The sequence below is a fragment of the Myotis nattereri genome, assembly GCF_964212035.1.
Source record: "Myotis nattereri genome assembly, chromosome: 2".
NCBI classification, from domain to species: domain Eukaryota; kingdom Metazoa; phylum Chordata; class Mammalia; order Chiroptera; family Vespertilionidae; genus Myotis; species Myotis nattereri.
In genome coordinates this window covers 28697949-28961785 of record NC_138076.1, presented here as the reverse complement: position 1 = coordinate 28961785, position 263837 = coordinate 28697949, and the positions used below count along the sequence as shown (strand labels likewise).

General features: G+C 47.4%; 6 protein-coding genes across 19 annotated transcripts; 3 read left to right on the top strand and 3 right to left on the bottom strand.

Moving 5' to 3' along the window:
- Nucleotides 1-29893: 29893 nt before the first annotated feature.
- ADPRHL1 (ADP-ribosylhydrolase like 1) lies at nt 29894-53658 on the bottom strand. The gene is made up of 7 exons (XM_081084564.1): nt 53332-53658; nt 47048-47212; nt 41210-41335; nt 36864-37004; nt 33105-33232; nt 32433-32565; nt 29894-30914 (listed from the first exon to the last, which is right to left on the bottom strand). The coding sequence occupies exons 1-7, from the start codon at nt 53543-53545 to the stop codon at nt 30757-30759; spliced, it is 1065 nt and encodes a 354-aa protein (XP_080940690.1). The 5' UTR covers nt 53546-53658; the 3' UTR covers nt 29894-30756.
- Nucleotides 53659-56009: 2351 nt separating this feature from the next.
- Nucleotides 56010-98997, bottom strand: DCUN1D2 (defective in cullin neddylation 1 domain containing 2). Of its 10 annotated transcripts, none has more exons than XM_081085065.1 (8): nt 98766-98995; nt 92089-92496; nt 85910-86078; nt 81359-81489; nt 62991-63035; nt 60666-60748; nt 59323-59419; nt 56010-57952 (listed from the first exon to the last, which is right to left on the bottom strand). In XM_081085065.1, exons 2-8 carry the CDS (start codon nt 92261-92263, stop codon nt 57873-57875), a joined length of 780 nt encoding a protein of 259 aa, XP_080941191.1. In that variant the 5' UTR covers nt 92264-92496; nt 98766-98995; the 3' UTR covers nt 56010-57872. The 10 variants fall into 10 exon arrangements, with proteins under 10 accessions (XP_080941191.1, XP_080941192.1, XP_080941188.1 ...); XM_081085066.1 differs by having other exon boundaries at nt 92089-92518; nt 98766-98887; XM_081085062.1 differs by having other exon boundaries at nt 92089-92305; nt 98766-98876.
- Nucleotides 98998-99243: 246 nt separating this feature from the next.
- Nucleotides 99244-149011, top strand: TMCO3 (transmembrane and coiled-coil domains 3). 2 transcript variants are annotated; one of them, XM_081085055.1, is made up of 13 exons: nt 99244-99448; nt 108511-109034; nt 110093-110272; nt 112298-112489; nt 113951-114079; nt 121423-121515; nt 124810-124996; nt 127871-127988; nt 136249-136444; nt 141532-141682; nt 145390-145469; nt 146365-146514; nt 148052-149011. In XM_081085055.1, the coding sequence occupies exons 2-13, from the start codon at nt 108591-108593 to the stop codon at nt 148163-148165; spliced, it is 2034 nt and encodes a 677-aa protein (XP_080941181.1). In that variant the 5' UTR covers nt 99244-99448; nt 108511-108590; the 3' UTR covers nt 148166-149011. The 2 variants fall into 2 exon arrangements, with proteins under 2 accessions (XP_080941181.1, XP_080941182.1); XM_081085056.1 differs by lacking the exons at nt 127871-127988; nt 136249-136444 and having other exon boundaries at nt 99249-99448; nt 148052-149005.
- Nucleotides 149012-177231: 28220 nt separating this feature from the next.
- On the top strand, nt 177232-227312 carry TFDP1 (transcription factor Dp-1). 3 transcript variants are annotated; one of them, XM_081085059.1, is made up of 12 exons: nt 177232-177424; nt 178332-178406; nt 199288-199354; nt 209756-209865; nt 213563-213684; nt 215115-215280; nt 215675-215818; nt 216661-216729; nt 218779-218930; nt 219660-219826; nt 220502-220580; nt 225964-227312. In XM_081085059.1, the coding sequence occupies exons 2-12, from the start codon at nt 178395-178397 to the stop codon at nt 226106-226108; spliced, it is 1233 nt and encodes a 410-aa protein (XP_080941185.1). In that variant the 5' UTR covers nt 177232-177424; nt 178332-178394; the 3' UTR covers nt 226109-227312. The 3 variants fall into 3 exon arrangements, 2 of the variants coding, with proteins under 2 accessions (XP_080941185.1, XP_080941186.1); XM_081085060.1 differs by lacking the exon at nt 213563-213684 and having other exon boundaries at nt 177288-177424; XR_013995613.1 differs by lacking the exons at nt 177232-177424; nt 213563-213684 and having other exon boundaries at nt 178359-178406; nt 225964-226231; nt 226390-226681.
- Nucleotides 227313-229044: 1732 nt separating this feature from the next.
- Nucleotides 229045-236860, bottom strand: ATP4B (ATPase H+/K+ transporting subunit beta; the record flags this gene model as incomplete). Of its 2 annotated transcripts, none has more annotated exons than XM_081085052.1 (7): nt 229045-229206; nt 229759-229860; nt 231596-231658; nt 233353-233552; nt 233666-233779; nt 236127-236255; nt 236749-236860. In XM_081085052.1, 7 exons carry the CDS (start codon nt 236858-236860, stop codon nt 229045-229047), a joined length of 882 nt encoding a protein of 293 aa, XP_080941178.1. The 2 variants fall into 2 exon arrangements, with proteins under 2 accessions (XP_080941178.1, XP_080941179.1); XM_081085053.1 differs by having other exon boundaries at nt 231602-231658.
- A 7427-nt stretch (nt 236861-244287) lies between these two features.
- GRK1 (G protein-coupled receptor kinase 1) lies at nt 244288-259147 on the top strand (the record flags this gene model as incomplete). Its single annotated transcript, XM_081085223.1, has 7 exons — nt 244288-244986; nt 246825-246952; nt 250736-250893; nt 251780-251863; nt 255597-255721; nt 257413-257614; nt 258849-259147. The coding sequence occupies 7 exons, from the start codon at nt 244288-244290 to the stop codon at nt 259145-259147; spliced, it is 1695 nt and encodes a 564-aa protein (XP_080941349.1).
- Nucleotides 259148-263837: the final 4690 nt, after the last annotated feature.

Here is a 263837-nt window from a genome sequence, read left to right as displayed (position 1 = left end):
TTCCTTTCCTGAAGTAAGTGCTGACTCCCAGACCTTTACCTCAGGCTCCTACCCCTTTCCTGAGCTCTAGTCCTGTGTTTCATCAACCGAATGGACATTTTCACCGAGATGTTGAGAGCGTACCTCCAACTCAACCCAGAAAACCTGGGCTCATCTCCCTGCAACACTGTGCTGCTCTCCTGGCGCCTGCCTTGCTTTGAGGGTACCACCAATTAATCTATCTGCTCAAGCCAGGAGCCTGGGGGTCACTCCCCAAAACTACAAAGGAATTGAAATCATACAGAATTGAGGCAAAAAGAAAAGGTCATCCTTACCACTCTCTCTTATTCCCATTTTTCAGGGCCCTCTGATAGTTAGACTTTTGTGTATATTTCCTTCCAGACTTTCTATCCTTGCAGGGAATAGAAGAGCACACACATGCATAAAGGCAGACACATACATGTGCACCCACACATACACTCTTTTTAATGGGCTCTCATTCCACATAATGTTGGCGCGTCTCTTGAATCCTCAACCCACATTCACTCAGTAACCAAAGCCCACCCTTTCTACCACCTCTAAGACCAAGAATAAAGGTTGTTGGATGAATTCCATTCAATGTACCCAAATTAAAATTCAAAACTAATGATACTATGCTAAGTAAAAGAGCCCGACCCAAAAGAGTATATAGAGTACAATTCATTTGGATGATGTTCAAGAATAATGAATCTAACCCATAGTGATTGAAATTGGAACAGCGGCTGCCAAGAGGGTTGGAGACAATGTAAAAGGGAACGAGGGAACTTTCTGGGCCAGGGAAAATGCCTGACCTCGATGTGTTATGTGTGTCAAACCTCATTAGATTGTGCACCTGAGATCTGTGCAATTCACTGCATATAAACTTTTCCTCCATTTTTTAAAATGTGAAAATATGAACTGCGCTGTGTTATCAGTAGACCTGCATCTATGCAGAATGAAGGGCCACGCAGAACTGGCACCGTACTGAAGAAGAGTCACGTGAAAGAGAGCGTCCCAATCAGATATCCAGACTTGTAGTAATTACGTTATAATAGCTCAGGCAGTGTGGCACTTTCACTAGGATAGACAGACTGGCCAAACGGATGTGCTCCCTGGGGCTGTCCTAACCAAATACCACAGACTGTGGTGGCTGAAACAGCATGAATCCGTTTTCTCACAGTTCTGGAAGCTGGATGTCCAGCACCAAGGTGTTGGCAGGGCCGTGCTCCTTCTGAAACCTGTAGGGGAAGGTTCTCCCTGCCTCTTCCCTCTTCTGGAATTCCTTGGCTTGTGGATGCATCACTCCAGCCTCTTCCTCTGTGGCCACCCAGACGTCTTCCCTTTGAATGGCTCTTCTTATAAGGACACCGGTCCTTGGATGTAGGGCCCACCCTAATCCAGCATTATTTCATCTTAACTAATTAAAGATGCAAAGACTCTATTTCCAAATAAGGCCACCATATGAGGTTACAGGTAGATATGAATTGTTGGGGGACTCTATTGAATTCAGGACACCAGTGGAGCCAAATAGAGATTCTAGAAACAAACCCAAGGGTATATGAAAACTTGACTGATGAAAAAAGGTGCAGCGTGGTGGGGAAAGAAAGAATGTGCTGGGACACTTGGTTATGAGAGAGGGAGAGAGAGAGAGAGAGAGAGAGAGAGAGAGAGAGAGAGAGAGAGAGAGCATTCTCAGTGTTCTGTACCAAGTTAGTTGTCCAGTGGATTTCTCTTGACAGAGTTGGCTACACACGTGTGCGTATTTCAGGGCCTGGTAGCTTTCCCTGGAGCCTCAGCACAAGAACTTCTTTTTAAAGAAAACTTCATCCTCTAGGAGGTCAGTACCTCTTATCGGCCAAGGTTCTTTGGTTGCCGTGAATGGGTCATCAACGAATACAGTATTTGTGATCAGAAACCCCACTTATGTCAGTTAGAATCCAGCTTCCAGAACAAAGGCCCTTCGATGTGCTTTCGCACCGTGAGCAGATGTCTGTGTCTTGCTCACATAACTACCCAGAGGGAGTGTCTGGCGGGCAACCTTCCATCCATAGGCTCCACTGCCCCTGAGGCGCTGGGGTGGTGCGCAGAGAGAGTGTGCACCCGCCTCCTAACCGTGCCGTCCCAGCTGGGACATGTGGGACTTCTCTCACACCCTACCTGGGCTGGGAGCATTTGTTACAGGACCGGGAAGCTGAGGGGGCTAGGAAAGGTGGCCTGGCTGACAGGCTGCTTCCAGCAAAGACGTCACACTGTGGAAAGAAGCATGAATCCTGAGTGCAGAGTCCCCATCACCCCACAGCATTCAAAACAGCTTAGACCACAGCCACGCTCCGAGGAAGGCCTGCAGCCAGGAGCGAGGGCCTCGCCGCGGCCCTGGGAGAATGCACCTGCTCCACCCCATAGGAGGCGACATGTCCTATTTTATGACATTTTGCCTCTATGTGGGCGTCGTTGAGTGCGCCCTATAATGTCCGTGCCAAATGGTCAAAGTTAAAAATGGGTCGGCACAGGGCTTGACTGTATTGGTGCCGTATGTGTAATCCTACAGTTTCCATCTTCCACTATTTTTTAAAATATATGTTTTTATTGATTTTTCAGAGAGAGAGGAAGGGAGAGGGATAGAGATAGGAACATTGATGAAAGAGAAACATCATCGATTGGCTGCCTCCTGCATGGCCCCCCTACTGGGGGTCAGGCATGCGCCCTAACGGGAATCAGAATCAAACTGGTGACCTCTTGGTTCATGGGTGGATGCTCAACCACTGAGCCACACTGACTGGGCCCACTATTGTTTTTATATCAAGAGTAATTAGTATTTGGTGGCGATTTCTCACTAAAGACCCCACCTCTGCCAATTCCATGTAACCCGCAGACGAGTGGATGTCTCACGGGAAGTGGCATCCCTCAGAGGGGGTGGTACTGTTAGCCTGGTATTTACTAGCTTTTCTGCAGCTGATGTTTGGTTTTCATGAACTTCAGCTTCATTAACAGTCGGGTATTTCTTTTTTCCCCTTTGAGCTTTTTCTTAGAAAAATGAAATAAAATCATCTGCATAATCTTGGGAACAAAGGTGTCATAAAAAGTTCAACCAGACAAGGTGAGAAGCTTGCTTTTCCTGTTTTTAAAGCTTTCTACAAAACATCCTAACCATTTTCTCAGATTCCTTGGAGGGTTTCACATAAGTTGAAACTGTGGTGAACAGCCTGGGAAACAAATGAGTATAAAGTTAATTTTTACACTTCCTGTTCCTTCAAGTCAACAGTCAAGCAAATTGCTCACAACGACCCAAAGAAACCGAATCAATAAAAAAGTAAATGTGCTTATTTTCCCAGGATTTGCTTGGAGGCAATGCTTGGAAAAAAATAAATAAATTGAACGAACAGTCTAGAGTGGCAGAAGTTCGGGAGGGTGTTTATTTTTAGAGACTTGTTGACATTTCTCAACAACCACCTCCAGGCTGGGCAGCAACCCCGCATCTTAACACGTGGGGGCACCCAGCTGTTCCCAAACACAGCGAGCCAGGAAAGGGACCTGCTGGTGGCCTCCGCTCCTCTCCTCCTGTCAGGGGCTATCCCTTCAGCCTTCCAACCTGGACGCACCCCCTCCTGCCCATCAGTGCCAGGTCCATGTAGTGACCGCTCCCCCATTTTAAAATTGAGGTAAAATACACTTAACATAACACTGACCACTGCGACCATGTTTAAGTGTACAGTTTAGTGCCATTAAGAGTATTCGCATTGCTGTGACATCATGCATTTCCAAAGCTCTCTCATCTTCCCAAACGGAAACTCTGCACCCACTGAACAACTCCCCATCGCCCCCTCTTGCAGCCCATGACACCCACCACTCTACTTTCTGTCTCTGCAAGTTTCACTACTCCAGAGACCTCAGATGAGTGGGACACAGTATTTATCCTTTTATGTGTCTGGCTTATTTATCTTAACAATAGGTCCTCAGGGTCCATCCACACTGTGGTGCAGGAGGTTTCAAATAGTTTTGTAGCCCACAGGACCTTTCTACTGCTGGGAGGTGCTCCAGACATAATTTTGGTTCATTCTATTTTCCTCTGAGCCTACTGGACACGTTTCTGGCTGGGTGGGCCAGGGTGCAGTGAGAAGAAATCGCATTGTGGAGAAGGAAATAGTGAGGGTCCTACATCTCTGAGAGGTCAGTCTTCAATCTTGGAGAAAGTCGGGAAGGAATGGGCTCCACCAGAGCATGCCAAAACGGGCCAGCTTAACCTCCATTTGCCAAAGCCATTGAAAAGGAAAGCATATCCAGAAAGAGAATTGCAGGCCCGGTCGGTGTGGCTCAGTGCCTGAGCATCAACCTATGAACCAGGAAATCGAGGTTCGATTCCCGGTCAGGGCCCATGCCCGGTTGCAGGCTTGATCCCCAGAGTGGGGCGTGCAGGAGGCAGTCAATCAATGATTCCCTCTCATCATCGATGTTTCTCTCTCTCTCCCTTCCTCTCTAAAATCAATAAAAATTATATTAAAAAAATAAATAAAAATAGAATATCAGCACAAAACCTATTGCATTTTCCCAGGAAGAGGCCTGAGACTTACAGTGGATTAGCCTCCAAAAGGGCATGTTTTTCTCAGAAAAGGTGTGGAGAAGAAATATTAATTGGCTCATGGGTCAGAGAGAGCTGACAGGATTCAGGGGAAGTTAAAGCCCACGGTGCTAAGGTTTCCTGGAGAGTGAATGGAAGAACCTGAGAGCTGCCGTCACAGGAGGTAGCACGAGGGGTAGGATTTGTGTTTGTCCTCAGCAGAGAGCACTGATGGCAAACTCCTGCATTCACTCACCCAGAGGAGCAGCGATTTACTCCTGCTGGAAGGGCACCGCTGCTGGCCTGTGTGCCCTGGCCTCGGCGATGCCTCCTGCCATGTGATCATGTTTATCTGTGAGGCTCAGGGGTGCTGACTGAGCCATCTGGCGCCTATGACTGTCTCACAGACACGAGGACAGGACGGAGGAGGTGAGGTTACGTCCTTGCTCCCACAGCAAACCCCCTATAACTGACACCTGGACACCTGCCAGGTCAGGAGTTATGGGGCAGAGGCAGGAGGGTACCCACAGAGGGCCCCATGGGTCAGCTCAGGTGTGCCAGGCCAGTGCCAGGAGCTTCTGTCCTCCACAGAGAGGAAGTGCTGAGTCTGGACGGGCACCTCCAGCATGACAACTCCTGGTCAGAGCGAGGGAGGCCCCCCTCCTCTGTAATAATGATAACAGCCACGCTGTGCCAGGCAGTGCCCAGCGCGAATGCACGGAACCTAGTGCTCACACAGCCCCATGGGGTAGATGCTACAATTCTTATCTCAGAGTAGAGGAAGCTGAGGAGCTGAGGAGCACGCACCCACACGAGGGTCTCCCCCCACCCTCGGATACACCCCCCCACACGTACACACTTATGCACACACAAGAACTTTCCTGAGGCCAAGTAGCCGGTCTGTGGCAAGACAGGGCTCAAAGCCAGCAGCTGGCTACAGGGCTCCATCCTGGTCCCACAGCCACTGCAGCTCCCTGGAACCCCAAGGGAAGGAGAGAGCCCCTGAGGCTGGCTGCTCGTGCAGGCAGGGTCCAGGTCCAGGAAGGGCTGGAGGAACCTGTGTGCTGGTGCCGAGCCACGCGAAAGGGCCCTCTTGGGTGCCCAGCTGAAAGCAGGGATCACCAAAGCGGTGTAGGGCCCATGTGCTCTGACCCCCATGCACTCACTCCTTTCTAGCCTGGATCTAGCAAACCCCCTGGGTCACAGATCTCAGGACTGGACTCACAGGAGCCCACAGTGCCCTCTGGTGGTCATGGTGCCAGCTGTAGCTTGGTCATTTCCAGAACTAAGGTTTCTGAGGAGGTCCTGGCGGAAGGGCCTGTGGGCGATGGCCGCCAAGAGTCCTGTTTCTGAACTGCCCCCCATGCCTCCCCTGGAAGAGTGGGCACGGAGTGTGGGTGAGGGCACAGGACACCCCACCTCAGTCGTGTGGGCCAGGACAGGGCTGGAAAGTCCAGCTGGACCCGCCCTCTGTCTAAGGTGCCTTCACTCTATCACAGACGCCCCCTGACAAGCCCTGGACCCAGTGACCACATGACCATCCGGAGCCTGACAGGCAGGACTGGTTACTGCCCCAACAAAGAAGCCGGGAAGCCAAGATCTGGGAGTTCGCTGACTTGGGCAAAGTCACGCAGCCGTAACAGAGGCGCTGGGTCTATGCAGTGCCGACCTGGGTCCCGGGACACTTAATTTCTGGTCATAAAATGTCTCCATACATTTAAATTAACTTGGAAAACAGTGACAAATACAAAGACAAGAGAAAGAAAGTACCTGTAGATTCACCACCCCCGATAACCAATGCCTGCTTTTCTGTTTATTTATTTTTTGTTTTCTTCCCCTTTTGATAGGCAGTTAGACACACACAAACAGCAAGGTGATGAGCCAGGTGCAGAGGTCACCTGGGTGGAAAGCCCCAGGTCCCTAGCAAAGGACAATTGTAGGGTGGGACCTCGCCCCCAGGGTGACCTTTCCTCCCCTAGCATCATATCGCTGGTCCCCGGGTTTGGACCCCCTGACCTCTCCACCCTAGAGATAATATCTAGGCCTCAGTTGTATTTCAGCTCCAGACCCAGAAAAGCAATAAAACCAGACAAGCCACAGCCAAGGCTGACCTCAGGACCAACTGCATTGAAGAAGGACCCTGGTGCTGGCCAATCAATCGATGGAGACCACAACCCTGAAAAGACACACCTGGAAAACTGCTGAATATTCTATGAAGATCTTCCCCTGGGACCTTCCCTAAAATCTCCACCCTGAAAACCCTTAGGACGGAGGACCCAGTGAGTCTCCCTCTGGGGAGCACAGTGCCTTCCCTTCCCTTCCCCCTTCCCACCCACTAGGTCCGTTACCCTGAGCTTCCCCCTCCCAAGTTCCTAGGGCCACCGTTCCTTTGCCTTCATAACCTGCTTCCTAAGCCCATTACTTCTAGGAATTACTTCTTCTACCTCTGTGATTTACCCAATCAATGCTCTCTTACAGTCTGGGTCTTAGCTCTGAATTCTTTCCCAGCCAGAACCTAAGCACCAAGGTTGCTGAACTCAGGGTTGGTGTGCCCTCACGGGTCAGACACCTGGTGCCATTCTTGCCGCCTACAACACCTTTACATGTAGTTTACATGTGTAGATCTACTGTTTTTGTATTGAATTTAAAATATATGTACTATATATAATATATAGTCTATGTATATATACTATATATTTTATATATACTATATATTACATATATATGATATATATATATATATATATATATATATATATACTATATGTTACATATATATTATATATATATATAACAGTCCTAGCCGGTTTGGCTCAGTGGATTGAGTGTTGGCCTGGGGACTGAAGGGTCCCGGGTTTGAGTCCGGTCAAGAGCACATGCCAAGGGCACATGCCCCGGTTGCAGGCTCAATCCCCAATGGGGGGCGTGCAGGAGGCAGCCAATTAATGATTCTCTCTCATCATTGATGTTTCTCTCCCTCTCACTTCCTCTTTGAAATCAATGAAAATATATTTTAAAAAAACATTAAATGGTAAACTATTGTTCATTTCCTAAAATGATTTTTAAGCATGATTTCAGATGACTGCATATATCTTACTAGGTAGATTATGCAATAATTCATTTAATCCGTCTCTATGGGGGGGCAGACGTTTATGTCATGTATGTTTCTGTCTTGAATAATATCATACTGAATGGATTGTTTTTTACATTTCTATTAAAAAAAAAAAAAAAAAGATGTGCCCTTAATGAGATCCCTAAAAAGGTAGTTACTGGGCTCAGGACCCACACTCTCTAAAGCAGTGGTTCTCAACCTTCTGGCCCTTTAAATACAGTTCCTCATGTTGTGACCCAACCATAAAATTATTTTTGTTGCTACTTCATAACTGTAATGTTGCTACTGTTATGAATCGTCATGTAAATATCTGATATGCAGGATGGTCTTAGACGATCGCGACCCACAGGTTGAGAACCGCTGCTCTAAAGGCTCTGGATACTGATTACCGTATCGCTTTACAAAGGGCGGCACCAATTTGGGACTCATTAGAAATGCCTGTCTCAGCGCATTCTCCGAAGTAATAAGTGTTAATGTTTCCTTAAAAAAAAAAAAAATGGGGCAGGGCAGTGGAAGATGGGGGAGCAGGTTTGCCAGTTTGCCTGCCCCGTGTCGTATCCCATCCTTGCGTGCTCAGGCCCGTCAGCCTATCCTGATGCAGGCCCTGTCTGCACGTGTGTTCTATTGGCTGTTGCTGTGGCCCTGCGCCGGGGCCTTGGCTATGGGAGCCGAATCCGCTCCAGCAAATGTCAGCAGAAAGGGACGGAGCAAGTGGTGTTAAGTAGCCAAAGGTTCGTTGGTGGGAGTGTAAGAAGGCCTGTGGCCCACGGGGAGGGGTTGACCTATGTGAAGGAGCCAGGATCTGCCTGTGGGGCACTGGGGAATGTAGAAAGATAATCAGGTAGTTCTCTCTGTGCATCAGGACCACACTAACCGGTGGCCCTGTAGAATTGTGATTGAAGGGGAGCAGAGTTTGCTACCCCAAAGTATGCCTCTTTGGGATATTGATTATTTTAGGCTGGCTAATTTTAAGAAAGAGCAGACTTGGGAGAAGCTGCGAAAACCAAGTAGAAGGGACCCTCAGTAAAGGACAGTTACCTTTGCCAGGGAATCTCCATCTGTAAGGGTGACTCCCTGACTGTACCAGGCCTGCCTTCACCATCGAAGGAGAAGGCTTGGCCTTTTACATCTGCATCACCGGCTTACCTTGGAAACTGTGTTTTTCCTGGTCACACTGTAACAGAATCTGCACCCTCAGCATCTTTTGTCTTTAGCTGAAGGTGGTATTTAAGGTGATTGCTAACGCCAACTTTCCTGGGTGTCTCCCATGGACACAGGAGGCATGCATGTTATTAAACTTTAATGTGTTTCCCTGCTAATCTGTCTCATGTTAATGTGATTATTGGTCCAGCCAGAAGAACCTTGAAAGGTAGAGGATAATTTCTCCTCCCCAACATAATTAATGAGAAATAGGCCTTTGGTCTTTGTCCGTAGTTCCTGGCTCAGAGCTCCTAAAACCCTGGGAATTTCCTGAGCGTTGGGGTGAGGAGGGCATCTTTTGTTATTCATAATAAGCCCTTTCAACCCTACCTGTGTTTGTGCTAACCAGGTTACCCTGGGAGGAGGGAGGCTGGTTGCCTGGGAGACCAACGATGTGACTAGAGCAGTGGTTCTCAACCTGTGGGTCGTGACCCCTTTGGGGGTCGAACGACCCTTTCACAGGGGTCGCCTAAGACCATCGGAAAACACATATATTGTTTTTGTGATTAATCACTATGCTTTAATTATGTTCAATTTGTAACAATGAAATTGGGGGTCACCACAACATGAGGAACTGTTTTAAAGGGTCGCGGCATTAGGAAGGTTGAGAACCAGTGGACTAGAGGGTTGGAACTTTTAGCCCCACACTAGATCTGGGGAAAGGCAGAGGGGATAGGGCACTGGAGATTGAGTTCATCACCAATGGCCAACAATTTAATCAATCATGCCTACCTAATGGGCCCTCCATAAAAACCTTAAGCGACTGGGTTTGGGGAACTTCTGGAGTGAATAGTCCTGTGCGGAGGGTGGGACACCCCAACTCCAGGGAGACAGAAGCTCCTGCGCCACGGGCCCCATCTTCTACCCCCACCTGCCCACTGGGCTCTATGGACCCTTTCATCCACATGTTCATTTGTAACTTTATAACAAATACCCTTTATAATAAACTGGTACTAGTAATTCTCTGAGTTCTGGGAGCTGCTATAGCAAATGATCAAACCTGAGGAGGGGGTCATGGGAACCCCTGATTTGTAGCCAGGTTGGACAGACGTGTGGAAACCTGGGGGCCCAATACTGCAACTGGGGCTGAGCACTTAACCTGTGGGGTGTGCACCAACCCCAGGTAGATGGTGTCAGAATTGAATTGAACAGTAGGACACCCAGCTGGTGTCTCAGAGAATGGGAGGATTATTTGATGTGGAAAAACCAACAGAAATGTCTCGAGTATCGAAACAGTCTTCCTGTAGGTCCCTTTGTTCTTTCAGGGAAGATGCCCAACACTTTTACAGGTTTAGAGTTAGATTCACAAATTGACTGTCCAGTACCTTCCTGATCTTGGAGTGAATTCTGCCCACCACCCAGGGGCTACGGACCCCAGCCAACTCAGTCCTCTGTCCTCAGAGAAATGAGTTAGCTGTGGGCCTTTTGCAGGTCCTTATCCGAAATCCTCCCCCCGCAGGAGGAGAGGGGACTGGGTGATCTCACCTCAGGGAGCTCCTGATGCTAAGGAACATTTTAGGACCTTGGTCTTCCCAAACCCTCTTCCAGGAGCAGGGCACAGGCTCACCCTGAGGAGGGGGTGATGGGAACCCCCTGACCAGGTTGGACAGCCTTCGTGCTCCCCACTGTGGACGAAGGAGCTCTCCTCTCCCACGATGCTAAGGACTCGCAGGCCCCGCTCAGGGCACAGCAGTTTTTCTGAAGGTCCTGGAGGGAAGTGGAGTTGGAATTAGTGTACCCTGACCCCTGGCCTCCCAGGCTCCTCCTCTGTGCAGTCTGTCCCGGGCATCTCCCTGGGGCGGCTTGGCTGGCACCTGAGCTCCGCCTCCACGGGGCCTGGCCTGGGGAGCAGGCTTATTTATTCTCTCCTGGCCCTAGGTGGTGTCCTGGAAGCCCTGCTTGTTTTTCCTAAGCATGCCCGAGGGATTCTCCTCCCAAGCCCGGGGCCTCCCAGATTGGAGGATGGAGGAGCCGCTGCTCTCCTTTGCTGACCGAATCTCCCCACACTGGTCAGCACTCCAGCGCTTGCCCCTGGCCCCACAGCTGCTTTCTGACATGAAACCCCTACCTCCGCAGGCAGTCCCTCAAAGAGGCAAGGAAGAGATCTGGAATGGGTGATTTTTTTTTAATTTTATTTTATTGATATTATTTCCAGCTGGATAAAGTTAGTAAAAATTCAAAAGAGAATACAACAAAATATATTTTGCATTTTTTTTTCCTAATGAATCCATTTTAGAGTTTTATACAAAGGAGAATAAAACAAAGAACATTGAGCTGCGGGTTAATACATAAGCCAATAATTAAAAGATTGTAACTCAAACGGCAAAGATGCCCTTGTTAAAATAAAAAAATAAGGAAGTGTTGCTGAATTCATAAAATTCTAAACAGTGACTTTCCTGACGGAGCGTCTAAAATACACGTGTTTCTTCATCATAGGAGTTTCCTCTGGGAGCCACCCCTTCCCTGCAGGTACATACCACAGGCGTGGCTCACAGATGAGTCTGTAAACAGTAGAAGGAGCTGTAAAAATCTGAAGTGAGGTGTAACTTGATAAGCTACTCAGATGTGCAAAATCAAGTGGGTCAGCTAAAAAGTTCACAAATGTTTACTGTGGGTTTCATTTAAGATGCCCACCACCCTCCTGCAAGAATCATTTCAACCCAGGAGGCCTCCTGGGTCTTTCTTTGGCAGAAACGGCTGCCACGTCTGCACTGTAAACTCTTGCTTCAAGTGTATTGTGAATGCACACTGACCACTAGTAAGTCCTGATGAAAAGTCACTCGATTCTTTCCCACGGAGCGGCTCCAGCAGCGGCGTGGAGGGCAGCCTGACCTGAACCGTGTTTGGTGAAACCAGAGCCAGGGCCCTCCTGCTGGCCGGGTCGGAGACGCGCCCTGCGCCTGCCAGGTGTCCACAGGAACTCCGTGTACGACTTCTCAGAAGCCGCAGCGCGGAGGAGATTCTGATCATTTTTTCCCCACCACTTAAAACGATACCGCTCAGTTCATTCTCCAACGGGCTTTCTGGCCTATTTAAAAATAGTGTCGAAACTCCACTGCTTCTTATTTTAAAAAGGGAACACCCAGTAAATAGAATATTTTTATCTCCTCTGTCGGTCATCAAGTTCTTTGCCAAACATTGCTTTAAATCCTTTGTGAAACAGAGGACAAATAAAGAAAACAAACAAGATGGTGCCCCCCCCCCCCAGGTACATTAGCAGGAAGTCACCTTCCCAGCTCTAGCAAAGACGCCCCTGGGTGTGAGCAGGTGTGGGCGATGGGACTGACAAAAGCCCCCTCATCTGTGGGCCTCTGCTGGGACCCTGAGTATGTATTTGTCTCCTGAGCCTCCTGGATTTGTAGCTCTGAGAAGCTGAACCCCAGTCTCGATGCAGCCTTCCCCTGGGGCAGGGACACCTTGGATCTCCGTAGCCTGTGCTCTTTGAGACAATGGGCACCCCGACTGACCGACTGACCGATGGAGGTGGAATGGCACCAGAGCCAGAGGCTTCGGTCCTGTGCATGGCCAGCCCTCAGCTCCAAGTGGAAGCAAAAGGCAGTGAGGGAGGTGTCTCCCCAAGTCCCCCCACCCCCCAGAGGTGGGGATCCTCATCCAGATGCCCAGACACTAGACACGGGGCAGCGCCACCCATGTAGGTGACTGTCACCCACACCGCCTCCTGCTGCTACAGCGAGCAAACCAGGCACACACCCTCCTGGGTGAACCCGGGACACTTCCTCTGCTTTAGAGAGGAGCAACCCACGGAGCCCTCTGAGGGGTGACGGAGGGAGACCAGCACCTTAATCCGCCTTCAGCTCCCGTGGGGCTCTCAGGCTCACCTGACGCTGCAGTTGAGAGTCTCTAATCGGCCTGATTTTAAGTTAATTGCCTGATTGGAGGGACGAGGGTGCCAGGAAATGAGCCCCGCCCCTGGACAAAGCCCAGCTGGGTGTGCAGACCTCACCTTTCCTTCCTAGCCTCACCGAGCCCAGTGCCGCTTTGGCCACCATGCGTGTCCGTGACATCTGGCTGACCTGTGCTGAGAGGAGACACCACAGGGACCTGGACCTCACCATGGACAGGGTGAAAACGGACAAACCCAGCTCTTCCTAAGCACCCAACCAAAGCTTAAATAAAAAAAGCCCTTCTTGCCCTGGCCGGTGACCTCAGTGGTTAGAGCATCGGCCTGCCCACCGAAGGGTCTCAGGTTCAATTCCGGGTCAAGGGCACATACTGGGTTGCAGGTTTAATCCCCAGCCCCAGTCTGGGTGCGCGGGGGAGGCAACCAATCGATGTCTCCTCTCTCTCTCCCCCTCCCTCCCTCCCTTTATCCTTCCCTCCCTTCCAAACTCTCTAAAAATCAATGGGAAAAATATCCTCAGGTGAAGATTGACAACAATAACAACGAAAAATAAAATAAGAAACCCTCCTGCAAATGAACATTCAAGTCGGAGAATAAAGAGGTTGCAGCACACATGAAGGAAGCTTCTCCAGGAAGAAAAGTCTAGAACATCACTCAGAGGCAAAGACAGCAAACATCAAGAAGTCTTCAAAATACAGAAATCCATCTTCTGCAAGAGAACAGCACCGACAAGCGTGTGCTGGGCAGTGAGGGCTCACAGCGTCCGCCTCTGCTGAAAACCCGGGGCCCACGCGTTAGGGTTCAAAGACCACTCCGCGGCCCCTGAAAGTGCGTGCCCTGTAACATTAAATCTTAAAACTGGACACACGATGTGGCTCCTCGTGCGTCTGTGTTATGGAAAAAATAGCCGAGGGAAAAGTCTGGAGAAAAAGCAGTCCAAGGTAGTAACAAAAATCATCTTAAGGTAACGTGGTTATGGGTGATTTTTATTTCCTTCCTTATACTGTTATACAATGTTCAAAGATTGTAGACTGAAAAGGCATTGTTGCCCTAACCGGTTTGGCTCAATGGATAGAGCGTTGGCCTGCAGACTCAAGGGTCCCAGGTTCGATTCCGGTCAAGGGCATGTACCTTGGTTGTGGGCACATCCCCAGTAGGGGGTGTGCAGGAGGCAGCTGATCGATGTTTCTAATTCTCTATCCCTCTCCCTTCTTCTCTGTAAGAAATCAATAAAATATATTTTAAAAAAAGAAAGAAAAGGCATTGTCTTAGTGAGTAAAGATAAATTAGAATAATATAACGTCGTGGGCAGGGGTAGGAAACGCCCCTGTGCTTTTCAGGAGAGCAGCGTGGGGCGAGAGAGCATTGCGGCCCCGTCATTGGCCGGCAGTGCCATCCAGCGTCCCAGCAGGACGTGGAGACCCTGGAGGCTGCTGTGGTGACTGAGGAAGACAGTGTGACATTGCGTTTTCCTCACCACAGCAGTTTCTAAATGAAATCTTCCTTGGACTCGTGCACCTGCAAACACGGTGCTGAGAACGACCTTCCGATCACGCTGCAGCCGCGCCTTCCTCTGTAACTGACTCGAGTATTTCCCGTGATCTGTTCTGCTCCGGCCCAGCTGGGCCCAGGTGCAGGAACAGGGTGTGCCAGAGCCCGGATCCCAATGTCCTCACTCCACCTTCCTGACCGTCATCAAGAAGGTAAAGATAGATTATCTTCCCCTGGGAGAAGCTGTGACAAACCAGAGCTCTTAGCCCTCATTCCAGAATGTGTCGGGACTGGTGTCTGCGTTGGAGTCACGGGCCCTCAGTCGAGGCACTCAGTGTGCGACTCCCCTGCCCAGGTCACACGCACTGGTGGCGTCTGAGTGAGGCAGGGGCCGAGGTCTGAGACCCACCACATCCATGCCTGCCGATGACCCGCAAGGAGACGGTGCCCTCAAAGGCCAAAGCTGGCGGAGCCCCCTAAGAGCAGCCAGGACAAGACACATGCCAAGTTCAGCACCAAACCTTAAAGTGCCCAAAGCAGCACAGATCTGTGAAAAGGTAGACGTGTGTGCTTGGACGAACTCCAAGTAGAGATGCCTCAAGTGAAATAAGGAACAGATGCACGGTGGGCAAAGGCCTGGTGTGCCTGGCACCTGCCTCATCCTCGCTGTGCACAGCTCCCGGGAAGCCATGTGCACTGAGAACACAGGGCAGGCTCCACAACACGTTCAGGCAACACGTCCGTAGCCGTGGGGTCAGTTACTGTGAGAGTGAAAGGAAACCACTGGTCCAAGGGGCCTTTGGAGGCAGGAAAACAGCCTGCAACCTGAGTGAGGAGCAGAAACGGAGGCATCAGGCGTGCCAGTGGTCCCGACGCCGGGGGCTTCACTTTGGAAGTTCAAACGTGTCATTGGCCCTGATAACTTTGGCTCGAAAGGACAAATCAAAGGACCTCTGGTCGCAGAAGCTTTGGGCTTTGTACTTTGCGAAGTGTGCTGACTTTCTCTGATGTTCGCGGTCCAATGTGCTCCTTCCTGCCCTGGAGATGTCTGGGGGCCCCTCCTGGGCTGGGGCACCAGGCGTCTGGCAGCCCCCAGGCTTGGGCGTGGGCACTGCAGCACCTTGTGTTGACTCAGGATGGACGGACGTCTGGCTCTTGGCCACCTGCAGACAGTGTTCTCCCACCTTCTGTGGCACTCCAGGTGGCCCCTGGCCACCCGTGGGGGCTGGTCTCTGGGACTGCCCACTGGCACCTGGTGTAGACGTAGGTGCCACAGCCAAGGAATTGCCTGTGGGCCGCACCAAGTGGTGGGGTGCCATCCCGCCGGCCTGGGCCTGTGCCGGGCACCCCTGCCGCTCTTCAGTGTGGAGACCGTGCTGCGCTGAGGGGTCCTCTACAGACTGCACCCACTGCCCCGGGGGGCGCTCTGGTCCCTTCTCAGCGTGTCGGCAAGGAATCTCCCCACCAGCGGTCGCCCTGTCACTCCCCACCACGTCATCCTGGGGCTGTGTCTGCGCCTCTTCAGAGCCACACGAGGGGGTCTTCTGGCTTGAAGGAGGGACTCCCTTCTGACCAGGACTCTTCGGCCCCACAGGCCCTGAGACCCTCTCCTCTCCACTCCCCAGGCCTGCCTGTGACCCTGGCCTCTCTCTGACCTCCATGTCCAGCAGGACACCAGCTTGTGTGCGGGATGCAGGCAGCAGGTGTGCCTGGAGGCCGGGACACGTCTGGGGGGCCCCTTCTGCTCCTGTCGATGGCACTGAGGGCAACTGATGGGGAACCCCAGCAGCGAGAGGAAGCTGCTTTTCCCACACGACATGCTTCTCCTCCCTGGCCCGCTGCTCCTCAGGAGACGCTGGGGGCTTGTCCAAGCCGTGGCGCGGAGGCCCCTGTACGCCGCCTCCCTGCGGTGTGGGGTGATGTGAGGGTGCAACCGGGGACTTCGTGCTATTCCCCCGAGGACCTGCTTGGGCAGCCGCAGTATTTCTGCTTCCTGCTGCCGCATTCGCTTTGTTGGCTGCCGGTTCATTTGAAACCCCCAAGCCGGGGTCGGCAGGCGTGAGTGGGGGGCCCGCGTCCTCCTGTGGGAACGCGGTCAGTGACTCTGAGGTCGCCGGCAGGCGCTGCCCCGGGGCTCCGCAGCCGTGGCCCTCTGCCGCTCTGCCGCTGGGGGGCTTCGAGGGCCCTCCTGGTGCCAAGAAGAGGTGGCTGTTGGGTGCATGGCCGAGACCCTCTGCGACAAGACTGTGACCTGTCGGTGAGGAGCCAGATTCTCTCTTGTGCAAAGGGCTCCCCTGTTCAGGAGAACTGATTTCGGGGTCCATGGTGTTCCCTGGTGCTGGTACTGTGTGGCTCTTGGTGACCCCTGTGGCTGCCCCTCGTCCGGGGGCTTTGATACTTGGTTGGGGGCCTTCATTTAAGGAGGCCGGTCTGTTCTCACCAACATCCTGGCTGGCACCCCCTTCAGCCATCAGCAGGGGCTGAGTGGACCCAGTTAACGGTGGCCCCCTGCGTTCTGCTCGCTCACGCAGGATGTCCTGACCCACTGTGGTCACACGCTCAGACCTCGCCCAGTCCTCGGCCGGTGCCGCCAGCAGTGTTGGGGCGCCCGTCGAGTCTCCCTCGTTGGGAGATGGCGCTTGCTGACCACACAGTGCGGAGCGGCTGTCTCCCGTGGGGCGAGTTTCCGGAGCTGTGGAGTGGCGTGCTGGGGCGCCCTCGCCACGGACGGGCATTCCCTCTGATTCTGGCAACGGATGCTGCTCAGACCTGAGCGCAGACACACGCTGTCCTGAAATACGCTCCTGATCCTTGAGTTTGTTGGAATTCCCACAGCTGCATTGGTCTTCCTTTCCGCCAGCGGGACTTGTCGGAGGTTTCAGCGCTGGAGCTGCCTCTGGGGTGTCCCCATCAATGCTGGCAGCACCCCTTAGGGGCGTGAGAGCCAGGTCTGCCCGGGAGCCCCGCTGAGAAGGGGTGCTGAGTCCCCTGGGCGTCCCCGCAGGCCGGCCCGCTCCCATCGGGGCCACCTTGGTGCTCTCACTCCCCGTCGTCGTGGGAAATGGCGCGGGTGCATGTTCGACCTCGCTCTCCCCTCCCCACACAGGAGACGGTGGGTCTGCATGACCCGCTGCCTCCTGCAGTGCGGTGAGAGGGAGTGGCATCTCATGGACCACCGGGAGCCTGACGGTTATCTGCGGAGGCTCGCAGGCCAGCTGGGTGCGCCGGGCAGCCTGGGCGGCTGGCACGCTGAGTGGTGGGATCTGTCCCGGGACTGGCTGTTCCGGAAAATTCTCCTGGACGGCAAAGAGGGGGTCTTGCTCTGAGTCTGAAATCACTCTTTCTGTTTCATCCTCCGAACTGCAAACCATGAGGTCCACCTGCAGGGCCTCCTCTGCTCCCTCACCTGGGGGCCCGGGGCGGGGGCCTGCCCTCGGCCCCTCCGCCCCCTGGGAATCATCTGAGGTGATGCCTGCTGGGGGCCCCTCCATCCTGTCACCTCCCAACACCCTGGCGTGCCCTGGGCTGGCTGGTGTGAGCGAGGAGAACTTGGGTTCCAGGCCAGGAGGGGCTTCCGGGCTCTGGGAGGCAGGCGAGGGGGCCGGCTCAGGGAGGCACTCAGGCCCTGCACTCAGGGAGGCTGCTGTCAGGGTGGGAGCCACGGCCTGAGCTACCAAGGCCTGGGGGGGCCCCCCATCCAGCAGCCCCTTTCCTGGTGTTTGGGTCCCATCAGGCACCATCTCCCCCGCGTTGGGGGGCCTGCCGGTTTCCTTTGGGGGCATGCGCCTCAGGTCCGAGTGTCTGATCTTGGCGCAGTGGGACAGCCAGCTCCGGGGGCCGCCGACGATGGTGGCGATGCTGAAGGCTGGCACGGGCTCCGCCGAGCAGGCCAGAAAGCGGGCAGGGGGCATCCTGATGCAGGAGCTGGCCAAGGTGGCCGTGCAGAGCGCGCGGGCCTCGGGCCGGTGCATCTTCTTCCGCTGCAGGTCCTTCTTCTTCCGCTCCTCCGTGCGGAGCGGCAGCACGCCGGCCTCTGAGCACAGAGCCCCGCTCTGCTCGAACTTCCCCCGCAGCCTGGCGAGGACCGAGCCCTTCTTGCCCACGATCTTCGGCAGGAGGCCCCTGGCGGCTTTGGACCGCTGCGCAGGGGGCTTCTCACGCAGCCTCTGCTCCTCGGCCTCCTTCTCCTCTGCGGCCAGGAACTTCTTCAGAATGTTTTTCACGGTGTTTCTCCCGGCGGGCAGGCCCCCCCGGGGCTTATCACGGCCACGGGGCTCCTGGCCCCCCGCGGAACCGCCGGCCCCCTCCCTGGTCTTCTCCAGGAGCTTGTTGATGGTGGTGGCCACCACGCTCCTGCCTGGGCCTTGCTTGTCCTTGAAGATCAGCCTTCCCACCTCCTGGGTCTTCTTGAGCCAGGTCTCCCGGCCAGTGCCCATGAACTTGGCCTGCAGGAGCTGGAAACGCGTGGGCCGCCGGTTGGCGTCTTGGGGCTCGGGCTTCCGGCTCCCCTGGCTGTCTCTGCTCTCTGTCCTCTTGGTGGGAGGCAGCCCCTGGGGCCCGTCCTCACGGTGGGTGATGTAGAGCAGCAGGCTTCTGAGGATGGCACGGACAGCGGGGTCGCGGGTCGCCTTGCTGACCTTCTTCTTCAGGGCTTGGGCATCAACAGGTGTCTTGCTACTGCAAATCTTGACACTCTTGGGGCTGTAGGGAAAAACACACACACAATCATCACAAATGTTATCATTTTTTCCGAGGTGACCCCATAGAACATTTCTTCTTTATTCAAATTTTATATATATATATTTCAGAGAGGAAGGGAGAGGGAGAGAGAGACAGAAACATCAATGATGAGAGAGAATTATTGATTGGCTGCCTCCTGCATGTCCTCACACTGGGGATTGAGCCCTGACTGGGATCAAACCATGACCTCCTGGTTCATAGGTTGATACTCAACCACTGAGCCACACCAGCTGGACCACAATCCTATTTTAAATACCCAAGGATTCCAGGAGGAAGAACAGAAGAGTGGGAGGCAAGAGACTTGTAGTCTAGTGCATCCCCGCCCATAACTCAGGGATGTCAGGGACACCCATCACCTCCCTGGGTGGCTGTTCCCTTTTCTGTGAAAGAGCAATCATTTCTGACCTAATACCCTCCTAAGGGCTTTGGCTGGTTGACATTAAATAGTTCTGTGAAAGCTGTTTTTAAAACGACTTTGCATGTAAAAGGTATTTAATGTTTTTATAATGGACAATATCATACCTGGAATAAATGGGGCGGAAGCAAGCATAAAGAACTTATATTCTATGTGTGGGTCTGCATATCTGTCACTTTAAGTATGAGAGATGAGGTTAACATCACAGCTATGTCCTGACTCAATCACAAACCGGGCCTCTGAGAGCAATCAGCGAGACCCCAGCCCTGGGTATGAGAGGACTCAGCTTCGGAGTCCGGGTCACTGGGGCAGAACACCTGGGCTGTGGGTGGTGAACCCCAAAGCAGGCGGGAGAGGGCTCTGCTACGGAGTGGCAAAAGGGCTGGGGCACTGCTGGGACCTGCCTTCCGGAACCCCTTTGAAAATGCTCCCAGAGAAACCCTCAGGCAGAGGGAGGCCCGAGCCATCAGCACACCGCCGTTCTATGCCTGTGGACCCTTCTCAGCAAGGCTGCCGGATTCCTTCATCTCAGCCAAGCCACTGCAGCGGCGACCTCAGCTCTCTTGGGGGAGGGGTCTCTGATCTATGACAAGGCTTCTGAGCATCTGGGCTGAGCGGCTCTCTCTTGAGCGGCAGGCACCCAGGGGTGCACCTGCCAGCTGCCCTGTCAGAGCCAGAGTCCTTCCTGGTGGGGAGAACCACTCCCAGCCTTTTCGGGCGGTATTTTGTCAAGTTGCACCCAGAATTGTAGCCTCGCCATGACCCGGCCCCGTGGGGTTAGGTCCCTCACCAAGGGCTCCAAGGACATGACCAGGAAGTAGAGCAAAGGTTCTGTGGTGCATGGAAAGTCTTCACGGCTGTTTAGAATATAAACATAATTGGAAATGCCCGACCTGTCAAACCCCAGGCTGCTTAAATAACACACGTATTTACAGGAAAATAATCTGGTGCAGGAAAGTGCTTGTGATGTAAAGTTGGAAGTGCAAGCTGCAAAGCTGTATGTGGACTTTGGTTCAACTGTGTTTTTAAAAGAATGGCGCGGACACACAGAGACTGAAGACAGATGGGAAGGAAATACACTAACGTATTTTTCTTTTTGTACTTCCATGCATTTTTCCAAAAAAAGAGAGTTCTATCTTTAGAAGCCACATGCAAATGTCCTTTTAAAAAGCTGTCCTGATCACTTACGTGCCACTGTGATGGGGGAGCACCAGCAGCCCTCCCCTTCGGCGGCCCACCTCACAGACAGGGATGAATCTGACCCCACCCACTGGGTGAGCCCACAGGATCACCCAATCCGGGGGATGGATCTCAATACACAGAATTTCAAGGCAAACATAACCTTGGAGTTCTGCCTCCTTAGCCTCCCTGGCAACCTCAAATTCACCTCCATGCAGTGAATTCACACAGGAAGTGTCGGATGTCTCCGGCCCTCAAAGACATCAGAGCCCTGAGAGGACTCCTTAAAACCCAGAGCGCTGGGGGGCCCCACCACAATTCTGACTCAGTTTGTCTCTGAGGGGCCAAGAACTTGCATTTCAAACAAGTTCCCTGCGTGGCCGATGCTGCCGGCCAGGGACCCCAGTTTGAGCACCACTGGGATAGACTGAGATCTTTCTCAACCTCAGACAACTGGGGATTTGGAGAACTAAAGCAGTGGATTAGGCTCCTAAAACAGAACAATATCTGAACCCACTCCTAAGCCATGACATGGTGCAAGCCAGCACGGCCTGGGAATAACCGCTGCATAGACATCCCAGGGGACACGGCCGCCCACCAGCACCAACGAGGCCGAGAGGCCTGATGCTCACTGAGAACCGGCAGGAGGGGCCAGCCCACCCGGGACGGTGCCTGGCTGTGTCCTCAAAACTGAAAAGCCGCCCCCCCCCGCCCCCGCTCCCCCACTCCCCACCCCCGGCTTGGCCACTGAAGGTCCTGGACCAGCATCAGGGATTAGGGTAGACCAAGGAGCAGCCGAGTTCTGTGCTGTTTCAGCCTTTGGTGCCTCCTGCCCTATTTGAGAAGGTTGGCATCACACCTCGGCTGTCTGTGGCCCCGGCATCATTGCCACAGTGCTCACTTTCCCTGAACCCCAGGTGTTCGGCAGGGGCGGCCTCTCTCCCATAGGGTTAGGTCCCTCACCAAGGGCTGCATCAGGTTATCCGAGACCTCCTTTGACCTGAGAACAGCAGCCAACACCAGGGACTCCGTGCTCCAGGCCAAAGCGTTTCAGGGGCTTCCTCCACAGCCCTCAATGCATCGCTGTCAATCTTACAAAGGCAGCTTGAAAGAGACCCGGCCCAGGAGCCATAGGGATGGATTAGGGTGGAGGGGGGAGCTGGTCCCTGTGGCTGATGCTGGGACATCAGGGGAAAGCCCTGCTCAATGCAGTGCCCCATCCGCGATCCGAGAGTTGTTACGTCTCACATCTCTGAAATAAGAGGAACGTAGTGACCGATGGCGTCATGGCCCGGTCGATAGCTTGATCGGCTGGTGGCATTTTTATTTCCCAGAGACACACGGACCGTGGGCACCTCTGCGTTGGCTCAGTAGAATTCACCACGATGCTCTGCCACTAACTCCCCGGGAGTTTTTCCAGTGCCTGCTGGTGAGCGCCCTGCTCCTCACACTGGCTGCCTCACTGTATCTCCTTATCTCTTAGGGATGGTTGTCACCCCTTCCACGTCTGGGAAATCAACGCTGGAGATAGTCAGTGGCTTGTTGGAGTTCACAGGGCTGACCAAGTGCAGAACCAGGATGAGGTCGGTGTTCAGCTTCATGGAACATCATGGGGATCGCCCCTGGGAACTTCCCAGGTCTCAACGCCTGGTGGACATCTGGGCCTCACAGGCACATCACACGTGGCTGAACCGACCCCCCTGCACCCCAATCCCTCTTCCCGTTTGTCCTGTCTTGGCAGATGGCTCCTGCTGCCCCCAGAAACACCAGTCATCCTTGGCTCCCACATCCACACCCACACCCACACCCACACCCACACCCACACCCACACCCACACCCACACGTGGCTGAGCTCTGCAGTCCTATGGCCTAGGATGGAGGAATTGTCTCTGCCACCCTCACTGACCACACAAAAATCAACTCTGAAAACAAAAACAAAAACAAAAACAAAAACCTCCTCTGCTTGCTTCGGCTCCGCTCCCGCCTGCTGTTGTCTCTGAATCACGCCCGTGAAGGTGGCATCCGGACAGTGGCTTCCACTGACTTTAGAATTGAACGTGAACTGCCATCGAGGCCCGCAAGACTCAAGCCTCACTTTGTGCCTGTTCCTCCTGGTTACTGGGCCTGAGCTGCTCTGCCTGCCCTCTCCCAAGTGTTCCTCTTTCTTTCTGCCACTCTACCCCACCTTCCTCATCTTCCTTGCTCAGGTCTTGGCGTAAGTGCCACCGTTCAAGGAGGTCCTCCCTGACTCCCTTTTGTTTTGTTTTGTTTTGTTTTGTTTTGTTTTGAAAATCCTCACCCAAGGATATTTTTTCCATTGACTTCTAGAGAGAGTGGAAGGGAGGGGGAGAGACACAGAGAGAGAAACACATCCATTGGTTACTTTCCGCACACGCCCTGACCAGAGATTGAGCCTGCAGCCGAGGTATGTGCCTTTGACAGGGATTGAACCCATGACCCTTCAATCCTCAGGCCTACACTCTAACCACTGAGCAAAACCAGGTAGGGTAAAAATATGTGTGTGTTTTTAAATTGACTTCAGAGAGAGGAAGGGAGAGGGAGAGACAGATAGAAGTGTCAATGATGAGAGAGAATCATTGATCAGCTGCCTCCCACACGTCCCCTACTGGACATCGCAGCCCGGCATATGCCCTGACTGGGAATCGAACTGGCTTCGTGGGTCGATGCTCCACTGAGCCACGCAGGCCAGGCTCGAGAGTGTTTCTTTGGCAGCACCCTCACGGTCATACTGAATTCTTGGCCTAATTACTTAACATCTATCTCCACTACATTACGTGAGACTCTTCCCACAGAGTGAAACACGTAGCTCAGTGCCTGGCACATGGTGGGTCCTCCGTAGGCTTTTATGGACTGAATGACACACCTGTAACTAAGCAACGTGCTGAGGGCCTCCTGCTTCATCATCATTCCCGTCTATCAACGAGCCTCCCACAATGACTGCGATGTGCGGAGAGCCCGGCTAAATGCGGAAGGGTTACAGCAGCAGGGATAGCTATTCAGCGCCAGCGTCGGCTGTCCACACTCCACGTGGGAGCCTCTGGGTCTTGGACTCAGTTGCCAGGAGGGGCCTGGAGGCAGCCTGGCCTGGTCCCAGGTAGGACCAAGCTCTGGGCCTCCCGAGTCACGTTGCCGGGCGGCCTCCCAGCTTGGAGTCATTTGCTCACTTGGTCATTTCAATCATCTTTATGACTTCGCAGGTTGAGTCATTCAGATAACTGAAATAGTTACACCGACAACGTCCTTTGGGACATTCGGGTGTCTGAATAAGGCCTCGAGGGTCAGCCGTGTCTGAGCTCATCCGCCGCTCCGTGTACCTTGCCAACAGGTTCTGAGTCCCATGGTCTGAATAGAAAGATGAAGAATGCAGCTGACAGCACACTCCTGTCAGCCTCCTGTCTTAGGAGGCGAATCGGAGAGCACAGGAAGCTCGAGGCTGACTTTATCCATTACCCTCTCGTCAGTCTGCGGCACATCTCAGCGACCAGACACCAGCTTCCCCGTGCTCCACGCATGGTTTCGAGGCTGAGCATCCGTCTCCTCTGGGAAGGACAGCGGTGCTCCTGCATGATGACAGTGACACGTGCCCGGTTGGGCTTGCCGTATGTCCTTCTTACGGTGCGTTACTGGAACAAGTCTTATGCCGCGCCAGTTCCCTGTTCCAGCCAGCTCAGGGCTTCCACATCACAGGGACATTTGTGAGCCAGTTATGAGGTTGATTGTGTTATCAAGACATTGATCAGCATCCCACGAAGCGAACAGCCCCCCAAAACTCCATGTCTCAGAGATGCTCCAAGCAGCCTAGGAGAGCCCCAGGTATATATCACAACTGGCTTTATCTGCCAGCCCATGGATAGAATTTCAAAACATTCTGAAATGCTTTCGTAATCAGCTAAGAAATGTCTTCTCTCCCCGAGAAGGTCAGGATGCTTTTCTAAGATTTATAGGCCAAGGAATAGGAGATTCACCAGGACCATAAAGTGCTTTTTTAGGTGAGCCCTGCCTTGCCAAGGTGGCCTTGCCCATGAGCCGGTGGCATCTGAAGAATGTCAGATGCAGGACGACATCCTGGGACTGTGACAAGAGAAGGGGCATGGCATGACCTCCTTCAGTGAGTCATTACTGAGCTGGGCTCCGCGTTCCCTGCAGGGACCCCCTACCCTGCTCTTCAGGCCCAGGAGCTCAGCCCATCTGGCCCTTTGACCCCGCCTTGTACTGTGCTCCAGCTGCACTGGCCATCGAATGTTCCCAGCTCATTCCTACCACAGGGCCTTTGCTCAAACTCTTCCCTCTGCTTAGTGCAGTCTGCCCTCGGGGCTTCCCGCATCCCCTCCCGAGGTCACTCTCTGAGCACACAACCCGCAGTGCTCTCCCGTACATCCCATGGATAGCTGTGGCTGGAGCATTTTTAACTCTCTGAGACTCAAGTGCAGTTGCAAACACACATGCATGTTTTTGTCTGCCCCCCTCCCCGCACCTCTAGAATATGGCTCCACATAGGCAGGCACTCATTTTGTCCCCCACTTTCCTCCGGGGCTGTCAGCAAGCCTGGCCAGCGCAGGCACTCAGCAAACGCCCATGGAAGGGCCTTGTTTGGAGGCTTTGGGTCACCCTACAGGTCACTGCAAGGTGTGCCTGAAGCTTCGAGCAGCAGCAGGTACCGCTCGCCCACCCCAGACCTTCTTCCGGGCTCCCTGCCCTGCCTCACTCCGTCTCTGGAGTGCCAGTCTCCTGAGCGTCTGCCACCTGACCAGGCTGTGCTCTTTCCCATTTCCAGACTTTGCCAATACTGAGCCTCCTGGCCTGGAACAGCCGCATGCCCAACGAGCTTCCATTCATCCTTCACAATCTGGTTCAGGTGCTCCTGCTCAGTGGAGACTTTTCCAGTGGCCCAGCTGTGCGAGCCACCAACCCCCAACCATTCCCACAGAGGCCTCTCAGTATGGACCTCTGCACCCCCAAAGTCACTGGATCAGAGCATGGGAGGGTGAGGGTGGTCCCTATTTTGGGGCAGCCACGTCATTCACCAGGGACCAGACAGCAGCCTGGGGTGGGCGGCTGACAGCCAGCCCATGTGGCTATTACAGCGGTGAGCTTGTAAGGCCAGTTCTAATGTTGAGTATTAATCATAATTTGTAGGCTCATTTTAACGGTAACTATTTTTCTACTAAAACACAATAACCAATGTCTGTTGACTATTCCATATTTTTTGTTAGTGACTAAGGAACTCACAGTTGAAATTGTGTCAATGATCAGTCAGAGAACTGAACCTCTGCATTTTCCTTGAAATAAATCTGGTTACAAATTGGCGGGTGGCCTTCTGGGCTGGGGTATCCCATGGCCATGCACCTGAATCTCACAGGCGTGGCCCTGGCTGTGGTGGACAGAGGGGTGCCTGTCCAACCCAGCTGACTGAGGCCCCTGAGTCTTGAATACTTTTCCAGGCCCTGAGATTTAATAAGTGAGCAAGCATTCTTAAAACACTCCTCTCACACTTAATTACAACTACTGCCGTGTGTGTGTGTGTGTGTGTGTGTGTGTGTGTGTGTGTGTGGTGTGTGTGGGGTGTATATATCTCTGTGTGTGTGTCAGTATATGTATCCATGTGTGCATACCCCTGTGTGTATCTGTGTATATACACCTCTTTTTGTGTGTCTGTGTGTAAGTGTACCTCTGTGTGTCTGTACACCTCTCTTTGTGTGTCTTTGTGTAAGTTTATACCTTTGTGTGTGTATCTGTATGTATACACCTCTCTTTGTGTGTGTGTGTACACCTCTCTGTGTGTCTGTGTGTAAGTGTATACCTGTGTCTATGTGTGTCTGTGTGTGCAGTGAGAGGGAGATAAAATGATAAGGCAAATGTAGCCCAGTGTTAACAGTTGGTGACGCTGGGTGAAGGGAACATGGGAGTTCTTTGAGCTGTTTTGGTAACTTCTGTGTGTGAAGTACTTAAAAACAAACAATTAGGATGGACAGGAGGGAGCAAAGCCATGGGAGACAAGTGCATTCCAGGACCCTGAGAGCACAGATAAGCCCTGGTCAGCGGTCACACTGGGGACCCGGCAGTGCACAGACACCGCAGGCCTGGCGCCAGGGGGAGGACTCTGGGTTTTCTCAGGAGTGAGGGACATGAGGCTGTCTACACCAGGGAGATTCGGGCTCAGATAAGGCCCGAGTTCCCAGCGTCACCCTCCTGTGGGAGGTCCCCATGGTGATGAGGGTGGTGGTTGGGTGGCTGTTGAGGCCGAAGTGCTGCCCGTGGGCCGTGTGATGGGCTGTGAGCCCACCTTTTTGCCTGCAGCTTGGGCACCGTCACAGCGCCCGCTGTGCCCATCCAGATGAAGTGGGGTCAAGCACTTGGTGCCCGAGCCGCTGCCCTTTCCGCTGCAAGTGCGGAAGCTCCCATTCGCAGGCTTGCCGTCTCGTTCAGTGCTCGGGCACCCGGAACCCACCCGGAGGCTCAAGGCTGACATTTTCCTTCCCGTGTTGATTCCCCCCATGATACTCTGCGGGAGCTTACACTTTATTTCTACTTGAAAACTGGAAATAAGTCAACACGTGAAGAATTTTTCACCCAAGTGGTCACAGTGCCTGCACTGCCACTTAAAAGTTACTCCCACTTAAAGGGGCTTTGGGATGAAGTGTGTAAAACCCAGATGTTTGGAGGGGACATTAATTCTGGCAGTTCTGTCAGTTGACATCTGATCGATTTTTCCCGTTCTGTCTGCTAGGGGTGCTGGGGTTTCTTAACTCACTGAGGGTCCCCCTCAGGGACTCCGGACTGTGGTCAAGTCTCGCTGAATTAGGGTGGCCAGCTGGAGATTGAGAGGTAGGAGTTGGGTTGTCAGACAGGCTGGATTTACATTTCTACTCTCCGTTCACTACCGGCCCCAACTCCATGAAATATAAATGCAAAACCAAAGAGTTTGGGGACATGAATTCATTGAAATCAGCCTGAAGTCGGAAAACTTGTGAGCACCACAGAGAACCTGCTCCAATATTGGAGCCACAGGAACCGTGTGCCTGTCCATGGGACACAGGGCCCGCCAGAGGGCAAACCCTTCCTGACGGCCACGACATTTCCTAGCCACGGCCCCAGTCCACCGAGAGTCCCCGGCTCAGACCTCACTTTCCATGTGCTGCGTCAGCCATGGGGCCATGAATAAAGGGGTGTGGGCTATAGGGGTCGGAGGAAGACAGGGTGTGGTCAGTCACATCTCACGACACACACCTGCCACTGAGTCATCCTTTCTTGTCACCTGGGAATAAGAGGTAATAACACCCCCTCATCTGATGTCTACAGGGGCTGTGATCTCACGTGGTGTTTAGCATTAGCATTCTTGGATATAACATGCTATTGATTGTAAGAGGCGCTGTTACTTTGTAAATCTCAGGAAAAGAAAAATAAACTCTGCCAATTAAGTGATCAGGCACAATGAAATATGCACTGCATCTCAATTTTAGAAATGTTAAATGCAAAAACAAATGCATTCTGGAATTAAGAAATCACCGTGCTATTAATTAATGTTTAATTTCTTTCCAGACGAGATGGGGAAGCAACATTTTGAAGTAAACATAAGAAGCAGTGTTTTAAAATGCAACTTGGAAAACGAAAACAACTTAAGGATGACATCAATATGGTCCCTATGTAAATGGAATAAAAAGCAACATGTAGACATATATGTGTATATATATATATGATGATACTGAAAAATATTTAAAAACCCATTAAGTAAATAAATCCAAAGGAAACCATTATGAATACTATAAACTTATTTGTGGAGAGTAATCATGTATATGTGTGTGTGTGTATGTGTGTGTGTCGGTGTGCGCGCACAACACACAGATGCAAGTGTGCAACACAAACAAACCCCTGGTTGTCTGTGTAGAGGAGGTTTCTGGAAGGAGACACAGGCATCACAACCTACGGCTTTCTCTGGGGCCTGGTGATGTGAGTCTGGCTGAGGTTTGGAAGAATCTTACTTTCCACATGCACATTTAATAATGACATTTGAATTTCTGAAGCTGCGCCCATGTACCGCTTTTATAATAAAAATGCAATCAGCAAGCGTTACATTTCTAAAAGCTCAAGTAGGTGCAGTATTCATTAGTTTTGATAGTTTTGTTTTTCTTTTCAACTTTTGCATTTCCCTGTAATAGGACAATGAAATGGGGAAGCAGTTTCACTAATTTGTGATGCTTATAAATTTTTCTTTATATGTTTTAATTTATAATTAACCTGTAAATAGACTCATTCCCTGATTCTTATATTTTTAAAAAATCCTCACCCAAGGATATTTTTCCCATTAATTTTCAAAGTGAAAAGGAGGGACGAGGAAGGGGAGAGAGAGAGAGAAAGAGAGAGAGAGAGAGAGAGAGAGAGAGAGAGAGAGAGAGAAACATTGATGTGAGAGAGACACATCAACTGGTTGCCTTCCCTAGGGGCCCCCATCAGGGGCAGAGAGTGAACCCACAACCCAGGTACGTTCCCTTGACAGGAATCAAGCCCATGACCCTTCCGTCCACAGGCCAATGTTCTAATCACTGAGCAAACTGGCCAGGGCCACTCCCTGACTCTTAAGGGTGGTTTGAATTCTCCTAAATCGTCAATAAGGTTCAGACCAAGTGACTTCCTTCTAAACCATTTGCACTCAACTCGCTTGAGACCCACTTCTCTTTTGCACAGCAGAGTCGAAGGGCCACTTTTAAGGTAAGCTGGTAAACCCAGATATCCCTTTAAAACAGTAAGCCGCTGTGTTATGTACCTCTAGGAAAAGTGCCAACTTACCTTACTTGGGTTTCTTTTCCTGGAAGATAACTCTCGGTTAGTTTCTGCACACCCGCTAACCCTGGCTTGGACCCTGGAGTGATGGGAGAACCCCTCACCCACTCTGTCTGTCTTGCTGCCTCTCTTGATTGAAAAGCATCAGTAGCAGCAAACGTTAGCTCCGTTATTCAGAAACCTGATGTGGAAAACACTTTGGTGCAATAGGCCTAGCAGACAATGGCCCACCGGTTCTTTCATCAACCTGGAGGGAGGCCTTCACACGTCCCTAAGAAATGGACAGAGATGTATTCTGTCCTGTCCCGTTCCACAGCCCAGGACCCCAGGGTGCCCAGGAAGCGGAGGCAGGGTGCCTGGGGGAGACGAGGTGGTCTCAGGAAACCTCAACGTCTGAGTGTCCTCTGAGTGTCTGCGAGCAAGCATCCCCGAATACCGGGATCCCCGGGGCTCTGGGTGCCTCGCCTGGCTGTGCTCGGAGGCAAACTTTCAATGAAAAGATGTCACCATCAACAAGATAGAGCCCAGCTAAGCCGCCCAAGCGCCATGTTAAACGTCAGTCACCAACTGCTGTTTTATTCACACCAGATACTACTTCAAAAAGATAGTGTCCACGGTTATTTTTAACAAGAGCACATTATCTCCTTTTCAAGATTCTCAGAGAGAGAAACATGGGCCACAGGGAGCAGCTCTGTCTCCTTCAGCAAATCCAGGTGGAGCCGGCCACAGGCCCTCTCTGCAGCCTGGGCCGCACCCACGCGCGCGTGACAGCTGCAGACCCGGGGAAGAAAGAGGTGGGTGCCTGCGTGAGAACTGTGTGGCCTGGTTTCCTCACTTAGTTGTTCCAAAAGGTTGGCTTTAAAGATCTAGTGTGATTAAAAACGTAGGCTGGAGGGTTAAACGCAGTGCTTCTGGCTGCATCCTGAAGGCACGCATACTGACTGCTCTGATGGGGAAACACAGCCGTGAGAACGCAAGGGCAGCAGGCGCCTGGGAGGGACGGGGGAGCAGGTGGGCAGTGGCTGAAGTGCGTGTCTAAGAGCTAGAAACAGACAGTGGCGGAAGGTTCTGCAGATGGAGGAGGCCCTTCTGAGCGGAGCCCTTGTGGTTAGTTGAAATGAGTGAGCGAAAAGCATTAGCTATGCAACAGAATAAAATACACCAGTTGTCCAAGAGACTACTTGCGACCACTGTATGTGGAGGTTTGAGGGTATCAAATCCAGGGTGACCTCTATCAGGCACTGGAATTGGGCCAGGATAGGAACAATAATCTTGTAGGACAAATAATGTATTTTATAAGCACGGTCAGTTGGGCATGAGCTCTCAGTGCGCGGAGAGTCGGGGAGCTGCGCGTGGACCCCCTGGGGCCCCGGGGCTGGGAGGGCTCCCTGGCAGGGGAGGTGGCTTTACTTCTCCTCCGTGGACAGGCGGTGGAGAGCCTCTCCCAGGTGCAGCAGCTCCGCCCTGTGCTCCAGCTCCTGGTGCAGGCCTTCGGGAACCGCGCCCAGGCCGTGGAGCAGTCCGAACAGGCAGCCTGCGATGGCCCCCGTGGCCCCACTCTCACCTAGAACGGAAACACAGGTCCTCAGGATTCCAAGGGCAGAGTGGGAAGGGGCATATCACTGTGAACTTGACACTAACCCAGTGATGGCGAACCTTTTGAGCTCGGCGTGTCAGCATTTTGAAAAGCCCTAACTTAACTCTGGTGCCGTGTCACATATAGAAACTTTTTGATATTTGCAACCATAGTAAAACAAAGACTTATATTTTTGATATTTATTTCATATATTTAAATGCCATTTAACAAAGAAAAATCAACCAAAAAAATGAGTTCGCGTGTCACCTCTGACACGCGTGTCACAGGTTCGCCATCACTGCACTAACCAGGGCCTCTTTGCAAGGGCCAGTCTCAGAGATGCTCCTGGGCTGATGTCTCTATAGCAGTAAGCACCAGGGCTTTCTCAGCCTCCTCCCCCTCCCTCGTGCCAAACCCCCGTTTTGCTGATGGGCCCTGGTGGCTTTTGCTGTCCCCAATACAAACACCCTGACAACACACAAGGTGTGCAGGTGCCTTTGTTATCATGGGTGCAGGGTGCCCCGGAAGTCCTCCCCTCCAGGCTCTGCGGGTGGCCAGAGTCTACACGGGCTCCCTCACAAGCTGTCTGCACCTCACGAAGACTCCTGTATGCCCCCACCCCTGCTCTCAGCTAGGGGTCCTGGATTGTGTGGGCCACTGCGCCCCTTGGAAAGTCCCTTCTCCCACGTTCATGGCCACACTGCTGCCCTTGGCTCCCATCACTCTCTCCTGGGCTCCTCCTCCCCCACTGGGAGCCCCCAGGCTCCCAAAGAAGCCCCCTGCTGGCCTCCAGGAAGTGCAAACTTCTCAGTCATCTCAGTACCAGGAGCAGCACTCTGCTCTGACAACAGTCACTCTAATAGTGATGGAATCCATGCCCACCCGGAGGTAACATATACAGGAATCCTCTTTACACTCACAGGAGACAATGGCACAGGGAGTGAGGCAAGGCTCCCAGCCCTGCAGCAACGACCACTGCTGCTCAGTGGTGCAGGGGGGAACTCCTGGCACCATGTACCCAACTGCCTCATAGCCCTCTGAGTTGGGTTTGACCCTCTCACCTCACAGAGAGACTGGCCTGGAACTGCACTTGAACCCAGGGCTGCCTGATTCTAAAGTGCAGCCTCTCTGTGATTGCAGTCTGCAGAGGTGAGGGACACGATGATGGTGATGGCAGAGGTCAGAACGCTGCACGGCCAGCACCAGTGGAACCCGCGTGCTCTTCAACCAGCAGCCACGAGGGAGAGGAGCCTGCACCCCAGCAACCTGAACACTACATCTCTCCAAGCTCAGAGCCTCAGGGCCACCCAAGGCAGTGCGGCAACCTGCCTGCAGTCTGTGATGTCTGTGCACGAGTAGCTGGAGCCAGGGCCCTGCCCAGAGAAGAGCCCATGGTCTGGGGCTCCCTCACGCCTGAAACTTCAGACATCCTGACAGAATGCACAGGGATAGGGATGGGGTGCTGGCCTCTTGGAAGTTCAAGGCCATTGAAGAAGGGAATCTCACCTCCGTGAAACATGGCCCGGTGGCAGAGCTCTGTCCAGTTGTTCCCGGCTCCTAAGAGAGCGTCGTAGGCAATCATGGGGGCATCATGGCCCCGTCGCCCCCCTCGGCCTTCTGAGCTCCATTTCTTGTAGGTCTGAAGAGAGAGCCAGGGGTCAGAGGCATGGACCAAAAGCGGAACCGTGTCAGAACCTGAGCTCCCCGGGTCCGTCCAGTGGCTGTTCATGTACCCACGGAGCACTGCTGGAGTACCACCCTGTGCCAGGCACGGCCCGGGGCTGGGGAGGGGCAGCGAGCAGGAAAGGCTCACTCCTCATGGCTCCTACATGGCAGCCATTCTGGGATGGACATTCACAGATAAACAAGCACCAACAGCGTGTCAGGCAGCCCTGAACCCCACGAGGACAAATAGAGCTGGGCAAAGGGGCTGAGGTGCTGTGACAGGCATTAGACACCACACCCAGGAAGCCACTTGCTGGTGACATTCGGTCTGAGTAGGGCAAAGGGACAACGAGATCTTCCACGACCCCTCCCACATGCAGCTGTTCCCTCAGCCCGTCTGTACTGCTTGGGGCTAAGATGGCAGTAACAGCCCTGGTGAGGAGGACCCCGTGGGCAGTGGGACCCTGAAAGCTTCAGGTCCCCAGCTGCCATCTCGGACACAGCGAGGCTTACCTTGTCCCTCTCCTCTGCATCGTAATGGTCAGGGAAGGCGGCTTTACTTTCGGTATCTTCACTGAGCTTTCTCTCTTCCAAGTAAAACTGCCATTTAGCTTCAAAGTAAAACCAGTGCTCCTGGTACTCTAAATGCAGAGAACAGGGTGGCAGGATGCCATGGCCATCAGCCGGGGTGTGGGGGCCGCAGGAGGGTGAGTGGGGCCTGGGGCAGAGGGGCTGGGCTCAGAACGTTGTGGGCAGTGAGTGGGAGGGGACAGAAGACACAGGGCAATACTCTTTATCGGATGGGAGGAGACCTGGCATCTGGCCTTCGTGATGGTTCTAGACATTCAAACATGCTCGTATTTGTAGCTACTCTGGAACAAAAGCAAGGAGGATGGTGATGGGGGACAAAAGCCATTCAAAGAATTGCTTAACTCTCTTCTGAAACTAGACAGTGACTGCAACATTTTTAAGTGCATTCTTTGAAAATTCTGAACCTGGGTATTTCTATTAATTCAATACTTCCCGCAAGGTAGGGAGAGAGGATGCTTTACTATCCTAATGACCAGCTCGACATCTAAACCCTGTAGGGGGTGAAGCAAGTTTTCTGGGTGAAGAGGACGTTGACTCAAAAATGAGCTGGAGCAGCAGCTACACTTGCTGGTGGCGGATAGGAGATGGCTCTCTGAGTCTCAGAGCTCCTAGGAAGTCACGAGGGCTTCACTGTCCCTCCACAAAGGGTGCTGGGTTAACACACTTGACCTTGTCCTCCTTGAGAGCAGGCAGGACCATGGCTCCATGGATCGCCCAGGATGCCAACTGCATAGAGTGGTTAAGTGGCCAGTGAGGCCCAAGGGAATCAACCGACGCAAGAGGAAAACAGATGCTGCCGTGTCTGCTTATGGTTGGGGAGCCGGGGAAGAGAGCGGGGGCCAGAGGGGGGCTAGGTGGTCACGGGCTGCAGGGGGAAGCAGTGTTCCTCTGCCCTTCTAACCACGGGGACAGCAGGAGGTGCCTGGGGTGGGTTGTGGGATGACATTCCAGGTTGCCGCGGGAATGCCAGTCTCTTGGAAACAGTGGCATGACCCTGTTTTACAAAACTAAAGGTGAGGCCCATTTAAGGTCTATTTCAGTGAAATAAGATGAAAAGTGAGAGGCAGAAGCAACAGGGCAAGGACCAGAATCCACAAATCCCATTAGCCCTGCAGAGACCCGTGTTTCGAGCAGAGAGCTCATGCTGGTGTGGGCACAAGCTCAGGCAGAGCCTCCTTCCCAAGCAAATGGCCAGTCACCCTTGGAAGCAGATCTTCAAACACAAAAGCATGGAACTAACTTGCTAGCTGTCCTTGCTGCTGATGGATGTTGTCCTAGACTTGGCAGAGACCCCAGAAGAATATTTTCTGGGGGTGCTCTATAGAACATCATTTTTCTGGATGATTTTAGGTATTTTGTTAAAAAGGGATTAAGAAGTATGAATGGAGAAAAAAAAAAGAAGTACGAAGGGGCCGTTACAAAATAGTCATGAGGATGTAAAGTACAACATAGAGAATATGGTCAATAATATTGTCATAATTATGTATGGGGCCAGGTGGGTACCAGATTTATGGGGGGAAGCTAACCACTATGCTGATACACCTGAAACTAATCCTAATATATAAAGAACCAGGGTTCATAACGTCCAAAACGACCGAATGGACGACCAAATGCCAGACCACGCGTGCAGCAGGCTCAGGTGGGTGGGGACTGGTGAGTGGGCTAAACTGCTGACCTCTTGGTCCCTCCTGGGTCGAGGGTGCCCCAAAAACCCAGCACTGACTGCCGCCGCCGTGGCCATGGCAGAAGTCAGTCCTGGGTCCCAGTCACCCCCGGCTGGCACCGCAGTGACCTAGCACTGACTGCCACTGCCAAGGCGAGTGCAATGCAATTGGTCGGGCGGCCCCGCCATCGCCCCGCGATCACCTCACAGAGGAAGGCCTGGTTACCCAGCCAGTGGCGGTGGGTGGGGCCTCTCTCTGCAGGGCGATCAATCACGGGGCTCCCGGACTGCAAAAGGGTGCAGGCTGGATCGAAGGACACCCCCCCCCCAGTGCACAAATTTCATGCACCAGGCCTCTAGTATAAAATAATACTGACTGTTAACTGTGATTGACAAATAAAAAATTAAAATTAAAAAAGGGTTCTGCCATAGAGGTTCATAAAGCTCTGAGTTAAACAAATTTAAAATTAAACAGAAAGAATAAAATCTCAAAATTATCTGACCAATGACTCTTCTCATTTCTGTTCATGGAAGATCTTTGACTATTTGTTCTTCAGAAAACACTGGGGAAAACCGTTTTGATACTAGAGTTCTGGGGAACTGTTGCTTAGTATAATGTGAATAATGCAGTGACTGTGTAGTTTAATACACTCATGTTATTTACTTCTTTCAGATGGTTTAAGGTGAACCTACTTGGGGGAAGGGGGGGCGGGGGGATGACTAACCCAGTGATCAGAAGCCAGGGATAACAATGACTTAGACCAGATGAAAAAAACAGTGCAGGGTTGCCACCTGTGTTCTATAATTAAGCCTGTAGAGGGTGACTGCTTAGGGACACTTTGCTGTGAACATGGAAGCTTCTTATTTCTCACTGGAACAGGGACCTTGTGAAGAAGTGTTTCCCAGCATTGGGTCCAGGCAGGGATAAGTGCAAAAGTCTCCTTGAAAAGTTGTTCTAAAGTTCCCACTCGGCCTTCTAGAATATAGCTCCTGGGGCTTGGAGGGTGGCAGTAAAGTGATTTGTTGGTTCTGTGTTTCAGGGCTTCAGCCTCAGGCTATTCTGAAAAATCAAGCATCCTGCGCCTACATTCAAATCCTTCAACTCCCTCTCCTCCAGGACAAACTGGATACTTTATTCTAGAAATTTTCTTCCACAGTTTTAGAATGTCAAAGGCCACATGAAGCTGTCTGTGTTCCTCATGCAGCCCATGACCCTCTGTGGCTCAGCCGCCCGAGGAGAAAGCCAGGGGTTGCCTGGTCCTGTGCCCGCTCTCCCTCGGATCCCACGGGGAAAGGGGAGCAAGCCGAGAGGAGCTCAGGGGCCAAAACGCCAGCAGCACCATGATCCCCTAGGACCTTTGCTGGGCTGGCTGCATTTGGCTGGGTTGACCGTACTCGTGGCCAAAAAGAGTGAAGCATTTAATGACTCAACTGGGACAGATGGAGCTTCCTGGGACTTCATGTCATCGGTGGGCACAGACCTCTGTCTGGCCTCCATGTGAGAGGTTTTAATCCCCTGGGTTAGGCACAGCTGTCCATTAGGTCCTTGGAGCAGTGTCAGCTAGCATCTCTCATTCCTCTCTGAGACATGGGCTACTTAAGGATAATTTGGAAAATTAAATCTAAGTACAGTAAATTCTCACTTAACATCTTCAAATGCTTCTGTGACTTTAAGAGAAATGATGTATAAGGAAACCAATTTTACCATAGGCTAAGGGATATAAACAAGACTCAAGTTCCTCATCAATGATTTAACAAAATGACATTGAATGAAACACATACTTCAAGGATCTGCTGTAATGCACCCCATTCTTCCTGGTACCTCTGTGGATCTCCCTGGGCTTCTTTGTGGGATCCACCTGCTCACATGGACCCTACAGAGATGCTCTTGGTGGGGCAAATGGACCTTGACCTCCTTGGGAGCCAGGTCTGTGCAAATTTGCACTGAGTGTGACCTGAGACCAAGCTCTAACAGCCTCCTTTCCTATATGAGTGGCAGGAAAGGAGGCCAGGCTCACCTGCCAGGTGCCGGATGGTCTTCTTACAATATTCTTCAGCCAGTGGGACTGTCTTCATCATGTCTCGCCCCCACTGCTCCAGCGGCTTGCCTTGTATGGCGTAAGATGCAAACAGGGCTGTACATAGGGCCCCAAGGAAGCCTGGAGGGCGGAGGGGAGAGAACAACACTGGCACCTGAGCCATACCCCTGCTCTGGGCTGCTGGATGTGTGTTAACAGAGGCAGGGCCATGGGCAGTTGCTTCATGCATTTTGAGCTTTTTGATCTTTTGTTTCCTCTCTGCACAAAAAGGCACAGTACCCATCTTTCAAGGGCTTGTGGGGACAGATGATTCTAATCACAAATGAGTGCTTGCCAGCTCATAGTAATGGCCACACCAAGACTGTGCCCATCAGAGGAAGGGCACTGCCATCTTTTTTTTTTTAATTGATTTCAGAGAGGGAGAGAGAGAGAGAAACATCAATGATGAGAGAGAATCACTGATAGGCTGCCTCCTGCACGACCCCCCACTGGGGATCGACCCCACAACCCGGGCATATGCCCTTGACTGGAATCGAACCCAGGATCCTTCAGTCCGCAGGCCGATGCTCTATCCACTGAGCAACCCAGCCAAGGCAGGGCACTGCCATCTTGCTGAGACACTCTTTGGCCACTCCTCGAGGCATCAGTTAGGGGTCATTTAAGGGCAGGGGACAAGCATCTTGTTCTCAAGCCCAGGGTTCAATCACTGTCCTGTCCACCTGCCATCACGCCCCCTCCTCTTATGGAGTGCTTCAGCTCGCGTCTGGGAAATGCACACTGTAATAAAAATTCTGACACTTGCTGTCAAAGGTGGTTCAAAAATGGAAAAGGAGCCCTAGCTGGTTAGGCTAAGTGTTAGAGCATTGGCTCAAGGACTGAAAGGTCCTGGGTTCGATTCCGGTCAAGGGCATGTACCTTGGTTGCAGGCTTGATCCCCACCCCGGTCAGGGCCTGGGGTGAGTTCAGGAGGCAACCAATAGATATTTCTCACATCGATGTTCCTCTCTCTGTCTCTCCCCCTCTCTTCCACTCTCTCTAAGAAAAAAACCAACAAAAAAAAACCCAATGAAAAAAATATCCTCTGGTAAGGATTAACACAAAAAAAATTATAAAGGAGAGTGGACTCAATTGAAAAGGAGAATGCACATCTTAGCGTTAATTGAGTACAATCAACCCTTTAAAACATTTTCAGTCATCATTCTAGAAATACATAAATGACTTAGCTATTAAACATGGAAAACAACGTTTCTTTAATAAGATTGGGTAATATATTAGCCAATGTTTTAGGTGTTTAAATTCTCAACCCAGACCCTTTTTTTGGATACAATTTTAAATTTAATTTTACTTGAATTTCACAAAACAAAAAGAAAGAGAAGTTGATGGAATTGTTGAATTAATATAAATCTTTTCTCTAGACAAGAGACACTTCCCCTAAAATATTCCTTCAAGAAACTGTGAGAACATTAGAGGTTGCAGTCATTATGATTTTTTCCAAGGACATATTTCCCTTTTTGTTTGTATAGACTGACTTTTGCTGTGAAAGATGAGTTCGTTGGCCCAGCCACACTGGCATGAACATGTGGTTCTGAAAATATTGAGCCCATCTGTACCAGTTAGTAGCTATCAGCCACTGACTCTCCCCAGGGCTCTCCCCTCTCCCATCTGCCCCTTCTCACCACCAGGACCAACCCCAACCCCCATCTCCCCGGACCCAGAGCTACAGGGGAAAGGGGACTCTGGTCCGTCTCCCAGGAGCCTTCCAAGCAGCTTAGTTTCCATCTGTTTTATATAATGGCCTCAGGTAAGGCTTTGTTTGCAGAAAATATTCAGTGTGAAAACCCCTGCTCAAGGTCAGCCCTTGAAGTTTGGGGATTTCTGAGAATGAAGGCCTTTCTCCCAAACACACTTGCTCCTTGTGAAGTCAAGTGCATGTCTGCATCCTGGTGTAATTACCTTGCATCCAAATGGACAACAGACACAGGCCTGTGGGTATGGAGACTGCCCCTGAGCCGGCTCCAAATCGGAGGAGGCAGAAGGTGCTGGAGCCCAGGCTCAAGTGGAGGCGGCAGGAAGGGAGTGGGCTTTGCTCCGTGCCCAGCCCCGGGCCAGGTGCTCATGGTCCGGATCCTCTCCAGTCCTATGAGAGGTGTTTCTTTGCTCCCTCCCCTCCCGCCCTCCTGCCCTTCCGTCCGGATTTACTGAGCACCTGTCTGTGCCAGGGGCTGGGCTACAAAGGCTCGGCTCGCATCCCCGAGACCTCACCCCCCTGTGAGAGCATCAGCCAGAAAACGGCTGTGACTGGGGTGGGCGCAGGATGCAGGGGGAGCCCAAGCAACTCAGGGAAGGTGCTCCAGTGGAGTTAAAGCTGAGCTGGGATTTGAAGGACGAGGAAGGGCATTCCAGGTGGAGGGAACTGCATGTGCGAAGGCAGGGAGGCAGGAAACAGCCTGCCTGGTCTGGGAACTGTGGGAGAGCGAAGGAGCTCAGGTCCAGGAAATCTGCTGGGTGAGGTTGGGGTCCCAGAACCCACACCTGGACCCTCTGCCTCCTTGACCTCCTTTGCTCCCGGCTGCCTGGCCAGGAAGAGGCCCTCATCCACCTGCACAAAAGGAGGCTTTGAAGCTGGAGAGAGGGAGTGAAGAAGGGGGGGCCAGCTGGTGTGTATTTTGGGGTTGCTTCTCAGAAATTTCCCCCTCCTCCTCCTCCCCCTCCCCCTCCTCCTCCTCCTCCTCCTCCTCCTCCTCCTCCTCCTCCTCTTCTTCCTCATCTGACACCATGGCAATCAAGGGGCAGCTGGGGGAGCCACCTGTGAGCAGGACTGACTTGAGGGGGAGGTGGGCTGGGGGTAGGGGCCTCCATTTTGGCATCTAGAATATGTGCACGACAACCCAGTTGCTGGCTCCTGCAACCCAGGTGCTCCACGAAGCAGAGGCCCAGGCTGGACTCCTTAGGGGGAAGGCCTGGGAGGTGAGGGTGGGGCTGGGGAGTACCCTGCCTCATCCTGCAGCTGGGGACTCAGCAGGGCAGCGAGGAGTCCCTGAGCCACGTAGCCTGCACTTCCCACCAAGCAGCCTGCCCGCTGTGCCCGCTGTGCCCACTGCACTGTCACTGCCGAGGAGCCCCTAGGGGAGCGAGAGACAGGGCTGAGGCACAGACACAGGGAGGAATCTCCCTGTGAGCCCTGCAGCGAGAGGTCTAGGGGTCTCCCCTGCCAGAGCACAGGGCTCTGCTGTCCCCAGAACCGGTCAAAGCCCCAAATGGAGGGGTCTATTTCCTGGGGCCGCTGCCCCCATGACTCCAGACTGGCCTAAACAAACAGGAACCCGTGCTCTCGCCGTTCTGGGGCCAGAATCTGAAACCGGGGTGTCTGGGGCTGTGCTCCCTCCCAGGGCTCCAGGGGAGTCCTTCCTGCCTCTTCAATCATCCCAGATGTTGCCAACTGGCTGAATTATATGCCTTTCCGTGTAAACTTTAAAGATCTAAGAAACTTATTTGTAGAAGTTATGGCTTAGCCTGTCACTGCCTTTGCTGAACTCATTGGCACGTTTTGCCACATCCACTTAATAGGGGTTCCATTGCCCACAGCAGTTCACACCCACGAAAGAGCACTTTCCAGAAAGACACGGGATCACCCCTGAAGGTGACCTTGCGAAAGGACAACAGTCACCAGAGAGCAGCTGGCAGCCTCAGGACTTCTGGGTGGGGCTGGGGCACACCCCCTGCATTGCCATGATTAAGGGCTGGTCACAGGTACAAGAGTCTCAAGTCATTCTTTTTTTTAACATCAGGAGCTGATTGCTTTCTAAGTCACATCTCAGTCAGGCTCTGGGGCTGCCCTACCTGCCCTCCCTCTGTGTGATGGACACGCGGTGGGGGATCCCAGCATGCAGCTGGCCCCGCTGTGCACACCGCGCCGTGAGGGTGCGTGGGGGATGAAGTGAGTAGAATAATAACCCTCCTGTCACCGTAATCATCCCTGTTGCGGGTGAGGACATGGAGGCGCAGGCCATTAGTGACTCAGGGCAGCTCACATAGCCAGTGCGCCTTGGGCCAGGGGCAGGTCGCGGCAGCCAAGGACGCCGGCTCTCTGGGCTGGCTTCTGTCTTGACAGCATAACACAAACGCTAGCTCTCATGGCGTCCACCCAGATCTCAGGTTTCAGCTCTTTTAGGTTGAAAACAGAATTTAAGCAGAACTGTAGATGTACAAACCCAAGTCTGTCAACAAACAGCAAACCAAATAGTGGATGTGACCACATAAGATTCCAGTCTAGTCCACCAGACTGAGAATGGCACAGCAGGCGCCTGCGCTGACGCCAGTGGTACCTGTGGGGTGGTTGTGCGTCATCCTGCCGCACTCGATGCTGACTTCGATCAGGGTCTCCAGCCGCTCGGGCTTCCAGTACCGCATGCCGATGCACATCGCTTTGGTGGCAGCTCCAAACCCCGAACCTACATGGACCATGAAATACCTCATTTTAGACCTTTGCTCCAATAATTCCACTTCAGGCAATCTGGTTTTCATGAATAATCTTAAAAAATGTATAAAAATTGATGTAATAACATGTTTATCATAGTGTCATTTGGATGAGTGAAAAATAGACACATCATCCAAATGCCTGACAAAGAAGAGATTGAATAAATTGCAAAGCATCCATGTGTGGAATGTTATTTAGTCATTAAATAACTCATTCTATGCTTCTACTGGGGACAATGTAGAAGACAGAATTGTGTACACAGTGTGCTTTCAATCATATATATTTTCTCTTTTTAAAAACAACTTCATGAGTTATAATTGACACATAATCAACTGCATGTATTTGAAGTATGCAAGTTGATGATTTTTGACATATCATATACCCATGAAATCAGCTCCTAAAGATAGTGAACATATCCATCACCTCAAAAAGTTTTCCCTGTCCCTCTGCCATCCCCATCAACCACTGATCTGGCACTACAAATTAGTTTGCATTTTCTATAAATTTATATAAACAAGATCCTACAGAACACACTTTTTTTTCCTGACTTCTTCCACTCAGCATAACTACTTTGAGATACACCACTGATGTGTATCAATAGCTGACTCCCTTTTGTTGCTGAATAGCACTCCACTGTATGGATGTAGCACAACTGACTTATCCATTTACCTGCTGATGAACATTTGGGTCATTTCTGGTTTGAGGCTATTACAAATAAGATGCTAAGAACATTCATAACCAAATCTCTGTGTGGACATATGCTTTACCTCAGAGTGGAACATGTAGCTCACATGGTAGATGAATGTTTAACTTTTTAGAAACTGACAAACAGGTTTCCAAAGTGGATGTACCATTCTACATCCCATCAGCAGCTCCTCCACGTCTTTGACCTCATTTGCTATGGTCAATCTTTTTAACTTCAGCCATTCTCTTAGGTATGCCATAGTATCTCATTGTGGTTTTAATTTGCATTTTTGTAATGACTAAGGATGTTGAGTGTGTTTTCACCCACTTATTTGCTATCCATATCTCTTCTTTGGTGAAGTGTTCATTTAAATAGTTCTCCCATTTTTGTATTGGATTGCTTGTTTTCTTGTTATTTTTAAGAGTTCTTTATACACTCTGGATTGAAATCTTTTATCAGATATATTCTTTGCAAATATTTTCTCCCAATATGTGGCTTGTCTTTTCATTCTTTTTTAAAATATTTTTTTATTGATTTCAGAGAGGAAAGGAGGAGAGAGAGATAGAAGTATCAATGATCAGAGAGAATCATTGATTGGCTGCCTCCTGCACGCCCCCTACTGGGGATGAGTTCACAACCCAGGCATGTGCCCTGACTAGGAATTGAACCAAAACCTCCTGGTTCATAGGTTGACGCTCAACCACTGAGCCATGTTAGCTGAGCAGTCCCTTCTTTCCCGGCCCCTCCCCCTCCCCTCCCCCTCCCCCTCCCTCCTCCTCTTCTTCTTCTTCTTCTTCTTCTTCTTCTTCTTCTTCTTCTTCCATATTAGGCTTTTATTATACAGAATTTGCTGTTGCAAGAAGATATAGTACTTACAATGATTACTTAAAATGGTGTTGTAAATATTGATAAAACATTTGTTAACCTCAATTTTATTTTATTCATGTTTCCAGGTGGACAGAACATAGAGTTAGGCACATTTATTAAAGTTGTATGCAGCCCTAACCAGTTTGGCTCAGTGGATAGAGCGTCGACCTGCAGACTCAAGGGTCCCAGGTTTGATTCCAGTCAAGGGCATGTACCTTGGTTGCAGGCACATCCCCAGTAGGGAGTGTGCAGGAGGCAGCTGATCGATGCTTCTCTCTCATCGATGTTTCTAACTCTCTATTCCACTCCTTTCTCTTTGTAAAAAATCAATAAAATATACATATATTTTTAAAAAAGCTTTAAAATTTTTTTTTAAAAGTTGTATGCAGCTGGGTATTTGCTGGTTCTCCATTTTCAGGTTTAGTTTAAAACTGAATTTCTTTTCATTTTATCGCAGAAACAGGTGTGATATAGAAGCCTTTCATTCTTTTAACAGACTCTTCTGGGGAGCAGAAGAATGGATTTGGGAAGTATCGTCTTCTTCAATTTCAATTTCCTGGAAGAGTTGTGTACAATTAGTACTATTTCCTTTTTAGCCGCTTGGTAGAATTCCTCAGTGAGGCTGTCTGGATCTGGAGCTTTCTTTGTGATGTCTTTCACAGATATAATGTAATTTAGGTGCTTGTTTACTCTTGAGTGCCATTTGGTAGTTTGTATCTTTAAAGGAATTTGTCCATTTCATCTAGTTTGTTAAATTTATCAGCATAAACATATTCAGAGTATTTCTTTTCCCCCTTTTAGTGAAAGGTGAAAGATCCACACGACCTGAAGAGAAACCTTTCTTCCCTTTTTCTTTCTGTGGAAACTGCAGTGATGTCACCTCTTTCATTGTTGATACTGGTCACTTGTGTCTTCGTCTTTTTGCCTGATCGTCGGCCTAGAGGATTATCACTTTTTTATCTTAAAAAATCAGCTTTTATGCCGAAACCGGTTTGGCTCAGTGGATAGAGCGTCGGCCTGCAGACTGAAAAGTCCCAGGTTCGATTCTGGTCAAGGGCATGTACCTGGGTTGCGGGCACATCCCCATTAGGAGATGTGCAGGAGGCGGCTGATCGATGTTTCTCTCTCATCGATGTTTCTAACTCTCTATCTCTCTCCCTTCCTCTCTGTAAAAAATCAATAAAATATATTTTAAAAAAAAATCAGCTTTTGTGGAGTTTCTCTGTTGTTTGTCTATATTTTCTTGGTCATAGATTTTCACCCTGCTCTTCATTGTCTCCTTTCTTCTGTTTTCTGTGGGTTTAATTTGCTCTTCTTTTTTAGTTCCTTAAGGTGAAAATGGAAGTCATTGGTTTGAGACCTTAAAATTAAAATCTCTGCCTATAATTGTGGCTTTATCTATTTCTCCCTACAGTTCTATTAGTTTTTGCTTTGTATATTTTGAAGGTTTGTTATTAGATACACAAGTATTTATGTTGGTTACGTCTTCCTGACAAATGGATGCATTTGTCATGATGAAATGCCCCCCGCCCCCCCGCACAATATTTTTGCTACAAAACTTACTTTATGCACTATGAATAGAATCACTCCAGCTTTCCTTTGTAATGTTACATGGTATATCCTTTTTCATCTAACCTATGTGTGTCTTTATATTTAAAGTGCATGTTTTATAAGCATAATATAGTTGGGACTTAATTCTTTATTCCCTCTGAATCTCTGCCTTTTATTTGGGGTCTTTAGAACACTTATATTTGATGTGATTAGTGATATGGTTATGTTTAAGTCTATCATCTTGTTATTTATTTTCTATTTGTCCAATCTGTTATTTGTACCCCTTTCTCTCTTTTTCTGCATTTTTTGTATTGAATATTATTGACGATTCCCTTACCAATCCCAGTTAAAGATGACCACTGTGTGGAGATGGTAAAGACCATAACAGTGCCACCACTATAGGGAGAAGCCTACAGACCTACTCCTACTGTGCCGTCAACGGGTTCAGAGTCACCAAAGAGGACTCAACACATGGGCCTGGGTTGGAACAGAAAGGAGAAGACACACAGCAAGGCCCAAATTGGTAGCACGCTTTGTCTCCCAGGGCTGGTGGGTCCCTCCTGAAGCAAGGCAGGGCAGCGGACTGCATGCACCCTCATGCTACAGGTAAGACCTCATTCTCTGCCCACAGGGCTGATGTGCTGGTGAGGCTGGTTATGTGCCATATGATGCTCACGCCTAAGCAGTACAGGCCGTTCATTGCGAACCCAAACAGGGAAAGACTTCTCTTATTAAGGAAAAGAATTTTGAGTCGAGTGACAGCTCTTCACCTGGTCTCCAGGTCAGGGGTACTGATTGGGCAAGCCGAGGGACGGCAGGGGCCTCACAATTTCTGCTTCCCCAGTAAATATTGTTAAAATGGTTCCATTTCACCTCTTTTGTTGGCTTACTAGTTATTATTTTGTTATTTTGGTGGTTGCTTTGGGCTCATAATCTAGATCAGCGGTCGCCAACCGGTGGTCCATGGACCACTGGTGGTCCGTGAGGTCCGAAAGGTTGGCGACCACTGGTCTAGATTTTTAACGTAGAACAGTCTGCCTTTGCGTGATTTTGTATCATTTCATGCCTCCTATTAGAACCTTACGCTGCGCACTCCATCTCTTTACTCCCTGCCTTTGTGCTGTTGCGCCATACGTTTGCTTATACATAATTTATAAACCTTGCAGTACATTGCTATTACTTGCTAAAGTCCATTCTCTTTTAAATACATTTAAATAACAAGTTAAAACATCTTACTGTTTACCCATGTGGTGAGAGTTTCCATCAGTCCCATGCCTTTGTGTGGATCCCTGTGCCCATTTGCTGTTCCTTTCCTTCTGCCTGAGTGACTTCCATTAGCATCTGCCAGTGGGACTGCTGGTGATGCCTCTTCAGCTTTTATTCACCCGAAAAAGGCCATGAGGGCTTGATTCTGAAAGATAGTTTTTCTGGGTGTAGGATTCTAGGTTGAAGTTGTTTCTTTTCACACCTTAGTGATGTTGCTTGGCTAGCTCCTCTCTTATGTTGCTGCTGCTGTCCTCACCTTGACTGTACATAGGACGTGCGGTTTTCTCTTTAGCATCAGTTTTGAGCAATTTGACCACTATATGCCTTGTTGCAGTTTTCTTCGTGTCTTTTTGTATTTGCTTGGAATTTATTGAGTCTCTTGGATCTGTGAGTTTACGGTTTCATCAAATTTGGAAATATTTGGCCCCTATTTCTTCAAATCATTTCCATTTGTTCCCCTTCTCTCTGCAGAGGATTCCAGCTTCAGGTATGCTGGCTGCCGAAGTTGTGCCATGGCTCTCCAGGTGTCCTTCTCTTATTTTCGGATTCTTTTTTCTCTGTCTGTCCCATTTTGGACAGTTTCCTCAAACTCACTCATCTTTTCTTCTGAAATGTCTAAACTGTTCATCTCGACCAATGTGTTTTTAAATTCAGACATTGTGGTGTTTTTCTCTAGAAGTGTAATTTAGGTCTTTTATTATACCTCCTTGTTTCTACCTAACTTTTTGAAAGTATAGAATACATACTATTTTATATCCTTGTCTGATAAGTCTAACGCCTGTGAGGTGTCCTCAAGTTTAATGTACTGATTTTTCTCTTTTTAATTGGCTTTACTTGATTGGATGCCATCCTTCAATGTAAACCCAGAGGGGCAGGTCCCACCTTCAGTATAAACCCAGAGGGGGAGGTCCAGAACCCCAGGAGCCCAGGCCCTGGAGGCAGAGACTGTGGCTACCTAAATACATCCCCCATAAACACATGACGTCTTCGCAGAGACAGACATTTATGCAGGTGGTGTATGTTTCCCTTGATGTTTTAGCAAAAAAATTTTACAAACTTAACGGGAAACCAGTGGAAAATATTTCTTAAAATAAACCAGGGATGGGTGGCAAAACTGCCGGGGAAGCTGGCGTCCTCTAAATAGACGCCCATGCTGCAAGCTGGCTCCCCAGGCGGCACGCTGCCCTACAAATCCTGGCAAATCCCTCCCAACCCGCACAAAGCGGCCAGGCGGCCGGCTAGTGGGCAGACAGATGGCCAGGGCCCGGGGCGGTTCTCTAGATGCGGCTTTAGAGGCGGAAGCAAGCCTTCCCTCACCCTTCTCGTTGAAAGGCGTGTGCCAGGCAAGGAGATAGTTATCCGGCTTCAGCTGCGAGCAGCCGTCAATGGTAGCGGGGTCTGCTCGATGTTCTGGAAGCTTCTCGAGCACTTCCACGTAGTGCTTCACCATCTCCCGGTACAGGTCGTCCAGGCACCAGTAGTCTGGGGGAGGAAGGGGAAGGCGGGGGTCAGAGAGAGTGGGAGACGAGTCCGCCGGGTAAACCCCAACACAGCAGTGACAACAGAAGGGCAGCGAGTCGGTGTAAGAGGAGGAAGATTTTAGTGACCCTCTCACAGCGCCCGGGCTACCCAGAGAAACTGGACATGCAGACAAATAATTCGCTTTAGAGTTCACCCAGATTTCAGACATCCTAGTTTGTGGTTGTGCTTATTACTTCAGTTACACACAGGAATCTAGAAAAATCCAAGATGCTCATACGCTAACAGCTCTGTCCATGTGAGGACAAGCTAGACCGACATCTGCCTGTACCTTGGGGTTTCAAGGACCCACGTCTAAGGCACCGGGAGCGAGTCTCTCCCATCTTCAGTTCCCTCCTTCTCACACCCATGAAGCGGCCAGTGCTCCCCAGGCATTGTCCCAAACTGCACCCCACTGCGTGAAGGTGTCCTGGGAACAAGTGTGGCCTTGGACCCGAAGATCACAGGGCAGGAGGACAGGGGGGCCAACGCACACAGACCACCCACCATCTGCCCCGCAGGACACCTTCAGTGATTCCATGTAGTCCTCCCAGGACCCTGCCAGGCTCCTATTGGTCACACCCGTGGCCAGTGGACTGCATGCGGCCCAGCCAATATAACAGTATGTAGGAAACATTTGAATAAAAATTTTGTAATTAATTTTGTATTAATTTTTGTAATATCCTGTTACACATAATTATTCATTATGAACGACAACGTTCGCTAATGACTGATTACTATAATCATGTTGCATTCATTTCCCTTACGCACCTTATGTACAGGTGCACCATTTCTCTCCACTGATACTAGCAGCAAATATTTTAGCAGCTGATTGCCAAATCATTAGTCCTGGACTGATTTGTTTGGTGTGTGCAACAGGAAATATTTCACTTTCAGAGAACAAGAAAAATACGTTTATTTGTGTTACGCTTATTAATTTGTGCAGTTATTCAGTGTCTAGTAAATTAATGTTCTATTATTTTATGTTAACTAGAAGCCTGGTGCACGAAATTCCTGCGGGGGGGCAGGGGTGGTCCCTCAGCCTGGCCTGCACCCTCTCCAATCTGGGACATCCCTCTCGAAATCCGGGACTGCTGGCTCCTAACTGCTCACTTGCCTGCCTGCCTGATCACCCCTAACTGCCCTCCCCTGCTGGCCTGATCGCCCCTAACCACCACTGCCTCAGCCCCACCACTGTGACTTTGTCAGAAGGAGGACCAGACAACCAGAAGATGTCCGGACTATCTGGTCTAATTAGCATATTACCCTTTTATTAGTATAGATGATTACTCACTTATTTCAGCCCTTTGTATTCAGCATGTCTCTATTGAAATAAACCTACGTTTCTATGAAAATTGAAGCTTTTGTTTTTTTTGCGGCCCACATAAACTTAAACCTTGTTTATTTGGCCCGTGTTAGCCTTTGAGTTTGACATGCTTGGGTCACTCTGTTCTTTTTCCAGATAAGGCACAGGGAGGTTATGTGACTTGCCCAAGGCCAGGGCTGGTAAATGGGTTTCAATTGCAAAGCCTGAGCATTCCTGCCACTAAATTAATCCACAGCCCAGTGGGTTGGTCACATGGGAGAGCAGGTCCTGTGGGTTTGTGGAGGGGCTGCTATGCCAGGCACGGCAGGCAGGTATGGGGCGCCCCTGCCCATGCATCTCTTACAGCCCCCACAACTTTACCTGTGCTAAAACTGTGTTTCAGGCATGTGGGCTGCCATCAGGAGCCAGCTACTGCCCCTCCTCTCTTTGGGGGTGGATTTCCCATCTCTGGTGGCTGGTGCGTGGCAGGGGGGCGGGGGGGGGGGTGGCGGGAGGGAGACCACCTCTCAACCTTCCTGGGCTCAGAGCAGGCAGTGAAGTGTTGTTGGCATGAAAACCTACGGCCCTTCCCCGGGTCCAACCAGATCTTCGTCAGGCCCCCTCAGAGCCAGGGGCCCAGCTCAGAGGGCGAGCAAGATCAGAAGTGCACTTGGCAAAACAAAGCACTCCCTGGCCCAGGATGAAGCCTCAGGCCTGGCAGTGGCCATGCAGGTGGCACCCCGTACCCTAGCAGTGTGACCCTTTGGAGAAAGAGTGGCTCTGAGTCCTTGGTTGCCATTCTCCAATGTCTTAACAGCAAGGGGAGTCCCAGGAGGCCCAGCCCACAGCTCCGATACTTGGCATTGCCCAGTCTTGAGTAGGGGACAGAGAAGGTGCAGCCAGACCTTGGTTGGGGAGGAATGAGTTCTGCCGGTCACAACGCCACTAGAATAAAATTAACCCCTGGCTGGAGGTGCGAGCCCCTGGGATCGGTCCAGGCTCTGGAGCCAGCACTATCAGTTACAGACAGCGTTCGTAATTAACTCAATCCTGGATTAACTCAGTCCAGCGTTAATAAGCCTGGCCCTCCCAGAGTCCCCCAAAATAATTCCTTTTATTTTGGAATCACATACTTTTTAAAGGAAAAATAGTCCCTAAAAACAAAATGGCAAGTAAAAGCCTTGGGCTGGTTTCAGGCTAGAATTTAAAGTAGAAACAGATTTTTTTTCAAAGCTGCAGAGCCTCAGACTCTCTCCCCTGAGTTTCTCCACTTTGTGAAAACATGGATCCTCAACTCATTTCTTCTCTCTCTTGCCCGCCCAGTCTCCTAAAAGACAAACCAGCTTATAACACCACCCGTAAGCCTCCCACCTGATCTCACAATAAAGACAAGTCACAATGCCAATATCAGGTTCCTTTGAAAGAAAAATGTCCACTTTTCAAAATGCTGTACTCAGGGAGACGTTGGTGGAGGAAGAGGAATCCGGAGCTGAGCCTGGACAGGCCTCGTCTGCTCTGACTTGGGTCAGGCCCCATGTTCCCCTGCGGGCCAGGGACCCACAGGTGGCACTTGCTGCTGTCCCCAGTGGGCTAATGACCGCCCCCCGCCCCCCATTCTTCCTGCACCAACAGTGACAGGGCTCCTTGGCTTGGCCACGACCATTGGAGCTGCTGACCCTCAGACGCATAAGACATTGTAAAAATACCAACAGTAATTAATTGCCATGAGTCACTTTCCCATATAACCCAAGCTGTCCCACTTAATCCTCACATAACCTATGACGAAGGTATTGCCGTCCGGAAGTAAGGCTCAGAGAGGGGAAGCGGGTTTCTGACCAGTGAGTGGTAGAGAACTGGGAGTGTCATGCTCCAGAGCCCCCCGTCCTTGGGTGACGGGCCCATAAGGGAGCCTTTGGTAAACGCGTGTCGAGTGAGCTGTTTGCTCATAAGCTGTGCATACTGGGTTGCCTTCCTACCTTGTGGAGTATTAGCTACTTCCTATATCTGGTCAGTGTCTGCTTTCATTTAACACTGACCCTTGTAGAGACACACCCAAAAGGAGGACATCACACAGGCTGCACCTGACCTGCCTCATCCTGTTGACTCTATAGAGAGCAGTGGCTCCCCAGACCACACCGCTACATGGCTTATGGGCTTAAGGCACTTATTAGCGAAACTTAAGTCTGCCAAGACGCAGTTCCACTTTGTGAAAGTCTGCCTCTCTTCGGAAAACATGCTGAAAAGCCACTGTTCATTGGGATCCTTGAAATATTTGCATGTCCAGTAACCTCGGGTGGTCGGGACAGTGCTTATCAAGAACTTAGGCGTTGGAGCAGGTTGCTTGGGTTCCAATCCCTGGCCTGACGCTCACTCGAATGTGTAGCACTGTGTCAGCTACTTAACCTGTCTGTGTATCGGTTCCCTCACCTGTAAAACTAATAATAGACCAGCTGGTGTGTTCAGTGGTTGAGCATCGACCTATAAACCAGGAGGGCATGGTTCGATTCCTGGTCAGGGCGTATGTTTGGGGCGTGTAGGAGGCAGCTGATCGATGTTTCTCTCTCATCATTGAAGTTTCTCTCTCTCACTCCTTCTCCCTTCCTTTCTGAAATCAATAAAAAATTTTTTTTTTACCAAGGCAAGAGTCTTCTTTTTTACCGCAGCATAGTATTACATTGTGTAGATGTACCACAGTTTTCTAATCTTGCCTTTTGCAACAGCATGGATGGAACTGGAGAGCATTATGCTAAGTGAAATAAGCCAGTCAGAGAAAGATAAATACCACATGCTCTCACTCATTTGTGGGTTATAGAGAACAACATAGACTGATGAACAAGGACAGATCCAAAGACAGAGAAACAGTGATCAGACTATCAATCCCCAGAGGGAAAGTAGGGGAAGGAGGGGGTAAGGAGAAGAGATCAATGAAAGGACTTGTATGCATGCATATAGGCCTAACCAATGGACACGGACAACAGGGGGATGAGAGCATGAGTGGTGGGGGGAGAGGATGGGGATTAATGGGGGGATAAGGACACATTTGTAATACCTTAACTAATAAAGAATTAAAAAAAATAAAAATGGATTTCTCAGTATCAGAAAAAAAATTTTTTTTAAATGAGCTGTTTGAAAACTCAATGTAAATGAAATTTCAACTTGGATTTCAACTGAAAAAATATGTTTGCTTGGGTTTTTGGAGGAGAACCATTCAAGGCAGCAGGCTTCTCGCATTTTGTCTCATGACCCCCCAGCCAGAGGGTGCTGCCATGTATAGCAACTCCCCACTTCCCACGCCTGGTGGCTGCGATCACATAGAGTGAACTCATCTTCCTCCTTAAAAGCAATGTCCCAAACACTCACAATCCTCTTCAATGCATACATTTCACGTGGAGGGCAAATTAGGGCCTATTTCTGCCAACAGGACTTGACCCCATCTAACCTCAGAGAGCAGGTGATGGTCAGAGGTGCCCCAATCTGTGCCAGGTACTGTACAGGACAGAGACACGTTGTGGATTCTGCCACGCACAAAAACTTACTGAAGCGCTCATGGAGATGAGGGCAAACACGAGAGGACATGTGGACTGTGGACTGTGCGCATACAGCATCCGTCAGACACAAATGAAGGAAGCAAAGTGTAAGCATAAGGACCAGCTGTGTGCACCTGAAACAAGCCATGCTTTTGTTTTGAAAGCCATGCTCTCCAGCAGGTGCCTGGGGGTGGGCATGGCTGCTGGAATGCTACTGAGTACTGTTAAACACCAAGCCCATGGGATCTTCCTGAAAACAGGCAGGCAGCATTTGGATGTCACAGCCGTGTAGACTCAGAAAGACACTTCACCATTTTCAACACGCGGTGACACTTTATCTTATCTATGGTGCTTGAGCTCTGCCCCTAGCTATTTAGGAGCCGTCACAAAGTAGATGGCATTCTTGTATGATGACCACAGAACTAAATCGAGCGTGCTCACAGCAGCCCCATGGAGTGGTGAGGTGAGCTCATAAGTGAGATTTCATTGACTTAACAGTCACTTTCAGGTTTTAATATTGCAGCGACATACTAATAACATAGGGTTTCAAAGAGCAAATCATGTGTAGAAAAATAGTGCTACATATTTATACGTTTATCTGAAATTCATATAAAGACATGTTGATCCTAAATCAACCTGTTTAAAGAATATTTCAATCAACTTTGTTTCCCCATTCCCCAAATTCAACCAATTTTATAGCATTTTCTTAGGACATACTTATATATAAGCAACAACCCAAGCTAAGTCATATTTTGGTAGCTGGCGTTTCAACCCTAGTTCAGTGGAATTTAGAAGTAGTCCCCAAACAATATTACCCTCATTTGTCCAAGTTTCAAAACTGGCATGTTACTTTATATTCTTTTGAAATAAATTCAGAAGAAAGCTTAATATCTGCAGTGAAAAGTTGAGCCCTCACCAGGAACAGCCCCAAAGTCAGATTTAATTGAATTTAATTCCAGAGACAGAGCTCAGCTTAGTAAACACTTTACAAATGAAAAGTCACCGTTTAAGACACCGACTCTGCAGATAAGCAGAGGGAAAGAATATTGCCATCCAAAAAGGCTGCACGAGAAACATGAGCTGTGGCACGTCCGATTTGCGGAGGGACGCTGGTGTATGTTAAATGGCCACTTTAGCAGTGGCACTGGGTGACACCACAGCTGAAACACCACATCGCCTTCAAAGCCCCAGTGCTAACCACAAGAGCTCGGGTTCACCGGACACACTGAGGGGCAGGGGCAGAGCCTTACCTGTGGTGAGGGCCCTGGCCGTCGCCAGGTGCATGATGGTGTTGTCACTCACAGGCCACTTCTCCGGTGAGAGCACCAGGTGGTCCAGCCCCCCGAGTTTTTGCAGGTCCTCCTGGATCTTTGTGCCTGAAGCACTGTTCTCCTTGCGGGCGTTTCTGTAACCGAGAGCGTCCCCGACACTGCCCAGCAGCATCGCAGCCTGAAATTTCTCCATTGCGGAGCAGCTCCTCTGTCTGCCCAGCTGCTGAGCACGTCCAGCCTCTGTTGCTTCGCGGCAGCGGCAGCGGCAGCCCTCAGTCCACCCCGCTGACCTCCGTTCTGGTCATTGTGTCACTGTCAAGAGCCTCCTCAAATGGCCAAGCACTGCTTTCCTGTCTGCAGGTGGCACCAATGAGAAAACCTTCCTGGACCCCGCAGCTCCCAGCGCCTTCTGAAGAGCCACGTGGAAGTGTCAGCTTCCTTCAGCGTCTGGACAGACACAAGCTCTTCCACAGAGGAGCCTGCGGCTTTCCCAGAGCATCTAGGCAGCGTCCAGGGCAACTCCCGACGCTCTCCCAAACGCAATGGCTTTCCAGTGTGAGTCTTTGCACAGCATCCTGGGAGAAACGCACTCATTTCTAAATGCTTTAAAGTGTAATTTACACACCGGGAAATTCTCTCATGTCGCGCGCACAGTCTGGTGAGCTTGTGCCAAGGGACACTGCTGTGCGTCACACCACAGACCCGCTTTAGGACACTTCTGTCACCCCCAAGCCCCCGCTGCCCATCCGTTCCGTTCCCCCCATCGCACCCCCAGGCAACCACTTTCCTGCTTTCTGTCTCCATAGTTTTGCTTTTTCCAGAATTTGTAAGAGTTATGCATATGTAGCCTTTTGTGTCTGGTTTCTTTTACTTGGCATGATGGTGAGATTCATCCATCATGGTTCCATTTTGGGGAAACTTCTTGGATTATAAAACGTGTTTCTGATAGAACACAGAAAAAACGCAGAGGGTAAAGAACAAAGCATACCTGGCCCCAGGGGGAAAGATTACGAAGTGTTCTCACAATTCAATGTTCAACAAAAGGCTCCAAATACCCAGGCTTCAGGTGGCAACGCATGTGAGCACAGAGCAGAGCCTTGGCGTGGCATCTGTGACGGTGCCGTCCACCGGCATCGGGTGCTTAAATAAACACTGTCCGTTCACAAGAACATTCAAAGATATGAAGAGGCTGGCGGGGGGGGGGGGGGGGGCGGGGGGAGGAGGGGAGGTGGGGGCGGGGGAGGTAGATGGGATGTCTAAACCGGGGATCTTGAGTTGAAACGAGGCGTTAGGAAGCAGTCATCTCACCGTCCCAGGCCCTCGAGTGGCTGCCCCCTCTGGGACCGTGCTTCCGCCTTGTCCGCAGGACCTGGGCGCACATCATGCCAGAAGGGGGGGGGGCATCACACCGGGGCTTCAGAAACACATCTGCTAAAAATGGAATTTCTTTCAATAATAAGAGGATGCTAGGATGCACTTAAATGAACACACAGCACTGTAACGGCCCTTGTTAAAAATGAGGTTCTGGAACATGATTCCAGCTAGCACAGTTCTGAGAGATCCTGAAGCGAATAGTCCTTTAAAAGCCAGTACAGCCTTAACCGGTTTGGCTCAGTGAATAGAGCGTCGGCCTGCGGACTGAAGGGTCCCAGGTTCGATTCTGGTCGAGGGCATGTGCCTTGGCTGCGGGCACATCCCCAGTGGGGGGTGTGCAGGAGGCAGCTGATTGATGTTTCTCTCTCATCGATGTTTCTAATTCTATCCCTCTCCCTCCCTCTCTGTAAAAAAATCAATAAAATATATTTTAACAACAACAACAAAAAGCCAGTACAGACAACCTTGGATTTCTGGGTATGCAGATTCCTTATCCATCAGGACAAGACAGACGACAGCAGTCCTTTTTTAGACAACTCCCACTGTAGGTAGAACAGCACCATTGGGCAGGCATATGCATCGTGGAGGGCAGAGGTATAGTCTAGGGTGAGATTCATTTGCTAATTCTGAGGCAGTGGAAACCTTTATTGCAGATGCTAGAAGCAACTCCACACTATGCGGCCTGTGTCAGCAAATAGGAAGAGGTGAGATGAGTTCACTGAGTGGTTCGTGCAACGTTTACTGCGCCCTGACTGTGTGGATGCAGCAACTAACGGAACAAACCGACTCTGCCTCCAAGGAGCCTGAAGTCTGCGATAGGCATTTGACACTTAAACTTTTACTGAGTTAAAATAACACAACGGCCTGCATCGTGCCACCAGGACAAAAAAAGAGACGGCATCTATTCCAAAAATTCTTGGCAGGCACTGTATGAAGGCATTCATTATACTTATTAAACCTATTGTGCTTGGTTAATTTGTGTCTTTTCAATATATCTATAGCTTGCATTTCAGTGTATCCTGGTTATATAATTCCTATCACCTCAAGGGCTGTGTATTATGAGATCTGTAATTTTCCACATGAAAAAACCTAAATGACTGCAGCTGCCAATGTTGGGACATGACCACTTAACTAGGGTGGCAGGCTGGGCACAGGGGGGAATGTCCCTGTCCCTGGGCTATGGAGGCGGCTTTCCTGTAGGTGGCCACCCATGACTGATGAAGAGGCTGACATCTAGTGGTGAGTACTGGAATAACCGAGGGTAGAATTAAAAGTACACCACACCAGAGAAAATAATTTATTTTAATGTTTCCAAAGTTCTTAGCAGTTTTGTGGCATGCATGACTTAAATGTATATCATAGGAGAAAAAGAAACCCACAGTTTTTTGAAGACCCTTAGTCCCATTACTAATGTTTTGATATCTACTGAGCCCATAGAACATTTTTTCCTCATGTAACTTTAAACCTTAAGAATAAGTCTCTGAGCAGAACACGTACATGTCAAGAATGCGTGAAGCCTGAAGGATGCTTTATATTTGCTGAGGTTTTTATTAAAGCTAGCTTTCATAATATAAAATAAATGCTCTCTTAGAGTCACAGACTTACAGATAGAGCTGGCCTTGCTTTTCCGTTTATAGACATGGAAGTGGCAGCCTGGGAGACGTGAAGTGACTTGCCTGGGCCCTGCACCTAGTCATGGGCCGGTGACTCCAGCTTAGCCTGTGGTCTCCAGGCCTCAGCCCCCTTTCCAATCCTCCACTGCCTGCTGCCCTCTTTGAAAGACTTCTATTCAAAAGTATAAATAGTTCACATAGAGTAAGTATACGCAAACCTTGTGTTGCACATGGGCACTTCCTAAAACACAGTGAATCACACTTTTGGAAGTCAAATCAAAATGACACATTTTAGGCACACTTTCTGTTTACAGGAAATCTGAGTGAATTTCCTGTGCGGAAATAATCCCAATTCACTTGTCCCCTAAACCAGGCTGCGGGCAGGGCAGCGGGCACACGCGTGGCAGGAAGATCTTCTCAAATATGAGGTAGGGTCCACACCGTGATTTTTCAAACCTGCACACAGAACCCCCACCTATCCCTGTGCCGCAGGACGGTTCTCTTTGACAAGGCAAACACCAGGAAAAGCGGAGGGCAACGTGAGGCAAAGACAGACTGCAGCTCACAAATGAGATGAAGGTTTCTGGCTTGGTTTTTGGGTTTTTTGGACAATAATGTGTATGTTAGCTCCCAAATGTGTACAACCATACGAAGGGCTGGAGAGTGGACATTATGGAGATTACAGATATGTGAAAGGAACCGACTCACTTGATTTTTAAATCTATAATTCATCATTCATAAAAGAAATATTCTTCATGGAAAACGTCCTTTAAAGTGTAATAAAATACATTTTTTTTAAAAAAACATAGTTTACGAAACTTCTTAGGAAGTTCAAATGACATTATTAGAAGTAAAATAGACCTGCTGACTTGCAAGCTGTTTAAAATAAAACTTCCTGGAATTATCACATACATGTGCCATTGCTTTGGAAACTAATGGCTATTAAAAACTATAAAATGATTTTCAGATGAACATCTAGAGAAAATTAAAACAAAAATAGATCTGATAAATCTAGATATTCGATAATTCAAAAAATATAAATCTTGAATTCCTGGCACCAAGTTTAAAAAAATGTTAGAATCCACAAGATCATTTCCTTCTGGGCACACACTTTAGCTTTGACTATATAAAAATATAACATCCTACCAAGGACCTAAGTACTTTTTTTAAGTGTAATTACAATATAATTCAGCGGAGTGTGGTAACTGCTGGTGTTCACCTGAAATCATGAATTATCAGCATGCTCTGCAGTCCTGCTAACAGGCTCTAGGTGCTTTTTCATAAATATAAAAATCATGCAGAAATCTCCTAAAGCAGCAGCGATGCGATCCGTCTGCGGACATTCCACAGCAGCTCTCTCCTGAGGGTCTCCTACGGAGTCCAGGCTCAGCCACGTTCCTTCAGGCAGAGTGAGATGCTCGTTCCAGTTCCACGGCTTCTGAAATCAGTGACATATGTGCACAGAAACTGACCAAAATGTCTCCTTGCAGGTGGCAGTTCGTCTTACAATCCTAATCCATGTTCATTTTCTGCCTAGAAAGGGCTGTGTTTGCCACCTGTGACCACGGGCCGTGCATATTCTACGAAATCATCTATAAGAACAGGCCATGCTCCTAAAAACAAACAGATTTTTAAAAAATTTACATTTAGAGCAATATTTTTATTCAAAGCACTGTTTTCATAATCTAACACTTACAGTTCAAAACCTCAAATGATTTTTAGTTTTCACAGCTTGTGCTTCACTTAACTGCTGAAGTCACCTACTTCTCTGCTTTAGCTGGACCAGGGCCGGCAGATACTGGTGTGCTTGTGTGGCCATGGCCCTTGCTAACGATGGTAGCACACAGGGCTATCTGGCCCGGTGTTCCCACTGCAGCCTCACGGTTCTCAGCCTCTGCACCAGGCAGTCAGGACCAGGTGAGAAATGCAGCTGCTTTCCTCCACCAGGGATGCTGCATTCTTCCTGAGCCAGTACCTCACCCAATCCAAGTGGCCCCCTAAATGCCCAGGATATTCGGACACCACCCAGTGGCCAGCCACATACTGACTACTTTACATTTTGGCTCCTTTCTATGTAGACGTGCCCTATCTCACCCACCAGCAAAGGCTCCTGAAAGCTGGGCTTCTGTCTGAAGTCAACTACTCACCCACTGACGAGCTGCCTACTCTGCTAGGGAGGGAGTGGAGCTGAGGACAGAGACACAGACACTTGCCCTGGCAGCTACCACCAGGGTGGGGAGGAGGCTGTCCCAGAGCACATCACCTCCTCACTGGGCACCGAGGAAGCAGCCAGTGGGTGGGGTGCGGAGAGAGAGCATTCCCTTCCAAATGCAGCACATGCAGAGGCATTCACATGTTCCCAACAGAGTGCCCTGAAACACTGGGGCAGGGGCTGCTAGGTGTGAAGTTATGTTCATGTAGGGAAATGTAAGCGGACTCATCAAATAGCTCAAACAGCCTAATGACCTGAGGCCCCAAATGGGATTACGTCCCTGGAGCACATTTTCCAAACACCTGTCTGGTTCTAAATTCTGCCAGGGGCTCTTTGCACGCCCATATTTTAAATGGTTTAATTTAGAGAGCTGTCTTCGTGATTAAATAAACATGAAATCCTGTTTTTCTTTTGTGTGATTTATAAGATATAATGAAGTAGATACTATTATTTTCATCATCACCTCCATTTCAGCAATGGGGGAAAGCCAGGAGTCAACTGGGTCGTCTGACCCCAGTGTCTGTGTCACCATCACTGTCCTCTATTCTCGGGTTCACCTGACCCACTGTCTGTGTCACCATTACTGTCCTCTATTCTCGGGTTTGTCTGACCCACTGTCTGTGTCACCATTACTGTCCTCTATTCTCGGGTTTGTCTGACCCCAGCGTCTGTGTCGCCATCACCGTCCTGTGCTCTAGGGCAGGAGAAGTTAACATACATATCAGCATTTTTGGCAATCACCCAAAGTGCTACAACTTCAACTTCTCGTACCTTCTTCGTCATAGTTAGACATGTCATCTGCAATCATATTTCCAAAATCCAGCAGTAGATTCCAAGTGTCCCTTGGGATTGACCTTTTGTGATGTTCCTAACATGTAAGAGAAGAAAACCACCAGATTTAAGACATACGTAACTCTCAGGTATGCTAGTGATCTCAGTACATAATTGGGTGAGGAGTAAATAGCATAAGAAAACTGTGTTTGAAATGTATCCAGCCTATTGCATGTAAATCTAGATTGAGTCGTTTTTGTTCTCTTCAGAGTAAGTTGTATTCTATGCATTTATACTCTGAGTTTTTACCTACTCTCCTGCTTATGGACACTGGCTGTGCCCAGTGTTGCTGTTAAAAAGATGTGAGAGCCGCTAGGCCGGTGTTGCTCAGTGGTTAAGTGTCGACCTATGAACCAGGAGGTCACGGTTTGATTCCTGGTCAGGGCACACGCCTGGGTTGTGGGCCCAATCCCCAGTGTGGGGTGTGCAGAAGGCAGCTGATCAAAGATTATCTCTCATCATTGATGTTTCTCTCTCCTCCTTCCTCTCCTAAATCAGGAAAAACATATAAAAAGCTATTTTTTAAAAATGAGTGCAGGTTCTCAGGGGAATGTCTGCAACTGAGGTTACTGGCCACAAAACAAGAAAATGTGATCTGTTGTTGTTAAGTTGAACGTAGGCATTATCATGCTACTCCAAGGAGGGTCTTGAAGTTCAACTGTTCTCAGTGGAGGGACTTGTCCTCAGCCAGGTCAGGGCTCCTCTCACATCACAGATGGAGCCGACAAGGAAGATCTGGGCACATCTAGTATCACAATTGTCTGTTTTGTGTCCTTGTATTCCACACACTCAAACAGTCTGGATGTGTCCTTGTATTCCACACACTCAAACAGCCCAAAGCTACGCCAGCTTCCCTTGTGTCACACTGAGAGGAGCCCTCTCACTAAGAGGCCCAGATGACTGGAATGTCGGCCTCCAGCATAGACGGGCTCTCTCCTAAAGGGGCCAGCTATGCCCTCCTTCCCTGCTAGGCATCATAAAATGCATCTTAAAATGGCACCAGACTATGACCCCACACAGTGGCAGGGTTCCCCTGGACGATACAATCCGGCATCTGAAACGCCAGCCCAGAAGGAGCAGCCCGGCCTGAAACTCGGGGGCTGCCACACTCTACAGGTGGCAGAACTATGTGGCAGCCCGTCAGCGCCCTGGGGATCCAGGCACAGGGCTCTGGTCTCACAAGGCCCACATGCAATACCCTGGTGAGATAAAACGCACAGCCGCACCACCTGCTGACCCCGCTGCACACTGGCTCACACGGCAAGAAGCAGGAGGGCACTTACCAATAAAAAGGTGTTCCACAGATCTAAAAACTTAAACCTTCCAGATAATACTAAATTCCAATATGCAACAGCCATTTCTAAATCTGTCAAGAAGAGAGAAAGAGCAGTTAGTAAATCCCAATTTCTATTGCACAAAAACAATCACTTCTTAGCACACTGATATTCACTTAACAAGAGTAGTCTTACCCAAGAGTAATACAAGGCTTAATCCTTACAGAAGTGTTCTTTCTAAAAAATATATTTTTATTGATATCAGAGAAGGAGAGAGAGATATAAACATCAATGATGAGAGTGAATCATCGACCGGTTGCCTCCTGCATGCCCCCTACTAGGGATTGAGCCCTCAACTCGGGCACCTGCCCCAACCGGGAATTGAACATTGATCTCCTGGTTCATAGGTCAATGATCAACCACTGAGCCACGCCACCTGGGACAAAAATATTCTTGAAATTACGGTCAATCTAATTTATAATCTAATTTTGTAACTCTAGGCAGATATCTTAACAAAAAGAATCTGCATTTTATGTTATTTGAACATGTAAATAATTACCCCCTAATTAATAATTTTTGGAGACTCATTTTCCTATGCATCAGGCTTTCTTTAACCCTTTGAGTGCCAACCAATATCCTAGGAACTATGCTAAAATTGCCAAGGCATTTTTGCTGATTTTACAGCAGTTTAGGAAAAAAATTATGAATCGCAAGTAAATGAAGTTACATATTCAAAGACTTAAGGAAACCTTTACTACATTTGTTTTCATCTTTGACATATATTGTTTGCTGATTGTATTATGAAATACTAGTAGAAAAAAAATTTTGAACAAAACATATAATGTTAAAATAGAGGGACACCCTTCTCCAATATCTTCCACAAAATCATCATCTTCACAGCAAGAATTGACATATTTAGTAATATCATCATCACTAATAAAAGCAGACTTAGAACTGGGCGCCATTTCGAAGCTTTAGGGCTACAAAATCTGGGTAAACTTCATAAAATCGTAGTACCTGTAAAAAATTAGGCAGATAAATGCCAGTGGTTAATTTTAGAACTACAAACATTCGGCATCATAAGTAATCTGCACTTAGGTGCCATCTGTCAATAAAGAGTGAACTACTAGCATCTAACAGTGACACTGCAGGAGGAGCACGATAGCGCTCCTGGCACTTTTGGTGCAAGACAGGAGGAGCGCGACTGCGCTCCCCGGCACTAAAAGGGTTAAACCTGAGCTAACCTGGATATTATTAATGCATATGGTGTTTTTTAAGTAGGCCAATGTGCTTTCTAAGTGATGAACCACAAGTTAAACAACTTGTTCAGAAAGAAAGTGACAGTGTTTTTCAAACTGACTTGCCTTGCTACTATAAAAATTAAAACAGAATCTGATTCCAAAGCAAATCATACAAGCTTCGTAAGGACTTTGAATTTCTCAAGACATAGTCAAGACAGATAAGCAGGTTTAGGGAAAGAACTTTCACTGATGTAAGGCGAGTTAGAAATCTAGATGGCTAATAATCAAAGTCAATGTCCTCATTTAACCTCCACTGGAAGGTAGTGATTATTTCACCATATCTATACAATACTACGTTGTAGAGCTCAATCTTAAGATGGTATCTTGATGTAATATGAATGCTGGGCTTTAGGGCTGTGTTATATTATCCCTAATCCATAATTTTTGGAAGACTTGAGATTCATTCTCTGCTCACCAGAAGTTTAATAACTTTACTTTTTATACGCTTGACATAGAAAGTACATAAAGAGGCCAAGAATTTTACTTCTTAAAAATTGATAACCTTTAATCATGTTGAATAGTGCTCACCACTTTTAGATAGTAAAAGAATAATTATAATGAAATAATTTCCTAATTATATATTTATGTTTGTATGTCAGATAAAACTAATGTGAAGAGCAGGTGAATCAATATTTAAGGTAACATTTTAAATGCAAAATACTAAAAGATTTTCACTTAAATCTTGTTTGGTCCCACTTGGGACAAAAATGATTAAAGTTCCAGCTCTAACCTGAGATTTAGAGGATAGCTCATTATTAAGAAGAGATGTATGAACAGCAATCAACCTGAAATAACATGCCCATATTTCCTATGTGTTTGGAGCCCATGATAGACTTTCTCAGTCTTAAATACCCTGGAGTCTTAATCAGAAATAAATAAATGGTCAGAAAATGTCAAGGAACCAATAGCATGGAAAGGCTCACTGAACCTTACCTATGGGGCCCGCAGTATAATGCTAAGATGGTTAGTCTTGTCCAGCTAAGTCTACATCCTTATCACTTAGGAAGAACGTTAATTGAAATCTATACTCAACTCATCTTAATGATGAAAAGTCTCACACTGAGAAATGGAGGTAAACCTGGGAAGGAAAGAAAAATAATTTTATGGCAGACATTTAATCTGGTTACTTCTGGATTAGTTTGGTCCTAGAAATCTCTTATAAAGTTCCTGATTTGTATGTTTGTAAACCACACAACCAAAATTAAACGTATGCATTTTCAATATTTACCAGTAGTATTGCCTATTTAAAAGGCTTAATATTATCCTAATAAACTTAGCTATTAGGAAGATAACAACAAAACTCAAAATGATAAAACTCGAGAGCTGAAATCAAGAACAACAGCTACTCCAGTGGCTATAAAAATAATTTTTATAGTAGCTAGATTCTTTCCAATAACCTCTGAAAAGTCTCATCTCTTGAGTAGAAAATGTTTAGATGAAGGTTGTTTTACTATTTTAAATCTATGTTTGTGATGCTCCATTTAGAATTAGATAATAAAAATGACCCTTTTCTCAAAAAAAAGATCTTTGAGTAGATATAAAAATCATCTAATCATGGGACTATTCCTTAAAAAAAAATCAAGATTTCTCAAAGCCAAATAATTCCAGACTCTAGACCAGGTGTGGGCAAACTTTTTGACTCGAGGGCCACAATGGGTTCTTAAACTGGACCAGAGGACCGGAACAAAAGCATGGATGGAGTGTTTGTGTGAACTAATATAAATTCAAAGTAAACATCATTACATAAAAGGGTACGGTCTTTTTTTTTTAGTTTTATTCATTTCAAACGGGCCGAATCTGGCCCGCGGGCCGTAGTTTGCCCACGGCTGCTCTAGACAGTATGAAACTATGCTAAGCTTCTTACATTAAAACTAAGAGTCAAGTAGCTTTAATAATCTTCTTTACTATGTTATCAGTTAAGTACATGCTAAAGAATAATCATACATAAAACAATACAGTACTCATAATCTTAACACATACACATAAACAGACACACAAACATGAAGGAAATGAAGGATAAATCACTTTTTATTACTCTTTTCCACTGACGTCCATGCTTTTTCTAAGAACTACAGGAACACCTGTATCAATCTCTTTAATTTATACTGAATCTGTTAGGAAGCAGACCTTATAATATACTTTGGAAATCATAAAATAAATTGTTCTGTTTAGGGTGTGTAGTCATAAAATTATTTGTCTTGCTTTATTTCTTTTTTAAAAAATCCTTCAAAGCCTTCTAAAATAGAGAATGTAATATATTTGAAATGTTCAAATAATTTAATCATTTCCTGAAGAGGCTATTCTTTTCTTTAACACAATTTCATATTCTCTCTCTCTTTTTTTTTTAATCCTCACCAGAGAATATTTTTCCATTGATTTTTTAGAGAGAGTGGGAGAGGGACAGACAGAGAGAAATACTGATGTGAAAGAAACACATTGATTGGTTGCCTCCTGCACATGCCCTGACCAGGGCCCAGGCTGGGGAGGAGCCTGCAACGGAGGTACATGCCCTTGACTGGAATTGAACCCACCCTTTGGTCCACAGGCCATTGCTTTATCCTCAGAGCCAAACTGGCTAGAGTAGTGGTTCTCAACCTTCCTAATGCTGCGACCCTTTAATACAGTTCCTCATGTTGTGGTGACCCCCAACCATAAAATTATTTTCGTTGCTACTTCATAACTGTAATTTTGCTACTGTTATGAATCGTAATGTAAATATCTGATATGCAGGATGTATTTTCATTGTTACAAATTGAACATAATTAAAGCATAGTGATTAATCACAAAAACAATATGTAATTATATATGTTTTCCGATGGTCTTAGGCGACCCCTGTGAAAGGATAGTTCGACCCCCAAAGGGGTCACGACCCACAGGTTGAGAACCGCTGGGCTAGGGCCATATTCTCTTAATTAGCCTCATAAAGCAAAGAAACAAAACCAGTAATTGTTCTAATTCTCTAGTGAATTATTATTTTCTAAATCTTCACCATGTTTCCTATTGATTTTTAGAGAGTGGAGGAGCGGGGAGAAGGTGAAGGGAGAGCGAGAGGAGGAGGAGGAGGGGGAGGAGAGGAGAGGAAAGAGGGAGAGAAACATCAAAGTGAGAGAGACACATCAACTGGTTGCCTCCCACACTGGCCCGACCAGGGGTGGGGATCAAAACTGCAAACCAGGTATGTGCCCTTGACTGGGAATCGAACCCTTCACCCTCAGGCCAATGCTTTAACCACTGACCAACACCGGTCAGGGCACTAGTGAATGATTTTGATAAACATTTTATTGAAGTGCTTATAGATATAAAATAAATTTAAAAATAATTATTTTTTCTTAGTAAAGGAATTACAGGATACATTATAAATATTACCTTTTTTTGCTTCCTGATGTTAGGAAAATATACTTTATAAAAATAGAGGCTAACATATTTAGGCACTGTATTGTAAAAATATTTCAAAATACCCTTTACCTTAATACTGAATTTCTTTGAAATATTCATGGAGAAAGAAAATAAACTTTTAAACTTTAAATCAGGAAATTAATTTAGACTCTAATTTACAATCTCTCAGAAATCACTAAGGAATTCAGAATGTATACAGAACGTGGTAACTACTAATGGAACTGATAACATAGGATTTCCAGGGCTGGGCCTTAAGAGATGTGATCTGCTTCAGCAGCAGCCACCCAATCCTTGCTGCAGTGGAAATGACAGCTAAGGTATACTTCCTCCAGGCATTTATAAGATTCCTGAAAAAAAATAAACTTTAAGGGTGAAAAAAATGGAGCTACAATCTATAATAATAAAAGTGTAATATGCTAATTAAACTGGACGTCCTTCCAGATGAAGCCAGGGCTGCGAGAGAAGCCCGGGTGCCTGCCGGTGGCCGGAGGGAAACCCAGGTCCTGGGTGCCAGAGGGAAGCCAGTGCCGGCAGCTGGGGGAAGGTCTACTTTTGCACGAATTTCATGCATCGGGCCTCTAGTAGAGCAAATAAAAGAATAAAGCTGAGGTTGGAAGTGTCATCAGCTGGCTAGGCCTATGAGTGCAGAGTGAGTTACTTTTAGATGGGGAGAAGCAGGGAAGTCAGGAATTGAACTTGGCACCTGGTCTCCTAATTATTCTGTCACCAAGAGAGCACAGCTCATAGGCTGATGTCTTCATAACCACACCACATACAAAACAAGATGAGGCTCTTAACAACTGACCGTTATAGCTACCTTAACCAAAGTCACACCATCTCCTAACTAGACTGACACTCAAGCCTTGTAATCTGGCCTGACCACCAGGTGACACATCCTCAGTCAGGACTGCTGCACACACACCAGGTGACATGTCCTCAGTCAGGACTGCTGCACACACCAGGTGACACGTCCTCAGTCAGGACTGCAGCACACACACCAGGTGACACGTCCTCAGTCAGGACTGCTGCACACACACCAGGTGACACATCCTCAGTCAGGACTGCAGCACACACACCAGGTGACACATCCTCAGTCAGGACTGCTGCACACACACCAGGTGACACATCCTCAGTCAGGACTGCAGCACACACACCAGGTGACACGTCCTCAGTCAGGACTGCAGCACACACACCAGGTGACACGTCCTCAGTCAGGACTGCAGCACACACACCAGGTGACACGTCCTCAGTCAGGACTGCTGCACACACACCAGGTGACACATCCTCAGTCAGGACTGCAGCACACACACCAGGTGACACATCCTCAGTCAGGACTGCAGCACACACACCAGGTGACACATCCTCAGTCAGGACTGCTGCACACACACCAGGTGACACGTCCTCAGTCAGGACTGCTGCACACACACAGGTGACACGTCCTCAGTCAGGACTGCAGCTCGCACACCAGGTGACATGTCCTCAGTCAGGACTGCTGCACACACACCAGGTGACACATCCTCAGTCAGGACTGCTGCACACACACCAGGTGACATGTCCTCAGTCAGGACTGCTGCACACACACCAGGTGACATGTCCTCAGTCAGGACTGCTGCACACACCAGGTGACACGTCCTCAGTCAGGACTGCAGCACACACACCAGGTGACACGTCCTCAGTCAGGACTGCTGCACACACACCAGGTGACACATCCTCAGTCAGGACTGCAGCACACACACCAGGTGACACATCCTCAGTCAGGACTGCTGCACACACACCAGGTGACACATCCTCAGTCAGGACTGCAGCACACACACCAGGTGACACGTCCTCAGTCAGGACTGCAGCACACACACCAGGTGACACGTCCTCAGTCAGGACTGCAGCACACACACCAGGTGACACGTCCTCAGTCAGGACTGCTGCACACACACCAGGTGACACATCCTCAGTCAGGACTGCAGCACACACACCAGGTGACACATCCTCAGTCAGGACTGCAGCACACACACCAGGTGACACATCCTCAGTCAGGACTGCTGCACACACACCAGGTGACACGTCCTCAGTCAGGACTGCTGCACACACACAGGTGACACGTCCTCAGTCAGGACTGCAGCTCGCACACCAGGTGACATGTCCTCAGTCAGGACTGCTGCACACACACCAGGTGACACATCCTCAGTCAGGACTGCTGCACACACACCAGGTGACATGTCCTCAGTCAGGACTGCAGCTCGCACACCAGGTGACATGTCCTCAGTCAGGACTGCTGCACACACACCAGGTGACATGTCCTCAGTCAGGACTGCTGCACACACACCAGGTGACATGTCCTCAGTCAGGACTGCTGCATACACACCAGGTGACACGTCCTCAGTCAGGACTGCAGCACACACACCAGGTGACACATCCTCAGTCAGGACTGCAGCACACACACCAGGTGACATGTCCTCAGTCAGGACTGCTGCACACACACCAGGTGACACATCCTCAGTCAGGACTGCAGCACACACACCAGGTGACACATCCTCAGTCAGGACTGCTGCACACACACCAGGTGACACATCCTCAGTCAGGACTGCAGCACACACACCAGGTGACACATCCTCAGTCAGGACTGCAGCACACACACCAGGTGACATGTCCTCAGTCAGGACTGCTGCACACACACCAGGTGACACGTCCTCAGTCAGGACTGCTGCACACACACCAGGTGACACATCCTCAGTCAGGACTGCAGCACACACACCAGGTGACACGTCCTCCATCAGGACTGCTGCACACACACAGGTGACACGTCCTCAGTCAGGACTGCAGCTGGCACACCAGGTGACATGTCCTCAGTCAGGACTGCTGCACACACACCAGGTGACACATCCTCAGTCAGGACTGCTGCACACACACAGGTGACACATCCTCAGTCAGGACTGCAGCACACACACCAGGTGACACGTCCTTAGTCAGGACTGCTGCACACACACCAGGTGACACGTCCTCAGTCAGGACTGCTGCACACACACCAGGTGACATGTCCTCAGTCAGCACTCGCTGCAGCAGCTTTCTGAGAGAGCAAGAAACCTTCTCCTGTCCACACACAGAAGGAAATGAGCAGCACATCATTTCTAAATGGCACCGGCCCTGGTGTAAGCAGATGGGGCAACACTGCATGAGGAAATCACTGTGCTCTTTGGCAATGTCTGTGGCTTTTAAAAGTTGAGGTGAAGTCATTTATGCTAAAACAGAACTGTGGACATTTTAGGAGATTTAGAACTGTAATATGCTCATACAATATATATGCATAGTATAAAACAAGTAAATTGAACCCAAATAATATCAAATGCAAGATGCAGGTAGAATGGGAAATGCCTTGGCACAGAGGGTGGCTACAGCGGAGACCTGGAGTGTTTGGAGAATGCGAGGAGAGTGGTGGGAAAAAGCCCCAGAAGGCAGGCAGTACCCGGGCATGACCAGAGGGGATGTACGGGCCAAGAGGGGATGCACGGGCCAAGAGGGGATGCACGGGCCAAGACAGACCTGACCCTACTTTGATCATCCAACTTTTCCCTGTCGGGCCCATGACAGTGAGGCGGTGAGGCGGGATGCTGTGGTGCTGCTCTCCTGTACTGCAGACTCCCTGCGCACCCCAACCTGGTTCTCTGGCTGTCAGCCCACATCAGGCAGCCCATCAGGCAGGTGTGAACACACGAGAGGTGACGGTGGGTTCCAAACCCCCTGTCACAGCCTGTGTTCATCCCTCCAGCATGTCCTTCCGCCTCAACCTGTTTCCCTGTTTATAAAGCGGGGGTGAGGCTTGTGTGAAGCAGATAAAGGCACTTGACTGCCACATCATATGGGCTTCATAAATGCCAGTTTCCACCTTTCTTTCCAGTAACAGGTAAAAGGTAAAAGCTGCCACATACAGACAAAAGCCACACGGACTGTCGTGGTCAGTCCTGGATTTGGGAGATCCATTCTCCCACTTCCACCTTCTGAAGTTGTAAGCAGGCACAGAGGGAGAGAGCGTGTCCAGGGCTGAGGCGGCTGGGGCGACGTGCTATTACTCCATGCCAATGCCAGTCCTCGCTGCTGAGCAGCACTGCAGGAATTATTCCTTTTTCAAGTATGCCAAGTGTTTTAATTACCCCTAGAGCACAAGACCGTGCTCCCTCTGCACTAACACAACTGAAGCATCTGAAAGGGCCCTGCCACCAATGCCTCAGAGTCCTGCTTCCTTACGGTCCTTCTGGAAGCGTCAGGAAAGCTCTTCTCCAGGTGACACCCCAGCGAGCCAGAGAGCGCAGGGGCCAAGTCAGGGCTCGAGCCGGCAGTGGCCGCTCGGGCCCTTAGCTCAGGCGGCTGACCACGTGTCGGTCTCTGTGAGGGGCGAGGACAGACAAAACCCAGCTTCTGCTGCTCCTCACGACTGATGCTCAACCGTCAACCTGGTGCTCCCGTGGACTCTCCTTTCCATTCCGTCTGTGCACTTGGTTATGAAACCAGACCCTTTACTGATGTCAGGCCCTGTGATAGCAAACTCCTCGCTGCTGCAACCTCATACAACTGACAGCCTCTACTTGCTCAATCGCTTCCTTGCATTGGAAAAGCTACATTTATATTTACCCAGCTGTTCTCCCATTTCCACCTTCTGAAGTTTTAATCAGATCCATTCAAGGAGGTTCCTGAACGGGATGCGTGGGGCAGAGGCCCATTGCAGCGCGTGAGGTGGCGGGCACATGATCTGTGAGGTGATGTGCAGGGTGAGAAGCCAGTCCATGGTGGACCAGCCTAGAGAGAGAGGGGATCTGACAGGAGACTCATCCCAAGTCGATGCACCACTGGTAAAAACGAACGACCCACAACATTGGAGAAAAAGAGAGAAAACAATCCCTGCCATGGGAAAGAGGAAATAGTGCTTGGAAAGCACATCTGCTCTTCTTAATGGTCAGAGACAGAAGAGTCTGCGGCCACCTTCCTGCCCCTTCCTGCTCTGAGGCACAGTCCTTAGTGCCCCTTCCTGCTCTGAGGCACAGTCCTTAGTGCCCCTTCCTGCTGAGACACAGTCCATAGTGCCCCTTCCTGCTCTGAGACACAGTCCTTAGTGCCCCTTCCTGCTGAGACACAGTCCTTAGTGCCCCTTCCTGCTGAGGCACAGTCCTTAGTGCCCCTTCCTGCTCTGAGACACAGTCCTTAGTGCCCCTTCCGGCTGAGACACAATCCTTAGTGCCCCTTCCTGCTCTGAGACACAGTCCTTAGTGCCCCTTCCTGCTCTGAGACACAGTCCTTAGTGCCCCTTCCTGCTGAGGCACAGTCCTTAGTGCCCCTTCCTGCTGAGACACAGTCCTTAGTGACCCTTCCTGCTGAGACACAGTCCTTAGTGACCCTTCCTGCTGAGACACAGTCCTTAGTGACCCTTCCTGCTCTGAGACACAGTCCTTAGTGACCCTTCCTGCAGAGGCACAGTCCTTAGTGACCCTTCCTGCTCTGAGACACAGTCCTTAGTGCCCCTTCCTGCTCTGAGACACAGTCCTTAGTGCCCCTTCCTGCTGAGACACAGTCCTTAGTGCGCCTTCCTGCTGAGACACAGTCCTTAGTGCCCCTTCCTGCTGAGGCACAGTCCTTAGTGCCCCGTCCTGCTGAGACACAGTCCTTAGTGCCCCTTCCTGCTGAGACACAGTCCTTAGTGCCCCGTCCTGCTGAGACACAGTCCTTAGTGCCCCTTCCTGCTCTAAGACACAGTCCTTAGTGCCCCTTCCTGCTGAGACACAGTCCTTAGTGCCCCTTCCTGCTGAGACACAGTCCTTACTGCCCCTTCCTGTTGAGACACAGTCCTTAGTGCGCCTTCCTGCTGAGACACAGTCCTTAGTGCCCCTTCCTGCTGAGACACAGTCCTTAGTGACCCTTCCTGCTCTGAGACACAGTCCTTAGTGACCCTTCCTGCAGAGGCACAGTCCTTAGTGACCCTTCCTGCTCTGAGACACAGTCCTTAGTGCCCCTTCCTGCTCTGAGACACAGTCCTTAGTGCCCCTTCCTGCTGAGGCACAGTCCTTAGTGCCCCGTCCTGCTGAGACACAGTCCTTAGTGCCCCTTCCTGCTGAGACACAGTCCTTAGTGCCCCGTCCTGCTGAGACACAGTCCTTAGTGCCCCTTCCTGCTGAGACACAGTCCTTAGTGCCCCTTCCTGCTGAGACACAGTCCTTACTGCCCCTTCCTGTTGAGACACAGTCCTTAGTGCGCCTTCCTGCTGAGACACAGTCCTTAGTGCCCCTTCCTGCTGAGACACAGTCCTTAGTGCCCCTTCCTGCTGAGACACAGTCCTTAGTGCCCCTTCCTGCTGAGACACAGTCCTTAGTGCCCCTTCCTGCTGAGACACAGTCCTTAGTGCCCCTTCCTGCTCTGAGACACAGTCCTTAGTGCCCCTTCCTGCTGTGACACAGTCCTTAGTGCGCCTTCCTGCTGAGACACAGTCCTTAGTGCCCCTTCCGGCTGAGACACAGTCCTTAGTGCCCCTTCCTGCTGAGACACAGTCCTTAGTGCCCCTTCCTGCTGTGACACAGTCCTTAGTGCCCCTTCCTGCTCTGAGACACAGTCCTTAGTGCCCCTTCCTGCTGAGACACAGTCCTTAGTGCCCCTTCCTGCTCTGAGGCACAGTCCTTAGTGCCCCTTCCTGCTGTGACACAGTCCTTAGTGCCCCTTCCTGCTGAGACACAGTCCTTAGTGCCCCTTCCTGCTGAGACACAGTCCTTAGTGCCCCTTCCTGCTGAGACACAGTCCTTAGTGCCCCTTCCTGCTGAGACACAGTCCTTAGTGCCCCTTCCTGCTGAGACACAGTCCTTAGTGCCCCTTCCTGCTCTGAGACACAGTCCTTAGTGCCCCTTCCTGCTGAGACACAGTCCTTAGTGCCCCTTCCTGCTGAGACACAGTCCTTAGTGCCCCTTCCTGATCTGAGACACAGTCCTTAGTGCCCCTTCCTGATCTGAGACACAGTCCTTAGTGCGCCTTCCTGCTGTGACACAGTCCTTAGTGCGCCTTCCTGCTGTGACACAGTCCTTAGTGCCCCTTCCTGCTGAGACACAGTCCTTAGTGCCCCTTCCTGCTGAGACACAGTCCTTAGTGCCCCTTCCTGCTCTGAGACACAGTCCTTAGTGCCCCTTCCTGCTGAGACACAGTCCTTAGTGCCCCTTCCTGCTGAGACACAGTCCTTAGTGCCCCTTCCTGCTGAGACACAGTCCTTAGTGCCTCTTCCTGATCTGAGACACAGTCCTTAGTGCCCCTTCCTGCTCTGAGACACAGTCCTTAGTGCCCCTTCCTGATCTGAGACACAGTCCTTAGTGCCCCTTCCTGCTGAGACACAGTCCTTAGTGCCCCTTCCTGCTGAGTCACAGTCCTTAGTGCCCCTTCCTGATCTGAGACACAGTCCTTAGTGCCCCTTCCTGATCTGAGACACAGTCCTTAGTGCCCCTTCCTGCTGAGACACAGTCCTTAGTGCCCCTTACTGATCTGAGACACAGTCCTTAGTGCCCCTTCCTGCTCTGAGACACAGTCCTTAGTGCCCCTTCCTGCTGTGACACAGTCCTTAGTGCCCCTTCCTGCTGAGGCACAGTCCTTAGTGCCCCTTCCTGCTGAGACACAGTCCTTAGTGCCCCTTCATGCTGAGACATAGTCCTTACTGCCCCTTCCTGCTGTGACACAGTCCTTAGTGCCCCTTCCTGCTGTGACACAGTCCTTAGTGCCCCTTCCTGCTGAGACACAGTCCTTAGTGCCCCTTCCTGCTGAGACACAGTCCTTAGTGCCCCGTCCTGCTGAGACACAGTCCTTAGTGCCCCTTCCTGCTCTGAGACACAGTCCTTAGTGCCCCTTCCTGCTGTGACACAGTCCTTAGTGCCACTTCCTGCTGAGACACAGTCCTTAGTGCCCCTTCCTGCTGAGACACAGTCCTTACTGCCCCTTCCTGTTGAGACACAGTCCTTAGTGCGCCTTCCTGCTGAGACACAGTCCTTAGTGCCACTTCCTGCTGAGACACAGTCCTTAGTGCCCCTTCATGCTGAGACATAGTCCTTACTGCCCCTTCCTGCTGTGACACAGTCCTTAGTGCCCCTTCCTGCTGTGACACAGTCCTTAGTGCCCCTTCCTGCTGAGACACAGTCCTTAGTGCCCCTTCCTGCTGAGACACAGTCCTTAGTGCCCCGTCCTGCTGAGACACAGTCCTTAGTGCCCCTTCCTGCTCTGAGACACAGTCCTTAGTGCCCCTTCCTGCTCTGAGACACAGTCCTTAGTGCCCCTTCCTGCTGAGACACAGTCCTTAGTGCCCCTTCCTGCTCTGAGACACAGTCCTTAGTGCCCCTTCCTGCTGAGACACAGTCCTTAGTGCCCCACACTGCTCTGAGACACAGTCCTTAGTGCCCCTTCCTGCTCTGAGACACAGTCCTTAGTGACCCTTCCTGCTGAGACACAGTCCGTAGTGACCCTTCCTGCTGTGACACAGTCCTTAATGCCCCTTCCTGCTCTGAGACACAGTCCTTAGTGCCCCTTACTGCTCTGAGACACAGTCCTTAGTGCCCCTTCCTGCTCTGAGACACAGTCCTTAGTGCCCCTTCCTGCTCTGAGGCACAGTCCTTAGTGCCCCTTCCTGCTGAGACACAGTCCCTAGTGCCCCTTCCTGCTGAGACACAGTCCTTAGTGCCCCTTCCTGCTGAGACACAGTCCTTAGTGCCCCTTCCTGCTGAGACACAGTCCTTAGTGCCCCTTCCTGCTCTGAGACACAGTCCTTAGTGCCCCTTCCTGCTGAGACACAGTCCTTAGTGCCCCTTCCTGCTCTGAGACACAGTCCTTAGTGCCCCTTCCTGCTGAGACACAGTCCTTAGTGCCCCTTCCTGCTCTGAGACACAGTCCTTAGTGCCCCTTCCTGCTGTGACACAGTCCTTAGTGCCCCTTCCTGCTGTGACACAGTCCTTAGTGCCCCTTCCTGCTGAGACACAGTCCTTAGTGCGCCTTCCTGCTGTGACACAGTCCTTAGTGCCCCTTCCTGCTGAGACACAGTCCTTAGTGCGCCTTCCTGCTGTGACACAGTCCTTAGTGCGCCTTCCTGCTGAGACACAGTCCTTAGTGCCCCTTCCTGCTGAGACACAGTCCTTAGTGCCCCTTCATGCTGAGACACAGTCCTTACTGCCCCTTCCTGCTGAGACACAGTCCTTAGTGCCCCTTCCTGCTGAGACACAGTCCTTAGTGCCCCTTCCTGCTCTGAGACACAGTCCTTAGTGCCCCTTCCTGCTGTGACACAGTCCTTAGTGCCCCTTCCTGCTCTGAGACACAGTCCTTAGTGCCCCTTCCTGCTGAGACACAGCCCTTAGTGCCCCTTCCTGCTGAGACACAGTCCTTAGTGCGCCTTCCTGCTGAGACACAGTCCTTAGTGCCCCTTCCTGCTGAAACACAGTCCTTAGTGCCCCTTCCTGCTCTGAGACACAGTCCTTAGTGCCCCTTCCTGCTGAGACACAGCCCTTAGTGCCCCTTCCTGCTGAGACACAGTCCTTAGTGCGCCTTCCTGCTGAGACACAGTCCTTAGTGCCCCTTCCTGCTCTGAGACACAGTCCTTAGTGCCCCTTCCTGCTCTGAGACACAGTCCTTAGTGCCCCTTCCTGCTGAGACACAGTCCTTAGTGCCCCTTCCTGCTGAGACACAGTCCTTAGTCCCCCTTCATGCTGAGACACAGTCCTTACTGCCCCTTCCTGCTGTGACACAGTCCTTAGTGCCCCTTCCTGCTGAGACACAGTCCTTAGTGCCCCGTCCTGCTGAGACACAGTCCTTAGTGCCCCTTCCTGCTCTGAGACACAGTCCTTAGTGCCCCTTCCTGCTGAGACACAGTCCGTAGTGCCCATTCCTGCTCTGAGACACAGTCCTTAGTGCCCCTTCCTGCTGAGACACAGTCCTTAGTGCCCATTCCTGCTCTGAGACACAGTCCTTAGTGCCCCTTCCTGCTGTGACACAGTCCTTAATGCCCCTTCCTGCTCTGAGACACAGTCCTTAGTGCCCCTTCCTGCTCTGAGACACAGTACTTAGTGCCCCTTCCTGCTCTGAGACACAGTCCTTATTGCCCCTTCCTGCTCTGAGGCACAGTCCTTAGTGCCCCTTCCTGCTGAGGCACAGTCCTTAGTGCCCCTTCCTGCTCTGAGACACAGTCCTTAGTGCCCCTTCCTGCTGAGACACAGTCCTTAGTGCCCCTTCCTGCTCTGAGACACAGTCCTTAGTGCCCCTTCCTGCTGAGACACAGTCCTTAGTGCCCCTTACTGATCTGAGACACAGTCCTTAGTGCCCCTTCCTGCTCTGAGACACAGTCCTTAGTGCCCCTTCCTGCTGTGACACAGTCCTTAGTGCCCCTTCCTGCTGAGGCACAGTCCTTAGTGCCCCTTCCTGCTGAGACACAGTCCTTAGTGCCCCTTCATGCTGAGACATAGTCCTTACTGCCCCTTCCTGCTGTGACACAGTCCTTAGTGCCCCTTCCTGCTGTGACACAGTCCTTAGTGCCCCTTCCTGCTGAGACACAGTCCTTAGTGCCCCTTCCTGCTGAGACACAGTCCTTAGTGCCCCGTCCTGCTGAGACACAGTCCTTAGTGCCCCTTCCTGCTCTGAGACACAGTCCTTAGTGCCCCTTCCTGCTGTGACACAGTCCTTAGTGCCACTTCCTGCTGAGACACAGTCCTTAGTGCCCCTTCCTGCTGAGACACAGTCCTTACTGCCCCTTCCTGTTGAGACACAGTCCTTAGTGCGCCTTCCTGCTGAGACACAGTCCTTAGTGCCACTTCCTGCTGAGACACAGTCCTTAGTGCCCCTTCATGCTGAGACATAGTCCTTACTGCCCCTTCCTGCTGTGACACAGTCCTTAGTGCCCCTTCCTGCTGTGACACAGTCCTTAGTGCCCCTTCCTGCTGAGACACAGTCCTTAGTGCCCCTTCCTGCTGAGACACAGTCCTTAGTGCCCCGTCCTGCTGAGACACAGTCCTTAGTGCCCCTTCCTGCTCTGAGACACAGTCCTTAGTGCCCCTTCCTGCTCTGAGACACAGTCCTTAGTGCCCCTTCCTGCTGAGACACAGTCCTTAGTGCCCCTTCCTGCTCTGAGACACAGTCCTTAGTGCCCCTTCCTGCTGAGACACAGTCCTTAGTGCCCCACACTGCTCTGAGACACAGTCCTTAGTGCCCCTTCCTGCTCTGAGACACAGTCCTTAGTGACCCTTCCTGCTGAGACACAGTCCGTAGTGACCCTTCCTGCTGTGACACAGTCCTTAATGCCCCTTCCTGCTCTGAGACACAGTCCTTAGTGCCCCTTACTGCTCTGAGACACAGTCCTTAGTGCCCCTTCCTGCTCTGAGACACAGTCCTTAGTGCCCCTTCCTGCTCTGAGGCACAGTCCTTAGTGCCCCTTCCTGCTGAGACACAGTCCCTAGTGCCCCTTCCTGCTGAGACACAGTCCTTAGTGCCCCTTCCTGCTGAGACACAGTCCTTAGTGCCCCTTCCTGCTGAGACACAGTCCTTAGTGCCCCTTCCTGCTCTGAGACACAGTCCTTAGTGCCCCTTCCTGCTGAGACACAGTCCTTAGTGCCCCTTCCTGCTCTGAGACACAGTCCTTAGTGCCCCTTCCTGCTGAGACACAGTCCTTAGTGCCCCTTCCTGCTCTGAGACACAGTCCTTAGTGCCCCTTCCTGCTGTGACACAGTCCTTAGTGCCCCTTCCTGCTGTGACACAGTCCTTAGTGCCCCTTCCTGCTGAGACACAGTCCTTAGTGCGCCTTCCTGCTGTGACACAGTCCTTAGTGCCCCTTCCTGCTGAGACACAGTCCTTAGTGCGCCTTCCTGCTGTGACACAGTCCTTAGTGCCCCTTCCTGCTCTGAGACACAGTCCTTAGTGCCCCTTCCTGCTGAGACACAGTCCTTAGTGCCCCTTCCTGCTGAGACACAGTCCTTAGTGCCCCTTCATGCTGAGACACAGTCCTTACTGCCCCTTCCTGCTGAGACACAGTCCTTAGTGCCCCTTCCTGCTGAGACACAGTCCTTAGTGCCCCTTCCTGCTCTGAGACACAGTCCTTAGTGCCCCTTCCTGCTGTGACACAGTCCTTAGTGCCCCTTCCTGCTCTGAGACACAGTCCTTAGTGCCCCTTCCTGCTGAGACACAGCCCTTAGTGCCCCTTCCTGCTGAGACACAGTCCTTAGTGCGCCTTCCTGCTGAGACACAGTCCTTAGTGCCCCTTCCTGCTGAAACACAGTCCTTAGTGCCCCTTCCTGCTCTGAGACACAGTCCTTAGTGCCCCTTCCTGCTGAGACACAGCCCTTAGTGCCCCTTCCTGCTGAGACACAGTCCTTAGTGCGCCTTCCTGCTGAGACACAGTCCTTAGTGCCCCTTCCTGCTCTGAGACACAGTCCTTAGTGCCCCTTCCTGCTCTGAGACACAGTCCTTAGTGCCCCTTCCTGCTGAGACACAGTCCTTAGTGCCCCTTCCTGCTGAGACACAGTCCTTAGTCCCCCTTCATGCTGAGACACAGTCCTTACTGCCCCTTCCTGCTGTGACACAGTCCTTAGTGCCCCTTCCTGCTGAGACACAGTCCTTAGTGCCCCGTCCTGCTGAGACACAGTCCTTAGTGCCCCTTCCTGCTCTGAGACACAGTCCTTAGTGCCCCTTCCTGCTGAGACACAGTCCGTAGTGCCCATTCCTGCTCTGAGACACAGTCCTTAGTGCCCCTTCCTGCTGAGACACAGTCCTTAGTGCCCATTCCTGCTCTGAGACACAGTCCTTAGTGCCCCTTCCTGCTGTGACACAGTCCTTAATGCCCCTTCCTGCTCTGAGACACAGTCCTTAGTGCCCCTTCCTGCTCTGAGACACAGTACTTAGTGCCCCTTCCTGCTCTGAGACACAGTCCTTATTGCCCCTTCCTGCTCTGAGGCACAGTCCTTAGTGCCCCTTCCTGCTGAGGCACAGTCCTTAGTGCCCCTTCCTGCTCTGAGACACAGTCCTTAGTGCCCCTTCCTGCTGAGACACAGTCCTTAGTGCCCCTTCCTGCTCTGAGACACAGTCCTTAGTGCCCCTTCCTGCTGAGACACAGTCCTTAGTGACCCTTCCTGCTCTGAGACACAGTCCTTAGTGCCCCTTCCTGCTCTGAGACACAGTCCTTAGTGCCCCTTCCTGCTGTGACACAGTCCTTAGTGCCCCTTCCTGCTGTGACACAGTCCTTAGTGCCCCTTCCTGGTGAGACACAGTCCTTAGTGCGCCTTCCTGCTGAGACACAGTCCTTAGTGCCCCTTCCTGCTGAGACACAGTCCTTAGTGCCCCTTCCTGCTGAGACACAGTCCTTAGTGCCCCTTCCTGCTGAGACACAGTCCTTAGTGCCCCTTCCTGCTGAGACACAGTCCTAAGTGCCCCTTCCTGTTGTGACACAGTCCTTAGTGCCCCTTCCTGCTGAGACACAGTCCTTAGTGCCCCTTCCTGCTGAGACACAGTCCTTAGTGCCCCTTCCTGCTGAGACACAGTCCTTAGTGCCCCGTCCTGCTCAGACACAGTCCTTAGTGCCCCTTCCTGCTGAGACACAGTCCTTAGTGCCCCTTCCTGCTGAGACATAGTCCTTAGTGCCCCTTCCTGCTGAGACACAGTCCTTAGTGCCCCTTCCTGCTGAGACACAGTCCTTAGTGCCCCTTCCTGCTGAGACACAGTCCTTAGTGCCCTTTCCTGCTGTGACACAGTCCTTAGTGCCCCTTCCTGCTGAGACACAGTCCTTAGTGCCCCTTCCTGCTCTGAGACACAGTCCTTAGTGACCCTTCCTGCTGAGACACAGTCCTTAGTGCCTCTTCCTGCTCTGAGGCACAGTCCTTAGTGCCCCTTCCTGCTCTGAGACACAGTCCTTAGTGCCCCTTCCTGGTGAGACACAGTCCTTAGTGCGCCTTCCTGCTGAGACACAGTCCTTAGTGCCCCTTCCTGCTGAGACACAGTCCTTAGTGCCCCTTCCTGCTGAGACATAGTCCTTACTGCCCCTTCCTGCTGAGACACAGTCCTTAGTGCCCCTTCCTGCTGAGACACAGTCCTTAGTGCCCCTTCCTGCTGAGACACAGTCCTTAGTGCCCCTTCCTGCTGTGACACAGTCCTTAGTGCCCCTTCCTGATCTGAGACACAGTCCTTAGTGCCCCTTCCTGCTCTGAGGCACAGTCCTTAGTGCCCTTTCCTGCTGTGACACAGTCCTTAGTGCCCCTTCCTGCTGAGACACAGTCCTTAGTGCCCCTTCCTGCTGAGACACAGTCCTTAGTGCCCCTTCCTGCTGAGGCACTGTCCTTAGTGCCCCTTCCTGCTGAGACACAGTCCTTAGTGCCCCTTCCTGCTGAGACACAGTCCTTAGGGCCCCTTCCTGCTGAGACACAGTCCTTAGTGCCCCTTCCTGGCCATCTCCCTGATCTAACACAGAAGTTTCTGCTGCCTCAATCTGCACCTGCCCTGTATCTGTTGATAGAAGGAAAGAACGTCAGACAGAGTAAGAATGTCTACTACACACACACCTGCAAACATTCATGAGTGAAAATCAGGACCTGAGACCAAATGCTTACAATCAATTTTAGTCCCTTTCTGGTTTTCTACCTAATTTTTGTCATATTATAATAATGCTTTTATTTATAAAAAGTTTTCTTAATAATGTACGTTCTAATATACCAGCTTAATCCCTATATAATGTTCCCTCCAAACTTATAAGAGATTTTAATGAATGAGACATAAATAAGTCTGTTACATTAGGCAACAAAATGTAGGTCAATATAGATTTATTTTTATAAAGAGAAAAGACAAAAATAAACTATATAGTACTTAGGGGCCAAACAAATGGAAATAAGCAGAATTGCCCTGGCCGGTTTGGCTCAGTTGGATTCAGCCCTCGAAGAGTCCCGGGTTTGATTCCGGTCAAGGCCATATACCTTGGTTGCACGTTCTATCCCTGGCCCCTGCCGGGCAAGTACCAGAAACAACCAATTGATGTGTGTCTCTCTCACATCAATGTTTCTCTCTCTCGATCTCTCCCCCTCCCTTCCACTCTCTCTAAAAATCAATGGGACACATATCCTCAGGTAAGGATTAACAAACAAAGAAAAAGAAAGAAAGAAAGAAAATAAGCAGAATAAAACCTACAAATAAACAAAAAATTAAACTAAACTTTTAAGTTAAAAAATTTCCGAATGTACCATACACAGTAATAACACAAGTTATAACAAAATCATACACCATTGAAAGATTTTGCAGGTTCGGTTCCAGACCACCACAATATAGCCAATATCACAAAAAAGCAAGTAACACAAATTTTTTGGTTTTCTAGTGCATATGAAATTTACGTTTACAGTATACTATAGTTTATTAAGTGTGCAATAGCATTATGCTTCCTCAAAACAATGTGCATACCTTAGTTTAAAAATACTTTACTGCTACAAAATGCTAATCAACATCTGAGCCTTCAGAGAGTCATAATCATTTTGCTGGTGGAGGGTCCTGCCTCAATGTTACTAAAAATACAGTATCTGTGAAGTACAACAGAACGAGGAGGGCCTGTACTAAAGCAGTCCAATGCACATCAGAATTGGTTTCAAGTAAATTAGTTTAAATCTCCAGACCGGGACAAGACTGATATTACCTGGCAATCTTAGAAACACCATAGGCAGGATCACACACTTGGCCAGTACAAACATGCCCACTGTTGACATTAATTACTGACCTCTGTAACTCATTAGTCAATTAGATATCAATATGAGAGAACACAGAGCATTTGAAAATTCATTTACCTTTTAAAAATTAAGCCCAGAATTTGAGAGTAATACTGGTCGAGGTATTCAAGTATATGGTACTACAAACTGGTCTAGCTGCACATGGAACAAAGCAATGGAAAGGGGAAAAAACGCAAAGAGGGACAACAACATGATAGCAGGCAGGACTGAAATCTTGTTGATCATGTTCACGTAGTCTCAAGATGTGGCTTTTTACTAATTTGGATTTTATACTCACCTAAACCTTTTTGCCCAGGGTTCTTAGCAAAGGTAAAAGTAAACTGATAGAAATCCTTAAACTTCACTGTGTCCTTAAGCTCTTGCTCCAATCTTGGTAGGAGAGCTTTCAGCTTTTCTGTGCTGTCACACCTGTGATGAGAGAGAGAGAGAGAGAGAGAGAGAGAGAGAGAGAGCGCAGAAAGAGAGAACGAGAGCGCTTTGTTAAGGGGAGGAGACAGGTCTCCCCAATCCCCAGCAGTTCTCAGCCTCACTGTGATGTGGTGCAGCCTGAGGCTTGGTCAAAGCGGGGTGGGTAGGTGGAATTCTCATGGGCCTCTTTCTCTAGCTAAAAAGCCTTAAAAAGCCTTGAAATGCTCTAAAACTCATTGTGGTGATGACTGCACAGCGCTTTGAATACACCAAAACCACTGTAAATGGGTGAATTGTACGGCATGTGAATGATGTCTTAATAAAGCTGTCATTAAAAGAAAAAATACAAAATTGCTTGCCCTCCTCTGTGTAAACTGGAACAGGAACATGGTTTAACTCTGCAGCTTCAATCACAGAAGCCAAAGCCCTGAGATGACAGAGTGACAAACCCACTTTCTCCCAGCCCGTACCACTGTTACCACTATACTGTCCCTACATAAGGAAAATAAACCTGTGGCACTCTAGCTACTGTATCGAGGGGTTTCTTCACTACAGTGGGTTAGATTTAAAATATCCAAGTATAACGAAACACAACTCAATTGTTTTAAAATTGAATTTGTCTTCCAAAGTCAATAATCTTTAAACTATTAAAAAGCCTTTAAAGCAGAATCTAGAATAGCAAAACATAAAATTTCTCGTTTTTATCTTGATTGTACAGCAAGGAAGAGAACAAAAGCAACACTTCATTTATCCACACACCCAAGTAGAGCGGGGCTGAGGAAAGACAATTGAGCAAGTCCTGGAGAGGCCGGAACTATTCAGACCAGCAAGTCCATGAATAAATACACTCAGAGGCACAAATGCACAGCTTTAAGGGCTGTCATGGGTGCTGCGGACAGCCCCCAGCCCCGCCCCCAGCCCCGCCCCCAGCCAATGGAGAACCAGCAGGCAGCAGCACCTGGGGTGTGGCTGTGTGCCCTTCCCCATTACAACCCCTTTCCTCCACGTGGCCACTTCCTCGCTCTTCTTTATGCCTCCATCACTCCAACAAGCAATCCTTGGCAGTGTGTTAGTTATCCCTGCTTCTGAACTTCTTAAATGGGAACTCATGGTAAGTATTATTTTGTCTTTGGCTTTCTGTGCCAACATTATGTTTGTGAGGCTCATTTATGCTGACAGTGTGGCTGGGGTTGGTTCATTTCCATTGTCATATAGCATTCCATTAAATTCCTATTTTATAATTTATATATTCTACTGATGATAAATATTTTGGCTGCTTCTAGTTTTCTGGTTACAAAGAATGTTTAAAATGTTCTGTACATGTGTCCTGGCACACATATGCATGTGTTAAGGTAGACACACCCAAGAGTAGAACAGCTGGGTTCACAGGGTCTGTGCACCTTCAGTTTAATAAGTAATGTCAAACAGTTTTCCAACGTGACCATCCCATTTCACACTCCACCAGCAGTACACTAGAGTTCCTGTTGCCTCACATTTTCACTAATATTTATGACTGTCTTATTTTAGCCACTCTAAAGAGTGGGTTGTGAGGTTCTATTTCATTGCAGTTTTAATTTGCACTTCCCCAATGAATGAGATTGAGCACATTCTTGTATTTTTCACTGATCATTTGGAAATTCCCTTTGTGAAGTGCCTGTTCAAGTCTGTTGCCCATTTTCAATTAGGTTATCCTTTTCTTATTGTTTTATAGGAGATTTTTATATATCAGAAATACAAGCCTTTGTCAGTAAAGTATTTTCAAAGTACTTCAAAATATGGGCTGCCTTTCCACTTCCTTGATGATGTGTCTTGATGAGCTGTTATTTTTAGTATAGTACACTTTATCCATTTTCTTTATAGTGTTTTCTTGGTGATATTTTAAAACTTTCCCAACTGAATAATCATAAAGATATTCTCCTACATTATTTTCTAGAGGATTCTGCCATTAGCCTTTCAAATGGAGATCTACAATTCACTTGGATTGTTGGTTCATTTCCTTTGTCATATAACATTCCATTAAAATTTTATGTGTGGTGTGAGGTAGGGATCAGATGAATTTTTTCCCATATGCCAATTCTCCCAGGACCATTTACTGAAAAGATGTTCTTTCTCCACTTTCCTAAAGTGCTGCCTTTGCCATAATCCAATGTACCTGTATACATGGATTTGTTTCTGGGCCCTCCATTCTGTTCCACTGGTATATTTATCTATTATGGTACTCAATATAGTCTTAGTTATTATAGTTTGAAGTCCTGACTAGCTGGTAGAGCAAATCTTCTCACCTTGTTCTTTTTTTCTTTAAGAATTGTTGGCTACTCTTGACCGTGCATATTCATATACATTTAAAATCCGCTTGTCAAATTACACACACATAAACCTACTACTTATTAGAGATCATATTAAATGTACAGATAAATTTAGGGATCAAACAGAAAGTGTTACAACCTATAAATGAGGTATATTTCTCCATTTATTCAGGTTTCCTATCTCTCAGTGAGTTTTCTCTATGGAGGCAGCACACATATAAAATTAGATTTACCCTAGGTGTTTTGTATTTTTGATGCTACTGGAAATGATATTTTAAAAAATTCATTTTATTTTGTTTCATTATTACATTCAGTGTTTTGAAATAATATCAATTTTTGTTTGCTGACCTTGTGCCCTGTAGTCTGGTTAAACTCAAGCTTGAGGTAAACCAAAACCGTGTGGTGTTGGATGAAGGACAAACAGACCATGGAATATAATAGAGAACCCAGAAATAGAGCAACACAGTTATTTTTTTTGATTTTACAAAGATGTCATGGTATTTCATAAAGTTTACTCAGCCTATTTAAGAATCCTCAAGCCCCCAATTAAAGTATGTAAGATGAACTGTTAAAGGCAGGTACTCTAGCCACAGTCAACAGTCAATAGCCAGGAAAACGTGTGAAAAAAACCCCAACGAAACAGAGCAGACACAAAAGCCAAAGTATATTTTAAAGCTTAGTGCTATTTAGACTAGAAGCCAACAGTCCTCTGCATTCCTAAAAGCAATGAGATTGTTTTTATAATACACTTTTTGAACACATGAATGATACTTTTGCTTGCTACATAGCACTTTAATATTTACAAAATGCTTTTACCTTTAACTTCCCTGTGAAATGTGGACAGCAGTACCATTAACTATCATTAACTGGTAATCTTAAATTACACTCTTGAATACTCCATATAAGAGGGCATGAAATATCTAACACATTTTGCAAAGATTCACACTCAAAATCTTTAAAGTATGTTTTTAAAGTTATGACACCTAACAGGATAACAGGCAAGAATTTAAAACATTTACTTGTATAATATATTTCTAGACAGTGTCGTAGAAATGCCAGTAAGTGTTTCTATAAGAAGCACTTATTTCCAAATCTCTCATTTTGGGGAGATTTTTAACAGATAGGATAGTGTATAGTATCATGCTCATGGAATAATTCTTTAGTAGGTTGTTTTCCATTCTAAAAGTACTAGTAATTCATCTAGGCTTTCCTAGTGCAGAGAACATGAAAAAATACACTATTACACCATTGTCACAATGTTCTCTTTTGTTTTTTTGGTTTTACAAAGCCACCAGGTTATGGTAAGATAACACTACAAATCAAAGTTTTGTAGAGTTTATCATTTAAACAGACAAGGCTGACAAACATCACAGTTTCATCAGTTTAATGGGAAAAAAACGAATGCTCTATTCCCCCATCTGGCCTGGAATGCTGAAGCACATGCCTTAAGAACATGTTTACTTTAGGCTTTCAAGCTCCTTGAGCAGCTAAAAAAGGTTAGTTTAAATTGTCAACAATGAAATACCAGAATATCAGCAAGTCAAGCAAGTTGGCTTTTATACAACCTCATGAAATAGTTCAATAAGTTTAATGATTAAAAGACATTTGTTATGTGCTTTCATTTACTTCTTGGACTTATCTGACAAGTGAAAAACATCTTAAGCTATTAATGAAGCTTTAATCCCAACCTTGTAGGTAGAACAGAGAAATATTACAAGCAAAAATCAAAACGACATTTTATTAATGCTTAATATAGCAACACACTAAACTATACATTTAGTACACAGTATTATGAAATAAGCCGAAGAGCTGAAAACAAACAAACAAAAACACCCTGATGCTTACTGTCAATTTAAAACTGGGGGAAAAAATTAAAAAGTAGAAAATAAATTACAAAAGGAATTAATCTGAGAAAAGATTATGAAATAAAACTTAAATTGGAATTTACTAGTAAAGGGAAACCAAAGGCTTAATATAGTGTAGCTGCATAAGAAATTTATAAGATACACAAATAAAATAAATTAATATGAAATTAATATTTACAGACTGAAAAAGAATTAATGTTGAAAGTATCTTCCTTTATGAAAAATTTAAACTGAGATCAATTTACTTACCCAAGCTCGGTCATGCCATCTACAAATTCCTTTTTGCTAAATTCACATTGAGTTGCTGCCCTGAATTTCCACGCTATAACCAAAACGCTGATACTGGCAGGATCTAGGCTTAAATCATCACAAAACTGTTGAATCCCATCAATTCCAATTTTATTTTCATCTTGTGGGTCTATAGTTAAAATTAAGGAAAAAAGTTATACTATTTTGGAAAGTACTACTGAAATGTTAGAATCATACATCTACTCCATAGTTCTAGAAAGCTTGTTTCAAATACATCAGCAGACTGTAATTGTCTACTCTATGAGAACGATAGCAACAAATAATAATTTATCCAGCAAGTACTCCTATTTTTTTTTAATATATTTTATTGATTTTTTACAGAGAGGAAGGGAGAGAGATAGAGAGTTAGAAACATCGATGAGAGAGAAACATCGATCAGCTGCCTCCTGCACATCCCCCACTGGGGAAGTGCCTGCAACCCAGGTACATGCCCTTGACCGGAATCGAACCTGGGACCTTTCAGTCCGCAGGCCAACGCTCTATCCGCTGAGCCAAACCGGCTTTGGCAAGTACTCCTATTTTTAAAGTCTAGGTTTCTGGGCGTTAGTGAAAAAAAAAAAATCATTGAAACTTCTTTTAGAAGATTTCATCATTAACAAAAAATGTAATTTCCCTAAAATGAAATAAAATTCAAGTTTACAAAATTTTAGTTTGCCCAATGGCAAATTGTTACAAAAATACTGCATTGGTATTCATAGTATTTTAAGTTTTTATCACAACCCCACCTAAAGATTGCCGTTTTTCTTTTAAAAGTGATTTCATTTGCTATAGTTCTAATGCTACTACACAATACCTATTATCAAAATCATTTAGTTTATGCATCCACATTAACAGCTTAGAAATTCAAGTTTCCCCCACCCTTCACTTCTGGCTTATAAATAAAATTAAGAAACTTAGCATTTCCCTATCAGAAATTCAAAAAGTAAAATCTATTAAAAGAAGAATCCCAGCAAGATCTCATCAAACTAGATCTAGTAATTTGACAGACTGTGTGTATCATAATATATTATCACTAGAGGCCCAGTGCATGAAATTTGTGCACTCAGAGACCTGTGCCCTCTCGCAGGGAGCTCTCAGGGGATGGCCGACGGCCAGCAGTCAGACATCCTTAGCGCTGCCGCAGAGGAGGGAGAGGCTCCCACCACTGCCGCTGCATTCACTATCCATAAGCTTGGCTCCTGGCCGAGCGGCATTCCCCCAGTGGAAGCACACTGACCACCAGGCAGCAGCTCCTGCATTGAGCATCTGCCCTTTGGTGGTCAGTGTGCATCATAGTGACCGGTTGTTCCACCATCGGGCTGAAACTGGCTCTCTGACATCCACCGAGGGTTCCCAGATTGCAAGAGCGCACAGCCCAGGCTGAGGAACCCCACTGGTGCACAACCGGGGCCAGGGAGGGACGCAGGAGGTTGGCCAGCCAAGGAGGAACTACGGGAGGGCTCCAGGGCATGTCTGGCCCATCTTGCTCAGTCCCAATCGGCTGGACCCCAGCAGCAAGCTAACCTACCAGTTGGAACATCTGCCCCCTGGTGGTCAGTGCACATCATAGCAAGCAGTTGAGTGGCCTTAGCATATCATTAGCATATTACTCTTTGATTGGTTGAACGATTGGACAACAGGACACTTAGCATATTAGGCTTTTATTATCCTATACTAGAGGCCTGGTGCACAAAAATTTGTGCACTCGGTGGGGAGAGGGGGGTCCCTCAGCACGACCTGTGCCCTCTTGCAGTCTGGGAACCCTCGGGAGATAACGACCTGCTGGCTTAGGCCTGCTCCCGGGTGGCAGAGGGCAGGCCCAATCCCTAGGTGCAGCCCCTGGTTGGGCTCAGAGCAGGGCCTATTGGGGAGTTGGGGCGCCACCCCGTGTCATGCAGAGAGCAGGGCGGATCGGGAGGTTGCGATGCCACCCTCAATCATGCTCAGGGTAGGGACGATTGGGGGGTTGGGGCACCGCCCGGTCACACTCAAGGCAGGGTCGATGGGGAGGTTGCAGCGCCACCCCCTGTCACGCACAGAGCAGGGCCAATCAGGGAGTAGGGGCTCCGTACCCTGTCACACACAGAGCAGGGCGGATCAGGGGGTTGGGGCACCGCCCTCTATCACCCACAGAGCAGGGCCGATCAGGGGGTTGAGGCGCCGCCACTGTCACACTCAGGGCAGGGCCGATGGGGAGGTTATGGCTTTACCCTGTCACACACAGAGCAGGGCCCGTGGGGGTTGGGGCGCCGCACCCTGTCACGAACAGAGCAGGGTGGATAGGGAGGTTGTGGCCCCGCCCCCTGTCACACACAGAGCCACAGGGCGATTAGGGGGTTTGGGTGCTGCCCCTGTAACACTGATCCCGGTGCCGGGAGGCCTCTCAGCTCCGCTAATCCCAGTGCTGGGAGGCCTCGCGGCTCCGCTGATCCCGGTGCTGGGAGGCATATTACACTTTTACTATATAGGATAGAGGCCTGGTGCATGGGTGGGGGCCGGCTGGTTTGCTCTGAAGGGTGTCCTGGATCAGGGTGGGGGTCCCCACTGGGGTGCCTGGCCAGCCTGGGTGAGGAGATGATGGCTGTTTGCAGCTGGTCACACACCCTTCAGGGTGGGGGTCCCCACTGGGGTGCCTGGCCAGTCTGGGTGAGGGGCTGAGGGCTGTTTTCAGGCTGGAGGGTGACTGAAGCTCCCAACTGCTCCTTTTTTTTTTTCTTTTTTTTTATTCTGGCCAGCTTTAGCTCTGACTCCAGCTCTGAGGCCTCTGCTGCTGAAAGCTGGTATCTGGTTTGTTTGGGTTCTATAATCGAAACAATGTATAACTCTAGCTCTGAGATCCCGGCTAGCTGAAAGCAGGTTTCTGGGGTTTTGTTTAGCTTCTATATTTGTTACAATGTTTCAAACTGCAAGCTCAGAGGCCGGCAAGGCAGGCGGGGAACGTTGGAGTCCTCCGTCACTGAAGCAAGCAAGCCTCATGTTCGCTTCTAGCTGCCTGGCTGCCGGCCGCCATCTTGGCTGGCAGTTAATTTGCATATCGCCCTGATTAGCCAATGGGAAGAGTAGCGGTCGTGCGCCAATTACCATGTTTCTCTTTTATTAGATAGAATAATAAATAGGTAATATGCAAATTGACCATCACACCCTCCCACAAGATGGGTGCCCCCATGTGGTCAAAGATGGCCACCCCCATGTGGTCACAAGATGGATGCCACAAGATGGCTGGCAGGAGAGGGCAGTTAGGGGCGACCAGGCCGGCAGGGGAGGGCAGTTAGGGGAGAACGGGCCGCAGGGGAGGGCAGTTGGGAGCAATCGGGCTGGCAGGGGAGGGCAGTTAGGGGTGACCAGGCTGGCAGGGGAGGGCAGTTAGGGGTGACCGGGCCAGCAGGGGAGGGCAGTTAGGGGTGATCAGGCCGGCAGGGGAGCAGTTAGACTGGGAGGGGAGTGGTTAGGGGGTGATCAGGCTGGCAGGCAGAAGCAGTTAGGGGCAATCAGGCAGGCAGGCAGGCGAGTGGTTGGGAGCCAGTAGTCCCGGATTGGGAGAGGGATGTCCAACTGCCTGTTTAGGCCCGATCCCTGTGACTTTCTGTGGGATTGGGCCTAAACCAACAGTTGGACATCCCCCAAAGGGTCCCAGATTGGAGAGGGTGCAGGCCGGGCTGAGGGACAACCCCCCCCCCCGTGCACAAATTTCATGCACCGGGCCTCTAGTATAGGATAATGTATGCGTTAATTCTGTTAGAACAGGGATAGGGAACCTTTTTCTGCCAAGGGCCATTTGGATATTTATATCATTCATGGGCCATACAAAATTATCAACTTAAAAATTAGCCTGCTCTATTTGGTCAAACATTTAATTAACTCACCCCTAATGCCTTGGCAGTGCCAGGCCAAATGATTTCGGGCTGGACATTCCCCACCCCTGGTTGAGAAGGTGGAAACAGAAAACTTGTAGCTCCTTTACTTAAATAAAGATTAAGTGTGATAAACTTCTGTCATACAAGATTTAATTTTGGTCACTTAAGTACTATCTATTACATTTTAAATATATAAAAGAAAAACTGATGATTAAATGAATGAAACCAAAAATATCCTTCCACCTCTATTCTATTAATACTATTTCAAAAGTATTAGTGATGAAATAACTGCTGTCGTGGGTTTACAGGACAAAGGTTCTGTAAAACATTCTCACTTGTCTTTCTTTCAATTCTATGCTCCTAACATTATAGATTTTAAGGATAACAGAAAAACTGGTCTACAATGCTCTCACCTAATAAGCAATCTTAATAAATTTCATATACAATAATATTGTATATTTTAAAGTAACTTTAGAAGCACTTATTCATTTGTATATATTAATGCATAACCAACATTATATTTGTCCTTAAACAATACTGTATATTTATTTTTAGAACCCCACATGAATATACCATATATCTACTTTAAATAATTAAAATTACATGGATAATATTAAATGAAGGGATGAAGTTTAAACTAAAGAAAAATGACAATTTTCACTTATATAACTGTATTTTTTCAAAGGCAGCTGCACATATTTGAATAATTTTTAAAATCTGCACAGCATCTAACTTACAAAATTAGCTCAACAATTAACAGCCAAAAAATTAAAGCACACTAAAGCTTAATTTAAAATAATGTTCATTTTTTTTAAGAACTACAAGTACAAATCTTCTTTTAGCCACAGAATATGTTTCTGAGCCAAGATATTTTTAAAAATGCAATTCTCAATCCATTCTTCAGATCTAGACAGATTAAAATATACACACAGTATTCTCAAAAGTAAAACATGAAAACAATAAACAATAATTTAAAGCCATAGGAGTTATACTGTTTGAGTTAATACTTGTTTAAATTAGTGTTTTTGTTTTGTTTTACGTTTGGGAAATAAAAGGATTTGCCTTAGAAACTACTAGAAGAAAAAAAACCCCTCAATAAACTCTTGAATCTTGCTGCCTCTCCCATCACAGCACAGATTTGATATTTCTATGAAATCTAAAAGCCTGCCGAGTGATTTGAATCTGTATATATTCAACATATAGACTTTTTTTTATGCAGACTTATTTATGCAGTATGACTGTATTTTTGTTGTTGTTGTTAATCCTCATCTGAGGATATTTTTTCCATTGATTTTTAGAGAGAGTGAAAGAGAGGGGTGAAACATCTATGTGAGAGAGACACATCGATTGGTTGCCTCCAGCACACACCCCAACTGGGGCCAGGGATCGAGCCCACAACCGAAGTATGCACCCTTGACTGGAATGGAATCTGGGCCCCTTGAATGCGGGCCTACTCTCTGACCACTGAACCAAACGGGCCAGAGCGCAGTATGGCTGTATTTTGATATGGAAAGCTCCATTCTTGGTGTTGATTTCAATAAAAATAACAACTGTTCCCAAGCTCATGCAATAACTGAAGTTGTTTCAGTATTACAACACTACTACACTGTGTTAAGAGATGGATGACTTTTCCCGACACATCGGAACTATTCTTATGATTTGGTACTGTTATTTATTTATTTATTCATTTTATTATATATTTTCATTTATTTCAGAGAGGAAGGGAAGAGGAAGAGACAGAAACATCAATGATGAGAGAGAATCATTCATTGGCTGCCTCCTGCACATCCCCCACTGGGGATCGAGTCCACAACTCGGGCCTGTGCCCTGATGAATTGAACTGTGACCTCCTGGTTCATAGGTCGACACTCAACCACTGAGCCATGACTGGCCTGGCATTCTTGGTACTGTTTTTAAACAACTTTCTCACTACCAGTATTCAGCCTAGATGGAACTGCTTGGGGAAAAACACTATATTCACAGGTGTAACCACCTGGCCATGATACTATACTATTAATGGATCCCCTGCCACTAGTGATCCCAGTAGGGAGAGCTGACTGCCAACCAGTCTTTAGACTGCTCTCTTCTCATCCCACCCATAATCTACAACGATTAATAGTCACAATTCCATTTAAACTGGATTTTGCAGCTGGGTGTCAGGAAGAGTAGGAACAGCATGAAGGTCTTTTGAACACAGCACCAGAAATTCAAGAAACAACACTGGTCTGCTCCCTCGAATGGAAGCGAGTTCTTTACTGTCTGCCCGTTGTCACCGTCACCCCTTACCTTTGTACCTGTTATACAGCTGCTCCAGCCTCTTCTTGTCCACTGTGTTTTTCATGGATTCCTTGTGGAACGAGTCCGGGTTTTGGAAGAAGTTGTCGGTGGCCACGTCTAGTTTCCACTCATTCTGTGTTAAGCAGTAGATGGCAGTTCTTTCGCCAGCCTGAGTAAATGCCATAAACTGGCGGACCTTGTCCTTCTGAGATGATTTAAGCTTATGCTTTGGGATGCAAAAGAAGCAGGAAAGCCAATGAAGCCAATCCAGAGGTTTGTTTCAGCATTCTATTCCTAATGCCTATATTTTAACTGGACTTAGTTTTTTTTTTTTCTTGTTGGGTGACTCAACTTCACTTCAGAATTACAGGAAGACAAACGCTTGTTCTTCATCAGTTAAAAAGACTGCACAGTCTTCTGAAAATTGAAACGACAGCATCTATATAGCAACAGATATGCAAAGTCTAATCTTCAAAACATGATGAGAATCAATATTTTATACAAAATTTACATTCTGATCTCTACCCACTTCAATTTGCATGAGCACCTTATTTTTCCCTAAGTCTCAGTAAATCCCTCTTTATAATACATGAGGCCCCTGATAAAATGAGGCTGAGTACGCGACCCAGGGCCTGACCATATCACTGCCACCCAACTATTCGCTTTGGCTACAATTAATTTCAGGCTCTAATGAACGGGAGGAGGGATTCCCAGTTTGAAAACATCTTTTTTTTTTTTTTTAAGTTTTTTCCATTTTAAAATCGGCAGAACCACATTGATCAAAACATATACACACAATTAAGCATAGCGTGAAAAAAATTTACAAGCGTTCCAAAAGCAGGCACAAAAAGCTCGTTACGACTAATTGAATATGATACTAATAGCAAGAATGTCTGTGTACATGAGACAGAAATAAAATAGAAAAATAGGGCAGAGGCTGTGAGGCAGTAAATAGCAAAACTGCCAAGTAACTGTACTATATATAGTATATAATGAAACAAAATAACATCTTAATACTTCCAGATATAGGATGGTAAAGTTTCCATTTATCTAAGATAACTTGATTAAAATGATACTAGGAATAAAAGTGATTCACTAATTTCTGTAAATCAAAATGGACTCAATCTAAGATGCTAATACTTTACACATAAGGGGGACATTTTTACTTAATTGAGAATTTAAACTCAATCTTGTTTTTAAAAAGATGAGACAGCTTAAAGAAACACAAAATAAAATGTAACTTACAAACATATGTAAATGGAAAACAAGCTACAGATGAAGAAACTGAGAGAGGGGAAAAGGAAAATAAGAAAGCCAAGGACGCGATACAGACATGCACACCACATACAAGAGCTGAAAATTAAGCTCCAAGCTTCCCAGTTGCCAAAGCAGAGAAGAAAATAGGACTAGTTGGAAAACCTGTTTTTATAAGATTAAAAAACCTACCAGTGGCCCAGAAGAGACACAGCTCCTCCTGGCACTGAAACCCAAAGGAAGCGTCCCCTGTGGCTGCTCATGAAAGGGCAGTGCGCAATGTCCCCTTCGTACCAGACCAACTCCTCACCAAGATGCCAACAACAAACAGCAGGGCAAGCTTCCAGAGCTGTTCTTAAGGCACCCCTCCGCGCATGCTGAAGCCAAAAGAGCACAGCATATATAATTCAGCAGGAGCACAGACAGTGCAGTCCAGTACACTGCTCTCCGGGTATGGTCTGAGGACCCCAGGGATCCATGATGACACAACTATCTCCACAATGATTCCAAGCCACTCTCCGCCCTTCTCACTCTCATTGGTGTACTCTAGAGGCTTCCAGAGGCTGCACAGCTTGTGCTATCACAACAGGGTGAATGCAGAACACTTGAGAACCTATCTTTTATTAAGCTGGACATTAAAGATAACTTGCAAAAAGGTAATGCAATGCAAACACATATGGGCTTATTATTACTAAGTATATAAACATTTTTAAACTCTCCATTTCCATTTCTAATATGGAACATACCAATGGCTACTACCCACATAAACAAAAACTCTTTGGGGTACCAATAATTTTTCAAAGTGTATAGGGGCCGTGGGACTAAAACGTTTGAGAACTGATCTAGAGTAACACAGAAAATTAACGATTTGGCTACTAAGAACAATGTTGATCATTTTGGGTGTTTGGTCCCATTTGGAATCTGATGAAAGTCACAGAACTTTCTCCAGGAAAACATATGTGGTACATGTGGTACACACATGTGCATGTAGTTTTGCATATAATCTCAGGGTTGTCACAGAACACTTAAGCCCATCTATTGGTTCCTCAGAGGATAGGGGAAGGTGGAACTCCGTTTAAAAACTGATGCCTGGCTAGTGTGACTCAGTGGTAGAGTGTTAACCCATGAACCAGGAGGTCACGGTTTGATTCCTGGTCAGGGTTTGATTCCTGGGTTTCAGACTCAATCCCCACTAGGGGGTGTGCAGGAGGCAGCTGATCAATGACTCTCAATTCTCTCTCATCATTGATGTTTCTATCTCTCCTTCTCCTTTTCTCTCTCTGAAATGAATTTTTTAAAATGCAGATAAATGCACTTTAAAAAAACAAACAAACAACTGATGAGCAAGATCAGGAGCTGATTGGTCTCTATTGCAGCTACTCAACTTTTCCATTGCAGTGAAAGCAGCCCTTTACAACATGCAAATGAGTGCACATGCTGTGCACCAATAAAACTTTATTTGCAGCCAAGGCCGGATTGCTCGGCTGGTTGGAGCATCACCCCCTACACCAAAAGGTTGCGAGTTGGATTCCTGGTCAGAGTGTATAAAAGAGGCAACCAATCGATGTTTCCTTTCTCTTTCTCCCTTCCTTTCTCTCTCAAATCAATATAAATCCTCAGGTGAGGATTAAAAAAAATTATATTTACAAAAACAGGCAGCTAGCCTATGGTCTGTAGTTTACAATCTTGATCTATATTTTAGGTTTAATATATGGAATATGTATTCTATACATTATTTCCTGAAATTAAGCCTTTGGAAAGAACTAGAAAAAAGAGTTCCAGGTATATTCTTTGGTAAGATCAAATTCATCTAAATTAGGGCAGATCCCATAAGTTCTGATAGGGAGCTGATAAAAATAAAGCTAGCATCTTTTTATGATCGTCTCCCCAAGGGAGGGTGGGCAAAGCCAAGCGTTACCTCAGAAAGCTTAAGATAGAAACAGATGTTCAATCTCAAAATGGCACACCATTAAAAATAACCATGATATATTTATTATGGAAATTGCCATGAATGCTGGATTTAAAAATTTTGTCATGGTTGCAAAATTCAGTATATACACACAATGAAGCACAGTCATAAAAAGAAATAAAGTACTGATGTTACGATGTGGATGAACCTCGCAAATATGCTGAGTGAAAGAAGTCAGTCACAAAAGGTCACATAATGAATAACTCCATTTTTAGGAAATATCCAGAAGAGACCAGTCTACAGAGATTGAACGAAGCAGACTGGTGACTTAGGGGCTGGAGTGAGGGGAACGGGGAGTGAGTGTTAATGAATGTGGGATTTTCTTGGGGGTGATGAAAATGTTTGGAAATATACAGAGCTGGTGGTAGTAGTACAACGTTGTGATTGTACTAAACAGTACTAAATGCAACTAAAACTCCTTACTGTTTAATAGTTAATTTTATGTTATATAGATCCCACCTCAAAAGAAAATTCCCCATCGTACCCTTGGAACCTTCTAGATTAATCAACAGAGTAGCATACTGTCAGGTAACTTAATTATTTAACCAGTTTATATAATTGGTAGACCCATACCAAGTGTTGACAGACAGCTGGAAGATATGGTGATGCCTGATCTCAAGGCACTTTTCTTGATAATCTGCTCTTGAAGCCTTTCCTAATATGTGACAAAAAATTCTATCGACGTGTAAAGGAGAATGCTTCCTGAAAACCCTGGAAGAGGTGCAGGAGTATAGGGACCCAGGCCCACAAAGTGGTCTGAACTGCTACTATAAGTTAAAAAATGGGTAGACCTGCAGTTAAGAGAAATAAATAGATCCCTCTTCCATCTATTCCAAGTGACTGCTATGTCATAAGAAGATCCCACAACCTTGAACCTCTAAGTGGTATGAAGGTGCTAGTTCTTAATGAGCAACAGTAGCCATGGGCCTAAGTATAGCCCATAAGTCTCTGGCTAGAATGAAAAGCAAGGGAACTGTCATTAAAGTTGCAACAATTTGATGTTACCCATTACAAGTTTCTCCACAAAATAATAGCAATTAAAAACAAAAATCATTAAGCTAAGTCTAAAGATTGTATGCTAAATTTGCAAACTGCAAGTTGCAATTTGTAAAAAAGGGAACTGGCATAAAGCTGTCTAGAAGAAAAAGCCTCATAAATGAATTCATTATAGGGGAAAGAAGAAAGCTCTGGTCTATTTAAACAGCACTAAATCCATAAATTGGCAGGACCAGAGCTTACCCTGTCAAGAGAATTAAATTAATGTAGCTTTTAAGGGGGGAGAGGGACATTTTCTATGTGTCATTGTTTTAGAATATTAAATGTACACAATTCTTGAAATAAAAACCTGGATAATCCAGTAGAAACAGCAAATAAAATCCCTAACCTATAGAAAAAGTCTCAAATATTTTAACTATGACCCTGTGAAAAAATCATTTACATAATCTGGGCATCAAGACTTAACCACACATAAAATGAAAAAACACACACACAAGTTATTCTTACAATGAATGCCCTTCCACCTAATACAGCGAATTTTCTCTTAGGGTCAACTTACTAGGGCTGCCAGGGCAACCATAATGATCAAATTAATGACATAAACTTGGTCACTTGGACTTTGTTTCAGGCTGGGGGTGGTGGTAAACTCAGTGTTTCCTTTCACACTCCTGGATCTCCAGCCTCGGCAGTGGTTGCACCTGCTCTTCTGCAAGTTAAGCCTTCCTTCCCCTGAGGCGCTGGAGCAGTGGTCTCTGCCTGCTGAGGGGGCCACATCCTGCCCACGTCAGCAAGTGCCTCCTGGCCGCACTGCTGACCACCCCCCTCTTGGTTTCTATGGCCACTCTCTTTCGTCTCCCCGTTTCTCTGAATGACCGTCTTTAGCTCCTTCTTGGCCCATCTTCCCAGCCTGAAGTTCTGTCTCAGGCCTCCACTCTTTCCCCTACACATTCCTCCAGGACTAGTTCTCTCCTGCTGGGAACCTTCCCACTGGCCTCCGGTACCATTAGGACGGAGACTAACGTTTTCTTTCTGCCCCAGAAGACTGCCCAATCTGGTTCCAGGCCCCTGACAAGCCTCCTGCTGTGTCACTTTCCCTTGGCTCCTTGGGCTGTCGCCAGGCCGACCTCCTACCACCTATTCTGTTCTTCCCACCGGGAGTACTGCTCACCTCTGGCTGGGCCTGGCATCCCCCTCATTTCCGAGAGCTCGGCTCACACTCTGGCTAAGCCTTCCTTGCCTTGGCATGGGACACCACTCACCCACCCCACCACAAGGGTTCCTGGAACCTGTGCCACTCCCGAGCACTTATCCCAACTGTAATAAAATAGTTGCATGCTTACTGCTTATCTCCCCTGCTAGCCAGACACGGGTCAGAACACCAAACCCACGTCTGGCTCGCTCACCATCAAACCCCCAACATCTGGCGCACGACCTCCCTCGCCAAGAGAAATCACTGGGTTTATTGACTGCGTGATGAAACCCATCGATGGCCACGGTTTCCACCACATTTCAAAGTAATCAGACATTTCCCGAGACGTCTTTTCTGAGCTCCCGATCTCTATTTCCAACTAACCACAGGACCCTTCTATTTCCCCCTCGTCACTATCGTATAGTCTTCCCGCACAAATCTCTTCTCCGCTCTATTTTCTTTGTTTTTGCTGAATAATCTCACCATCTGCTCAGATGCCCAAGCCAGAAACTGCTGAGTCCTTTCTTTCCTTTATTCTCCCTTTCTGAAGAGTTCCCTAAAAGTCTTCCCCCCTCCCTCTCCTCCTCCCCCTTATTCCTACAGACAATCTCTGGCTCAAGTCCTCACCGCTTCTGCTCTAAATCATTACAACTTCCTAACTTGTCTCCCTGCCGTCCTGACCGCCACCGGTCCAACCTATCCTCTCCGCCAAAGGCTTTTTTATAAAATGCGAACATGATCAAATCACACACGACCCCACTTCTTAAAAAAACCTCCTAGGGCTCCCGTTATCTCCTGATAAACTCTACACTCGGCGTCCGAGAAGAGGCCCTGCGGGTGTAGCCCTGCCATGGTGGACCCCGACCTCCACGTTCCGGCCACAACTGAATCTCCGGCACCGCTCAGAGGCACTGTCGTGCCCATTTCACCCCGAGAGGATGCTGCGTAGGTACGAACGTCCCCGCTCCTCGGTCACCCGGCGGCTCGTGCATCGGGGAGCACCGGTCCGAGCCCCCACGCTGGCCCGGTGCCTCCATCCGTCCAACCACATCACTGCACTGAGGTCACCGCGCAGGGCTCGCCCCAGGTCCTGCGGTTCCCACCTGCGTGCCCCTCCTACTCCAGCGGCGCCCCCGGCGCAGGAGGGCGGACCGCGACCCGCCGCTCCGGTGACCTTCGAGCCCGGCGCTCCCCGGCCCTCCGACCCCCGCGCCCCCCACCCCCGGCCCCGGGTGCGCAGAAGGGGCCGGGCAGAAAGCGACGCCGCGGGCCACTTACCATTCTCCCCGGCGCTCCCCGCTGCTCGCCGGCCCCGCTGTCTGCGCAGGAGCAGCGGCCGCCGCCTCCCGCTCCGCTCCAGCCGCTCCTTCCTCTTCCAGGGCTCCCTGGACACCCGCCCTGGGAGGGGCGCAGGGGAGGCGGTGACAGGTCCCGCAGACCGAACTCCAACTCCCGGCGTGCACCATCCGCCCGGGAGCCGACCGGCCCAGGCCTCGCCCCTCCTCCACGCGACGCGCTCGGCGCGCGGGGGGCCGGCGGGACCCGCACGCTCCGCCCCAAATTCCGACTCCAAGGTGCACGGGCCACTCCGGGCCGACCGTCCTCAGGCCCGCTCCCTCCTACAAATCCCGACGTTCACTGCGCCGCCCAGGGGCCCAAGGTACTCGAGTCCCGCTTCCTCCTACAAATCCCAGCGAGCACCGCGCCGCCCTGGAGTCGCCACCGGGGCCCACCCCCTTAAAGGGGCAGCTACTCCCTTCTGACCGTGTCTGCGGAGACGGCGATCGGGAGAGGGGGGTCGGCGGCTCGGGGCGTCCCCGTGACCGGACCCGGTCCCTGTCCCTGTACCAGAGGCGGCCCCGCCGCCTGCGAAGGGATGCGGGGAAGCCGCGTCCCTGTCCACCCTTCGCCACCCGGCCCCGGAGAGCCGGATCCAGGACGTGCGCGTCCGGGGAATCCCGGTGAGTGCTGCACGGGGTTCGGGCTCGGGGCTCGGAGCCTCGGTCCCGCCCGAAGTTCGGGCCCTTGGGGCTCCCACCCTAGGTCTCTCCTCCCGGCAGTCTTCCCTTCGTGGGGCTTCCCTCGGGGCGGGGTCTCCCCTTCTCTCCTCTCCGGGGGTCCCACGGACGAGGGCCTTTCTGCTCCCAGCGCCCGGCTCTCATCTCGCCTCCTGCGCGTGTGGCCTGCGGGGTGAGAGGAGGATTGTCAGCCTTCCTCGCCGCCTTCCCCCGTGGAGACAGGGCCCCGGCCGTGCACCCGGGATTGCGTTCCGGGTCTGTGGTGGGGCCGTGGCGCGAACTGCAGTCTGGACGCGTAAAGCTGGGGAAGCCGCCGAGTGGGCAGGTCACAGCTGGCGGGTTTACAGACCTCAGCCGCTGCACCCTAACTTAGGTGTGAGTTCCCGTTGCTGTGGCCGGGCTAACAACACGGTCACACGGACGACCTAGCAGTGGTTCTCAACCTTCTGGCCCTTTAAATACAGTTCCTCACGTTGTGACCCAACCATAAAATTATTTTCGTTGCTACTTCATAACTGTAATGTTGCTACTGTTATGAATCGTAATGTAAATATCTGATATGCAGGATGGCCTTAAGCGACCCCTGTGAAAGGGTCGTTCGACGCCAAAGGGGTCGCGACCCACAGGTTGAGAACCGCTGTGCCTTCTGCCCACTGGCTGTTCTGGGCCGACACCCGGGAAAGACGGAGGCCCGCCGGGGGGACCCAGCAATGGCTGGAACCCAGCGGCCAGCTCGTCTTCACCCGCTGGGAAGCGGGAGGTGCCAGTGTGGGTCCCTGACGCCTCCCCAGGACTCCTCAGCTCCCTTCCCACCCCCAGGACTCCTCAGCTCCCTTCCCACCCCCAGGACTCCTCAGCTCCCTTCCCACCCCCAGGACTCCTCAGCTCCCTTCCCACCCCCAGGACTCCTCAGCTCCCTTCCTATTCCCCCAGGACTCCTCAGCTCCCTTCCCACCCCCAGGACTCCTCAGCTCCCTTCCCATCCCCAGGACTCCTCAGCTCCCTTCCCACCCCCAGGACTCCTCAGCTCCCTTCCCGTCCCCAGGACTCCTCAGCTCCCTTCCCGTCCCCAGGACTCCTCAGCTCCCTTCCCACCCCCAGGACTCCTCAGCTCCCTTCCTATTCCCCCAGGACTCCTCAGCTCCCTTCCTATTCCCCCAGGACTCCTCAGCTCCCTTCCCATCCCCAGGACTCCTCAGCTCCCTTCCTATTCCCCCAGGACTCCTCAGCTCCCTTCCTATTCCCCCAGGACTCCTCAGCTCCCTTCCCACCCCCAGGACTCCTCAGCTCCCTTCCAACCCCCAGGACTCCTCAGCTCCCTTCCCGTCCCCAGGACTCCTCAGCTCCCTTCCCGTCCCCAGGACTCCTCAGCTCCCTTCCCACCCCCAGGACTCCTCAGCTCCCTTCCTATTCCCCCAGGACTCCTCAGCTCCCTTCCTATTCCCCCAGGACTCCTCAGCTCCCTTCCCGTCCCCAGGACTCCTCAGCTCCCTTCCCGTCCCCAGGACTCCTCAGCTCCCTTCCCACCCCCAGGACTCCTCAGCTCCCTTCCTATTCCCCCAGGACTCCTCAGCTCCCTTCCTATTCCCCCAGGACTCCTCAGCTCCCTTCCCGTCCCCAGGACTCCTCAGCTCCCTTCCCACCCCCAGGACTCCTCAGCTCCCTTCCTATTCCCCCAGGACTCCTCAGCTCCCTTCCTATTCCCCCAGGACTCCTCAGCTCCCTTCCCACCCCCAGGACTCCTCAGCTCCCTTCCTATTCCCCCAGGACTCCTCAGCTCCCTTCCTATTCCCCCAGGACTCCTCAGCTCCCTTCCCACCCCCAGGACTCCTCAGCTCCCTTCCTATTCCCCCAGGACTCCTCAGCTCCCTTCCTATTCCCCCAGGACTCCTCAGCTCCCTTCCCATCCCCAGGACTCCTCAGCTCCCTTCCCACCCCCAGGACTCCTCAGCTCCCTTCCCACCCCCAGGACTCCTCAGCTCCCTTCCCACCCCCAGGACTCCTCAGCTCCCTTCCCACCCCCAGGACTCCTCAGCTCCCTTCCCACCCCCAGGACTCCTCAGCTCCCTTCCCACCCCCAGGACTCCTCAGCTCCCTTCCCATCCCCAGGACTCCTCAGCTCCCTTCCCGTCCCCAGGACTCCTCAGCTCCCTTCCTATTCCCCCAGGACTCCTCAGCTCCCTTCCCGTCCCCAGGACTCCTCAGCTCCCTTCCCGTCCCCAGGACTCCTCAGCTCCCTTCCCATCCCCAGGACTCCTCAGTTCCCTTCCCGTCCCCAGGACTCCTCAGCTCCCTTCCCGTCCCCAGGACTCCTCAGCTCCCTTCCCACCCCCAGGACTCCTCAGCTCCCTTCCCACCCCCAGGACTCCTCAGCTCCCTTCCTATTCCCCCAGGACTCCTCAGCTCCCTTCCTATTCCCCCAGGACTCCTCAGTTCCCTTTCCGTCCCCAGGACTCCTCAGCTCCCTTCCCACCCCCAGGACTCCTCAGCTCCCTTCCTATTCCCCCAGGACTCCTCAGCTCCCTTCCTATTCCCCAGGACTCCTCAGCTCCCTTCCCACCCCCAGGACTCCTCAGTTCCCTTCCCGTCCCCAGGACTCCTCAGCTCCCTTCCCGTCCCCAGGACTCCTCAGCTCCCTTCCAACCCCCAGGACTCCTCAGTTCCCTTCCCGTCCCCAGGACTCCTCAGCTCCCTTCCCGTCCCCAGGACTCCTCAGCTCCCTTCCCACCCCCAGGACTCCTCAGCTCCCTTCCCACCCCCAGGACTCCTCAGCTCCCTTCCCGTCCCCAGGACTCCTCAGCTCCCTTCCCATCCCCAGGACTCCTCAGCTCCCTTCCCACCCCCAGGACTCCTCAGCTCCCTTCCCGTCCCCAGGACTCCTCAGCTCCCTTCCCGTCCCCAGGACTCCTCAGCTCCCTTCCAACCCCCAGGACTCCTCAGTTCCCTTCCCGTCCCCAGGACTCCTCAGCTCCCTTCCCGTCCCCAGGACTCCTCAGCTCCCTTCCCACCCCCAGGACTCCTCAGCTCCCTTCCCACCCCCAGGACTCCTCAGCTCCCTTCCCGTCCCCAGGACTCCTCAGCTCCCTTCCCACCCCCAGGACTCCTCAGCTCCCTTCCTATTCCCCCAGGACTCCTCAGCTCCCTTCCCATCCCCAGGACTCCTCAGCTCCCTTCCTATTCCCCCAGGACTCCTCAGCTCCCTTCCCGTCCCCAGGACTCCTCAGCTCCCTTCCTATTCCCCCAGGACTCCTCAGCTCCCTTCCTATTCCCCCAGGACTCCTCAGCTCCCTTCCTATTCCCCCAGGACTCCTCAGCTCCCTTCCCGTCCCCAGGACTCCTCAGCTCCCTTCCCACCCCCAGGACTCCTCAGCTCCCTTCCCACCCCCAGGACTCCTCAGCTCCCTTCCCACCCCCAGGACTCCTCAGCTCCCTTCCCGTCCCCAGGACTCCTCAGCTCCCTTCCCGTCCCCAGGACTCCTCAGCTCCCTTCCTATTCCCCCAGGACTCCTGCAGCTCACTTCCAATTCCCCAAGTCCTGCTTCCTGGCTTGAAGGAAGAGCAAAGGCAGGTCGCTGGCCTCCAGCCTCCTTCTAGGCCCTGGGGCTCAGTTCTTTTTGGGTCTCACCTGATATCACCTGAGTCAATGTAATGGCCATTCTCAACACCCCTTGGGACACAGGCTCTAAGGTAGCCCAGCATTTCATATTTATCCATTTTTTTCTGGTTATTCTTTGGGTCAGAGCATCTTACAGGTTCCAGATTTCTCTTGCAATATTAATTTTTTTAAAGTAGTGTCTCAATGATTGGAGCACTCGATGGAATATTTCGTTTTTGTAGAGTTTAATTAACAATTAAATACCTTGAAGGTTTTTAATGTCTGTAAGAATTTTCTTTCTCCCTTTCTTAACTAATTTTCCAATTCTTTTATTATTTGAATGTGAGTAACTATAGATTCTATTTTCAGGATAGTAAGTGCTTTATTTTTTACTTTACATCCTTCGATTTGTTACATTTTAAAATAAGCTTTTTAAGTTAAATCCTCCTTAAATTAGATTGCAGTAGTTTGCGTTGGGGAGTTTCCTCACTAGATCTTTCCACGAGGTCCTCCTTTGTTACCTGTTCAGTTACTGTTTTTTGCTGAACCTGGAAGTGTTAGTGGTATCATGAAGAAATTCTGATTTTAAAGCATCTATAATAATCTATAATAATAAAAGCGTAATACACTAATTAGACTGGACAGCCAAGCAACCTTCCAGACAACCACACTATGACACCCACTGGCGCCAGGCCAGCCAAGGCGGGTGCGATGTGATTGGTCGGGGCGAGCCATTGCCCCATTATAGCCCTGTAGAGGGAGGCCCAGGCCACTGACCGGTGGGCTATGGCGGGTGGGCGGGGCCTCCCTCTGCAGGGGCGATCAATCGAGGGGCTCCTGGACTGTGAGAGGGCATAGGCCAGGCTGAAAGACCTCCCCCTCACACCCCGCATGAATTTCGTGCACCAGGCCTCTAGTTAAATATAAATATTCTTCATGTTTTAGTTTTTCAGAGGAAGCTAAATAACTGGTAGACCCTCTGTTTCTGCCACACCCACACTGCTTGCTCCAGAATTTCTTGCACATAGCTCAAGCACCAGGTCAGTACCCCCCACACCTGGGGCCAGGTTTAGCTGGGTGGGTGGGGCTAGCATCCCCGCTTGAGCTGTCCTGTGAACTGTGGGGAGCAGATGGCCTGTGCCAGGCAGACAGTGCTGCTGCACTAGTGCAGTGAATAAACTAGACTCTTTTTCAGCAGTTGATCTGGTAAATCTGAGTGGTCTGGAACAGCGGTCGCCAACTGGTGGTCCATAAGGTATGAAAGGTTGGTGACCACTGGTCTGGAAGGTCCAGAGGAAGAGAAGCAAAGGAGGGCTGGGCAGCAGAGCTGCGAGGTTTTCAAATTTTAGCCCATTATAAAAAATGGAAAAAAGACTAGCTGCTTCTGTTCCCCTCTGTTGGCCTCCCCTGTGCCTAAAGGGACTCCATAACCCTAGGGCTCTGGGCTCTGGGGGTCCTAGCAGCAGGTGTCTGAGAAGAAAGTTTCCTCACATACTCTGTAGTCATGATGGGGCTCACTGTTAGAGGTGTATGGGAGAAATCTTTAACTTCAGTGACTTTGTTCTGAAAAAGCCTAATCTGAGACTACATTATTTATGCTTTGCTTTTCAGCTATTTATCCAATAAACGATATGTGACATTTCTGAATTGCTAAAAATTTTCTATAGAATAAGAGTAATGTGATTTTAATGTAAAATGACAGTGAATTTAAAGTATCAGAAGTTCTTTTGAGTAAGCTTAATGGTAATCCCACTTGCCCTTTTATTCTAAATCATTCAAGAAATTTATTACAAATATTATTCTTCTTAATCAAATAACCTTATCAGTTTCAAAGTTTTGAGATTCCTGTTCTGCGTTTACAAAAACAAGCAAAACTCATTAGAAATTTGATAAGTTGGGGAAGTTGTGTGTGTGTGTGTATTTATTTATTTTAACCCTAACCTGAGGACATGCTTAGATAAAGGAAGAGAGAGAGAGAGAAACATTAATCAGTTGCCTTCCGTACTCTTCCTGACCAGGGATCAAACCCACAATCCAAGCTTGTGCCTGACCAGGAATTGAACCAGCAAGTCTTCAGTGCACGGGAGGATGCTCAACCAAACTGAAATACTCAGGCCGGGTGGGGAGATATATTTTAATTAATGTTGGAATAGAAACTTTTCAAATAGAAACTTTGGGGGAGGGGTTGTGCTCAAAGTATTGAATTTGCTATTGCTCTAAGTGAAAAGTAACCTAGGGTTTTACTGTAGCCGAGTCATCCTGAAAATGATGACTCTGGCTCTGTTTTAGGGCATTTTCTAGTTTTTTAAAGATATGAAAAAATGTCATGGGCTTGGTTTCTTGCTAAGCAATGTAAATGGTGGTCATTACACGTAATAAAGATTTAGTGGGGAAAAGTAAACATTTATGTAGAAATTTTAAAACTCTATTTTGAGGTGATTGTAGATTCTCATGCAGTTGTAAGACATAATGCAGAGAAATCCTGTAAACCCTTTGCCCAGTTTTCCCCAATGGTAGCTCCTTACAAAACTAGCATAAGCAGGAAATTGCATTGATATAATCCACCCCCTTAGTCACATTGCACCAGTATGACATGCATGTGTGTGTGTCAGGATCTGTACAGTTGTATCACATGCATAGATTTGTGTGGCCACACCACTGTCAAGACACAGAACATTTCTGTCCCGCAGGTCCCTCCTGCTACCTTATTATAGTCACTACCACCTCCTCACTCGTCCCTGACAACCACAATCTGTTCTCCAGCTCTACAGGTTGTCATTCAAGAACGCTGTGCAAATGGAATCGTGCAGTGCGCCTGACAGGCTTGAGATCTGTTCCAGGTTGTATGTATCAGTAGTTCAAGATACAGAAACTTGAAGAATTTGTTATAAAAATCCCAAAAGTGTCTTTTTAGTAATGAAATATAACAATAACAAAATAACCCTGATGCTAAAAATGTTTACTATTCACTCAGGAAAAAACATGTTACAAGTTAGTAGTCCATAGGATTTGGTAGCCAAGTTTGAAGGAAAAATGAGTTTATGAAAAAGGAGTGATTCATATTTTAAGGGTCTATAAAAAACTTCAGTTTCATGTTGATGATTTAAGCTTGTTTCAGTGGAAATATTAGTTTGACTACAAATAAATTCTCAAACATTTCTCATAAAAATTAATAACTCCCTTGGGTATTATGGTTTAGAGCAGTGATGGCGAACCTATGACACGCGTGTCAGAGATGACACGCGAACTCATTTTTTTGGTTGATTTTTCTTTGTTAAATGGCATTTAAATATATAAAATAAATATCAAAAATGTAAGTCTTTGTTTTACTATGGTTGCAAATATCAAAAAATTTCTATATGTGACACGGCACCAGAGTTAAGTTAGGGTTTTTCAAAATGCTGACACGCCGAGCTCAAAAGCTTCACCATCACTGGTTTAGAGGAATAGCTATTTAATTTCAGGGACTTGTTTAAGGAAGGAACCAGGAATTAAAGAAGGGGTGTTAGTCACACACAAACTATGCAGCAGGCTATTTTTCTGAAGTTTGAAATCCATAAAAATCACTTTGGTGGGGAAATGGGGGGCACTAATGAAGCATCTGAAATTGGTTCTGAAATATATCTGTTTTGGTTCTGAAATATACTAAAAGTGTCTACTTCTGAAGTAACGATTCAATTCTTGCTCTCCCTTTGTACAATAGAAGCTTAGCAATTAAATGAGTCATTAAACTAACAGATCAACTATATTGCTAGGTATTACTGTGATTGGTTAATCGTTTATTTACTTTTAAGGTGGGAACATTTACTTAAAATTGTATTAGAACTGTAACAAACAGCAAGTTCTCATTTATCCGGTCTTATTAAGAAGTGAACTGTTTTAGGTAAGTGAGTTCTTGTAACATTAGGAGCTGAAGTATCTAAAAATGTATTGAAATTGAATAGTCTCCTGACTTTTTTAACCAGAATATAGTCTTTTTTTTTGGTGACTTTTCATTGTCATTCTGAACCTTGGTGGCTCTCCTAGCCTCAAGTAGTGGTATTTTTAGGATCTGCTGAAGTGCACAGAACAGTTCGGCCCTCACCAGGTCACCTGGGCTGCTAGTCTTTGCTGAGTTCTTGTGTTTCTTTTTCCGAAGCTCTGTTTTGTCTGCACTCTCTGTTGGCTGTCTTTCTGGGTTTGGTCAGAATTCTAGCTGTAGAAATACCACACTTTTACATTTGCTGCATTTAATCTGCTTTGCCTGGGAAACCACATTAAACTGATTAGAATTAGGATTATCAGTGAAATTAAAGTATCACTAAATATTTTAGTAAACAGAGCCTCAGGTAGGGGAAATATTGGTTTATTTTACAGTTGAGTAAGAATTCTTGACATGATAATGCATTGGATGCTACTATTAAGAACGATTAGATGGTGTATGTGAATGTTTTATTTCCTGTGTAAAATTGTGTTTTGTTTTCTTTTTTGGCCTATGCTCTTGTGCCCAGGGAGCTGCTAGCTGCCAGGTTAAGTGGGTATTTTTAGGGTGTATCTTACTGGCCTCTCTTGCATTTGTTACTTTGTCCTTCTTTAGTCTATTCTACTACCTCTGAGGTCATTTTTTCTTAGTGACGTTGCTGCCACGGCTGCCTCCTGCTCCTTGATAAAGCTTTCCTGCCCTCTAATCTGGACACCACAGCTGCAGCTCCCTCTGCTGCCTGTACTGAAACCTTCAACTTGTGTGTCCAGGGTCCTTTCTGTGCTTCAGTTGCCAGATAAAATCGTACACATTGATGGAGGCCTTCCTAAAGGGATGGAGCCTGAATTTGGATGATTGGAAATGTTTAAATGTTTTATAAAGCCCTAGAAACCCAGATGTGATTATATTTGGAGATTTTATTGTCTATCCTTTATATCTCATTAGCACTTAATAGACTGACTTTGGAAATCTATTAAAATTCCAACTGATTTTGGAAAGCAAATGATATGGCAAAGCAAGCTAATAGTACCTCAAAAAATATCATGTCTGGAATGATCTGGAGCAAGCTTCCCCCAGTGGTTCACTGATTTGTAAAGTGTCTGGTCTTTGATACATGAGCCTCTTACATAGAAGTGGTTTTGTCTTTTGCACTTGGTAGACTTAGTAGATACATGAGGCTGAGTTTTCTTCTTTAAAAATATTTCTTTTAAATTCAGACATAACCGTTAGTCCCAGTTCTTACCAGGCACATACTTTAACTTTCAGTATTTGAATTTAACCTCAGTGCAATAAATAGTGCTGATGTTAATATTAATATAGGAAAAAATAACTTTTTTCAGAACAGTGATAGTTTTCTGGATATAATTATTTAATACTTTAACTCTGATTTCAGTAGTGATGAATCATCATTGAAGTATATGTGGTAATAAACCTCTTTATTTTTTTCAGCTGAAAATGTGTATCTAAAATGCAAGCTCAGCTTAGCAGAAATCTGTGGCCTGCCTTGCCCTGTCCTCTAAAACTGGATCATGAAGGTATTGGAAAAAAATTACTTCTGGATGTTGCTCCCATTGCTTCATTTGATAGCAAATGCTGCGGAACATGAAGGGGTAGCGAAACACGCCATCAAGTTACACCGCGGCAAGGGGGCAGCCATCACGCAGAGGAAGCAGTGGGTCCTAGACAGCTGCAGGAAGCTCTCCGGCCTTCTCCGCCAGAAGACCGTGGTTCTCAACAAGCTGAAAAGCGCCATCAGAGCCGTGGAAAGAGACGCCGGCCTGTCGGATGAGGAGAAGCTGTTCCAGGTGCACACGTTTGAAATTTTTCAAAAAGAGCTGAATGAAAGTGAAAATTCCGTCTTCCAGGCTATCTATGGGCTCCAGAGAGCCCTGCAGGGAGATTACAAAGACGTGGTGAACATGAAAGAGAGCAGCCGGCAGCGCCTGGAGGCCTTGAGGGAGGCTGCCATAAAGGTTAGCCATCTCACTCATTTACGGAAAGAGCCATTCGCACTCTGAGCTGGGCAGTAGAGGGAAGGGGAGATGCAGAGGGGCTGATGCTCAGCGGGGGTGGTCTGCCGGGGGCCCCTGTTCACAATGATCATGCCCAGGGAAAATCTCTTGTGTAGGAGAATCTTTTCCTTTTGCATAATATCTTAGCGAAGTTACGTTTTACCACTTCTACAAGGAGTCATCCTCTCATGCTTTTCTGTATTGTGAAATACTTGGGTCATTGAAATACTTACTGAAGTTATCCCATAACCAGTGGTCGGCAAACCGTGGCTCGCGAGCCACATGCGGCTCTTTGGCCCCTTGAGTGTGGCTCTTCCACAAAATACCGACTTCTGCGCATGGGCCACGAAGTTTCAGTCACACTGTACGTGCGCGCCCGCACGTGGTATTTTGTGGAAGAGCCACACTCGGGGCCAAAGAGCCGCATGTGGCTCGCGAGCCACAGTTTGCCTACCACTGCCATAAACTGATGTGGAAATAAATATATTTGTAACTGCAGTCAACATTTTGAATTTCTAACAAGAATTACTTTCTGTGTGAAGGTTGACTTTCTTCAAGGATTTTGATGAAGTATACTTTTAAAACGAGAAGAAACTATTACTGTGCCAGATGTGATATTTATTACGTAATCTCTTATAGCCATCATTTAAGCCATGTATTAGGTGCCAGGCACTTAAAATATATAAAATATAATTTCATCTTCATAGAAAGACTATGGTATTATTACATAGCTTAAAAAGTAGAGAAGATGCAGATTTATTAAACTTTCTTTACCAAAGTATGGCATTTTGGGTAGAAATACAGTCATACGCCACATAACAGTGTGCCCTTCAATGACGAACTGAATATAGAATGGCGGTCCTTGACTTTCCCTAATTGACGGGAGCTAGAATAATACACTTATGAGCAGGAATATTGGATAGAGTGTGTTGGTGTGGTTGGACCAGGTACCTGAATCGAAGTGATATTCTGGTTTATTTTTTGATAAACCCCATTCTTTATTTCTAACAAATGAATAGGAAGAGACAGAATATGTGGAACTTCTGGCAGCAGAAAAACATCAAGTCGAAGCCCTTAAAAATATGCAACATCAAAATAAAAGTTTATCCATGCTTGATGAAATTCTTGAAGATGTAAGAAAGGCAGCTGACCGTTTAGAGGAGGAAATAGAAGAACACGCTTTTGATGACAATAAATCAGTAAGTAGCATTCTAGAACCACTTCCTCTTCACCTGCTGAGCTGAGCTGCTTACTGAAAGGATGTGTTATTGAAATGGTTTGCATGTATATGTTTAGTATAGATCAAAAACAAAGAAAACTAAAATATAAAAATAATTTGGCTTGGTGCTGCAGAAGTACACTAGTTACCCTTTATTTGCTCATGTTTTGTCAGTCCCCCCTCAATGGCTCACCTTTGTTTCCCAGTTGTGCCCTCAGGAGGATTGGGACTGTTTTCAAGAAGGCTTGCTCTGGACAGTTGGGTTTCAATGCTAACTGGCTGGAGGAGCAATAAACTCCTTATAGGAAATGATCTGCATATCAGAAGCAAGACTTTAGGCTGCTCACTGTTACATGTTCAGGATTCTTTGGGGGAATAAGTGAGATTAGTGTCGAAAATGGTGAGTCTTGGCCTGGACTCAGAAATGGGTTAGGTAATAAAAAGGAAAACAAACAAAAAACCAGAAAAACCCAACAAATTAGAACAAGCTCAGAGGAAAAAGGTGGGAGAATGAAAATTGAGTGAAAGGAATGGGGTGTTTTTAAAACTTTCTAATTATGGGATGGAGGAGAACTCATAAGCATTTTAAGGGGTATGAATTTTTGAAAAAAACATGCCCTTGAAAGTAAAACACTCATTCCCTTTAATCACTGCTCCCTGAACACTCTGATCTCCTAAGCGCGGCTCGTGAGCTACACGCGGCTCTTTGGCCCCTTGAGTATGGCTCTTCCACAAATACCACGTGCGGGCGCTCATGTACAGTGCGATTGAAACTTCGTGGCCCATGCGCAGAAGTCAGTATTTTGTGGAAGAGCCACACTCAAGGGGCCAAAGAGTCGCGTGTGGCTCGTGAGCCGCGCTTTGTGGAGCCGCAATTTGCCAACCACTGTCCTAGGGCATCAGGATTCCCCTCGCTCCCCCCCCCCACCCCCCCACCAAACAGCTCTCAAGATCTGACTCTACCTGGGCTCAGCACAGGCCCCATAGATAAGGGCTCAGTCCAAGACTGTCCCCTCAATGTCAACCACCGACCCCAAGTCTCAGGTTGTCACCTTGGAGGATCCCACAACCCTCCTCCACGAGCTCCATAATTTGCTAAAGCAGCTCACAGAACTCAGGAAAGCAGTTTACTTACTAGATTGCTAGTTAAAGGATACAGCTCAGGAAGAGCCAGATAGAAGAGGTACATGGGACAAGGTGTGAGGAAAGAGTATAGCGCTCCCATGCCCTCTGAACCCCGGTCTTGAAGGATATTCAAGGAAGCTTCATTATGTAGGTTTGTGATTAATTCAGTCTCCAGCCCCTCTCCCCTCTTGGAGGTCTGGGTAGGGCTGAAAGGTCAACCCTCTCATCATATGCTTAGTTCCTCTGATGACCAGCCCTGTCCTGCGGTTATCTAAGGGCTTTCCAAATAGTGGCTCACAAATATAAATTCAGGTAAGGTTGCTAGGGCTTGTGCTTAATAATAAGATACTTCTTTCATCTCACTCGGGAGCTATCTCAGGAACCAAGGACAAAGGACCGAATATAACAAGAGATGTTCCCATCGCTCATTATCACTTAGAGAATTACATGGGTTTGGGAGCTATAAGCCAGGAAAGGGGATGAAGACCTATGGGGCCGGCAAAAGTGGGTCTACAGTTCATATGGAAAAGTCATGCAGGCTATGATTATGCTATTACAAGAATAAACTGCATGATGTACTCACAACTGTAAACCTACTTTTGCCTACCCCTGTATTTTTACACATCACAGTGTCACCTGCAGAATTAGGTAAAGTAGGTATTTAGAAGTAATAGAAATCTTAAACACTTCCATCCTTAAAATCACTTTCGTAATTGAAAATTTTCAAATGAATGCTAATGAACATTTATTGATCTTTCTTCACATTTGACAAAATTCTAAAAACATAACTATTATTCTTCTGTGTAGAATTTATTCTCTAGATATTGAACTTGAAAACATTTTATGGGTTTTCATTTCATAATACTGGTTATTCTTACAGGTCAAAGGCGTCAATTTTGAGGCAGTTCTGAGGGTGGAGGAAGAAGAGGCCAACTCCAAGCAAAATCTCACTAAGCGGGAAGTGGAAGATGACTTAGGTCTTAGCATGCTGATTGACTCCCAGAACAACCAGTATATTTTGACCAAGCCCAGAGATTCAACAATCCCACGTGCAGATCACCACTTTATAAAGGTAGCCTGTCTGTCTGCTTGCTCTCCTCTCAAAATCATGTGCTGGGCTTAATTTCCACAACTCCCCTCCCAGCTCCTGGTATACATGGCAAATAAGATCAAGCTCTATATTCTGAGCATTATATTAGGGTATGCAGCCTTCTTCCTAGTAGAGAGAGTCTACTAGAATTCCTTATGTTTTCTGTGATTTAAAACTTTTAATTTTTTATTTTTCCCCAAAAGAATATTAGTAAAGCATTTTAATGTTTAAAATGAAAATTAATTTTGCTTTGGAGAGTTTGGAAGACTCTGAGTTATATAATGGGATTAAATCTTCAGCTATCTAAAAACGATATTCACTAAAATAGAACCTTCTTATGAAGCAGAGTTTTGGCTAAGGTATTGCATATGGCTTTCTTTAGACCGGTAGGAGGGGTTGCAGTGTGAGAACTGTCTCCTCCACCGGTGACTGGCATTCCAGACTGAGTTAGGTGCAGACCTCTGAACTCTAAGGAAACCATTCTAGAATACAGAATTATGTACAGGCTTGAAGTTGATGGTGTTATGGTTCAGGATCACTGTTTGGATTTGGACAGAAGTGGGGAGTAGATATGAGTGACATGGTTCAGCCTGCTCAGAGAAGGCTGGCAGAGTCTAGATAAACTGTCAGGTCTCTAGCAGAGCTCCCTGGCACAGGAAAAGAAACCCAGGCAAATAACCTACTTAGAGATGGTGTCAATACAGACAGGCTGAGAGGAAGATGGGGCTACTGTGAGGGGCAGACCCCGGTATTAATAGACTTGAATCATTAGGTAAAACTCAGCAGATTATATTGCCTTCCTTGGTTATGGCTGGAATAGCAACTGGGAAGGGCTGAGACTGCAAAATGAACACATTAATGCATCTGAATGGGTGCGGTCTCCACTATAAGTTACTCTTGTTCTTACCTTTGTAGGTAATACATAATTTCTGGGGAAATATTTTGAGACTATATGACTATTCTGCTCCTTGTCAAACTTTCACCAGTAGTTGTATTTAGCACCCACTGATGATTCTTGCCTAAATCAATTACAACTATGATGGTTATATTGACTTTATGTGGTGGGAAAACCAATGGAGAAGGTAAGTAGTTAAACTAGGACACCAGCTCTGAAGATTTCCCAGACTAGAAGACTAAATAGAGTGCTAGTGCTCAGAATTCTTAGAACACTATTACAGGATTTAAGCAAAACAGACAAATTTTGCTGTAATTGCTAGACCATTAGGAGCTAACCTCATCTACTCCTAGAATACATTCTGCATGTTTTCAACTTCTCTATAGTACACTGTAGTAGTAAAAATTCCCTCCCTTAGTTTCATCATCTGCCCTTTATTCTCATTCAGTGAAATCATGATACTATCCCAGCCTGCTTTCTCCATTAACCAGCCTTTCTTGACAACTATTATCTTAAGTTTTTGTATTTCTTGTTTATTCTTGCATTAGGACATTGTTACCATAGGAATGTTATCTTTACCCTGTGGCTGGCTATGCACAACAATAGGATTGCCTACAATGTTTGGTTATATTATTTGTGGTGTACTTCTGGGACCTTCAGGACTAAATAGTATTAAGGTAAGAACACAATTTAACCATTGCAGTACCTGTTTAACAGTACATAAGAAACATCCATGAAAACATTCATAAAAAGTTTTGAACTTGAATTAATGAAGATAACAATTTCTTATAAATCATATTCAAGAAGATGCCCTTTAAAGTTTCATAAGAAAGCTCTAAACCAGGGGTGGGCAAACTTTTTGACTCGAGGGCCACAATGGGTTCTTAAACTGGACCGGAGGGCCGGAACAAAAGCATGGATGGAGTGTTTGTGTGAACTAATATAAATTCAAAGAAAACATCATTACATAAAAGGGTACGGTCTTTTTTTTTATTTCAATAGTTTTATTCATTTCAAACATTTTAACAAGAAGAATGTAAACACTAATTATTATAATTTGAAACTTCAAAAAATGGAGGAATCATAGCACAATAACATACCTTATATTGAAGATGGCAAAGGCAAAATAAAATTGCCTAACAAAGGAAAGGTACAAAAGCCTTTCAAATTAAACTTAAATATAATAAAATAATTTAAAACTAAAACAAATAGAAAAGAACAAAATGTGTAAACAGTAAATTAAACATTTTCTTTAGTGCAACTTCCAAATTATGCCCGGGACGTAGATGTAGATGGCAATGTAGACTGGGTTGAAAGGTTTTTGGTCTTTAAAACATCAACTTCAGTGGGAACAGTGTTGTTGGTCTCCTTTTTTAGCTAATGCATCAAAGTCTGGAGTTAGTTTTGTTGTGGCTATTCTCAGGATAGACCTGAGGTGTTCGTCAGTTAAGCTGGATCTGTGAGGGGCTTTGTTGATGTTCATGACGCTAAATGTCTGCTCACAAACATAGGTTGACCCAAACAGCACCAGTATCTTCTGTGCCATCCTCCGGATGTTTGGAAAAGTGGCTTCATTAAGTGAAGCATAAAAGTCTCTTAGTTCAAGAGAGCTGAATTTCTCCTTTAGGACAAAGTCAGACTGAAGATCGATGAGTTCCAGTTGCACCTCTTCTGGTGCTGTTTCAGGGTTTTGTGACAAAGGACAGGCCACCAGTTGAAGTGACTGGTCAATTTTTTCAACATCAGAAAACCGACGACAGAATTCTGCATGCAGGTCATCCAGTGATTTGCTGTATTTCTTCACATTTTGGACGGTCTCCTTCTGTGTGGCTAGTGTGGCAAAATGAGTGAAGACTTTGTCTGAAATTTGTCTGGAAAAGAAAATCAGCTTCGATTTAAAGGCTTTCACATTAGTGTACATGTCATGTACATACTGATCTTTTCCCTGTAGCTTCACATTTAGCTCATTCAAATGTGAAAATATATCTACAGCAGATGGAAAGTCACGCAGCCAATTCTTGTCACAGCTCAGTAAATTCGTCAGACTTTCCCTTTAATTTCAAAAATGCACCAATCTCTTCTTTGAGCTTCCACACTCGTTGGAAAACTTTGCCCAAACTCAACCAGCGGACACGAGAGTGGTAAAGTAAGTCGTGGTGATCCTCATCAGTTTCCTCCAGAAACTTAATAAACTGACGTTGCTGAAGTCCCTTTGCTCTAATGAAATTAACAAGCTTTACAACTGGATTAACAACATGATTAAGTTGTAATATAGACTTGCACAATGATTCCTGGTGAATAATACAGTGAAGAAAAATAACATCTTGGTTAGGGTTCTCCTCTTTTACTTTATCCTGAATTCTTTTTAGCAGTCCAACATTTTTTCCAGTTAAATGTGGAGATCCATCTGTCGTGACATTAGCAAGTTTACTCCATGGTAGCTTCATTTTCTCGATGACAGTAGACACCCGGTCATACAAGTCCTCTCCCCGTGTTTTTCCTTTCAGTGGCTCCATGGCTAAAACCTCCTCCGTAATTTCAAAATTGTCACTAATCCCTCGGATAAAAATTAAGAGCTGAGCAGTGTCCTTTACGTCATTACTTTCATCCAATGCTAGTGAATAAAACTTAAAGAACTCTGCCTTACTATTTAACTTGCTGGCCAAGTCTTCATCAATCAGTTCCACTGGATGAGTCACTGTCCTGCGCGATAAGCTGAGTTTTTCAAACTTTCCTTTGCTCTCTGGACACAAGAGACCTGCTGTCTCTATCATACATTCTTTCAAAAACTCGCCTTCAGAGAGAGGTTTGCTAGCTTTTGCTAATTTGAATGATAGCATAAAACTTGCTTTGGTAGTTGTCTCTTGAATTGCAGTTTGTCTGTGAAAGACATTTTGCTTAGCCTGTAATTTAGCCATCAACCTCTGTGCAGTAGCCTCCCCCGTTCTTGAGGTGACTGCTTGCTAGCATAGTTGCCATGCTTTGTGGCAAAGTGACGGCTGAGATTGTACTCTTTGAAGACTGCAAGTGTTTCCTGGCATATCAGACATACCGACATTGATTGGACTTCAGTGAAAAAATATTTTGTTGTCCACTCCCTCTTAAACACTCGGCATTCACTGTCCACTTTCCTTTTCTTTGGTCCACTCATGTTTAATATTGGGCTAAAACCAACAGTACCGTTCTCTTATTAAATTCTTTACTAAAATAAGACAGTAAAGTATAAAAACAAGTGATTAAATTTGCTCTACTATAACATTTTTGGTCTTCTAAAATATATATATATAACAGAATCATCTGAAAAAGTTCAGACATGGGACAGAGGCACACCCTGACCATACAGAACAACCCCTTTCCTCCATAGAAAACCTGTGTATCTTTCACACAGGCCCTTTGTTTATGGTAACACACATAGCTGCACATTGCTGTGTCTTCCAGACACACTTGTATGGGAGGTGCTAGGGTAGTGCAAAACATGGGTAACCAGTAGTTACCACTAGCACTTCCGTTACTGGCAAAAAACAGCCGCAGTGCACATAGTGTGAAAGAGCCCATTATCAATGTCAGATTGCATCCACTGGACTCTATAAAAACAACCAAGTGCCACTTTTAAATGCCCATTGCAACAGTTTTTCTTATTAAAAGCTGGAAATGGCAGGATATTTATATATATACCCCTACTGTGACAGCCTGGCAGAGCATTACAAAGGAGAAAACCCAGCATCTGGTGATGTCCTTAAGTACAAGACTTCAGGCTGTCATTACCAGGAAAGAGTTTCATCCAAGTATTAGATATGAACATTTGATTTTCAGTTTTTCATTTGTCCAATTACTTCTGAAACCCTGAAATTAAGCGATTTTGTAATAAAATCTTTAGTTCATCACATTTCTATACAATCTTTTTGTTCAACCCACTGAATTAGGGTTTGTTCATACTAGCCGTGCTGCCGTTGCAGTGTGGTGCAGTACTGCAATGCAGTGTAGCTAGGGTTAATGCAGGGTACACAGGTTTCCATCATGTTTGCGTTGATGCTAATGTGCAGTGGTGCATGTTAACACAAATGCCCTGTAGCACGCATTTTTACAGCTGAAAGTCTTTGCTGTTTTATTAACAAGTCATTGTGATGTACAGAATGTGGGAACAGGAAAAAATTGTGTTTGAGTAGAGCTCTTAATCTTACTTCAGAAAGGCTCTGATGCTGTGCTCTCCAGGGGCGTCTCCCTACATCACCACCATAATGTGTCTACGCATTCCCAGGGTGATGTCGGGAGACTCGTCCTTGGGCATTACAAGGAGCCTCTGGAAGATTGAGAGGTTGTTCCTTCTACTGAATGGGCGGATATAAGTCCGCCCACTCAGAAGAAGGAGCTGCGGCCGTGTTTCCGACGTTGCCATGTTAACACTGCTGCTGGTGAAGGAGCGGAGGGGAGAGCAAGAGAACCCTCCGCTCTTTCGGCTCCGCGGGCCGGATAGAACAGCCGAACGGCCGGATCCGGCCCGTGGGCCGTAGTTTGCCCTTGGCTGCTCTAAACCATAAGAAAGTAATTTTGTTTGTTAATGAATAGCGTAACTTGACTAGAGAAAATAACCCTGATCATGTCTTTAAATTATATTAGTCTTAAAGATTCTATTCCCAGTAGTTGATGGACTAGATTATTCAGAGACTGAAAGCAACTAAAAATGCTAGATTAAATGTATTTTTTAAAATTCTTAGTACATTGAAAACTGATAAAGTAGTGAGGAATTATTAACCATAAATGTGGGGTATTGTGAGAACCCCGAGAGACAATGAGGCCCTGAGGCTGCTTTTGCTAAAGGCTGTTTGCTGAACAAATTGAAGTGAGCATCATCTTACATTGACAGCATTTTTTTATAGAAAGGAGGTTCCCAGCATTTTGGGGGTTTCAAAATTTCTCACTTAAATACTCACAATTTGGACAAAATGGAAAGAGTGCGCCAAGAATAGGTGCCGTGAGCCCACACAGAAGGAACAATATTGGACGGTGGAAAATAGGCAACAGAATTTGCAGGCCTCACTGACGCTTCCCAGTTGGACAGAATAGGAGTAGGCAAATGGGGGAGCGTTGTGGAATGCTCCACTTGCAGCCTCATTTCCTTCTGCTGATTCAGACACCTGCATCAGGTCAAAAGGACCTCTGCGATTTACTCCGACCAGAAAACAGCAGAAGAGGGTGCAAAGAAATCATCACACCACACTAATTATTTTTATTTATTTACTTATTTTAATATATTTTTATTGATTTCAGAGAGGAAGGGAGAGGGAGAGAGAGATAGAAACATCAATGAGAGAGAATCACTGATCGGCTGCCTTCTGCACACCCCCTCCTGGGATTGAGCCCACAACCCGTGCATGTGTCCTTGACCGGAATTGAACCCAGGACCCTTCAGTCTGCAGGCCAACACTTTATCCCAGTGATGGCGAACCTTTTGAGCTCGGCGGGCCAGCATTTTGAAAAACCCTAACTTAACTCTGGTGCCGTGTCACATATAGAAATTTTTTGATATTTGCAACCATAGTAAAACAAAGACTTATATTTTTGATATTTATTTTATATATTTAAATGCCATTTAACAAAGAAAAATCAACCAAAAAATATGAGTTCGCGCGTCACCTCATAGGTTCGCCATCACTGCTCTATGCACTAAGCCAAACCAGCTAAAGCAGCGGTCGTCAACCTTTCAGACCTCACAGACCACCAGTGGTCCATGGAACACTGATTGGCAACCGCTGAGCTAGAGCACATCAAACTAATCTTAACAGTGGGTAAGATTAGCCCGGTGAGGAGAAGTTGTGCTCAACTGCTCCAAGCTAAAAGCCTGGAACCTTAGTGAGTGGTGGAATAGCTAACCAATGTGGGAGTGGCCTCATGGACTGGGCTCAGCTTGGCAGGGTGGTCTCTGGGAAGAATGGTTTTAATTTAACTTTTTGAATAGGTAATGTTCACATGATTGAAAACAATAAAAAGCTGTAAGTGAAAAAACTCTTCCTGTTTATGTCACATCCCTCCCTTTCCAGAGGATTTGCAAGCAATCACAAACACAGCTGTTTTCTCCTCCCCCCCCCCCTCCCTTAACAGCAAAGATAGCTCATAAGCAAAGAATTAAGGCTAAATAGATACAACTGGATACTATAATTCTTAATAAATCAGCTATACCATGGAAAAATAATGTAATTACAGTAGTCCAAGATAAAAATGCAAGAACACACTAGTCAAAAATGGGAGGTGGGTAAGAGGAAGTATAGTTGTACTAAAATATGTATCTTTTCCTAGGAGGCAGTTGATATGCTTTCATTTATTAAGTTGAGAAGTGTAGGTTTAAGTATGTTACTTTGAAGTCATAGGTTACAGCCTGATTTTTAAAAGGGATAAAAAATAAAATTAAAAATATCAGTCAGGAAGCATAAAAATCAGAAGACATTAAAGATGTTAGAAAAGGATGTCATAACAATAAATGTAAATAGAAAAAACTACCCTATTAAAAGATACCTATTAAAAAGTTTGCAGATAATATGGAGGAGAGTATAATAAAGATTAAGTCAAAACAAAGTGCTAGAGAGGATGTGGAGAAAAAGAAACCCTCATGCACTGCTGGTGGGAATGCAGACTGGTGCAGCCACTGTGGAACACAGTATGGAGTTTCCTCAAAAATCTAAAAATGGAACTCCCATTTGACCCAGTGATCCCACTTCTAGGAATATATCCCAAAAAACTAGAAACACCAATCAGAAAGGATATATGCACCCCTATGTTCACAGCAGCACAATTTACCATAGCTAAGATTTGGAAACAGCCCATCAGCAGATGAGTGGATTAAAAAACTGTGGTACATCTACACAATGGAATACTACACTGCTCTAAAAAAAGAAGGAATTCTTACCCTTTGCAACAGCTTGGATGGACCTGGAGAGCATTATGCTAAGTGAAATAAGCCAGTCAGAGAAAGATAAATATCACATGATCTCACTCATTTGTGGAATATAATGAACAACATAAACTGATGAAAAAAACAGATCCAGAGACAGAGAAACATTGATCAGACAGTCAAACCTCAGAGGGAAGGTAGGGGAGGGTGGGGGTAAGGGGAAGAGATCAACCAAAGGACTTGTATGCATGCATATAAGCCTAACCAATGGTGACAGACACCAGGGGGATGAGGGCATGAGTGGGGGGGGGGGGGCAATGGGGGGATAAGGACACATATGTAATACCTTAATAAAGAAATAAAAAGCAACTAAGAAATTAAAATTGAAAGGAGGAGAGATGCCAATAAAGAGGGCAGGATTCATAATGTTAATAGCTGACAAACAGAGTAAGTGTGCTGGGGTCAGGACAGCATACAGATGCATGAGAGCCTGTACTTTATTTTCAGATGTTCAGGGAACATTTAAAAAAAATCAACAATGAAAATCTCAAATGTAAATACATAATATAAATAGTATCAAATATAGTAGTATAAACAAAATTATCTACTATAGTAGTGGAATAACATTAAAAATAAGTAGCAAATGAAGGACCAAAACAAATATAGAACCTAAGAACACCGTATATCAAAACCTGTGGGATATGACCAAATGTGGCACTCAGGAAAAAATTCACACACTTAGTCACGCTGAAACCCAGTGAGAGTGAACCACTGAATTACTTCATCCTTAAACTCAGGTTTAATGCCTCCCCATTCCCCAAAGAAAGCTAAAGAAAGGAACTAATGAAGATAACAGATCAGCAGTTAATGAACTTTAAAACAGGTGAATTCATTAGCTAGTTCTTAGAAAATAAAACGATTCCTCCAGATAATCAAGAAAAAAAAAAAGGAAAAACCCCCACTATAATCTGGAAGTCCAGGTTATCTCAGATAGAGGAAATTCAAAGACTTACTTGTTTTAAAAATATACTTATTTGGGGATAGTCCCTATGTTAGTACAAGATGTTCTGGTAAATATACTAAATGTGTTAAATATGTTAAATCATATGTTTTGAAAATTTTCTTGTTTTTCAGTCTATTGTGCAAGTGGAGACATTAGGAGAATTTGGTGTGTTTTTCACTCTTTTCCTTGTTGGCTTAGAATTTTCCCCAGAAAAGCTGAGAAAGGTAAGGATTTATCTGTGTTATTGCCCCCAATTTAACATAATATGGTTTTGGTTTATTTACTATTCACATTTGTTCATGACTTGGCTGTCATTTTGCTGACCTCTCTTCCCATTTGTCTCCTTAGTTCATCCTATTTTTCTTTCACCTTGGTTTCTTTGGCCTCATTTTTTTCTATTGAAAGCTCCATTTGTCCATCTACAGATTATGGTATCACACAGAACAGTTGCACTGACTGCCTTAAAAATCCCCTGTACTCCACCTCTTCATCTGTCCTCCCCACTAATATCTAGCAACTGAATATGTGATGTTGGGCAGTGTTCTTTGTGCCTTGCAAGCTGGGGTCTGTAATGTCCCTTCAACTCTGACGTGGATCCTCACTTACCAGTCCCCAAGTCCCCCGTGTGGCAGCCCTGAAACTTGACATGCACCAGGAATGCATCCTATCCCTTTCTAGGCCCATGGGCTCGGATTGTAGAAGACTTATATCTTCTTAATCAACTACATTATTAATTGACACATTCCTTTTTATTTCTCAGATATAAGTAACTGGCAAAATGCTAGAGCACCTGAAGTGACTAGTGTAGTCGTTCTCACTTGACAGCGCTTCTGCTGTGTGGGTTGATTACCCAGGTGTTCCTGTCAAGGTAGAAAATTACTGAATAGGGTTTTCGAAATAATAATTGCTGGAAGGGCCCTCCGAGGTCTTCGGTGAAATCTCCTAAAGGTCTGACTAGAAACTATTCAAAAACATGGAAGTCTGAAAACGACTTATTTGTTGTCGCTGAGGAAAGCTGTGGTCTTTCTGTTCTGTCCACTGGTACCGTTGGTTGAGTCATTTATTTGTAAGTCATCATCCATTGCCTTACTTCATTCTTCTAGCTTCACTTAAACTGTTCTCTTAGCTTTATATCATAATAGTTCACCAGCTTTCGTCTCTCTAAATAAGTTGTAAAATAATGGAGTCAAGAGTTGTATTTTGTTCTCTTTTATTCCTTATTTGTTGTCTCAACAAACACTTGTTGGGTGTGATGTTCCAGACCTTTGGTAGCTTCTATGTATAACGCAATGTATACAGTCAGCATGGTCCGTGCCCTTTGGGAAGTTGTGAATGGAAGTTCTAGGAAAAGAAAGAGGAAGAAGAACTGGAGAGGGCAGTTTAGGCTGATGTGTGCATCTGGGTACACAAGGAGCAGGGTCTTGGCTGAGAGGTTTCTTGTCAGTGCTTCTTAGACTCTGATGTCCGAGGAGTGGCTGGGGCTCCTGCTGACCTAGAGCTACAGATGTGGGCAGCCTGAGGACCTGCATTTATGTGAGGGCAGGGTCCCACATTGGACAGGAAGTTTCTGAAGGATGCTCCCTTGGGTCTTTTCTGTCGTTCCCTCCATACCTTGCTTCTCAGGCTAAATAGATTCAAATCCTCTAGACCAGCGGTTCTCAACCTGTGGGTCGCGACCCTTTTGGGGGTTGAACGACCCATTCACAGGGGTCGCCTAAGACCATCGGAAAACACATATATAATTACCTATTGTTTTTGTGATTAATCACTATGCTTTAATTATGTTCAATTTGTAACAATGAAATTGGGGGTCACCACAACATGAGGAACTGTATTAAAGGGTCGCTGCATTAGGAAGGTTGAGAACCACTGCTCTAGACCAAGGTGTAGCAAGACTCCTGACAATAAAGTCTAAGGTTCGCTCTGGACCTCAGAAATTATTTAGTCTCACTTTTCTCTACAGATGTGGAAACTAAAGAAGAGAGATTGTTACCTATTCAAGGTGCACAGCCAGTTAGTGACGGGTTCAAGCCTGAACTCCAGGTGTCCCGTGTGGGCAGGAATACTCTAACTGAGGGCTAACACTACTTACAGAAGGGGCTACCAATTCCTGTGAACCCTAAAGTCCAACATGCTTGGCCTCCTTAGCTGCTGCAGCTGGCTGTGTGGGTATGCTCTGGTCCTTCATTGCTCCTTACCTGTAATATACAGGAAGAGGAAGAATGATTCGAAAGAGATTCGCTTTATGATAACATCACTGCCAAATATAAGAAGTCAAGAACATGAAATGTGAACTATTGAGGAACAGCCATTGTGGGGTAACTTGTGTCTTTCTGGAAGAGAGAGTGGGGCCTGGGGGACCAGAGTCACATGGCAGAAGATAGATTTGGCTCTGCATGGAGGGCCGAGCACTCCGTTGAGTGCGCACTCAGTTCAGTCACCTCTTTTGGTCTCCCTTCATTGGGACCTTATGGAGTTGGGAGGCTCCTGTAATTGATTTCCCGAACAGGTGGGCCAGCAGGCTGGCAGCGATCATGGCTGTGGTGAGCCCAGGGTTGGCTTCTGCTTGTTTGGCCGCAGCAGGAAATCAATACCAGCCTAGGAAGAGCTTCCCAGCTGCCCTGATTCCCAAAGAAAATGTCATTGTTTTTGCAAGTATTGCTTTAACCAAGAACCAGAAAAAGCTAACACTGTCTAGGGCACCCAGAGGTGAGGAGATGTGTGGAGACACAGCCGAGGTTGGCCAGCTGGTGGGCCCTCAGCGTTTGCCTTTGACTTCACTGTTCTAGAGCTGCGCTGAGCCATGCCTCTCCTGCCCCGTTCCTCTGGGCCTCCACGAGCTCTTTGAGTAGAGGGCCTGGATGAGGGAATCAGTTTTAATTGGGGGGGTGCACTGAGGAGAACAAAAGTCCTTTAACATAGAATAGGATGAGTTTCAGGTTCATTTCTTTTGTTAATATGTAATATTCACATCTGTATAAATATCAGACAGCTTTTATTATGTTGTCTCTTCAACCAGATTGAAAACCCCACAGGGTTAGAATCAAATCTGATTTCTTCACATTATCTATCATGTTTAGTGCAGTGTTAAGTGCATACCAAGGTGTCTATTCAATTTGTGATTGATTATCAGGCCATGCTGCCTGGGTTTATGTCCTCACATTGTCTTCCATGGTACCTGGTTAAATCACCTAACCTCTGTGGTCTGGTGTTTTCATCTAGAAATGGGGGAGACAATGATATCTACCTCTGAGATGTGTTCTGAGGATTAAGTTATGTGCACACACACATATATATACTCAGAGACATGTTTGTTTAGTTCCTGTAACAATACCGAGACCTGGGGAGGTCTTATGTTAGTTTTTACTGTCTCTATTGTGTTAACATTACGATGTTGGATTGGTGCTGATGTATCTACTGCAAAATTTCAGGCCTGCCCCATTACTGGGCAGTATGTATGTATGTGCTCCGCATAATGCTAGTCACTAAAATGTATAAATAAATGTGTTCTCTTTAAGGTGTGGAAGATATCCTTACAAGGACCATGTTATATGACACTATTGATGATTGCATTTGGCTTATTATGGGGACACCTTTTACAGATCAGACCCACTCAGAGCGTTTTCATTTCTACTTGTTTGTCCTTATCAAGCACACCCTTAGTGTCCAGATTCCTCGTGGGCAGTGCCCGGGGTGAAAAAGAAGGTAGGTGATGACCTCTTCTAAATATGTGTTGAAGCAGTACATATTTAATTGACTTAAATCCACTTCGAAGGCCTGTGAGAAAAACTTGCAACTCTTACTCCCTCCTTGGGGCTTTCCTAATAATTATGGACATTCCCTTGTGAATTGTCCCTGTAATCTCAGCTTCTCCAAACCTCCATTTGATTAAGAAAAAATGTCTTTGTATATGCTCACAAATTTAGAGTAGTTTGAGCAGCATTTTAGAGAAAGGAATCTACATTGAGAAATGTGCTGTGGGATTGGTGGGTTAAAGAGATGAGTGAGCTGCGCCAAACCTGAAACTGCCCGGCTCCAAAATTCTAATTAGCTGTGCTTATTGCCTACACTACTGCCGACTGGTGGCGTTACATGCAGCCTAAAAAACAGTGTGATTGATGCACATTGCTTTGATTCTGGCCAGGTTGGGAATTGATGTATAAAGGAGGTTTGACACCTCCTTCTATAAAATATATGAGGTACTTTGGTAACTAAAGGTACTTTCACCTCTTATACTTTGGAGTTAGTGTCATCTATGTGTATGAAACGCTCGCATCTCTGTCATTACTGTGTATAGTGAAGTCAGACTTGATTGGACGTTAGGATGAATGTTCTGAGGTGTTGCTCGGTGGCACTGTCTTTCGTGCAGTTAAACTTTGACAGCATTGACACTTTTTACATCATGTTTATTCATTATGGTAATTTTCACTGTTTTGCTCTTATTTTGTAAAAGTCAGTAAAAAATAGGGTTCAGATGTCATAGTAGCTTCACACTGATACTCGCCGTGCAGCAACACAGAGATGAGCCGAAACCGGTTTGGCTCAGTGGATAGAGCGTTGGCCTGCGGACTGAAAGGTCCCAGGTTCGATTCCGGTCAAGGGCATGTACCTGGGTTGTGGGCATATCCCCAGTAGGAGATGTGCAGGAGGCAGCTGATCGATGTTTCTCTCTCATCGATGTTTCTAACTCTCTATCTCTCTCCCTTCCTCTCTGTAAAAAATCAATAAAATATATTAAAAAAAAAACACACAGAGATGAAAGGGAAAACATGGAGAGAGAACACCAGAGCGGTGTGCCTGGCCCCTGCAGTAAGCAGAGCTGGCCAAGGGCCCGGGGCTCTGCGTCACAGGGGGCCACAAGGACCACACTCACTCTTTTTTCCTTTTTAATATGTTTTTATTGATTTCAGAGAGAGGAAGGGAGAGGGAGAGAGAGATAGAAACATTGATGAGAAAGAAACAGTGATAGGCTAGGCTACCTCATGCATGCCCCCTACTGGGAATCAAGCCCACAGCAACCGGGGCATGTGCCCTGACTGGGAATCAAACCGGTGACCTCCTGTTGCATGGGATAACACTCATCCAACTGAGCCACACTGGCCAGGCCACACTCACTCGTGACATCAAGGGCTTCCCACTGGTGAGAGGAGGCTGGAAAAAACTATCTGGTCCCTTCTGCCGATTTGTGGGCCATGGGTGCAGCCTTCCTGCTAGCAACTAGACTAGCTGTCACCACCTTGGTGGTCTCATTTATTCCCAGTGCCCCTGTGGCCTGGTGTTTAGAACCTTCCCTCACAAGACCAAGTGACAAAAGGAGGTGAAGGGGACACCAGTAATGAAGTAGGAAAATAAGAGGAACTCCTATTATAACCTATTCTATGTAATAAAAGGCTTATATGCAAATCAACCAAACGGCAGAATGATCGGTTGCTATGACGTGCACTGACCACCAGGGGGCAGATGCTCAACGCCAGAGCTTCCCCCTGGTGGTCAGTGCGCTCCCACAGGGGGAGTGCCGCTCAGCCAGAAGCTGGGCTCACAGCTGGCGAGCGCAGTAGTGGTGGCAGGAACCTCTCCTGCCTCTGCGGCAGTACTAGGGTGTCCGACTGATGGCTTAGTCCCGCTCCCCCCATCAGTTGGACATCCCCCAAGGGCTCCCAGACTACGAGAGGGTGCAGGCTGGGCTCAGGGAACACCCCCCCCCCCACACACACACACACACACACACACACCGAGTGCACAAATTTTGTGCACCGGGCCTCTAGTGCACTATAATACCAGTACCTATTTGTGGGAAAATCTAATAAAGTCTTTAAAATAATCATGTTTGAAACACTCAAACATAAATTTAAAAACAACACGATTTTTTTAAAATCTTTTTTTTAAAAGAAAACATAAAAAGTTCCAAAGCCAAGAACTGTTGATTGAAAATGGAGACCTTTGAGGCCTATGTGAAGTATTGAGTTCCCCAAAGCTGCATCATTTTCTTTCCAGAGAAGTTGTATAGTCCCTTCAGCCAGTGCTGGTTACTACTTTCCTGTTCTGTCCATTTGAGTCAGTATTTCTATACCAAATCTGCATTAGTCTCAAAGGGAAGGGATCTTCAGTGTGGTGGTGGTGGTGAGTTTGAAGGAAAGTGACCCATGCCGCTAGGCTCTGCTCAGCAGATGTGACCAGAGAGGGATGGGGCCAGGTCTCTCTTGAATAGCTTAGGGAAGAAATAAAGCTTGATGATGGAGACTGCGGCTGCGTGTGTTTCTGGGACACAGTGAAGTTGGTATGATTATCCAGGCCTATCATATTGTTTGTCATGCCATCTTGTCAAAATGTCATTTTTCTGTAATTTTATAATTAACCAGTAACTAGTGGAAATATTTGGGAGATTTTCTTTACAAAAATTTTTAAATCTTTAAAATGTTACAGTGTTTGCTCTCAAAGAAATTTTAAAGTTTGTATTTTCATTTAAAGGATCAAAATTATTTTAATTATTTTGGGACTATGCATGATGACTTTATTTTGACTTGGGACAATTTAAAATACTGAAAATATTTGCTTTTAATATTTTGTTTTCTTAAGCAGGTGACCTTGACTATAGTGCTGTGTTGCTTGGCATGCTGGTGATGCAGGATGTACAGCTGGGGTTATTCATAGCTGTCATGCCAACTCTTATCCAAGCAGGAGCCAGTACATACTCTAGGTACATTTCTATATTATTTTATTTCATGGTTTGTTCTTCTGGTTTCAGATCATTTGTTTATAAAAATACTATTTGATACCTTTTCCCAAAGATATGTTCAGAGCTTGTATAGCATTGTATAGCACAGGCTCAGGAGTAACACTGCCTAGACTCACACTCTAGCTCTGTGGACATTGGTTGGGCAAGTTATTTAACCTCACTCTTCCTCAGGTTTCTCATCTGTAAAGTGGGGATAATATCAATACTTACTTTATGGAATAGTTAGGATTAAAAGAGTTAAGATATAAAATGCCTGGAACATAGTGGGGGGTGTGTGTGTGTGTGCGCGCGCGCGTGCTTGCCCACACTATCATTAGTGACTGTCATTGTCATCTTCCTTACCATTTTCCCTGATCCTTTTCCCTAGTCTTCTAATAAAATAATACCAGAACTCAAACTGTACTTGCTTAGGTTCATATTGCTGAGAAAAATAAATTCACTCAAAAAGCTGTAGGTTGGGTTGCATATATAATATATTACAAGAATACCCGCCAGAAAATAAATACACTTACAAAATATAGGGTGCCCTATACAATTTAAAGGTACACTGCATGTAGGTTAGGATTATAAACTTGAATTTGTTTAAGCAAATATACTATATGCATATAAATATTGTGCTTTAAATATTTCCAGAGAATACTTTTTTTTTTTTACCTCTTACAGTAATAATACTATTGGTCAAAAATTAGTAGACTTTGAAATTCCTTTGGAACCACTTTGAAATGCTAAAATCTTTCTCATTTACTTTATTTCTTCTGTATAACTTCATCTAAACCTAATCACTTCCCAAAGGCCCACCTTCAAGTACTGTCACATTGGGGTTCAACATATGAATTTGGAGGGACACAAATATGCAGTCCATACCCTTTTTGGGTTTGTCATATTTGGTGTTCGCTAAGCTGCTTGAATCTGTAGATGTATGTCTCTTGCCTAATTTAGGAATTTCAGCCATTATTTCCTCATGTAATTTTTCAGTTCCATTTGCTTTCTCCTTCTGGGACCCCAGTGATTTGTTTGTTTTTGTCCCACAGTCCTCTGAGACTTTTCCTTTTTTTCTCCAGTTTATTTTCTTTCTGTTCCAACTGAGTAAATGTGTATATATATATATATATATATATATATATATATATATATATATATATATATATATATTATTGGTTTTAGAGAAGAAGGGAGAGGGAGAGAGAGATAGAAACATCAATGATGAGAGAGAATCATTGATTGGCTGCCTCCTACACATCCCCTACTGGGGATCGAGCCTGCAACCCAAGCGTGTGCCCTTGACCGGAATCAAACCTGGGACCTTTTCAGTCCGCAGGCTGACACTCCATCCACCGAGCCAAACCAGCTAGGGCTGAGTAAATGCTTTTGATCTGTCCTCGAGTTCACTGATTCTGTCCTCTGTCATCTCCACTCTACTATTTAGCTTATCTAATATTTGGCTCTTCTTTTTATAACTTCTATTTCTTTTCTGAGATTTTTCTTTTCTTTTTTTCATTTATTTCAAGAGAATTTTTGAGTGCTGTTGAGTTAATTTTAAGCTGCTTTAAACTCTGCCAGATATTTCTAACAATGATTCATCTCTATGTTGGAATCCTTTTATTGTCTTTTCTTATTCAAGTTGTGGTTTTTCCTTGATTGTTGTGGGGATAAGTGATTTTCAGTTGTATCCTGGACATTTAGTATGAGTATCTAGATCCTATTCATCATATTTTTTAAAATAAGCAGTCCCCCAGTGAGGTGTGTGTGACATTGTGTATGTGTGTGTTCATCGCCCTGCTAGGTTCCACCCAAGTGAAGCCCTGGCTGACAAACCTACCTCATTGCAAATGGGTCGGGTAGAAGTATTTTGTATTTTTTAGTATTTACCTTTGCCAGATATTATATTAAGTTTCAGCAATCCCAGAATGATTAAGATCTCTTCTCTGCTCTCAGATAACTCAGCTATGTTAAAAACGAATGCCTTTTTAACTGAGATTTCCAGAGATCAAGGCTCATGTCCTGGAGCAAAGCCTCCCTAGAGTTCTAGCTCAGCCATTTGCTAGCTTTGGCAACTTACCAAACCTCTCTGGGTTTCAGCTTTTCTCACCTATAACATGGGGACAGTATGGAAATAGGACCTATCCCATGCACTGTAAGGCAGGGGGCCTCAAACTATGGCCCGCGGGCCACATGCAAATACAAATATTGTATTTGTTCTCGTTTTGTTTTTTTACTTCAAAGTAAGATATGTGCAGTGTGCATAGGAATTTGTTCATAGTTTTTTTTTTAAACTATAGTCCGGCCCTCCTACGGTCTGAGGGACAGTGAACTGGCCCCTGTTTAAAAAGTTTGAGGACCCCTGGTGTAAGGGCTGCAGGAGAGGATCCCATAAAGCAGTTAGACTAGTCACTGGTATATGCAACTATTAAGGTCGGTTATTGAGGTCATTTTCCCTTGAAGACATTATGCTAAGGGAAAGAAGCCAGTCACAAAAGGCCACATATTGTATGATTTCATTGTTATGAAACATCCAGAATAGGTACATCCACAGGGACAGAAAGGAGATCAGGTGTTGCCAAGCACAGAGGAAGAAGGAATGGAGAGTGAGTGGGAGTGGATACAGGGTTTCTTTTTGAGGTGGAAATATATTCTAAAATTGATTGTGGTGGTGGTTGCAATTCACTTTATGAATATACTAGAAAACCATTGAATTGTACACTTTAAATGGGTAAATTGTATGGGATGAGAATAATATCTCAAAACTATTGAAATTATGTGCAATATTTTCTGAACTACATAAAGAAAAATGCATGGAGAGACCATAAGTATATGTATATATGAATAACAAATATATAACAAGGTATTAATGAGTAATAGATTATGATACTTTTATTGTCTGTTATACATACATTTTTATATAATTTGGGAAAAACCTCTTTTCCAATTTTGATAACCAGAGAAAATTTATAGTAAACAAATTAAATAAAACAAGTTTTAATGTTAATATAAACTTTGCCTCTTTAGGAGGCTTTATTCAGAATTAACCTTTTTTTAATCCTTATCCAAGGAAATGTTCATTGATTTTTAGAGAGAGAGGGAGAGAGAGAGAAACATCAATGTAAGAGAGGAACATTGATCAATTGCCTCCGATATACGACCAACCAGTATTGAACCCAAAACCTAGGTCTGTGCCCTGTCTGGGAATTGAACATGCTACCTTTTGTGTATGAGACAATACTCCAAGCACCTGAGCCACCCAGCCAGAGCTAGAATTAATCTTGAGCTTTCCTAAAGGGAAGAATTAACTTCTTTACCCCAAATATTTCATGGGTAATGAGCAGAGCACAGAGACTATGATAAAGAATACTTTTTAAAAAAGAAAGTGATTTGAATTATTAGAATTAAAATCTTGCAAAACCATGGAAGTTCTAGAAGAAAGTATGGATAAATTTGTAATATTGAAGATGGGAGGGCCTTTCTGCTTCAAGCAGAACACAAATTCTAGAAGCCATAAAGGACAAGAAAAGTGATAAGTATTACTGCATTAAAATTGTTTAAATACACAAATATACATGTAAACACCCACACACATACACATATGTATACACGCATATGTACATGTACATGTACTCGTTTGGTAAGCAGGCCAAAGACAAATGGGAAAAATATGTTTGTACACATATTAATGACAGGGGGTTAAGTTTCTTATTTTATCAAAATCTACAATTAATAAATTAATTATTTAATAAATTAATAAATTTTTGAATCCCAATTTAAAAAATAGGTGAGTAATATAAGCAGCTCATGTAGAAATGAGTTAATGGAAGATGCTCCCTTCGCACAAGGGAAAAGTAATGGCTCTTTTACCTGTCAGACTGCAAGCCTTTATTATTTTTTTAAAATACATTTTATTGATTTTTTACAGAGAGGAAGGGAGAGGGATAGAGAATTAGGAACATCGATGAGAGAGAAACATCGATCAGCTGCCTCTTGCACACCCCCCACTGGCGATTTGCCCGCAACCAAGGTACATGCCCTTGACTGGAATCGAACCTGGGACCCTTCAGTCCGCAGGCCGACGCGCTATCCACTGAGCCAAACCGGTTAGGGCAAGACTGCAAACCTTTATATTTCTTATTTTTATTTTTAAAAAATATATTTTATTGATTTTTTTACAGAGAGGAAGGGAGAGACAGAGAGAGTTAGCAACATCGATGAGAGAGAAACATCGATCAGCTGCCTCCTGCACATCTCCTACTGGGGATGTGCCCACAACCAAGGTACATGCCCTTGACCGGAATCGAAGCTGGGTTTCGGCAAGACTGCAAACCTTTAGAAGTGGGATGATGTCCAGGGTTGCAGAACGGCACTCTGGGGTCTTGGTTGGGAGTGGGAATTGGAGCAGCTTTCCTGGCAGCTCATTTGGCAATGTCTGTCAAGTGTAGACTGATGCACATGAATATGCTCCCAGAAGCTCATCATTCAGCACATCAAGAACCTAGAACAGCCCAGGTGTCTGGCTGAGAAAAAGATGACATAGACACATGATGGAATGCTGACTCGGCTGTTGAAATGAGTTTATGCTTGTGCTGGCATAGAAACTTTGCGAAAACCTGATTAACAGAGAAATAGAGATGCAGAATAGTACCTTTCTGAGCTGTTTGACTATTTTATCCTCACCATCATGCATTTAATAGGCAGTTGGGAGGTAGATCTGGATGCAGGCTCTGGACATGGTGATTGCAGAGCCTGTGCAGCAACTAGGAGCACAGGCCCTGGCGCCAGACACCTGGCACGTGACCTGAAGTGATGGCTTGCCCTTTGCCTCCACTTTCTTGTCAGTTAGATGGGGATGGTGACAGTGCTGGTCTGGTTGTGGCTGCAATCTCTTTATCAGCTAAATAAACTGGCCTGAGACTAGAACACTTAAAACATGCCATACACAAGGGAGGATGGCCGCTCTCAGGGAGTTGCCGTGATGTCTGGGGAAGATATTGAATGAATGATAAATAAGTGAATGGTCAACAAGAAAATGCCTAGTGTAGGTTAGTGCTATGCAAAGAATTATAATGGGGTGATGAGTCCGCAAACAACGGGTGACCACTTCAGATTGGGAAGGCATCTGAGCAGTTGACTTTGAGGCTGAACTCTGAAGGGCACAGCTGAGCCAGTCGGCGAGGAGAACCTGGGATGGGGTGGGGTGCACTGGCCCCACAGCTGGGGAGTGTATGGCCTGTCAAGAAGCAAAGGCTGGCCCTGGCTGTTTTGCTCAGTGGATAGAGTGTCGGCCTGCAGACTGAAGGGTCCCAGGTTCGATTCTGGTTAAGGGCACATGCCCAGGTTGCAGGCTCGATCCCCTGTGGGGGGCGTGCAGGAGGCAGCCAAGCAATGATTCTCTTTCATCATTGATGTTTCTATCTCTCTTTCCCTCTCCCTTTCTCTCTGAAATCAATAAGCTAATAATGACTTCCCAAAAAAAGAAGGTCATACCACACGTGACGTCTTGATAAAGTAACAATTGGTGCAATAACTGCGGCTATACAGGCATTGAAAAAGAAGAAATAGTAGTAGAGGCCGGTGTAGGCTGCTCTGCAGGTGAGGGTCAGTGGAAGGTGCTGCTGGGTGAAGGAGTCTGGGCTCATCTCAATGTCACAGGAGCTTTGGGCATCTGACTGATGTTCCCAGCATGCTATTTAGGCCTCTGTGGAGCATGAATGAGATAAGTTAGGAGGTTATCATCACAGTTTTGCAGGGATATGATCACTGATGTAATGTGGGAGACTGGTCAGGGATTTGAGGTAGACAACCTACATTATTCTGTCCCAGTGAGCACATTTCTATTCCTGCCCGGGCTGCAGACCCTGATTTCTACACTGGCTCCCCCACTTTAAAGATGTGGAGGCATTCACAGTGACTTTGCTTCTCTGCTGCAATCCCAGCTCTGTTCCGATTCCCCTAAGTAATCATGTGCAACTTGAGATTTGTGTCCCGTGCTGCTATTTTAAGCCTGACTGCTGTAATGAATTCTCTCTTAGTACAGTAGTCCCTGCTTATCTGTGGGGATACGTTTCAAGACCCTCAGTGGATACCAAAACACACAGGTAGTACTGAACCCTGTGTATGCTGTATTTTTTCCTATGCATACATATCTATTTACTTAAAGGAAGTACTTTACAACTTTTGTTTGGCATATCTGAATTGCCAGCATCCCTATTCTTGCACTTTGGAGTCATGATTAGGTAAAATAAGGGTTATTTGAACACAAGGACTGTAATACCCCAACAGCTGATCTGATCACCAAGACAGCTATTACGAGACTAGCAGGCAAGTAACGTATACAGCCTGGAGACACTGGACAAAGATGATTCACATACCATGCAGGACAGAGCAGGACGGTGGGAGATTTCATAATGCTACTCAGAACCGTGCACATAAACTTATCAATTGTGTTGTTGTTGTGTATTTTGGAATTTTCCATGTAATATTTTCAGGCCATGGTTGACGGTGGATAACTGAAACCAATAAATGAAACCACAAAAAGGGGGAACTACCAACATAAGATTTGTATTCTTCCATTGAGACCTTCTAAACCAGAACTTTGGACTGAATGGTTTCTTAAATATGGTGGAGAGCTAAGTTTAAGAAAATATGTAGCCCTAGCTCAGTTAGCTATCATCCTGATATGCTAAGATGTTGGGTTCCATCCCTGGTCAGGGCACATATAAAAGAATCAACCAATGAATGCATAAATAACTGGAACAACAAATTGATGTTTCTCTCTTTTTCTCTCTATCTCTCTTCCCCTCCTCTCTGAAATCAATAAATAAAAATAAAATATTAAAAAACCAAAACATGTATATTATTGTAAATGCTACAAATTCAAGGTGTCCCAACACATGTATACACACTTTGACAGCTGATAACTCAATGGATGTTTCTTTCTTTTCAGCCAGACTAAGCTGAAAAACAAAGGAAATTCATCCTAAAATGCTACTGGAAGTTTGAAATGCAGTTGAAGTACAGACACTGTCTTTATAATTATTCAAAGTGTGTGTACATTTTTTATGGGGACATAGGCTGTTCCCCCACCCCCCAAAAAACATACACACTTTAACAGCTGATAACTCACTTAATTTTCACTCCTTTTCAGATCTAACTCATTTGAAATAATGGATAAAGCCAGACTAAGCTTGAACAAAGAAAATTTATCCACTAGATATTTTACATAAAAGAAACTTTATGCTAAAAAAAATGGCAACAGTTGATAAATTGAGGGCACACAAATACCAAACACAATGATTCTTTTTTTTTTTTAAATATATTTTATTGATTTTTTACAGAGAGGAAGGGAGAGAGATAGTTAGAAACATCGATGAGAGAGAAACATCGATCAGCTGCCTCCTGCACATCTCCTACTGGGGATATGCCCGCAACCCAGGTACATGCCCCTGACCGGAATCAAACCTGGGACCTTCCAGTCCGCAGGCTGACGCTCTATCCATTGAGCCAAACCGGCTTCGGCCACAATGATTCTTAATGTTTGTGACTCCATTGCTTCACATTATCAGCAGTGCCTGAAACAGAAACAGTCATCAGTTTGAAAACAGATGTTGACAAAAAAAATTATTCATTTCTGTAGATCACATTAAATTTTGAAAATGAATTATTTGTTAATAAATACTGATTTTATAATCATTCAAAGTGTGCAGACATTTTTGGGGACATCCTATATATAATAGTGCCTTTTTTGTGAGCTTAGTACAGAATCCTTTTCTTTATGACTAAGTAATAGACATAAAATTCAGATTTCTAAATTGAGATAAGAGAATATTTTGCGAAAGTCACTGGAATTCTTTAGTTATACTTCTAATGTGAGCCTGCAGTGTAATATTACAGGGTGACTATCACCTTATGAAGAATTTCAAATGGGGGTTATTATCTGAAAAGGAATTTTATTATCACTGATATATACAAGCTGTCAGGTAAGGATCGTTACATCCTACAAATCGCATTTGCTTCAAAGAATTGATTGCAAAGTAATCCAGCTTCTTTATTGATTCAAATAAAAATTTCTGAGATTAATATGATAGTTTTTATTTTAATATTTGGAAATAAAAATGTATGTGATTTGGGTCATTTATTTTACATGTTAGAAAATAGTGGAAGATCATTTTATTGGGTTTTAGAGAAATATATTTAGAGGTGAAATAACATGTCTTTTTTTTTTTTCCTTTCCTAGCATTGTCATGGAAATACTACGAATACTGGTTTTGATTGGTCAGATTCTTTTCTCGCTGGCTGCTGTTTTTCTGTTATGTCTTGTTATAAAGACTTACCTTATAGGACCATATTATCGAAAGCTACATATGGAAAGTAAAGGGAACAAAGAAATCCTTATCTTAGGAATCTCAGCTTTCATCTTTTTAATGTTAACGGTAATTCTCATAATATTTTTTATTTATGTAATTTGATTTATATAATCTGTTCACTGAAAGCTTGTGATCAGTTTCTTATCTTTTTATTTTAATAATAGTTAAAATATTAAACACTTATTAGTATTTTTTATTTTATACACAGTTATGCTACCCATCAATATTAATATGAGTTAAATCTATTTAACTGTTTTAACTCATACTCTTAAGCATTTTGCTAAAAACGTATTTGTGGAGTGCTGCATTAAAAAACAAATCTAACCCTAGCCGGGTGGTTCAGTTAGTTGGAGCATCATCCTGTATGCAAAAAAAAACACACACAAAATCAAGCCCTGGTTGGTGTCCTCAGTGGTTAGAGCATCAGCCCATGAATCATAGAGTTTCAGGTTTGATTCCCGGCCCCAGTTGGGGTGCGTGCAGGAAGCAACCAATCTCTCTCTCTCTCTCTCTCTCTCTCTCTCTCTCTCTCTCTCTCTCTCTCTCTCTCTCTCTCTCTCTCTCTCTCTCTCTTTCTCCCTCCCTTTCACTCTCTCAGAAAAATCAATATAAACAGTATCTTCAGGTGAGGAATAACAAAAAGCAAACCTGTGAGAAGGAAAAGCCACCAGTGTCAAACCATCTTACTCTGTCTTAAACTTTTAAACAGCTTTGTACCTGACAAAAGATTAACAATTTAAAAACAAATTTTAGTTCTGTTCCATAATGACAAGGTAGTCAACAGAACTTCTTTTGCCATAAATGTGCAACGTTAAAAAAAAAAAGGTGTGTTTTGGAGGCAGCCTTCTTATTTAAAGGACAGGAGTCTCATGAGAATGGGGGCGATGCTGGGAGACCCCCTCCTAAGTGATTTAAGTACGAATGGCATCACTAGACTACCAGCATTTGCTCTCCTTGGCCTGTATCCCAGAGAAATGAACACTAGGTTCACAGGAAACTTACACACTAATGTTTACAGCAGCTGCCCAGATGTCCTTCAGCAGGTGAATGTTTCCACCAGCTGTGGTCGCTATGGTCCACCCACACCAAGGAAGACCACCCGGTTTTAAAACTATTGGTACATGATTTACCAGAGAATTGTGTTGAATGAGAAAAGCCAGCCCCAAGGGTTGCATATTGTATGATTCCATTTGTGTTAGATTTATGAAGACAAAATTTCAGAATGGAGGGAAGATTGCTGGCCAGGTATTAAGGAGGGGGTGGGGGTGGGAAGGATCCTCACGGGGACAGAATGTTCTACCTCTCTTCATTGTGACACATCAGTATCCTGGCTGTGACCTAGTGCTATGATTTGTTAAGATGTTGCCATTGGGGAAACTACTTGGAATCTGATTATCTCAAAATAAAAAGTTTAATTTTAAAAAGGAAATTGGCAAAAGTTACTTCCTTACATATGATTTAATTGCCTGCTAGTATTTCATAATCTTGGGAGAAGACTATGATTTGCTTCTGCTCAAAGCTGCTCAAGTATGTGACTTATGTAATTATTTTACGTTGCTTTATCCATTCCGGAGTATTTTTCTCTGTGAAAATAGCGTTCAGCACATTTGTCTTGTCTGGATGACTTCCTTGCTGTTTCCCCAGTCATTGGTTCTTAGGTTTTTTTTCTTCATTTGACTATAATTACTGAGCACCTGCTATAGTTGCCAGGTATGGTGTTAGGTGCTGGGCATTTGCATATTGGGTATTCTTATAACTCCTCTGTCAGACTCCTCATTTATTGCTGTGTGATATTCCACCACATATTTCACAATTCATCCTTTCTGTTGTTAGCTACTAGGGTTTGTTTCCATTTAGGGCCGTTATGAATAAAGCTGCTGTATATTCTCATATGTGTCCTTTGTTGGACATGTGATGTCACATCTGATGAATATATGTCTAGGAGTGGAGTCGCTGGGTTGTAGGGTATACATGTGTTTAACTTTAGTAATTTCCCATGCTAGTTTTCCCCAAGTAGTTATACTGGTTTATACCCTTACCAGAGTTGTGTTAGGGTTCAGTTTCTTCGTATCCTCACCAACACTTGTGTTTTCTGTCAGTCTTTGTAATTTTAACCATTCTTCTAGGTGGTAGTATCTCATCTGGGTTTTGATTTTCATTTCCTTGATGACTGATGGTGTGAGCACCTTCCCATATGCGTATTAGCCAGGTGGATATCCTCCTTGGAGATGTGCCTGGTAGAGTCTTAAAGTTATTATTCTATTGGGTTGGTTATTTTCTTACTCATTTGTAGGAGTTTTTTATATGTTCTGCCAAAATTTTGACAAATTTCTTATTTACTGATTTAAAGTGTACAATTCAGTGGTTTTCAGCATATTCACAATGCTGTGCAACCATCACCACTACCCAATTTCTTTCACCCCAAAAGAAACCCTTTACCTCACAATTCTGTCTGTCCCCCACCCCCTCGTCACCACTAATCTACTTTCTGTTCCTACGATTTGCCTCTTCTGGACATCTTACATAAATGGGATCACATAATATGTGGCCTTTTCTACGTGGCTTATTTTACTTTGCATGTTTCAAAGGTTCATCCATGCTGTAGCATGTTTTAGTACTTTGTTTCATTTTATGGCTGAATAGTATTCTATGTCAGATATATTTTTCCTAAGATTTCCTAGTTTGTGACTTTCCTTTTCACTTGCTGAATGGCTTTTTTTGATGAACAGCAGTTCTTAATTTTAATGAAGTCAAGTTATCCATTTTTTTTATGGTTAGCAATTTTTATATTCTATGTAAAAGACCTTTGCCTAACCGTGGCCAGTTTAGCTCAGTGGTTAGAGCATCAGCCCGTGGACCTGAGGATTTCAGGTTTGATCCCAGGTCAAGGGCACATACCTCGGTTGCAGGGTCGATCCCCAGCCCCAGTTGGGGTTTGTGTGAGAGGCAACCAAGCGATGTGTGTCTCTCACGTCAATGTTTCTCTCTCCCCGCCTCTCTTCCCTTTCTTCCTCCCTCCATTTCTCCCTCTCTCTCTCTCCCTCCCTTCCGCTCTCTAAAAATCAATGGGAAAAAATATCCTTGGGTGAGGATTAAAAAAAAAAAGACCTTTGCCTACTCCTGGATCACGAAGATACTCCCTGTTGCCCTCTGGAAGTGTTACTGCTTCACTTACCTTGTTTAGACCTGTCCATCTGGAGGTGAGTGTAACACATGAAGGAAGGAAGTGGAATTTTTTTGTTTTGTTTTGTTTTGTTTTTTATATTTTATTGACTTTTTACAGAGAGGAAGGGAGAGAGATAGAGAGTTAGAAACATCGATGAGAGAGAAACATCGATCAGCTGCCTCCTGCACATCTCCTACCTGGGATGTGCCCACAACCCAGGTACATGCCCCTGACCGGAATCGAACCTGGGACCCTTCAGTCCGCAGGCCGACGCTCTATCCACTGAGCCAAACCGGTTTTGGCGGAATTTGTTTTTTCACAGGCTTTTCCCCACACTGTGTGCTGAAAGACCCTCCCCCACTGCTGTGCAGGGTCACCTTGTCAAAACCCAAGAGGCCGTGTGAGTGCGTGTGTGCGTGTGTGCGTGTGCGTGTGTGTGTGCGTGTGCGTGTTTCTGACCTGCACTCTGCTCCCTTGGCCAGCATACCTGCCCTCACAGCTGGCAGTGTAGCGGCAGCTTCCTTCGCCATCAGGGTTGTCTTGGCTCTACAGGGTGGGCAAAAGGAGGTTTACAGTTCGTATGGAAAATAATATCATTAATAAATAATAACACAAGAATAAACTGTATTTTTCGTACTCACAACTGTAAACCTACTTTATTCCCACCCTGAATTTGTGGTCTTTCCAGTGTCCATGTACATTTTTAGATTCAAATTGTCACTTTTCACACACAACAAGTTCTGTTGTGATTCCAGTGGGCCTGTAGGCCAGTTGAGGGAAAGTGACATTTTCCCTCCTGAGTGTGGCACACACCCTCGGTTTACTGAGGTCCTCATCTGTGTTTCTCAGCAGCATTTTGTAGTGTTTGGCGCGGAAGTTGTGCACTTCTTTTATTTATTCCGAGGTGTTTGATGAGTTTTGATGTTACTGTAAATGGTATTTCTTCAAAAGTTCATTTTCCCCCCTATGTGTCTGTCGCTGCTATCGTTTGTAGTTTTACTGTCTCAAATTTAAAAAGGCATCTTTCTAGTTGTTTTGCATCAGTAATGTCACATAAAGAAGTCTGAAACTGTGCATTTAACAGAACTATATCGGTAGAAGCCTAATGATCCATAACTATTCTATCTGAACCTGGCATTATTGAATCTAGTCATGTCTACATTCGCTGGTGCTTCCCTCTGGTTTCCTGCCATCTCCAGGTAATTGCTTATTAGCTGTGTCTGCTTTCTCTAAGCAGTTTGTTGGTGATGGGAATAGTTTTTTATACAAAACATTTTTCTAAATTTTTTTATTGATTTGAGAGAGGAAAAAAATGAGAGAAAGAGAAAAGAAACATTGATGTGAGAGAGACACATTAATCAGTCAGGACTACAATACTTTCATTGTTGTTAATCCTCCTCCATTGATTTTTAGAGAGGGTGGGAAGGAGAGAGAGAAACGTTGCTTTGAGAGACGTCATTGGTTGCATCCTACAGGTACCCTGACTAAAGCCAGGGATCGAGCCTGTGAGCAAGGTTTGTGCCCTTGACCCGAATCAAACCTGGGACCTTTCCGTCTGAGGGCCAATGCTCTATCCATTGAGCCAAACTGGCTAGGGCTACAATACAGTTTTTAAGCTATAGTCAGGCTCTTCCTTGATTCAAAGTAAAGAAAATGTATCACAAATATTTAAAATAAAGTTTGGAAAATACTTTAATTCAAAAGTTTCACAGCTATCTATGCGAATTGTTTCAAATGTTTTAAATTAATTTTTTCCTCCCTGTATGGTTAGTTCAGCTCATATTAGCTTCCTCGTGTCGTCTCTCGGTCATCCCCACAGAGGCTCCACTGGGGATGTCACAGATGTACAGCGAGATTTGATTTTCACAGCTTTATTGTGATGGTCCTGCTAGACCTACAGGCTGTGTTTGGGTGTGAATCCGACTTGGGCAGAAGCCGTTGGTAACTGGCGGCACTGTGTGTGTGACGTGTCCTTCCCTCCTCCCAGGTCACAGAGCTGCTGGATGTGTCCATGGAGCTGGGCTGCTTCCTGGCCGGAGCGCTCATCTCTTCCCAAGGCCACATGGTCACCGAGGAGATTGTGTCTTACATCGAGCCGATTCGCGACTTCCTGGCGATCATTTTCTTTGCCTCCATAGGTAACTTTCTGCTTTACTTCGGAATGTTTGAATTGTGTTTGTTAAACACTTGCAGATTACCTCTGTAATCTCTTTATGTATTTTTATTTGTAGACTAGACAATGGAAACAGTTCCCATAAAAATTAGAATCTGAGGAGAAATCTTATTTAAAAAGAGGGAAAGTTTGAACTAAGGGATGTTAATTTGCTGGTTGGTTGCCATGCCCGTCAATACTAAGATGCACGTGTAGGAAGGAGTGTAAAGGCTCAGACGTCCTCAGGGAAGACGACTCTCATTTTGACTCCATAGGAAGGGCCCTCCCTGGTGCTCAGCAGGTTAGCAGCTTAACATCAGTGCATCAAAATGGGAAGCTTGGGAGGAAATATTAATTTTTATACAAAAAAAGTAAATTGGCAGGGCGCGTGCTGCTCTGAAGATTTCTCTGTGTCGGTATCTTAGTGGCCAGTCCTGGAGAGGACCGGCGGTACAGAATCCCAGCCTCTGTGTTGCAGCATTTCCGCTTGGCACCTCCTTGTTCTCGCCCTCTTACGGCCTGGAAAGTCCACACACTCTCCACTGGTCAACAGGTTCTGTGTGATCCCAGCAAGACTTTCAGAACATGGAAAAGCAGATTCTAAAATTAAAATGGAAATGTGGACGGCCCTGAAGAGCCAAGACAGTTCTCAAAGGAAACGCAAGGGGAGGGTCACACTTGAAAGAGTTGAAATAAGCCCAGCCAGTGGGCTCAGGGGTTGAGCATTGACCTATGGACAGGAGGTCAGTTTGATTCCTGGTTGGGGCACATGCCTGGGTTGCAGGCTCGATCCCCTGTGTGGGGTGTGCCGGAGGCAGCCAGTCAATGATTCTCTCTCATCATTGATGTTTCTATCTCTCTTACCCTCTCTCTTCCTCTCTGAAATCAATCCTCCTATATAATAAAAGAGAAACACGTAAATTGACCATCCCTCTGCTATGCTCACCAGCCAATCAGGAGTGAGTATGCAAATTAACCTGACAAAGATGGCAGGTTAATTTGCATACACAGGCACTGGGTGGAGAGCAGAGCAGGAGAGCCGGCGGCTTGGGGGGACGTGGCTCCCTCGGTTGCTCCCCGAAGCCGCCAGGTGGAGAGCAGTGCGGGAGAGCCAGCGGAGAGTGGAGAGGCTTGGGGAACTTGGCTCCCAACGCACCAGACAGAGAGCAGAGAGGGAGAGCTGGCGGCTTGGAGGACTTGACAGAGTGGGAGGCCATGGGACAGAGACAGAGCAGGAAGGGAAAACCAAGAGCGCAGGGAGCATCAGGAATGCTGGGAATCATAGTTCTGGTGGCAGATGGATCTCCTAGACCAGTGGTTCTCAACCTTCCTAATGCCGCGGCCCCTTAATACAGTTCCTCATGTTGTGGTGACCCCAATTTCATTGTTACAAATTGAACATAATTAAAGCATAGTGATTAATCACAAAAACAATATATAATTATATATGTGTTTTCTGATGGTCTTAGGCGACCCCTGTGAAAGGGTCGTTCGACCCCCAAAATGGTCGCGACCCACAGGTTGAGAACCGCTGTCCTAGACACTACAGCAAAGTGAGCCTGGAGCAAGTTATTATTGCAGTGGGGGATGGAGGGAAAGCAAAGGTGAGAGACATAAGTAAAATCAGAGTGTCTAGGAAAAATTAAAGGGAAGATATCCTAAAACTTCCAGGAAATCTCCACCAATGACGCAAAAAAAAAAAAAAAAATGCCTCTATTATTCTGTGAGCAACAAACCAAACTGAGTTGGGGTCTCAGACAATTCGCTCATATGATTGCAAAGACAGATAGAAACTCCCTGATTGGAGAGCGCTCCCCTGAGGGCTCCCAGATTGGAGAGGGTGCAGGTCGGGCTGAGGAACCCCCACACCCCCCAAGGCACGAATGTCGTGCACTGGCCTCTAGTATAAATATATTTTTTTAAAAGAAAAAGAAATAAAGAGGTGACATAAGAGCATTCACAAGCAGTGTTAGTAATCGGATGTGTCGCTGAGAAAGCCCCTCTCGACGGATGTTTGCCCCGTCCTCTCTACCCCTTCTCTCCTCATCTCTCTGCCCCCTCGTGTGTGTCTCTCTGTCTCCCCTCCTCCCCTCATTTTCTCTCCTTGGCCCTCTCTTCTGCCTCTTCCTCCCCCTTCACTCCACTGCTGGAAACACTGCCTCAACATGCTAAGTAAGCTGCCGATTCTGATTCCTTGAACTTCCATTCCTGGTTGATGATTCACTTCTTTTCTGCCAGTTCTTTTTCAGACAAGGCCTAATAAAATTGATTAAATTGTAACCCTATTCTCACCACTGTCCAGTCCTGCGTTCCATTCCTAAGAGCCCCCGCTCCCCGCCCCAGGTCACCCTGACGAGCTGTTCCACCCTGTGTCCTGCCTGCCCAGCTTCCTGAATGCTCGCTTATTAAAAACTAAAACTTCACAAACATGTTATTTAAAACAGACATATTTGCTCTATTTCTCAGATTGGGATTCTTGATTTATTAAGAGCCATGCTTTATAACAATAACCACTGTACTTTTTGCTTTGGTTATTCACACTCAATATATCAAAAGGAATTCAGGTTAATTTCCTTGCCAACTGAGAAACACATGTACAATCAGGTTTTTATTCTCTGACTGCTCAGGGACATAATTTTTTTGTTCCAGGGTTCTAAGCAACAAGTTAACAGCATCTGTTTAAGAAGACACCTTTGCTTTTCTGCATACGTAGCCCTCGATGACATGTAAATGAATGGTGGGGCCCTGTGCTTAGCAAACATTCATCGACTTCCTGCCCCAGCCAGGCCCTGTCAGAACCACAAAGATGACCTGCATCCAGCTGCACCATCCAGCGCCCATGAGCCAGATTCGGTTCTGGGTGATAAGAGTGGGTCCTGGGGTCACAGCCACCAGCAAGTGGGAGTGAGGGACTCAGGCTGAGCTCCTGAGGAGAGGCCTCCTTAGAACATCACAGCGAAGGGCAGTCTTCGGCCCAGAGTGAAGGGGGGCTTTTCGTGCTCAAGTGGGAGAGCGCTGGTCATGTGGTTCTTGGAGGTGCCCTGAGGCAGTTGTCACATGTCAATGCTACCTAGCACCTGGCAGCCCTGAATCCTTGCTCACTTTCCTATCTGTGGGCCTGGTGTGTGTATGCAGTGACCATGAGGAAAATTGTTTATAAACACGGGTACTGCTTTACATGTCATGCTGTGTTCACTCACTGGCCAAATCCACAACTACAGATGAGGAAGCTGAGGCAGAGAGAGGGTAAGAGGCATGCCAGCACCTACTGTTGGTTAGTGGTAGGCCCGGGATTTTAGCCCAGAGCCTGTACTCTTTACTGTTGTGCTAGTCCAGGTATACATTTGGTGTTTGTTGCAAGAATGAGTGGCCTTAAGGAGAAAAACTATAACATCGCTTGCTTGCCCTCCTGTCACAGTTATTTGTGGCAAAGACATTGTAACATGGACTTCATCTCACTACACTTTGTTAATGTCACTAAGTACTGGCTCCAGTCAGTTTGGTGTCAGCGTTGCTCTCCGCATAAACAAACAGCACAACAGGATGGTGCTTACAAGAATTCATCCCTCTATTGAAACACGTCTGAGGAGCTTGAGAGTTAATAGGTTTATCAGTGAGAAGCAGGTGTGTATTTGTTCGGAGATGGGCTGTGTGATCCTGAAAGAATTCCCGTGCCCGTCCTCTTCCTCACAGGCCTCCACGTGTTTCCCACTTTCGTGGTGTACGAGCTCACCATCCTGATGGTCCTCACGCTGGCGGTGGTGATCATGAAGGTACCGAGCCTCTCAGTCATTCGGGATGGGTCACACCCTGGTTATCTTGGGGTTTACAGGTCACACTCGCACGTACTTCCTCCTGGGCCTGAGTGCCTGCCCACAGCGATGCCGAGTCTGTGAGCCGCCGGCAGGGCCACTTACCTGGAACACCTGTCTGTGATGCCCCTCCTCCCCCTCCTGCCACCCCACCGCCTGGGGAAGGTCTGGGTTAGGATACAGGTGGTTTGGATGTGTTTTCCTTTGTTTGTCTCAGAATTGAGTATGTTTGAATCTGGGAGTTAGAAGCTGGAATGGGAGAAAGATAGCTGGAGTTAGATAGCTCTCTGGGTCCTCCAGGGAAGTCAGGAGAATTATTTCACCACTCTCCCTGTCTGTCCTCCAAGAGCACAAATCATTGCGTCCCCTGTATTAACTTTTAATGTCCGGACCTGCTCTGTAGCTATCTGGCTTTGTGGATTATAGAAATTGACTTAAAATATTTCCACTGGAAGGAGCCAGAATCCCCGATGACGGTCTAGCTGCCCTACTAGCTCCAGGCTGCTCACCCCTCTGGAGATTGCTTCCATGAGAGAAATACATTCTCTCTTATTAAAAATAAAATTTCCACTTGAACGCTGTATAATATTTAATGCTGTTCATTTAGTTTGGGGCAGGGGTGGGGGGGAAGGTTTTGTTTTCTGCAAAGGAACCTAAACCCTGGATTTGGCCTTGGTGTTTTGTGTGGTTTTATTTCAGACATTTTGTGTTTTTTTGGTGCCTTCAGCATAGAAGTGCCTCTCTGTATGTCCCCTCTGTGTGTTGTTCGAGGGCTGCCCCGGCGTTTGTGTCCTCTCTGTCCTGGGTGCTTGGCCACCGGGGCTCTGATTAAGCACTAACATGGGCACTCTCGCAGTTTGTTCTGGCAGCACTGGTCTTGTCTCTCCTCTTGCCGAAAACCAGCCAGTACATCAAGTGGATCGTGGCCGCGGGGCTGGCCCAGGTCAGCGAGTTCTCTTTTGTCCTGGGGAGCAGAGCGCGCAGAGCTGGCATCATTTCTCGGGAGGTGAGTTTCCACCCGCTCCCTGCAAGTGTTCTGGTCGGGCAGGTGCCTCGTCACTGTCCCGTTGGACACTCCTCTTGCTGATGTCTGAGCATCGTGTGTGCGCATGAGTGTGTGTCCACCTTCCATTTGCACTTACATTTTTCCTCTGCATTTTTGCCCATTTTTACTTTTTTAAACTTTATTATTTGCCCTTTTTTAACTGGCTATGAACTAGAATTTGATAAGTATCATCTGATGATCCATGATTGTCACTAAATTTGATAAGAAGGAGGTTTTTTTCTGTGATGGGCGGTGGGGTGTGGCTCTAAAGTGAAAAAAAAGACTCCCAACCCCATGGGTAAATATGCCGCACTCTGTGCTTCCTGGTGTTAAAGGTGTAATGTTTAAAACCTGAATATGCTTCCAGGACCAGATAACGGAGTTGAGTATTAGCCCTGAGTGAGCTAAGGGCAAATGGATGCTATAACTATGGAAAGTATTTAATAACTACAAACAGAGCATTACTGTTTCAGTGAAAACAAGATGGACATCAAAGGGAGTTTTGTTGTTGTTGAATGTATAAAATGTTGGGTAATAGTATAGGAATTTGAACTCTCTGCTTTTGAACTGCTCGTTCACTAAGAAATCACATGTGTGCCGGGCTGGAAAACTGCGTACTGTGTAGACTGTGGAAATCAGCTGTTTTTGTGTTTCCCAGGGTAGAAACAGTTAACTTCAGGATGTTTTTAAGTCATAGATTTCCAGACACACAAGTTCCTAATAGTAACTTCTATTTAAAATCATTTTTGACTCCATAGCCCTCTCCTGCAATCTGAGTGTCACTCTTTGCCCCTTGTGATGTCTACGTCAGCACAGTTGAACTTCTGGGCCTGAAGGGGTCTGTCCTGCTCTCATTCCCCTCCCTAGGGCAGGGGCCACAGCAAGAGGGCCTCCTGACTGCCCTGCCTTACAGCGTCCCTCCCCAAGTTGTGATGGTGTCAGGAAAGTCCACCCAGCCACGTGACACTGAATATTTGGACCTGCACACCTGCTCCCTCATACATGTGGACTGAATGAATATAAAAGCTCTAATTGGTACATGTGAAATGCTGGCAGGCATTCAAAATTATGTGGTTGTCTCCTTGTATCCATAAGTGTGAGGAAAGCAAGTCCTGCTATTAAAGAGCACTTAAAACCATTGCGGGAGAATGGAATTGATGCATGAGCTCCATTGGAGACCTGCCCTGAGCCTGTGTCCTCACTCCAACTGACCCCCAAGGGGTCGGTCTGACTGCCTACTGAGCCCAAGGGGTGACTCCGATTGCACAGACTCCAGTGTGTGCACCAGTGATGCATCGACCTGAGAAGTTTCCACTGATGGTCTAACCTCAGTCCACCTCACATCCAAATGTTGAGGTACCTGTGTCTGTATAGGGGTGAACCTGAGAGTATATCTGTGGTTTGAGGTGGTCATAGTAATCCTGAGGGACACACCCAGACTTACCTGTTACAGGTGCACCTCTTAATCCTGAGATGACGCTCAGTTTTCCTGTTGCAGGTGTACCTCCTGATCCTGAGTGTGACCACGCTCAGTCTCTTACTGGCCCCAGTGCTGTGGAGAGCTGCAATTACGAAGTGCGTGCCACGGCCAGACCGGCGGTCAAGTCTCTGAGGCATCAAGATGATAAACAACTTTGCAAAGCAAAACCTGTGTGCAGGGAAGCATGACATTTCAGATAGTTCTGAACTGCACTTTGGGGAACAAAATACGCTATTAAGGAGGGGGGTGTCTTATTTGCCCAGCTTTACAATCTATTACTGCCATATTTTAGAATCTTCCAGAGTAATTTATTGCGTTCAATTGATCATGCACAATATAAACATTACGCTGCATTTTATAAGTCGCCTTGACTATTTTGCCTGGATGTGCCTTTTTTTCGGAAATTAATGTTAACTTTCTATTGTTATTTTATCAATTCATGATATCTTGGTAAAAATAATTAGAAAGCTTTTTTATTTATTGTACAGCTTTGGTGTTGTAATCTGTTGGTCAGTATTTGTTATTAAAACACTTCTGTGATGTGAAATTTTAATTCTGGCAACGAGTTTGAAAAGTTACTTTTAATCCTTAAAGCCTATGTTTTCTAAAATGAGATAAATATCTTACAAATGTCTATTTGTTTTTTATTATAACAATTTTAAATAAAACAATTTCATGTCAGTTTTTATTAGGTTATATAATTTTTAAAAAATACTTGGTTTTGGCATTCTTTAATAAAGATCCTTTATGATCAAAATATAACTAATTGAAACTTATTGAAGATTATTTTAATAAGATTTTTGTGTTTAATTAATCTTTATTAATTTGTTGTTGCTGTGATTTGTATATTACCACACTATTCTCCAAGAGACCAAATTAATGTAGTGCTATTTGCACAGCCTAAGTTTTAACTTTCAATTTTTTTTTTATTGGGTAAATACTTTTTTTTTTATTGCTTAAAGTATTACAAAGAGTATTACATATGTCTCCTTTTTTTTTTTCCCTCGCCCTTGACAATCCCCTGGGCTCCCCTACTCCCCAGTGTCTTATGTCCATTGGTTATGCTTATATGCATGCATACAAGTCCTTTGGTTGATCTCTTACCCACCCCCCTCCTGCCCTTCCACCCTCCCCGGCCTTCCTGCTGTAGTTTGACAGTCTGTTCGAGGCAGCTCTGCCTCTGTATCTATTTTTGTTCATAAGTTTATAATGGTCTTTATTATCCAGAAATGAGTGACATCATGTGGTATTTTTCCTTCATTGACTGGCTTATTTCACTTAGCATAATGCTCTCCAGTTCCATCCATGCTGTTGCAAATGGTAAGAGTTCCTTCTTTTTTATAGCAGCATAGTATTCCATTGTGTAGATGTACCACAGTTTTCTAATCCATTCACCTACAGATGGGCACTTAGGCTGTTTCCAGATCTTAGCTATGGTGAATTGTGCTGCTATGAACATAGGGGTGCATATATCCTTTCTGATTGGTGTTTCTGGTTTCCTGGGATATATTCCTAGAAGTGGGATCACAGGGTCAAATGGGAGTTCCATTTGTAGTGTTTTGAGGAAACTCCGTACTCTCTTCCATAGTGGCTGCACCAGTCTGCATTCCCACCAGCAGTGCACAAGTGTTCCTTTTTCTCCACATCCTCTCCAGCACTTGTCGTTTGTTGATTTGTTGATGATAGCCATTCTGACAGGTGTGAGATGGTACCTCATTGTCGTTTTGATTTGCATCTCTTGGATGATTAGTGACTTTGAGCATGTTTTCATATGTCTCTTGGCTTTCTGAATGTCCTCTTTTGAAAGGTGTCTATTTAGGTCCTTTGTCCATTTTTTGATTGGATTGTTTGTCTTCCTTTTGTTAAGTTGTATGAGTTCCCTATAAATTTTGGAGATTAGGCCCTTATTAGATATGACATTGGCAAATATGTTTTCCCACGCAGTGGGTTTTCTTGTTTTGTTGATGGTTTCTTTTGCTGTGCAGAAGATTTTTATTTTGATGTAGTCCCATTTGTTTATTTTCTCTTTAGTTTCCAATGCCCTAGGAGCTGTATCAGTGAAGAAATTGCTTCGGCATATGTCTGAGATTTTGTTGCCTTTGGATTCTTCTAGTATTTGTATGGTTTCCCGTCGTATATTTAAGTCCTTTATCCATTTTGAGTTTATTTTTGTGTATGGTGTAAGTTGGTGGTCTAGTTTCATTTTCTTGCATGTATCTGTCCAATTTTCCCAACAACATTTATTGAAGAGACTATCTTGACTCCATTGTATGTTCTTGCCTCCTTTGTCAAATATTAATTGAGCGTATTGGTTGGGGCTGATTTCTGGGCTCTCCGTTCTATTCCATTGATCTATATGTCTGTTCTTGTGCCAGTACCAGGCAGTTTTGAGAAGAGTGGCTTTGTAATACAGCTTGATATCTGGTATTGAGGTCCCACCTACTTTGTTCTTTCTCAGGATCGCTGCAGCTATTCGGGGTCGTTTTTTATTCCAGATGAATTTTTGGAGAGAACGTTCTAGGTCTGTGAAATATGCCATTGGTATTTTAATGGGAAGTACGTTGAATTTATAGATTGCTTTGGGCAGTATGGACATTTTAATGATGTTGATTCTACCAATCCAAGAACATGGTATGTTCTTCCATCTCTTTATGTCTTCCTCTATCTCCTTTTTCAACGTCCTGTAGTTTTCTGAGAAGAGGTCTTTTACCTCTTTAGTTAAGTTTATTCCTAGGTAGCTTAATTTTTTTGGTGCGATGGTAAATGGAATTGCTTTTTTAGTCTCTCTTTCTGCACATTCACTATTGGTGTATAGAAATGCCATAGATTTCTTGGCGTTAATTTTGTATCCTGCTACATTGCCGAATTCTTTTATTAAGTCTAATAGTTTATTCATGGAGTCTTTAGTGTTTTTTAAGTATAATATCATGTCATCTGCAAATAAGGACAGTTTTACTTCTTCTTTTCTAATTTGGATTCCTTTTATTTCTTCTTCTTGTCTAATTGCAATGGCTAATACTTCCAGTACTATGTCGAACAGGAGTGGTGAGAGTGGGCATCCCTGTCTTGTTCCTGTTCTTAGGGGAAATGGTGTTAGTTTTTGTCCATTTAGTATGATGTTGGCTGTGGGCCTGTCATATATGGCTTTTATTATGTTGAGGTATGATCCTTCAATTCCCACCTTGCTGAGAGTTTTTATCAAAAATGAGTGTTGAATTTTGTCAAACGCTTTTTCTGCATCAATTGATATGACTATGTGGTTTTTTTCTTTGAATTTGTTTATATGATGTATCACGTTTATTGATTTGCGGATATTGTACCATCCTTGCATCCCTGGGATAAATCCTACTTGGTCGTGGTGTATGATCTTTCTGATGTACTGCTGGATCCGATTTGCTACGATTTTGTTGAGGATTTTGGCATCTATGTTCATGAGGGATATTGGCCTGTAATTCTCTTTCGTTGTGTTGTCTTTACCTGGTTTTGGTATTAGGGTGATGCTGGCTTCATAGAATGAGCTTGGAAGTGTTCCTTCCTCTTGGATATTTTGTAGTAGTCTGAGGAGGATAGGTTTTAGTTCTTCCTTGAATGTTTGGTAAAACTCCCCTGTGAAGCTGTCTGGTCCTGGGCTTTTGTTTGCTGGAAGCTTTTTGATGACTGCTTCAATTTCTTCCATAGTTATTGGCCTATTGAGATTTTTAGATTCTTCCTGATTAAGTTTTGGAATGTTGTATTTTTCTAGGAATATGTCCATTTCCTTCAGGTTGTCTAGTTTGTTGGAGTAGAGTTGTCCATAGTATTTTTTAACAATCATTTGTATTTCTGTGGGATCTGTTGTTATTTCGCCTCTATCATTTCTGATTTTGTTGATTTGGGTCCTTTCTCTTTGCTTCTTGGTGAGCCTGGCTAGAGGTTTGTCAATCTTGTTTATCCTTTCAAAGAACCAGCTCTTTGTTTCATTGATTTTCTGTATTGTTTTTTTGGTCTCTATGTCATTTATTTCTGCTCTAATCTTTATTATCTCCTTCCTTCTGCTCACTCTGGGCTTTTCTTGTTGCTCTCTTTCTAATTTTTTGAGCTGTAGATTTAGATGATTTACTACCATTTTTTATTGTTTGTTGAGATAGGCCTGTAGAGCTATAAACTTCTCTCTCAGGACTGCTTTCATTGTGTCCCAAAGGTTTTGGATTGTTGTGTTTTCAATGTCATTAGTTTCCAGGATGTTTTTAATTTCTTCTTTGATCTCATTGGTAACCCAATCAATATTTAATAACGTGCTATTCAGCTTCCAAGTGTTTGAGTATTTTGAGTTGTTTTTGTTGTAGTTTATTTCTAATATTATGGCCTTGTGGTCTGAGAAGATGCTTGGTATGATTTCAATCTTCTTGAATTTGGGGAGACTTTGTTTGTGACCCAATATGTGGTCTATTTTTGAAGATGTCCCATGAGCACTTGAGAAGAACGTATATTTTGTGGCTTTGGGGTGAAGTGTTCTGAAGATGTCAATTAAGTCCATCTGATCTAGTGAGTCATTTAGGATTGCTGTTTCTTTGCTGAGTTTTTGTCTAGCAGATTTATCCAGTGATGTCAGTGGTGTATTAAAGTCCCCTACTATGATTGTATTGTTGTCGATCTCTCCCCTGATATCTTCCAGGAATTTTCTTATGTATGTGGATGTTCCTGCATTGGGTGCATATATGTTTATCAGGGTTATATCCTCTTGTTGTATTGATCCTTTTAGTATTATGAAGTGGCCCTTCTTATCTCTTGTTATGGCCTTCACTTTGAGGTCTATTTTGTCTGATATAAGTATTGCTACCCCAGCTTTTTTTTCATTTCCATTTGCCTGAAAGATATTTTTCCATCCCTTCACTTTCAGTCTGTGTGAGTCCCTTCTAATGAGGTGGGTCTCTTGTAGACAGCAAATATATGGGTCATGTTTTTTTGTTGTTTTTTTTTTAATATATTTTATTGATTTTTTACAGAGAGGAAGGGAGAGAGAGAGAGAGTTAGAAACATCGATGAGAGAGAAACATCGATCAGCTGCCTCCTGCACATCTCCCACTGGGGATATGCCTGCAACCCAGGTACATGCCCTTGACCGGAATCGAACCTGGGACCCTTCAGTCCGCAGGCCGACGCTCTATCCACTGAGCCAAACCGGTTTCGGCGGTCATTTTTTTTTATCCATTCAGCCACTCGATGTCTTTTGATTGGACCATTTAGTCCATTTATGTTTAAAGTTATTATTGAAAGGTACTTGTTTGTAGCCATTTCTATTTTTTTTGTGTGTAGCTGTTTTCTTTCTGGGCTTTTTAGTTCTTCTTTTTACACCAGTCCCTTTAGCATTTCTTGCATTGCTGGCTTGGTGGTGATAAACTCCCTTAGCCTTTTTTTGTCTGTGAAGCTTCTTATTTCCCCTTCAATTTTGAATTATAGCCTTGCTGGATAGAGTATTCTTGGATTCAGTCCTTTGCTTTGCATCACTTTGTAAATTTCTGTCCATTCTTTTCTGGCCTGATGTGTTTCTGTTGAGAAATCATTTGATAATCTGATGGGGGATCCTTTGTAGGTAACTCTCTGTTTCTCTCTTGCAGCCTTTAAGATTCTGTCTTTGTCTTGTACATTTGCCATCATTATTATGACGTGTCTTGGTGTGGGTCTTTTGGGGTTCATCTTGCCTGGGACTCTCGGTACTTGTGTAACTTTTTTCTTCCCCATATCTGGGAAGTTTTCTGACATTATTTCTTCAAATAGATTTTCTAATCCTTGCTGCTCTTCTTGTCCTTCTTGCAGCCCTATTATGCGTATGTTACTTCGTTTCATGTTGTCCCGAAGCTCCCTTAGACTCTCCTCCTGCTTTTTAATTCTTTTCTCCAGTTGCTGTTCAGATTGAGCTTGTTTCTCTGCCTTATCTTCTAATTCACTAATTCGGTCCTCTGCTTCTTCTAGTCTGCTGTTGAAACTTTCCATGGTGTTTTTGATTGTAGCTATATCACTTTTCATTTCTTCCTGATTCTTGCATAGGTTGTTGATTTTCTCATCCATCCAGTGAATGAATTGTACAACCATTATTCTGAATTCTTTTTCTGTCATGTTGCATGCTTCAACTTCATTAATGTCCTTTCTTGGTGACTCCTCATTGTCTTTCCTCTGGGTGTTGTTTCGTCTCTTCATTCTAATTATCTCCCGATGGTTCAAACGTCGAGTTGCGTGGGCCTGGGCCATGTGCAGTGGGAGCCTCCCACCACCCTAGTGTCACTGAAGAGCTCTGACACTAAGATGTGTGGTTGTTGTGGGTTGGTGGGAACCAGGCTCGCTCAGTCAGTGTTGTCAGCGCTCAATGTGGCCTCGTACGCGCCCTTAGAATCAGGGACCCTGCCTGCACCGTGCTGAAACAGAGACCCCCCGAAGCGTGTTGAAAACCAGAGCCCCCTAGCGTGCGCCAGGAGTCAGAGTTCCCCAAAATCCAGTATCAGAGTCTCTGTTGCTTCGCGCGACCTTGCCTTGAGAATCAGGGTCCCTGTGTGCCCTTGCACCAGGAATTGGAGTCACTGGCTCTTAGTATGAATGCACAGGAAACCAGGATCTCAGGCGCAGGTGAAAAGAAACACAGTCAAGTCACTGGTGCTTGGTGCTGCCACCTACCCAGAGAATCAGGGTCCCTGGGCCTGTGATACGTGGGACAAATTCCCGGTGTTCGAGCGATTGCTCCTAGCCCAGGGCTCAGAAGCTGGCAGTGCGTGTAGGATCAGTTCCAAGGTGCTCGAGCACTTCCAGGCTAAAGTTCCTGGAGTGCTGAGGGGTGGGTCTATCAGTTAGTTACTCTGGCGCTGCCTGCAAGCCTGTGGGAAGGGGGGATGGGCTCTGTTACTCACGGATCTGCCGCTGGGATTTCTGAACTTTTGGTGTCCGCAGGTCTGTAGCTGTGGTTACAGGTCTCTGTCCCCAGTGGCTGCAGGGTCCTGGTATGCGTCTGAGATCAGACTGGGTGGTGCTGAGGCCAGGATCCTAGTCTCAAGCAGTTCTGTTTCCCAAGATGGCGTGGTCCCCTAACTTTCAATTTTAAAAGTGTATTTTGGTGATTATGTGCCTTATTTTAGAAAACCACACAGATGACTATCTGATCCTTTTAAAGATTCCCTAGCTACAGTTTTCCTATAAATATTGGCTTTAAGAGCCTAAATATTTGACCAAAATACTTGGACAGACCTGTTAGGTGGAATTATGTATTGCAGATATAAATTATGGATTGCAGTAATATAAATTAAAACACTTTAAAATGAAGTAAATTACATCTAGTCTGAAGTCAGTCCATGGAGAAATGATATAAACGTGCTTATTTTTAGAAAATAGCATTGGTCATATTCATCTCTAAATTATACAGATGGTCCTGCCCATTCCCTTTGAGTCGTTGAGTGTATACACAGCAGTGTGCTAGGCATCCTGGCTTGGCCCACTCATGTGATGATGCTGAGGCCTTCCTATCCCATCTGTAACACTGTCTTATTCCATCCCGCAAGCTGGAACATGCTGAAGGCCTCTGGGATACATTTTATTTTGTTTTGAATCTCCTGCATCCCAGCAGAGCCAGAAGTTCATTACGTTTTGTTGAACTGAATGAAACCTATTTGATGCGCTGACATCAAGTTTTCAACAAAACGTGGAGTTGACATCACTCTGAGAATGAATTAAGTAAAGATGCACACCTCCCAGCCAGTATGGCTCAGTGGTTGCACAGCGACCTATAAACCAGGAGGTCACAGTTCGATTCCCAGTCAGTGCACATGCCCTGGTTGTGGGCTCGATCCCCTGTGTGGGGCGAGCAGGAAGCAGTTGGTCATGATCCTCTCTCATCACTGATGTTTCTATCTCTCTCCCTCTCCTTGCCTCTCTGAAATAAATAAAAATATGTTAGAAATATATATATAAGTAAAGGTGCACACTTAATGACAAAAGGGAATGCCTTTAGAGGACTCTGCCTGTGGAGAATGCTCCTTGGAGAGTCCTAAGTCATCAGGTCACCACGAAGCCATGGACAGCTCCACCTTCACCCCCACCAGGGCCCACCCTCCTTCCTCAATACCTCCCTGGGCCCACCCTCCTCCAGCTCCAGGACTTGGCTTCTTTAGCTTTTACTCACCTGTGTCTTCACCCGCACCTCTTGTGTCTTCTGCGTCTGTAAACTTGCTTCAGTCTGCCCCATACTGAACTCACAAAGCCCTCTCTCAACCCCGTCCTAACCTTTTTGTCCAGACTTGCAGAAGGCTCAGCGCATTTGTCTCCATCCCTTCAAACCCCTGCACCTGGGAGCTGCAGACCACCTGCCTCCCAGATACCAACATTAAACCAACCCAAACCATCCCCCCCACCCCAGGCCTGCCTCCTCTCAGCATTTCGTGTGTGTGTGTGTGTGTGTGTGTGTGTGTGCACGTGACGAGTGTGTAGCATGAATCTTATTGTAGATATGTCTGCCAAAGGGAAAACGTGTGCTTGCTGACCAGCCCGGTGGTGACATCATCATCTTGAATTTACAACCGTGTCTAAAGGTTTGATTCCATTCCTACGAGACTGACACGCTTGGAGAATTGAGCTTCCAGCCCTGAGAATTCTAAAGACAGATGGGAGAAGGGTGTGTCGGCCACCTTAACACCAGCAAACCCGAGCAGTACTAGCTGCCCGCGAGTGCCTTGTGTCAGATGTCCCCCAAGCACTTCATCTGGGTGGCCAGGTGTTACACCTGGAGCTCTCGCCTGAAACTTCCACAACCACGCCACGCCCCAGCTCTTCCTGTTGCAAGTCCCCACACTCCTCACACGTGCTGCAACCTGTCAGCACCACCTGTGGTGTCCTTGTCTCAGGGGCCAGAATTCCATCTCCTAAACCTCTGACGGCAGGGCCATCCCCTTCTGTGGTGTCTAAAGCTTTGCTGAGGGTGCGGAGAGCAGGCTCGCAGCAAGTCAGCTTCCTCGGTTCACACAGCTTGAAGCATCGCACTACACGTGTTACGGAACTTTACTCAGGCCTAAAGGAATCAAAAAGGAGAATGTCACATACCAGGTAGCTACACACTTACACAGTAGAAGATTAAGATGTGAGTAGCAGCTATTAGAGCAAATCTTTCATGGGAGGTCAGGAAAGAAACTTGCCTCATTTATTTAAGGAACAGATATAAAATCAAACATGAATGCATGGTTGATTATGCTCGAACCAGAGGTGAGGGGTGTGTAGAAGTGAACAAGATAGTTCCTGCCTCTAGGAACCCATGATCTGGTGTAGCAGACTCATGAATGAATGGTGCAGAAGGGACTCACTCAGAAGTCAAAACAGGGTTGACCAGGAGAGCCAGGGAGCAGGCAGGAGAAGTTAAATGCTGACTGTGGTCTCCAAGGCCTCTTGGGAGAGGCGTATGGGCTGGACTTGCAGTGGTCAGAGGTCAGTGTGGAAGTGAGCAGAGAGGGCGTTGCCGACAACACGGGCCTGAGAAGAGCCATGGCACCGCTGGGGTGCGGCTCTGCTGTGTCAGGGCAGCAGGTAAGAGAAGTGAACAGAGCAGAGGGCCCCAGGGGCCCCCTTGAGCCGGCTTCCTCTGAGTGCTAATCCATGGTGTGACAGTGAAGACAGCAGCCGTGCTACGGGACACATCCCCTGGCGGTGAGAGTCCTTCAGAGACAGAGCATGTAGGTGACAACTACATCTGCTTTGGACACGTTGCCTGCATTGAAAACAGTCCAGCCCTGGCTGGTGTGGCCAGGTTGGGCATCCGCTGTGCACCGAAAGGTTGCCGGTTTGATTCCCAGTTGGGGCACATGTCCTGGTTGCAGCTCCATCCCTGGTAGGGGGCGTGCTGGAGGCAGCTCCCCCCGCCCCCTCTTTTTCTCTCTGAAAAGAAAAAATCAATAAAAAATATTTTAAAACATCAGTTGAGGTGAGGCACAGACTCAGGCCCACCTGCAGGGATGCGTGTGGAGGCCTCGGGGCCTGGAGCCAGGTGCGAGCACCGTGAGGGCAGACCCCACCGGGCAGGTGCAGATGGCTCCTCAAGAAGACAAGCAGTGGCAGGTATTCCAGAAGCAGGCAGGTGAAGGGGACGAAGGGGAGAGGCAGAGTGAACGGGTTCTGCAGATGGGTGACTGCTCTGATACCTCGGACTTTGGACATCCTGCTCCCTGGAGCTCCTTGGATATCACTCTGACGTTCAGCCCTCGGCTGACAGCACAAATGTTAAGGTACTTCTGCAGTGTGATCGCTCACAGTTCATACGGTGTACCCCCTGTTGCCCCACCAAACAGCATGGGGGTTGCCTCTGACCCCTGGGCTGGCACCCCACCCTTGGAACCTAGCAAAGAGCCCCAGGCCCATGCTCTCTACCTGTGGCCTTGCTGTGTGGACTTTGCGTATGCCATGTACATTCCAGGGATTGTGAGTAAGATCTCTTGTTTCTCAAAATCCCCTGATGATTTTTGCTGAACTGTATCCTGTGACCATAATAAGACATAAGTGCCAGTCCAGCCACAGTATTGGGCCTGGTGGGAAAAACGTTCCTGGGGGCTCATTATGAGTCATATGGGCTCAGAGGCATGCCTCAGGCATTCCTAACTGAGCGCATCACTACCCATAAACTGGGAGTGACATAACAGATGCAAACTGCCAAAGTTCACACAGAAGAAATAGGTAATCCGAATAAGCCTATATGTAAAGCGGAACCAATAGTAAATAACTTCGTACAACAGACGGCACCAGGCTCATATGGGCTCACTGGTGAATTCAACCAAACATTAGAGGAAGAAATTGTACTAAAAGCTACAACAGGCTATAGAAGAAAAATCACAGTATCATATCCATAGGCACAGAAAAAGCATTTTATAAAATTCAACACTCATTCATGATTTTAAAAAACTCAGCAAACCAGCGATAGAAGAGAATGTCCTCAACTTAATAAAGAACAACTACAGAAATGTACAGCACACATTGTACTTAATGGTGAGCAACGCAAAGCTTTCTTGTTAAGATCAGCAACAAGGCAAGAATGTCCTCTCACCACTCCTTCTCAACATTATGCTGGAAGTCAAAGCTAATGTAATAAGACCAAAAAAAAAAAAAAAAGGAAATAAAGCATGCATATAAGCATAACCAAAGGACACAAACTGTAGGGGAGCAGGGACATGTGCTGGGGGAGAGGGAGAACAGCCAGGGAGAGGTCAATGGGGAGAAAAGGGGACATATGTAAGACTTTCAACAATAAACAATTTAAATTTTTTAAAAAAAGGTACTAAATTGGTAAGAAGGAAACAAAAGCATTTTTGTTTGCAGATTACATGATTGTCCATGTAGAAAATCCAACAAAACTGCCAAATAAAACTCTCTGGGACTAATATTTATAGTAAGTTTTAGGATATCTTAGCAAGATTAATATACAGGGTTGGGCAAAAGTAGGTTTACAGTTGCTCATATGGAAAATTGTTTTGTGTACTCACAACTGTAAACCTACTCTTGTCCCACCCTGTACAAGAGTCAATCACTTACCTATATACCAGCAATGACCAACTAGAATTTGAAATTTAAATCATAATACCATTTACATTAGTACCCCTAACACTAAATAGGTAAATATAAATCCAACAAAATATGTACAATCTATACTAATAAAAGGGTAATATGCTAATTAGACCGGGAGACCTTCCGGACATCCTTCAGAACAAAGCCATGGTGGCGGGGCCAAGGCAGAGCCAGTTAGGGGCAATCAGGCCAGGAGGGGAGGGCAGTTGGGGGCGAGCAGGCCGTCAGGGGGGGCAATTGGGCGCAAGCAGGCCAGAGGGGGGGAGGGGCAGTTGGGGGCAAGCAGGCTGGCAGACAGAGTGGTTAGCCTGTGGTCCCAGATTGCGAGAGGGATGTCTCCCAAGGGGTCCCAGATTAGAGAGGGTGCAGGCCGGGCTGAGGGACAACCCCCCCATGCATGAATTTCGTGCACCAGGCCACTAGTAGTTAAATATAAACCCCCAAAAATATATACATAAAGAAAGCTACACAACTATGATGAAAGATATTAAAGAAAAACTAAATAAATGGAGAGATAGTCCATGTTCATGAATAGGAAGCCTCATGCATTATGCCAAGATGGTAGTTCTTCCTAACTTGATGTATAGATTCAGTGCCATCCCAGTGAAAATGGCATCAAGCCGTGGTGCAGATATTAACAAACTGATTCTAAAGTTTACATGGAAAGACAAAAGACACAGAAAAGCCAATACAAAATTAAAGGAGAACAAAGTTGGAGGACTGACACTAGTCAACTACAAGACCTACTATAATCTTCAGTAATCAAGACCATTTGGCTCAGTGGATAGATGTCAGCTGCAGATGGAAGGGTCCTGGGTTCGATTCCGGTCAAGGGCACATACCTCGGTGGCAGGCTCCTCCCTGGCCCCAACCTTGTTTGGGGCACATGCAGGAGGCAACCAATTAATGTGTTTCTCTCACATGGATATTTCTCTCTGTCTTTCCCTCTCTCTAAAAAATTAATGGAAAAATATCCTCAGGTGAGGATAAAAACAGACCATATGGTATTAGCAGAAGAATAGGCAAATAGATCAATAGAACTGATAGAGAACTTATCATTGGAACTTATCTTTGACAAAGAAGCAAAGGCACTACAAAGGAGAAAAAAGTGTTTTCAACAAATGCTGCTGGAATAACTGGATATCCATGTGCAAAAAGATGACTCTGGATGTGGCACCTATTCTTTTCACAAAAATTAACTCAAAATAGGTCATAGACCTAAATATAAAATGCAAAACTATAAAACACTCAGAAGATAAAGAAGAAGATCTAGGTGACCTTCTGTTTACTAGTAGATACAACACCAAAGGCATAATCCATGAAAGAAATAATTGGTAATCTGGACTTCATTAACATTAAAATCTGCCTTGTGAAAGACCCTGTTGACAGAATGAGAAGACACAGCAAAGAATCGGAGAAAATATTTGTAAAAGACATATATGATGAAGGACTGTTATCTAAAATATACAAAGAATTCTTAAAGCTTAACAAGAAAACAACCCAATTAAAAAATGAGCAAAAGAAGGGGATTGGGAGGAGGTAGGAGAAGAGAGTAAAGGGGGGATAAGTGGTGAGGGAAGGAGACTTGACTTGGAGTGGTAAACACACAATAAAATATACAAATAGTGTATTATAGAATTGTACACCTGAAACCTATATAATTTTATTAACTAATGTCACCCCAATAAAATAGATTCAATTTAAAAAGTAGGAAAAAGAACTGTAGAGGCACCTCATCAGAGAAGATATACAGATAACAAATAAGCATATGAAAAGATGCTCCACATAATTTGCCATTAGAAAATTAAAACAATATTGAGATACCACTGCATTCCTATTAGAATGGTGGAAATCCAAAATGCTGACAAACGCTGGTGAAGATGTGGACCATCAGAAACTCTCATCCATTGTTGGTGGGAATGAAAAATGGTACAGCCACTTTGAGTCATATGAGCATTCTTATCTTACAACTCAGGGATCATGCTCCTTGATATCTACCCAAATGAATTGAAAACTTATGTCCACACAAAAATCTGCACACGCATATTTATAGCAGTTTTGTTTGTAATCGTCAGAACTTGGAAGCAACTAAGATGTCCTTCAGTAGATGAATGGATGAATAAATTGTGGTACATTGAGACAATTGAATATTACTCATTGCTAAAAAGAAATGAGCTAACAGTTTATTTTGTTCATCAGATTCCACATATAAGTGAGATCATGTGATACTTGTTTTTCTCTGACTGGCTTATTTCACTTAGCATAATAATCCCAGGCCCCTTCATATTGTCTCAAAGGGTACTCAATTTTTCTTTTTACAGCTGCATAGTATTCCATTGTGTAAATGTACCACAGCTTCTTTATCCACTCATCCACTGATGAGCACTTGATCTGTTTCTAGATTTTAGCTATCCTATATAATAAAAGGCTAATATGCAAATGGACCAAACAGTGGAATGACCAGTCGCTATGAGGCACACTGACCACAGGGGGCAGATGCTCAATACAGGAGCTTCCCCCTGGTGGTCAGCAAGCTCCCACAGGGGGAGAGCTGCTCAGCCAGAAGCCCTTAGCCAGAAGCCCGGGAGCCTTTCCCACCTGCCTCAGTGGCAGTGCTAAGGATGTGGGCCTAAGCCTCAGTCAGACATCCCCCAAGGGTTCCTGGACTGCGAGAGGGTGCAGGCTGGGCTGAGGGACACCCCCCACCCACCCACCAATTGTATGAATTTCATGCACCAGGCTTCTAGTTGTAAATAACACTGCTATGATCATAGGGGTGTGTATATTCTTTCTAATAGGTATTTCAGACTTCTTAGGATATACACTGAGTGGCCAGAGTATTATGACCACCTGACGTTTGTAGGCAAATTAGCTATAATTTTGTGCTGAAGTTGCTAGAGGGCCAGACCATTATAAATAGGGAAGCAGGTTGTTTACCATGACAGGAGATAGTTTCTGTTGAGAAATCAACTGAGAGATAGATAGAAACATCAGTGATGAGACACAACCAAGATGGTGGCATAGGTAAACACCTGAACTTGCTGCTGCGCAAAACCACATTAAAACTACAACTAAAAGACAAAACGAATAGCATCAGAACCGTGGGAAGGCTGGCTGAGTGGAAATTCTACAACTAGAAGGGAAGAGAAAAGCGCATTGAGTCCAGTAGGAGGTGCAGAGGTGTGGAAGTGTGGAGGTATGGAGGCGTGCGTGAAAGGGGCTGGCACTGGGTACGCTGCTGTCTTTTTCAACCAGGAGGGAGATACAAGATCCTGACTCCTCTAAACTCCAGCTCCGGGCGAGAATTTGGGGACCCAGGCTCATACGGAGAGAAACTGTGGGGCACTGCTATAGGGTTAAGCCTCAGACTGACCTATTGGCAAAGTCACAAACAAGTCCCAGCTTAGAGGGCATAGTCCTCTTAGCATAATTAGGCTTGACCTTCTAATGCTCCCTAGATCTTATCTGGGAAGCTAATGGACTGAGGGAGGTGCAGGAAGTGGCCAAAACAAGTGAAACTCACAAGAACAGTGTAACTATGGTAACCACTACCTTGTTTACCTCTGACTATAAAATAAAGGCTCAACTTGCCTCTGGATCTCTCTCTGTGGCCTCAGCCAGGCACAGGGAAGATCCACGGAGACTAAAGAGAGCTATGCTGATCATCTGAACGCTATCTCTGTGTAAATCATTCTTCGCCAACTCTGTCCACACCTTTGGGAACCCCTGGACCGCTGGGGCTGGACCCCGGCAAGAAACCGTACTGTTGGGCATCAGGTCGGAGCGTGAGGGCGGCTTTCTCACAGAGGTGCTTGCAGCATTCATTGTTCCTGCGCGGGGCCATGGGACACACAAACCCAGGAACCTATCGGGGGAAGGCCAATGGGCAACCATTGCTGTTTGCACTGCCCCTTGATTCCCTGAGACCAGGCCCCACCCAATTTACAACCCCACCCAAGCTGTGCGCAGAGGCTTTTGCATACTAAAGGCCTGGCCTTTCTCCACCTAAAAATCTGTCAGACTGTAGCTGGGTCAGAGAACCACAGAGTTTCCAAAAGAAGGCCTAAGGCTTGTCAGCAGCCTGCAGTACTTCACAGCTGTGCCTCATCTGGGCATCTCCAAACCCAAAACAAAGAGGAGGAATCTGCAGATCTCTCTGTAGCTCCTACTGGGTGGCCTCAGGCAGTGGTGGACTTTGCACCTCCTTGGAGATCCAAGAACCAGTCTACCCAGTGGACAGAGTGAGACCATCCAAATTACAATTCTTCACATCCATAAGAGACACACTAAGGGGGCAGACTCAGTAAGCGCTAAAGCCCTACTTAAGCAAGTCCTGCCCCAGAAGGGTGTCTCCAGCACAGAAGTTATCCCATTGTAGACAGAAGTGATCCTCACAGACAATTGACCTGGAGGTCAATTCCTCCCAGTGACACCAACAGCAATCAAGGATTAACTACAACAAGACTGTGCACACAGCCCACAAAGGGGTGCACCAAGAGTGTCCACCTCAGATAATTAGGGAGGCTGAGCCACTGGACCCTATAGGACACCTAGCACACAAAGCCACTCTATCAACACAGGGAAGCAGCCAAAATGCAGAGACAAAGAAACAGATCACAAATTAAAGAAATGGAGAAAAGCAAATTACTGGATTTAGAGTTCAAAACCGCGGTTATAAGGTTACTCAAGAATGTTCTACAAACCTCTGAGGAACATAGTGAGACCCTCAAGGATCTTAATGAGAATACCAAAAACATGTAAAAGGACCAGTCAGAAATTAAGCGTACACTGACAGAAATAAAGAATAATATACAGAGATCCAACAGAAGACTAGAGGATCCCAAGTATCAAGTCAAAGATTTGAAATATGAGGAAGCAAAAAACACCCATCTGGAAAAGCAAAAAGAATCCAAAAATATGAAGATAGTGTAAGGAGCCTCTGGGACAACTTCAATCATACCAACATCTGAATTATGGGGGTGCCAGAAGAAGAGAGAGAGCAAGATATTGAAAGCCTATTAGAAGAAATAATGACAGAAAAATTCCTCTACCTGATGAAAGAAATAGACCTACAAGTTCAGGAAGTGAAGAGAAAGCCAAATAAGAGGAATCCAAAGAGGACCAGACCAAGACACATCATAATTAAAATGCCAAGGGCAAAGACAAAGAGAGAATATTAAAAGCAGCAAGAGAAAAACAGTTAGTTACCTACAAGGGAGTACCCATACGACTGTCAGCTGATTTCTCAACAGAAACTATGCAGGCCAGAAGGGAGTGGCAAGAAATATTCAAAGTGATGAATAGCAAGAACCTACAACCAAGATTACTCTACCCAGCAAAGCTATCATTTAGAATTCAAGGTCAGATAAAGAGCTTCACAGACAAGAAAAAGCTAAAGGAGTTCATCACCACCAAACAAGGATTATATGAAGTGCTGAAGGGTATTCGTTAAGAAGAGGAAGATGAAAAAGGTAAAGATAAAAATTATGAACCACAAAGTGACAACAAATACATATCTATCAACAAGTGAATCTAAAAATGAAGTCAATAAAAAAATCTGATGAACAGAATAAACTGGTGAATATAATAGAAGCAGGGGCATAGAAGGGGAGTGGACTGACAATTCTCAGGGAGGAGGGGGTGTGAAGGGTGTGGGAAGAGATTGGACAAAAATCTTACACATATGGATGAGGACAGTGGTGGGGGGTAAGGGCATGGGGTGGGGTGGGAACCAGGTGGAGGGCAGCTATGGGGGAAAAAAGAGGAACATCTGTAATAATCTGAACAATAAATATTTATTAAAAAACAAGCACCCAACTGGAAAAGAAAAAGAAAAAAAGAATACAAAAATATGAAGATAGTGTAAGGAGCCTCTGGGACAACTTCAAGCGTACCAACATCCGAATTATAGGGGTGCCAGAAAAAGAGAGAGAGCAAGATATTGAAAACCTATTTGAAGAAATAATGTCAGAAAACTTCCCCTACCTGGTGAAAGAAATAGACTTACAAGTCCAGGAAGTGCAGAGAACCCCAAACAAAAGGAATCCAAATTAAAATGCCAAGGGCAAAAGACAAAGAGAGAATATTAAAAGCAGCAAGAGAAAAACAGTTACCTACAAGGGAGTACTCATATGACTGTCAGCTGATTTCTCAACAGAAACTATGCAGGCCAGAAGGGAGTGGCAAGAAATATTCAAAGTGATGAATAGCAAGAACCTACAACCAAGCTTACTCTACCCAGCAAAGCTATCATTTAGAATTCAAGGTCAGATAAAGAGCTTCATAGAGAAGAAAAAGCTAAAGGAGTTCATCACCGCCAAACCAGTATTATATGAAATGCTGAAGGGTATTCTTTAAGAAGAGGAAGAAGAAGAAAAAGGTAAAGTTAAAAATTATGAATAACAAAGTGACAACAAATACATATCTATCAACAAGTGAATCTAAAAATCAAGTGAATAAAAAATCTGAGGAACAGAATAAACTGGTAAATAGAATAGAATCAGGGGCATAGAAAGAGAATGGACTGATAATTCTCCGGGGGAGGAAAGTGTGGAGTGTGCGGGAAGAGACTGGACAAAAATTGTACACCTATGGACGAGGACAGTGGCGGGGGCGGGGGGCGGGTAAGGGCAGAGGGTGGGGTGGGAACTGGGTGGAGGGGAGCAATGGGGGGAAAAAGAGGAACAACTGTAATAATCTGGACAATAAATATTTATTAAAAAGAATAAAAGACCAAGCCATAAAAAGAAAGAAAGAAAGAAAGAAAGAAAGAAAGAAAGAAAGAAAGAAAGAAAGAAAGAAAGAAAGAAAGATAGATCAGTGATGAGAGAGAATCATTGATCGGCTGTCTCCTGCACGCCCCCTACTGGGGATTAAGCCCACAACCTGGGCATGTGCCCTTGACTGGAACCCTTCAGTCCCCAGGCCAACACTCTATCCACTGAGCCAAAACCAGCCAGGGCTAGGCTACCCATTTTTAAATTGGATTGTTTGTCTTCCTTTTGGCTTTGAACTGCACTGGTCCACTTTTATGTGGATTTTTTTTTTGGACTGCACAGTTCAATTGACCTGCATAATTCAAACCGATGTTGTTTGAGGCTCAACTCAGTAGTTGGGAACCCTCATAAGCAGAGGATTAACTTGAGTTATACGTGGATTTCTGACTGTGCGCATGGTCAGCACTCCTAACCCCCACATTGTTCAAGAGTCAGCTGTGTACACTAAACATCAGTGCTTCTAAATATATGAAGCAAACATTGACAGAATTGAAGAAAGAAATAAGCAGCTCTGCAACAATATGAGACTTCAATACCCCACTTTAAATAATAGATAGAATACCGGGCAGAAAGTCAACAAGGATACAGAGGTCTTGCACAACAAATTGAACCCAGCCGACATATATAGAACACTCCACCCACCATCAGCAGAATACGCATTTTTCTCCAGTGCACATGGAACAGTCTCTAGAATTAGGTCCCTGAGACATTGCCTACACTTTGTGAGATAGCAATGCATTAAAGAATAGGTCTTACTAGGAGTTTATTTTGGTGACCCCTAGTTTCTCATCAACCCAGAAGCAGATCAGTCCATTGAAGGATTTTAAGCAAAAAGTAGTATGGTCTAATTTCCATTTTTACAACATCACACTGGCTGTGAACTATATATCAGAGTATGACAATTTGGAGGAAGGGAGAAGAGATAGGAGTTATTTTTATAGCCCTCTTCAAAGAGGATGGTATCTTGGCCAGGCTGGTGGCAGGGGAGATTGGGGAAAAGTAGAGGAATTCAATATATTTCACATTGGTGACTGACTGATTTTAGTTAGTGAGGACAAGGGAGGTATTTGACTTGAACCTAATTTCTAGTATGAATAACTAGGTGAGCACAGTTCATTTCCTGATCAAGAGGATGTTGGGAGAGCAGCTGATTTGGCAGAGGAGACATGAGTTCATGATGGGTTGTATCAAATGACATTTTAAGGATTAATTACATTGCCCAATTGCCTTACTGAGTAGTTGTGCTAATTAATACTGCCACCAATGGCATATGAGGGTGTCCATGAAACCAGGATTTTAATGGTTTTCCCCAAAGGAATTTGTGTTCTAGTCATAGAATGGCAAACCTAAATTTGGAGAAAAATAAAGTATCTGTGGTTTGGGAGGGTTTAAAGAGTGTAGAGAGGAACCCTAGCCAGTTTGGCTCAGTGGATAGAGCATTGGCTTGTGGACTGAAGGGTCCCAGGTTCGATTCTGGTCAAGGGCACATGCCCAGGTTGCTGACTCAATCCCCAGTAGGGGGTGTGCAAGAGGCAGCCAATCAATGATTCTCTCTCATCATTGATGTTTCTATTGCTCTCTTCCTCTCCCTTCCTCTCTGAAATCAATAAAAATATATATATTTTTAAAAAGAGTGTAGAGAGGAAAGAAGGAATGGAAGGTCATATGTAATACTGTATATAGCAATTTTAGAGAAATTTCACAGGTTATTCTATCTAATAAAGAGGGAATATGCAAATTGACCATCACACCATCACAAGATGGCTGCACACACAGCAGAAGCAAGGATTTCATAACACAAGATGACTGTGCCCACAGTGGAGGCCAAGTTCCCATAACAAGCCTTAACAAGCAATCAGCAGGGACTTGAGGCTTCATGGTGCTGGGATGGGGCAGGGGACCTGAGGCTGCGCCACCTGCCTGGTAGGGCTTGGCAGGGGACCTCAGGCTGTGCCCCCAGCCCAGCAGGGCTTGATGGGGGACCTCAGGCCTTGTCCCCCACCAGGCAGAGCTTGATGGGGGACCTCAGGCTACACCCCCTGCCTGGCAGGGCTTGACGGAAGACCTCAGGTTGTGCCCCCTGCCCCAGTGCCGGGCCAGGGACCTGAGGCTGTTCCCCCCGCTTGGCGGGGCTTGACAGGGAACCTTAGGCCATGCCCTCTGACCTGGGCCAGGGGACCTCAAGGAGCACCCCCCAGCCTGGCGTGGGGCCAGGTGGCCTGAGGCCACGCCCTACCACCCAGTGGGGCTTGACAGTGCGGGGGTGGGGGGGTGGCCACATCTGGATCTAGCCCAATGGGGGTGAGGCTGGCTGGGTCTGGGTCTCGTGCAATTTTGAGGCACACATGGGTGGGCGGGGACTTAACTCTGGTTCCCGTGGCGTGCCCTAAACTCTGACAGAAGGAAGATTTTCATATACATTTTACTAATTTTCTTTCATCTCTGACACTTCTATTATAGAGAGAAAGGGCAAATAGCAATATTAAAATATTTCCTCTAATTAATTCCCTTTTAATGTGCATGAATTTCATGCACCAGGCCACTAGTATGAAAGAAAACATAATTAGACTTGCCCTCATCAGTCCCACTGATGTCAGAATACAGACTTTCTCAGTTTAGCCCTCTCTTCATCCTGTCTCTTTCTGACTCCCCTATGTCCTAGTTCCATCAGTCATGCCTTCTTTTTCTTTCTTCTTCCGTCTCTTTCTATCTTTTTAAAAATATATATTTTTATTGATTTCAGAGTGGAAGGGAGGGGGGGGGAGAGAGAGAGAGAGAGACAGCAGTGATGAGAAAGGATCCGTGCCTCCTGCATGCCCCCTACTGAGGTTCGAGCCCTCAACCTGGGCATGTGCCCTTGACTGGAATCAAACCTGGGACCCTTCCGTCCACAGGCCGACACTCTATCCATTGAGCCCTAGGGCTGGTCTCTTTCTCGTTAGTCACTTCCACTCAGCCTACAAAACACTCAGGCTCTTCATGTCCCCCAAACCATTTGCCTCTACCCTGCTTTTACCTGAAGCTTCGGAACACCACCCCTTTCCTGCAAGACCTGCTTGCTGCCTTCCCTTCTGTGTCCTCATCCCTCAGGACCTTCTTCAGGACATGCTTCCTGCTCTTTGCCCCTCTGTGCTGCTCTCCTAAATATCAGCAATTATCTCATTGCCACATTGAATAACCTCTCGTCACCTTTCATTCTACTTGATCCTTGTAACACATTTGACACTATTGAACGCTCCCTCTTTTTGGAAACATATCCTTCCTTGGTTCTGTAAGTCAATTGATCCATGTCATTAGTGACCACTTTTTATGTTTAGAGTTTGAATCAAACATGGTCCTGGCAGGAGTAGATGACAGAGCTTTTGTGAATGGACATAGGTGGGAGCACTAGTGTAGAGGTGTTGGTGGGGTTGATGACTCCTGTACAAGCTGAGGAGCATCTTCAGGCAGCCTTTACTCACCCCGAGTCTGGGGAGTAGGGGCAGGAAGCATGGCTTAATGACCTGAGGAGAGCTAGAGTTTTTGAAGAGGGGGCTCCCCTGACAGGAGCAGTGGATAGAGAGGGATGCATACATTGCCCAGTGTGGCCAGGTAGGAAGAGGGTAATATACCTCAGGGGCCTCTTCCTCTTCCTGGTGACTCTGATTGGCTGAATCCAAGTGGACAGCATGGGAGAGGGATGCAGTTCCTAGAGGTCAGGGGCAGGGTAGAGGGAAGGGCAGAGCCATACAGGGAATGGATGGAATGGGGCAGCAACCAAAATAATAGCACGGTGTTCTTTCTTGGGTGTCTCTGTCTTCCTCTTAGAACAAAGTTAGCACTGAGCTGTGGAGTTCTGTCTTCAGTCTTCACCTTTTTTCTCTCTCTGTGCTCTCTCCTTGTGACTCCCACTCCCAGAGCATCCCAGCATCTATATGCTGCCAACGCCACTGGTGCATCTTAACCCTGAGCTTGTACCAGTGTTACTCTTGCACTTTGAACAGTTTATTGATGTCTCACTTTCATAGTCCTCCTCAACCTGGAACCCAACCGTCAGAAATGCTCTTGCAAAACTACCCCTGTCCTGCACTCTGCCCCAGCTGCTCAGCCTGCCCACACCTGACTCTTCCTTGTCCCAGCTCAGGATCATCCATTCCAACTCCTGTAGATTAGGGCTCTTGGGTATGACCCCTGCTCTTCACTACCACCATACGTTACAGACCCTCAGGTCTCCTAGTGAAGGTCTCTGTAATAAAAGCTTGCATTTTGGAGGCTGTTGGTATCCGAAGCAACTCCTTATATTTAGGGAATCTGCCCTCATTAAATATTGCTTTGGGGCAGGTGCCACTCCCACCCTGAAAGACAGAGAAGCTAGAGAATACGAGGGAACTCGCCCATTCCAAGCCTCCCTGATAGGCTCTGGAACAGTAACTCCAGTCAGGCCCAATTTAGCGCCATCCTGCATCTAGGCACTGTCTGTTTTAGTACTGCTGCCCCAGCCGGCTCTCGTGGTGGGTCAGTGTAGCTTCCTCAGCCCTTGCCGGTGCTGCTTCTGAGCTCGAACCTCAGCCAACCTCTGATCCTGTGGCCCCTTCTCGGTTTGTGCTGGCCAGGGTCAACAGGCCTCCTAACTCCTCACCTTCCAACTAATGTCGGGTCTCAGATCATATCTCTCTCTGATCTCTTCTCCCTACTGCCATGGGACCTATTCCTCTGAAACATAAATCTCTCTTCATCATTTGGAAGAAAATGCTAATTGTCTTCCAATAGGTGCTCTCTGCCCCTTTCTTTTATAGACCTTCAAATGCTTAGGTAGCTGTAGCACCCAGAAAAATGACTACATTTCTAGCATCCCTTATAGCAGGGGTAGGGAACCTTTTTTTCTGCCAAGGGCCTTTGGATAGTTATAACATCATTTGCAAGCCATACACATTTATCAACTTAAAAATTAGCCTGCTATATTTGGCCAAACATTTAATTAACTCACCCCAGATGCCTTGGCAGGGCCAGACCGAATGATTTTGCTTGGCCTTATAGAGCCTGCGGGCTGGGCGTTCCCCACCCTTGCCTTAGAGCCAGTTGTGGCTCCTGGTTAAGCCAACAGGACTGTTATGGTCTGAATGTTTGCAGTCCCACAAAATTCATAAGTTAAAATCTAATCCCTAATGTGGCATGAAGGATAGCAGAATATGCCACCCCAGAACAGTGCCTCTTTGGCACAGGATTATTTTGAGCGGCAGGAGAAACTCTGAACACAGAGATGAAATTATCCTTTTGTAAAGGAAATTTATATTTATAAAGGAAATCTCCATTTGTCAGGGTGTCTCTCCTTACCAGGAGGAGGTGAATGACTAAACCAAGAAACTTTTTTTTTTTAAATATATTTTATTGATTTTTTACAGAGAAGAAGGGAGAGGGATAGAGAGTTAGAAACATCGATGAGAGAGATCGATCAGCTGCCTCCTGCACGCCCCCCACTGGGGATGTGCCCTTGACCGGAATCGAACCCGGGACCCTTGAGTCCACAGGCCGACGCTCTATCCACTGAGCCAAACCGGTTCGGCGACCAAGAAACTTTTATCAATGGAAAAGGTTGGCACTTTAAATCTGCATAACAAAACTTACTCTAGTTTACCTACCCTTCCAGGTCACCTCCCCATCATCTTTCTGATTAGCTGAAGATGATTTTTTAAAAATATATTTTTATTGATTTCTAACAGAGAGGAAGGGAGAGGGATAGAGAGTTAGAAACATCAATGAGAGAGAAACATCAATCAGCCGCCTCCTGCACACCCCCTACTGGGGATGTGCCCGCAACCAAGGTACATGCCCTTGACAGGAATCGAACCTGGGACCCTTCAGTCCGCAGGCCAATGCTCTATCCACTGAGCCAAACCGGTTAGAGCTGAAGATGATTTTTAATCCTGGCTTCTAGGCCACCTCTGAGAGTTACTCCCTTTCCCCTGGATAGCTCCCATGTATACATGAGGTACACATGTCCAACGTCTTCTGTTTTTCTCTGGTTACAGGGGCACTGGCCAAGACCTTAGACTAGAGTGACATTTATTTTTCCTCGCATGCAGGTAATATTTGGAGGTGGGGCCTTTCAGAGGTAATCGGGTCATAAGGATGGAGCCCTGTGAATGGGATTAGTGCCTGTATCAGAGGCCAGAGAGCTAACGTGCTCTCTCTGCCATGTGAGGGTAAAAAGAGAAAGTGGCCATCTGCAAGTCTGGAAGAGGGTCCTGACTGGAACCTGACCAGGCCAGCACCTTGTTCTTCCAGTCTCCAGAACTGAGAAATGTTTCTCTGCCTGCAGGGGAAAATAGTTGTTCCTGGTTCTATGCTTCCACAATCCCCATTCCCAGTTATGAACAGAGTCTTGTCTCCTTATGGCATTTGTATGTCAGGCTGTCTCCCCTGTTTGACTCTGAGCAATCTCTATCTTATTAATCTGTACATTATCAGCCCTCAGACTACTATCTGGCACGTATTTGGACCTCAAAAATGTTTCCCAGGTAAGGAATGCAGGAAAGATGAATTCCTTTAGCTTTAGAAATTGTGGTTTATCTTTTCATCAAAGAACAGTTTTTATCTACTTATTTCTCAAAAAAAAAAAAAAAAAAGCTAAAGGAATTTGAGCCTCAGAGGGGCTGAGGTCATCTGACTTTTTTTCATCTCAGCTTGAGGTGAGCACGGAGGTCCTCAGAATCTATAAGTGGACAGGTAGAGAGAAGTGACCAAAGGCAGTAGGTTGTACATAAAGTCATTCCTTATACTTGTGCAATAGGCTCCTGGTACTGCTTTTACTCCTGGCTGATGGTCAGTGGATTCAACTGAGGAAGGAAATGATATAAGGAAAACAGGGATCTTTCAACCTTATGTTGTAGGATTCCATAGAAAATCATCTTGATGTCATTTTAGCCACAACAATGTGAACTCACATAGAAGGAACACTTTAGAAGAATTGTGGAGTTAAATGGCAAAGGAATGAAAGGGATTTCTTTCTTTGCAAAAGTCAGAGAACATTTCAGATAAAAAACAAACAAGAAGTGTCTAAGTAGCAGACAAGACTTGTAAAAGAAATTTAGGGTATTTTGAGTGATCTAGAATTTGTTAGATCCAACGTGTGCTTTTCAAAGGACTGCGGTGCAGCCTGTAAATGATTGTGCAAGTCTTTAACGCATGATATTAAAAGCATAATAATGCAAGAGGGTCAAGGGCTGGGCATTCTTCCAAGAGGACTTTGGATTTGACTGGAAATTTTCGAAAGGACTCATGATGCAAGGAAAAGTAAGAGAGGAACAAAGATGTCTTCCTGGTCTAGGTGGTGGGGTCGGGGATGCAGAATTTCTCTGTAGATGGGGCTTAGAAGCCGTGGTCTTTCTGGAGAAAGGACCAGAGCTTTATCTTTTGAGGTTAAGCAAGTTACAGATTTGCTTATCTTTTATGATACACACAAAGCTTCCTAAAGATGCCTTTATTTACATTTCACCAAAGAAAGAGAAAATGTCACTTGTCTATGTCCAGGAACATTCCTCCCCTCTGATAAGTTCCATGAGCCGTTGTCGCCCTCCCTGTCCTCCCACCTCTCAATGACACCATGGCCATGGTGTCTCTAGAACAGTGATGGCGAACTTATGACACGCGAACTCATTTTTTTGGTTGATTTTTCTTTGTTAAGTGGCACTTAAATACATAAAATAAATATCAAAAATATAAATCTTTGTTTATAAAATTATGGTTGCAAATATCAAAAAATTTCTATATGTGACATGGCACCAGAGTTAAGTTAGGGTTTTTCAAAATGCTGACACACCGAGCTCAAAAGGTTCACCATCACTGCTCTAGAAGGTGGAAAACAGGAAACGGCTAGAGAAGAGACCAGTGTTGAGGAGGGAACCAAAGACAAATTGGATATTTAACAAACAGATTTAGAATAAAAATTTTCAAGGGATTAGAAAATTTTCAGTCTCTCTTTAAAGGACAGTTTAAGGCAGTGGTTCTCAACCTTCCTAATGCTGAGACCCTTTAATACAGTTCCTCATGTTGTGGTGACCCCCAATTTCATTGTTACAAATTGAACATAATTAAAGCATAGTGATTAATCACAAAAACAATATGTAATTATATATGTATTTTCCGATGGTCTTAGGCGACCCCTTGAAAGAGTCATTCAGCCCCCAAAGGGTTCGCGACCCACAGGTTGAGAACCGCTGGTTTAAGGGGTTGGGGAGAAGAACCTGGATCAGCTCTGAGAATCAACACAGCTGACACACAAAGAGGGAGAGCTCTTGGGATTTGAGGACTTTTCCTGGAAAGGACTTATCACTTTCTTTTGATAAAACCTAGAACAGAATCATTTTCACATGGTATCCTGGATAACAATATGAGGCTGAATGCCAACTACTAGGAAGTGGATCAAGTCAATACCCAAATGAAAACATCACTAAGTCATGCCCCTTGAACAACCTCCCCACAGATATAGATTGGAGATGGAAAGATTAGATGGATACAGGAAGTTATGGGACCATTACTCATCAAGAAATTGCATTTCTGCAATCTAGTCTAGAGATTTCAAGGCAAGGCAGTGTCTAAAATATTCTCTCTAAAATTATCAAATAATTTAGAGAGAACTGTAACACAGAAACTGAACATTGTGGGATATGTTACTGAGAGGCCAAAAGGAACAATTTTTTACCCCCTTTCCAAGCAAATCAGAGTTTCAATGAGCTTCCATTGTTGCAACAGCTCTCTCTCTCTCTCTCTCTCTCTCTCTCTCTCTCTCTCTCTCTCTCTCTCCAATAGCTCTTGAGAGTTCAGAATATTTCACTATGGTGATCTTTGTGCAGATTTTTTTTTTTTTAATATTTGAGGTAGTTACCCAGTGTAAATATTGTCGAGTTACTGGAATCTTGAATCTGCAGGGAGAGGTTTAAGATTCTGTACTCTGATCCTCCATTTCTTCCGAACTCTGAGACCCAGCTTCCTGTTCTGTGGTCCAAGGGCTTGAAGGAGGTCTTCTAGCTGCTATCTGGGGGTGAATATTCAAATACAGTAAAAAACAAGGAATTCTTGTGAAAGAAAAATGGAACTAGGAACATATGACTACGTGAGGAACAAAACGAAGGAATGTAGGTTCAGATATCATGGGGATCCTGCTAATGGTTGAAGAGCTGTGTACATTTCACCAGCAGAGAAATAAGGTGTTAGGATGTGTAGGACTTTCCCTCTCTGTAAGCTTTTCTTCTTTATTAAATACTTTTATTGATTTCAGAGATGAAGGAAGAGAGAGAGAGAGAAACACCAATGATGAGAGAGAATCATTGATCGGCTGCCTCCTGCACGCACCACACTGGGGATTGAGTCCAGCAACCTGGGCATGTGCCCCCACCGGAAATTGAACTGAGATTTCCTGGTTCATAGGTTCATGCTTAATCACTGAACCACGCTGGCCAGCCAGCCCTCTGTAAGCTTTTTATTCACCCCATATCACGCCACCACCCATGTTTCTCTGTGTCCATTGTAGGTTGATCAGAGAAAGAATGTGAAGATTTTTGCTGTCTTCATGAAGAAACCAATGCTGATTAAGATGTTAACAGTTTAAATGGTGCATTAGAGAAGCAGGAGTGGGTGTGATCAGCCTGAAATGGTTAAATTGTGAAACCATGCTAGGTGGGGTGTAATGCAGCAAACATGTTGCCCATACAGTGCAGAGGCCTTTGCTCTGTGCTTGTCCTCTGAAATGTTAATTAAGCCTGAGCTCTCAGCACAGCACCCCTGATACAGCCTTGAACTTTGGATTCTCAGGACCCGCCCACCCTCTTCTGGGTCGCCAGCCCCTTCAAAAAGCTGGCGGGGAGGGGCGCAAGGCCCTGACCCCGACGGTGGTGGGTTGCAGGGGCACAAGTCAGGGCTCATCAGTCTCACACATAAGGAGCAAACTGACTGCTTGGTTTCCCTTCCCAGCACCCTTCTGCAGGAGGACGCGGGTAATCTGCGCGGAAGCGGAGCGTGGGTGTAGAGATTGAGGGCCAGACCAGGAGAGGAGAGCGCCAGGTGGGCAGGGCCTTACAAGCTGCGTGCGCACACTCCCTGCCTCCTCCAAGCATCTGAACTCACGTGCGCCCTCCTCTCCTTGTGCACATAACACAGGAACTCAACCAAACATGCCCGTGGGCACATCCCTGCCTGCCTTTCTCAAGTACACATACACTCCTGCGTGCACACAACCTGCACGTGTTCACACACCCAGTCTCCCTTCCTCCTCCAAGTGCGCACACCTGCAGGTGGGCACACCGGTCCCCCTCCTCCATGTATGCACATAAACACTCGTGGCCACAAAATCAACCCTTTTTCTGCCCGTGTGCACACACTCCAGCAAGTACACCCATGTGCACCGGCACACAGCTGGCCCCTTTCCTCTCTGCGCACTTACACATGCGCACAGCCTCCCACTCTCATCCATGTGTGCATACTCATAGGTGCACACACACCCGTGTGCATACACTCTCATCCGTTTCCCATGTGCGCACAAGTGTACACACACGCTGCCCCCTGTGCGCACAAATGCACACGCAACCTGGGCCCCTGTCCGCCGTGTGCGCACAGGTGCACACATCCCCGGCCCCTGTCCTCCGTGTGCGCACACGTGCACACCGCACTGGCTCCTCTCCCCCGCGCGCGCAACGCCGCAGCCCGGCGCCAGTCCCTGGGTCTCCATCCCCGCTCGGCGCGCGCACACACGCGCACGCGCAGCCCATCCCCTCCGAGCCAAGCGCGGGCCGCCCGGCGGGAGGAGGAGGAGGAGGAGAAGGGCGCCGAAGGCGCGAAAACGCGCGCGCAGGCGCGCTGCGGGAGCCGGGCTGCCGCCCACGTCACCGCGCCGCGCACGTCACGCCGCCCGACGCCCGCTCGGCAGGGTGAGCCCCGCGCCCGGCGCCTTGCAGGGCAGGACCCCGGGCCGGAGTGCGCGCCGGGACCGCCCGCGTGTCCGTGACCGCGTGTCCGCGCCCGCGTGTCCGTTTCCGCGCCCTCGTGTCTGTCCCCGCGTATCCGCGCGCCGACCGTCAGCCAGGTGCGGCGGGCAGGGGGCCGGAGAGGGCCGGGGTCCCGGGAGGGGCGCGGACACGCGGGGCGCCCACAGGTCCCCGTCCCCCTTCCCCGCCGCGTGTGCGCGCCTCTCCGGGTTCTCCCGCCTCCTGCCCCCAGTCCTGGGCGCCGCCGTCGGGGGTTCCCAGGTGACCCGGCTGTGGGGTCGGGGTCCCGGGTTCCCCCCGGCAGGGCCTGCAGGTGGCCTTCTGGCGGAGCAGCAGCGCCGGCGCCTGCACCCGGCGGGGATTGGGGGTCGGCCTGGTCGCACAGGGTCTGGGGGTCCGGGGTGCGTGGGGGCGGCGCTGACCCCGACTTGGCCTGCCCGACTGCCGGTTCCGGCGCGCGGGAGGCGCTCGCGGCGAGGCGGCCGCGGCCTAGTGACAGGCCGGAGGCCGGACCCCGGAAGCCCACCTGTCAGAGTTACCGGCCGGCCGAGTGGGCGAGGGGATCGAGCCAGCGGGACCCGGGTGCTCCTTGGGGTGCGCTTTTGCGCAGGGACAGAGGGGCTGCTTCCAGGCGTTGGCAAGGGGTCCCCAGCTGCGCCCTGGGTGCGCGGGCGCAGGCTGGGTCCCAGGCCCGACCGGGTGCCGTGCTGGAGTCTTTGTGTGGGCTTCGGGGTGGACCGGGGTCTGCAGGGAGCGGGACTGGGCATCCTGGTGTTGGATGCATTTTCGTTCATTTAGATGACTTTCTAAAATCCCAGGTGTGGGGTTTTTTTTTGTTGTTTTTTTTTCCAGCTGCGCTTTGAGGATGGAGTGTGGGTTTAGAAAGGAAAGTGCCTGCTACCTGCAGAGGCAGTCAGGATGGTTGGTGCTGGTACTGGGGAAAATGTTGATATTTTATTAACTTCTTTTCTCATTCTTACTTATTTCTGTTTTTCCTTCCTTCAGAAAAATCATTTTTCTTCTCTGGAGGGTGAACATTTATAGCATTGATTTCACGGATCTGATAACATGGCAAAAGATGTAAGTATATTTGCTTGGTTTTACAGACAGATATTTGCCTCCATTCTTTGTAGTTTTCCCACTTTATTTTAGAATGACAACACAAACTGCAGTGCTGTTTATTACCAGACTTTTAAAGGAAATAATACGGGATAAAAGTGAAAGAGATGAAATAACTCTCATAGCTTTTTATAGAGATGTGTGTGATTTGCTTCTACCCCTGGGTTTTGCAGCCTTGGCACCAATGACAGATGTTGCATGAGGCTAAAATGATATCATCTGACTTTTCCTTCATCTTCTCAGACTATATTAACTTAGAAATTTGAATATCTTTGTTGAAGGCCACCCTGAATTCAGTGAGATGGAGGGCTGGGACCGGGGGGGACTGGTTGTGTGCAGAATGCCCCTGTGTACCTGCTTTGTGGAGAGTGCAGGAAGTTAATTCAGCTTTGATCAACAAAGTACTCCTGCCGTTTAAAACCCACCCTGTTTTGGCCACATTTTTTCCTCAGAAAAATGGAATTTGGTGATTAATGAAATGTAAAAAATTTGCTTTGTATTTGTCATGAAACAATAGAATATATTGAATGATTTTTTTTTAACTTGTTCCAAGAAATTGGCCTTAGGTCTAAAAACATAGTCTGTTTTATTGGTTCTGTAGTTCTTACTGCACTTTGTAATATAGTCAGTTAAAGTCACTGAAGCCCCAGTTCTATCCTTCAGTGTTTCTTAGAATGCATTGTCCTGTAAACATCAGTGAGAAGAGGCTGTTTGTTTATTTACTGATTTATTGCACAGAGGTGGAACTGCAGCTCAGGTGCACTACATCTACCTGAAACACAGCGAGAGGAAGTCAAAATGTGTCCAGATCTGTGGAACCAATAATAGGCATTATGTCTTTTCGTCATTTCAGAGGTTTTAATAGTCTCTGAGAAGTCTGCCCGAGAGCGCCCCATGCTCTCACCGACTGGGCGTGCTCTCACCCTTGGCTCCTGTCTTCCAGCGCTGGGTTTGATTTGGTGGAGAGTGTGTATGAACACACAGTTGCATCCTGGGTGCTGTGTTTTAAGTTGAAGTCGTAATCCGTATATCACGTTAGCTTGATTTTTATCATCTCTAATTGCATTTGCCCATGTATTCCCCAGAGAGGCAAGAGAGGTTAGTGTGTGCCCAGGAGCAGGTTAATGTGGCATCTTGCAGAGGGAGCTGCTGGACCCCAGTGCCTCTGTAAGAGTGCGTGCAATTCTGGGGTTGTGTGCTTCAGGGAGCCCAGTTTATCTGTTCTTTTTTATTAACGACTAGAGGAGAGGGGAGACTCTCTTTGACGCCTCGTTGGCCTCTGGAGGATGTAAAGAGACAGTCACGGCCCCTGCCATCTGGGTGCAGGGAGAAAGGCTCGTCAACAGCCTTTTCTGACGTTCACTTTCTTTTGGAGAAGCAGCCCTTGGGAAGCGAGGGGCAGCTGAGGGCTGTCTGGGTTGTGGGGTGGTTCTCCTGGAGCTGATGTTTGGTCCTGGGCACTCTGATGATAATGGGGTATGTAGTTCAGGCTGAGAAACAGCGAGGGGAGAAACAGGGGAAGTGGCCTTCCCTGTCCTGAGAGCTGGGTGATGTCAGGCGTGGCTGCAGCCAGGTTCCACCTGGGCTGCTGGACCAAGCTGGAAATGGAGACTGTGGTCAAGTAAGGGCATTTACTTTTCTTTGGCCTTTTCTCTAGTTAACCTTTTTTTTTTTTTAAGTAGGCGGGTGGCATTTGAGTTTGGAAAGATGACTTTGGCAGCCGTGTTGCAGGGGAGAGGAGAAGTAGTTAATTTAATTAAGCAGTGGTGTTTCAGTTTTTCCTTAGGTGTAAGATCAAAATCCCAGGTGGGAGCCGAGCCTTTCAGGTTGAAGCGGGTGGGCTAGAACCCCAGGTTTGCAGAGCTCTGGGGGCTCCATGGGAGGCTGTTGGGGCCCAGGGAGACTTGAGGGGTCAGTCTGTCAGATTTTGGTGAGGAGGATGAGGAAAAACGGTGTGGCAGCTTCCTATGTCCAGTGGAGGTCCAGGGCGACCTGCAGGTCTTCGGGATGTAGCCAGGGAAATGGCTGGGCAGGAGTGAGCCCATTGACTGGACGTGAAGGGCTTGGCTGGCAGGGCCTGCAGAGGGGCAGCATGACTGTCCTGACAGGTGAGCTGCACTACACGAGGCCCGTGGGGGGTGGTCTGGGCATGGACGACTGTTGCAGGTTAACCTGCTGAACAGTGTCTTTGGTCTAAGGGGCCCGATGCCAGCTGGTCTTCTGGAAAGACTTGGAGCTTTTCTCCTGTCCTGTTGTAGATGCACCTCAGATTAGACTTGTATACGAGCCTGGCCCACTGGTTCCTGTGGGTATTTCATCTGCCTCAGTTCTTGGTGTGTGGGCTAGAGGTGGAGACACCCGAAGTAATGGTCACCTGTGCTCCTCGGTTCACGCATCCATTGTTGCCATTGTGGAGTGCCTGTGTCCAACAGTGAGCTTCTCACCAGGCTTGCAGTTGGTGGGATACAGCCAAGTGGCGGGCCAGGTGTTGGGGGCCTCTCAGGAAAGCAGTGCCGTTTTCACTGAAATCAGAGGATGAGGAAGAGAGCTAAGGTGGTGTGTGGGGATCAGGGAAGAGCATGGAAGTGGGGCTCCCATATTGTACTCTGGCACCAACTGTAAACCCTATGTCTTCTGTTTCAAGAACACAGATTAAATACTTGTGTATTTTTAAAAAAGATATTTAGACAAAACACTGCAATTCCTTTGTTTAGAAAACCCCCACATTTCTCAGAAATATCGGGAAATGAGCCTGATTCCTTGGTGATAAGTAGTTAACATTTCATTTCAAGAGTGTGTCTCTTCAGCGGGAGGTGTGCTAGGATGTGTGTTTAAAATGGCAGGGGTGAGTGGGCTGCCGCTAGGCGTCCTCACGGTGAGTCCCTGTCTGTCCTCCTGCTTCTCTGGTTTTACTCTGGTCAGACAGAGGAGGGAGATGGTGCTGGGGAGGTGTGGCGAGAGGGTGGAAGAAGCCCAGGCTGCTCGAGGACCCGAGATGCCCCCTCCTGCCAGTCTCAGTGAAGCCAGCCAGCCTGGCCTGAGAAGCAAAGATGAGAGCAGGCCACAGGCCATCTGAGCCTTCACTCTTGCCTTCAACATTCGCTTATTTGAATTAAGTTAATATGTGCTTGAGGTGAAGAATTCCGATAGTAAAGTTCAAATTCACTATTCATACGCGGTGTGGAGGAGGAGGAATCAGAGAAGGGAAGATGCAGCAGCGTGGACACACTTTGTGGAAGTTACAAAGGCCCCAAGTGTGGCCGCTCAAAATTGACCACTAACAACAATTTTGGGGGTTAGGTCCAGAAATTTAATGTAAGAGAAATATTGGCTGCTATTGGTATTTGGGGCAAGAATTTCCTTGCTGAGGGGACTGGCCTACACAGTGACAGTGGTCCCTTCCCCAGGCCTGAGACGCCCGAGGGCCACTTCTCCTTGTATTTGCCAACATCCTGGTGGGGGCTAGTGCAGCCTGGAAAAGAATACTGATTGGTCATTAGACTTCTCTGGGGTCTTCCATCATTGCCTTCACAGGATCCCGTGGCTGTGTGTGTGTGTGTGTGTGTGTGTGTGTGTGTGTATGTATGTGTTTTGGGACTCACTGGCCGCATGCAGGCTGTCCCTTGTTCTCACACCTGGAGCCCAGGGACCATCCTTAGATGTGCATCTTGGAATGTTTTTTCTCAGTTCCTGTAGAGAGAATCATGGCAGGTCAAAGGACATGGCAGCATGCATTTCAGTCACTGCCCTGGAACTGCATGGACCTGTGTCCCCGCAGCCATGGGCCTGTTCTCTCCATCATGGGGTCTTGTCACCCTCATAGGTGAAAAATGTAGTTTATTGTTTATTGATTTATAAAATTAGGTGTCTGTGAATTTTATTTTGTGCCAACCACAGTTCCCATGAGCACAGGTCATGATTGGGAAGGTTTGCCTTGTTGAGAGTGCAATTATATTTTCAGCACTGAGGAAAGCTTCTAAGGCAACAGTCAACTTTAAAGGAAATATAAACGTCATAATGGTTAGATCTTCGTATTAAAGGTTGTAATTGTGTGAAGTAGAAAGTGGATGGCATCTGACATGACTGTTCGTGTGTGGGCACCTGTGTGTGTCCTTGCCTGGGCTGCGCCCCTTCCCCACCATCTTTTTCCAATCTGTAGGTCCCCACGAGCAGTTCGATGCTATTACTATTTGGAAAACTGTAGATAAAAGATAAAGGACCTGCATAGCGGCCGTAGTTCTTTTAGAACTGGAGCTAGAAGAGTCAGTGGGTGAGGGAGTGTGGCCCAGAGTGTGGTTCAAGTTCTTTCTCAAGGTCACAGGCAGAGCCTGTGTCCCCAGCTTCCAGTTTCAGAAGTTCCTCATGGCCCCGGGAAGGAGGAGGAGAAGGAACAGTGTCACCTCCATCCCCACTGGAAAGATCGCATTTGCATCCTTGTCCAGTATCACGAAGGTTTGTAAAGAGCAGAGAGCTAGATAGTTGATTTTTTAAATTATAAGGGTGCTTTTGCCAAGAGATGTTGAGTGGCAGGTTCCGACTGTGGTGGGTATTCCTGGGCCCACCCCTCCACATTGCAGGTGTGAGAGCAGAGGGAAGCCTGGTGTGCCCGGTGAGTCCTGACCCAGACCCCAGGCCACTAGCCCTGAGCACTTGGCCAGAGGCCCTCCTGAGGGAGGAAGACACCGCAGATGCCAGCATGATCTTAAGGTGGGGACCGGACTGGGACAGCCCCTGGCCGGGAGGGTGGCCATGTAGGTTTTTATTCACAGTCCATGGGCCTCAGTTTTTTTTTTTTGTTTTTTTGTTTTTTTTTGTTTTTTTAATATATTTTTATTGATTCCAGAGAAGAAGGGAGAGGTAGAGAGAGATAGAAACATCAATGATGAGAATCATTGATTGGCTGCCTCTTGCATGCCCCCTACTGGGGATGTAGCCCAAAACCTGGGCATGTGTCCTTGACCGGAATCAAATCAAACCCTCGACCCTTCAGTCCACAGGCTGACTCCTTATCCACTGAGCCAAACCAGCTAGAGTGATGGGCCTCAGTTTGAAAGCTGCTCTGTGAGTCCTCTTGTGTTCCGGAAAAAAAAAATCCCTAAGTTGTATTATTGAGAGCTGGAGACCAAAGAAAAAGGCATCCTATGGAAGCTTTAGAGGGATGCTATAATGAGGCCTGGTTTAATACCAATAGGAGACTAATGAGCTAATCTAAAAATACATGTCCTGAGTATCGTTTTGCAGACCTAGACCTCGGTGATGAAATTCAGGGCTGAAGAAATAAACCTGGCATGGCAATAACCTGCTGTTTCCGCCCGTCTTTGATGCAGTGAGTTCTGGGAATGGACACTAATTCAGTCATTTAGTACCGCCTTTTCTTTTGCCTGCCCTCATAAAGAAACAGCTTCACATTGGAGATTAAGAGGGTGGTACATTTAGCCCGAGTCACTCAGGTTTAAATAGAGGAGAAATCCATGATGGTGTGCTTGTTTTTGCAACAGGGTTTTCATGTTTTAGAGTTAATTTTTCTCTACGTGGAATGAAAATGGAGAACTCTGAGATGGTATCAAACAGCAGAAAGATAGAGCTTAATTAAAAGTGTTGCCCCGAAACATCTTGCTTAAAAGAGGTATTATACAAACACCTGGTATAAAACTCAAAAGATTAAAGGGGTATCTTTTTCCCTTGTATAATCAGCTTTTTTTTTTTTTAGCTTTGTCCTTCTGTGTAAAAAAAAAAAAATTATCTTCAGAGTTGGTTGTGAAACAATTAGGAAATTCTCCTGTGGTATTGATGCATAGCCTCACTTGCTGTGTAACTTCTTAGACGATGTTTTCCTCACATCATAGCCTTTTCAAAGAGGTCTTCTCTCTTGGTATTTAATAAATTAATAATTATTTTTCAGTTAGGACAATTAGGAAATTCTCATTTGTCTTTGACACCTGGCTTCTCTTGCCTGCGTTTTCATACGGTTTAGGAGGGACTGGATTTCTAGGAAAGAGCGGCCAGGAATGGGTCAGAGGTGGCCCATGGCCTGCGCCTCTCATGACCCTGTGGATCCTTGCTGAGGGCAGAAGACCTCTGGGATGTACGTCATCTGGGATGTGGGGTGTTGGCCTTGGCTGACCCTCAGGCACCTCCTAACTCAAATGATTACCATTATTAGGGTATCGGCCACAAATAGTATGGCTGCTGTGTCTGCGTGGCACCTGGCCTGGAAAGGAGTCGGCCGTCAGTACATCCCTGCTGACTGCCTGCGACTCCTGCAGACCCGGCTCTGCGTGAGGACTGGTATTGGAGGCTGACTAGCTTTTCAGTTGTTGCAGCTTACGGGTGCCCTTCAGATCTGCCACAGGTGACTTGGAACCTCCGGAGTGAAGAGTTGTGTTCACCTCTTCTTGTCAGGGTCTGTTGTTTGAGCTTAGGACCGTGTTCATCAACATCAGTTTTTGCACGATCCCGTTTTAAAGGGAATGCTTGTTTGATGGGATGAATGAAACTGCTTTGCATTCTCAGGTTCTAAAATGCAGCATCTCTTAACACACATGCTTGAACTGTGCACCCTGGTGTCCCTTACATAACATCACATCCCCAAAGGTCTAAGAAAAGGAGACAGTGACTATCTCCGCTAGGCAAGAGCCCAGATGGTCATTGCCTGTAAGCCGGAAAACCAGGCAGTTTCCAGAGCTCGATGTCTCCACAGCCCCCCAGCTCAGCTCTGTCCTGTGCCTCCCCTGCCCAGGTAACAGGTGACAGGTGTGCTGGCCTCCTTCATGGTTCATTCTGCAGAGGAACTCGTCATTCCCAGGTTGTGTGTGGCAGCTCAGCATAGACCGTGAGTTTTGTTTTTAATGAATGACAGTCCTGTCACACCAACCAGCTTTTTTGTCACAATCATTGGAATGTACATTTAGCAGAATTTCCATGAGTAGAGAGTTTGAGGTACTGAAAAAGTTCAAGTAATATTTCTTCTGTTACAAAAGTAATGTTAATTGTACAAAACTTAGAGAGTTCCGGAAAGTAAAAAGAAGAAAAAAATATCATCAGCCAGTATCTGAGATGAATTGTTGGTATTTTATAGTATGTTCCTGTTGGATTTTTATTTAGTCATATTTAATAAAGGCATGTTTTACAAAGATGTAAATGTACTGTACTATTTAATCTTCCTTTTCTCTTTTTTAAAAAAAATATATTTTATTGATTTTTTTTACAGAGAGGAAGGGAGAGGGCTAGAAGAGTTAGAAACATCGATGAGAGAGAAGCATTGATCAGCTGCCTCCTGCACACCCCCTACTGGGGATGTGCCCATAACCAAGGTACATGCCCTTGACCAGAATCGAACCTGGGACCCTTCAGTCCACAGGCCGACGCTCTATCCACTGAGCCAAACTGGTCAGGGCCCTTTTCTCTTTAATGTATTGTCAGTATTTCCCCAAGTCAGTCACTTTTTTTTAACCACGTTATTTTTAGCAGCTATACGTTTATTTGACACGTCGGGAAATTATAGGTGGTCAGTTCTTGAAAAAGTGAGTTAAAATGGGAAATGATAAAAATGATGCATACCGCCCTAACTGGTTTGGCTCAGTGGATAGAGCGTCACCCTGTGCGGACTGAAGGGTCCCAGGTTCGATTCTGGTCAAGGGCACATGCCAGGGTTGCGGGCTCGATCCCCAGTAGGGGCCATGCAAGAGGCAGCCAATCAATGATTCTCTCTCTCATCATTGATGTTTCTATCTCTCTCTCCCTCTCCCTTCCTCTCTGAAGTCAATAAAAATATATATTTAAAAAATGATGCATACCTTTACACATCGTTTTAAATTCAAACGTGTGTATCCACTCCCTCCCCACTCCTTTGTCTATAGAGTGAAAGTCCTTTCTAGGTGATGGGTCCACTGTTGCTGAGTCTTCTATATAAACCGTACTCATAATATCCAGTTCTGATTTCTGTAAAATGGATGGAGAACATAAAAGACATTTAAAGACACTGATGCAACCTTCTAGATTGTTTGCCATTTTCCCCAGACTTCCCCCCCCCCCCCACTTTTTCCTTTATTTATTGGGGTTATGCTGGTTAACAAAATTATACAGGTTTCAGGTGCACAGTTCCACAACATATTATCTGTATACTGTATTGAGTTCATCACTCCAAGTCAAGTCTCTGCCCATCACCTTTATTCCCCCTTTATCCTCCTCCACCTCCCCTACCCCCATCCCTTCAGCAATCACCACACTGTTGTCTGTGTCCATGAGTTTTTTCTCTTTTTTCTTTTTTGCAGCGTCCCCCAACCCAGCCCCCACCCCCCGCCCCCTCTGCCTGAGAGCTGTCAACCTAGCCTGCTCTCTATGAGTCTGCTCTATTTTGCTTGTTAGATCATTTTATTCATTAGTTTACACATATGCGTGAAATCATATGATGTTAGCTTTCTCTGGCTGGCTTATGTCACTTAGTATAATGTTCTCCAGATCCATCCACGAATTGTGCGCTCTGGTGTCCCCTTATGGAACATCGCAAAGGGCAAGATTTCCTTTTTTATTGCTGAGTAGTAAGTATTCCATTGTGTAAATGGACCACAGCTGTTTTATCCTCTTACTACTGACCGACACTTGGGCTGCTTCCAAATCTTGGCTATTGTAAATAACACTGCAGTGAACATAGGGTGCATATATTCTTTCGAATTAGTGTTTTGGGTTTCTTTGGATATCTTCCCAGAAGTGGAATTGCTGGGGCATAGGCAGCTCCATTTTTAATTAAAAAGAAATATTTTTATTGGTTTCAGAGAGGAAGGGAGAGGGAGAGAGAGAAACATCAATGATGAGAATCATTGATTGCTGCCTGCTACATGCCCCCTACTGGGGATTGAGGCTGTAATCCGGGCATGTGCCCTGACTTGGAATCGAACCGTGACCTTCTGGTTCATAGGTCACCGCTCAACCACTGTGCAACACCGGCCGGGCTCCATTTTTAATTTTTTGTGGTAACTTCATACTGCTTTCCACAGTGGCTGTACCAATCTGCCTTCCCGCCAACAATGCACAGGAGTTCCCTTTTCTCCACATTCTTGCCAACACTTACTTGTTTGCCCCAGGCTTTTAATAACATACGAGGGGCATAAAGAGATTTTTTAGAAATGAGCGCATCTGAGTGTTGGATAGCACGCTGCTGAACTTTTTGGAGCACAGATGTGTGGGTCACCTGAGAGTCCTGAAAGAAATCAGTATTTTATAAGAGAGTGGAGAATATCAAGTAATTTGACAACCCTTACTCCATGCTGATGTACCTTAATTCCTCAGTTCCCAATGTTGGGGATGCCAGTGGTCTCCAGTTAAATCTCAAATTTGCCCAGATCCATGATGATATCTTAGGATAAATTCTTGGAAGTGTAATTCTGTGTGGATGTTTATGGCCGTGCCTGGATAGGCATGAGTGTGCATGGGTGGATGTGGGTGTGTGAGGACGTGTGTGATGCAGCACGTATATGCACTGTATCTTTGAGAGATTATCAGATTACTTTCCAAAATTATTGTACCAGTTTTTACTTCCATCAGATTGTAGGCGAGAGCCCATTTTAACATTCTCTTTTCAACATTGAATTCGATGAGGTGATAATTTAAAAACCCACAGGCTTGCTTCATTGGATAGGTGAAATATTAAATGGCATTTTGTTTTAGCTTGCATTTTTTTATTTAGAAGTTGAATATTTTCCTTTTAAAACAGTGTTTCACTGTGAATGGATGAACATACCCTCTGCTCATTTTCTTTATTCGGGTGTTTATTTCATGTGTATTTGCATCCACTCTTTTTTTTTTAATATATTTTATTGATTTTTTTTTTTTTTTTTTTTTTTATAGAGAGGAAAGGAGAGGGATAGAGAGCTAGAAACATCGATGAGAGAGAAACATTGATCAGCTGCCTCCTGCACACTCCCCACTGGGGATGTGCCCGCAACCAAGGCACATGCCCCTGACCGGAATCAAACCCGGGACCCTTGAGTCCGCAGGCTGATGCTCTATCCACTGAGCCAAACCAGTTAGGGCTGCATCTACTCTTTATGTATTAAGGATATTAAAGTTTTGTTTTTCATTTCATAGCAAAATGTTAACAATTGTTTGCTTTTGTCATTCAGCGAGAGTCATAAGTATAAAATCACCTCACTATAAGCCTTGGATTTTAACATTAAATACAGATAGTATTTAGGTAATTTTAATGTTTTTCTTCACTTGAGTGATTAGTATATATTTTTGTTCATCATTATTCAGTGTAATCATCAAAACTCTGACGCTCGAGTTCACAGTAGCAGTGTGCATTCTTGTAGCTTCTTGGGTAAATGATTACAGTGCAGCCTAAGTATAGCCCATCAGATCTTTTTAGCTGTTGCATAATATCTTACTTCCTTTGTTTAAAAGTATTAATGACTTGGAGTACCTACTGTGGGTCTTATTTTTCTGTTGGTTCATTTGCTTTTCAGAAAAATCAGGGTTTGAGTGAAAATATCTTATGCCACCTATATTGATAGATCCTAAATCCTGTTTTGCAGAGAAGGGAAGTGGGATGAGGAGGGAGATATGTATGTGAGAGTTCAACCTCTAACTTTGTCTCATAGCTGAGTTTGGGGGGGTCAGTTAAAAAGCCACACTTACCTTTGACCTGGTGAACTTTTAGATTAATCCAGATAAAGACGTTATTTATTTTTTGAAGTTATTATAACTTTAGCAGTTCTTTTGAAAAATCTGTTTTTTAAATTTAGATACCTTGTTTGAAATGATGTGCAGCATAAAAGATAAAGATTTGCCTTAATGTTATCCAAATAGGTAGCCTGTGAGTTAAGATGGCTATGGAATAGTTGGGTGTTTCATTCTCTTTTTATGATGCCTTGAGGTGCCCCTCCCCCAAGACACACACACACACACACACACACACACACACACACACACAGCCACACAGCTTGGGTAGGAGGGAAGTCACAACATTGAACAATCTCATGGGGTTTTGTAACTCTGGAGAAATCCTGTCTGTAGACTTAGGTGTTGCAGAGCATTTCCAGGCCGGAAGTGGGGACTGTAGAGACGCCTTCCCCCCACGGATGTAACCCCTTCTTTTTCCTAACAAACTGTAAAGTGGCTCCTATGGGAGCTGCACGACCAGGTCTGACTTTGGGGATGGAAAGGATAGGAGCTGGTTAGTGTGGAGGTGGGTTTCTGTGATGACTGTAGGCCCGACCTCTTGTGCAACGATGGTGGCCCTGTCCGCCCCACCTCATAGGCCTTTGTCGGAGTGAGGTCTGGACAGGTGTGGACCATGGTCCTAGAGACCCTGCCTCCCCCTGGGAAGGGAAAGGGCCCATGGTGGCGGTGTACTGTTCTTGTCACAGTTGTTCGTCCCCTGCCATCTACCCACCCAGACCCCGCGCAGCCTTCAGACCCTGGACCCTGCAGGCTTCCGGGGCCTTCCGTGGGGGTTGTGGAGGAGCACTGGTCCTTGTGCAAACTCCCGGCCTTGGATGACTTTGTTTTTGTTAAAAAGAGAGTTAGGTTTGTTGTAAAAGGGGAAAAAGTATGCTGCAATAAAATTTCCAGTGGAGAAGTCAGATTAGTGTATTGTTACTTTTAAAATTAGCTAATAAAATCAATATATTAGAGGAGCAGAAGATGTCTCTACGCCCTGTTGTGTTACCCTCAGGAGAAACCCCAGGCCTCGGTGCCGAGTGCACGCGGAGCCGCAGGGCCGTGGGTGTTCTCCTGGAAACGATTTCTGCGTGAGGACCAAGGCAGTGGTTTCGAGTGGACCGACGCTGCCTGCTTCTGAGTCCCAGCTCTGCCGCTTCCGGTGCTGTGACCTCAGGCTGAAACTTCTCCAGGGCTTGGCGACTCGTCTATAAAATGAGGTAACAGGCATACTCTTCTCTCAGGGAAGCAAAGATTAAAGGACCAGATGCATCACGTGCTCGGCCTGGCCCCGGCAACTCTTAGATGGGTTCTGAAGAATAAAACGTGAGGCTTTGAAGAAATTTGAGTTCGTCACAGGCCTGGGCCTCTGACACATGCTTCTTGGCCCTGAGTAGTTGGTCTGATCAGAGCTCTGGGGGTAGACCTCATTCCGAGTGTGATCGGGGTGGGGTGGGGTCGGCTCCTTGTGAGGACCTGAACTCAGGAGTGAAGTAGGCAGGCCATCAGAGGTGGGGTTCAGTGAGTCACAGGCTGCCAGAGACGAGGTGTGGGGGACCCACAGGCCATGAAGAGGACGCTGGCTCACCACTGAGTGCTCGGGACCACGTGGCCTGTTTTGGCCCTGTTCCCTGCCTCTACTGCAGTCTTTCTGTAGGCAGACATCTGCCCATCCCACCTGCAGCTTGCCGTGGCTAGAATTCAGAGGAATCCTGTAGGTGGTGGGCAGCAGGGACTCACCCTGGGGAATAGGGTTGGATGGGCAGCACCTCTGACACCCATGGCTTCCCCTTTAGGGGCTGAAGCTAGGAGGAGGGCGGACATGGGGCAATTTTGTCATAAAGAACAAGAAATAATAGGGAGCAGCTTCCTGACAAATCAAATCCTAGTCTCTGTTAGGTGTCCCCATCAGGTCCTGGTGAACAGTGTCCACCATGCAGCAGGTGAGAGAACGCAGTCGGTGCTTTCCAGAGCTCACCCAGTGCGAATCTGCCACCAACGCCAGAAAGTGGGACATAAGCAAATAGTTAAAAATGGTTTTGGAACCATGTTGTTTTCTTCCAGGCAGTTTTACATTTGTGCCTGTTCTAGAATAGGTTTAATATTTTTCTGGCCGAAAAGCACGAGTTGAGATGACGACTGAAGGAGGCAGGTGATGGATTAGGAGAGCCGATGCTGTGGCTCAGTCTGCTTCTTTCTAGGAAGGATTGTCATTGGGGAGTGAGATACTGGATTCAGCGAGAAACTGAACCGCACACCTCGGCGTGAGCAGGCGGCAGTTCCTGCGCTGTGCATCGTGGAGTGGGGTGGAGGATAATAGTGAAGTGACTCAGCATTTGACTGACCTTCAGGTCCAGCGTGGTGGGCAGGAGTGGGATGGAAATGCTAATTTATACTTCACTCTGAAGAGGTGGGCTGTGGTGGCGGAGGCAGGAGGCCGAAGGAGGCTACTGCAGAGGAACTGAAGAATCTTAGCGCTTCAGAGCCGGAAGAGACTGGAGAGCTCCGAATCCAACCAAAGAAAAAGCAGCAACGGAATTTAACCTGGGCTGTCCCTTTGAATCCCAGTTCTGCTTATCATGGAGAAGAACAATTGTAATGTGTGTCCATTGCTGATGTCACGGCCCCTGGCAGAGAACTCAGGGTCTCACTTGAATTTCAGAAACGCTGGCAGTCTCAACCCCCTGTTCCTGGCACCAAAAGCAAATCCCTTCCTCCCGCCTCCCTCCTCCCCGCCCGCCCCCCTCAGTCTGCCACACCTGTTCCTCTTCCTTTCCTCTGAGTCTGCTGGCGTTGGTCAATTTAACTCCTACCTCTTCCTCTTCCCTTTACTGATGGACCTGAGATTTTCTCCTGAGGACACGGGTTTCTTGTGGGGGAAGGATTGGCACTTGCCTGGTCATTGTTTTCTCCACACTTGCTTTTCTGCTCCCCAGCTGATTCCGCAGGCCTGTGCCTCAGGGCCAGCTCTGTGGTCATGGGCTCTGCTCCATTGTCTCTTGCTGTCATCCTGGTTACTTTTCCATGGATGCTCCGTGGGGTCCTGAGCTCTGGTCCATAGCTTTCTGCCTCTGTCCTCATTGCCCTCATCATCCTTAGATCTTTTTTTTTTTTTTTTAAATATATTTTATTGATTTTTTTACAGAGAGGAAGGGAGAGGGATAGAGAGTCAGAAACATCGATGAGAGAGAAACATCGATCAGCTAGCTGCCTCCTGCACACTCCCCACTGGGTATGTGCCCGCAACAAAGGTACATGCCCTTAACCGGAATCTAACTTGGGACCCTTGAGTCCGCAGGCCGGCGCTCTATCCACTGAGCCAAACCGGCTAGGACTCATCCTTAGATCTTGCTATCCTTGCGACTGTATCTTTTGTTAGAAAATGACAATAGTTTTGTGCTTTAATTACAAAAATACACTAAGTCCTCAATGTTGCCGATAGGTTCTGCAACTTTAAGTGAAATGACGTATAATGAAGCCAGTTTTTACCACAGGTCAGTTGATATACACAAGAGGTAAGGTTTTACGGCACCTCACCAATGTTATAACGAAACGACATTGAGTCCAATGTCATTATTCGAGCACCTGTTATATAGGATTTATTTAGAAATTCGAATGGTAACAGAAAATCATAGTCCAGGGTGACTAGTCTTACCCTTTGGTGATGATTTTGGGGACTAACTCCTTAGATGTGTGTGTTGTTTAAACGTGCACATGTATTATCCAACTTCACATAGATGAACTCACATTCTGTTCCCTTCTATTTTATTCCACAAGTTGTCCTAGGCTTTTTCATGTGGGTAAATATAAACAGATAATTTTAAATAAAACTAACCCCTGCATCCCTGTCACCACCCTTTACCGCCTCATTTCACAGCCCTCTTGTCCGTTCATGCTTCTCAATCCCAGCCAGGTGATCAAGAAGCCAATGACAAACTTGACGTCGTTTCGTTAAATATTCTAGCATGTATCTCTTAACGATAAGAACTCTTACACATACCAAGACAACAAACAATAATTCATTAGCATTGCCAGATAGCTAGTGTTTGCATTTCTCCATTTATCTCCAAATTTGTAAGCTTCATTTGCGTCAAGGTCTACCTTGGTATTTTGTTTGGATGTGCCCTCATTTATTTGAACCTACTGGTGGGCATTTAGGTTGTCTCCAGTAGCTTGCCTTTATGGTAAGCAGAACGGCGGTAAATACCCTTGTGGGGTGGACTCTCACGATGGCATCTTCCAGGTGGTGGTGCTGGGTAGAGGCATTGATTTTTCGCTTCCCTGCGCCTCCCTTCCCTGTCCTAGGAGTGCCCTGATCTTGCCACACAGATTTAAATATAGATATTTGTATTAATTTATTTTGTATTGTTTTCAGCAAGAGCCTTGATTTGAAGCTCCTGTTTGGCTGTTGCCAGATACAGCATTCCTAGCTTTATTTTTTCCACTTTATTCTTTTATTCACTTGGAATCTACTTTTTTATGTGATGAACCATAGCTCTAACTCAGATTTTTAAAAGATGTTTTCATTGATTTTTAGAGAGAGAGGAAAGGTGTGAGATAGAGAGATAGAAATATCAATGAGAGAAACATCGATCGGCTGCCTCCTGCACACCCCCTCCTGGGTATCGAGCTGGCAAACCCGTATATGTGCCCTGACCTAGAATGGAGCCGGCAACCTCTTGGTCCATGGGTTGATGCTCAACCACTGAGCCACACCAGCTGGGCTCTCAGTTTTTTTTTCTTGCATCGTGCTTCATATCTCCTTGTTTTGTAATTTCACTATGATGTTCTTTCCGTAGCAAAGACAAACCCACAGCAGGTGGCTGACACCAGAAACAGGCCAGCACATGAACAGTTCAGGAGAGATAGCTGTGTGGTCTCCAGCACCTTACCACTCTCCTTTGTCGGTTCTGTAACAGTTACCCAACATGTAGCAACCTGGCGCTTCGACATTGTTACCCGCGGTTTCTGTGGGTCAGGAGTCTGGCTATAGCTGCACTGGCCCCCCAGCTCAACACGCTAAGGTGTTGTATCCTGAGGTGTTGGGGTGGTGGTGACTGCATCTACTCACTTGCCTGGTTGTTGGTAGGATTCCGTCCCTTGAAGGTTCTTGGCTGGGGGTCACCCTCTGTTTCTGGGCACGTTGGTCCCTCCATGGGGCAAGTTCACATTATCAGAGGGACTGAGTGAGGCAGGGAGAGGGAGAGACAAGAGACAGACACACACGCATATGCACACGCACATGCACGTGCGTGCGCGCGCATGCACACACACACACACACACACGCACGCACGCCAGTAAGTCAGAAGTCTTGGTCTTTGAGATCTAACCTGGCCTTTGTAGATTAAGCCACCAGATGACCCTAAGGTAGTGGTTCCCAATGTGGGGCACAGCCCCACAGGGGGACTATTTGATTTTTAAGGGGGGGCAATTCGAGAAAGTTATTAACAGTGAATTTTTTGCATTTCTTATAATTCTAGGGGCCTCATATACAATATATAAATATATAGTGACATTTATGCATTTCAGTTCTCTATTATACATTTTGAAACTTTATTTGCTGTTTTTTCATATCCCTTTATATTATTTTTATAACAATTTCTTAGTGATTTCTTCTTCAGTACTTCAGCTGTCCTTTTGCTTTTATTTTTCTCTTTCATGGATGCCATGTTCTTTGGAAGCTTGTGAGACCAAGTTAATGGCCTTTTAGGCTTCCTCCACATGAATAGGAGTTTACTTTTTGAATAATAAGAATTATATGTCATGGCGGGGGGGGGGGGGGCATCAGGATTTTAGAGATGCTTAGGGTGGGGCATGGCCAAAAGGAGGTTGGGAACCACTGCCCTAAGGCCCAAATGCTGACTGAGGCCCTTCAAGGGCTGACCTCTCCTCTGGGCTGCTCGACCTCCTCAGTCTGGGCTTTGGGGTTCTTGCTGCAGTGGTTTCTTTCCATACAAACATCCTGCTCTTATACGTCTTATAGTCTAGTGGCAAGAATAATTAGTAACCTGGATAGTAACTTAGAAAGTGCACGGAGTCAGGAGGTAGCAGGAAGCATGGGGGCTGCACCTGGAGGAGGGCGGTGAGAACTGAGGGTGCCAAGAGGGGACTTTGGTTCTCTTGGGTAATGTCCAGCCCTGCTGGTCTCTCACCAGCAGCTGACTGTCCCTACCCTTCTCACTTTCCACGTAAACAACCAGCTCAGACCACCTTCCTTTACCTCCTCGCCCTGAGCTGTGCCCTGCTGGCCGGAAGCGAGGCTTTATCTTTCTGGCGGCCTTCTAATGGGATGTGGGCAGGCAGGCGGTCCCTGGTCTCAGGGTCTCTGTCTTGCCGAAGACTTTGTATGTTATCCTAGGGCGATGAGAGGCAGTCACACACATTGAGTGTGTTTTAGAAAGAGGAAGGACAGGAAGAAGGAGACCAGTGCGGGGATTCAGAGTGTGGCGGTGGGAGCTGGCCTGTGGGTTAGGTCCGTCCTCTGCCTGGCCACTCATTAAATATATGCTCATTAAATATGAGCATAATAGGCTAATTATAGAAACTAAGAAAAACTATAGTTATGGGAAATGAATACCTTTGCTATTGGTTTGGATGTTAGTATATTTAGCAGTTTGAGAGAGACACATCTATTGGTTGCCTCTCATATTCTCCCTAACTGGGGCTGGGGATTGAACCTGCAACCCAGGTATATGCCTTTGACCAGGGAATTGAACCCATGACCCTTTGTTGCATGGACCGATGCTCTAACACTTAACACTGGCCAGGGCGGCATCTTAAGTATAAGGATTTTGTAGGAAAGTAAGTCTAATGCACTTAAAATTAATTGCAATTTCAGTAATGCCTTTAAAAACACAAAAAACAACCTGTGTTTTGATGCTTATAATCAGGTACCTGCAGGTCGTAGCTCTGGGCTACAAGGTGTAAGGAAGAAATCCAATGGGTGACTGTAATATTTTTGTTAATTCAGTATCTGTGGTTGTGTGATTGAAGTTGTGTACTAACCGTAAACCTGTCGGAGTGATTTCATGTTGGAAAGTCCCAAGGAGGGCTGTAATGGGATTCATTTCAGTACGTCCTCATGCTGATAATATATTCCCAATGGTGTGGCATGTTGCATGCCTTTGGACTGTCCTACTGTCTGAAGAAAGAGGAGATGAAACAGGTCAGGCCTCGTTCACTGCCCGCATGCCTAACGCCCTGCAGTCCTGGGTGCTGAGAGGAGACACTGGGTCAGGGTGCGGTCCAGGCGTGCGGGCTCCGTACCAAGGAGAGTGGTGACTCTGAGGCCAAGACGGGTTTGCCGCAGGACCTCGTAAGTCTTGTTTACACCAGCACTGTCGTCGGTGGGCAGGTTTCTGAAGGCATTTCTGTCCACAGTGACAACTTTGCAGCGGGCCTGGGCCCTTCCTGCTTTGAGCACCAGCAGACCAGCACCCCAGGAGCCCTCAGGACTTCCTTGGTCCTGGGCAGACAAGCATGATTGGTCACCCGTGTGTGGATTTTTAAAGGTTTGCAGGTCACGCTGTGATTCTTGTAGAAGCTGTGAGGGAGGTGTGACTGGCGCTGCTTGTCCCCGGTCTGCAGGTAGCGGCAATGGAGGCTGGGACTTTAGAATCACCCAGGCTGGGGAGCCGGTGGGAGGGTGTCCTGGGAATGAAGCAGAGCAGATGTGGGGAGTGGGCGGTCTTCTCGGCAGGTGACAGGCCAGGTATCAGGACTCAGTAGGTGTCTTAAAGTTGACCACACATGAATCCAATCAATAGGGAGGTATTTTTTTCAGGAAAGATGACAGTAATTTCCTATTATACTTAGTTGATTCTTGTCATCCTTCACCAGTGAGGTCTTTGTTAGGTTTTTCAGTTGTCCTTTGGTGCATATACGCCATGAAGGGGGCGGTGTTTTAGAGAAGCACCATTACGAAGGCTGAAGCTGTGATTCTGGGTAGGTTTTGGGCGATGACGCTGGACCTGAGTTAGTTTGTGTGGGTTTGCGAGAGACCAGCTTTTCTCCTGAATTCCACAATGTCATGAGTGGTTCTAGTATAGTGTTCTTAAAGGGCTGAGGTAGGGCTTTGCCCAGTGATGACCAGCTTTTCTCCTGAATTCCACAATGTCATGAGTGGTTCTAGTATAGTGTTCTTAAAGGGCTGAGGTAGGGCTTTGCCCAGTGATGTTAGTGCTACAAGGTCTCCCCTGCACCAGGCATTGTTGTTCTCAAGGAGAGCAGTCCGGAGGAGCTGTGCACCTTCGGATGGGTGGACACACAAATGTCAGGATGCTGTCTGTTCCCACACATAGCCTGGAGCAAGCAGAGTGTGTGTCTGGTCGGGGTTGGTCTTCAAGTCCCCAAATAATTTCTGTCACCTTCATAGAGAGCATATTAGAAGGAGTCTATTGGTGGCGAGGGTGAGGGGGTGGGGAGAGGCTTGGTTTTAGGTGTTATTTGGGAAAATCTGTTGTGCTGTATCTCTCGGCATTTAAGAGTAGGATGAACCCGTATCGAAACTGGTTTAGATTAGTCGTATGTGGAAGCTAGTCATATGTGGACCTGTCCTGTTCTGGTATTTCTCGCTATAATATCTTTAACTGCTCAGTTGTTGAAAACAATTCTGCTTTGCTGTAGCAACCTGCCACCTGACTGACCAGATGCCACTGTAGTTCATATATTCCCAAGGTTCTTGCTCCTTCCAGAAAGGACTTTTAAAGTGTTGTGTTTATCTAAGATCAGGAAACCTAAATAAGTTATTTTGGTCATAACCATTTGTCTTTGACATTTTGCAGTCAGTCATCCTATCCTATATAATAAAACCCTAATATGCAAATCGACCAAACAGCAGAATGACCGGTCACTATGACATGCACTGACCACCAGGAGGCAGATGCTTGACACAGGAGCTGCCCCCTGGTGGTCAGTGGGCTCCCACAGGGGGAGCGCCGCTCAGCCAGAAGCCGGGCTCACGCTCATGGCTGGCAAGCGCAGCAGTGGTGGCGGAAGCCTCTCCTGCCTCCACTGCAGGTGGGTGGTAAGGAGCGAGGGATCCCAGACTGCGAAAGCCCTGGACTGCGAGAGGGATGTCTGACTGCCGGCTTAGGCCCGATCCCTGGGGGAATCGGGCCTAAGCCGGCAGGCAGACATCACCCAAGGGTTCCCAGACTGCAGGAGGGCGCAGGCTGGGCTGAGGGACACTCCCCCGCCCTCCATCTCCCCCCCCCGCCCCCGGCAGTGCACAAATTTCATGCACTGGGCCTCTAGTATTAAATAAAGACATTTGAACCAGCACATTCCCTCTGGGGAGCACGACCACCACGCTGTCCCCTTCCCTCTCCCCCTCTCCTTCCCCTACCGGCATGCATCTCCTAAACTCTAAGGGACCCCACAAGACTTGCAAACAGGGGAGCAATGGGCAGCAGCAGCTTGCCCCAGCCTAATCCTCGGATCCTGTCCCCAAGGCCCTCTTTTCTCTGACTTACCAGAAAGCTAAGGCAGCCTGCTCTTGTTTCACTGTCCCCAGTTTTAATAAATGTTCCTTCATAGAAAAGCAAAAGAACCAAAGCTCCATGCAGCTGTTAAGGTTTGCTTCAAAAATACATTCAGTGACTACCCAGGTCATGAAAAGAAGCAGTTTTCATTTTTTTTTTTTTTGTTTTGTCTTGAGGCTCTGACCAACTCCAAGGCCCTTGTTCTATTCTCAGGCTGAATCACCAGGTTGCTTTCAAGATAGTTAAATGTCCTTTCACATCCATGCCTTTGCCAGCCTCAGACATTACCACTTAAAATACATGTGCCATTTAATAAATAAAAACATTATTTCATTACTGTCTCAAGGGCTAAGCTTTAAAGAGTAAAATCTTCAAATGACCTTTTTATGCTGATCAGATAAGTAACTTATGGGCAAAGGCAGCCACACGTGGACCTGGGTGTTTCCCTCCATGGCTTTCTGCAGTTCTTTGCGTAGTGGTGACCATTTTGCCCTTTTCCCCTCTTTTCTTTGAATTTATCGTGGTGACACTGGTTAACAAAATTATACAGGTTTCAGGTGCACAGTTCCACAACACGTCATGTATACACTGTATTTTGTGATGTTATTTATACCTCCCTCTGACCAGGATGGTGTGTTAAAGACCAGCTTTGTCGCTCTATTAGCTGTTGTATTTATTATGACTGTTGTTGTTTTCTCAGGCCGGTCTAATTGAAGCCAACGGGGAACTAAAGGTCTTCATAGACCAGAACCTTAGTCCTGGAAAAGGTAAGGGCACCTACTTTGGAAACGTGAGTTTGTTGATAAATGCGTGAAGTTTGCTGTATTTGTGAGTTTTCTGCTATGAAAGCCCTTGAAAGCTGTGGAAACCCACCTTGGGAGCCCTCCTGCCTGGGAGCCCCCAGGATGGACTGGGAGGAGTGGCGTTCGGAAGTCACTCAGACACACCCCCTGCACACACACCAGTGGCTGAGTTTATTTTGGTTTGTAAGTCGCATACTGTTGGCAGAAATTCAGGAAATGTGGAGAAGTGAAACGAAGAAAACACAGGTCACCTGTGTTCTGTCCACCTCATGGCCTGGAGCTGGGGGTGTGCTCTCCAGGCCTTTGCTCTGTGGCCAGCACTGAAGCAGATGGACACAGACTTCAAGGGCTCACGGTGAGGGGCACACCTCACAGTGCGAACAAGAGTCCACGTCAGTGGCTGTGTGTGTATCTTCGTTATTTCTCTGGGGATCAGCGTTGTTCTGCATCACTAGAATTCAGGGAGGATCGGTGAAAGCCATGCCTTCCCAGTGGTCCCTCAATTTGCAGTTTCCCTCTGAGAACGTGTATTTGAACATGCTGGGTACCTCCTCAGGTAAAGTCGTAGCCGTGGAATTACTGGATCCACGTCAAAGGTATGTGCCTTTAAAGTGTTGATGTGTGATGCTTGGCTGATTGTAAAGCCGCATTGGTGTGGAGCTTTGATAACAAGTTCGAGCAGGCCCATTTGGTGCAGCTCATTGTAATACTGCTCAGAGAAGACCTGAGGGAGGCCTGGTTTGTCTTAAGGAGGTTTTGCTTGCAGGGGTGGATGAAGTCCGGGTGTGTGGCTCCAGCTCTCCCGTCCACTGTCTGTGTCAGCCAGGCTGGGGCCAGAGGGCTTGTGCAGTGTTAGGGCTTAGGTTCTGTTTAAGGATTACTTCTTTCTGCTTTTTCTAGTGATTGTCATACATTAGATTACCTTTTTACTCTAACAGTGAGGCCTTAATAAGTGATCTTTTGATGCCTACTATAGCCTTGGGGATTTGCAACTGGTGCGGGGCCCTCACTCGGTCTTCCCGCTGTGTCCCAGCCCCTTCACGTCTGTCCATCCATTACTGGTGAGCACTGGACAGAAACCCAGCCATCTCCTGCCTCATCCATTCCCCTCTCCCGGGAAGCTAGGTCCCTGTGTGACTGAGCAAGTCTGGTGTGTTGTGGGTTCACACCCTGCCCGCTCGGTTGCATCGGGGCTTATCTTCAGATGCCCATGGAGGCTCGTGCACACGGCCACATGCTGTGTGCACACGGCCTGCACCCTGTCCAGGGCCTGACTGATCTCTTGCTCCAGGCCTAGGCTCACGCCTGCTCTCCTGGTTTCACTGCTGGAATGTCATGGGCGTGCCCTGCACTTCTTTCCCCTCTGTCCGAGGAGGGAGAGCCCACTGAGGGATTTGGTGTTGGCATACTTTTTAGTCTTGATATGTTGTGAAGCTAATTTTTGGCACTCACAGATTGCTTGAGTGAAAAATTCAGTGTAAGTAATTGAACATTTAACATTTTCAGAAATTTGAGGCATGACATTTTCTCTTAAAGCGATGAAGCAGAAATAATAATGGGGAAAAAATCCACAAACTTTGCTCCCTTGGAAATGATGGAAGCCTTTCATTCCGGTGTTTATTTTGAATTTCTCTCTAAGTAAGCTTACTTGTGACCACACATTGGCTGTCTCCTTTTCCTTTCCTATTGAGTTTAATTGTGAGCCAAGGAATTGGATTGGAAGGATGGAAAAATAATAGTTTCTTGACTCTACTAAGATATTTTGGTGTTGGCTCCCTGCAGCGTTTGAAATACTTTGTGTCTCCCTCGGGCATGGCCTAGCTTCTCTGCAGCCCCCTCATCTTACCCTGTGTGTTCTTCAGCTCATTTTTTCGGCCTCACTCACCCCACTCGCCTTTGCTGTGCTGCGCTGCCATTGGGAGTCCCTGACTGCATGCCCAGGCCTCGCTCATCCTCCTGACCAGTCCCGCCTGGCTGCCCCGTGGGTGGTGGAGTCCAGAGCCAGTCCTGGGACCAGTGCAGCCTCCAGGTGGTCCGGGCTCCTTCCTTCTCCCAAGGCCCCTCCCTGTCCCTTCCACCTCACAGCAGTGCTTCAGGGAGAAGGCGCATGGCGACGTCTCCACAACCCCACTCCGCAGCTCTCCCCGAGCCGCCACGTTTCTCCTGCCCCCTACAGAGAATTAGCTTTTAACAAGCGGAGCTATTTGTCTGTTCATGCTGTTCTGGCCGGTGGGGGCTTGGATGTGGAGAGAGTAGGACCAGGCCGTCTGACCACCACCCTTGTGCACTGACGGACAGGCTTTCAGCAGCAGTGTCGCCTGTTGCTTCTGGTTCATGAGTTTAAGGATAGTTTTAAGCAGTGTTGTACTAACTTGAACTGTTCGCTTTGGGTTTATTAGTATTTCATTAGCTTAGAGAGCCCCATGAGCAACACATTGGGGTGTCATTTGATTCAGTGGTCACTGTGGGCACTTCCCATGGGGCAGCTGGCAAAGGCTTGGGGTCACAGTGAGTAAGGCTCAGAACCCCCTCTCCTCCCCCTCCCCCCACACACAGCTCTCCGGAGCCCAGGGGCGTGGTCAGCAGCATGTCCTGGAGAGCCAGTCTCTCTGGAGTGACTGTGAAGGAGCAGGGGCTGGTTCTCACTGTGGAGGTTTCGGTAGTAAGGATGGGATGGTCCTGAGGAGAGGCTGGGGCATCCAGGGCAGGGACTGGCCTCGCCCCCTACCCTGCACCGTGTACCTGTGGGACTAGTTCACCGTTGCTCTCACGCCCACCCACCAGGAATTCAGGAGCAGGCCAGCGCCTGATTACTGCCACTGGGAACCTCGCTGCCCTCGGCTAAGAACCCCAGACATCCTCAGATGAGGCCAGACCCAGCATCCAGTTCCCTCCTCGTCTGTTCCTGTTGGAGTTCTGGCTTTGACTCACTTCCTTGCACCTGGGCCCTACTGTGCCCCTGCTCTGGGCCCTGCCACTCTTGCCCCATTGGGGTTCTCATCCTCACGCCACTCCCAGTCTCGGCCTCCCTGCCCATCCTGTTCCTGGATCACTCCTGTTCTTAAAGCTGCTGTGTTTCCAGACCCTGGTGCCAGCCACAGTTCTCTCCAGAGGCAGAGTTGGTGGAAAACACGTCATGTGTATGAAGGAGGTGTGTTTCAGGGAATCACCAGCCTGTGTGCTGTGGGACTGGCAGGTCTGAGATTGGCAGGGCAGGCCGGCAGCCTGGAAACAGGCAGGAGCTGGGGCTGCAGTCTCAAGGCGGAACTCCTTCTCAGGGAAACCTCAGGTTTTGCTCTCAAGGCTCTCGGCGGGTTAGATGGTTTATCCAGGCGCATGGCAACTTTAGGTTCTTCTTTACCTAAAGTCTATGTTTGTCGATCTCACCACGTCCACAAAGAGCTGCCAGAACAGCCCCCAGGCTGGTGTTCGATGGGATAACTGGGGACTAGTAAGTGCCTTGGCAAACTGACACATAAAGTTGGCCATAACACCCTGCGAGAGTCAAAAATCTACTTCCCCCAGAAAAATGCACTGACCGCACAGCCTTTGCATCCACAGGCCCCGAAGGCAAGAGCCCCGATGCAGTTTCAGACAGTAACTTCTGTGTGCCGTTTTAGTTGTGACAGCCATCTGGGTTGCTTCCGATTGTTTGCTCACGGCTGTAACACCGTGTGAGTCTTTGCACACACATTTGTTTTTGTGATCTGGGCAGACGCTTAGGAGTGGAAACTAGGTCACATAGCAAATGTATATGTGGCTGCATTGTTTTGCTTCCAGTTGCTCCGCATCCTCACTAATGTGTGATGTCGTCAGTGTTTTCAACTTCATGTGTGCTAATCGGTCTTTCCTCTTACTCCCTTCTTGCCTGTGGCCTCACACTGCTGGAAGGAGTCTGTCCGGGGTGCGGTGCCTGTCGCCTAAGGCCCCGCCCCTACCCTGCACCTCGACCTGGATGAGTTCCAGGCCCGGCCGATCTTCTCACTTTATTCCTCATGGTTCTTGCTTGGGTCTTTTTTCCCAGCCAAACAGTAATGGTGCACAGGCAGCCTTCCCCCACCACTCAGGTGCCCACACAGCCCTTCCTTCCAGCCTGCGCCCTGCCCGTCCCCTGCACAGACCTGACCTTGGACCACAGCTCAAGTGCGCCCCTTTTTCTGTACTCTGGGTCTCTGTTTGCACTTCATTACGCTTCCTGCCTTTTCAAACTGAAAACTTATTTATTACCCAGATAATACATGCTTACTGAGAAAAACCTCAGCTGTACCTGAGAGTACAGTTAAACATGTAAATGTATGTTAAAGTGCATACTTCCTATTTTGGGAACGCTTTTCTGCACCTGGTGTCCCTGCACGCAATGCACTGAGACAGGTGGTGATCTTCACGCTGTGTGTCACTGCAGGTTGTTGTAGCCGGGCTGTTCTGTCGCTTTCTAAAGCTACCTTTTGTTACCTGGCACCTTGTTAGTGGGGGAGCTCTAATACCTGTTGATTGAATAGTGACGTGAACCTGTCTTTTTTCTGAAGAGCTCTAAGGCCCCTTATGCTAGACACGTGTAGGTCACTGTCTTCAGCTCCTGGAGGTAGGGCCCATCTCCATGTGCTCTTGCTTTAACCCAGAACATTGCTTCCTGCATCACTGTCTTTGCCTAACTGGTGAGCAGGCATTCTCCTGGGACGAATGTCATTTTCCCTGCTTCAGTGCTGTTTTCCAGCTTGAGGGTTCTGAGGTAGGAAAATGAAAATTTACCAGTGATGTGTGGCTGAAACCTGAGTGTTATTTTGTAATTCTCGAGGTGTGTTAACTGTCCCCTCCCAAATGCACGCATACGTGCACACGTACACATACACACTTGCACACACTCGCCCACGGTGGGTAAATTCAAACTGGTCTCTGTAGTGGTTGGGAGGGGAGCCCAGTTGCGGGAGGAAGCGGAGGAACTTTTGGTTTGCCCCTTGGATGGCTGCCCTCCGGGGAACGTGGGACAGAGGCACCAGCCTGTTCTCTCCTCCTGTCCTCTGTTTTAACCCAAAGGGCATTTACAGCATGGTAGTGACGTCCTGCCCTGTGAGCCTTGCTCCTGGGCACGAGGTGATGACCGTTCTTCAGTTAAATGCTGGCCAAGGAGCAGAAGGGCTGCTGCACAGTGAGGCCGCATGGAAGTCACCTGGGACGCGGGCTCTGGGCTGACCCAGCTGACGCAGCCAGAGCGCAGCCCTGGGGCGTGGCACACCTCAGCTTGGATCCACGGAGGAGCCCCTGCAGAGCCCATTTCTCCCTGGTTTTCCTGCCTGGCTGATGAGCAGCATGTCTGTGTGGGTCGGGTGTGGCTGCTGCGATGGCCCAGGAAGGCGGCTCCTCCTCGGTGCTCAAGAACTGAGGAGAAGGCTGTTGTGGCTGATCCAGGGCCAGACAGTGAAGGTGCAGCATGCAGGGTCGCCACGGTCTAGTCATGTTAATATAACAAAATATTTGTAGCACGGTGGCAAAATAGTAACTCTTAAAACATTAGATTCCAAAGCTTTAAGATGTTTGGTTAAAATTATTTCCAAGAAAACACTAAACCATATGTTTTCATAATTTATCTTAAAAACCTGTACAGTATATAATAATAGACTGATTACTAATTATAAAAATATGCTTATATAGTCATTTTTAGAATTCTTTTTCTTTTAATGGTTATAGCAATCAGACCATGTATGTTCTTTTTAAAAAAATATATATTTTTATTGATTTCAGAGAGGCAGGGAGAGGGAGAGAGAGCTAGAAACATCAACGATGAGAGAGAATTATTGATTGGCTGCCTCCTGCACGCCCCACACTGGGGATCGAGCCTGCAACTTGGACATGTGCTCTTGACCGGAATCGAACCTGGGACCCTTCAGTCCGCAAGCTGATGCTCTAGCCACTGAGCCAAACCAGCTATGGCAGACCATGTATATTTTTAACTCAATTTTTTGCCAAGAAAGGAATTCTCCATTGTATAATGTTATATTTGAAAATATTTTGTTATGGAGTTTCTTTATAAAAGGCTGTGTAGTACATTTTACAGTTGAAACTATTATTTCTAGTTAGTAGATTCCCAGACTGTTATAATTTAACCTATCTTGTAACTGAAATGTTAATCCCCCCATAAATAGATTGCATGTAGCAGTCTTTATTAGAAAAATGTGCTAAACATTCTAATTTTTATCAAATTAAACAAAAAATGAAATACCATTTTATTTTTGAGGTTGTCAAAAAGTGACAAGTCTTACTGAGTCAACAATTGGAAAAAGCCTAGGAGAGGAACACCGGATGCTCGAGTGTGTGTACATGTGGCGTGTGTGTGTTTGTGTGTGTACATATTTGTGGTGTGTGTGTTTGCATGTATGTGTTTGTGGTGTGTGTGTGTACACATATTTGTGGTGTGTTTGTGGTGTGTGTGTTTGCATGTATGTGTTTATGGTGCATGTGGGTGTGTGCATGCGTGCACACAGGACGGCCACGTGGAGGTACTGCGGTGAAGCCTGTAATACAGAAGGCCATCTGGGACCTTGGCACATCTTCATGAGAGAAAACGCCTGGGAGGAACCCTTACTCAGCAGTGGGAGGCCCCCAATTAACTGCCGTGTTTTAGTAGTGACATACTGAGGGTGTTTTCGTATGACATCTAGGTATAAATAGATGAAATAGCATTACAGCATTGAAGGAAATCAAGTAGATCTCTCTAAGGATAAGTCTCAAAAACAGTGTAAACAAAGTTGCAGAATTCCTTGAATATATGTCATTTTCTAAAATTTTAAAGGGTCACACAGACATTTTTCTTGGATTCATATGTGGACAGTATGAAATGGACTGAATGCATCCATCAAGCCGTGATACTTGCAGGCAGGGCCCATTGGGGAGCAGGCGGGGCCCGGTCGGGGAGAGGTGGGGCAGTCTGGGAGTGTAAAGTTAGCTCTACTGCTCAAGTCTCTTTAGCAAATACAATAAAACAGTAATAATAATTCTAGGTGTACTGGAGTAAGACTGTTTGCAAAAACAGTTCTTTATATTTGAAGAGTTTCTCAATAAAAACACAAGGGAGAAACCCTGGTGGGAACGACAGATAGTGTCGGCAAGCAGATGGAAGAAGGGAACCCTGTCCCCACCCACTTCTGCCTCGAAGATCTGCCATTGCCCTGAAACCTCCTCATGTCCCTGGCTAGGGCATAAAGTGAGAGTCCCAGATTGGGGCTCTGAGCTTGCTATTTTATGGAAGATAGTAACCGTGGTTCTGGGGTGGTATGTGCTATGCCGTGTAGTGGGCAGCAGGTGTGGCTGGACCAGGTCTAGCACTAGAAGATGACTGCCTGGGCCTGTCTATTGATGTGTTGACTTCCATAAGTTTGATGTGCAAAGCAAGCTTTGAAACAATGATGTCATAAGCACTGTCTGAGCTGCTGATGTTGGCAGTGACTGTAATCTCTTTTCTTTCTTCAAATTCACTGAACATTAGAGAATCACTTGCATATTAAAACAAAACAAAACTAATCTTACCTTTTACAATGAATCAATTTAATACTTTGGAAACTTACTCGTTATTAATCCATATGTGTGAATCTGAAAAGTAATATATTTAATTGTACTTTAAATCTCATTGTAAAATAGAATAACTTTATTTTTGTCTTTTGAAGTATTTTTAACATATCTAAACAATATTCAAAATGTTTGCTTTTGTTAAGATATACAGTTGTATGGAAAATAATATAATCCTATATAATAAAGAGGTAATATGCAAATTGACCATTACTCCAACACACAGGATGGCCGCCCCCATGTGGACACAAGATGCCCCCCCCCATGTGGACACAAGATGGCCGACAGGGGAGGGCAGTTGGGAGGGACCAGGTCTGAAAGGGAGAGCAGTTGGGAGCAACCAGGCCTGCAGGGGAGGGCAGTTGTGGGGGACCAGGCCTGCAGGGGAGGGCAGTTGGGGGCAATCAGGCCGGCATGGGAGCAGTTAGGCGTCGATCAGGCTGGCAGGGGAGTGGTTAGGGGGTGATCAAACTGGCAGGCAGGTGAGTGGTTGGGAGCCAGCAGTCCTGGATTGTGAGGGATGTCCAACTGCCCATTTAGGCCTCATCGGGCCTGAATGGGCAGTCGGACATCCCTCGAGGGGTCCCAGATTGGAGAGGGTGCAGGCTGGGCCAAGGGACACCCCGCCTCCCCGTGCATGAATTTCGTGCACCGGGCCTCTAGTCTATATATATAAAAGCCTAAGCGACCGCTTGATGGTTCAGCTGTTTGACTGGCAGCCATGACATGCATTTACCACCAGGGGGCAGATGCTCCGACTAGTAGGCCCCATCGGGACTGGGCGAGAAGGGCTGGACACGCCCTGGAGCAATTCCTGTGGTCCCTCCCCGCCCCAATTGTGCACCGGTGCAATGAACCCCACTGGTGCAGGAATCTGTGCACTGGGCCTCTAGTACTTAATAATCTACACTAATAAAAGAGAAAAATGGTAATTGGTGTACGGCGATACCGTTTTCATTGGCTAATCAGGGCTATATGCAAATTAACTGCCAACTAAGATTGGCAGTTAACTGCCAACAAGATGGCGGCTAATTTGCATATGTAGGCACAATGCAGGGAGGCGAAAGGGAAAGCAGGAAGAAGCCCCTGCCACTGACAGTGATCTGAAACCCAGGGGGGAGCTAAGAGCTGGGGGGCAGGGCAAAGGCGGCCCTGGGGCCGCCTTTGCCCTGCCACCCAGCCATGATCGGAGAATCAGGCGCCTTTGCCGCCCTGGCCAGTGATAGCAGGAAGTAGGGGTGGAGCCAGCGATGGGAGCTGGGCACGGTCGAAGCTGGCAGTCCCAGGAGCTAGGGGTCCCTTGCCTGGGCCTAAAGCAGAGCCCACGATTGCGGCGCCCCCCGCTGCCACTGCAGGTCCCCACTGCCCGGGCCAGACGCCTAGGCCAGAGGCCTCAGGCCTGGTCAAGGGGCCAATCCGGTGATTGGTGATCGGAGGGTGATGAGGGTCAACTCCTCTGGCTGAGGCATCAGGCCTGGGTGGGGGGCGGAGCCGGGGATTGGGGGGATATGATGGTCCCCTTGCCCAGGCCTGAAGCCTGCCTGGGTCAGAGGCGTCAGGCTTGGGCGGGGGGTGGAGCAAGCAATCAGAGGGAGATGGGGGTCCCCTGCCCAGGCATGATTCCTGGGCCAGAGGCCTCAGGCCTGGGCGGGGGCCAGAGCCAGTGATCGGGGGGAGATGGGGGTCCCCTGTCCAAGCCTGACACCTCTGGCGGAGGCGTCAGGCCTGGGCAAGGGGCCGATCAGGCGATTGGAGGGTGATGGGGGTCAACGCCTGAGGGCTCCCAGTATGTGAGAGGGGGCAGGCTGGGCTGAGGGACACTCCCCCCCCCCCCCCCACACACACCCAGTGCATGAATTTCGTGCACCGGGCCCCTAGTAATAATATAAGAGCAAACTCTGTGTTTCGTGTACTCACAACTGTAGACCTACTTTTGCCCCACCCTGCAGATCTCTATTTTAGAGGAACATAAAAAATTCAAAACAGATACTTATTTACAGAAAGTAAATTAAATATGTTTCTGTTGGTTAGATATTCAGGTTAGTCAGCTGGTCAATTTTGGTTATTAAAGAGAAATTAATGTGTTTCTATGTAGCAGCAAAATTCATTGGTTATTGAATTTTAAAGAGGTCTGTTCTTTAAAATGCATGGGCTGTAAAGGGTTCAGTGAAACTTTGGGCCAGGCTACATTGAAGACGATGCCTCACTGGTTATGTGGAGGTCGTCGTGATGCTGAACTGGGTGGAAATGAAGGAAAATGGCATGCCGGCCCTGTGTGAGGCCTGGTTGCAGAACCACCACTTCCAAACCCCGAGAGGATAGGTGGCTCCCAGCTGGTCTGCTTTAGGGAAACCAGAAGGGTCTCGAGGCATGACCCGAACAGGAGTCTCTCCTCTTCTCATGTGGTAAAGGCCCGGAAGTCATTGGAGCTCTCACCTGAGCGTATTCTATTCTGTGATTGTCATAGAACTAGAGCCTTTTAAGAGCTGTTGTCTCTACAGCTTGTAGTCCCACCAGCACATTCTGTAGATGGGCTGACAGGGGTTTGGGGCAGGTTGGTAATAAAGCCTGTGGGCACCTGAGCCCCAGCCCCAGAGAGGGGCTAATTGTAGGGAGAGCAAGCTGCTGTGTCCATCAGCCCCCCTTAAATGAGAGTTGAGCCTAGTAAAGGTGTGTGTTATTGATCCATAGATCTAAAATGATAAAAGTGGGGAAGGACTTTCTAATTAGAAGCATCACTGACCTGAAACTCACTATTAGCCTTAATTCAGCAAAGAGCTAACCTCTCGTTTCCTTGCGTTGCAGGTGTTGTGTCCTTAGTAGCTGTTCATCCTTCCACAGTAAACACGCTTGGGAAGCAGCTCTTGCCAAAAACGTTTGGACAGTCATCCAATGTCAACATTACACAGCAAGTGGTAAGGGGCCCCAGGTAGGGTGGGCCTGTGGGTTCGGGACCGTGACCCTTGAGTTCCAGCTTGGGGTTTGGAGTGTGAGGTTTGCTTTTGCAGTTTCCTGTCGAATGCTTGCAATGCTAGGACGGTCGTCTTTCTCGGAGATCACAGGTGGTCTCCCCCATGCTTCTGTGTTCTGCTGCTGGCTGGCCTCCCCTCTGTGCGGGGGACGGTGGGACTCAGCCCAGGCCAGGCAGCTTGCCCTGTCGCTACGTGCTCCCTGCCAGTCCTGGATCTGCCCTGCAGGTTTCTTAGGTGTGCCATGGAGAGCTCAGGTGGAGCGGCATGGAGTTGTGTGGGGGCTGGCTGCACCTTGGCTCTGGCGCTCCTTAGGGTGGATGTTACCTGCTGGGGAAACGAGGGTGGTGTCCGTGTTCAGGTCATGTGGGGTAGGTCTCTGCAGGCTATCAGGGTACTGTGTGACAGGTGTGTCCTTGCCCTTGCCAGTTCCATGGGAGGGGCCAGAGGTGGACCTGCTCTCCCAGGACTGTGTGGGCCCCTTACCCCATGTTGCCCCCCCCCCCCCCATCCGAACAGTTCCCCCTCTTCCGCTGAGACTCTGGTTAGGCTGAAGTCATTCCTACTCCTGGGCCATGCGCCCCCATGAGAAGAGAAGGGTGTTACCACCCACCTGAGCTTGTTCACATCCCAGGCCCCCATTTCCGGGTGATCACCCTTGGCAGGTATATAATTGCTCCCTGTCACTTAGCCCCTCAATAAAATTTGGCCATGTTTGCTTAGCTAAATGGCTGTGATTTTTTTTTTCAAAGCAAGTAGTTTGTAGACACATTTGGCACATCATAGTTTTTCAGTAAATGACTTTTTGGTATAAGCTAATATTCCATTTTATGTTCTAATTTATAATTAACATTTTAAAGTACTGTATATTATAGCAGAATTTAGCTTGGGAGTACCTCATTAATTATAGGAACAGTTCTATTTTTATTAAGTGTAAATAGTTGGGAAGAAAATAACGGGGAGATTTTCTGTTGGTGCACCCTAAACTTGGTCAGTCCAAAAGTTAAATCACTGATTTGAATCAAGCTGTTTGGGGTGGACCTAGTAGTGGTAATTTATCCTTTGCAAAACCCCAGGACTGTGAATTAAAGCCTATACTTTGCAAATGTCTCTTAAAACGTTATATACCAAGGAATTAAAAACAAAGAGGACTGGCTGATTCTGACATGAGAGGTGAGACTTCTTTGAACTTTATATGAGTGGAAATGTAACCTGAGGCTTGTTTGGTTTTTCCACATCACCTAATCGGTGGTCTGGGTGTTCGGCTCACAGCCCAGATGGAGGTGTTCCCCATGGAGCAAAATCTCCATGTAAAATAGTGAAAATAAAAAAGCAAAGAGAGAAAACCCGCAGGTGCTGCTGGCCTCCAATCCTCCACGAAGATGTGGGTGATACCAGTGGGTGACCTCCTCGCTCACCTAGCCTATCATTTAGGAAGGCTGTCGCACAGTGAGCAGTTATTGAGCCCTTGCTGTGTGCCTGGCCCTCTGGCTTTCCGTCCTCATTGCAGAACAATTGGTCTGAGGAAGAGACGCAGGTTAGGGAGAGGACAATAGAGAGGGCATTGGTCTCAGGGCCCAGCCCGAGTGTCCGGTGGGGCACTGACCCTGAAGTTAGGTAGGCCTCTTCTGAGCGGAGCTGCAGCACGTGAGGCCAGTAAGTCTTGCTGGTGCCCGCCCATTTAGGTGGCATCCTAAATCTACTCTCCTGGGAATGTAACCAACGGGGTCCAGGAAAATGTGAGTGACAGGTCTCCATGTTTCCCAAACTGGACCACGGGCCTTAGCAGGTGTGCATTCCCCACCGTGACCCAGTGCCCCGTACATGCATGGTAAATGCACGCACCTTTTTAACAGAAACAAAAGTTTCGCAAGGCATTCCTCCTCTCTGGGAGATTTATCTTCTCTATCCTGTTGAATTTTTTCAGAAAATTCACTGATTTATTTGACTTCATGGCTTTTGAGTGAGGGTGATCTACAGTTTGAAAAACACTGTGATGAAGCGCTTGTCATTGGAAATGTGAATGAAAAGAATGACATTCACTTGAGCTGTCTTTCTTTCCGTGTTTTGTGGATCATTAACATTGACAGGTGACCTGGGCTTAGGGATAATTACAAAGTGCCGGGTCAGCTGCCCCGGGGCCACTGCAGGTAACACACTTATCCCGCTAAGAAGGGGACTAGAAGGAGCGTCCAGCTTAAAATAGCCAGGTGGCAGCCACAGCCCGCGGGTGAGGCTGCCCTAGCATTCGGTGCCTGATGTTAACATGTTCAGTGACATCAGGTTGCTGAGGCACTTTGCTGTGTAGTAACTCAGAAAGTGTTTCTGAATGATTTCCTGGGCCAGTTTATCAGTTTTGAGAAAGTCAGACAACAGTATCTTTGAAGAAATTGAAATTAGATTTTACTTATTGAACTATAATTGACATACAACAGTATATTAGTTTCAGGTGTACAACATAACGATTTGATATTTGTATACACTATGAAATGGTCACCATATTAAGTCTATATATTGGTCATCATATATAGTTATAAATTTTTTTCTTGTAATGAGAACTTTCGAGATCTGTTAGCATCTTTCACATATGCAGTGCAGCATTATTAACTGTGCTGTACATTCCCCCATGACATTTATTTTATAGCTGGAAGCTTGTACCTTGTGACCCCTTTCATTCATTTTGCCCACCGCCTCCCCAACCTCTGAGCTTGAGTGGGTTTTTTTTGTTTATTTTTTTAGATTCCAAATGTAAATGAGTTCATACAGTATTTGCCAGAAAAGTTGGAATTTTACTTGGCTGTACAATGTCTGCATGTCCCCCAAGTTAATATTTTAATGTTAATTGATAGGACCACTGTTCTAAGTGCTTGTTAAAAGATGAAGCAAGGCTTCCCTTCCTTTGGTGAAGAGATGGGTGTTGGGTGCTCAGACAGCCAATGAGGGGCATGTTGGCCCCGTCATCCCAAGACATGGGCTTGTCCCAGGCTGTGCTGTGGGCATTGAGACCCCTTGCCTTTGTTCCCAATGCTGATCGTTTCCCTTTCCCCTGCCCTGTGCTCTGTGGGGTGCCTGGGTTCCTCCCACAAAACCACCATTGGGATGGGGCTTCCCGCACTCGGACAAGCTAACGGTGCACCAGAGTCGCCCTGTGTTCCTTTTCTTCTGAGAGCTGTTTTTCTGGTTTTGGCCTCATTTTAGCGCCCCTGAAGGATAGATTTTTTATCCTTATCTATATCATGAAAAGGGAAGTAAAAGAGGGAAAACAGAAATGTGCTGAGTCCCCCCCCAGAATTCTGTACCTGGGACATGTGATTTACACGCCTCACGGCTAAATGCACCGGCCCGGAGGTGCACGCTGTTCTGCTGGCTTGTTTGTGCTGCCTGATGTTTCCTGCTGTTGTTGTGTAACTAGAGAAGATGCCTGAGGTTGACGAAGGGAAATAAAGACACGTTCAGAATAGTGTGGCCACATCGTCATAGTTCAAAGGGTCGTCTGTTGGGTTACTCACATTGTCACTGTTCTCTCTGATATCTGTGGCCATTGCCATTCACCAGCGGCTGTAGGTAATGAGAAATGATAAAATGGCAGCGTCGTATGTGGGAGATTTCTGATTGTGTTCTGAATTGTCTTTTTTGACTGTAGGTAATTGGTACGCCTCAGAGACCTGCAGCGCCAAACACTATCGTGGTAGGAAGCCCACACACCCCTAACACTCACTTTGTCTCACAGAACCAGCCTTCAGACCCCTCACCTTGGTCTGCCGGGTGAGCACATTGCCTAGAATTGTAACCCCCTAGCTCTCTGTGGCCGTAGGGGCTGATCGTCATGCCAGAGGATTTTAAATGTCCAATGTGTGCCCAGAAGAGATGTGTAGTCAAGGCACGCTTTTCCTCGTAAAGGAGGTCAGGCTGCGGGAGAGCCTCTCCCCTGTAGTTTTGGGGGTGATGGTTATACTGTAAAGGGCAGAAGAGCTGCCCCCTGTAGTTTTGGGGTGATGGTTATATTGTGGAGGGCGGGAGAGCTGCCCCCTGTAGTTTTGGGGTGATGGTTATATTGTGGAGGGCGGGAGAGCTGCCCCTAGTAGTTTTGGGGTGATGGTTATATTGTGGAGGGCGGGAGAGCTGCCCCTAGTAGTTTTGGGGTGATGGTTATATTGCAGAGGGCGGGAGAACTGCCCCTAGTAGTTTTGGGGTGATGGTTATATTGCAGAGGGCGGGAGAACTGCCCCCAGTAGTTTTGGGGTGATGGTTATACTGTGACGGGCGGGAGAGCTGCCCCCCTGTAGTTGGGATGATGGCTATGCTACACTCTAAGGTGTGGTCAGCTTTTGGGGGAAGAAGAGGAGGGAGCTGACCTTCAGCACAGTGTAACCCTGGCACTTTCCCTTGTCTGCACTGGAAAGTAACTTTCAGGGGATGACGTGTAAATGTGATGGGCTCGCAGCAGCTTCACCCGCTGCAGCCACATGGAGCTGCCTTTTCATGGCGCTGGTCCCACCGGACGGCCCCACCACACTGTGTCACTTTGATCCTTTCTTCCACTAAAGCAAACCAATTTGAGAACAGTTTTATTTGAAGGTCAGCTTTGCAACTTTCTTTAAAAACTGACAAAGAGACAAAGCTATAAAATCATGTCTATTTTGGTTCTCAAGCAAAAATCATCAGTCCCCAAAGTCATCCAGCTAGAAACTCAGAACTGCCCTTTCCTTAACGTCGTGACTTAAAGTTCAGACATTTGGGTTCACTCCTAATCGGAAGCACACTCTGGGCTTCAGCACTCCCCTTGTCTGTTAGCTTACATTTGCCCTAAAAAGTCCTAAATTTGCAGTAAAATTTTCATAATTCCTGATGTTGATGGACATTGTTTGAAGAAGCAGTGTTTAGTGTATGGATGCCCATCAGATAGGTACTGGGTCCCATCCCTTCGGGCGTCTGCCCCATCTTCCCTGAGCTGAAGATACAGACGTGAGGTCTGGCCTCTGAAGAAAGAGAGGAAACGTCCGACACCCACTGGTGGTGCCGAGTGTGCCCTTCGGGGACGGAGCCAGGTTCCCCTGCGGCCTGTGGCGTGAGCTCCAGCACCCGAGGGACTCGGGCCCTTGTGTAGGTTGCTAGCCCCTTAAGGTAAACGTGTCTTAATTCAAGGCTGTCTCTACGAATGCTAAGGGCATTACCTCTCCTTTGTATTTTTGAAGGAAACGCAACAGGAAAGGAGAGAAGAACGGTAAGGGCCTGAGGCACTTCTCCATGAAGGTCTGTGAGAAGGTGCAGAGGAAGGGAACCACGTCCTATAATGAGGTGGCCGACGAGCTGGTCGCAGAGTTCAGTGCCGCCGATAACCACATCTTACCAAACGAATCCGTAAGTTTGTGTGGTGTGGGTACGGGGCGGCCAGGAGTTCCAGGCACCCCAGCACTGCACAGCCCACTGTGTTATTATTTGAGACACCTTCAGGTGTACAGAGAGGTCCGAGAACAGTACAAAGGAATTTTTTCTGACCCATTTGCAAATATGATGCTCCATGTTCCCTAAATGATTTTGTGTGTGGTTCTGGCTCTGCCTGCAGAAATGCCCTCTGGCCTGGCCCGACTGGTTCAGTGAGGATGGGTTAGGAATGGTGCCGGCTGCTGCTGTGGGTTTGTTTGACACACAGCAGATTGACAGTGCATTTCCTTGAGTTCAGGGTCTAACGTTTAACGTTGATCCTGTGAGCTGTCCGGGATCGTGTGGAAAACTCCTGCTTCCCCTTCCCCAGGCTTATGATCAGAAGAACATAAGACGGCGAGTCTATGATGCCTTAAATGTGCTGATGGCCATGAACATCATCTCCAAGGAGAAGAAGGAAATCAAATGGATTGGTCTGCCCACCAACTCAGCTCAGGAATGTCAGAATTTAGAGGTACACAGCTAATCTTTTGTGTTCATGTGTCCAGGTAGAATCATTCCTCCAGAGCAGGCGTTTTTGTCTGTAGCCTTGGTGCTGCTAAGGGTCTTACGCTGTCTGTGCCTGGCCTGGGCCAGGTGGACAGGTTTGTCCTGGTTTCTCAGGGTCTCTGACGTTGGTGGGCTGTCCCGTCTGTGTGGGCTCTGCAGACCCTCACTGTGGGTGGGGGAGGTGGTCGGACCAGTGAGGGCAGTGAACTCTAGTGTAGGTCAGTTCTGAATCCTAACTTTGGGGATTTTTAATAATTTGAAAAAATTTATATATTGAGTTCAGAGAGAGAGAGAGAGAGAGAGAGAGAGAGAGATGGAAACACTGATTTGTTGTTCCAATTACTTATGCACTCATTGGTTGATTCTTGTATGAGAGAGAGAGAGAGAGAGAGAGAGAGAGAGAGAGATGGAAACACTGATTTGTTGATCCAATTACTTATGCACTCATTGGTTGATTCTTGTATGTGACCTGACTGGGGATCAAACCTGAAACCTTGGCATATAGGGATAACGCTTGAACCAATTGAGCTATCCTGTCAGGATCCGGATTTTAAAAATATACTATAGCCATATGCAGAAAGTGAGAGAAGACGGGAGAAAAGTATGCAGATTTTGGATTGAAGAAAAACTTGCCTGTTTCTTGTCTCATGTGCCATGCTCTAGGTTGGTCTGCTTTCCATCATTAGATTCAGGGTGAACACATTCTTCAGGAGCCTGCTTGGGTGACCTTGTGTTGATACGGGCTTTAAACTCTGCTGTATTAAACCAATTGCGATGACTTCTCATATTGGTGGTTTGTTTTTGAAGGTAGAGAGACAAAGAAGACTTGAAAGAATAAAACAGAAACAGTCTCAACTTCAAGAACTTATTCTACAGGTAATGAAAGGCTTATCTTTGGAGGCAAGGTAATTTTAATGTCTTTAGTAACTTGCAAATCATTCTATTCCCACATGGTGAATAAAATCTCTGCTTTGAGGTTTTGGATGTGAATTTCATAAATATTCTTTGGGCTCATCCTGTGAGTGTGTCGTTGATACGAACGATCATGAACATGGGCTTTGTGGCCACAGATTGTGTGGGCGTGAGTGTGTGCATGCTTGTGAGAGTATGCGAGCATGTAAGCACATGTGTGAGCATGCATGCATGTGTGAGTGTGACCATGAGTGAGTGCATCACTTGTCACAGAGTGTCCAAATGGCAGGAGGGATAGCCCCTCAGGAAGGGAGCATGTACAAATTCTCTGGGGTGTGTGTAAAGTGTGCCCTGAGTACCAGACCCCAGACCAGGGGTGTGAGATGCAGAGTGAGCCTGAGGTGGCAGTTACTGGTCAGAGGTCAGCACACATGGTCAGAGAACCATGGTCAGGTGTCAATGTGCCCATTTCCTGTCCTCTCAGACGTAGGCGGACAGTGAGCTGTGTGGGCATCCCGTGGGCCTGCAGAGAGATCCCTGAGCATCAGCCTCACCCCTGTAGGGTCCTGAGGATGCATGTTCTGGGTTAGAAGCAAATACTCAAACACATGTGTAAGGATCTTGGTGGAGGGGGACTGGCTGGTCCTTAGACTGAGGCAGCACAGTGCTGGGGTCGCTGCCTGGGGCACAGGGCCAGCAGCCAGCAGAAGTGGTGATTGGTCAGTAAAGGGACGGATGGCTTAGCAGCAATTTATTGAGATATTTGTGGATCCCAAGGGCAGAAGGCCATGGGCCTTGTGGTCAGGTTGGAGGCCGCTGTGGAGCCTTGGAAACATATGTCCAAAAACCAGAGGGTCAGGGGTATTAGAAGCTGTGGTAGCGAGACCCTTGGGGGTGGGGGTGGGGTCTGAGGACAGGCCTAGCAGCTGAGTTTGGAGATCTCAGGACATGGGAGAAGTCCAGGAGGGGTCACTGTGGGGCTTGGTACATCTGCCCCAGCGAGCCCAGGGTCCACTGCAAAGGGTGTGTGCCTCGCCCAGGCCAGGCACGCTGAGCATGGGGAGGCCTTACTGTACTCTGGGTTACTCCATTGTCCTCAAAAGAGGGGGACCAGCTGAAGGGGCGCTTTGACAGGGGGAGAAGTGGTCACAGCCAGGGATGCGGGGCAGAGGGGACTTGGGAAATGGAAGAGCAAATAAATGGTCACAGATTCTGCTGGGACAGGAGGTTGCTCCAGGCAGTGGCCCCTCTGGACTTCCAAGTTCTTCCACTCAGTTGTCCCCTCCAGAATGAATTGTTTTCTTTTTCTGCATCCATAGCATATCATAGCTACTTAAAAAAAAAAATCCAAGTCGCTGCCCCTCTCCCACTAAGCCTGGAGCTCCTGGTCCCAGTGCTGGGCAGCTCGGCAGAAGGCTGGCTCGGGAGGGAGGGAATCCTCCTGGCTTTACATTAACAGCAAGAAAACTATCTTGAAGGTAAACGTCATTGCAGGGCCTGAGGCCCTGGCTTTCTGGCTTTAGGCCTCAAATAAGGACCCATGTCCCCAGAGGTGACACCCTTTGCCAGCAGGTCCATCGAGCGTTTCTGCTTTCCCGGGTAGCTACAGGTCCACAGCTGAACGTCTGCCTTCTAAGGCGTGACACGTGGATGGGACAGGCGTGGGCACTCGCAGACCCCTCCCCAGACAGGGGTGGGCGGACCATAACCTCCAGAATAGATGCGTTTCTCCTCATCCTTCTCTGCGAGGGTGTTTCTGTTGAAATGGTGTGAGTGTGGGTCTCGGCAGTCTCGGTTCTCGGGGGATTTGGTTTTTTAGGATGCATTTCTTTGCTGGGCAGCTCACTGGGGCCTTCAGCCCCTCAGTTGTTTTCTCTGATCTCCCAAGGCAAGCCCAGACCCTCTTGCTGTCCTGTAGGGTGCAGGGAGGGGTTTTGAGGATGCCGGGAGAGAAGGTGTTAGGTTTGGTGGTGACTGATATGAGTCATGTGTTGATTGCTCATTTTTTTTTAGCAAATTGCCTTCAAGAATCTGGTGCAGAGAAACCGCCAGGCAGAGCAGCAGGCCAACCGGCCACCTCCGCCCAACTCTGTCATCCACCTGCCTTTCATCATTGTGAACACCAGCAAGAAGACCGTCATCGACTGCAGCATTTCTAATGACAAGTAGGTACAAGGTTGTCTGTTGGCCCCATGGTCTCAGCTGGGAGTCTCAAGTCAGAAGTGAAGAATGCCACAGTCATTGGTGTTAACTACTGGTCAATTTATTTATATAAGTATCTATAATTTTTAAATATAATCTTTTTAGCATAATTAATTTAGAAATTTGCTTTTCCCTGATTAGGTATCTCTCTCATTTTTAAATATATATTTTTTATTGATTTCAGAGAGGAAGGGAGAGGGAGAGAGAGATAGAAACCTCAATGATGAGAGAGAATAATTGATTACTGCCTCCTGCCTTCTGCCCCTGCTGGACATGTGCTCTCTGACCAAAAATACAACTGTGACCTCCTGGTTCGTAGGTCGACGCTCAACCATTGAGCCACGATGGCTGGGCAGGCATCTCTCTTTGAGAAGGAAAGTAAATTGCACCTGTTAGGATCGTTGTTAGGACAGCTGCTCAGACATAGCACAGCCAGTAGAGGGTGCTCACTGCTGGTCCTGTGGGGCAGGCAGGCAGAGCTGAGGGTAGACCAGCCTGCCGGGATGTGCCCGCAGAGTGTGGACGGTGGTTAGCGGTGCTGCCTGAGCCTCTCGGGTCATTGTTTCTGAGTTGATGGATTTTGTGAAGACGCCAGACGGAAGGGCACCTGCGGAATGGTCAGAGCCCTGAACCAAGCATGGCCGTCTCCGGTTTGCAGTTGGCACTTTTCTAACAGGGACTTTCTCCTCCAGATTCGAGTATCTATTCAATTTTGACAACACGTTTGAAATCCATGACGACATAGAAGTGCTGAAGCGCATGGGGATGGCCTATGGACTGGAGTCCGGAAGCTGCTCTGCTGAGGACCTGAAAATGGCAAGAAGCTTGGTGCCGAAAGCACTGGAACCCTATGTGACAGGTCAGTCGGCCTCCGTAACTGTGGTGGCCGAGTGGCTAGAGTGAGGACAGCTCCCCGGGCACCTGGCCCTCCTCTACTGAGGAAGGCTCAGGTGAGCAGCACCAAGAGCAAGGACAGGTGGGGACGTGAGAGGGTCTTGGGGACCCCAGGAATGGGCGCGGACAGCAGGATGGCCATCTGGCGGACCCCTCCCCGCTGGGAATGCCTAAGTGGCATTTGTGGATTTGGCCATGCAGCTTATATGATAAAGGTGTTGAGCCATGACTTCACCTTCCAGGTAGGGCCCCAAAAGGAAGAGAAGGAAATTCTTTGAGGAGTCTAAGAGGCGTGGATGTGACTCCTGAGGTAGCTGATAGGCTACTGCAGCAAAGTAAGCAGATGTCAGTCCTCCTCGCTCTCAGTTCCCGCTTTTTGCTGTATGACGACATGAAGTTTCAGTGGAATAGCTTTGTTGTCACTGGTGACTACACGAAAATTAAGGACTTCCAAGCCTCCTTACAGAGGACTGGCCCCATGGTCACGCCCTGGAAGAGCAGTGCTGCTTCGTGGCGGGTGGCGCAGTGCAGAAAACGCTGGGCCGGTCAGAGGTGGCCAGGCCCTCTTGTTTCAGCACGCGCTCCCATTTCTTGCGGGCTCCGCTTCGTGATGTTTGCTTTACCTTCCTTCTCGTTTCAGAAATGGCTCAGGGATCACTCGGCAGCGTATTCCTCACGTCAGCGGTTTCGACCTCTAACGGCACAAGGCTTTCTGCCAGGTGACTGACTGCAGTTCTGGGCAGGTTGGGTGGGCGGGGTGGGGGCACCTTGTCACCTGGCAACGGAAGCTCCCCGTCTTTCATATAAACAACCTCAATTCCTCGGCTGTTGGGAATTGGACTTACTGTGCAGACAGTGGGGCCTGAGCCCTGGAAGCAGTGTCACCCCTCTCTCCCACCCCAGGGCACGTCGCACACGCATAGCTTGTCCCCTGAGTGGAAAGAAGCTTTCTTACTGGTTTCTTCATCCTAAAAAGTCGCACACAGTGAAGTGGGGCACACACCCCTGAGCCCCACTGCTGCAGCCCAAGTGACAGTATTTCTCTGTCATTTCTTCCCTGTTTTAACACACTTGAGGTCTCAGTGTACATAGAAAATTTTGTTCTCTGCTTTTTTCTCTTTGCTCTCTACTGTTGTATTTTTCCTGTTAACGAAGCTTTGTTATTTAAATCCGTGTGTATTTATCCTTTGACTGGCAGTCCCACAGAGAATTGTCATCCTAAGCATTTCTCCTAGTATTCTAAAGATAAAGATGGGTTTATTAACTTTTATATCGTATAACATTATACATTATGCATCTTACTTTATATTAATCCTAAGTATTAATAAATGTTTAATTTCTTAAAATATATGATAAATTAGCAGGTTGGAGGTTCAACAGAGATGGGCTTGAGCTAATAAACTGCAGTGTGCCATGCCGTTGAGGCCGTGCTCCACAGCCTTTGAACAGGGCACTCTCGGTTTCTGTGTGACACAGGCGAGGCCACAGGGTGGTCCCGAGGGAGCTGGGCATAGGCAGCGAGGGTGCGAGGCCCCGGGTCAGCTCTGGGGGAGGTTCCAGGCACTGCAGCCCAGCCGGGAGATGGGAACTGGCGGTGGGCTAGCATTAATCTGTGCAAGGCTTTGTGAAGAGACAGAGTCCTTTATAGGGCGTCTGGCATGCGGTCAGATTTTGATGGAGGGCAGCTCAGTGTTTAATTCTCACTCCCCTGCTGTGTGTGTATGTAGGGGTCACTCTGTAAAATGCTAAGCATTGGTTACCTCAAGGTGGAATTTGGGTGTTTTCTAAACTTTCATCTTCATGAAATTTCATCTTATTGATGAACTTTTCAGAGACTCATATCAGTTTTTATGAGGGCTGTAAAGCCATTACCATTTCAGAAGAAAAGCCAGCGTTAATGGTAGCATGATACAATATTTTATGAAGGCATGATAATTTACTGGCCTGCTTTCTGTTGTTGCATATTTAGGTGGTTTCCAGTTACAAGAAAAGCTGCAATGAGCAGCCTCAATTTTCCACTCCTCCTGACTTGTTTTGCTAGGCTGGATTTTCCAGATGTGGAGTTACTTTGTTAAAGGGTGCAGTGTTTAATAGTTTTTATTGTACACCTTAACAAATACCAGTGAAAAGTATTAACATATATCTATAATAATAAAAGCATAATATGCAAATCGACTGAACGGCCGTATGGACGTCCTTCTGGATGACCTTCTGGACGAAGCTGGGGTTGCAATTGCAGCTGCAAGGGAGGGATCGAGGCAGCCGCCATGGCTGCGAAGGCCTGCTCTTGTATGAATGTTGTGCATTGGGCCTCTAGTGCATATATATGTTGGAATATATTGCAGCTCTGGCCTTGGGTAGGGTTCCTGATGCATATTGCCAAAATACAGGAGCACTTGTTACTTATTCATTGTGTGCCCCCAAACTCCTTGTTTTTCCAGTGTTCAATGGCCACATCTCCAGTGCAGTCTGACCCTTTCATGCCCTGGTATCTTTTTTCCCCTCATTAACATGTTTTGCTTTATTCTTTACATTCTTTTTTTTAAATTTTTTTATTGATTAAGTTATTACATATGTGTCCTTATCCCCACGTTACCCTCCATCCCCCCACTCATGCCCTCACCCCCCTGTCTGTGACCATTGGTTAGGCCTATATGCTTGCATATAAGTCCTTTGGTTGATCTCTCCCCCTTACCCCCACCCTCCCCTACCTTCCCTCTGAGGTTTGACGGGCTGATCGATGCTTCTCTGTCTCTGGATCTGTTTTTGTTCATCAGTTTATGTTGTTCATTATATTCCATAAATGAGTGAGATCATGTGATATTTATCTTTCTCTGACTGGCTTATTTCACTTAGCACAATGCTCTCCAGTTCCATCCATGCTGTTGCAAATGGTAAGAACTCCTTTTTACCGCAGTGTAGTATTCCATTGTGTAGATGTACCACAGTTTTGTAATCCACTCACCTGCTGATGGGCACTTAGGCTGTTTCCAAATCTTAGCTATGGTAAATTGTGCTGCTATGAACATAGGGGTGCATATATCCTTTCTGATTGGTGTTTCTGGTTTCTTGGGATATATTCCTAGAAGTGGGATCACTGGGTCAAATGGGAGTTCCATTTTTAGTTTTTTGAGGAAACTCCATACTGTTCTCCACAGTGGCTGCACCAGTCTGCATTCCCACCAGCAGTGCACGAGGGTTCCTATTTCTCCACATCCTCGCCAGCACTTGTCGTTTGTGGATTTGTTGATGATAGCCATTCTGACAAGTGTGAGATGGTTCCGCACTGTCGTTTTGATTTGCATCTCTTGGATGATTAGTGACTTTGAACATGTTTTCATATGTCTTTTAGCCTTTCTTCTGTCTTCTTTTAAAAAGTACCTATTTAAGTCCGTTGCCCATTTTTTGATTGGGTTGTTTATCTTCCTTTTGTATGAGCTCCCTATAAATGTTGGAGATTAAACCCTTATTGGTGATAACATTGGCAAATATGTTCTCCCATGCAGTGGGCTTTCTTGTTGTTTTGTTGGTGGTTTCCTTTGCTGGGCAAAAGCTTTTTATTTTGATGTAGTCCCATTTGTTTATTTTCTCTTTAGTTTCCAATGCCCTAGGAGCTGTATCAGTGAAGAAATTGCTTTGGCATATGTCTGAGATTTTGCTGCCTGTGAATTCCTCTAGAATTTTTATGGTTTCCTGTCTTATCCATTTTGAGTTTATTTTTGTGTATGGTGTGAGTTGGTGGTCTAGTTTCATATTTTTGCATGTATCTGTCCAATTTTCCCAACACCATTTATTGAAGAGACTGTCTTGACTCCATTGTATGTTCATGCCTCCTTTGTCGAATATTAATTGCGCATAGTGGTTTGGGTCGATTTCTGGGTTCACTATTCTATTCCATTGATCTATATGTATGTTCTTGTGCCAGTACTAGGCTGTTTTGAGAACAGTGGCTTTGTAATACAGCTTGATATCTGGTATTGAGATCCCACCTACTTTGTTCTTCTTTCTCAGGATCGCTGCAGCTATTTGGGTTCTTTTTTTATTCCAGATGAATTTTTGGAAAGTTTGTTCTAGGTCTGTGAAATATGCTGTTGGTATTTTAATGGGGATTGCATTGAATCTATAGATTGCTTTGGGTAGTATGGACATCTTGATGATGTTGATTCTACCAATCCATGAACACGGTATGTTCTTCCATCTATTTATGTCTTCTTCTATCTCTGTTTTCAGTGTCCTGTAGTTTTTGAGTACAGGTCTTTTACCTCCTTAGTCAAGTTTATTCCTAGGTATCTTAATTTTTTTGGTGTGATGGTCAATGGGATTGCTTTTTTAGTCTCTCTTTCTGTAAATCATTATTGGTGTATAGAAATGCCATAGATTTCTTGGCGTTAATTTTGTATCCTGCAACATTGTTGAATTCAGGTATTAAGTCTAATAATTTTTTGATGGAGTCTTTATGCTCTGGTATCTTCAGTCGGTTTTTCTGTGCCACTTCTGGGGCAACTTGGAGTTAGTTACAGGAAGCATCCTTGGAGGCTAGGATTTGCAGGATCTGGATCAGATTTTAAATTCTAGATTGGCCTCCCTTCAACACTTGATGTTTCTTGGGATCCTTTTCTTGCTGCTCAACTCAAATACTACAAAATTGAAATGACTTTTTTTTTTAAGAAGTAGAGCTATTTTCTTTAAAAAGTATTTTTATTGATTTCAGAGAGAAAGGAAGAGGAAGAGAGAGAGATAGAAACATCAATGATGAGAGAGAATCATTGATTGGCTGCCTGCTGCACACCCCACACTGGGGATCAAGCCTGCAACCCAGGCATTGGGAATCAAACCGTGACTGGTTCATAGCTTGATGCTCAACCACTAAGCCATGCCAGCCAGGCTTGAAGTGACTTTTGACCAAAACCGGAGTATGTCACAATTCATGGTGATTTGTGCATTTGTCCCTCCTCTGCGTGGCTGGCGTGGCCATCCCCTGTTGGTGCCCCGGGATGGTAACTAACCCTTGGTGTCTGACTTGCTTTGTGCTGGGATGCTGGGTGGTGACTGAACCCAGGAGTCGTTCACCAGGATCCCAGCTCTTATAGCCTCTTACCGTTTTAGGCCGTTTGTGGCACTCTTGACATTTTGGGCCAGACAACTCTTTGTGGGCGCACTCTGTGTCTTGGGGACTGTTTGGTAGCACCTTTGGCTTCAGATGCCAATACCTGCACCCCTTAGTTGTGACATCAAATTTTCACATGTTCCTGGTTGAGGCTCCCAGGAGCATAATGCAGACCTTCTCCCCTGCCCCCCCCCCTCCCCCCAAGGGGGGAGGCTGTGCAGCCCAGCTGCTCCCCCTACCCTTTTGGGTCCTTGGTCCCTGCCCAGGGCCAGTTCCACTGACTTTCAGCAAATGCCATTTTATAAAACTGTAGAAGGCTGGGGGTCCTTGGAACCTCTCTGGAAGCATAGGTTTCAGAGAGAGTGTCTGCATGAGACTCCCCTGTCATAGCTCAGCTTCCTGGGCTCTCTGTAGACACCAGAGGAGCTGAGGTTGGGGCCTAAGGTTGTGATTTAAACATGCATGCACACATACGTGCATATACATGCACACACCTACCATCACAGGTACACAACACATAATGGGCACACTGCCCCACGCTGCTGTCCAGGGAGCCTTGCTTTGGAGGGTCCCATGCCATCCTTGGGGCCTCTTTTTCCTAACCGTTTTCTGCCTCCCTGGAGATTAAGGAGTTCATAAGTAAAAGGACTGGAAAGAGGATCTAACGGCTTTTCAGTTTATAGCTTTGGGACTCTGTTTCTGGTGTAATGATAAATGGCGGCGGGTGGGGGCGGGGGGGAGATGCAGTATCGTGGCCTTGCCAATTTCCCCTCGTCTTCTTGGTTACATTCAAGAGGACGAAGTTGGGTGGGAGAGGGTATGAAAGGGGTGGAACTAGTAACAGTGTGGGGACTCGGTGTTGTGGATGTGTGAAACTCTCTGCTTTTGTTTGTATAACTGAAACTACCCAAACCTCTCTGAGATGCATGCCTGTCCTTGGCGCGGGCGACACATATGGGTCACTGATGCCCTTGTGTCATTTCCTGTCCTCGCAGTGACTTGACCAACGGTGCGGATGGGATGCTGGCCACGAGCTCCAGCGGGTCTCAGTACAGCGGGTCCAGGGTGGAGACTCCCGTGTCCTACGTCGGGGAGGATGACGACGAGGACGAGGAGTACGAAAACGACGAGGAAGACTGAAGTGTGTGCTCACAGGCCCCGCTCCCCTCAAGTTCAGCTTCAGGAAAACATGTTTAGGAAAGAGAAACTTTTCTTAATGTGGGCTTTCCTGTTTCTTTTTGGCTTCCTCCCAAGAAGATATTGGTAAGCTATTGCATTTGACGTGCACCTCTGATAAGCAAGCGAGGGCTGTTTTCTGCAGGGTCTTAGACGGGCTGCGGTGTGTGGATTCTAGTCGCTGGCGCAGGGCTTTTACTTGGTAGGGTTTTGTGTTTTCATTTTTCTATTTTTTTAAAATTCAGAGTTCCTTTTTGCCCCTTAACAATTCTTGCTGAGTTTGCTGAAGAAGTTGTGCTCCATCTACATCAACGAAAATGCCTTCCTTTCGAGGCCACCCCGGAGGCCACTTATTTGCAGCACGTGGTGAATGGTGCCACCTCATGGCCGCGAGTGAGGCTCCAGGCCGAGTTCCCATTTGTGAAAGTCTGGGGCATCCGCAGAACCAGGCCAATGGCAGAGCTGCTTTTCAACATTGAGCACCACAAAGCCTATTATGATGTATTTCCCCTTAAATTATATTGACTGTGTGATTCCATATACTTTCCCTTTCTCTCTTTCTTTCTTTTCTTTTTTTTTTTTTTTTGTCTCCGGTGCAGCGAACATTCAAAGTTGTTCATTTGTGTTTGTGTGTTTGGTTTGGTAGTTTACTGCCGTGCTGGTGCAGCTGTGAAAACTCTGGAAAGCTTGGGATGGTTTTTTGCTTATGGTAAAATTTGCCTGATTTCTTACAGGCAGCGTTTGGGAACTTTTTATTATATAGCTGTTTACATACTTATAAGTCTATCATTTAAAGACATGTACTGAAACAAATGTTGTATTTGTTTCATGAGCATCTTCCTGTAATCTATTATAAAGTTGAAATTAAATATAGAGAATGTTTTAACAGTTTTTTAACTCAAAATTTGTCAATCATTTTTAATAGTTCTTTTTTTATAAAAAGGAAAAGGAATTTCAGGACAGGCAATAGCTTCTTTTAAAATTTATCCACGAAGAACCATTAACTGCACAGTTGCTGTTAGCTGCCTGTTCTAAAACAATAGTCTTTTTATTGAAACACAAATAAACTTTTCTGTAATATTTTATGGAATATAAAGAGACTTTAATTGTTTGACTTGTTTAACTTGGCACTGTTAGTTTTTATTAATAAAACGCGCATGGGCATTTTAAACAAGCTGTGTTTCTCTAATTCAGGATTACTGTCTAGAAGTTACTTTATCCTGTTAGTCTTGCTTTTTGCTGGAGTGAGCAGACGTTGTCAGGCCCAGGCGTAGGGGGCTGGGACCCCACCACGGGCCCCCAGCTTGTGCTGCAGGTTCCTGAGGGATGGCGTGGCCCCAAGGAGGATGTCACAGGGCCACCGACCGAAGCAGCACCTCCTCTCCTGTGGCCATGGTGCGGGGAGAGAGTGTTTCCTGCTTTTCTCCTGAATCCTCACAGTTGAGGCGTATTTTATGGGTTGACTTTCAGAAAAAGAAGATGGTTAGGTAAGAAAAGAGGTCGGACCTCTGACCTCCAGTGTTACGTTATCATGACATACCTGAGGGGATCTGACCTCTGACCTCTGCTGTGACATTTCTGAGGTGGCTCAAAACGTTTTTTAATATGTTTTTATTGATTTCAGAGAGGAAGGGGGAGAGAGAGAGAGAAACATCAACGACGAGAGAGAATGATTGGCCAGCTGCCTCTTGCACACTCCTACTGGGGATCAAGCCTGCAATCCGGGCATGTGCCCTGACCAGGAATCGAACAGGGACCTCTGGTTCATGGCTCAACGCTCAGCCACACGGCCACACCGGCCAGGTTGGCTCAGAAAGTCTTTACTGGTTGTGTCAGCAGTGAAGAAACACTTGCTCATGTCTTACGTAGTAGAGCTGCCCAGCAAATAACGACTCAGTTGGCCTTCCAGAATTCTCACAGGGTTTTGATCCTCTCGGCAAACACTGTGTTTGTAACCGGGTTTCACGCTGACGGGTCTCCCTGTCCGGTGTCTGGGTGCAGCTGTCTGTGGCGACGTGTCAGACACTCCCGCGGGAAGGGCTGCAGGCCTCTCGCTATGGTTTGGGTGAAGAGTGGGTGACGCTTGGTGAGAGCAGCTTCATTCACACGGCATGTTCTCACTTCAGTTTTTTCGAAAGGCCTGGAGCTGCAGACTTCACACGAGTCCCTGGTGCTGGAGGAAGGACTTGTGCTGGTGAAGGGAAGGTTAACTGGTTGTAATTACCTCTAGTTCGTACGACCTGAAACTGTGCCTGCTCTCAGGCAACAGTCCCTCTGTAACGGTTTTGTAATTTCCTTGACTTGCAATGGAAACTTTAAAAAAGAGGATTTTTTAAAAAGTGGTGTTTGATATTTTTAGTTGGTTCCCCTCTCCCCCCTAAATCAGGAAACACATGACTGTTTTATATAGAGTAAGAGTGGCTTTTTAATATATTTATTTTTATAATTTAGAAACTGCATTTTTTTGAAGCAAGCATCCAGGATGTACATTATCATGTCATGTTTTATATCAACGTATTGATTGTCTTTATATTAACATGGGTGGTAGTTCATCGACTTAATAGAAAAAATAAGTTATAGTAAGAAAAGTGATGTTTGTATAGAAAGAGATAAATTATTTAGGGTCTGGTTAGATAGCTTCTGCCTTAGGGTTACCACATTAACCCAACATTTTTATTGTAGCTACAAATTCTGTCTAAAAAATAATGAAGACTTGATAAGAAATAGCTGATTCTGACGTGGAGTGCTTGGCGTACAGGTGCCTGTCTGGCGTCTCGGAGCTGCCTTCGTGTTGGCGTTTGGACGTCTGAGGGCTGGCGTGGTGCAGCGTCGGCGGGCAGCCCTGTAGAGGGTGGGGGTCTGCGAGTTACTGTGCAGGTTAAGGCCGGCCTCCTTGTCCTTTACTTGTGAATTTTAAGCTTGAATTCCACTTTCCCTTCAAAGGGGTCATGGGGGTTGTCATAGGTCACATGTTCTGCCAGGATCTTGCACACGACGACCACTTCGGTGTTCTTGGGGACGTTGAGGAGCTTCGCGGCCACCAACGGGTTGCTGTAGTGGGGCTGGAATGGAAGCGTGGGAAGGGGAGAGAGTCAGGAACCTGTGCCGAGTGCGGGCACGCAGGTGGCAGAGGCAGTTCTTACATGCTCTCTGTCTGAGTAAGGCCACACAGGCTCTGCTCCGGGCCCTGGAATTCACCGGGGTCACTGTCTACCCACTCAGAAACGAGCATTGCTCTGGAGAGGACAGACACTAACAGTGACACATTCAACTTCAAATTTTTGATATTTGGTGAAAATAAACATCAGGAAGAAGCAAGAGAGTGAGAGGAAGTGCTTTAAAATGGATATGCAGCTGTGTAAAAGGATCTGGAGGCTGTCGAAAACTAAAACAATTAGATTTGATATGTATATTTTACCTGAGAACAATGTGTTTTCAGGTAGTTAGGAGAACATGGGTTTGGGAAACAGCCAGAGAGCGGTAACTGGTCAGGATGGGCTAAGTAATGCCTTATTTCGTTCTTATAGGTAAGATACTTAAGGCTTTCCTTCTACCAGTCATTGCTAAGTTTGAAATGATTCAGTAGCTGTTGTAGGCGGAAGTAAAGCACCTACCTGTGCCTTCTTCCCGTAGTAAGGGAAATAGTGTAGACTGAAGGTGCCGTTGGGCGGGTAGTACTCCACCTGCAGGGGCTGGACGTCCTTGTGGTGCTGGTCCTGGGGGAGGAGAGGCCACGTCTGAGCAAGGCAGGATCTGGGTGCCTGGGTGCACATATATGTGTGTCTGCATGTCTCTGAGTGCCAGTCTGTATGTGTGCATGCATGTGCCATGTGTGTGCATCTCTGTGCATCTGTATGTGCATGCAAACATGTTCACATGTGTGTCTGCATGTCTCATGTGTGGCATGTGCATGTTGTGTGCATGTGTGCACCATGTAGGGGACCACATAAACACTTGGTTGTGTAATTAGCATAAATGATCTAATCTTTGTAATCAGTACTGGGCTCCCATTGGGGGTGTACTTTGTTAGTGCAGAACCTCCTGGTGACTTATCAAACTTGTATGTTTACCATTTTAAGTTCTTGTAGGATAACCAAGGGGCATAGAGCCCAGAACGCTTGTTTGTCTGCCCATGGGATGTGAGCAGATGAGACTGTACGGGCTGTTTGCCAGCACTGGCTGAACGTGTGCGTGGCTTTCTGGGATCAGGATCTGCTTTCAGTCAGTGACTTGCCTGATGGATAGCTTGAGCCTCTCGGAAACTGAGGATGGCCACCCTGGTCTCCATTAAAATCTCAGGTCAGCCCAGCTGGCATGGCTCAGTGGTTGAGTGTTGACCTCTGAACCAGGAGGTCACAGTTCAATTCCCAGTCAGGGCACGTGCCCGGTTGTGGGCTCCATCCCCAGTGGCGGGCATGCAGGAGGCAGCCAATCAGTGATTCTCTCTCATCATTGATGTTTCTCTCTCCCTTCCTCTCTGAAATCAATAGAAATATATATTAAAAAACAAACAAACCTCAAGTCAGCCTGCACAGGTGTGGTTGAAGTAACTAAAAAAGGAAAACAAAACAAGATGACCCCAAACCTCACAGAGCGATCACAGGCTTTGGGGGTGGTGTTTCTGCGGAATACCCGAGGGGAGTGCCCACTGCTAATAGCAGGGAGCCTTTGGTTGAAGGCACAGTGGTGTAAACAAGCTTTGGAAAACATTCAGTGAAGACAAATTTAGGATTTTGGTTTTTTGTTTGTTTTGTTAATCCTCACTGGAGGATATTTTTTCCATTGATTCTTAGAGAGAGTGGAAGGGAGGGGTTGGGGAGAGAGAGAGGGAAACATCGATGTGAGACACAGCAATTGGTAGCCTCCTGCACGTGCCCCAACTGAGGCTGGGGATCGAACCTGTAACCCAGGCATGTGCCCTTTGACTGGGAATTGAACCCTGGACCCTTCAGTGCTCAACCCAATGCTCTGACCAGTGAGATACACTGGCCAGGGCCAATTTAGGGTTTTTTTGTGTTGTACTTAAAAACTAGTTTAGAGAAAATCTGGAATAAATTAATGCCAACCCTTAGCAGCCAATAGACATACACTATTAAACAGCTATAGCTGCTGGTAGTCTGACATGTTTTTGTAAATAAGCCGATAAAAGGACAAAACAAAAGAAGTGCCCCTGAAAAAAAGTAGTACAAGTGCTTTAGTTTCTCCAAGTTGCCAGCAAACATTTTCAAGTGTGTTAGTAATATACTGTCCCAGATGCTTTTTGAATCAAAACAATAACACATTTTTCTCTTACTAGGTTTTTATCCCCTGTAATAAAACCATTTTAAACAATGATTTGTGCAGTTTGCGTATCCGGTTTATTAGGCCGACAATTGAGATATTCTTAGGGAAAACCAGTTAAGTTATCCCCACGGGTTTTCTAGCAATACCAGGATGGCCACGGATGGTCACACTCACCAGGAAGGCGCAGTCCACCCTGGGGGCCGTTCGGTTGCTGGGGAGAAACCTGACGATCTGGAAGGGAAAGTGTCCATGTGGCCTCATGCTCGTCTGAGCGCAGGGAGACCTGCCTGAGTGGGGTTCCCACAGGGCACTGAGAAGGGTCTGGAGGTGGTGGGTGGTTCCTGTTCTGATAACCCCCAGCGGGTATTACCAACTCCTTCAAAGCCAGAAGCCCTGCCCCAGGGCTGTGTTCTTGGCTGCCGGCAGGTGGCAGATCTGGACCAGAGGGTCTGAGCCTTCACTGCCACTTCCAGGCCCTCCATGCTGCACCGAATCAGGGCACAGCATCCTCCTGTGAGGCAGCTCCCCATCAGCCCATCTGTGCTTCTCCCAATCCAGGCCTTTCTCACCCTCCTGCACTCCTGGCCCTGTGTGCCCACTTGTGCGCAGGCCTCGTATGGCACCTGCCTTCTCCCCACACCTGCCCCTGTGTGCACATGAGTGTGAGCTGCCATTGCAACTGCCAGGCAGCTCTGACGAGACCCCAGCTAGGACCCGGGGCATGTGCACCGTGCACAGATGGGTGGCTTCCTCTAGGCCCAGGGAGATGCTCAGAGTCCCTGGCCCCCAGGCCTCACCTGCTGGCAGCATGGAGCTGTCCCTCCCTCACCCAGCCAGGTCCCACCCCTCGGCTCTCTGTGCCCTCCTGTGTTTGCTTGCATTGGCTCTACTCCTGCTCTGCTTCCCTCAGCGCCTGGCCCTGGCTCCGCCAGTGGATCCCTGGCTCAGGTTAGAAACCTCTGCTCTGGACGGTTCCCAGGTGCCCTCCCAGCGCCTGTACACGGCCCTGCTTTCTGGGTGTTGTGCACACGTGGCTGCCCCAGCCACGCTGAAGAGCCTCGTGCTCTGCTGCTCAGGGTCCATCACCACAGAGTGTCACATAGAACAGCGGTTCTCAACCTGTGGGTCGCGACCCCTTTGGGGGTCAAACGACCCTTTCACAGGGGTTGCCCTAGACCAGGGGTGGGCAAACTTTTTGACTCGAGGGCCACAATGGGTTCTTAAACTGGACCGGAGGGCCGGAACAAAAGCATGGATGGAGTGTTTGTGTGAACTAATATAAATTCAAAGTAAACATCATTACATAAAAGGGTACGGTCTTTGTTTTTTTTTTTTCTTTAGTTCATTTCGGCCCGCGGGCCGTAGTTTGCCCACGGCTGCCCTAGACCATCGGAAAACATATATAATTACGTATTGTTTTTGTGATTAATCACTATGCTTTAATTATGTTCAATTTGTAACAATGAAACTACCTGGCAGGTGTGATGGCAGCTCACACTCATGTGCACACAGGAGCAGGTGCCATACTAGGCCTGCATATCAGATATTTACATTATGACTCATAACAGTAGCAAAATTACAGTTATGAAGTAGCAACGAAAATAATTTTATGGTTGGGAGTCACCACAACATGAACTGTATTAAAGGGTCGCGGCATTAGGAAGGTTGAGAACCACTCATGTAGATGCTGTGCTTGAATGGGTTGTTTTTGCTTGTATATGAGAGAAATAATCAGCTTAGGAGCCAGCATAATGGGTGTGTTCTGAATGAAGGTGCAGAGCACAGAAGGGGCAGCGGGGCAAGTCTGACCGGTCACCTCTGGAACCCTGGACAGTTGGGTGCGCTGAACACGGACCCTCCGCCCCAGAGCCATCTCCAACGGGGCCTCATCCTGGACCTCTGACCTCCAACCCTTTTATACTCACCCTGTTCATCTTAATAATGAAACACGGCTTTCCTTCCTCAAAGCCGAAGTTGGGGTCCTCCAGGCCTGAGCAGTTTTGCAGCATGTCTGTGGTGAACTTGCAGGAGAACTTGGTGTGGTTCGGGGCCCCGAAGCTTTCTTGGATGAACACCTTGTCGGAGGTGCAGTTGATGTTGTCCTCCTGGGCCGCTGGCGAGTAGCCTGCCAGCACAGACACACCTGTGGGCCCTCTCTCCACGCGGCCACCTGGGGCTGTTAGTGACATGTTCTTAGAAAAGGAGAAAGAAAGGCTGTGGGAGCGTTTTCAACCTTACCTTCCAGGAAGTTGTGGAGGGTGTGCACTAGGTCCGTCCAGGTCCCGTTGTCAGAGATATTGTAGGAAATGTCCAGGCCTTCATCCCCGTAGACGTCTGGCCTCAAGGTCACCCCTGGAAAGAGAGCCTGACACTAGTTTCCCCAAATGTTCATCACATCCAAGCTGGTGGCTGCCGAGTTGGTGAGTTGTGTGCAGAGCTGTCCCAGGTGGGATGCAGCGGGACCAGCAGGGTCCAGGTCTTCAATGGCAGCCAGGCCAGGAGGCCACGGTCAGGTGTCCTCTGCGCTAGCTGCTCAGGGAGGACCCTGCCCTCCGGCCTGGGAGCCTCACGGAGGAACGAGCCTGTCTGGGTGCAGGGTGTGGTGCGGCTGAAGGCTGGGTGGGCTCTTCCTGCACGGAGGCCTGCACCAGTGCCACCCAGGGGGCCACACTCATTGTTGCAGGTGACAGCTCGCCCTGGGTCGACTGGGTTTCTTACTGAAGTTGTAGTTGGTGCATATTTGCAAGATCTCCACTGGTGTTGGTTAAACACGAATGCGTTCTAACAACACTAATTATAAAAATAACAGTGTACAAGTGCGGGAAGTTGAAGTGCCAGCCCTGAGTTTTCTCCGTCTCAAGTCTAGTGTGCATCCTTAGGAAACGTCCTTGTTTCTGTGAATACAAAGATACGTGTTTCTTCAGGTAAGTGGGAGCCTGTTTTCCACATGCCACTGTCCTCTCTTCCTGTTCCGACAGCAGTTGTACCCACTTTTCCCTGGCATTTCGTATCAGCTCACCTCTTTCTGTCCACAAATACCACATCACGCCTTGTTGTGTGGGTGTTTTATGACTTATTTAGCCAGTTCCCTGATTGTACAGGTGACTTTTAAAACAAGTAAGCTAGCTCTGGCCGGTTTGCTCAGCGGTTAGAGCATTGGCCTGTGGGCCAAAGGGTCTTGGGTTTGAGTCCCCGTCCAGGGCACGTACGTTGGTGGCAGGTTCCCCAGCCACGGTAGGCACTTATGCAGGAGGCAACCAATTGATGTGTCGCTCTCACATCCATGCTTGTTTTTTTCTCTCTCCCTCCCCGTTCCCGCCACTCTCTCTAGAAATCAATGAGAAAAAAACATCCTTGAGTGAGGATTAAAAAAAGTAAGCTAGGGTTTTTGTTGTTTTATGGATGTTGTGAAAGTAACAGTTGTACATGGTTTAAAACACAAACCTCCAGAAAGGTCTAAAGGAGAAGAAAGCTCTCCACTCCCCGCTCTCAACTATTCATTCGGAGCGTGCTCTCGGGCTCTCACGGAACTTGTTCATCAGCTTCACCTGGCAGCTGTTGCCCCTTCCCGCCTCCCCGTGACCAGGGGAACACATCTCGCCTGCCTTCCAGCCTCAGGGTTTTGAGCAAATTATGCTATGGTTATGTTCTCAAGTTTGTAACATGTTACATTCTGCTCTGAAATTATAATGAAATCCTCTATGCTTCATCTGTTGGTTAACGCTAAAATTTGACACCCAACAAAGCACTTTGGTGGTATTATTTATGGACAGATTCACTGAAGATCCCAGCAGGAGGGCTGGACCCGCTCAGCTCACCTGCTGGAGACCGTCTGAGGCAGCTTCTCTTAAAAAACGTGTGAATTTTCTTTTCCTACGTGCTGCTGTTGCATGTTCCTGGGGCCATTATCTTCCTGAGAAAGTTAGGGATGTGCGAGCGATAACCATTCTGAGTTACTGTGCGCTTCATTTCTTCCGTTCTTCTCCCTCCCTTTCCTTTATGCTTTTTTTTTTTTTTTTAAGTCACCTTTGGTTAATGGGCGGGGTGTGGAAGTCTTGGCTCAAATCACTTTCGCCAGGACTGTGGAGGGGACGCCTCACTGTCTCGAGCCCTTGAGTCTTGTCACCAATGACCCATCTGGTGCCGACTCAGGAGAGTGGAGGTTCAGCCCACTGCCGGTCCACCTTCCACCCCAGAGGACGGTAGACTGACTGCACTTGGAGAAGACTCGTGTTCTGGATTGAATTGCTATTCTGGATTGAAGTACTGACGGACTCGAAGTGGAAACCAAAGCTCTTTCCCTCCCTAAATCCTTCATTCCTGTCTCTCTAGGAACAGTCTTTTGCATATCCTGCCATTATGTCTGCTGTGTGTGTAGGCCCATACAAAGTAAGTGGTATAAAGACTCGGTCACAAAAACCTCTGTTTTAATAATTACAACTAAAGCCAGAGTCAGACTTTATAATCTGGGGGCCGCCGCCTCATCAAAAGAAGCTGAGGGGCTATCTGTACTCGGGTGTACCCCTCAAAGCCCCGTGGCTGTTGGTGGGAGGAACAGAGGCCCCTGCTGGGTGCCCCTGGGGGCTTCATTCCCTGAAGGTTTATGCTCTGACTGAGCACCTCTGGGACTGCGAATCGCCCTGACCTGCGTGGGGTCCTGATGTGCAGGCTCGAGCATCGCCCCCCACCCCCGCGTTACCTGGTGACTTTAGCTGGTCTTGGTAGTCGGGCGTGTACGGGTCGAGCGTGCACATCAGTGAGTAGATGCACAGAGCGAAGAGTCCGGTCATCACCACGTAGAAGGCCACGTAATAGAGGCTGATCCACACTGCAGGGAGAGGCCCGTCAGACGCAGCTGCACACTTCCTCATCGCGGTCGGACCCCCACGGAACCCTACCTCTTCAACCGTCTTGGAGTGAAAACCTCAGTGCATCTATACACAACGCTGTGCAAGCATCACCTCTAGTTCTAGAACATGCTCATTGCTCCAAAGAAACCCCATACCCTTGACTTCAAAGTCTTTTTAAAAATTGTGAAGTTTAGGAATAATAACTATAAACTGCTATTCTCCAATCTAAGCCTGAAACTTTGGGGCCAGTCAATCCTCAGATGTTCCCACCATGTGGGTGCCTGGTGCCAGGGGGCATAAGAGCTGAAATGGGCCCCTGGGATCACCTGGTGAGGAAGGTGAGGCCTGGCCAGAAGCCTGGGCGGGCCTGGGTCCCGGGAGCCTGGACCCCCAGCCCCAGGCTGCTGGTGGTGGGCCTCTGCCACTCCTCTCAGATCTGCCCCGCCTTGCCCTGCCTGGCCGGACACGTACCCCACCGGGACAGGGTCCGGCCCAGCATCTGCCCCGTGTCCGGGTTCCAGCAGTAGCGCTGGAATTCCTCCATCCTCTGGCTGCACGACTTCTTCTCCTGCAACGCCGCCATCCTCCCTGCTTCTGGGAGTCCCCCTCGTGCAGAAGAGACTGAGGAGAAAATCCGCCCCTGGGTTTTATAGTCTCCTTCAGAGGTCAGAGGCGCACCCAGCGGTGTTATCAGGCCTCGCTGTCCAAACACCAGCGGCTCCGTGTACCCTGCAGTCCCCCTGCTATCAGGTGCCCTCCACCTCTCCCCTGGGCAAGTCAGGGCTGCCCCCTCCTTCTGGGATGCCCTTGGCCGTAACTTTGTGATGATAATGACTAAGGAGAAATACTTTCCTGAACAGCCACTTGTTTGCTAGGGCCCCATTCTCTAACTTCCTCCAGGAGGAAGGAAGGAAGGTCAGCACAAGGACAGGCCTGGACCTGCCACTCCGGCGGCTCGGACACTTCCTGGTCTGAGATGATGGGCAGCGGGTGGCCGATGTCATGGTATTGCAGTTGCTGGGGCTCTGTGAGTGGCTCCAGACGCCGGCATTGTGAAAACGCCAGAATAGACGGAGGCTAGAAGTTCTGTTCCAGAGGAGAGGGTTCAGAGGGCTCCCAGGTCCCTTCCCCTCCCGTTGCCCCTGATGCCCAGTTTCAGCCGTGAGGATGATTCCCTGAGACCTGTGCCGTGGGGACTGGGGCTCTTCAGGACTTTCTGTGTTCCTGGGGGAATTTACGGCCATACAATCTAGGGATATTTTCAAAACCGAATGCAAACCACACCCCAGGCAACTACTTGAAATGCAGATTCTGACCCAGTGGGGACCCAGTGGGCCTAGGAGCTCCCGGTGAGCTGTGATTAAGGCTGCAGGACCAAGCAATGTCCAGGTGGGGGATGCTTTGCCTGGTGGCACATTGGAGTCAGTTGGAGCACCTTGAAAACTCCTGACGCTTGTCTCACCCCGGAGTTGGGGCATCTGCTTACATTTTCAGAGCGTGCCATGGAAAAGCGCCCTCTACCAGTGTCCCTCTCCCTTCCTCTCCTCCCTAAGGCACATGTCCAGTAAAGGTCATTTTGATGTGTGTGCTGTTCAGCACGTGCATTCATGTTTGGGGGAATTCAGAGACTAAATGGGGAAGACTTAGTTCAAAGACTTCCAAGAAACAGTTCGTATTTTGCTCATATCAAGAGCATCTCTATACTTCACAGACAAGGGCAGCGTTTATTCCGTGGGCAACAGTTGCGGCACTTAGGGCCCTGGCAGTCGGGGTCCCAGATCCCCAGGTGTGGACAATTATAAAATTAGGAGTCCTAGCTAAACCGAATGGCCAGGTGACCTGAGCTTCTGAGAGCCCCCCAGATTCATCTTCATGTGTGACTAGAGCCACTGGTCCAGAGACCGTAGTGGGTAGAGACATAGCTGGGGCCATGCCAGCTGCTCACTGGGGCATCATCTCTGCAGTTAGGTTGAAAGGGCAATGTCAGGCAAATATGATGTGCCACAGAGGCCTTCCTACAAGTATTTCCATCAAAATCCAATGAAAATAATGGGTATTGCACACAAAGACCTGGAATTTCATTCACTGTCACATAAATTTTCCTTCCAAGGGACCCATGTAGCCAAGTTAGATTTCTTTTGGAAGAAGAATAATGAAAACCCAATAGCCATTATTCTGCTTGTTTTCTCAGGGATGATTTAGAGTTTATCAGAAGAATGAGCACCCTACAATTCAGAAGGAACCGCACTATTTTAGCTAGGTCTCCTAATTTTATAATTGTCCACAGCTTGGGGGTCTGGGACCCCGACTGCCAGGGCCCTAAGGTAAGTGCAGTAACTGCTGCCCACGGAATAAACGCTGCCCTTGTCTGTGAAGTATAGAGATGCTCTTGAAATGAGCAAAATACGAACTGTTTCTTGGAAGTCTTTGAACTAAGTCTTCCCCATTTAGTCTCTGAATTCCCCCAAACATGAAAGCATGTGCTGAACAGCACACACATCAAAACGACCTTTACTGGACACGTGCCTTAGGGAGGAGAGGAAGGGAGAGGGGCGCTGGTAGAGGGCGCTTTTCCATGGCATGCTCTGAAAGTGTAGGCAGATGCCCCAACGAGTGGGCTCCAGACCAAGTGGGGAGCACCCCCCAGGTTCCCACGTGGGAAGCCTAGACGTCTACCCGCACCTGGCAGTAATGAGGTGGAGCCCAACTCCCTTCTACTGATTGACTGGAGTCAAACAGCCCGCTAAAACTGAAGGAGTAAATAATAGGAAAATGTTACATTTCAATTGATAATCACACATCGTACCAAGTACCAGGAAGCTTGCAAAATGAATTAAAACAAGAAAATTGTTGAATGCCAACATCGAGGTGACAGAAATGTTGGAATTACCTGACTGATTTTAAAGCACCTATGATAAAATGGCTTCAGGGGGCAATTATGGACATGCTTGAAACAAATGAAAAAAATAGAAAGCCTCTGCAAATAAAAAGTTTAAGGGAAGAAATAAGATACATACAAAGAAGAACCAAATGAAAATTTTAGATGAAAAAATACATTAACCAAAATAAAAAGCTCAAAGAATGGGTTCAACGGCGGAAGGGAGGGGGCAGAGGAAAGAAAAACCAATAGAAACATGGAAGGAAACGCGATAGAAACTACCTGATCTGAACAATAGGGAGAATGTAAACTTGAGTAAAACTGCACAGAGCCTCAGGCATAGGGGGAACTGAAATAAGAATCTAACATCCGTGTCATTAGAGCTCTGGAAGGAGAGAAGTAGGAGGGCAGGGCTGAAAACTACTCAAAGAAATAATGACTGAAAACTCCCTAAAATTTGGCAAAAGACATCAACTTACAGATTCAAGAAGCTGAGCGAACAGATAACCGTGACCTCCAAAATCTACACCAAGATGCATCATAATTAAACTTCTCAAAATTAAAGACAGACATTGTATGATAATAAATGGCCAATCCACCAAGAAGATATAGCAATCCCACATGTATATGCACCAAACAAGAGAGCTAGAAAATATGTAAAGCAAACTGATAGAACTGAAAGGAGAAATAAGCAAATCCACAATTTTAGTTAGAAACTTCAACAGTCCTCTCTCAACAACTGACAGAACAACTAAATAGGAAATCAGCACAGATATGGAAGAGCTCAATAACATCGTCAACCATCAGTGTTGTTGGCCTCGGTAGAATAATCCACCGATCACAGCAGAATATACTTTCTCTTTATGTGTTCATGGAACATTTGCCAAGATAGACCATATCCTAGGGCTAGGCCATAAAACAAAGCTCAACAAATTTGAAAAAGGAAATGAAATAATGCAGAATGCGTTCTACAATCCTAATGGAATCAAACTAGAAACTAATAACAGAAAGATAACAGAAAACGCTCCAAACATGTGAAAACTAAACAATACACTTCTAAGTAATATAGGAGTAAAAAAGGAAGCCTCGAGGGAAATTTCAAGAAATACATGGAGCTGAATGAATGCTACAGCAGTGTTCACAGGAAAATTTATAGCACTAAGTTAATATATTGGAAAAGAGGAAAAGTCTCAAATCAATAATCTAAGTTTACACTTCAAAAACCTAGAAAAAAAAGAGGGAGGAAAGCAAACAGGAGGAAGAAATAAAAGATGAGCAGAAACCAGTGAAATTAAAAACAAAAGAGAAAATCAGTAAAACTACAAAGAACTGGGTCTTTCAAAAGACCAATAAAGTCAGCAGAACTATTGCAAGAGAGAGGAAGACATAAATAACTAACACCAGAAATGAAATGAGTTATCACTACAGACCCTGAAGATGTCAAAAAGATAATAAGGGAGTACCATATACAACTCTACGTATGTAAACTCGACAACTTAGATGAAATGGACCTGTCCTCCATGCACATAACTCATTCAATTTGAAATAGATAATTTGAATAGCCATATAACTAGTAAGGAAATTGATTTTATAATTTAAAACCTCCCAATTCACTGGAAAATCTTACCAAACATTTAGTGAAGAATTACAAACTATATACTATATCTTCTAGAAAATAGAAGAGAAGAAAGCATTTCCCAACTGATTTTATGACATGTATTACTCTTATACCAAAATCAGATAAAGACAGTACAAAAATAGAAAACTACAGAACAATATTCCTCACAAATATAGACAGAAATAGCTACAGCAATCAAAATGGTTCGGTATTGGTGGACGGATAGACACAGAGACCAATGGAACAGAATAGGAAGCCCAGAAACAGAACCACGCTAATTTGCCCAACTGATTTTTGAGCTGCAAAAACAATTCAACGAGGCATAGATAGCCTTTTCAACAGGTGAAGCTGGAGCAATTGAACAACTACTGGCAGAAAATGAACCTTGACCGAAGTCTCACATATAAAAAAATTAACTTAAAATTGATCATGGATTTAAAAGTGTAAAACTTGTTGAGTGGGAAGGTTGAATTTGGGAGAGGATGAAAAAAGAAACATAAAGTGTTCTTAGACTCAACACCAAAAGCATGATTCATAAAAGGAAAATTTGATTGCACTTCAACGAAATTAAAAAAAGCTTTTGTTCTATGAAAGCCCATGTAAAGTGAATGAAAAGACAAGCAAAAAATGGAAAGAAGCATTTGAAAACCACAAGTCCAACAAAGGATCTAAGATAGATAAACAACACTCAAAACTCAACAATAAATAAGCAAACAATTCAGTTAGAACATGGTTGAAAGACATGAAGAGACAGCTCACCAAACAGATGGCAAATAAGCACTTGGAAAGATGTTCAATATTACTAGCCACGAGGGAAACGCAAATTAAAACCACAAAGAAATCCCACTACACACCTATCAGAATAGCTAAAATAAAAAATAGTGACACCACCAAAAGCTGGGGAGGATGCTCAGAAGCATTATTGCTCATATGTGGTTGGTAGGGATGTAAAATAGTACTGCCATTCTGGAAAAAGATTACCCGTTTCTTAAAAAAAAACTAAACATGCAATTAGTTACCATGTAACTCAAGAATTATACTCTTGGGCATTAATCCCAGAGAAATGGAAATTTACACAAAAACATGTACACGAATGCTTATAGCTGCTTTATTCATGATAGCCCCACACTGGAAACAACGCAGATGTCTTTCAACACGTGAATGGCTAAACCAACGGTGGTCCATCTGCGCCATGGAATTTAGCAATGACACTGTTTGTACACACAACAACCTGGATGAATCTCCAGAGAATTATGCTGAGTATAAAGAGCCAACCCCCAAAGGTTAGGTACTAGATGATTCCATGTATAGGGCATCCTTGAAATGATGGAGAACAGATTAGTGGTTGCCAGAGGTTCAGGAAAGTGTGGGTGTGGGAAGGAGGGGTGTGTGTCTACGCATGGGCCACACGGGGGTCCTGGTGGGGATGAAGTGCTTTGTGCTGTGTGTCAGGGTCAGTATCCTGGCTGTGATCCTGTGCTTTAGTTTGGGAAGACGCTGCCATTGGGAGAAACCGAGGGGAGCGTACAGGGGATCTCTGTGGATCCTTTCTTCTAACTGCATATGAGTCGACAATTATTCCCAAATAAGAAGTTTAATTTAAATAAGGAGGGAGGTTCCAGAACCACACGAGTTTGGGAAATACCGCATACTGGACCCCTCTTAGAGAGCCAGGTTCACGGGAAACATTTCGCTGTGTTTAACCGCTGCTTCTCCTTCCCCAGAAGGTTGCTCGGTGTTAGCCGGATGGGCGTTGTCTTCCTCAGACCCGGCTTCTCACGGTGGGTCCGGATGGGCAGTGTTAGCACCAGCCGGGAGCCGTGGAGACCTGCCCCAGGCCACTGAAGCAGAATCTTTATTTCGAAAGATATCCAGGCGTTTTGTCTGCCTGGTGGAAGCACTGACCCAGGACACATGGGGAACCTAGCAGGGGCTGCTCCGTTCCACAGGCACCATGTCCCATGTGAACCCTGAGCGGTAGTCAGGGTGAGATTAGAGCGATTGCCCCAAGGTTTACCTAATAGTAAGCGGCTGGCCTGGACCCACCGCCCACTTGGTTGGGAGGCAGGGAGACTGGCTGCACAGCCCCAAGTCCTCATTTCCACCCCTCCAGTTGCTACAGAGGATCCCGCCTGCCCCACACCCTCTGGCAGAATCTCACTGCCCTCAGAGACACTCTTCTTCTCCCGTCACGCACAGAGGGGTGGGCTGGGAGGTCCCCGCCTCTCCCGGCTACGGCTTTCTTCTCTCTGAAACCCTTCATCTCCTCTCCTCTTTAAACCGTAACCACTTCCTTGACACGTTTCCCCAAACATTTGCTGAGCGCCTATTGTGCAGTAGAATAGACAGGTAAGGCTGTAACTATGGAGCCGACATTTCTGTTGGTCCTGGCCTCCCTAGGTGTGCCCCAGATGTGTCCCAGGTATGTTCCAGGTGTGCCCCAGGTATGCCCCCGATGTGCCTAGGCGAATGCCAGGTGTGTCGTAGGTATCCCTCAGGTGTGTCCCAGGTGTGTCCTTGGCCTCTTCATTCTCCCACTCCGGTGTGGGGCCTCAGCACTGGCTGTAGCTTGCGGGGGTGTGTGTGTGTGTGTGTGTGTGTGTGTGTGTGTGTGTCCTGTTTCCTTGCCCTAATCTCACCTGAATGCTTCTCTTGGCATTTTTGCTTTGCAGGCAGACCCAAGCGAGAGGAAGGAATGGATGTGGAGCTGTCCTATCAGCAAGCCGGGGTTATCTAGGTCCGAGCCAGCAGCGTGACATGGGAGCACCGCCCTCTCAGGACAAGTCAGCTCTCAGATGGGCCGGTTCCTCAGGGCCAGTGGTCTCTGGGGGAGTCCCCAGGACGCTGTGCACTGTGGGTTTCTCTCTCTCTCTCTCTCTCTCTCTCCTATATATATTTCTGTATATATAATATATATATTCCCACTTCAGCAGATTTTCTTCTCCCTGGCTATTTTTCTTTAAGATAAAAGTAAAATCTTCCAGGGAAAGAAAGCAGGCATCCTCATACATTGAGGTTTCTCCTGGGGCCCCTCTCCCTTGAGTTTGGGCTCCTGTCTCTGCAAGGAAACAAAGGGGCTGTCTGCAGGCTGCTGAGGCCAGAGGGCTGGTGGGGCGGCTTAGAAAGGTGGAATCTCTGGGGCTTCAGCGAGGTGCTCCCCGGTGTCCTGGGCTTTGTCAAGACAGCTGCTTTCTGCGGAAGGAGCCCGGCAGGCCGGCCACCTAATCTTTCCCGGAGCGGCTTAGGAGATTGTCTTTTTCTGGCACCTGCTTGCTGCCCCACCCCAAGAGCATCCTCCATAACCCCGGGCTGGGATTTAGCCTGAGCTGGGTCAGCTGGGCTCCCCGGGGGCTCCTGGTGTGGCCCCCAGTCATCTCTGTACTGGGACACCTCCTGTCCCTGCAGCCGGGACCGGGCACAGGCCAAGGGCAGCAGGTCAGGCCTGCTCTGGACATCGACGCCGAGGCCTAGCTCATGGCTCCCGGGGCCTGAGTGGCAGGAGGCGGGCGCCAGGATGGATTTTGGGTCCTTGGAGACGGTGGTGGCCAACTCTGCCTTCATCACCGCTCGGGGCAGCTTCGATGGGAGCTGCGCGCCGCCCTCCCGGGACAAGAAGTACCGGGCCAAGCTCAAGCTGCCCCCGCTCTCCAAGTGCCAGGCCCTCGGGGACAGCCTGGACCTGGAGTTCCAGCGCGTGTGCTCGGAGCAGCCCATCGGCAAGAGGCTTTTCCAGCAGTTCCTGAAGGCCGACGAGAGGCACGTGCCGGCCCTAGAGCTCTGGAAGGACATTGAGGATTACGACACGGCCGATGATGACCTGCGGCCGCAGAAGGCCCGGGCCATCCTGGCTGAGTACCTGGACCCCCAGGCCAAGCTCTTCTGTGACTTCCTGGATGAAGGGACGGCGGCAAAGGTCCGGGAGGGGCCGGCGGCCAGCGGGGACGGGCTCTTCCAGCCCCTGCTGCAGGTCACCCTGGCCCACCTGAGCCAGGCCCCGTTCCAGGAGTTCCTGGGCAGCCTGTACTTCCAGAGGTTCCTGCAGTGGAAGTGGCTGGAGGCGCAGCCCACAGGCGAGGACTGGTTCCTGGACTTTCGGGTGCTGGGGAAAGGGGGCTTTGGGGAGGTGTCGGCCTGCCAGATGAAGGCGACTGGCAAGATGTACGCGTGTAAGAAGCTGAACAAGAAGAGGCTGAAGAAAAGGAAGGGGTACCAGGTGGGCTGCATGGCCATGCACGGTGGAGGGCACCTCTTAGGTCTAGCAGGTGGGCGGGTGGGGTCCCTGGGCTGGGAGGGCCCTCAGGTGCTCAGGTGGCTGGCTCACCTTCCTTTTGGGACACGGAGCCCCGCCCGTCGTGCCCCGTCGGCTGGTTTCTAGTTCACCTGCGTCTCCTTGACCTGAGCTAGCCCCATCTGTGCCGTGCCAGCAGCTGTGCGCCTGGCCCGGAGGGGAGTGGCAGAAGGAGGCGGCGTGCGGCCCCTGCGGTCCTCCGGCCCATGGCACAGTTTGCCCAGCTGCTCTTAACTCGCAGCCTCACGCGCTGCACACAAGCGGGTTGCTGACGTCCCTTCTTAGTGAGCGGCCTTTGCATCTGTTGTGGGTGATGCTCCACATCCTGTTGCCCTGGTTTTCAGCAGCACCACCAAGCGCAGCAGCAGTGTTGGGGAGGCTGCGATTGTTCTCGAGTCTTTACTCGGACTTTCTGGAACCTTCCCAAGCCCTGGCTTTTGCTGTGATGGAGCATGCAAGGGGAATCGAGCCAGGGTGGGTGTTGTCTTTTACGTGAGGCCGAGCCTGTCTGTGATGCTGGGTGCAGGCTGCTCCCCGAGGGCAGTTTCCCAGGGACGGGGAGTGAGGGGAGGCCCAGGCAGGTTGCTCTGAGTGGGGTCCGCTCTCTGGAGCTGGAGTCAGACCCCATTTGGGCAGGATCAGCGAAAGCTGCTTAGGTCTTAAGAGCTCATCTCTCAGCCCCACACTCTGTCCTGCATGGTTTGTTGTCCCTTTCCCGCTGCACAGTGCCGGGGGTGGGGGAGTGGGGGAGGGCAAACTCAGCTTCTTGGGGTGCACTGCAGCCTCCACAGAGCACCCCTCCCAGGGTTCCTGGATGGTGGGACTCTGGGGGGGAAGCTGTTGTCCCTCCCTCTTGGTTGTCTGCCTGTAATTTTGATCCAGCAGTTAGAGTGCTACAGGCTCTTCTCTCCTGAGTTCAGGATGCTCCTTGAATGTCACACGAAGTAAAATCAACCCAAGGTCTTCTCATGCCGTGCGGACAGAAAGGGCCTCTCCCGACACCAAGACCTCCTCCTTCAGAAAGGAATTCTGCTTTTCTTATCCAAACACAACTTTAAAAAACATGTTCAGTGGACACCACGAGGCTTTAAAATAAAGGCAGAAAATGAACAGAGGTGCAGGATGGCTGGGGCCCTCAGCTGTCCACTGTCCAGAGGTCTGGCCAGGAGGAAAGGGGCTGAGAGTTTGGCAGGACCATTTGGTTAGATGTAAGAAAGGACGGGGCCCGGCCGGCGTGGCTCAGTGGTTGAGCGCCGACCTATGAACCAGGAGGTCATGGTTTGATTCCCGGTCAGGGCACATGCCTGGGTTGCAGGTTCAATCCGCAGTTGGAGGCGTGCAAGAGGCAGCGATCAATGATTCTCATTGTTGATGTTTCTATCTCTCTCCCTCTCTTCTTTTCTCTCTGAAATAAAAAAGTATATATATATACTAAAAATAAAAAGGAAAGAAAGAAAGAACAAGAAGGAAAGTCAACAACGAACAGGCAGCCAGGGGCCGAGCTGGAACCCTCACCTGTTACCTTTAAGACGGGTTGGCAGGAGTGCCCCTTGCTGGAGGCTCCAGGAAAGTCCTCTGTGTGTGACTAATTTGCACGTCTGAGTTTGCTTATTTGCAATTGCTTTGTGCAAACCACTTTAAAAATGTATCTAAAACTCTGTGTCTATTGTTGGAACACTTTCTGTTTTGTGGAACTTGGTCTTTTATGGCAATGTCACTTCCCCGCCTAACCCGGGGTGTTTTTTTGACATCTTGCTTTTCAGGGTGCTATGGTAGAGAAGAAGATTCTGGCGAAAGTACACAGCAGGTTTATCGTCTCTCTGGCCTATGCGTTTGAAACCAAAACTGACCTCTGCCTGGTGATGACCATCATGAATGGAGGCGACTTAAGGTAAGTGGGGTTCCTCTCTTCCGTGTGGGAGCTGGGGGCTGGGAGGGCTGGAGCGGCTCAGCTTAGGGAGGGGACTTCTGGGGCCAATGGGGCCGCTTCTCACATGCAAAGACAACGGCGACACCTGAGGAAAAGCCCCATCCAATTCCACTCCTCTCTGTGTTCCGGTTGCTGATACTCAAAATGATGTGTCCTCAGTCCCATGTGAAATGCAGGAACCTCATGAGGGTGGGGCTGTGGCTCTCCAGTCCTCCGGTTTGTGTGGATGGGGGGTGGTCAGTAGGGTGGGCAGCACGTGGAACTGTGGGCTGAGTGCTAGTTGGGTGGGTGAGTAAAGGGGTAGTGAGCACCTCATGGGAGTTGAGGGCCCTGTATGAAAAAGGATGGCAAATGAAGATGAACTTCATCAATGACCTACTCTTGGGGATGGTGGCAGAGCTGAAAACATGATGTGGCCAACTTTGGAACGATGGCTTTGCTTGTCATCGGCAGAGAGAACCGGGTGGCAGCACGGTGCCTGACTTGCCAGGAATCCGAGGGCCCGGTTCTGGGCTCCCAGGGGAAATCAGGTCACTGGCTCCCAGAGGGGAAAAGACCCACTTGATAGCCGGGCAACCCAACAGCTCTGGCTTCAGTGTGCTGGTCTGTGAAATGGGTGTAACAGTGACACTGGTGTTCGAAGGCTGTGGAGCGGAGGCTAAGGCATGGGAGGCACCAAGAAGAGGGTCACAGTTGCTTACACACGAGGGGGGACGTGGCTGCTGCGGTTATTTGCATTGTCCCATCTACTTTCATCTCCCCTGAACTCTGCCGAGTAAGTTTGCTGGCCCCATTTTCCTGATGAGGGTTCTGAGTCCTTGACTAAGTAACGCCTGTAACTTAGAAGGGGAGCAGGTGGCAGGCCGATCAGGGCCTGCCGGTTGGTGATCGGGGCCTGCGGGCTGGGGGCAGCTCCTTCATTGAGCATCTGCCCTGTGGTGGTCAGTGAGCATCATAGTGACCGGTTGCTCCAGTCATTCTGGTTGTTCCATCATGAAGGTCGCTTAGGCTTTTATATATATAGACTAGAGGCCCATTGCAGGAAGATTCCTGCAAGAATAGGGCTTCCTGTGGCCAGAGCTAAGCAGAAAAGGGAGCGAAACTCGCCGAGGGGGGCTTCCCTCCCACCACCGCCTCCCCGCTTGCTTCTCCGCAGCTTCGCTCCCTTCTGCAGCACTTGGCTTCCTCCTACGTTGTCTTCAGTCTTCGCTCCACGCCTGTGTATGCAAATTAACCGCCATCTTTGTTGGGTTAATTTGATTGGCTGGTGGGTGTAGTGGAGTGACACCCATTTGCATGTTTCTCTTTTATTAGTGTAGATACTCTAATACTGCACTATACTATACTAAAATACACTATAGTAAATCATGCTATAGTAAATTATATTTTATATACATTACATTATACACTATATTATACTGTATGTTAGAGGCCAATGCACGAAATTGATGCAAGGGTCTTGGCCCTTGCAGCCATGGTGACTGCCTTTGACCTCACAACCCCGACTTCATCCGGAAGTTCGTTTGACCATCCGGTCTAATTAGCATATTATACTTTTACTAGAGGTCCAGTGCACAAAAATTTGTGCACTCGGGGGGAAGGGGGGGTCCCTCAGCCTGGCCTGTGCCCTCTCGCAGTCTGGGACCCCTCGGGAGATAACGCCCTGCTGGCTTAGGCCTGCTCCCGGGTGGCAGAGGGCAGGCCCAATCCCTAGGTGCAGCCCCTGGTCGGGCTCAGAGCAGGGCCAATTGGGGTGTTGGGGCGCCGCCCCCTGTCATGCACAGAGCAGGGCGGATCGGGTGGTTGCGATGCCACCCCCAGTCACGCTCAGGGTAGGGCCGATTGGGGGGTTGGGGCACCGCCCCCTGTTACACTCAAGGCAGGGTCGATGGGGAGGTTGCGGCGCCACCCCCTATCACGCACAGAGCAGGGTGGATCAGGGGGTTGGGACGCCGCCACTGTCACATTCAGGGCAGGGCCGATGGGGAGGTTATGGCTCTACCCTGTCACACACAGAGCAGGGCCCGTGGGGGGGGGGGGGAGGTTGTGGCGCCGCCCTCTATCACCCACAGAGCAGGGCTGATCAGGGGGTTGGGGCGCTGCCACTCTCACATTCAGGGCAGGGCCGATGGGGAGGTTATGGCTCTACCCTGTCACACACAGAGCCACAGGGCGATCAGAGGTTGGGGAGCTCCCCCGTATCAGGCACAGAGCAGGGCTGATCAGGAGGTTGGGGCACCTTCCCCTGTCTCAAACAGAGCAGGGCGGATAGGGAGATTGTGGCCCCGCCCTCTGTCACACACAGAGCTGCAGGGCGATCAGGGGGTTTGGACGCTGCCCCCTGTCACGCTGATCCCAGTGCCAGGAGGCCACTTGGCTCCGCTGATCCTGGTGACAGGAGGCATATTACCCTTTTACTATATAGGGTAGAGGTCTGGTGCATGGGTGGGGCTGGCTGGTTTGCCCTGGATCAGGGTGGGGGTCCTCACTGGGGTGCCTGGCCAGCCTGGGTGAGGGGCTGAGGGCTGTTTGCAGCTGGTCACACACCCTTCAGGGTGGGGGTCCCCACTGGGGTGCCTGGCCAGTCTGGGTGAGGGGCTGAGGGCTGTTTTCAGGCTGGCAGGTGACAGAAGCTCCCAACCGCTCCTTTTTTTCTTTTTTAATTCTGGGCCAGCTTTAGCTCTGAGGCTCCAGCTCTTAGGCCTCTGCTGCTGAAAGTAGGTATCTGGTTTGTTTCGGTTCTAAACAATGTATAACTCCAGCTCTGACTCCAGCTCTGAGATCCCAGCTCGCTGAAAGCTGGTTTCTGGGTTTTTTTTTAGCTTCTATATTTGTTAAAATGTTCCAAACTGCAGGTTCAGAGGCCTGCAAGGCAGGCGGGGAACGTTGGTTTCCTCCGTCACTGAAGCAAGCAAGCCTCATGTTAGTTTCAAGCTGCCTGGCTGCCAGCCGCCATCTTGGCTGACAGTTAATTTGCATATCACCCTGATTAGCCAATGGGAAGGGTAGCACGTGGCTTTAAAGTCAGGAAAATACTAGTAACTTGTTCATGTATATAAGATTCCAGCTCTCTCATTCTCAGGCTGATTTGAGGGTTTCTCTATTTTTTTTTTTTAAATGTTTTTTGGTCTGTCTCTATTCTCCCAGGTTACTATCTAGTTTAAATAATTTATTTTCTTTTATTTGTTATGTTTTGCCCCTGTGTAAAGCATGACAGTGGGAAACATGAGAAAGGACAGTTACAGGGGATTGAGGTTGGGTGGGGTCCTGCTGCAGGCCCAGCCAGGAGCCTGCATGTCCGGGTTGGGTGAAATAGCTGACACACTAATATGACTCTGTATTGACTGCTTATATTTGGGTAACTCAGGCTGCTCATGCAGACTCTCTCCCCCCCCCCCCCCACTTGTTTGGTTGGTGATGGCAGAATGGCTCTGGGCCCATCTCCGGCCTCTGCAGGCCAGGGCTGGGAGGCCAGAGAGGACTGCACTTTGCTGCCTCATTTCCCCCGAAACACCTGTGGAGAAGATCTTGAGGGTGTGAGCACCAGCTGCCAGGGGTCTTGACGTTGCCACAGGCTCTTTCAGGCTAAACACTGAGCTCCCCAAATGACCAGATGCTTTACTGACATAGCATAGGATTCTGAGGCCCTCCCTGTTTTCCCAAGTTTTTACTTCCATGCCAACCATGGTCACACTCTTGTAGTTGTGCCAGAAAAGCACAGGCCTCCGCATAGTCTGCCTCCAGGTACCACATCTACAATGTGGATGAGGAGAACCCTGGCTTCCAGCAGCCCCGCGCCGTCTTCTACGCGGCCCAGATCCTCAGCGGCCTGGAGCACCTGCACCAGAGGGGCATCGTCTACCGAGACCTCAAGCCTGAGAACGTGCTGCTGGATGACGAAGGTGAGACAGCCTCCCGGCCCGGCCTCCTCTCCCGGCCTCCCCTTGCCCAGCTGGACATTGTGGTCCGATGGGCCATCTGTAGGGGCCATGGGCTGGTTTTGACAAATGCTTGTCAGAGCTTTAAGTGGCACCAATGCACTTCTTAAGTTGGTTTACTGTTCCTTTAGCTATTTTGCAACAGAATGGCATTGTCTCCAAATAGAGTTTTTGGATGGACTTTGATGAAATTTGGTGCATAATGCGGCACCCAGAGTTCCAGGGAGCTAAGCCAGGGTGTCTATAGTGTGTGGAACTGTTGGTAAATAGTTCATATTTTATGGCCAAATTCTCACTCTCACTCTTTTCTTTCTGCCTTCTCTGTCAAATTGGGATTCTTACCAGAAAATAAACATAGAGATTTAGGCTTCCTTTATATCCCTTTAGAGTTACCTCCCTTTCTGTCACCAAGTCACACAAACGCGTGGGCATTCTCAAAGGCCATTGCTGCAGAGCTTGGGGAAGAGAAGATGGAGGAGGAAACTGAACTTGGGTGGATTATGCTCCGAATTCAGGTTGCAGGCGCTTATGGGACCCCTCAGTTCCTCTGTAGTCTGACTGGGGCAGAGGCACCCGGGTGCTGGGGCCCCATGCCACTCCCCTGGAGTGTGCACGTGAGTGTGTGAGTGTGCATGTGTGAGTGTGCATGTGTGCGTGTCTGCACATGTTCACAAGTGTGAGCAGGTGTGTTTGCATGTACATTTATGTGTGCACATGTGCATGAGGATTTGTGTGTGTGTGCGTGTGCGTGTGTGCAAGGGCTGGCTCTTGGCTCCTGTGGGCTCCAGGAACACCAGATGCCTTTGTTCTGTGGAGCCACATATGACCTCAGTCCATGTTTGCTTTTCAGGGAATATCCGAATTTCTGACCTTGGACTGGCCGTGGAGCTGAAGGAAGGGCAAACCAAGACCAAGGGCTATGCAGGGACCCCAGGTAAGGGCCTGAGAGCAAGGATGGGAGCAGTGTCTCTCAAGAGGAGGGGTGAAGCCCTGGGGGTCCCCATGGCCTGGGGTAGGTGGCACGGTGAGGGCTGGGGGTTGGTAGGACAGCGACTCCCCGATCCCCAGAGCAAATAGTAAAACCGGAAGGACTGGCTAGTGGGCCTGCACAGCTGCAGCAGGAGCCGCACCCACTGCAGGGATGAGCCCTCCCCCCTGAAAAACCATAATTGGTTTTAACATGCTGTACCCTCTGTTATGAAAGCTTCCACCTTTGATGACTTTCTTGTTTGTGTCACAGAATCCTCCCAGTCCTTGAGGTTTGGGCTTTTTTGGTGTTTGTACCTGTCACGAGTGTCTGTCCTCATCTGTGGCTTTATTTAGGGAAAGATCTAATCTTGAATTTCTAGATCCTCAGCCCAAATCTATGAAGTTCCACTCCTGGCATGAGCCTGTGAGTGGAAACACTACTTACGCATTTCAGGGTGACTCAGATCATTAGGAGGAAGCCCAGAAAACTCTGGAGCCAGGATTTGAAGTAGTTTGACCTCAAGGATATAGCCTGACCTTGTTTGCGCCGAGTGCGAGGGCTCTGCCAGCCACCAGAGGGCCCCGTAGGCTTTGCTGTGGCCACTGAGCTACAGCTGTACTTTGAACAGAGGGATGAAGCTTTCCAGGTGGGTGGCTCTCCTGACCAGTGCATGCAAGCATGGCTCTGAGCATTTGGGCTCAGGTGAAGGGTGTAACCCTCAAATAGCTGCAGCAGAGGCTGAAGTTAGGGTAACTTAGAGGGCTGGGTCCTCCAGCAAAGCCACAGGGGGTTGCCTTCTGGATCCTTCTTCTTCAGCCCCTCTGCACGAACCCTAGGCCCCTGCCAAGGGCCAGAGCCCCTGAGCCTCTGCAATTGACCATGAACAGGGTGCTCACCTTGGCTAGTGCCGTGCCTGCCCAGTGGGATACTCAGAAGAGATATAAGGCATGCTCTCTGTCCCCAGTGAGTTTCCAGTTGGGAGGGGGAGATGAGTCATATGTGGAGGAATTAGTGACTAGATAGTATTTATTCATTAATTCATTCATTCATAAACAGATATTTGTTGGCTCTTTGCCCAGGCATCACATAAGACCCCAAGGATTAAAAAGGATGCATCGTTTGGCACTGAGTTGGGTGGAACAGACTAGAGTTGCCACTGATGATGATCGCATCCCTGTGGTCTGATTGGTCCGTCTCTTGGGCCCCATTTTAATCTGGAAGTTGTGATCAGTTGAACATATCTTCTTCACAAAGTCTGAGCAGTCTGGACTATAATGTAATTCCTTGAAAAGCGGAACTTATAAAGGTGTATTCAGGACCAGGAGGTTCTTTGGAATTTGAGTGCTGTAACCTCTTCGGAGAGAAACGATTCTGCAGTCACACCGGCTTGGCTGGTGTTGCCCAGCACATCTCCCTTTTAGAAAGTTACCATGAGCACGGGTATACTGAAGGGCTAGGAAGGATAAAAACTAAATGGACACAATAAGCCTTGCTGACATCAGAATCTCTGAAGTCGTGTAAGCACAGAAGCCTGTGCCCAGCTTATAACACCTGCCCCTGGGTCCCAGAAACTGGCCTGCTTATGCTTCCCACATGCTGGTCTGGCCTCTCCACAGGTGGCTGTTAGGGAGTGGAGATCCAAATCTTGTTGACCTTCAACATGTGCAGCTCAGCACATGGTCCTAATACCCAAATATGGCACAGACCTGGCATGGGAACAGGCAAGGTAATGATGGGCATCTGACCTGATCCTGGAAGTTGGACTAAGCCAGACACAGGCACCTGACAAATTCTTACTTGCTTTGCTGAACTCGGCATCTTCTATCTGAGACAGAGGCATAAAGCATGTGATTAGGAGCATTTAACAGTCAGAAACAGGACTTAGGCACACGGACTCAGCCCTGGGCTCCACAGGTGGCCTCCAGGCGCTAAGACCATCTATCTCTGTGACTTTGGAGAACTTGCCTACACTTCCTCATCCATAAAAGTGTCATAATGATCCACTATGGGTAATATTAGAAGCGAGAAGACAATGGAAAAATGGCCTAAAAATTAGAGAGAAAATGATTTCCCACCTAGAATTTTATATCTAGCCTAACTATCAGTTAACTACTAAGGGGCAGTAAAGGCAATAAAGTTTTTCAAAAACTTCAGCACCCTTCCTCAAACTATTTGACCAAAATAAGGGAGTCAACGGAAAAGTGGCATATCTTGGAAGGAGGATACAGAGAGAGAGAGAGAGACAAAAGTTTTCAGGATGACAGGGAGATTCTAGGCTGCTGGCTGCACATGAGAATCCATATTAGAGCAGGTTAGAAGGTTCCAGAAGACTTTTTGATGAGGATGAAATTGATAAAATATTTAATGTATCAGAACATGATAGGTATTGGAGAATTGTTGGGGAATTTGGGGTCAAATTAATAATAACATAGAGAAAGAACTAGCAAATGAAAGAAAAGATAAGATAATCTGGGAAAACCAATAAAAACTTGTCAGGAAGGAAATATAACGGGCTTAGTTTTGGGTTCAGTGGGGAATAGTTGAGCTGAGTGCTGACCAGCCAGATGATGTATCAGGAGAGGGAAGAAGGAGAAGTGTGTGCATGGTAGTGGAAGGAAGAGGAACAGACCCTCAACTTCCAGAACGAGAAGTCAATTGAGGAGGCCCCCATGGGAACTACAAAACCAGCAATATAAGCTTGTTATTTAGAGGTATGGATATTAATTCCAAAATAACCACCTAAAAGGATACTGAGATGGGGCTGAGGTGGAGGAGGAAGGGTCATGCTCTGCAGAACTAGCTAATTCTTGTTGTGCCTGAATAATTTTGATACAAATGAAAATTAAGTTATTGAAAGACTATTAGGTGGAGTAATCGTAGGTTTAACTACCATACCAAAGGATAATATAGTGGTTCCAAGCTCAGATGCCTGAGTTTGAATCATTCTCTGTTACCTATTATCTGTGTTATTGTGAGCAAGTTAGTTCCCTCATAATAAGGGAGAGTAGTGGCACTTACCTCAGTGTTAGGAGGATTAAATGAGATCGCTTTGTATTTTCACCCGCCACACAGTACGCATGGAATGGGGGTCAGCTAGAATAAGTGCTACTAAAGGGTGCTGATATATGGACCCACATCAGTTAAGGACAAGGCCTCCTTGAGTCCTGAGAGCCTGGCCATGGTGAGCACCCCTCAGCTTCAGCCTCAAGTGTGGCTCCTGGGACAATACCTCTCCTTCTTTGAAATGTCTTGGCTTAAATCTGTCCTTTTGTGGCCTTTCAGGAAGCATCTTGGTGCCTGTCTCCGCAACCCCCATGACCACACACAGAGATAGCCCCCGAGGTCACACACTCGTGCCTGAGAGGCAAAAACCACGGCTCTGTCCGTCCTGGTAGGTCTAAGGGGAGATGAGGCTTCATGTGCACAGAGCAGTGGTTTCAACCAGAGGCAATTTGCTCCTAGGAGACACTCGGCAATGTCTGGAGACATTTTTGGTTGTCACAACTGGGGAGGGCATGCTACATAGTGGATAGGGTCCAGGGATGCTCATCAACACCCCACAGTGCACAGGGCAGCCCCACCTCAGAGGATTTCCTCCCCAGATGTCAGCAGGTGTACATGGGAGCATCGGCTCTGCGCTCACCACTGCCTCTGTGCAGCTGCGTCTCTGAGTCCACTCTGTGCTCTTGCCTGGCAGGTTTCATGGCCCCAGAACTCTTGCGGGGTGAGGAGTATGACTTTTCTGTGGATTACTTTGCCCTGGGGGTCACGCTGTATGAGATGATTGCTGCCAGAGGACCCTTCCGAGCCCGGGGAGAGAAGGTAGGAGGTGGCCTAGCCATGCCCCTGCAGCTGTCCTGGGGTTGACTTCCCTTGTAGGGTGGGTGTCATAGGAGTGGGTGTCACTGCAGCTGACCTGGTGGGAGAGCTGCTTAAATCTTGAGCATGAGGCTTCTCATGGAAGGTCCCTCATGGGCAGAAGAGAGGAGACACAGTGACTCCGTCTCATGTGGCTCATGACACTGGGGAGCATTTCAGGACAAGAGGTGCCTGAGCTTTCCCAAGCCCACCCCTGTGAGCAGCACTCAGCACCCCTCCCCTTGAGCCAGCCTGGTTCCTTTGACGGCCTTTTTCCTCTTCGCTGCAGATGTATACTAAGAGCCCCCTCCCACGATGCTAAGAAACCACAGGACCTGCTTCAGGTGCAGCACAGCAGCTTTTTTTAATGTCTTGGAGGAAAGTGGATATCCCATGCTGTGCCCTGATCCCTGGCCTCCCACACTCCTCAATCCTTTCCTGTGTGGTTTGCCCCAGGCATCTCCATAAACTGGGAATGTGGAGGCTGGGTGAGAAAGGAGGCATCTCCAGGGGCCTGGTGTGAATGGCAGTCTTTAGACATGGCACTGCACCCACCCACCTCAGTCTGTATGGAGGTCACGCCCATCCTTTTCTTCTGCCTGGACCTCCTAGAGTATCCGTCCCAGGCCCCAATCCTGTCCCCCATCTTCTAAGAGCAGAGAGTGCTCCCTTGACTAACACACCAGTCACTCTGTGTCTCTGCAACTCCACCTTGACCTCTAGTCACCAGTTCTCTCTCCTGACTTCCAACAGCTTGGAAGAGCAGAGTAAGACCAGTGGTGGGGCCATGATAGGAGCTCCCATCTCAGAGCTCTTGCTGACCCACACCCCAGACACTCTCCCTATTTTCTGTGTGTTAATAAGCATGATGGGCTTTTATGAGATGTCCAAAGTGAACCAACCATGGTCCTAGTACTGTGGAGCCTGTCTCCATAGTGACATGAAGGAAGGAACCTAAATACACCCACAACATGAATGGGCCTCAAACTTGTTAATTAAATGATGTCATTTCTAGGAAATTTTAGGAAAGGCATATCTATTCTATTGTGAGAGAAAATGGGTCTGTGTTTGCCTGAGGTCAGGGTGAAGGTGGGCTGCAGGGGGCACAGGGGAATTTTGGGGTGATGGTGGTGGTGGAGTATCTAGCTATTGATCAAAGCCCTTCACTCGGGTCCCTGAAGATGGAGCTTTGGGATATGTGTATTATACCCAATAAAGCAGATTCAAAACAAGGTGGAATGACACCCCCTCAGGTTTCTATCCACTTAGAAGACTTCTCTACCAGCTCTATGAAGTTGACTTGTTTATTGTCATTCTTTTTTTTTCTCCAGTGGCTAATGAGTGATTGTTTATATAAAATGTGTCCACCAGAGCTCCTTAAACTATACTGAACCCCAACTTTGACCAGTACCTTTAGGGTTCCGCTCCTTTCACTGGAGATATTGAGCCATTCTATGCTGGAAAGGAGGGTGCACTCAGGTGTTCCCATCTCCTCTGCCTCTGTGTGAAGGAGGGGCCAGCCTCTTTCTGAGAGGAGTGCTAGCCCTGCCCAGACACCAACAGGGGATGTGCAGTCTCCTGGAGCCTGAGGGGCCAGCTCTGATGATGTTGATGGGTTTGGCAGGGTTTAATGTGATGTGCGTCCCACCATGCAGGTGGAGAACAAGGAGCTCAAGCAGAGGATCCTCTCGGAGGCAGTCAAGTACACTGACAAGTTCAGCCAGGCCAGCAAGGACTTCTGTGAGGCACTGCTGGAGAAGGACCCGGAGAAGCGCCTGGGGTTTCGAGATGGGACTTGTGATGGGCTCCGAGTTAACCCCCTCTTTAAAGACATTAATTGGAGACAGCTCGAGGCAGGTACTGTTGGCATGCCTTTGGATCTGGGTCGGGGGACAAAGGGGCGGGCCTGTTCGGTGACTCTTGCTTGCCCGACCCATCCTGTAGTCATCATCTAGGCTTAGCTCAATGTCAGCAGAGCAGGGACACCTGGTTGATGCTCTTCCCATAGCTACCCTCCACCCCCCTAGGAAAACTACCACTCTCTAGTACTCTATTCATCCCCCATGCACCCAGGAATATGTGTTCATGGATTAGGCCTTTTAGAACACCTGCTGGAGTTTGGAAAAGTTTGAATGTAATATGTAGGGAATATGCTGACTGACCTTTGATCCAAGTCTGCTGTTTTGCATTTCCATACCCTGTTCTTTCATGGAACCCGTGATCCACATCAAGGCAGGATTGCTCAGTCTGTCTGTTTGGGAGCAATTCATTCCTTCAACCAGCATTTGTTATCAAGTGTCACGTGCAGGCTCCTGTGTGTGTGTGTGCGTGCATGTGTGTGTCTCTGTGTGTGCACATATGTGTGTATGTGTGTGCCTGTGTCTGCAAGAGAAAAGTGTAGGGCACAATCACATGCCCAGAATTTACAACCAGGGTATGTAAACATGTGACTAGGTGGCAGGAGCCCCAGAACAGTGAATAGTCACAAAATTCCTTTTGCAGGAAAGGGTCAGAGCAGAGGTGGGTCCTGGCTGAAGGGGGCTTGCTAGGATGGGGTGAGGGCACACAGCTCTGAGCGATTAGAACCTGGAGTAGTTGAGCCAGGGTTAGTCCTGAGGTCACTGCAATGGTCTGGCAGCCCATCCATGAGCTGAAAGGAGGGAGGGAGTGATAGGTGAGAGGGAGGCAGGGTCAGTCCTGGGCGACCGAAGTTCTGTGTCTGGTGATTGGAGAACCACCTCCTGAGCAGGGTAGAGAGAAAGCTGGCTTTGGAAGGGTGAGAAGCTCAGCTCTGAGCATGTTGGGTTCCAGGTGTCTGACCTGCATAAGGTGGTGCCCAGGGGAGGCTGGCTTGAGGGTATGAGTATGGGGTCTGCAGTGAGGAGGGTTAAGGCAGCATGAGGGGAGGCGACCATGTTGGGCAAGAACACACTGTCCTTCATGTCGGGGTTCTGTGGGGGACACCCAGGATACTCTCAGGTGTGCTGATTTCTTTGTTAGCAACTCAGACACCCCTCCAGGAAGGGCAGCAGCCAGGCCATGGCCCTGCTCCCTGAGCCATTGCACATCTGTGTTTTCTGTCTTCCGACAGGGATGCTGATCCCCCCCTTCATCCCAGACTCCAGAACTGTCTATGCCAAGAACATCCAAGACGTAGGGGCCTTTTCCACAGTCAAAGGTGTGGTCTTTGAAAAAGCAGATACAGAGTTCTTCCAGGAGTTTGCTACCGGCAACTGCTCCATTCCCTGGCAGGAGGAGATGATTGAGACGGGCATCTTTGGGGAGCTGAACGTGTGGCGTGCTGACGGGCAGATGCCCGATGACATGAAGGGGATCACCGTGGAGGAGGCTGCTCCCTCCTCCAAGTCAGGAATGTGTCTGGTTTCCTAGACGTGGGGGAAAAGGGACCTCCCTCCGCAGCTGGCAGGGCTGAATAGGCCTTTGTGACTCAGTGGATCTCTCGCGTGGTGACAGGCAGCTCCCACCTGTGTGGCCGAGCTGCTCACAGCAGGGGCAGGAGAAGGAGGCACAGAGCCACTAGACCCCCAGGCCCAGGGTCAGGAGCTCCGGCTTGTAAATAGTCCACTTCTTTTGCCCCATTTCACTCAAAAAAGACACAACCATGGCTCCTGGACAGAGTGCAGCAACAATACAGAACTGTCCAGGCTCCCGTATGGACCTGCAAGTTGGCGGCGGTGTTGAGCAGCTGGGCAGATGGCTGCTCAGACGAGAGGATGCTCAGTTTGGGTTTCCTGGCACCTTAACTGCAACTTCCAAGAGCCCCATCCTCAGTGGAGGCCTTCTCTTGGTTGGTCCAGGGGGTGGCAAACCACAGCCCTTGGGCTTCAGGGCACAGTGAGAGAGGCCTGGACTGGCCCCCTTCACACCCAGCTCCTGCTCCTCCTGCCACCTGGTGGCTTGCAGGGCCCTGGGGACATGCCCTCAGCACCCCCTGACCCTCAGGAAAGGAGTGGATCTTGACAATCAATGGCTTTGGAGGGTTGCTGGCCAAAACTAGGACCCAACTACCTCCTTTTTGCTCTAGAGCCTGTGTAGGAGGGATGACCCAAGCCCTAAGCAGGTGTGTGTGGTACAGACGATTGCTAGGTGTAGACTCTCTAGTTCTGTGGAGGCATTTCAAGTGTGTTCCTAGAGTTACCTTCTGCACATGAAGACTTTACAGCACCCTGGGACTGGTGAAGTAAACCCTACCAGAACTGTCCTTCTCTCCTGACTGTGGTGTGGTCTTGTAGAGTCATAGGATGCTCTGGACGGGCCTTGGATAGGCATCGAGTACTTTCTGGTCTGTGATCTGAAATGACCACCTGGTACATTTCCCTGGGCAAGCCCAAGATGAGGGATCCAGGGGTGGAGGGATGCTAAGCTGTTGGCAGGACAAATCACCATACCCTTCCATAAGTTTGGTTTGTTTTCTAGACTAGTACATTCGGATAAGGTAATGACTATAAATTTCATTTCACTACATTCTGGTGCAAGAAAAGACCCATTTATGATTTTTCTGAAGACATTTATTCTGCATTAGGTACCCATGGCCCTGAAGGGTGATTTAAGCAGCCTCAGTGGTGGGGGTGGAGGCCTGACCCTTGCCCCCTCTGGCCACCATCCCCACCTGCCAGTCTGGTGCCCATGGTGCCTGATGGTGGAGACCCTTCTGTTTTTGCACCAGATTCACCAGCGAGGACCTTTCTGCCTTTATCTTATGGTTAGATAAAACACAGCTGGTTACATTTGAACTTCAGATAAATAAGTAATTCTGTAAGTGTATGTCTCACATTATTGCATAGGACATACACTGAAACATTGTTCATTGATTTTTGGCTAAATCTGGCATGCCCGTGACTTAACCTATGAACAAGTGGTTATTCCATTGAACTCACAGGTCTGTTGGGTTATAACCACAAAAGCAACTTATTTGTGACTTTAGCTGTGTCTCTGAGTCTGTTCAGGCCTATTCTTTTCTCTTCCCCACCCCCACAAACTCAGGTTGGCCCCATGTATTCACACATAGGCAATCAAAAGTCCTGTAGTCACTTTATTTTTAAGACACTTTTAAGCCCAGCTGGCGTGGCTCAGTGGTTGAGCATCAACCTGTGAACCAGGAGGTCATGGTTTGATTCCCAGTCAGGGCACATGCCTGGGTGCTGGCTCAATCCCCAGTGTGGGGCGTGCAGGAGGCAGCTGATCAATGATTCTCTCTCATTATTGATGTTTCTCTCTCTCTCTCCCTCTCCCTTCCTCTCTGAAATCAATAAAAATATATTTAAAAACACACACGATTAAAATAAAATTTCACATAGAGAAAACGAATTCTGGATGCTCAGTCAATAACCACACTGTGACACCTGAGACACCCACAGCTGCAAGAACCAGGACCCGACTGGCACCTCTCCCAGCCCCGTGCCCCTCCCTGCTGCTTCCCTGCCCAGAGGTGACCATGCTTCTGCCTGCAGCCGCTTTAAGTAACAGCAGGCTCAAGGCATCACATTAAGTGCCCTGTCCATGTGTGCGACAATTGAGACTCCAGTTACTTCAAACTCCTTTCCTGGCTGGGTAAAGGGACATTCCCGCCCTCCCCGCTGAGCTCTCCTGCCCTCCACTGTCAGCCTCAGCTTCTGGCTTCGGGGGTGACCCTGGCGAGGGAGGAAGATGCTCAGGGCGGTTCTGAGCTGCTGGGCAGGTGCTTACAGCCCTCTTCCTTCTGGGGCTTCTTCATGGGTCTTTGGGGACCTCCACTCGGGCGTCTCTCAGGTACAGTCCCCCCGCCAGGCACACTGTGTGATGTCCTCACTCCCGCCGTCTCCCCTGCTCACCTGAGTCCAGGGCACCTGCTGTCCTGCTTGGGCTATGGGGCTGCCTGCTGCCCCCAACACAGCAGCAACTCACCAAGCACTTGCTCCTCCCCAAGCACTGCTGGCCTTTAGCTGTGTCTCTGAGCATCAACCTGTGAACCATTAAGCACATCTTGGGGGCCCCGGGACACCTGAGGTGGGGTCCTCTGCAGAGAAGCCTTCGTCTTGGACCCTTTTTATGCTGCACACTGTGAGCCAGCCCAGGATTCTCAGAAACCAGGTTCAACATCCCTGCAGGGTAGCTGGTTGTAGGCATCTGAGCTCGGCTGTCTACATGCCCTGCCGAAAGCCTGACAAGCAACGCCCCACGTTTACCATCCTGTGTGCGGGGGGCATGTTTAGACATCAATTGTGGTGAAAACATCACCGTGGTATTTCCTTAGCAAACCAATCCCTGAGAGGGTTGTCAGAGCGGCCAGGGGCCTCGGAGAGGCTGCCATCACAAGGGCTTCAGGGAAACTTTCTATTTGTAAAAACAAAAAACACAATTTCTATTCAAGTGGGAAAGGGTAACAATAAAAGTTAGCAAAAGAGGACAAACTGGCCAGGTGGCAGAGTTGATTGGAGCGTCATCCCGTACACCACAAGGTTGTGGGTTTGATTCCCGGTCAGGGCACATAGCCAGGCTGCAGGTTGGATCCCCAGTTGGAGTTTGTACGGCAGCAACTGGTCAATGTTACTCTCTCACATTGAAGTTTCTCTCTCTTCCTTCTTCTCTCTCTAAAATCAATAAAAACATACCCTCTGGTGAGGGTTTAAAAAAAAAGAGGAATGAGCTCTCTAGATTGTGAGATGAATACTAGTTGCATTCTTTTCTTCAAAATCACATATACACACATGCACACACACATATGCACATGCACACACATATACACACATGCAAAACATACAAACAACCATATACACATACACACATACATATACATACATACACATGTACACACTCACTTTGCCTTCATTTTCATCTCTCCATGGCTGCAAGATTTTAAAATTGCTCTCAAATTCTCTGTTCATCAGACTTTGAATTCCAATGTATCTGATTTGCATACTTCTACTTTGTTCTTTATCATGGCAAGTCTTCTGTGGCTTTATTCTGCTATTCACAGAAGCTAGCCAGTCCCTACTGTTTATTCATATAAATCCCCTTTTCCAAACCTGAGTCATGCAGTTGTTTGAGATTCTGCATATTTGAGTGGAGCCGTGGCCTGTGAGAGACAGAGCCACTTTAGAAAGAGGCCACCCCCATCCACAGGGCAGGCCCAGGGCTTTATTGGGGTGAATCCAGTGTGATACGGGGTGATATGTGATCAACACAATGGCTAACAAAAACCAGGAGAGGTTGTAGTTAATGTGCAACAACTGGAATTCTTTGGGTGCCAAGCGGCATATGAGATACCACGGAGAAACACCGACGTGCTCTGTCTCACTGGTTCCTGTTTGCCTCCTGGTCTCCTCCATTGGACTGTAATCTGCTCCAGGTAAGAGACCTGTCCTGGGCTTCTCTCACACCTGCTGTGCCCACACCTGTGCCCCTTGCTCCATAACGCTTGCCCCACTGGGGGAGCAGACATTTCCTCTAAAGCTTCGAATCACTTGGCACTTGTAAGTTAGATTAAATCTCTTTTCTGTTCTGCCCCACCACCTGTTTACCCACGTGGCACTGTGTCAGAGGAGGGCTGCTGACATCAACAACTCCAACAAGAACCAGAATCTATAACCTAACGCCCCAAATGTCCAGGATATGATGGAGAGTTGCTGGTCATACCAAGAGCCAGGAACACCCCAACTGGAATGAGAAAACACAGTAAACATTGACATTCCTGTGTCAACGGCGGAATGACACAGATGTTGGGATTCTCTGACAAGGGTTTTAAAGCAGAATCATAACAAAAAAAAAATGCGTCAACGAGAAGTTACAAAAAGCTTGAAGGAAATAAAAATGCAAAATCTCAGGAAAGAGACAGGACAATGTGAGTGCGGGCACAGTTTGAGTGGGAGGGGCTATGCCACTGCTGTCTGGGTGGCGTGGGCAAGACACGGAGGAGACATATTCGGCTCCCCCCCAAAGTCTGCACTGTCCCCTTCTTGGCTGGTCCTCAGGGTGGCCGTGGGGACACCCCAAGTGGGGGCCCTCCTTGTGCTCCCAAGGGCCTGACCAGGGTGACTGGGGAGACTGCTCATTGGACATTCGGGGTCCTGTATGATCACCC

Excerpts from the sequence above, each read along its gene's own strand:
- TFDP1 (XM_081085059.1), top strand. Across the intron at positions 209,866-213,562 it reads TCAACATTACACAGCAAGTG|GTAATTGGTACGCCTCAGAG; the intron begins GTAAGGGGCCCC and ends TTTTGACTGTAG. Across the intron at positions 219,827-220,501 it reads ACTGGAACCCTATGTGACAG|AAATGGCTCAGGGATCACTC; the intron begins GTCAGTCGGCCT and ends TTCTCGTTTCAG.
- ADPRHL1 (XM_081084564.1), bottom strand. The coding sequence starts at position 53,545 with ATGGAGAAATTTCAGGCTGCGATGCTGCTGGGCAGTGTCGGGGACGCT. Across the intron at positions 41,336-47,047 it reads CACGCCTTTCAACGAGAAGG|GTTCGGGGTTTGGAGCTGCC; the intron begins GTGAGGGAAGGC and ends TGGTCCATGTAG. Across the intron at positions 33,233-36,863 it reads GACCATCCGGCACCTGGCAG|AGTACCAGGAGCACTGGTTT; the intron begins GTGAGCCTGGCC and ends CTCTGCATTTAG.
- DCUN1D2 (XM_081085062.1), bottom strand. Across the intron at positions 59,420-60,665 it reads TGTGGAACACCTTTTTATTG|GAACATCACAAAAGGTCAAT; the intron begins GTAAGTGCCCTC and ends CTTACATGTTAG. Across the intron at positions 57,953-59,322 it reads GTCTAACTATGACGAAGAAG|GAGCATGGCCTGTTCTTATA; the intron begins GTACGAGAAGTT and ends GTTTGTTTTTAG.
- TMCO3 (XM_081085055.1), top strand. The coding sequence starts at position 108,591 with ATGAAGGTATTGGAAAAAAATTACTTCTGGATGTTGCTCCCATTGCTT. Across the intron at positions 121,516-124,809 it reads CCCCAGAAAAGCTGAGAAAG|GTGTGGAAGATATCCTTACA; the intron begins GTAAGGATTTAT and ends GTTCTCTTTAAG. Across the intron at positions 136,445-141,531 it reads TCATCTTTTTAATGTTAACG|GTCACAGAGCTGCTGGATGT; the intron begins GTAATTCTCATA and ends CCCTCCTCCCAG.